Source organism: Uloborus diversus, chromosome 10 (assembly GCF_026930045.1).
Source record: "Uloborus diversus isolate 005 chromosome 10, Udiv.v.3.1, whole genome shotgun sequence".
NCBI lineage: Eukaryota > Metazoa > Arthropoda > Arachnida > Araneae > Uloboridae > Uloborus > Uloborus diversus.
The window spans coordinates 82,252,368-82,540,725 of record NC_072740.1 but is presented as its reverse complement, the minus strand read 5'-3'; the positions used below and the strand labels follow the sequence as shown (position 1 = coordinate 82,540,725).

Genomic DNA, 288,358 nt, shown 5'->3' with positions numbered 1-288,358 from the left:
TACAAATACAGAATGTTTCTAGAAAATGTATACCCTCATTCAGTAGCGTACCTAGCACGGGCGACATCCGGGGCAGTAATTTGTAGTGTCACGCCTCCTCCCCTACAAACCCCCCCCCCTCAAAAAATAATAATAATAATAATCTATATAAACACGAAAACATGAAATTAATACAATTTTTAAAAACAACATTTGTTTTATAATGAAACTTTTCGTGGGTTAATGCACAAAAGACATATTAAAACTATGAATGCTTTCTATGTAACTTGTCCTATACGCATATGTGCAGGCCATCTAGCCTCAAAAAAGTAAGGGGTTTGAGTGTGTATGAAATTGATGACCCCTTAATTATTTCAAACGTATCTAAAACACGGGGGGAAATACTGGGGTTCAGTTTTTTGGCATAAGAAAAAGTCACTACTTGGTGTAAGTTGATACAATATGAACCTAATCTTATGTACAGTATTCACTCCATGATGTAGAAGGTGGGAAAAGGTGGGGTCCAGGGCTTGTCTCCCGGAAAATTTCCAAATTTGTTGTTTTAAAAATGCATTTTTGCTTTACATTTTTCAAAAACTTGCAATTCGACTTTGGGTGTCACCCCCCAGACGGGTGACATCTGGGACGGACCCTCCTCCCCCCCCCGCCCACATCCTCCCGTAGCGACGCCACTGTCTCATTGAATGATTATAACACAAGTAATTACTATTATTACGCAGAAAAGTTTGAAATATAAAAATGAAGTAAACCAATGTAGAAATCAACCAATAAAGAAAGTGTTCAAATTGTTGACCATTCTGGCTCAGACACAGCTGATAGCACTTACCAATGGAGCTCAAACGGTTTCTATTTACTTCGTTTGGTACTTGGGCACATCCCCTGTCAATGATTGCTCTCAACTCATTAACTGCAGCAATTTTTGTGCTGTAAGAATTGTGCTTGACATGCGCCACAGAAAAAAAAAATCATTGGGGACAAATCTGAAGATCGTAATAGGTGTATGGGAGTTGCTTGCTCTATGCAAATTTTGCATGGTACCACTAACAAATTTCAGTTCACCGGTCATGATCATCTTCATTTAGAGTATATACAAATATAGGAATAAAGCTTTTTTAATGGGCACAGTTCAAATGGCGATAGATGCTCGTCGGCCTCACGGCTCATTAGCCGAGCAGGTTTTCTAGGAGATTGAACAAGCATTTCAAAGATTTTTCTTTCTTGTATGAGGCTGAGGATGATTGAAGTCATCTAAAATGGTTCCAAACAAATAATTGTGAGTTTCGTTGGTATAACTCGTTGAAACTCCTTTCTAAACTGTTTTTGTACTTCCCTCATGTTCTCAATCTTCCAGTAGCACTCAGAATGAATTTTCTTTACTCAAAGTGAAGCCTGATTTCAGCCTTCAGTTTAAGCCATCTCCCTAGAAAAAGACAAAAATTGTGGCTGTTATAACCATTAAAAGAAGATATACCTTTTTGGGGGACACTCTGTGTACATACATCATATATTATAATAAAGTTATGAAATAATAAAAAAACAAGAAAGTAGTAAAGAGATAGATATATTTATAAAAAAATTTGGAAGGCGGACTATTATATAATTTTTATGGATATACTTCAAACTTTTGTATGCTTTGTTGCGTACTACATTTTTTTCTGTGTCCCCAGTTTTTACTCCCTTGGATATAAGAAGTGCTCAATCAAAAATTAGAAATTATACCTGATGCCTATAGAAATACTTTGAGGAAATAAAGAACGTCTCTTGAGACTGAATAGCAACTCTCAGTAATACAATGCTCGCTTTCGAAATCGTAATGTTTATCGTTTGCAAAATTCAGCTTACATTTTATCATCAACCCAAAATAAAAATTTTGATTAGGAATGGCCAAAAAGTTAATTATGGTCATATGCGCTCATAACTAAAATGCTTACTTTATATTGACTAGTTATGGGGCACATTAGCTGTAGAGGATCTTAAATATGACAGTAACAAGCCCAATCTGATAGAAAAAAATGCTAAGAAATGAGTATGTATCAATAAAACCACGATCAAAATTTTAAAATAACAGCGATGTAAGGTCCTTAAGAAAGAAACCCTACGAACACTTAAATGCTGAGAAAATTCACTATTGTAGACGAAGAAGTGTTAACATTATAGATCACACTGTAGATAAAAACTTATGTTTGGAAAAAAAAAAATGTGGTTGAGATGTTCTTGAAAGATGCTATTTTAAGAAACTGCCAATGGTGCTCCTGGAATATCGATTATAAACTTGATATTGACAGTACACGACTGCCCATTACTGGTTACGAGCTCTTAAATAGTCATTTACCCTATAATCTATTTTCTAAAAATTACCAATCAACCCTTTTTGTTCAATAATGCTCCTAATGTTACCCTATGCTTAATATTTCATGGTTGATAAGAGAGGAATTTGAAGGAGGGAAAACTAGGGCCATTTGTCCTGTTTTTTTCTTCTGATTTAAAAAAAAAATAAAGATAAAACTAAACATCAGCAATTCTTTTAGGTTATGACTCTTAGCATACGTCCGGAATAAAGTTCTCTTAGTAAATCTTGGAAATATTAATTGATATCAGTTAAGAGGCAAAGATTGACACCTAGTCGCTTTGGTCTACTTCCCCCGATTGAGGTGCACGTTAGCCCTGGTCATTTATTTATCATTTTTATAATGTAGTTAGAAGTGAACTTCGAAGATTTCACTTCGACCAAATGAAAAAATATCATTTCGTAAATAAAAATATCATTATTTCATGAATGTCATGCTGTAAGAATGCAAAACCATGTAAATAAAGAAACCAAAAAGACTAAAACTACAACAATTAAACAAAACAATATTGAGTCAGAAATTAAATTAACTGCCTTACATGGTATCCTTTTAATCATTACTGTGAATTCGAATGTAAAATATAATTTTTACAGTAATATCCGAACGGGTCAACTTTCCCTATGCAAAATACGCCAATTTGCCCCGTATCAAATGTATTTTTTTTTTCTTTTTTTTTGTCTCGAATTATTCTGAAAGTTTGTCAGGAATTATTCTGAAAGCATTTCAAAAACCGGATAAATCTAACAATAATCATAAGAACAATTATCGTTCTAAATGTTATTTATCAAAATCAAAATTGCTATTTATGAAAATATAAAAAAGCGATTATTTGTAAGAGATGAAGCTGCTCCCCTAAACGAAAATTCATAAACATTTTCTGATTCTCTCATGGACGCTGCTTTTTCAATGATATTTGTGCAGGGAGTTGGAGTTGAAATTGGAACAGCACACGCTTATCTAAATGGGCAGCAGTATGTAACGGATATTTTTCTTTAATATTTTGCGATTAGGTCAACGTGCCCCTATGGTCAACTAGACCCCCTCTACTCTACTTCATGAGTTTAAAAACATTTTCAAATAAGGGACAACTAGTCGACCCGTGCGGAACTCCGCACTGTACTTCAAATCGTTTCTTGAAGCATTTCGCTCTTTAAAAATTTAAAACAAAGAACATTATGAAGAAGAACCGAAAAAAGTAAACGAAAAAAAGTAAGCGCACAAGAGAAGGCATGTAATTTGAAGTCATCAGTAACAAAACCTCGTTAAATACAACGATGTGATAATTTGATCATCGCTCACCTTTTGGTTGTACGTATTTTCAATGCAAACATAAATTATCATTAAAAGTGTGGCTGAGTGACTCATGAAAAAGCAGAAATTTTGCATATGAAAAAAACAGGTTGTGGCAAATACAGTCCTGCACATGTAAGCATCTGACGAAAAAAAAGGAACATTAAAGAGATATTTATTAGCACGGATTCGAACTGGCGCCATTCTGATTAACAGCACGACACTCCAACAAACCTAGCAATTGCGCCTTCCTTTTCGAATAATATTCATTGAAGGAATGCGTAATAAAAAAACAGCGAAAAAGCTTTTTTTATAAGAGTAAGATCGTGCGTCTCTATGTTTTGTAATTAACCAGCATGATACGATTTGAAATTATTCGTAAAACGTGGAATTTGATTAAAGAATGAGGAAGATCTTGCGTAGCGTTTGAAACAAACATTTTAGAGAAATAATAAATTAGATTGAAAATAAGTGTTTATTTTTGAAAATTGAACAATTTTCCATAGCAGGCTGCTTTAGCTGCTACGGCTTAAATGCTCGCACATGTTTTTCTTTTAATCGAACACTTAAAATTAAAAACCAAAACCAGTTGAACTGTGTCCGCTTTTTAAGCGTAATTTTTCGAACGCAGACAAAATGAATTTTTTTTCCAGCTGAAAGCAGAGGAGTAGAAAATGGTTTCTTACTACTGAAGTTGATAATAATTTTAATATTTCATATCGTATTCGCGATTAAATAATTAAAGGTTTACTGGGCAAAACTCGTAATTTCAATTTTGTGTAGTATTTTTTCATTTGTACAAAAGATCGAACACTGCTATTAAAAAATCTACATTTCAGCATACAATGAAAATGATTTCTGCACAAAAAGGATTTTCTTGAGGTAAATCTAATACTTTTTTTATGCTTACATTATGCTTAGTGTTCTGGACGGAGTCAAAGCTTAAAAAAAATTAAGAACACCCTTCGATTAACAGTCAACTTATCTGAATGATAATTGTAGCCTGCATAAAGGAGTCGAAACATCAAGTAGCATTCCCATCGCATTTATTTTATTGCCTTGCGTGTGTTATCTGTTGTATGTTATCAGTCCACGTAATGCGTAATATTAATCTAAATTTGCTATTATGTTAGACAACCCGGGCTTGCCCGAAGTTCAGATAGTTTATAGCCGTACGCTCTACCGAAAAATCTTATCAATTTAACCGAACAACTAAGTCCAGTGCTTTGCAGCTTTATTTTTTTAAAAAAAAGTTATTTTTATTTATTTATTTATTTTTATTTATTTTTTTCTCCGAAAGCGACGGAAAAAATTGAAAATTATATTAGAACTTTGCTTTAAAAAAAAAATCTGCATAAGAACTACAGGCTGCATCAAGGTTTTGCAACACTAAGGGGCGTTTCAATAAACTTGATTTTTAGACCGTAAGTCTATTTTCATCATTAGCCGGTCTGATAAGTTTTAAAATGAGGGGGGACATTCTTCAACAAATAAGTAAGATCTCACATAGTGACAGAAAAATAATCCACAGAAATAAATCCACAGAGAAATGTTTTTTCTTTTTAAAATTTTTACAATTTGTTATCGCAGATTGCTTAACCGCACGGTTAAAATACAAAATAATTTGAACTAAGTTCTTTTTTTAAGTGTAGCTTTTCGAATGCAGTAAAAATGTGCAAGTCTATTTGTTTTTTGCCGAAAGAAGAAAAAAATAAGTGTAGGGTCATTCCATAGTGACTAACGTAACATTCGCATCTGATTTTCAAACTCTTTCTACTTACACCGGCAGTAAAAATGAATGTATTTTGGTTTAATATGCAGATTTAAAATGTACAAGGTGACTATTTTTCATTTTCACCAATAATTTGAAGCAAAATAAGCGCTGGCAGGTGTTTTTTTACCAAAAAAGGCATTGTGACTAACGTAACATTTTTGCAACCCTGAGAAACAATGCTTATGTTACGAGGCAAATTTTTCTGAAACTTATGCAGGCATTTAAAATTGGCCGATATATTTGTAAGAGGTAAACAATCTATTTTTAAAAATGTGCTACAGATTTGTTACAGATGAATCTTTTTTGGCCCTTAATGGTACTTTTACGAAAAACTGTGTGTGACTAACGTAACGTGACTAACGTAACCATCGAATAACAAACAATGAATGCACATAAAATACTTTTTATAACTGATTTCTTGCTCTTATATTACTTTTACACTTTTTAGGAACCTTCTTTGTGTTGCATTATGGTTCTTTCTTTACTTTTTTTTCTATAATAGTGTAAGAAATTGAATGGAAGGATTCAGTTCAATTAACTCAATTTGAATGTGCGAAAAAAATAAACAAATAAAAAAAATGCTTTTACAAACTGGATAACATCATTCTTGGGCTAATTAAATTCTAAATATCTCTCTTTAAAAAAATTAACTTTATGCAAATTGACAGTTTCACCGAATTCTAGTATTCTGCCAAAATACTAGTTATCGTCATAAGAAACTCCGCAGTACTTTTCAATGGCATATTATTTTTTAAGGTTTACTGATTCATCGAACGAATCGTGTTGTGAATGCTTTTGAATTAAAATGTAATATTGAAAAAAAAAATATTCGAACGTTTTTGCAGAATGCATTTTAATTCCAGATATCACCGCAAATGTTTGAATTTCTAAATGATCATTCTTGCATTTTCTGAAATATATGGCAGCAGCGCTTATTGTCACTGTATCATGTAACATTTTCAAATGTTTTCCAACGAGCAGCCATTACTTCATTTTAATAATAGGTGGACATGTATTTTCTAAAAAATACAGACGTTCTTCTTTGTTAAGACTGTACTTCTATTAACTTAATTCTTAAGCTTGGATTCTTGTGTTGAATGCTAATTCAGCAGGGTACTCAATTTGCTTTACTCACCTTTTTTCTTTTTTAATAATTCTTTAAATTGGAAGTATCTTTATAAAGACCTTTAAAAAAGTATTTTTTTAAGTAAACAGAAGGTATATACAATGTAATTTTACTGGTATTTTTCACCCTTTATATTTTTAATCAATATAGAATGCATGTATATTCAAAATTGTACATGAAAATGTACATTAAATTAAATAAGTTTAAATATTAGCAGTCATTTTTAAAATGTTACGTTAGTCACATGCAAACTGTTACGTTAGTCACAGCTCAAATGTTACGTTAGTCACACTAATTATTTTATATCTACTGATACTGAAATAAATATTTTGCACTTTTTAAGAAGATATGATACAGATGTAAGAAAATAAAAAGTGCTGTTTGGTTCAATCATCTGGTTTAGTTTTTAAACAGAAAATAGTACATTTTCGTGACTAACGTAACGTAAATATTTTCAGTGAAATAACCAAACTAATTAAAGTACTTATCTTATAATGTATGCAAAAATAACAGTCAATTTTATTCGGTCAGCATCTAATCATTTAGAATAAATTTAGTTCTTTTAAAAATTTGCAAAAAATTTTACATTACACAAGAAAACGTAGACGCATGTTTTTTGCACATGCTAAGCCTTTTCTACAACCTCGCACGTTTAAAGCCAGATGAAAAATACCGAATGAAATTTTTGCAAACTATTACTGGATTTATGTACTAGAAAGTATGCTGAATGAAATGATAGGTCACAATTAAGGCTTTGGGGAAAAAAAATTTCTGAGGTTGAGGTTGACATTTCTATGGAATTACCCTATATTTTACCCATCAAGTTGTTAGAAATTTTAATGTTTTACTTCGTATTCAAAAAAATACTCTTAGTTTTAAATGAAAAGCGTAATTTCAATTTGAGGTAAAAAAAATTTTTGGCTGTACAAAGGGTCAAAAACTCATTAGAAGAATCAATCGTATATTTCAATATACGATTTATTATTTTTTTTCTAAACAAAAAGCAATTCCATTGTATAGTCTGAAATCTTAAAACCTGATATTTATATTTTCGCTTACATTATGCTTTAATTTTCTTACTGGAGCCAAAACTTTAAAAACAAAACAAAAAAAGCCTTACTATTCAGAAGTAATTTAGCACCGTGTTGCATCGTTTTCATAACAGCAAGGAGCGTTTCCTTTCATTTATTCTATTCTCTTATATTCGTTTTATTAAGTGTTCATGTAATGCGCGATATTTCTCTAATTTTTTGATGCAGACTGTCCGGACGTGGGCCCGAACACTCATTCTCCTGGTTACCAGTCGAACGCTCTGCCGATCAAGCTATTCAGCTCTGTCAGTCATAGTGAAAGTTGAAGTTATAAATTTAACCAAAAACCTCATTCTGGTTCTTTAAAACAGGTTTTTTGGCAGGAAAAAAAAAAAACAATTTTTAGACCGTGGATCTATTTTTCGTCAGTAGCCTGTGCGATAAGCTTTAAAATAAAGTGTAAATCAAAGAAATAGATCAGGAATTGAGGAAGATCTCTCGTCGTCACGGTCAACAGATCAATTTCCGAATGCATAAAACGAATAAATCCTTCATAAAACGAACGAACTCAACACTCACTAAATTTTCCAGCAAAACAATCTTTATCTCGAGCAATAAAATTCATAAAAGGAGAACTAACACGTTTTCGAAAATTTTTGAGGCTGTTTCCTTTAAAATATGGATACAGCCTGTCGTTTATTCATATCCCTATGGTCGAGAAATAAGTTGAAACGTTCTGTACTAGAGCAATTGATGCTAAAATACAACCAGAAAGTCCTTAAAATATGCTCATTCAATAGTTAAGTCTTAAACGTAAATCTATTTCCATTCAACATCTATTGATCAGTGTTGTCTCACATAGAAAATATTGCTTTATTTCCTCGAACAAATCACTTCAGTAAAATATTGAAAAATACATCATGAAAGAATTTTGAATTTCTTAAGCGCACTTATGATTATGTTTATCTAGAGCATAAAAAAATGAACTTTTTTCCCCTTCTGAATTTTCTCAAAAATTTCCCTGTCAAAACAATATAAAAACTCATCTTTCCGCTGTTTTAAACTTTCCCTACAAATGAACTCATAAAAAAAATATGATGAACCTTAAAGCGGAAAACTAATTTCGAAACACAGAAAAGCTCGAAAAATATTCAATACTTTCAAAACATTTTCTTGGATTAATGCATTTGTATGAAGCTTAATTAAACGTAGAGTGTTTATGTTTTAACTTAATGATATGAATAAATTAAGGGAAAAAAACAAATATTCTCATTAAGTATCTCTGAGTTTTTAAATGACCAGGGAAAAAAAGCAAAAGAATTTTCTCTGGAAGTTCTCATTTTTTTGCTCCTTTATTAAATGGGAAATAGTCATTCTGAGATAAATAATTACTAGAGCATTTTAATTCGTAGCTAGGAAAAGAAAAAGGAAAAAAACGCAGTGAAGACTTTCCACAATTTTTAATAACAAGCGTTTTGCATTAAATGTACAGAAAGTCATTCTTGTGTCTCTTAAGAAAATCCAAGCACTTTTCATAATCTTCGTTCACGTTTAGTTATGTTACATTATATCATTTTTACTGATAAGGTTATAACTTATGGTAAAGCTTTACTCTTTGAGGCACAGTGGCTTCGTTTGAAGCCACATTCCTTTTTTAAAAGTTTTTCAGCCACCTGACATAGTTGCTTTAACAATGGGTTAAGAAATAATATAAAATTGGTGTTCTCAAACGAAGCCACTGTGTTTCAAACGGATAGGGGCTGGTAGCATAACAGAACTACTATATTAATTCAATTTGTTCAAAGGTAAGATTGTATGATTTATAACAAATGAGGATTTATAAAGGAAAAAAATTGTAATTTTAAAATGGTGGGAAAAAAAATTCCATGGAGAAATACAGCTCATAAAAGTACATCCAAACTTTTTATTTTAAATTTCGTTCTAAAAAAAACCTTTTTTTTATATATAAATATGGCATCAATTGTTATTATTACTATTGATTTAAAACAAAGAGTTGATCCAACAAAGAGTGTCCTGGCATAAAAGCATTTAACAGAGAATTAAAAGAGCACACATCATTCGATATCTAACACAGCACAAGATTAAAGGCACTTGTAGCCACAGTAGTGGAATAAAACGCATAAAATATATCTTAACCAGAAGCGCCCCGATGGAAAGTCACGGGGAGTCACTGTGACCTTTCAAAAATGTCCTTATTCGGCAATTTTTTTCTGACGACTAGGTGAAATTATCATCCTTCGGCAAAATTATCATCATTCGGCGAAATTTGGAGTTCCACCCGGCAAAATTATCATCATTCGGCAAAATTTCGCTTTCCATTCAGCAAATTGAGAATTTCCGCCCTCCCAAAAATTTAAGTACGTGGCGCCCAGGGGCGGCTCGTCACTATGGGCCGGGTGGGCTTGCCCCCCCCCCCCCCAGAAAAATTGTGCACCGAAAAATAAATTATTCATAAATAACGTTTTGTATCTCAGTTAAAAAAACAATTGAAAACAAAGAATTGGGGGCGTGAAACAGATTTTAAATCTCTAAAACATTTTTCATATCGCTAATAAAATATTAGAAGTTTTCCATCTGTTAGCGTTCGCGCTTGCAAGCTTTGAGAATGATTCTTGGGGCTTCGACTGGTTTGCCCCAGCCACACCTCCGCTCCTAACCAATCACGACGACTCTACCAGACAAACCAAAACCGCAAGACGCACCACCCCAATTAATCCTCCATGGGCAAGAATTCTCTAGCCCATGGAAGGGCGAGGGCAGAAAAAAGGGAGCCCACGTGAATGAAAAAAAGGTTTCTTTTCCTCCGTCCCTCTTTTGTCTTGAATCCGGAAAGGGATTTACAATTTTATGGATTTATCGCATCTAATGCAGATTTTTATTAATTTATTTTTCTGCTTGGAACTAATATGAGCGGAATTTCTGAATGCACAGTTTATTTTCGAGTAGCACAGATCGGTTTTAAGCGTGGTACTAATAAAAGCTCTGAATTTGTCCGAAACTTTTACAAAAATCCTTCAATTCGGTGAGATCTATTCAATTTTCTGATTTGTTCTGATATTTAGCTAAAGTTAATAAGTAAAAATCGTAAAATAGCCTGTATTAATTTATTTTCTATGTTAAAGTATTCTATCGCGGAACAAACTTGAATTATTTCTGTTAGACCCGGTAGCATTTAAGCATACGGTACTCGAATTTAGACATGTGAAGAACACGCGCTCTTCATTGGTCGAATCGTCTGTCAATCAATCGCCTTTCGCTGGAAGTGATGCGAGAACGTTAAGTCCGAATGTAAACATCGTGTTTCTGTTGTTTATTTTTCATTTTTGAGCAATAAATTGTTTTGCTATCTTTTTATGTTTCTCAAAAGCATAGTGGCCGCAATTTTGTTCTGATTTCAAAAAGAAGGTTATGTTTGAGTGGCACCTATTTTGTTGTTTACATTGTGGATTTCTGTTGCTTGCGATTCGAGTATGCTTCTTCATTACCTTTTTCTTTAATGAATTTTATGCATAAGTGGCGTTTTGTTTTACGCATGGATTGGATCATTAAGAATATTCATTGTTATCTTATTGTTCAATCATTGCTAAGGTGGAATTTGCTAGAAAATAATCTTATTATAATTGTTTTCCAACGTTACTACGAATCGTTATATCAACTGAAACTCGAGTGATGCTATAACTAGAAGCAAACTTAAAAGAGGCATTAAAAAGACGACGATTTAAAGGCCTGCAAAATAGCTGAGAAAAGTTATGTGGAATAGTTTGCTAGACATATCCTTTATAGTATACTTAATTTCTGTTCCACGCTGTCACATACTTTAACGCTGATTTAAAGCTAGAATTGTATCATCATTGTGTGCTAGTAGGGGCTTGTGTGTATCCGCGTTTTGTATCCGAGAGGGCGGCAACAGGAGGGGGCCATAGGACATGCCCGCCCCCCCCCCCCCCATTGACCACAATACTATCCATCCCTTGTGTTGAAATATTTTATGAATAAAGTGTAAGCAATTACAATAATTGACTCAATTCATGAATTATATTAAGTTGTAAAGGTTGAAACTTTTTTATTTAATTGTTCATAAAATTCATTCGTAAAGTTATTTCGTGCCTTATTGCTAGCTGATTTGGTGCTTTTTACTGACACCTAAGCAGTTTCAAAAAAAATTTGTGGTCAAAACTCTAAAAATGTGTCAGCATCATCATCTACTCCCCCCCCCCCCCCCCAAAAAAAAAGGTAGTTAGTAACCGCCCTTGGGTATCTGTTTTCTGAAATCATGTGATTTGACACAAATGAACACGTTTTTTAAAGTAAATTCTGGTTTAGTTAAGCTTTGAACAAAAAAAGGCACGCAACCACAGATAACTTGTAACCATCCTAACGAAAATTAATCTCTCTTAAGAAGGATTTAAAACAAAAAGCTACAGCTATTATTATTATCATGGTAATTATTTTCATAGGAACATTTTTTTTTCAGTCAAGCATAAGCAAAAAATAGCCACAATGGCTAAAACATAAAAAATAACTCCTTTTTCTGTTTTAATTGCATTTTATAAGAAATTTTATACATAATTTTGATGTTTAGCTGTGTTTCCCCTTTGCCAATTAAAACATTTTGCAATTGATTGATTCAACAATAATTTAAAATATTTTAACACCAATGGCAAGTTTTGTACTAATACATTCTGGAATACATCACTCTGTAGTTTAACAGTTTAATTAATCAAAATTTACTTTGAAATATATATATATATATATATATATATATATATATATATATATATATATATATATATATATATATATATATATATATATATATATATATATATATATATATATATATATATATATATATATATATATATATATATATATATATATATATATATATATATATATATATATATATATATATGTGTGTGTGTGTATAAATTAGTCATAAATAATTGTTTTTCAATCATTTATTAACACTACAAATCTATAGAAAACGTAGCTGCACAATTTGATTTAAAAGTTCATAACATGTTTAAAAAAATCTTTGAAAAAAAATCAAGGTATTGAAAGTTATATTAAGTATTTTAAAAAAAGGAAGAAGGCAAAAAAAAAAAAAAAAAAAAAAAAACTTACCAGCAAACGAACTTTTGACCAGATTGGCATGAATTTCTCGTGTTCCACTTAGTATTTGTTTTCTTTCCAAATTATTGGACTCAAGTATCTATGTCCACCGTGGACGTGACGTTGCTTGTTATTAAGAAATGTTCATCATTTTCTACAATAATATTGTGAAACTTAGCTGGTAGATAGATGTTCGCTTTTTATTTTCATGGAGAACGAGAGCGAATCCGTATCGGCCGTCTCAGAACAACATGGCGCGCGTTTCAGCGGCGGTGGAGCGAAAGGCAATTGATTGACAGACGATTCAACCAATGAAGAGCGCGTGTTATTCACATGTCCAAACTCGAGTACCGTATGCTTAAATGCGACCCGGTACATCGCTTTCAGTCCTTAAAAGACATAGCGGCTACATTACCTCAAAAATGACTAAACTATTTAGTTTTGTTTATTTGAAAACTTCATATTGTTTCAAAAATCATGGGAATTTCAACGCGCTAGCTTAATTATTTTTAAAAAATATTGGCTTTAGGTCACTCACGCTAGGTGTGCGTTTTCTCTATGAACTTCTTTTTGAGCAATCACAAATTGCTTATTGTTTTCACTTGACCGTTGGATTACATCCGTCGTTTGATTTTATTTTACTATGCTTATAGGGTAGTTGTTCATGTGCTTCGGAATCAAATTATTTATAAACGACCCTTCTCGAAATCACACAATTCTTTTTACATGAAAACAGTAACCAGCATACAACATCCAGCCCCTGACATTCATTTGAATTTTGACGTCTTGAACTCAAATTACGGTTGCGATAAAAGCCATTAGTAGAAACAAGAAACCGAACGAGCATCAGGGTCCTATCGCAATTTGCGATTGCGAAAAGCATAATTTAAATTCAAGCTCTCAAAGTTTTTTTTTTTTTTTTGCGTTTCCATGTTATTGAAATAGTTAAGGTTTTTTTTATATTGAAGATACAGCTTCAAAGTAATTCGTTTTGCTGTCAGTACAATATACTATTTAACAAAATTGTGCATTGGATAAGCACTTTATAAATAACTAAAATGTTGAGAGTTTTTTATATCCTTGTAAACAAAGTTTACTATGGAAGTTTTATGATTTTTTACATAATTAACGACAGAATATTTTTAATAGGATAAGCAAACGAATGCACAGCTTTTAAGAAATGATTATAATGATCATTTAGCAAAAACGATTTCTGAAATATGTGCAAAAACAAAAAAAGCCTTATAATTTTTTATAAAATTGAAATATTCTTAAGTGTTTTGAATTTTTTAAAGGCATTAAAAAAATTTATTGATTAATCAGTAAGCGCATGCAAAGATTTCAAAAAATTACACATTTTATTTAAATGCAAAAAAAAAATTAATTAAACTATGAATGTGGTGTGGCCCCTAAGTATTGTAATGTGGTTTCACACAATAAAAATTCAAGGATTTTTATAATCAAGAAGAATAAATTGTCAAATAAGAAAACTGTTTCTAGATAAAATATTGTTGCCGATTTCGTAATTTGATTTAAGGAAGCATGGCTAAATCGAAATTAATACTACTGCGCGATCAACTTGATTGTTGTTGGTATAAAGAGTGTAATAGTAGTTTGATTAATGCTGTGTGTTGTTTATTACTAGTTGCATGGGTTGGTTGTCTTTAAATTTAGGTTGTTTACCTTGAAATTGAAAAAAAAAAATATTAATCAATTGAATTATTTACTAAAACACCAATTTCAAACTTTGACGCTTAAAGAGAAGCTCGAAATAAAGAAACTGCACAAGGATCATATTTTGTTGCTCAGCATTACCAACTATAGCTCTCTTCATTTTATCTGTATAAATATTATTGTGAAAGCTTTACAGAGCAGGCCCACCCGCCAAATTAAGGCACGAGCCGCCACTGGTGGCGCCCATGACTGTTTTGGGGGAAACTTGACATCTCTTGTATCAGATTGTATATATTTTTTTTAACTACAAGCTAGCCATCAGTCTGGGCCTTTCATTTTTTATAATAGGGTGTATTGATCGTGTCCTTGATTACAGACAAATGAAGAAAAAAATTATATAAAAACGAGAAGGCGTGGGATATACCCCTATTGACGATAACCGGATATCCGATTTCATCCATTGCCAACACTGGAGCTAACAATATAACACATTAGTGTTTTGTTTCGAAACAAGTTTTTTCGTTGATGAATCTGCATGAAAAGTGCGGCAAATTATCAGTGGAGTGAAAGGTGAGGTTGCTTTTTCAGGTCTTTGTGTGACTAAAATTATGGCATCGAACTCGGTTTGTATGATGATGAATTCGATTTCTCCGAATAGTTAACTTTATTGATGTCCATCGCATGGATTTCCATGCGCAATAGCTGTTTAATTGTTCTCTTTAACAATTGATTTGCTATGAAAAGTACTATGAGTCTCTTCGTTTAAAAGTGAACCTAGAGTAAGTGAGTTATTAGGGTCAACACTACTGCTTTGGTATTTTGAAGTATATTAGGACCACATAAGGACTTTAAATCAGTTAAAAACAAAAGTTTTCAAGAAATGTGTCGTATGATGACTTATCCATTATAGTTCGAAACTTCACACATAATTATTAATGCATAAAATCGTCAAAAGTGTACTTTGTTTTTTAAAAAAAAGTATTAACCTTCTCTAACGCGGCAATTACTAGCTGACCCGGCCACGCGCTGCTGTGGCTCAGTAGCTATAATTTATTGAATTAATTTTTTACTCATCATTTTGATACAATCAAATTGATATTTTTAATGCAGCTGAAAATAGATTAGCCGATTTTAAATCAGATGGGATTGAGAATGGGCACATTTGGCCGAAGTATGTACTTATTACATTTAGTAAGTAGGGGGACTGTGGGGCAAGGCGAAATAGCGGGGCAAAGTGAAATGATAAAATATTTTCTTTGCTTTTAGCGTCAGCTATCTGGTAACATTTCAACTACGTAGCAGTACATGTAGTCCACTCCAGTCAGAAAAAAAGTATCGCCGAAGATTAAAGCATATGATAATGCAGGAAATTTTCAAAAACTGATACTCATACTGCAATATTTTGTTGTAAGTCAAAAATTATTTTTGATATTAAAAAGTTATAAAGTTCTTGTTATTAACATTTTAAAGATTAATTGAGACCTTTTATAATCGGTGCAGTAGTTATTTTGTTAATATTGAGCTAAGTTGTGTTTTAAAAAATTTTGTACAATTAGTCAAGTAAATGCGGGGCAAAGTGTAATAGTTTTATTTTGTTTATTTACTCAATCATTTACTGAATCGCTTACGTATTCATTTGTTAATTAATTAATTTACATTACTTCACTTAGTAGTTCACGTATATTTATTCATTCATTCACTTATTTTCTCACTCATTAATTTTCCTTCATATATTAATTTTTTTAATTAATTATTCTTTTATTGTTTCAGTATCCTTTCATTTAGTCATTCAATCTTTTATTTACTGATGCATTTGATCAAAAATATTTTTTTATAATTGAATAAAAAATATTTCATTCGAAAAATTTTATTTTTTCACTTTGCCCCATGAAAACAAAAGTTAAAAGTTTCCACTTTTTTTTTTATTTTTTGAAGGCGCATATTTACTGATAAAAATTAAAATTACTGTTTCAATGCAAGTTTTAATATAAAATACTGTGTTCTCTCAGAAAAAAATTCCAATTTGTTGTTTTTGAAAAATCTCACTCATCTTAACTATTTCATTTTGCCGCGCGTTCCCCAACTTACTAAATTTTCTATAGTACAAGCATTACTTTCTATAGGTATATGCTTAGTAAATTTAGTAAGTATATACTCACTTCGACCAATTATGCACAATAATTTGAAAGTCCGATAGGTAGTATCGGAAATTAAGCACTAACCATCATGCATTTTTAAATGTACGTTTTATTCATCTCAGCTTTAACTATAATTTGTAATCAATGACTTCGTTACAAAACATACTAAATAATTTGATTACATATAAAAATTTAATTTCATAAATTAGATAGATAACATTGATTTCGAACTATGGTTTTCATCATTTTAAATTATTAAAACAGAAAATTATCTAACTTTTGCACAATATTCTTGGGCAACCTGCCTTTAACTAACACGAATACATTTGATGTTTTTCCCACACATGAGTAGGCAATATACAGTTGTCCATGGGAAGAAAACGCGTATTTTCCATGTCCAAACCTCAAATAGACATTTTTAGGTCTTGAGATCTATATATGGTAGCCGCAAAAGCTAAACGAATCGGAAATTGAAGTCGTCCATATTGTATTGGAGATTCTGACGGTATTAATGGAATGCGTGGCAACAGTAAGATTTCTCCTTTAAACTTTCCCGTCAAAATTGTTGCTTCGAAAACATTTCCGGTGATCGTTTTGATGACTAAAACGTGTACCGTTGCATAACCCAGTTGGATTTAAAATAACGGGAAAGAATAATTGGTGAACCAATTTTTAACCGGAGATTGTGTGGTGTTATTCTTGATGGTATATTCACAGATTTTAAAAGTTCAGTTGTTCAAAATATTTATCATTGAATAGAATAAATTAGATCAAAATTTATGAATGGGATTAAATAAACATTTAGCAGATGAAAAAGTCAAAATAGAATAAAAAATAAATAAATAAAATACAATGCAAACAATAAATACTTGCACTTTTTTGAGGTGGTATGAAGACTTATTTTTCTGTTAACAATGATATGATAATATCTAAATGATACACACTGCACAATAATTACGCAATACGCAGTATAATATAAAAGTTTTTCATAATAAATATAAATATCACGGTTATCTCGTGGACATAAACAAATATGACGTGAAAGAGTATGTGTAATCTAGAAATCGGAACATAACGCCATCCAACTGGTTCGTGGAATAGAATGTATAATCTTGAAATCGGAAAATAACGCCATCTACCGTTAGTCTACGCTACCTAGATGTCAAACAATGTTAGATCGATGAATTAACTTACACTGCCAACTACTAGGAATTCACAGAACTAAACAATCAATACGCCCCTATTATTGTGGAAAACACATTTAATTTACAATAACAAATGAAAAAAAAAACTATCTGATCCTTTAAGTTAGACCCAGGCTACTGATAGATATGCGATTTCATTAAAATCGGTTCAGTAGTTTCGGAGTTTATCCCGAACATACATCATGACAATAGATTTTAATATTTCAAGATGAGTATCGACGTGCCAGCAATACTCCCCCCCCCCCCCCATAATTAGGTCACTTAAACCACGTTTTTTTTTTCTTTTAAATTAAATAATCAAGAAATACAATCATCAAAAAAATAATAACTGAAACCTTTTTTTTTTTCTATAAACAAACGACTTTGTTTTATCCTTTACAATATTGCAAAACCGAAAGTAACTTTTTCGTCTTTGTTCGTTTGTTACTTTTTCACGCCTTAACTAATCAACCGATCGCTATGAAATTTTGTACACACGTTGTCAGGGTTGCAGAATAGAACATAAAGGGTACATTTCGTTTAGAAACAAACTGATGTGTGCATCACATGACTTCCTTTTACTCCAATTTAATGTCATTTCCCTATTATTGGCAATTTTAATGTGATTCAATAGTCCTACTCTCTAAATATTTAAAAAAAAATACCAAAATTTTATAAGAAATCGCCAAATTTGTCACCAAGTTGGCGACAAAACTTGGCGACCAAAGACTGGCGATATATCTCCAAGTATCCGTCAAATTATAACACCACTTGAGTTTACATCTAAATTAACAATGATTTCCCCCCAAAAAGGAACAAAAGACCCCTTTACACACATCCGAATGCAACCAAAAGGGGAGGTGCACAACTAGACTCCACTAGGATTCTACATACTAAATTCCAACTTTCTAGGACATACCTTTCTTGAGTTATGCGACATACATACGCACATACGCGCATCTGCACATACGCACCTCGCACATCCGCACATACCCACATACGTACATACAGGCGTCACGAGAAAACGAAACTCGGGAATCGTCAAAATGGGTGGGCCATCCAAGTGTGGTCGAGTCAAAAAAAGAAAAAATCAACGTTCATTCGGGGGTGAGCAAAATGGAAATTAAGGTCGATTTTTGAGTGAAAATATTTTCGCGAATACAATACTTCTTTTTTTGTAAAAGGAAGTAAAAAAGTATTCTATGATTTTTATTCTGATTTAAAAGAAAATCATAAATTTGTGAGAATCTCATCGAAAAAAAGTCATATTTGTTTGATTTTTGCAGCATGTTAAAGCCCTTAAAAAGTTGCACAAGATGAATTTTACTCAAAGTTTGAGGGATAGTTAGAACACCCCCCTATTTCCTTATTTTAAGTCGTTTTTACATTCTAAAACGAGGCTTAGCTTGATTTTCAAAGACTTATATCCCCAATTTATATCGAATCTCGCCAAAATTTGGCAAAGAGATTGAGTTACTCTTGCACGCGGAAGGGTCGGGGGGGGGGGGGTTCTAACGCGGAATAAGTACCGAACCGTTTAAATTTTAATTTTAGGACCCAAAAATAGCTTAAAATGGCTCTTTCTACTCGAAGTAATAATCATATCCTTTCGATTTTAGTTTATTGAAAAGCCTGTGAAAAATATCCCCGTGGTAGTCTTTTTTCGGATTTGCGAACTTCAAGCGCTCAAATTAACCAGGAAAATCAAAATAATTAATTTCAAAGACTAAAATCAGGCCCGTCATTTCAAAGTCTTCCAGGAGGAGGCAAAGATATGAAATCGATACATTTTATGCGGGGTTGCCCAACTAGGGGTGGGGGGGGGGTCATGGCGCAGACAGTGCCATTGAAATTTTTAGGGGGGGTATTTTGAGGGATATTGTTCTCATTTGGGGGGCTCTTGCTTTTGGGGGAGTCTCCGCGTTATTGAAGTGGGTGCGCCTCTTGCCCTTAGGGGGTGGGCAACCCCTAAAGCATCAGAATAGACGAGCAAAAAATGCATAATTAAATTATGTTTCCCAATTAAGGGGGGTCAATTGACCCTCCCCCCCACTTTGATTTGCCCAAATGTGGATCTGCTCAACATCAATACAATTATCAGGGGTGCCCACCCCTAAGAGCTAGGGTGCACCCCCCAAAATATCGCAAAAAACCCTCCCCCCTAAAAACAAAAAAGCAAGAGCCCCCTCCCCCAAAAAACTTAAAAAATGCTTCTCAAAACAACCCTCAAAAAATTTCAATGGCGCAGTCTGTGCTATGACCCCCCTCCCCCTTTGGAGGACACCCCTGTGATTATAAATTTCTGGGAAAAATTCCCAGACTCTGTTTTTCCCCAAACGTTTCGCGTTTCTCGCCCTCAATTTCGAATAATTTCTAAAACACAGCACACAACGCAACAACCAATGATAGAAGACCCGTCATTTCGAATTTTTCCTAGTTGGGAAAAGGTGTATTTTCAATGCAAATTTCATCTGAAGACAACAAAAACCGCGCCCACTTATTTTTAAAAACATTTTTTACAGCCAGAGAGCAATATATGGCTCCAACCTGCCAACCTTAAGTGACGAGCCTGAAAGGTATAGAATCTGCTGAAATTGCTAAGAAATATGCTGGAAGAATTGCAAATTCAATTTCGAAACATTCCCCAGTTAAATCTCTAAAAGCGCTTCCTTTCACCTAATATTTCGAAGTAAACTTGAAATTCCGATTTTTAAACTTCATTTTGAAAACTTTCCTGATGAGAGGGCCTCGACCGTCTACCGTTTGAAGCCTACCCCCTCCCCCGCCCCCTTCCCATCTTCTACCTTTGAAATTTACCATGGAGTCTATAAGCTCCAAGCTCCATGAAATTTACACATATACACGGAAGCGGGTTTTGTCTTTTATATATATAATGTATATTGAGTAATATACCTTTTTACCCCTTTGAAAAATTTTGGAATTTTACTCTTTTACTAGACTTATAAATCAAATTTTATTGTTTGTTTGTGATTGTACTATTTTCTGTCCAATCAAAAATATTTTTTTTCCTCACACTTTTCCTTTCATTGAAAAGCAATGACTATTATTTATTGTTTAATATGATAGATCAATTTTCCTTTGTTTCCTATTTTCATTCAAGAAACGTGGAGTAAAATTTATTAACTTACAAAGTGTTTATAGTTGTGTTTTTTTCCTCCTTTTCTTCATCACAGATCGATGAAAATTTATTACGTAACTTATAAAAATTTTATATTTCTGGCAACGTTCTTTGTTATGGTCTGCTCAGATCTCAGGCCGCTGTGTGCTGATTGTAGCAAGTGAAAAGTAAGATCTCAATTTTGAAATTAAATTATGGTGTTTTTGGTTTATATGATGAATTTTGAACAATTTAAACGTGTTTTAATGAACGTCTTATCTTTACTATCCAGCCGTAGGTTAATTTACTCACCATCGATGAAGCGGAATTTTATACTTTCATAATCAATGCTACGAAATGTTGCATAATGTTTTTTATTGTTGAGTTGGAAAACTTATCGTAGTTAAATGTTTGTCGACCAAGTTTTCGTAATACATTCTATTAATATATTTTCCTGAGTTTTCAATGTCATTTTCAACTTTCCATTATTTATAATTGGAATACTCAAATTAAATTTCTCTAAAAGAAAGGCAGCTATCACTTCGTTTCGCACTTCAATATTTTTAAGACTCACGTGTGAACTCGCAAAAGTCTCATTTATTATTTATTTTAATGCTTATAAATTTCTGCTCAGACCAAAAATTTGTTGAATCATTTCTTAGTTAAGTTAATATTTCGATACCATGGTTCACAGATACAAGAGAGGAAATGTTGGTACTGTGTTCATTTAAGCAACTGAAAAATCCTGTACTTTGTCATAGGAAATTGGCTTTCTTTTTCAAAAGCACTTCTCTGTGTCATCGGGTGAGTATGTGGCTTGTCTTGGATATATGCTTTGGGATAGTTGCTATTTATAAAATAATATGGAGTAATGAGGAATCCTACATTCCTCATGTTCTACCACACAGGGTATGTAATTAGTAATGAGGATTCCTAGCTTCCTTATGTTGTACCATACATGGTATATCTTAATGATCGAAAAGATCATTGTTGGGTGTTTTTTTGAAACAATCACAAATTGCTTATTGTTCTCACTTGACTGCAGTGTTCCTTTTATGTAATTTTTCTTGTCTAAAATACAAACTTCTCTGGTCCTGTACCTCCGCCAGCACCAGTGTTCACTGGCCACCATGAGTGGAACCTCCTCCTGGGCAGTAGCGTCCATGTCCCCGGGTATTTTATACCTGACCTTTACAAAATCCTCTTTAGATATAAACAGCATCCAGCCGCTTGTAGTAATTTGAATTCAGAAGCCATTTGTAAAAACAAAAAACCCAACAATTAGGGTCTTAATGCAATTTGTAATTGTGAAAAACAAAATTTGAATTCTAGATTTTAAAATTCAAATTAATGCTAAGAACTGAATCTTGGACTTTAATTTCGAAACATTTTTGAAGAGGAGCCCCCATATCCTTCTTTCCTCATCTTTCAACATCATTTAAAGATTGTTTAAAACAGCGTTTTTGGATCTCCTCCATCGAAAAGTTTCAGCGGAAAAGTTCTGGACCCCATGTCTTCTGCTAAGTCATCAAAAGTGGCCTACAATTGCGTTTTAGGACTTAAATTCTGAAATGTTTTCCGGGGAAAACCCCCCAAGTTTTTAGCATCACTAAAGATGTCTAAAATTGCGTTTTTGAAACAAACAACTGTGGGAGAGTTCTTAAATTTCATCTTTTCCATTCAAGAAACCAAAGATAGCAAACAATTGTTTGTTTTTTTTTGATAATATACCCCTAATTTCTAAAATTTTACGGAATGGGACCTTCAAGCCTCCCTTTCTCTTATTAAACACCAAATAGACGAAATCTTCTTCGAATGGGAATCAGATCTGGGATTTTGGGAGGTCACTTTATTTTGTTGTCCAATAGTTAGAGAGAGATTTTTAAATTAATATCTTGATACTAGTGATGTTCCGGATATCCGTATCCGCGGATATCCGAGGAAAAATAAAGATCCGTATCCGTTACTTTTTTGACGCATCTTTTCTATTCTAAAAATTTTTAAATATTTGAATAAAAGACTCTTAAATTCCATTTAAATTAGGTTTTATTCCCTATTTAAATTATAAGGTATCATTTCAGAAGCCAACGGCCCTCTGAGACATGTTTTTTTTTTTTAATTTTTAGTTTAATATTAGTTTTTGTTATTGATTTGGGGTTTCTGTTTCTTCATTTTGGTTTTTCTCCCCGCATCCTTCAAAAAAAAAAGAGACAAAAGCCTCTATTTACTTTTTTTAAAGGTGTTCCCGACTGTGTTATAGCTTGAACACAAAAGAAAGCGGATGACCTTGAAGCAAAAACACCATTTGTATCGTATGAAAAGGGTTTTTTGTATTCTTTTGAAATAGATAGGATTAGCGAGACCTCACCTCTTATTATTCGGTACTTTCTGACAGATTCTACCTACTATGAAGTATACAAATGATGTTTTGCTTCAAGGTCATCCGCCATCTGTTCGTGGTCAAGCTTTATTCGGTCGGTCGGAATAATTTGGGTGGAATGGGTCAGGGCTGTGCATTTATGCTGAAATAAAATGCGAAAAATTATTTCTAGCCTATCCAGTAGCAGCTTTACATTCTTGCTCCTGTATCCTTCATCTACCGAGCAAGCTGGAAATAATTTTTCACATTCTATTTAAGCATTGAGGCTGCGCTGACCCGTTCCTTCCAACTCTCCATCAATTTTAACGGAGTTTTTCTTCAAAGAGTAAATCATAGTCTTTATTATATTTTCGCCGTAGATGACATTTTTTGAAGAAACAGTGTTATTATAGTGACGGGAATACCTTCCGTAATAAATTTTACACATTTGAATTGGGCAAAAACAATTTGAGATCCGTATCCGCGGATCTTGACACTAATGATCCGGATCCGAATCCGCGGATCTACTTTTTTAACGATTCGGCACATCACTACTTGATACTGCAACATTTATTTTATAAGGAAAAAAGCACAATTGAGGACCTAAATGGCTCTGAAAATAGTTCAAGAGTCCTCAAATGAATCAAAAGTTGAAGGGTTTTACTTGAATAATGAATCCAGCCTATTAGTAGAAATTATTTTTTTTTTCAATTTTTTATTCTTGTGCGTGTGTGTGGTACTCGAAATACTTACAACTTTCTTTCAAACTATTTGAACAATTTTCATTATTTGAAAACATCATGCTTTGTTTTTTAAGCTTTTTCTAAATTTTATTTTAATTTGTCCCCCCCCCCTTATAATGCATTACTGAATCGCTCATTCCCAACTGGAGCATCTGGATCTGCCATTGGTGAAATGATACCTCTGGAGATGCTGGACCAGGGATTGTTCGGTTTCTGGTCTGGTTCAAAAAATCAGAGCTTTCTTCAGGGTCCCGTCCATTTGGTTAAACCACAAATAGTGGTGGGTACGGGGGACCCTGGTGTAAAAAGTGAAAAGTAATGGAAATTTCCTTGTCCTGACTAGAAAATTCACATATCCTACATCCTTTTTTGTATGCTTTCAAGCAGCTTTTTCATTTTTGTGCATTAAAGAGTTAAGTAATACATTTTTTTGTTAAATGCAGCTGAAATATATTTTACTGAACTGTCATCATACATTTTAAAATTTCAAATCAGTTTGTGTCCTAATGTGCAACTCATTAGTGTTACTCAATTGAAATTAATATTTTTTATGAGCAAAATATTTTGTTATTGTAGTTAGCAACAGTAATAGGGAAGCAATACAGTCGAACCTCCATATATCGAACTTCCACATATCGAAATTTTCTATAGATCAAAATCCCATCAAATTTCTATGTTCATTACATAGAAAAATTGTTTCTATATATCGAAAAAATCTCTATATATCGAAAAAAAATTTCGAAACATTCGTAGATTTTTTTAAAAACTTTTGACTGCTTGTCTCATGAAAACTGAAGATTACGGGAGAAAATAATGTTCACTAAAGGTTACTACGAAACTCCTAAGGAATATGGGGTTGACGGGTGTGTAGATAGGTCGTTGTTCCGTTCTGGAGTTTTTAAATTCCCTCAAGTTTATTTCAAATCTTAGTTTTAACCAGTAGCACTGTAAAATCAATTTCAAGTTATCTCTTTTGTCTGTTGATTATCATTCCTAGTCTTTTTAGTTTCAGTAAAAATAATTCAAGTTAGGTAGAATGATTTTTTACTTTTCTCCGATTGCATGTTAAAACGTAACTCCCCTAATGTTGCGGATCAAGTTTAATTGCCGAAGAATGAAGATGTATGAAAGCACAAAAATAATTTCTGTTAATTTTTTAATTGTTAATTTTAATTTCATCCGATGCTCGTATAAATTAGAAATGGGGTTTCATACACGAAAATTAGCTTTAATTTTAATGTTTTAGGACATTTTTATGATAAAATAAGATCGTTTCCATACATCGAAATTTCTATATATCGAATTATTTTCCGGCAATTTGCTACTTCGATGTATAGAGGTCCGACAGTATTTGCTTCTTCTTAGAATGCGCAACTCTAAAGCTGGATATACTTATTCTTTATATGTTGTATATTAGAATGTACAATTCAATGTAAAGAGTATTTAAATCATTTCTCAGGAGTGTTACCCATTTATTTTCGTTTCTTTTTTTTTAAATATAGAAATTTACAATCAGGCAGAGATGTTTTTTCTAGGGAAAAAAAAACACAACCAAACTTTCAAAAACACTGATATTCCAGTGGAGAATTCTTCTATAAATCTCATGAGTGTTACCCCTCAAGAGCGTTACTTGTGATTGGTAACTCTCATGAGAAGGGAGTTACACTCATGATAAAAGAGTCCCAAATAATGTCTAGATCCATAGTTATAGATATTGTATTATCTTTAACTCATACCTTTGTTAAAAAAAGAATTTTTTTCGTGTGTATATATATATATATATATATATATATATATATATATATATATATATATATATATATATATATATATATATATATATATATATATATATATATATATATGTAATAAAGTCACATTTATTATTTGGTGTACAAATAAGTTTTAAAGGATTTGTTTTTCAAGTTTGATGCTTTATTGTGAAAAAATGGTTTCATGTTCAGTTTTCGAAGCCTTGTCCATCGTTGGTCACTACCTTTTCCCATCTTTCTGCGAATTTTTGGACACGTACTCTAAAAAAGCATGGGTCTTTTGATGCAGCCCACGAATCGATCTGATTTTGGACTTCTTCAAAAGAGCAGAAGTGCTGATCCTTAAGAGCATGTGTCATCGACCAAAACAAATAGTAGTCGGAAGGGGTAATGTCTGGGCTATATAGGAGGTGGAGTAGGATTGCCCATTTCAGGGTATCGAGGTATGTTTTGACCGGCGTGCAACGTATGGTGGAGCATTATCAAGTTGCAAAATTACCTTGTTTTGTCTCTCCTTATATTGTGGCCGTTTTTCCCACAATGCTCGACTCAAACGCATCAATTGAGTTCCGTAAAGTCGTTTGGAACTAGTCTTTGTTCAATATAGCCTCTAATTCGGCGTCTTCAAACTTTTGTGGTTGTCCATCGTACTCTTTGTCATTGATATCAAAATCACCACTTTTAAAACGTCTATACCAAAACTGACATGTGGAAACCAATGAAGCATGTTCCCCGTACGCTTCTTGCAGCATTCGATTGCCTTCAGCCGCACTTTTCTTCAAATGAAAGACGAGAAGTAAACTTTCCCGCAAATTGTGTTTTGTTGGCACAAAAGTTGACATATTCAGAGCACTCAAAAACTATGTTGCTTCCACTTCAGCAAAATGTCGCAAATTAAAAATGAAAGCCTAACGATGAAATTAGTTGCAACATTGTCCTTTTGATTTAATAACAGTGACCCCATCTCTTAAAAATCCTTTAAAACTTATTTGTACACCAGATAAAAATGGAAGAGTGAGCACTGACACAAAGCTAATGTTTGCACAAATGAGATTTGTATGCGTTGTATAGGATAAACTCGAATTTCTTAAGATATGGTATTTAAATAACTACATATTTTGGAGGAATCACAGTCAAAACTCTATAGAATAAAAAGCGTTAAATTCAGTTTGAAAGTAGGATGCAAAAGAAAACCTAATGCATACATGTCTGGGGGTACCAGTCATCACCTCTTGAAAACGGAAAATTAAAGCAATTTTCATTAATATTTCCGAGAACATACTTGTTCTTTGAACCTTGTAATTATAAAATAATACAAAATGAGGCTGTGGTGAGGGGAGAGACTATCTTGCAAATGAGAAGCAAATTAGTTTCATGCATAAATCCTCCAATTGTGTGTCAATATTTAAATATTTACTAGCAGCCAAAATGATGTACTTAGTCACCCTTTTGCTCTATGACATTTGTGATAAACCTTCTTTAGCCGATAAATTTTCTACAGGTGTTATTAAGTTACTGCAAGAAATTGAACCATTAACTTCTCTCCAAACTAAAGATTGCTGTTACATTACTAAAGGGGTTTTGGGGCAGAAAGATTAATTTTACACTGGAAATTGTGAGCAACATAACATTCTATCATTCAAACAATTATTTTTTAGTATTCTTTTTTCTCAAATAAATGTGTTATTGAATTGGTTTCAGAGGCAGCAAAATTTATAACCATCTCCTTAGCTGTTTTGCACTTCATTCTCCAATTCTATGTGCATAGGAAAACATTAGTTTTTGTTGTCAGACATTCACCGAACTTTTATGAGCAACACTGACACAAGAAAATTTGAATGATACAATCATTCATATCCATAAACAAGAACCAAAGATAAGCTAAGTATTAAAATTGTCCAATATTTTAATCACATGATTGATTATCAGTTGATACTGTTTTTTATAAGTGGGACTTCAAGGTATTATATCTAACATTACTCCACTCCACAAAGATGTTCATGTTAGTGCTTTAGACTTAAAAGCTTTTATTCTCTTGTAGTTTTAAAACATCAGTAAAAATTCGACAGTTTATTTGGCTTTGTATATTTAATTGCTTATGCTTATATTTTCATTTAGTTTAACATGACTCAGAAATTATTTTGTTTCTATTACAAATGACTAACTGATATATTCTCCATTGAAGCATACTTTTATTTTTCATGTTGGTTTTTACTTCCATTCACTCTTAATTGTAGAGAAGCGTACTCATGAAATTTCCCTAGGGTAATTATTTAAAGTAAAAGATGGCATCTTCTACCGAGTATTTCTTGTAAAAAATTTAAAACACATTCTCCTGAAAGTATTTTTTAATATTAACCTCTTTCAGACACAGCCCCAGCCTCACTCCCTTTAAATTGCTTGAGTGCCCCCACAGATTTTTCACCTACACAGTCTACTTCTTATCCATCCTTGTTGTTTTCTGTATGCCGCTCGAGAGGAATTAGATATGAGACATCTTGTATCTTGCCCTGCCATGCCATCTGTTTATTTATGGAATTTCTACTGGATCCCCCAACTTAAGGCTGCTCTTCAGTGAGGGAAAACTTTGAAGTTAGGGTGTAAATGACTTTCTTCCTTGAACGATGGGCGTGAACCTGAATCAAGTGATTGACACTTCAACGGCCAATGGAGTGGACGGTAATCGATGTAAGGCAGGAACACGTGACCTGTCACAGCTGTCATTGTTCTGGAGGGAAAGAAACCCCTAAATGAGCCCCGTCGTGAAGAGCAATCAAGGAAATTAGCTGGCGGCCGAAACCCCACTTGAACAGTACCGACGCGAAGGTTGAACAGAACAGAAAATAAAGTCAGTACCAAAGGGTCTGCCGTAATTTTTGAAACAAAGTTTTTTTTTTTTGGATATGCGTTCCCAGATTTTATATTCATGAAAAATTTATGAATGAAAAGAAAATTTATCATAAATTGAACAGGAAAAACGATTGTCTTATTTTTTTTTTAAACGATGTTTTCAATTACCACGTCCGAATCTTATTTCGTTCATAAAGCTAATTAGTTTCTTGTCTGATGTTTAATTAAAGAATGCAATTTTTTGCGTTAGGATATGATTATATATATATATATATATATATTTATATATATATAAAACAAGAGGTATAAGCTTAGTGTAAACCTGTGGTGTAGTCCCGGAAAAAAAGGGTGAGGGGTGAGGAGGGAAGATTACATATCGGTTATCGGATATTTACAGTCAAGAGGTGGAACGATGCTGATTTTATTTTTAATTATTGGGAGAACGGCAGAAATGTCGTAATAAGAAAACATTTTCATATTAGGATATGGTTACATTTCAAAGAGGGGGGGGGGGGATCCCGCTATTTTTAGTATATATGTATATATATATATATATATATATATGGTCGAAAAAGGAATACTTCTGCAATTCGATGGAGGATATGCAACGCTGAACTGACATTTTTGTTAATTAATCAATTACTGTTTTAGATATTTATTTATATTTTTCCGGTGATTCATCATGCGCAGGGCTGCATTTGTTTACTATCAGTAAACAAATCATCCCGCAAAAACATAGATAATCAGCATGGTGACTAGAGCAGCATACACAAGACTAAATGATTAATATACTTCTTAAAATTGAAATTCTTTTTCAAAAATAATAATAATAATAATAATAATAATAATAATAATATTTTATGCATTAGACGAAAAATGCAACAGGCTATAATAATAAGTAGTTGGTAAGTCTTTTATTGAAGTGTATTTTCGAAGCAGCAGTTATATGATGTTTGAGAACATTTGAAAATACATTTCGTGGGTGGAATTACACGAGCAACAGGGAATTACTTGCAATAATGTACTTAAATTAAAAATACAAGCTGCAGTTTACTTGCAGTACACTTGGAACAATGTACTTCGACTTATTCAAATGCAAAATGTTAGGAGGAATAGAATAACTTTTTAAAACTTTAGATTTTTTTTTCTTCTCAGGTCTTTTTTTTTTCCTAATGGTTTTCAATTTTTGGTTACATTAGTTATGCATTGCTTTCTGCGATTCAAAATAGTAATAATAACAATAAACATAATCAGAAATGCTTTCCTTTCTGCGGATACTATGGTGAGAAAAGCAACGGCTAAAAGCATAATTTTCAGAAAATTCATTCATGCTCGCATTTCGAAATTAAATGAAATCTCTTTATTACCACACAATGTTGACAGCTTCGTGCAAACGAAGTCCTAAACTTGATAGCTGCACTCAATCATGCTTTCATTGATGAAAACTATTTCAATCAATCAAACAATCGTGACAATTACGTGGAATATTCCCTATTTACGTCAATTGTTTGCTTGTAAGAACGTGAACAATGTCTTACATACGTAATTTATATTCAGAAAAAAATATCAGAATTGAAAATATAATTCCACATTTGCAAATCACACACATTAGTATACTATCCTTTAAATTTTAAAAATATTTCAATTTAATTTTTCTCTTTTTGTATAAAAGTATTCATGAAGCATAATTTATAAATTGTTGAGTGTACTAACATTTATTGCTCTAATTTTTCTAATTTTTCTTTTTTTTTTTTTTTTTAATCTCTTCTCGAGTTCCCGGGGAAATTTTAAACTGTTAGCAAAATTAGGGTAACTCAAATAACTCCAGAACGTGGAAGAGAAATCTGTCAGGCCCAATAAAAACTTTTTGAATGATGTAAAAGACAGAAACACATGTATCTATCTCTATTGATAAAGATGTTCTTAATAACCCCGAAACAAGTGTAATTTAATTTGCACGTTTTTACATTAAAATAGTGTAATTTCTATGTCAATAAATGTTAACATTTAAAATCAACAAAAGTTGAGAGATGTGCGCAAAGTTGCGTGAGACTAATACCAATCATTCGCCCTCGAATACCTTATTGCTTGACCAAGACCAAATATATCCTTTTTTTGAGCGACCACAGTTGGTTATTGTTTTCACTTGTCCGTAGTTGATGTTCTTTCGACTTTAATTTTCTATTCTTTTAATGCAAACTCGTCTGCTCCACGTGTCTTCGCGAGCATGTCCCTCCTCCTGGGAGGTGAAGTTCATGTCCCCGCCATCGACTTTACTTATTCCCGACCCTCTCGATTTTACACAATACTTTTCAGACAAAAACAGCATTCAGTCAACAACGTCCAGCATCCAGCCCCTGGAATTCATTTGAATGTAGACGTCTTGTATTCAAATCATGACTTTTACAAATATAATTCGGATAGGAACCATTTGTAGAAATAAGAAACCCAACGAGTAGGGTTCTACCACAATTCGTGATTGTGAAAAACATAATTTAAATTCAAGACGTCAAAATTCAAATGAAAGCTATGGGCTGGATGCTAAATGTTTCTTTCTTTTCTGTTTGGTATTAATTTTTTTTTTTGAATTTTTTTCTCCCATTTATGAATAATATTAAATAATGATAATGTTTCAATGAAGCTTTAACACCATTTTAAATCGGGTGTTCCAAAATATCTTCAATTTTTAAATGTGTAAATTGTAAATAAAATATGCACTTTAAAAAGCATGAGCTTTGTGCAAGAAATAGATAAAAGTCAAAAACAACGTCTTAAAAGCACAAGTAAAAGATGTAAATTATAAGTGTAGAAAATGCATTGCTTGATTGAAAACTTGTGGCTATGTATTTGTTTTTTTATCCAGGATATTAAAAAACTTTGACCTTTGACACTTTGAATTAAAATTCAACTAGAAATTTGGTTTTTCATACTAATATTCAAGCCGTATATATCGTATTTATGGTTCAGTTCCCTTCTTGTTGTTTACCTTTTTATAGCGAAATTGAGGCTATATACGAAATTGTTATTCGGTTCCTTAGACTTCACTATGAACAGGCGCGACTGCACAGTGCATACACACAAATATATATTGATAAAGACCGGCTAAAATTGAAAAACCTTAGGTTTCGGGGAAATGTTTTAGACGTCAGACAAATTATTTGTCTGAGCTTATGAAAATTTCAGTGTAACACGACTACCGAAAGATTCTTAGAACATGGTGTATTCATCCAGTTAAAAACAAAATGGTCAGTGTTCTCCCCCTTCCCCCATCAGTTCTCTAATTATCTGTAAATTTAAACCAGTCGTTCCCAATCTTTTGCACGTTGCGACCCTTTTTTGACTAAGTAAAGGACCTGTGATCACGTAGCCTACATGTCAGTAAAGTATCGCAAGGTGTGGACCTAACCTGGCAACATTGTGAAAGCTACGTTAGATCCTACATTACAAAACTGCTATGTTAGATTCGATCCACCCCCAACTATACTGTGGTAGGAATAATGTTTCGACCGAAGAAGAAACGCTACACGACCCTGGGAACCCAACCCTGCTTTAAAACAATTTTTTTATACTCATTCATGCTTTAAAGAAATGCAGGTATGTATCATTTTTCTCCTTAGAAAGTCTTCAAAAGAAAAATTCAGTGAAATCCTGTTACAACGTATATCAGCATAACGAAGTACCCGTTTCAACCAAATAAGTTTTCAGTCCCGATTTTGAAGTTCATTGTTACTGGATTTCACTGTATTATGAATTACATGATCAATGTGTACATACCTTGTAAAGAATTTTTTACGAGTTTGGCTCGAGAAATTATTTTCAAAAATGTTTGTTGAGCTGTGGAAAGCATTTTATGCGTTTACATTTGTAGTAACATAATATAATATAGACAAAAATAGAATTCAAATATCTAGTAAGTATCTAGAATACGGTTTTGGACTCTTTTTTTTTTTTTTTTTTTTTAGAAATGGTCGCATTATTTCGAACAAAGTCTCAAAAGAGTGCTGGAAATATTTTGCCAGATTTTTTATGGAGCAAAATGTCAAACAGTACCTACCACCTCTTTCAACGAAATTCATTTTTTCTCGAATTTTAAACAATCAAAGAATGGATATTTCAAAAAAGGAAAAAGTACACGACACAGAGGCTTGAAAAATACTCGGAAAAAAATTTACATGAAAACTTCAAAGGAATTTGTAAAATCTTCATCCAACTTTCCCCGCAAGTTAACATTGGATCCGTAGGCTTTCAGACTCTCAATGAAAAGCATCCTTAAATTTGCTTATAAAGTAGCATTAATATACATATTTATCTTTCTTTGGATGCACCAGCTCCTTTGTTTATGCCTTCTTGATGTTGTGAAAAGTAATGGGGGTAGTGCATCCCCAGAAATAGAAATATTCATTAATGCTATATTATAAGCATACTTAAGCTAATTTTAATCTTAATTATATCCGTGAATGAATTTGAATAACACGAAAAGGTTCTTCACTGAAGGTCTGCAATGCAACTTTACGCAAAATGCGATACTTCCTTTTTTTTTAAATTTACAACGTGAAATTTTTTTTTCGGATATAGGGTTTATAGGTGTGAGTCCTATACTCTGGTTTCCTGCAAAAAAATAAGGGAAAAAATTGTAAAACAAACCCCTAGAAAAAAGGATGGATTTTGATGATTTTAAAAATATAATAAGTGGTAATACCCTCCATGAGTTAACCAATTTCCTTCATATGTTCTTGCGTACAAACGTAGCACCTCTCTAGCCCCTCAGAAAGGTATTAATGTATAATATAATGATAACTTCCCCTCCAAATAAAAATATTTGCTATGAAACTCAAAAACTGAAAAAAATTGCGGGCGACATTTCCAAAAAAGCGGGACGTGTGAATGGGAAAAGGTGGTCATATTTGGATTCAGGAGGTCATTTAGCACAAGAATTCACAAGAATTATCTCAGAAGCACTCTTTAAAAACTATATCCTTTCTAAACACAAATCAAATCGTGAAGATGTTTCCAAGCATGTGGATTCACTTTCAAAAGCACTCATTCATTCCTTCATTGAAAAATGCCTCTGGAAAAGAGGGGAGTAGTAAATGGAAACGGTCGTTTGTGCTAATGATTGTAAATCTTATACACCTCACCCGGTTTTTCCCCTCAAGAAAGGAGGGACCAGTGAAAGGCGTGGCTTAGTAGAGAAATTGAGCTTTTTCGAAAATATTTCAGATGGTTGGAACTCCGATATTTTTTTAGAAATGGTCGCATCATTTCAAACTTAGTCTCAAAAGAGAGCTGGAAATATTTTGCGTGTTGGGGCGTTCTTAAAATTTCGATAGCACGATTTGCAGCTTTTTTACAGAGCGAAAGGTCCAACAGTACCTCGTTTTCGAAGAAATTCATTTTTTCTCGAATTTTAAAAAATCGAAGAATGGACGTATCAAAAAAGTAAAAACTAATATACACAGACATAGGCTTGAAAAATACTCAGAAAAAAAATTGACCCGAAAACTTCAAAGGAATATTGTAAAATAACCTTTAACTTTCCCCGTAGGTTAGCATTGGATCCGAAGCTTTCAGACTCTCAGTGAAGAGCACCCTTAAGATGATGATCAACTAAGCCATGTCTTTTTTTTTTTTTTTGATATATATTTTACATATTTTCAGTGTTATTTTTGATATCTGTAGTTCATCTCTTGCTATTTGAAATTTAAAAATAATACTAGATATAATTTTACGTTATCACTTAATTTTCAAAATTTCAGTGATATCTGCCATGCAGATAAGATACCAAGGGCTGTAAAATTTAAATCTTGAAATCTGTTTTAAAAATGTTAAGTTTTAAAATACCATTCTGTAGGGTGTTCCATACTTCTGCAGTAAATAACTATAAATTTTACAGAGTTAAAATGGTAATTATGCATTCTTTGTTTACAATTTTAATACATAAAAACCTTTTACTTTTAGAATATTAAAATGGCTACATCTAGTGAAGAGGAGACTTGTGTTTTTTGTAAAATAGTACGTGAGAAAACTGCAGTTTTCTTCTATGAGGTATGAGCATAAATAATTTTTAAACTTTTAGTTGTGTTATCAGAGTGATAGGGATTAAAATACATGCTTTGATTGCATATTTTTGTTCAGTCATTTGCATACTTCACTATTTTGCCATGCTAAGCATAAAATGGGTATCCGGAGCTAAGCTCAAAATGTCGAATTCCTTTTTCAAGTTTTACCCACTATAAACTTGATGCAGATGTCACTTTTTCAGAATTTTTTGAAAAGTATTTCCTGTTCACAAATGGTCATCAAACATTGTCCTTAGAAAAAGAAAATACTACCTTGGGGGTAACTCAATGCTGATAAAATAGTGCAGATATAACTTTTGTGCTTAGCATATCAGTAGTATATTAAGTTGTATTTTTATGAAAGCTTTTTTGTTTTATTTTCTGCGTACAGTATTGATAATTTAAATGATTATAAAAGTTTGAAAATGTTGCATGTGTTCAGTATGCATTTTAGCGATACAATTTGTATACATATAAAAATGGATGTATGAGGATTTGTATGTCTCTTTGTTCCTTATATAAAACTGCAGTTTATGTTGAATCTTCTCCAAGTGTGGTATTGAGGTAAATACTGTGATGCCTTGGATTTGCGTTGGACGAATTTTCAAAAGTTTTTAAGAAACAAATGAGCCATAAATCCATGTTTTCTAAACAACCGAATTTCCATATTGTTTCGAATTTTATACCCTGTTAAATTCAACAGTAAAACCATTTGAAATCATGAGTCCCTCGAGGCAACCCTCATTTCTTGCCCCAGTATGAAGTTAAGGAAGCTCTGGTCTGAAAGACAAGTGGTATGTACCTGCACAATGGGAAATAATAAACTAGTTGGCTGTATTAAAAGTCAAAAGCTTTTCTTCAGATTTCACATCATTGATCCATTTTCTATTTCTCTATTTTACTTGTTTTTATTTATTTTTTTTTAATTTATTTATTTTTATTTATTTTTTTAAACTGTGAGCATGTAGAAAAGTTTTCAGATATTTGAAATGTTTTTTAAAACTTAAAATTTTGGGTAGTAAATTTTTTCCATTTGAAAACTTTTTAATTCTTAACTATTTCAGGGATAAACTGTTCGATTTCTCTTACTAAAAAGCAATGCTCTGTGGCTTATGGTTTTTGTTTTTCTGTTTTTGAAATTAAAAGTATTTTATCCTCTTCTTATTTAGAATGGAGATTTCATAGCCTTTAAAGATCATAAACCAGCTGCTCCACATCATTATCTGATCATACCAAAAAAATCATGTGAAGAATTTCATCTTCACATGCTTTTGGCTGAGGTTTTTAAAAAATATTTCAGGGATAAACTTTGGTTTTTTCACTTTAAATTTTATTTGCTTAGATGAAAGCATTGCCTTATAGTTAACTCTTCATTTTTTGTACATTTGTCATTATACCTAAAAGTTCTATTTCTCTTTCTATAAAGCAATGCTCTGTAACTTATGGCTTTTATTTTTTGTTTCTGAAATTAATAATATTTTATTCTTCTGTTATTTAGAATGAGGGTTTTATAGCCTTTAAAGATAAGAAACCAGCTGCTGCTCATCATTATCTGATCATACCAAAAAAGCATGTGAAGAATCCATCTACATTACAACCATCAGATCTTGAACTTGGTAAATTTTCAGTTTTATATATTGTTTCATCTAAACATTTTAGTTAAGTATTCTTTTTAGAGGAATTAATTCATAGCTGCAAGGTTCTTCTCAGTCAGTGAGAACCTAGAACTCCAAGAAAGTTTTATTCTGATGAAAAAAACTTTTAAAAAAAATCATTTGTTGGTCCAAAATCTTGAAAATCAGGAAATCCTGCCTTAAGAAATGCTATTCAACATTACAAATGTTTCACAGCATAAACATGTACTGTTTGTTGGTTAATATGTTCTTTTGCTACTATCATGTTGCCAGATAGCAAATAGCGAAAGTTGTTGGTTTGAAGAGTATTAAAAAAGTTTATTTTGTAACCTTTGAATTGCATCCATTTTTCCATGCTAAGTTTCCATTCTTGTAACATTTCCTTATGTATGCCAATTTGAAAAGTTAGAAATTTGCAGAGAATCATTGGAAAATTATGTTTTTGTTGTCTTCTTTGATGTCGACTACAGAGCATACCGTAGCTGTTAAGCTTAAAATATTTTAATAATTAAAGCAATAATAATATAAATTATTACTAACTGAACAACTCCCAATATACTCAATGACTTTTGAGTCTCCAGAAAAGCTTCCAATTCTTTTAAAGCGGAGAATGCAAAAATACTGGTTCAAGTCATCAGTATCCTTTCCGAAGAGCAATAACACAATAAAACAGTTCATAGCAAGTTAATTAATTTCTTTCCACTGTAGAGAAATTGAAAACAAAGTATGTTTGATTTTTTACGATTACATACACCCAGTTATAAAGAGTGAATATTTGGGTCACTTTGTTCTTATTATAAGCGAGTTCAACTGTGCTAGTTAGGTATTGGTCTGATAATTCAGGTGAAAGAAAGTACGATATATCAATTCAGTTTTCCTTAAACATTCAACTGCTGCAAAATTGGACAAAAACAATTGTTGAGGCTCGGCAGAATCAAATATGCAGAAAGTTTTGGAAAATAAATATATGGGTCATTCTCCAGAAAATGCAACTTTTGAACGCAAATATTTTCAAATTCGAAACCTTTTGTTTTTTTTGTTTTTTTTCATTCTTACATGAAAGTGTTACCTACTAGAAGCATAACAATGGCCCAGCTAAGTTCCAATTATTTTACTCAAAAATAAAAAAAAAATGCCTTGTTCAGGGAAATTTAAAAAAAAGAAAAAAAAACTTTTAATGTTTAAAAACTGAGACCAATTTAATGTCAAAGTAGTAAATTTGTTAAATGTGCAAACAATCAGCTATTTTAATGATTAGTAGGAATATAATATTAAACTCTCTTAACCACTTTGGCGGCTCTAATTCAAGGAAAAATTGTAGCCATATTGCAGCAGGTTTTCGCACGTTAGTTTCACTGCAGCACATATTGGAACTCTGCTTCTCCCCCTGGAAAGTGTCAAGATTATCTTTGACCACGCCTGCCTTTTAGTTCGCACGAGTGACTTCCAATGCTCCCCATTCCTGGGCGTGTTCGACGGTCAGTTGTAGAAAGGTGTACAGAGAAGGAATTCGAAAAGCATTGAAAACAGATACTTAAACGCTTGGCTTCGTTCTTCTGAAACAACATCGTGTTACTATGCTTTTCAACACAATGTGTGTATAATATTACACATCAACACTTCGACACGCGCATACACTATATGACCAAAATTAGTAATTTGGTATTAGGAAACTTTGAAAAATTCAGTTTTACGGATTTCTCCAGAAATAAGAAGCTAATTCTGTGTAATTTTTTTCAAATAAAAAGTATACTCCAGTTATCATTTTCCAATAAAAATTAAGTCTATTCAGTTAGGGGACTAGCAACAATATGAGGAAACAAAAAAAGGTTTTTGATCTTCTTTTACTGTAAATAGCTTAGAATACGCTACAACTTTCAGAAATAAGTTAAAGAACTATGTAGAATTTATTTTTATATTTTGGTGAAAATATCACTTAAAACTACGGAGATATAAGCATTTCTTTGAAAAATACAAATTGTTTTTGACGGTTTTCGGCTCATAACACGCAGTTTTCCGTCAAAGGTTACTAAACTTTCAGAATATTTCACAGCATACTTGAGAAATATAGTAATAAAATTTGAAGTAAAAGTATTGAAAATTTGATGAAATATGAACGTTTAAAGCAATTATTTTTTCACTGTGCATGCGCGAACTATAAGAAAATTATAACTTTCATAATCCAAATTCCAAATAGATCCTTCAACTATTGAAAAATTCCACTCGATATCTTTAAAATTTGAAAAGTTGTCAGCGATCTAATAAGCCGAATTCTTGGATAGGCGACGAAGCATGAGGGATCGTTCACAAATAATCCGTTTTTATCATGAATCATTTTGCACGATAAGAGGAAAGTTTTGCCAGTTTGAGAACGACCCCTTATCATTCGTTGCCTAGCCAAGAATTATTGAAATTCGGCTCATTTGAACACTGATAACTTTTTAAATTTTAATGATATCGAAGTGGAATTTTTTTTATGAGTTGTAAGATCTATCTGGAATTTGAATTATAAAGGTTATAAATTGTTATCTTTCGCGCATGCACAGTGAAAAAATAATTGCTTTAAACGTTCCTATTTCATCGAATTTTCAATATTTTTGCTTCACATTTTATATTATGTTTCTCTTGTACGCTGTCAGATATTATGAAAGTTTAGTATCGTTTGAAGGAAAACTCTGCATGTTATGTCAATGGGAGAGAAATATATAAAAATAAAACAGTACGGTACGTACAGTATGTAGTAATAATAAAGCACTTCACTGTAATAGTACTGTACAGTAGATACAATAAGTTACATTTATATCTTAAAAATTGAAGATGATTTATCCTGCGAAGTCTGATCGTCATCCTAATATATTTTTAAATACAGTAGCTCCGCATTTACTTTTATAACATTTACATCTATGGTACTGGAACCCCTTGGACTTATATGGATTGCCTTCTCCTGACTTCTAATTATACGTATGAAAGATTCGCCATACCTAATTGTCGTGCTACTTTCGACCCACTTTCTAGTTGTTAAGCTTATCAAGAATCTTTACCTTTTCTTAAATTGTCGCAAACTTTCACGTTTTGTTTCCATCTTCAAACTTTAGATGAAACAGCGTGCATGGATGCCACAATATTTCATAACCTTTCATACTTAGAAAAAATAAATGAAAAATGAGGAGTGGTGATCTATACACACTAACAAAGCTATGTTTATAATGCGGTGTGTGGGAACTTGCGCAGTCAGTGATGCAGAAAGGATGAAAATACATTCACGAATTAATGCTTAGTTGTCAATAACAAAGCCGAAACTTAGCATCACGATTCCTTTCCAAATATTTTCGTATTGAGAGCAAGAAATTAGCTTTAGCTCTAAAATTCGTTGCTCCTGAAAAACTCGCGTTATAGCCATTTCGCGTAAGTCGGATCGCTTTGTAGCGGGAGTCGACTGTATTGAGGGGTCACATTTTTCGTTAGTGTATCGTAGTTTCGTTAGTAAGGGCATAAGTCCCGGACTAATGACCTTTCGTCACTAAACACGAATGACGGAATAGTAAGACGCACTGAATGTATGGCAAGATTACAGAAGAACTAGATTTTTTTGGAGTAATGAAATAAAAACAAATAACTACTTAGATCTAACATTATTACGGTAATGGTAGGTTCGTCAGTTAGGGGGTTAGTGGGGGGAGGGGAGGAGATTCGAAATCACTACCTGAACAGAGATAAGGCAGAAGACTATCAGAACGAAATTCGCTAATTTATCGGGGATTTTATTATTATCACTCTACTATCTATATTACCCAAAAAATTACGTGATTTACAAATCCGTTCTGGGGAATTGTGAATGCTTCATACAATTTTATTTTTGTAAGGAATTCGTTAAAAAGTTGTGTGATACATTCTGATTGATGTAAAAGTTTGGATGTAAGTTTTAAAATGTGATACTTTTAAACACTTTTTTTTAAATTAATGATTTGCCTTGAAAACATCAAAAACCATTCACAATTATCGGTCAATCACAATAGTTTTCTATCACTTTGTTCATTAAATTTAGGTCTCTGTGTCATATGTATTTGAAAGTACAAACTAGTTAGAAATGACCTTAGACCATTGAGACAAGGTCTCCTGCTAAACACACGTGAGGTTAAAGATCCCCCAGGAACGACCCCCATAGATAAGAGCTATTGTGTATTGTGAATGTGCTTGCTCTTTCTACTCATGCCTTTCTTTCAAACTAGAATAAGTAGAAACTGAATTCCTTATCGATTTCAGCATCGAGTGCAACAAGGTGCTTTTCATGTTTTCTCGAAAGATCCTACATCCCACCCTTCCCCAAGAAAGCTATAGAAAAAATGCTAAAGAAAAAAGCTGTCTCCTTTACAGAATTATTTCTATACTAATCTCACAACAGCAAAAAAAAAAAAAAAAATTTTTTCTCTTAAAATTGGTTGGTTCTTAACCAATTAATTTAGAAATGAATTTCACATTTTTTATATTCCTCATTTAAGATCATTATAAAAGCCCAGGGATACATTAATAATATATATTTACACTCTCATAAATAATGAATAGTCTGCTTATGATTATGCTTTTATGTTACGACAACCTTCCAAACCAAAAACATAATTCTTGTAACGTTACACCTATTAATTCTGGTAACCTTACACATTTCTTTTTACAGAGCACATATGCTTCACGGGCCGTAGATCAAGGGAGGATGCAGACAAGCATTTTGGGGTGGGGGGTCATGCTGAAAAATATTCAGTTTTGGTTACGAAAAATTTCTGACATTGTTTGGGTGTCAATAAAATGTATCGAATCGGCAAAAAACATGGCATCTAGAACTGCACATTTTTTTTCCAAATTAATATCAGAAGCAATGAAAGGAAGAATTATTTCAAATATTTACTTAAACAAATAATTAATAGACTAAAAATTATTACAGATGACAACTTTATTCATGAAGCATCTGAACACAATGCGTATTGATATATTTTCATGATATGCTACATTCATCCTTCTAACTCGTATGCAATTATTAAATTATGATCACGTAAAGTAATGATGAATGGATAATAGTGTCGATGGTTTAGGGGGGGTCATACCCCCATGACCATCCCCTGAAATCCGCCCTTGCCGTAGGCTGGACACCACCACTGCGCTAAGTTCTGAAAAGCGCTTCAATGTATTCTATTGAAAGTTACATTACATTAAGTTTAGTTTTTTAAAAAATTTCTGAGATTTAAAATGAAGCTATATAAATGTACTGCATTAAACATTCTTCAATGATTTCTAGTTTTAAAACTTATAACAATAGTGATGTTATTTATACATGAAAAGGTGGATAATGCGGTTAATGGGCATCAATAAAGAAAATTGTTTTAAAATTATATTTTATTTAATAGGTATAGATACAATATTTCAGTTTTTTTTAAAGATGCATTAATCTGTCAATATATCTTTAGTGTGCACGTTAAATTGGCAGTTGTATAGATGTGTTTCAGTATTTTTGCAATCAGCATAGTTTTACAATTTACTTTATAATTATTAGTTTTAAAATTGGATAAGAAACTTGGCGAAACTTGTACTCCTAATAAGAAACGTGTTGAACGGTCAGAGAAATTTCCTCACGAATGCAATGAAACTGGAAATGGATTCTAAAAGCAACATACGTCACGTTATCTATCTGTACTCAAGAGAAAGAAAGTAGACAAACTGCTTTTGTGAGTGTAACATGTACAAGAGTGATTTTTACACTTTCACTTCTTTCTTCCGTTCCTTTGCTTATTTTCTTCAACGCTTTTAACAAAATTTCATAAAATTATCTGAACTTGTTCATTAAATGAGTTCTCCAAAATGAATCATTTAATAAACTAAAAATATGATTTGCTCTGAACTATAATCTGAAGCTAATAGATTATACTTGATTTATTTGTGTATTTTTAACATTATTATTATTATTTTTCACCCTCTTTTATTGACCTAAAAATTGACCTGTTTCGGATATGTAAAGTATTTTCATTAAAAAATAAATTTGAAAATTTAAAATAATTTTACATGAATGCCGCCGTAGCAAAAGAAAAAATAGCGAGACCGAAATAGAGACTTATCCAACTTTTGGATAAGTCTCTGTTTCGAAAATTATTGTCTGCAGAGAAAAAAAAAATCATTTATGCATCATTCCATATCAGTCGCTTGAAAAACGCATCAACGGTGCTATACTGCATTATATTATATTCTATCATATAGTTTTTTGTTTTGCAGCTAGTTAAAAAAATTATGACTTTTTTTTTACATTTACTTATAGCTCACCGCCAATCTCTGATACAAATGTACTTCCATTACGATTAGTATTTAAATGTGGCATTAAATACTTTTCTATCATCTGGATCCCCTTTCCCTCAGTAGTGACAAAGAAAGGGATGATCTCACAAGTGCGCCAAGATGTGCTCAAAATCTGTTCTCAAATTTGTCCCCAATCTATTCTCAAATGTGCTTCCAATCTCTGTTCAAATGAGTTTCCAAGTTTTAACTAAGCAAATATCTTGAGTAGAACACAATTGTTGCATTTTCTTTGTAACAAAACATAATTCGGAACATATTTTAGTTCACATCCCGTACACCGGATCCCATTTGAACACATTTTAGTACACATTTATGCAACTGAAGCATCTTTTTATTATCTGTATTGAAGTACGGTATAACTTCGATTTGAGATTTCCCCAATTTAACGACGAATTTCACTGGTCCGGATTCGACTGCATTAAAAATCCATGCTCCTCGGTTTAACGATATCCTTGAATTAACGATAACTTTTTTCTGTCCCTTGAAAATCGCGTACGTTTGGAGTTATGCTGTATTTCAAACGAGCTTCCAATATATGCATGCTTTCACTGACGGATAAGCGCAAGGCGTCATGCCCATGGTTACAGTACTGTTAAGATTGGCCTATTGGTGATTCGAAGTCAAAAGATTATCTACTGCAGAGAAAATTTATTGTTCCAACCAGTGTTGACTTTCAACCAAATCAGATTTCTTTTCTGCTAATCTAAAATTTAGTCGCGAAAAAGTAGGTATAAATCCAGAGAATACTAGATACGATCAGTAGCTAAGAGACGATGAATTTTCTGCTTGTTTCCGGCAAGACTTGATTCAAAATACTTGCTATAGATGGTAATTTGTATTTTTTATTTTTAACACGGTCAAGCTTCAAACTTAGTTGCTAATTTTATTATGTAACAAGAAAAGTTTATTATTATTATTATTATTATTATTATTATTATTATTATTTTCGCTTCCAAACATGAGTGTGTCGCTGACGCGAAACCAAAGCCGCCCCCCCCCCCCCCCCCCAAAAAAAAAAGCTCAACTTAATACTTTTTCCTACCTCAATACGGGCGTTAAGTCAGTTTACGCAATTGGGGCGAGGTGGCGAATAAAAGGTACATAATATTAGCATGTCTTTAAAATTTTATTATTTAGGAGAAAAGTTTGCAAGCTTCAACTACACAATATTAGTTTTGGCCAAAAAACGAACTAATAATCATAATATAAAATATAGTTTTGTTTTATTTGTTGAACACATTGCATTATTTAAGTCTAATTAATTTGAAATTAGAATAACTTGAAACCTGAATTTCTCCAATTCTTTTGCTGAAATTGTTTGTTATTATTATTATTATATTATCATATATATTGTTTCTTAAACGCTTCTTTTTTTTTTCGGTGGGAGCGCCATAACTTCATCAATACTTTATCAAACCAATTGAAGCATCATTTAAAAGATTTTACACCCCCTTCCCATGAAAAGTTAAGAAACAACTCAAATTTTGGTTCTTTTGTCCAAAAACACCAATTTTTTCTGTTTTTTTTTTATTACGCACTAGTTTACTTTTCAACGCCCCAGAGCAAATGCTATAATTTAAATCACCTATGAAGAGAGGAGAAAATTGGAAATAGCTTCTTCATTGTAAGAAAATTCCTGAACGTCACAGGTTATTTCCGAGCAACATTTTAGAATTTAACGGGTTTCTACCAGTTTTCTGCGAAAATCAAGTGGTTCGGCGAAAAGGTTTCCAGAATTGCTTCAAGTTGCAGGAATGCAAACTTCTTGCTGTTTTGAAAAAAATATCTTTAGCTACCAGTATCAAAATATACTCAGCGTTTTTATTAAATTCTAATTGAGCTTGATTATTGAGCCTTAAGTTCAGCTATACGGTTTATCCAGATTGAGGGGATAAATCAGGGAGCTAACAAGCTTACATAAATAAGTTTTCTTAGAGAGTACCTGATTTCTTCCCTAAAACGTCATTGCCTTCTATTGAGAAGGTTTCTGAATACTTCAGAAAAATTCCATGTTGATTTCGGAAAGGGTTACTGTCTTTTAGCGGGAAACTGTTGTGCTTTTTTTTTCTCGATACGTTACTGCCAGAATTTAAGCACATTAGCTGCGCATTATTTTGTAGGAACGTTTCGGAATATTCTTCACGGTTTTAAAGTGCATAAATATTTAGAAGAAATTATAGGCTATGATTTTTTTATTTAAATTTGAGCTTCAAAACATTAAAATAATAAAATCATTTCTAATCATATACATAACTGTAAATCTGATATCGTCAAACTTTCAAACTTTTTATTGCTCAAAAACGTAATACCTCATAAGCAAAAACCAATGCAACAAAATAAAGGTTTTGTTTCCTTAAAAATGCTATTATATTGCTTGAACTCCATTGCAGCTAAATTTCCGTTACTACGAATAAAACTTTCGGTCCATTGAACTCTTTATACGAGTTAAAGATTTACCATGAAAATTACTATAAAAGCATTTCTGCAAGATTTTTCCAAGCACACTCAAATTACAGAAATAATATTAGTTCTCAGTTCTGCAATAACTGAAGAATTAGGGATGACAAATTTTACATTAAAGCTTAATCAATTTTGATTGCATAATTTATAAGACCTTTCAGAGATTTTTCTACATAATCAAACTTATTCAAATATTAAAATTGCCATTATAAGTAATTGTAAAATGTTTATTTACTTTTATTCACAAACTTGCAAGCATTAAAAAAAAAAAATCCACATTGTACAAGTATTTCAAAAGAAACATGACAGTTGAAAATCATGCTCAAGTGATTCCTGACTGGGAGAAATTGACACGGAGGGTGGACAAATGAGCGGTAGATGCTTTTAACGCCCCTACTGTTCGTCAATTCCTTCACCCTTCACTTCCCGCGAGGGGAAAAACTGCTGGTGTTCTGAAGGAAAGCCGAATGCTTCGAACGTAATATTACGTCGCTGCCGCTAATGACATATAAATTCGTTGACGTAATATTACGTCGCAGCCGCTTGAGTGGTTAAAATGCAGCTTAGTTAGAAGTTTCAAATATATGTTAAAAAATAGTTTTTTGTAAATTTGAGGATATACTGGCAATTTATAATTGTGGTTGAATGCCTATTATTGATGTATTTCCCCTCCATCATTTACTTTCACCTCAGAAATAATGATATTGATAAGGTCTGTCACAGAGGTTAGATTCACAGAGGTGAGGAATTTTCCATTAATATAAGCATAATAGATACATTTTTTCAGGGAAAATTTTTCTTTCTTCATTGCTACAATCTGCACATGTTAAGCACATGAAAACATATTCACTTCTTTTTTTACATTAATTTACATCCCTGAAATTCAAGTTCACGGAGGTGAGAAGTCAGAATAACCACACTAAGTTTTTAAAGCAAAATCTATCTTCTTGTTTTTTGACAAAAATATCACAACTTCAACTGTATCTGAAAATAAACAAGGGGACTCCCTTGTATCATGGAAAATAAAATTTGATGTCATTACTGCCATGTGGTAATGAGGAATGGCATTTGTGTTTAGGTAGCAAAGGTAAGAATTTATTGTTTGACATGACTATTTGTCCTACTAAAGTGAAGTAAAACACAATATTAAAAAATTAAATACACTTAAACAATTAATATTTGGGACACTTGTGAAAAGAATAATAAATAAATAAGTATATACCTTTAATTAAACAAGTTATTAAGCAACATAAACAACATGTCACACCCAAGGTGTGTGACCTGCCACGGAGGTGAGAATTCACATGTTGTGAACCAAAAATATACTAAAATGAAAATTATTATTAAAAAATTGTTGGTAGGTTTAAATAGATATATTTTTGATGAAATTAAAAATCATTGTTAAAAAAATTGTTTCTTAAAATTTTTACTGTAAAAGGCATGTGACAGAAAAGTTACACTTTTTCAAGAATGACATGTATGCGTCCAGTGTTATCCTGAGACTTTCCCTCGGTAAATTAACTGAGGAAAATATAAGATTTACTTTGTTAATTTTGGAATTTGCAGTCTTCATCTAATTTATGAAGCTTTTCAATGGGGAAATATTGTTTCATGCTGGAAGTTTAATTGTTTGTTCCAGTAAATATATACATTGTCTAAGGACATTCCCACAAGGCTTGCAGATTTGATCATATTAATGAACAGTAATAGTTTCCTACTAAAATGTGTAAGGTTAGAAGAGTAGAAAATCATTGTTGCTGATAGAGCATTAGAAAAATTCTAGATGCTTCAAACATGTGCTGCAAAGAGTGTCCAAATGCATAATTTGGCAAATAAAATCTTATCAACTGCTTTGTTAATTTGTCAGAAGATATTCCTTTGTATTACTGATTTTTTCATTATTTCTCTTTTTAAATCGTTTTTTTCTTTTAAGCATTAAGAAGAAGTATTAAAGTTCTAAATTAAAATGCTGAAAATATTTTATTTTTAATGAATTCCAAAAGCAATTAAAATTTTTAGATTCATAAAAGAAAGACATTAGTTCAAAAACTAACAATTCAATTGTTTTGATGCAATATATTTTTAGCTTACTTTTCATGGATCTGTTCAGAGCCAATTAGCTACCATTTAACTGTAGCTTCCCAAATTTCCTCTGTTCAAATCTATCTTCTATAATTATGCAAAATGTTATGAATCTCTTCAGTATCTCTTAGCCTAAATTTTGACTTGGCTAAATTTATAATTCATCATGAAATTTAGCATCTTCATTGCTCAAGTTCCATGTTTGGTGGGAAACTGGGCATCAAAATCCCCAGTTAAGGATGGCTTTTGTCAATAGTGTTGCTACATAAAAGAATGGTTGTTTGCATTGCTTGCATTTTTGCTCTGCAAATTGGAATAATTTTTGCAAACTGACATTGGGTAAGAATCAATCATTTGACACTTAAAAAGTAAAGCAATAAAAAATGTGTATATTAATAGCAGCATGCTATGTACAATTTATTAATGTGTAGAACACATGTCATTATGTTTCAAATAGCTGATTTTTGTAAGCTATATTCTTTCCTGCAAGAATACTGATCTTGTTGTGTAGGTACAAGATATAAATGCATTTTTTTCCTGTTGCAACTTTGCTTCCTTGTTTTAATTGGTTTTGGTTCTGTTTGTCTAACTTTAAATTCTTATTTCCTTTTCATGTCTTAAGGCAATATGACAATCATATGGCTAAAATCATTTATTTGTTGCATTATATATTAGAATAGAAAATGTTAACGTTATCTCTATATTTTAATGCAGTGAAACACATGGAAAGCATCCAAATACTAATTTCCAAAAAATCTTTGCTTTTAAATTACGAATGAGCAAATAAACTTTCTGTTATGATATGATTAAAGTGAAAAACCAATGTAAATATTACTCAAATTATCAAGAAAATACAGCATATGACTATTTCAAGACTGCAGTGGAGCCTGTTCATCAGTGCAAAAAACTCACTACATGAACAAGAAAGTCGTGAGAGAACTGAACGTCACCACATGGACACTGGTGTACATAAACTAGATGGGTCAACATATAGAAATGCATGACATGAGACACCCACCCAGTCAGCAAGCTACAGGTCAACCCTGGGGGCATAGCTAGGGGGAAGAGACAACCGATCAGATGCCAGGAAACAAGGAGACTGGCCGAAAACAAACTACCCGGAAAAGCAACTGTAACGATTGCTTCCAAATGTCAACAAAAAATAGTGTACTGGAAAAATTATCCACTAAAGAAAGAATTTTTACAAACATATTAAGCTTCCCAAAAATCAAGGTCATACACCAAAGAACATTTACAAATTGTTCTGGCTGATGAAAAATCAGAATAGTAAAGGAAATTTTGACAATGCTGAGCAATGAAAGAACAAGCAAGTTATTTATATTTATCATAATTTTCATGCTCTTTCAGATGTTGTTGAGAGCACATTTAGTCTGACCAACATAACCAAGTTCTTATTTGCAGGAGATGCTATAAATATTCTAGTTGCTGTGGCAATCAATGAGATACTTCAAGTTCGTAAACTTAATATTATTTACAAGGGAAAAAGCAGTATTGAAACCAAACTTTTTCAAAATCTTTGCAACTTTATGACCGACTTTTGAAGAATAAGGCAAAACAGTTCTGTAGGCAGTTTTGGGAGCAGAAACCTTGCCAGAAAAACAGCTCTATTGTTTTATTACTTATTCTCAACCCTTAACTTTAGATAAGCATAATGCTCTCAAACTGAGTAAGAATTTGTCTTCATTTCCTAAATTGGTTCCCCCGATGACAACGTCTTTAGATTTAGTGCTCTCACTGCTTCTCAAAAAGACTGTTAGACATTTCATTGCCAGTACTGTGGATTTTAATTCCAAATTGACTTCAAATACTTTTAGCAAGCATGCTAATTCTTCCTTCAAAGGTTTGTGTTTTGATCCTGACAAATGTAGCCAAATTGTTATTCTAGACAAAAGTTCATATTTAGATGTATGTAATGAGTTAATTGAGGTTGGTTCTTATGTGACACTTAACAAAAACCATAGCACTAGAGAGGTTAACCTGATTAAAACTATTGTGAAATCTTCTTCTATCACTGAGTCTTCAAAAAGGTCTTCGATTCCTTCTGTTGCACACTGTGCCCGGTTTCATGCTCTACAAAAAGCCCATAACCCAACACACCTCTCTGGCCTTTGCTTCAGACATTGGTATGGCTTCTTACAAACTGGCTAAGTATTTAGTTTCCATTTTATCTCTTTTTATCAGCAACTCTTTTACTGCTAGAAATTTTGTTGATCTTGTTCAGAAGTAATGTTACTTTAAACCTCATGGCCTTAAGGATGGCTTCTTTTGACTTGAAAGCACTTTTTATTAGTTTACTGTTTATTAAGGCATTTTATGGTCTCAAATTGAAACGCCATGAGCATTATTTTTCTGGTTTTAAGATTGATGAACTTGTTTTCGTTACTAGAAGTTGGTTTGGAGCAGAATACTTTTGTATTTGTTGGTGCTAACTTTCTCATATCTAAAGGTTTAGCAATGGGTAGTCCTTTGAGCCCTATTTTGAGTGACATGTACTATTTTCAGTTTAAACTTTTTGAAACCATAATATTTCCATTCTATGCTTGTTAAGTTGATGATAGCTTTGTTTTGCTTGGCCAAAACCATGTTAATAATGAGCTTTTTACTCTTTATTTTTAATTATATCGATCCTTGTATTTAAACTAACTATTTAAATGAACACCGGTAGTTCTCTTTCTGTTTTTGGATGCCTTTATTACCAAAGTATAATAAAAACGAATTTATGACTTCAGTGTTTCACAAGCCTTTGCTGTTACACTGCATTGTGACAAATGCTCTTCTTGTCATCCAAACCAAAAGATGGCCTCATTTCAGACTTTTGTGTTCCATGCTTTGAACATCTCTTTCAATTCTTTGAATATTGAGCATTCTTACCTTAAAGCAGTGGCTTTTGATCGTGGTTATTCTTTCAGTATCATTGATTTGATTTATAATAAGCTAATTTAGCCGTCTTTTTCTGGCAAGGCTCCTGCTTCCCAAGCTGCCTATACCATTGTTTTGCCATAGTATCCAAAAGTCAGTAATAAAGTTGCAAAGATTTTTAAAAAGTTAGGTTTTAATATTCCTTTTTCTCCTGTAAATAGCATTAAGGTTGCAAACTTAGTCTTATTGAACTTATCTCATTGATTGCCGTAGCAACTGGGGTATTTATAGAATGTCTCACAAATGTGGACTTGGTTACATTGGTCAGATTAAATGTGTTCTTAAGCACTGTTTAAAGGAGCATGAAAATTATGATAAACATAAAAAAATTGCTCATTCTTTCAGCGTTCAGCATTATTGGAAGCTCAGTTTTGATTTTGCATCTGCCAGAATTATTTGTTAATGCTCTTTGGTCTATAACCTCGATTTTTAGAAAGCTTTCTCTGTGTGGAAAAATTTTCATCCTCTAGACAATGATTTTTCTAGTACTCCATTTTTGCCTGATTTTTAGATGCCATTTTTGTGATTGCTTTTTCATGTTTGTTTTCTCCCACTCTTTTTATTCTGGGCTTCTTATTGGCTGACCGCTCTTATCATGTATTCCTATCGTTTGACCCATTTGGTTTATATACCGTGTCCACATGGCAATGTTCAGTTCTCTCATGACTTTCTTGTTGTGTGGTGAGTGTTTTGCACGGAAAAAGGGGCTCCACTGTAGCTTTGAATTAGCTATATGCTGTATTTTCTTGATAATTTGTGCTTTACTTACATTAGTTTTTCATATTAATTATAATCCTTTCTTTTGATTGCTCTGAATGTATGTTCCTACTCTATTGTGAAGTTTATCAAAATCCTTATGTTTCAAGGTATTTAATGAATAACTAAGAGTTGATTGTAATATCTTGATGAAGTATTACAAAAATGTATCATTGTTTTTTGTTCTCAATAGTGAAGCAGCTGTTTAGTATTGGGAAAGAAGTTCTTCAAAGACAAAATGCCAGTACAGATGATGCTCGGTATGGTGTTTTACGTTCTATTTGTTGAAATCTCATTCTCATACCTAAACATATTTGTATATATTTTTAATATCATATAATTATTAAATAGAAAAGGTTCTGTGTAACATCCTACATTTCAACAGCTTCTAAAAAGTACAGAAAATATTTTAAAGTCACAATTCTGAACCTAAAGCACCTAAATCTTTTTATTTAATCCTATGGGCGAACTTTAAGGTACAAGACACCGGGTCTAATGGGTACGTAATGGTACAGCAGGTTTGCATGTGGAAGACTGTTGCCCAATTCCAAGATTTCATTGCATTGGCACAGAGTCATAAGATTCTATCTAGTATCAATGTAAAGTACTTTTTAAAGTACCTGTTTGTGTGAATTATATATATATATATATATATATATATATATATATATATATATATATATAAAGAAACACAATCATATACTGTATTTATAATCTGGACAAGCCAACAAAATTGAACTTCGCTACTCAGTTCAATAGGCGCCATAGGCTGCTCTATGATACTGGTCGGCAATATAAGGATTGAACAAGAAAGAAAAAAAAAATTTTAAAAAAGAACGAAAAAAATGAAAAATCCCAAAATATCCTGGGGCCTCATCAGGGGGTACTCCCCAAGGGTAGGGAAAAACCATGAGATGTTTCGTGAGTGCTGCTGGCGAAATTGCCTAAAAAAGCAGCACTAGTCCCCGAAATCTCACAAAACTAGCTATAGGGTTACTGAAAGTCCAGAATATCAGCATGACAAGAAATAAGAACATTGAACCTTTTACAAACGAAAAATAGAAGTTTTATATAAAGAAAATAGAACAATATTTAAAGTACAAGAGAACAAAATTCATACCTAAACTCAAAATCAAAAGAAAGAACATAAAACAATCAAATTCAAGGAACAGAAAATTCAAAGAACTGAAAATTTACCAACCGCTAAGCCTCCACAAGCTTGCAAATGAAATGTTTCGTAAGATGCTCCGGATATTGGTTTTCAGTTAGGGTTGCAGTTAAAATTCGAATCGCTGTTTTCAGATTTGTTTTATTATTGCATATTTTTTATATCTAATAATTTGTAAAATGATTATATTTTTGAACACTTTTCTACTGATACAACTGTGAAAATGAATTAAAGACTACACTTTAAATTCAAAATCCTGACGTTTATCATACAAAGCTATACTGGGAACTTTATTATTCAGTTGAATATTGAGATCAAGGAAATTAACTGACTCATCCTTATTTGTTTGTTTCAGTAGTGGTTCGTTTTGGGTAAATTTCTTTATGTAAATTGTGAAATACATACAAAAAAGTCACAGAAGCTGAGTCCAGTTTAAAGAAAAGAATCCTAGCCTTCGACAAAATTCTAAACACACGGCATATCAATTTCAATTTTCCTTTCCTTTTTATAACGGTTAAGTTTCATAAAAATCCAATAAAGTTCAGATTCGTTACTAGTGGAACATAGTCCTACAATAATCAAGCAGGTTACATTTTTTTCGAAAAACTTAAAAATATCTTGGCCAAAATTGCAGAAGAAAAAAGTTTTATAATTCTGAATAACCAGAAAGTTCTGGATTTCATAAACAGTGGTAAGTACCATATTCATAGTATTAATACTTTTGACTTTGAAAATCTTTTCACTAACATTCCCCACAAACTCATAATCGATGTTTCAAATAGAATTTTCGACAGATATGAAAAACACATCGATTTAGAAAAACACTCTTGGATTAACCTTGTTAAATTTTGTATTTTTGAGAATTACTTATACAATGGTTCCAATTTCTACAGACAGATCAATGGAATACCAATGGGCACATCTTTTTCTAGAGCATTTGCAAACCTATTTTTGCATTTTTATGAATCTATTTTTCTAATAAATAACAGTATAGAAGCATTTAGATGTATTGATATTATTTTTAATAACAATGATTTTCACAATTTACATAAAGAAATTTACCCAAATGAACTACTGCTGAAACAAACAAATAAGGATGAGGCAGTTAATTTCCTTGATCTCAATATTCAACTGAATAATAAAGTTCCCAGTATAACTTTGTATGATAAACGTCAGAATTTTGATATTAAAGTGTATTCTTTAATTCATTTTCACAGTTGTGTCAGTAGAAAAGTGTTCAAAAATATAATCATTTCACAAATTATTTGATATAAAAAAAATATGCAATAATAAAACAAATCTGAAAACAGCTATTCGATTTTTAACTGCAATCCTAACTGAAAACCAATATCTGGAGCATCTTACAAAACATTTCATTTGCAAGCTTGTGGAGGCTTAGCGGTTGGTAAATTTTCAGTTCCTTGAATTTTCTGTTCCTTGAATTTGATTGTTTTACGTTCTTTCTTTCGATTTTGAGTTCAGGTATGAATTTTGTTCTCTTGTACTTTAAATATTGATCTATTTTCTTTATATAAAACTTCTATTTTTCGTTTGTAAAAGGTTCAATGTTCTTATTTCTTGTCATGCTGATATTCTGGACTTTCAGTAACCCTATTGCTAGTTTTGTGAGGTGTCGGGGACTAGTGCTGCTTTTTTAGGCAATTTCGCCAGCAGCACTCACGAAACATTTCATGGTTTTTTCCCTACCCTTGGGGAGTACCCCCTGATGAGGCCCAGGGTATTTTGGGATTTTTCATTTTCTTGTTCTTTAAAAAAAAATTTCATTCTTGTTCAATCCTTATATACACAGTCCAGTCACATTAATGTGACCATCTGTCAAAAGCCAGAATAACCACCTTTTGCAGAGCAAACTGCTGCGAGATGTGCAGGAAGAGAGTCACTTAGGTCCCTGAAGGTGTTCTCTGGGATGTAGAGGCATGCCGACTCTAATGCCGCGGCCAGCTGCGCTAGATTACGTGGTTGAGGATCCATGGCGCGAACAACTCGATCGAAATGGTCCCACAGATGCTCGATTGGGTTTAAGTCAGGTGAGTTTGCTGTCCAGGGGAGGACGGTAAACTCATCCTGGTACTCTTCAAACCACGCACGTACACTGGCAGCTGTATGGCACCTCGCATTGTCCTGCTGGAAGATGCCATCATCCTGAGGAAAAACAATGCGCATGTAGGGGTGGACATGGTCCGCAAGGACAGATACGTACTTGTATTGATCCATCGTGCCTTCCACAATGATCAGTGAACCCAGAGAATGCCAGGAAAACATTCCCTAGACCATAATGCTCCCGCCTCCATCTTGGACCGTTCCGGCAATGGTTGCAGGGTGGTTCCTTTCAGAGGTTTCACGCCTTATACGCCAACGTCCATCTGTCCAATGGAGCATAAAACGCGATTCATCTGAAAACGCTACCGGTCGCCACTCAGTGGACGTCCAGCTGCTGCGCTGGCGTGCAAATTCTAGCCTTCATCGTCGACGAACAGCAGTCAGCATAGGTGCACGAACCAGGCGTCTGCTTCGGAGGCCCAGACGCAGCAATGTTTGCTGAATAGCAGTTTGGGAGACACTTTTGGTAGCCCTTTGGTTCATTTTGGTGGTCAATTGCTCAACGGTAGCCCGTCTATCTGCCCGAACGCATCTCCGCAACCGTCATGCACCTCTGTCATCTATCGCCCGTGGTGCACAACATTTGCCACGTCGCTGATTTTGGACAGTCCCATTTTGCCATGCACGGTACACTTTTACCACGGCGGCACGCGAACAGTTCACAAACTCAGCCGTTTCGAAATGCTTCCACCCTTGGCCCGAAAGCCAATGATCATGCTCTTTTGGACGTCGGATAAATCGCTTCGTTTCTGCATTACGCCAACGATTGAAATGTTTTCCGAAGCCCTCACACACCCTTTATATACGCTCAACTGCACTGTGCTGCCACCTGCCTTCTGTGATTGGTTATTTAACTCTGATGTGGAAAGTACGTGGTGGTCACATTAATGTGACTGGACTGTGTGTATATATATATATATATATATATATATATATATATATATATATATATATATATATATATTATTTTGAAGTGTGGGGAAAAACTTTTTTTTTTTTTTTTTTTTTGATGAAATAAATACATAGACAGATTATTGTACAATAATTATGCCAAGAAAAAGGCCATTTCTGTACTGTGTTAAGTTTATAAATATTTAACTAACATTGCATAATATATGTACAGTTGAGCCCACTTGATGGAATAGCCAGTTCAATTAAAATATTTTAATAAGTGGGATAATCCATTATCCTAGATCAAAATGACAAATTACAACTGTTTGGTGCATTGAAAATTTATTACATTAAACCGCATATTCATTTAACCAATAGTCTAATAAGTGGGATCAACTGTTAAAAAAAAATTTCATATCATTATGCAGTGGCATCACTTTTAAGGGGGGCAGGGGTTGGTGTGCCCCATGTGTCACTGGTCTGAGGGGTGACACCCAAAGTGGAAATGCAAGTTTTTGAAAAATATGATGCTGAAAGGCAATTTTAAGACTGCAAATTTGAAAACTTTCCGTGGGGCAAACCTCCGGACACCCCCCCCCCCCCAGATTTGTTTTTTGTACGTTAAAGTTTCTTTATAACAGAAAAGTAGTTGCTTCTGAAAATTGCATGAATTTCAAGTTGAAAATTATATTTTCCTTTTGCATTTGTGGGGCGGGGTTGCACCACTAATTACGGCCCCGGGTGTCACCCATGCTAAGTATGCCACTGCATTATGTAATAAAATTATAGGCATTTGTAATGCCAAAGACTTCTAATAGTTTAAAAGGTCAACTGTGTAAAAATTTTATTTCTGAAGGGTTCATTTCTTCTGCTGATAGAATTTTTTAAAGGTTCATTTACCTTTAAAAATGCCTTAAACCCAGGTCTGGTTCTTCATTTAGTTTATAAGTGTCATATATGTAGAATTGTAAAACTCTGGTTGTAATACACTTGTTTTATAAAAATAAAAACTAGCAAAATTCATTGTCCTTAATTTGTATAGCAATTCTAGTTAGTTGATTTTGTAATTAAGTAGTTTAAAATGCAGTTCACACACACATTTCTTACTGTTCATAGAATTTTTTTGCTTTAAGAGCTTTTTGTGTGAAGCATAATTTATTTTCCTCATTACTTTATGTACAAATTTACTTTTATGTATCGAGAAACAATCTCTACTTTCATAGCTAATCTCATTTTATGAATTACATTCATCAAAACCTAAAAAGGTTTAAAACCTATTTCAGTTCATCCTATTTCTATTATTTCTAAAAAAAATTCCTGTTGCTTTAGTTGAGCATACTTTAGTTTCATATGAGTGACAGTTTTTTCCTATTGTAGGTTTGGATTCCATTGGCCTCCATTCAACTCAATACAGCACCTGCATATGCATGCCATATCGCCAGCAAGTAGTATGGGCTTTGTCTCAAAGTTGATATTTAAGCCTGATACTTACTGGTTTGTATCAGTAAGTATATTGTTTATTGATTTTGAAAGACATATCTTCAGTCAATTTTAAACTACCATAGACCCTCATTTTATACAGGGCAATTATTATATCCTGCAAAAATTAAGACTTAATAGTAGTGTTAAAATAGGGGTTAGGTTCCACAGATAAAAAAATACTTTATTCTAGTGATAGATAAATATATAATAAGTTTAATGTGTACTTGTTTCAATACATATACTCGTCTTAAAGAAAACATGAAATAACGTATTGTTTGTTTTTTAAAGCTGACTATGATAGTCTTTTAGCAGTCTTTAATCATTTTTCTCTGTAGTTCTTCGCAGAGCATCAACACATCCATAATCACTCACATCATTTCCTTGAAAATAGAAGTCTTTCTCCCCCCCCCCCAAAAAAAAACAAGAATATTTAAGAGACTAAAATCCTTTTATTATAGGTTCTATCATAATTTCAATGGTATAGTCAACTTCAAGACCCCCCCCCCCAAACGGGTACCCTGTTCTAGCTATTATTATTAGACTAAATTGCTGGGATATTTGCTTATCAAGATGTTTGATGACTTTTCTGTACTTCAGATCTTATAATGCACATGATGTAACTAGGGGTGCCTATCTACCTCCCAAGTGTGGTGGCTCTCCTCAATTTTATCACCCCCCCCCCAAACAAAAAAACGCCATCATCTATTACATCCATTAAAATCCTTATAAAAAAACTTCTCTAAAAGTTTCAATGACATTGTCTGCCTCATGACCCCCCCCCCCCCTCTACAAGGGCCCCTGCTTTTGCTATTATTATTGGCATAAATTGCTGAAATAATTACCTTCCAAGATGTTCAATGGCTTTTCTCTATTGTAGATGTTAATGAACAGATGATACAGCTATAATTGCTCCTCCCCCTTAACTGTGATGGCACCCTCAATTTTATCGCGCTTCCCGCAAAACACGATCTTCTATTGAAGACTAAACTCCTTTCAAAATAACTTATCTGATAATTTTAAAGGTATACTCAGCATCATGACTCCAGCCCCTCCTCCACCAAATGAGCATGCCTGCTTTAGCTATTATTATTCGAATAAATCAATACAATATTTACTTATCGAGATGTCCGGTGGCATTTCTCTGTTGCAGATCTAGGTATGCAAATGATGCAAGTAGGGGTACCCATTCCTCCCAACTGCGATGGCGCAACTCAATTTTACCAAGCCCGCATTTCCCCCCAAGAATTGCAACCCACTAATAAAAAGACTTAAATTCTTCTAAAGTAATTCTTCTAAAAGTTTCAATAGTATAATCTGCCTCACATGATCCTCCCCCCCCCCCACACACATAAGCATCCTTTCTGTAGCTATTATTATTAGAATAAATTGCTGAAATATTTATTCACCAAGATTGCCAATGGCTTTTCTCTGTTGCAGACACTAGACATTGCATTTATATGCTTTTCAACCCCTTCCCCCCCCCCATAAGATGTTGAATTTAATGACCTAAATATATGGAAACTTAGGAGAGCGATGTATCGCGGTATTAAAATTCTGATATCACCAAGCTCTAGTGTGCATTGATGTTTCTTGTAAGCAATTTTTTTCGTGTAAAAGAATCTTACTTTTTATTACTGGGGTGCAAGCTGTAGCTCACTTTATATTTGAAAGTTTTAGAATATTTGTTGTAAAATTAGTGATAAACCACCCCTAGTCACAAATAGAAATATCTGCTGCTGAATTTCTGTTCCACAAAAAGAGGATCAGTATGCATGTTTTAATGCTATTACAGGAGAGCTAGACTACTTTTCTTTTTTTTTTTTTTAAGTTTCAATTCTGTAACCTTGAAGCTGTTTTACCTGTATCATTGCTACACGTGACGATTGAGAAAGTTTTAAGAAAATTTCAGCCTTCCAAACACAGAATTGTTTTCCATCTGTTAACACTGTTTCTGAAAAAAGAAATGTTTGTTTCTACCGAGTAATCTTTAATTGCGAACTTTAAAAAAACCTATATATTATTGCTGGAGTTCATTATGTCGTGTTTTCATGTGAAAAAGTTTGTATGCTGAATTGCTTTTTACTTTCAGTAATTTCTATTTTGAATATTGTTTCCTCTTTATCATGCCATTAAGAGCATATTTTTTTCCCTTCATTTGTCAGTACATTTTCTTTTCAGGCTGCAAGTTTAGTTGAGAAATTGGAAAAGAAGATCAGTGAAACATAAAGTTCATGACTGAAATTACTCATTCACCAGTCTACTTAATGTGAGATTCAGTATATAAATGTTGTGATATTTAAATAAACTTTATACATTTTTCTGAAATTGAAACTACTTTAAATTTTCCAATTTCATGTATATTTTGCTATATTTTTCATGCATTGAGGCTGTCATTAAGTTAACAATTTTAAATACTTCCACATTACATGTGTCTTTTAAAATTTTGCCTTCAAACAAAGCTTTGGGCATCTGAAATGAACTGCATTTATTTTCATTGATGTAATTTTTATTTACTTGAAAAAGGAATTATATTTCATCTATTATATTTATGATATGAAAGAACTAAAAATTAAAATTCCTAAATTTGTGACGAAGCAGTTTTGTTCCTATACATCTAAAATGGACCTTGTGAAATGTCGAAGCCTAGTCATAAGTGTTTGTCAGTTTCGTTTAAAAAAGTTTTTAAATTAAAAATGAATTTGTTTTATATAACCATTCAAACATAATGACATTTTTTATGAATGAATAAGCACAACTTATTCCTTCAACTAGAATGTCTTAACTAATTATGTCTTGCATTCAATACTATGGGGGGGGGGGGGGGACTTGTCTTGCTCAAAATTTTGATTTTCCAGATTACTTTTATTTTATTTTAAATTATAGTGTTTTATATGTTTAATTTATTACTGTGCAACTTTTCTATCAACTCAAACAATTGCTACATGCCTGTTTGCTTTTCTCATTTGACTGTTTCTTCCCCTTAAGCCCTTAAAAAGAGCTTGTGAATAATGGGTTCTTCCCAGTCTCTTATGACATTAAAAACTTTTTCATACATCATCATAGATTTTTTAAAAAAAGCTTTATTTGTAATTTTTGCAGTTTTGTTTAAATTTAATTTAAAGAAAATATTTTTAATTCAAAGTATTATGTCAATGTGTAACTCAAAATGCTGTAAGGTTTTATTGATGTCATGATATATTGTAGAGATTTTTAAAGTATTGGAAAGGATTGTGTTCAGATACCATGCATGTGAATTGCAATTATATGTTCTACGTGTCTATATCCGTACATACGTCTAAGTATATGGTTCAGTTATAATGTTCAGTGCATATTAAACTGTTTCAGAAGTGTTTGGATGTAAATCTATATCATATATTTGCTATTTCACGTGGTTTCAGGTAGGGTCAGTATGTGCAGCTTATATATTTGAATTTTCATCGCCCATGCTTTCTGAGAGAGATTTATTTATTTTATTTTTTTGCTTTATACTTTCATAATTTATTATTTTTGATTTCAATTATTCAAAAATCTGAGAAAAAATCTAAAAAGCAATTCAGCTCAGTAAGAAATTTTTTGCAGTTTGTTCTTAGCGTTAATTCAAAAGTATATTGTTATCAGTTATGAGTTTGCAATATACTAGTATTCATAGTTCATTTATGATTGTACTGAAATAATTGATAAACAATATGTTGGCCTTTATACATGAGAAATTATTTTTGAACAGTTTATAGCAAATGTGATAATATTCCATATTTTGAAATGAAATTATGGTAGATAAAAATTTATTAAACAGTACTTTAGTTTGGTAGTTTTTCCAGAAAGCATATGCTGAATAATAATAAACTTGACTAGTCTATCAGAAAAAGTATTGAGTGAAATTTTCAGCTAAATGAAAAAATTTTGAAAAGAGGGTTTTTCAAAACACTTATTTTTAAGAAAAAGGTTTTTATTTTTCTCATCCTCTAAGGCATAAACTAATTTCTGTTTTAAGCATGTTTGTATTATAAATTATTATAAAACTTTAAACTAACATTAAAAAAAAAAATCTTGTAGATACAATTTTTGCTATTACTTGCACTTAATTCACTTATCTTGCCTATATTTTACTTTAGCATTGTTTATTTTAATAACTAAGCAAAATATTTTTACTCTAGTTTTTGCCTTATCAAGCCAAAAAAAATCTGGCTATTTTCTATTAAATACTATTGTGTGATCAAAATTTTCTGATTTTTTTTCCCCAATTGATTTTAATGCCTGCCCTTTTTTTCTGGTTTCTGCTAATTGATGCTCAATGACTGGTACATTCCATTAACATTTTATAATCGGGACAGATGAAACCTATTTCCATTTGGGGCATAATTGAGGGATGCTTTCCCCTTTGAAGTTACAGTGCTAATGTTCCATAATGAACACAGCACACAGTCTGAGGGGATAAACCTGATGTCATCAAAAAAGTATGAACACATGTTTAAAAAAACTACAGTTTTTCCCTTGTCGACAAGTGCCAAAGCAGAGTTGATTGCCATGTAACAATTTTTTGTTTGTTTTGAAAGAGCGTATGTCATGAAAAGGTGGGAAATTTTGTCAAGAAAGTTTGTGTAGAAAAACTGGATTCTAGCCTCATATTTTCAGAACAAAAACATTAGGATACTTGGTATCCCAGCTGTGAGAAAAAGATATAGATGTTATGAATTAATCTTGTAAACCGAAAATCAGTGAATCTGATGTTCCAAGCAAACAACTTGAGTATTTTAACTCCCAAGTCCAAAATATAAATGCATTTAATAGTATTCATATGTACAATGTAAAAATATTGCATATCTAATGAAATGTGCAATTACTTTGGCATCTAAAATATTTATTTATACATATGTTTTACAAGTGTTTTGAATAAAGTCTATGTTATTGGAGTTTTATATGTAAATGTTCGCAAAAGTTTTGCATGTTTTACTGATACATGAACTAAATGGTGCAATATCAATTTATATGAGTTCATGAATTACTGTTTTAAATATATTGTTTTATAAGTGGTAGTTTAATTCTCTTCCAAATTTCAAATTATACCCACCTTCTTCTTGCTTTTTGATATGTGGTATTGCCTATGTTATTGCAACATAAATAAATTACATTTACGCATAATTAGCATTGATTTTCTCTCCTGAAAAAGTGCAACAACTGACAATATATTTATCAATAGTAATAATATGGATAAGTTATAATTTAAAAAAAAAAAAAACAATGTTATGAGTAAAAATTTTTGAAAATATTTACATATTGATGTATTTTATAAATGTATATTTGGAAATTAAAGTTTATTGTTGAAAGTACCTTTTGAGATCATTGATTATCAATATATAGCATCTTTAACCTAATCATGTTGAAGATGAAATTTTATGTTTTAATTTATTTATATTTGTTTCCAACTTGTCTTTTCACTGTCTCAACACTCAAAACATTTAGCTTTCCACCCTTGCTGATTAATGGTAGTTTACTTTCAGCAAGCTTTGATACTTTCTCCTTATTAGTCCATTCTCATATATTTGTACTTAAAATACACTCAAGAGCCAAAACATTATGACCACCTGTCAATAACAAGTTGGCCCACCTTTGGCGTGCAACACAGCTTCAACCCCCCTTGGCATGGATGCCACAAGTCCTTGGTAGATGGCCAGAGACAGATAGTACCAGATGTTTAAGCAATTGTTACACTAATCCGAGATATTGCGAATTGGTGGTCTTTGAACTCTGAGCTGCCATCTCATGACATTCCAAATGTGTACTATTGGATTGAGATCCGGTGAGTGAGGCGGCCAGGACATTAACTGAAATTCAGCATCATGTTCCTCGAACCACTCCAACACAATTTTAGCCTTGTGATACGGGGCGTTGTCCTGTTTTAACATTCCATTTCTAGCTGGAAAAACAGAGGCCATGTAAGGGTGCTACTGGTCCCCCAAAGCGTAAAACCGCCACCACCGGCCTATGTATGACCTACTGTACATTGAGGGAGCAACTGTTCGCCCGGAAGACGGCGTATCCTGACACGGCCATCGCCGTGATGCATGACAAAATGTGATTCATCTTACCAGGCAACTCTCTCCCACTGATTCATGGACCAGTCGCGATGTTCCCGGGCCCAGCGTAGGTGCAGTTGGCGGTGACGCTTGGTCAGCAAAGGCATACAAGTGGGACGTTTGCTGCATAGCCCCATATCCAACAGTGTCCGCTGAACAGTGTGCTTCGATACTATTCTACTAAGTCCTGCATTGTATTGGGCTGTCAGCTGAGCCACTTTCTGGCTTCGGTTTTGCTTCACCATGCGAGACAGTCCCCGACGACCTTTTTCTTCGATAGGGTGTGGACGTCCAATACCATGTCGTCTACTTCTGGTTTCACCGTCATTCATCCACTTTGCATAAGTACTAACACCTGTAGGTCGCAAACAACCCACGAGTCATGCAGTTTCTGAAATACTTGTTCTGAGCGTTCGAGCCATTACAATCTGCCTTCTATCGAAGTCGCTTAGATCCACAGCCTTTCCCATCGCACACAGAAGTAAGTGGAAGAATGATTCTTCAGACTCTCCAGCAGCAGTTAAATACCACTTCCACCTATTCACGTGCCGTCCATGTCATCCAGGCGAGTTCATTGCAAAATGTAGGGGTGGTCATAATGTTTTGGCTCTTGAGTGTATTATCTTTAAGTAGATGTTGAGAGGAACTCAAGTTAAATTTCTATGTTTTGCAAATAAAAAGCTGAACTTTTTTAACGGAGAAAGTTTATTTTTGGAAAAGAAAAAAAGGAGGAAAATACTTGTATTTCAATCAGAAGTCTGCCTTCTATGAAAGTATTGTGTGTGTGGAAATAAATTTTAGTTTTAATTTTTATTTGATTCTTTACTCCAGTATACATAAATGAAAATTTCCTGTTTTGTACCCCAAAGTGGCAAATATAAAATGAGGGAAAGATCAAGGCAAGCCATAATAGTTTTCATTTCCTTTTATTCATCCCCTGTAAAAACGTTATCGTTTGGTTTGGTAAGTAAAAAATTTACTTTCATAAATGAGAATTCGTAACACTCCTGAGCAATTTTTTACTATTGAACTGTTTTGTTTATAGAAGTTTCTGGTTTTCTATGGGTTTTCGTTGCCAACTCAAACAAAGGTTTATGGTTAAAGGTCTTTCGGAATCTTTTTAGTATGATTTAAAAGTCTTATTTCCATTTATCTTTTCTAATTGGAGTAGTACAACAAAAATAGGATATAATCAAGGAGTGCATTGTCCTCCCAAAATGCAGCGCTAGGTCTGAAAGGGATAAACCGAGAGTCATCAGAGTGGTATGAACGCTTACCAAAACCAGATAAATGGATTTTGCCCGTTTCCTTGAAGCGAGTAGAGCACTTATTTACATCACTAACAATAAATCAATTGGAATTTATCTGCTGTTTCAAACGATCATATTTCTATCATTACAAACATGCTTTCATTCATGTTTCTACATTGTAATGACAAAGAAATTCTTTCGGTAATTAAAACCAACATAGTAAGAAAACAAGGATTTAAATGAGTTTATTTCAGCAATGCAAAAACCAACATCGCATTTTGGATGTTAAGAGAACAACACGATTTCTGAATAATGATTAACGATAGTAAATACTCTTCTTTTCTGGCAGTGGAAGACAACACATAAAACTTAATGATAGGAAGACTTGAAATAATGATTTATCACAATTATAATTCTTTATACTTTTCGGATTGGCTTCGGGCTTCATACACAATTCGTGCCATGAATCCACCGACCAGACAGCCAATCCAATAAACAACAAGATGCTCTACTAGAGTATTTCCTTTACAACCTAAGGTGAGTGCAGTGGCAAGAACTGGATTGAAAAAGCCACCTGTTGTACTCGTAGCTATGAAAGAATCACAAAAATTAGTTCGAATGACAAATTAAATATACAAAGTTTTAAAATATAAGTTTAAGTACCATAAGAAAAGAAAAAGGTGATCGTAAGACATCAAGTTATTGATTTAGGCTAGGCGTTCTTTTTGATAGCTCTTTTCTACTGATAAAAAATTTACAGCATTAAAAATTCAAAATTTTAATTTTTTTTTAACAATGCAACCAAGACGTTAAGATTGAGAGGGTCACTAGAAGAAGAAAGACAAATAAAAGAATTCTATTAGATATTAAAATGAGCTGTGACAATGATGACTAATAAATTTCTCTGAACCGTACATTAAATAAATGTAACCCATAAATAAGTTTCCTAACAGAAGAAAAAAAAGGAAAAAAGCAATTCTACAGGTCTTAAAGCAAAACGGTAAGTACAGTCGAACTCGTTTATAACAAGCATGAAGAGACCATGATATTTACTCAACCTAGTGAAAAACATTTGTGAGTGCTTATAAAAAAAACGGTTTCGGTAAAATTAAAAAAAAAAGTATAAGTGAAATTTTTTGATGAGATTATTCATCATTTTTTTTAAAGATTCACGAACCTTGGAGAGGATGTTAACTTGAACTACTTATCGTGCCGTTCATTATTTTATTTAGCTGCTTTAGTTTGAATTAAAACTGCAATATGCCCGGGAGAAGTATATTCTACATAATAGGAAGAAATGCTCATCATTACTTTTTTTTTTTTGCAGGATTTGTGACTCATAACTAACTTTCGGTTGACTTCAGAATGTTGTGTAAAAATTTCTGAGAATGGATTAGCTGGGGGGGGGGGGGAGTCAATAGAATGTGATGGATCAAAAAAATATTTCTTGTTTTAATCAGGCAGGGATCAAAGTCATCCTATACATGGCACGATTCAAAAGTAATAAGCCTTCGTTTCAAAAGACATATTTATTTAGCTGATCGATACAACTGACTAATAGTTTTAAAAATTGGCACCTCCTGCAACAATGTACTTCTGTAGGCAGCTTTTCCATGACTCAAAAGCATCCCTGAAGTCCTGTTCCAGGGTATCGCAAGGGCAGCCTCGACGTGTGCTTGGATTTCCTCGATAAAGTCAAAACGTTTCCTTTTCAGTGCTGATTTTAATAGTGGAAACAAGAAGTCAGGAAGCCTCAAGCCGGGACTGTAGGAAGGCTAGGGCACCACGGGAGTGTGTCGACATCAGACCTTCTTCAGTCAGAACTCTCGGCACAAGTTTCACGCAGACTTTCCACATGTGTAACTTTTCCGTAACAATGCGTTGTATCCGATAAGTCGAGGACTTTTGCTACTTGTTCGAGACTCAAACACCAGTCCGTGTTCAAAATTCACACAATCGTTGCACATTCACGTCAGTACCGGCCGAGGACGGGTGTGACGGGGTTCGTCAGTCACCACTTCCCGGCTTTACGAAAGGCCTCGTGCCACTTTTCTACTTGCGGATAGGACAGACACTCAGTCCCAAATGCCTGTTGAAGCATTGCGAACGTTTGGGAAAGAAACCGGAAGCAAAATTTGATCTCTTTGCGTAGCTCTGACGAGCTTTCCAAATCGCCGTGTCACGCACCGCCGTATAGGGTTTGCTGTAAAAGCTGATGTTACCACTCCGATAGCTGGGAGGCAACTGACCTGCGTTATGCTGTAAAGCCAACAGCCACCAACACTGCCGCTGTCTAGCGGAGCGTGCGTCAGTATAACGTTAGGGTCATTACTTTGGATCGTACCATGTATTTCCTGTATTTTTCAAAAAAGGTGAAAAACCATCCTATATTTAAAAAAAAAATCCTATAATTTTGGTACTCCAGAGGAATTTTTTCTTATTTTCTCTGCATTACTATAATCTAACGCCACCATTGGTCGCTATTGGGTCTCTCTGCTGATCACATGTTTGTAAATGGTTCAAAATGTGACTCTGCGAGAGGGCGTAGTTTGTGTGGTACCAGTGGCGGATTCGCGGAGGTGCTATAGCCCCCCCCCCCTCCATGAGGTTTGAACTTACACTTGGTAAATTCAAAATTTTACAGATTTCTAATATTTTGCGAATTATATACGTTATATATAAATAAATTTATATAGTGGCGTATTAATGGAAGGGGTGTGGAAATAGGAGAATGTAGTCCCTTCTTCCATGTAGTCAAAATGTAAAACTGATTAAATTGCAATCTGTGCAATGGAATAGAAAGGCTTGGTGAAAAATTTTCTGTTCTGCAATCAGGGTTTTTAAATCTGAAAGTTATTACTTTTAGACCAGTCATGTATATTTTACTTCATCTCTAGGGTAAGGGGGCTTTACCCCCTCCCCTATGAGGTCAAAACAAATTTCATACTGTTGAAACAGGGTTGTCTGTTAAACAGCGATGGCTCTTGGACCTAGTTTAGCCTCCCCCTCCCCCTTGTTTGAGTTTTAGGACCGCCACTATGCGGTACTAGGACCTACGCTCCTTTCTTCCCCACTGCAAATAAGGACTTCCTTTTTTCATGCTTTTTGGGGTCACTATATAGTGGTCAGGAGTAGAGATTTGCTCCCTCTTTACTCTTGCAAATAACCACATCGATAAGTATTGAAATTTCATCTTTAACACGAAAGATGAAAAGCCCCACTACCCTAATTTGACCAAACTTTTTGAGACTGTCCTTACTTTCTCTCATGACCAAGCTTTCACGGGGAGATTCTTTTCTGTCAACATAACAATTGTAACTGGTGACAAGCCAAGCAGGAGTTAAGACACTATTGTGGGTCTTAAACAGGGCCGATCCTAGCAGGGTGTGCACCGCACAAGGGCGGCCAAAGCAAGGGGCGGCCGTGGGCTGCATCATATTGTTCTTATAATCAAGCAAAATTCCTCACGAATTTCTCACAAGATAACTAATAATACGTCGAATAAATATGCTAAATTTTAAATGTTCAATTATCAAAGTACGTAACTGTCGATTTCCCGACAGCATTGCATAGTTTAAGAAAAATAGAATATTAGGGAATATTTTGTTGGTCCATTATTCATCAATATCTACTCTTTACACACATGCTTCATTTGGTTGCAAAATTTGTGACAGAACCGTTAATCAGGCATGGATACAGGGGAGGAGAAATGAGGGAAATGGCCCCCGACCTGAAGCATAAAAGGGTGCCTTCTAAAAGGAGCACCGAGGGCGGCCACTAATGTTTACCCCCCAAACTTTTATAGACCTAAACAATGAAGACATATTTTATTTATAAAAAAAAAAACAAGCGATACTGATTAGATAGTCTTGCAAGCATTTCAACAGCAAATTCTGTGTTCAACAATCGTGGACGGGTGGAGAGAAAGTGGATAATTGCGACTCCCTTGGGAGTCAAACATATTTGAATGACGAACTAAAATTTTGTAATTTTTCCCCCTTTACGGCAATTTTTTCTAATTAAAATCCCTAATGAACTGCCCTGTTTCTGATCAGGAAGGAGGACTCTTTCACCGGGAAGCAAATTTAAATGTGCTCCAAAACGAAGATCCAAAAGGATGCCATAACCTCCTTGACGAGACTAAAGAAGGCTTAAAATTGCGTTTCTAGGACTTAAATTTCGGAAAATTTCACTGGTTGAACCACCGATCTTAAGGACCTAATCAAGTCTCTGATTCACCCCTTCCACCTTAACTTAATCAAACATAGCCTAAAAATGTAGGCTCTAAAATCCAAAATGTGTTTTCAGACGACAGCTTTTCCTAATGTCATGAAAAATTGCTTAATGACATTTTTCGGATTTATTTTTCGAAATTTTTGCGATGGAGGGCCCCGATATTTATTGTCAAACATAACTACCAAAGAGAGTCTCAATTAGCGTCTTTAAAGAGGCCTCTAATCCCACCCCCTAACAAACTAAAGCGTTTTTCAAACATCAGTTTCAAGAACTTTCGGAGAAGGATCCCGGATCCCCCTTTCCTCCAACCCTATCACTATACACCTCAAAATTTCGTTTTTAGACGGTTCCGTGGAGTCACAGAACCCTTCCTGCCTAAACTAGCCTGAAATTGACTTCAGTTTCAAAAAACAGTTCGTGAGGGCACACTGAACCCCCGCCCGCTCTTAGTCTCATCGTTCTCAAACAATGCCTAAAATATGGTTTTGGGACTTCAATTCCTAAGAAATTCCGGATTAGAACTGCCTGACTTACGTAACTTTTCACGGCAGCAGGGCATACCCATCAATGGTCGAGGTGAGGTGGACAAAAGGTCAGTAGTTGTATTTTTTAGATATCAATATCGAAAAATAACCGAAAGATCCACCGAAGCTTCCCAGTTTCGTTAACGTCACCAAAGATAATATATAATTGCACTTTTAGAAATATCCGCATGGGAGCCCCAAAACCCTTCCTTCCCAAAAATAGCCCATATAATGGATTTTAGTTCCGAAAAATATTTCGTTTCAGAACATTTTCACGTTACCCCTATCGTTTTTAAATATAGTCAAAAATGGGTTTTTGATACAATAGTGCCGAGAAACACCCGGAGGAAGGCCGCCAGATCCCCTAAAGTAAAGCAAAGACAGCCTAAATTTGCGTTTTAAACTTCAATTTCGAAAATTTTCGATTTGAGACGATTGAATCTCCCTCCCTCTAGCAACGTCAACAAAGGTGATCCAAAATTGCGTGTTTAAAACTTTAGTTTCGGAAAATTTTCGGGAATAGCGCGATCCTTCCTAAGCTTCGATCACCAAAAATAGTTTCAAGTTGATTTCAATTTTGAAAGAATTTTAGGAAAGAGCTCCAACATTACTTTCCCCAGAAGTATCGAAAAAGTTCCTAAAATTGCGATATTTGATGTCAATTTTGAAAATTTCTCCATGGAGAAATTTTTAATGAATATAACCAACTCTTTTGTCCTTGCAACCGAACACAACCAAAGATGAACTAAAACTATTTTTCACACGCCAATTTCGATAATCTTCTCGGAGCAATCCCCCTCCTCCGTCCTTCCTCTGATGTCACTGAAGACAGACTATAAAATGCGTTTTTACGACTAGTAAATTTTGGCATCTATTACTTTTAAGATATAAATTGCACCTTAGGAGTTTCCTTATAGTTTCCCTATAAAACTTTTCTTCCTTCTTATAAATTCATCATTCTTCTGTTTCCTTTCTTTCTTTTTTTTTTTAAATTAGAACTTGGTATAGAAATTTGAAGAAAGATTTATATGGACGTTAAAGATATGGAACAAAAGGAAAAAGAAAACCGGCAAGAAATAAGAAGGAAGAAAAAAATGGACCCTATAAATCGATTGATGTAACAAAAGAAAAATCTTCTGGAGATAAATTGAAAAGGTTTAAGGAAAGCACTTATTTAGCTTAAGCAATGATAGATGAGGAAAATACCAAACTAACATTAGAGCTCAAACGTAAATGTATGACTGACATTGAGGTGGGTAAAAAATTATAAATGCTGGTAATAAAAATTTAGAAGCTGCTCAGAAAGATCAAGTAATTCTATTACTCTAAGCTAATTTGTTACTAAATCATTTTCAAATTAAATTGAAATAAAGTGTTCTTTCCCAAAATACTGTCGCCATTTTTTTTAATGTATCTAATATTCTTTTCAAAAAATGTCCTGTATTTTGTCAGTTGGTTGTTTGATCCCTGAATCGGGTTATTTCTCGTTAAAAACAAGTTATGCCCAGAAGATTTTCATAGGAAAAATACATAATGTGGTGCGCCTTTTTGAATAATTCATCCCTGGGATTTTTTTTTCTTTTTGAGCAAATAAGAAACACTGATAATATGCAAATGTAAATAAAAAATCAATAATATTCTTTAAAAATACTTTGCTTTAAAAGCAAATCCGGTTTCAGTCAATGTGGCTTCATTTCTTAGCTCACCAGTAAACTTACACTGTTAAAAAAAACCTGAAAGTTCAAATAGTTTTCTGACTGATTTTAACAGAATATTTCCGTAATGCTTCAAAACGCATTTTTTTTCCTTACAACAACGAAAATATCACGAAAAGAAATTTCGAAAACAGAATTTTTCCATTTCTAGGATTGCCGCTGTGCTGTACTTTGTTGGTATTCTGATTAGCCTTCAAGTTATAATAAACATCACTTTTGATAGTGCTCATTAAATCGCACTGTTACATGTTGTTAATTAAAAGCTTATATAGAATAACAACTCAGATGTCGTAGACAAAATAGTTAGCTTGCTATTTAATGTCTGGAGAGTAATATACTCGTACGTCGAAATTGTTTTTTCGCCTTTGGGCTTTATAGGTTTGGAAAAATGTTCGCGCCATTTTCAAACAGGCAGATGTGTTTTGATCGCCCTGGTGATTTGACGTGGGTTTTACTGAGTCAGTATTAGAATATTATTGCGGTGTATTATTTTGCTCAATACTTGGAACAATTCTATTCGTTAGTCATATTGTGTGTTCTAGCGGTGAGAATAGTTTTAGAACCTAGAGTTATCCATTTAAAATAAAGACTATTGGATTACTTGTATCCAGATGCAATGGAGATACTTAAATTTAGCGCCGCTGGTCAGATGTAAGTATTGTTGAATATCTTTGTACATGTTAATATACAAATGTGTTTTTCGTGTTAATATGCATTTGATAGAATTCCGATGGTAGCTGATTTAGAATTTATAGAACTATTATAAAGTTATTGTTTTTGCTCTAACGCATTGTATTCATGAAAGTCATTAAAACGTTAAATGCCAACATTTCGTATCAACCGGCGATTATCGTGGTGTGCGAGCAAGACAAAAAATTACTCAGTTTTTTTTTTTTTTTTTTTTTTTTTTTTTTTTTTGACAGATTGAAAGTAAACATTTTAAATCTCTAAATAAAATCATTTCTTGCTGTTATATTTTTTGCGAAAAGGCATAGCAGATTGTTAATCTTTGAAAATACAATTAAAATTTTGACAAGAATAAGTTTTCTTGACTACTTAGAAATCTGGAAACATTCAGTACTCCTTTCGGATTTCATTCATAATAATAAATATAAATTACATAATTTATTTTATTAGGAACTCATCCAACAACTTATTTGAGATTATTGCAAGGTTCTTGTAAAAACATTTCGGGTAAAACGAACTGATGTTCAGCCTAAGTATAATGATTATGCACTAAAAATCTATGTTGCTATTCCAATGAGTGAAAAATGTGGAAATCACGGGGGGGAGGGGAAGGTATACATCATCTGAGCCAAAAATTCTTCACGTGTATGTCAATGATTCTGTTTTTAAACACAGTAAATTTGTATGCGGTACTCTCCATCAGGTATATTATTCCATGATAAAGTCAAACGGTTTTCAATGGTATTTTATTTGACTCATTCTGCAAATAAAAATATTCTTTTTTTCATGTATGCTTTTCCATGCCACGCCAGAATATGTGCGAGGGGATGTCGAAGGAAATATCGAACAGTATCAGCATCAAAAATTGGTGTTATATTCAAATCCACTAATTTCCTTGTTGGTACTTTTCGATTATTTTTATTCATCTGAAGGTGCAAATTTCAAGATAGATGCTTGAAGAAAGCTGTATGGTAGGTAAGTTATCAAGCAAAAATTTCACTAAAAATATATTTGAGTAATAAATACAAATTAAAAAAATAATAGTTTTTGAATAGTTAACTACTTTTCTATTATCTATCATTTTATAGGATAGAAAAACGAGAATGAAATTTCAGTAAAATATGTGAAAATGAGAAACGAAAAAATAGCGCAACGAAGAATCAGGAACCGAAAGTTCTGTAAAGACACAGAAAATTTAAAAACGGAAAAATAAATGAACGGAAAATTTAAAAACGGAAAAATGGATCAACGGAAAGAAGAGAAAAGGAATTTTCGTTAAATCACGGGAAATTTATAAATAGAAGAACAGAACTAAACGGAGAAATGAGAAATGGAACTTCTGTTAAGTCACGGAAAATAATTTAACGGAAACGTGATATTTACGGCAACTTTGCTGCCGGTACTTTATCCGTTATTTTCAGGAAATTTTTTTAACAGTGTATGTTCAAACATAACAAAATAAAAACTTTTTAACAAAAAAATTGAACCGCCGAAAAAACTGAAAAGCAAAAAATAATAAACCATTTTAATTAAACCTTAATAACTAAGTTCTTAAACTGATGTAAGTATACCTAAGTATATATTTTTGTATTAATTTAGAGTTTTTAATTAACCTTAATAACTCAGTTCTTAAATTAATGTAAGTATACCTAAGTAGTTTTGAGTCGGTGCCAAACAAGCAAATTAATTATTTTTGTAAAGCGTGAGGCGCAGCGGTGGCGTATGGCGACACGCCCCTTCGCCGGAAAATACCGAGCGTTCACGAAGTTAAACCCGAACGTCGTCGATATGTCTCGAAGAAGCACGTGTCGAGTATTTGGCTGCTACTGAGCTTTTGCCTCATATACAACAGTCAAAATGTTTATATCATTGTTCATCATACTGAAGAAGGATTTCTCATCTTGTTAAAAGCTCAAATAAATGGTTTTGTGGGTCATAGTATTATTCAGCGTAAGTATGGCATAACAACTGTAGCCGTTAATTGCATACATGATCCTGAAGATTTTTCTCACTGGTTGTTTGCCTCTCTCGTGCGAGGTCCCAAAGGTTTCAAAGCTCCAACGAGAGATACTTTTTGTTGTATACGATCTACTAGTATTCATGATTTAATGATGGCGTGTGGCGGGAGCATTTTTTGAAATATTTATGTTTATCGCCGGACATTTCACATTACATTGCTAATTTTATTTGGTTTTTTCTTTAAATTTAGGTAATTTAGGGATCTTTGTTTATTTATTGTTTGGCACCGACTCAAAACTACTTAGGTATACTTACATTAATTTAAGAACTGAGTTATTAAGGTTAATTAAAAACTCTAAATTATTACAAAAATATATACTTAGGTATACTTACATCAGTTTAAGAACTTAGTTATTAAGGTTTAATTAAAATGGTTTATTATTTTTTGCTTTTCAGTTTTTTCGGCGGTTCAATTTTTTTGTTAAAAAGTTTTTATTTTATAATTTTTTGTGGCTATAAGCTACTAATGTGGCTATAATCTGTATGCTTATATTTTTGATTACTTTTAAAATATCTACCTACCTTACTTTAGCTATTAACACATATATATATATATATATATATATATATATATATATATATATATATATATATATATATATATATATATGTATATATATATATATATATATGTAATATGAAAAATCCTTTGCTAGGCCTTTTCCATATTAAGTTCTGTTCACTTATATGTCAGCGCATATGAGTCACTGACATTATTTATTACACACTTAAATGCTTCTCACACCATATATGGCTATGTTGTGGGCTCAGATGAGATTCCCCTTAAAGTACCTACCAGACACTTTTTTTCCCTCCAGACTTAAGCCAGCCTCTGTCTGCGGTGCAAAGCCCAATAATATTTCGTTATTGCAATCTGCTCCTCCTATATAGATCACGTGAGATCACATGATCGAGGGATAATTATCTGTAATCTCTAAATGATATTCCCTATATAAAAATCGTGGCACAACTAAACAAGTTAGTTAGAAGAGAAGTTCCTGCTGTTATATTCCATGCAAGAATAAAGATGTGATTAGTGAATGTAGCTCTGTCCTCTTCCTACGTGGTAGATTATCACGCCACAACACTGCAACAAGATTCGTAATGAGAACCAAGCGGCGGTTCTTACAAGCCGGTAGGATGATAAATGAGGGCAGAGCTGTAGCATTTTAAAATTTTTACAGCATTGAGTGATTTGCGTAAGATAATACCATGCTTCATCCGCAAGAGGATTTTTTGCTTCAAGACATCGAAACAGTGTCTTTCGGAGTTAACCGCTAACAACAGTGAAACCACTTCAGAATATCCTAAGAAAGAAAAAGAAAATTTTAAGTGCCAGACGGAGACCAGAGATCATTTCAGTGGAACTCCAGCGAAGATTTTTCCGAGTGTTGGTGCTCAGCGCATTTGTTGAATGTGAGAGTGTGACCCATCCAGTGTGCGAAAACATCATTAGGATCCACTTGCTGGTGATAAATTGTGCCACCATATGGTTTACTGTGATGATCAGATGAAAGGGGCTTCGCTCGTTGAAAGTTCGATTTGCAAGGATCTCTTGTGTGTTTTTTTTTCCCTTTCGTTCAATTGAAATCTTGAGATCAGGCTGGTGATTGAGTTACATTTGTTTTTAGATTTCGGAATATGATACTTTTACGTTCTTGAAATACGTATTTTCGTTCATATTGTGATTTTTAGGGAAAGGTTTTCATGATCTCTTTACATTAATTATGGTTAATGTGTATAATATTTATCGTCCAAGCTCTTTAAAAGGCTCATGCCGTTATGGTAGTATTTTGTTTGGTTGCCAAAAATGTTTCATGTGATGTAAATGTGTTTTCTGTTCTGATTTAAAGTAAGATAGTCTCTTCTGTGGTACTATTTTTATGTGTCTTTAATTTGTAGCACTTGTTAAAATTTTACTAAATAATTTGAATATGAATGTGGAAAGTAGAAGAAATGCTTTAAAGTTTGATGAAATTAGAGATAATAATATTGCGTAGTGGCAAAACTAGTCAAAACCTTGAAATAGAAAATGACCCAGGAATAGTCCCTTCTAATAAAATTATTCAAAAATGGAAAACAAAGAATCAAATCGAAAAGATGCGGAAACTCAAGCTGAGGTATCGCCTGAATTAAACGTAAATAACACAGATGCGGAATGCCAAACTGTTACTGAGAGAAAACAAGAACTAAATTTAGCCGGGATTTCTGCTTCTGAAAATGAAGCAAAACAAACAAATACGGGTAGCAATCCAGAAATCTTATTGTTTGAGCCAGAGTTGGGAATAAATTTTTCAGCTTGGTTAACTCATTTTAACCAACAAACGAACCTAAATAAATTAAACGATAGCTGGAAGTTAAAAAATTTTCAGAAATTTATTCGCGGATCCGCCTTAAAAATCTATATTAATCAATGTTTGTGTTGCACTTCTTTTCGCGAGATAATAGACATTTTTGAGGAACATTATTTCACCCCGATGAGTAGTTTCACAGATTCCAGAACTTGAGATTCTCGGGAAACGCCAAAGAATTATTCTCTTATTTCACTGAAAAAGTAGAACTGGGGAGGAAAATAAATCTCAGTAACAAACATATTCTAGAAGGGCTCTCAGATGGGTTACCGCAACAAATTAAACCTTTTCTGCTAATTAAAGACCCGCAAACTCCTACAGAATGGCTTCAAGTGGTCACTAAGATAATTAACGAGGTACCACACGAAATGTCAAAAAATGAATTTAAGACCAAGACACAACAACCAAGTGCTTATAGGGGACCTACCCAATTTTATCAAAACTGGGTACCGCGAAACCAAATGCAAAACAATTTTCGGCAAAACCCTAATTACGCTCACCAAAGTAGAAATAATTTTCGACCAAATAATTTTAGTCAACCACAGGACAAACGTCGTGTTTTAAACCAAAATGAGGAAAAGAACGCCCGTAAAAAACAAACAACACATTATACACTGGAGCTACCTCCTAATCCTTGTAAATTCTGCGCACAACAAGGAATTATTAACGCATATCATTGGGGACAAACCTGCATAAATAAACCAAATACCTCGACGGTTGAACCATTACTAGAGTCCCCGAATAAGGATAAACAATTTAGGGAAGGAGAGGAAAATTCAAATGAAGCATGACAATTACTAGTTCCCGGGTATATAGAAGGCGAAATAATCTACAAAAGTGAAAAGAAATTATATAATGAAAATAAATTATATAATGAAGTGTACACTAAAAATAAAAGAAACTCGAGTTTATTACAAAAGATTTGTTTAAATTTAGATACAGGATCAACCTTAAACATTATTCCTAGTGTGATTGCAAAAACATTAAATGTCTCGATTGAAGAAAAAACAATCGTGAATGTTAAGCAAACCCAGGGAATTCTGACACTTAACCGAACATGTACGCTCCACCTTAAAGTTGGTAATATCGTTAGACCGGTGGAATTTTTTATTCTAGACACCGATTTACCATATGCCATATTAGGTTTAAAGAGTTGCATTCGATTTCATTTAGTCATTGACTGTATGAGACGGGTCGTTATGCAGGATCGGAAAAAACTGATCACTTTTTCTGAGTCCGCGCTAAATGATGTGTCTTTGCACACTTTGCCTGAAATCAAGGTTAAGGACAGTGAAAATAATGATCCTGGAAATCAAAATACTAAATTAAAGAAAAGTAAGCGTAGGAAAAAAGTTAACAAAACTAAAAAGAAAAAATGTTTTAAGGAAAATCGAACTGAAAATAGCATAAAAAAGGCAATTAATAGCACCAGTAATCAAGAAGGAGAAAAAAAGAAAATTCGGAGAAGCGAAAAAAATGATCCTCTTCATTTTTCTAAGGTTTCCGTGTTGGATTGCGTGGGTGGAGGCATGCGCTCACGTCAGTCAATCAACGGAGATTCGGAAAACGGAGAAAATGCGGATCTGAAGGAAATGCTCCAAAATTATGACGATATATTTTCGATAAATAAGTATGATGTTGGAACTATTAGAATTGAACCACAACGGGTAAGGTTAACATCCGACTTACCGGTGACATTAAGGGCATATAAAACGTCCCCTAAACAACAGGAAGAAATTGACAATCAAATTCGAGAATTGTTAAAAGCAAAAATAATAAAAGAGAACTTACAAAAAGTATTGATTATTACATAATTTTACCTCAAACTACAATGTCATTTTAATTGTACTGTGTTTTTATTAGTAACTGTAGTGTTTTTGTATGTGTAACGTGTATAAAGTTATAACAGAAGATTGAAAAAAAAAAAGGAAAGAGGTTGCAGATAATTTCCCGTCTTCATTTTTTCCCCCTTATTCAATCCTGACGTATTCTTTGGGGGAGGGGGGATGTAATATGAAAAATCCTTTGCTAGGCCTTTTCCATATTAAGTTCTGTTCACTTATATGTCAGCGCATATGAGTCACTGACATTATTTATTACACACTTAAATGCTTCTCACACCATATATGGCTATGTTGTGGGCTCAGATGAGATTCCCCTTAAAGTACCTACCAGACACTTTTTTTCCCTCCAGACTTAAGCCAGCCTCTGTCTGCGGTGCAAAGCCCAATAATATTTCGTTATTGCAATCTGCTCCTCCTATATAGATCACGTGAGATCACATGATCGAGGGATAATTATCTGTAATCTCTAAATGATATTCCCTATATAAAAATCGTGGCACAACTAAACAAGTTAGTTAGAAGAGAAGTTCCTGCTGTTATATTCCATGCAAGAATAAAGATGTGATTAGTGAATGTAGCTCTGTCCTCTTCCTACGTGGTAGATTATCACGCCACAACACTGCAACAAGATTCGTAATGAGAACCAAGCGGCGGTTCTTACATATATATATATATATATATATATATAATCGTATTTTAACAATTATCTGTTGCGTTACATAAATAATTTTTAAAAAGCAGGCTTTATATACTAACATAGGTAGGCCTACAAAAAATGCTGCTCGGATGAGGAAAAGATGTTTAGAAGAATCTATTAATGAGAAAGAAAAAAGGTTGGAAGCAAACAGAAAGAGAATTACATTAACACATTCACAGAAGAGTTTAGGTCAGCGCGAGGAAAGACTGTCTAGAATGAGAAGCTACAATAACGATAGGTTATTGCAAGAAAGTGATAAGCAGCGCGCTCGTCGTTTAGATATGATAAGAGAGCGACTTTCAAATGAGAGTGAAGAGCAACGCGCTCATCGTTTAGATCTGATAAGAGAGCGACTTTCAAATGAGAGTGAAGAGCAACGCGCTCATCGTTTAGATCTGATAAGAGAGCGAGTTTAAAATGAAATTGAGGACGAACGTATGCTGCGTTTGGATGCTGCTCGTAACCGTTCAGCAATGGTGGTACTTCACGAATCTTTCGAGGAGAGAACTAATCGTCTGAGCGCCATGCGACAAGCAGCTCGCGATCGAAGAAACCAGTGTAACGCAGAAAACTTTAAGAAATCAATTAATGTTTACTAGTCGACCTGTGCGGAACTCCGCACTGTGCTTCGAATCGTTTCATAAGGTATTTCGCTCTTTAAGAATTTCAAAGGAAGAACATTATGAAGAAGAACCGAAAAAAAAGTAAGCGCAGAAGAGAAGGCATGTAATTTAAAGACATCAGTAACAAAACCTCGTTAAATACAACGTTGTGATAATTTGATCATCGCTCACCTTTTGGTCGTACATATTTTCAATTCAAACATAAATATCATTAAACGTGGCTGAGTAGTGACTCGTGAAAAAGCAATAATTGTGCATGTAAAAAAACAGGTTGTGGCAAATACAGTCCTGCCCATGTGAGCATCTGACGGAAAAAAAAGAAATATTAAAGAGATATTTATTGGCATGGATTCGAATTGGCGGAATTCTGATTAACAGCCCGACACCCCAACAAACCTAGCAATTGCGCCTTCCTTTTCGAAAGCTATTCATTGAAGGAATGCGTAGTAAAAAACAGCAAAATAGCTTTTTGCCAAAAGAAAAAAATAATAATAATAATAATAAGATCATGCTTCTATGTTTTGTCATTAACCAGCATGATACGATTTAAAATTATTCGAAAAGCATGGAATTTGATTAAAGAATGACGAAGATCTCACGTAGCGATTGAAACGAACATTCTAGAGAAGTAATAAATTAGATTGAAAATAAGTGTTTTTATCTTTGAATATTGAACTATTTCACATAGAAGGTTGCTTTAACCGTTACGGCTTAAATGCCCGCACATGTTTCTCTTTTAATCGAATACTTAAAATTCAAAACCGAAACCAATTGAACTGAGTCCGTTTTTTAAGTGTAACTTTTCGAACGTAGACAAAATGTTTTTTTTTTCAGCAGAATGTAGAGGAGTAGAAAATGATTTCTTGCTAATGAAGTTAATAATATTTTAATGCTTTATATCGTATTCGCTCGAATAAAAACTTCACTGGGTGAAACTCGTAGTTTTAATTTGGCGTAGTATTTTTTCATTTGTACAAAAGGTCGAACACTGCTATTAGAAACATCTACATTTCAGCATACAATGAAAATGTTTTTCTGCACAAAAAGGATTTCCTTTTGGTAAATCTAATACTTTTTTATGCTTACATTATGCTGAGTGGTCTGAATGTAGTCAAAGCTTAAAAAAAAGGAAGAACACCCTTCGATTAACAGTCAACTTATCCCAATGATAACTGTAGCCTGCATAAAGGAGTCGAAACACCAAGTAGCATTCCCACTGCATTTATTTTATTACGTTTGTATGTTATGAGTACATGTAATGCGTAATACTAATATAAATTTGATATTATATCGGACAGCCCAAACTTGCCCGAAGTTCAGATAGTTTATAGCCGAACGCTGTACCGAAAAAAATTTATCAATTTAGCTGAACAACTAAGTCCAGTGCTTTTAAGCTTTATTAAAGCATGAACACACACACAGGCTTTTTTTTTTTTTTTTTGCCGAAAGCGGCGTAAAAAATGGAAAACTGCATTAGAACTTTGCTTTTAAAAAATGCGTAAGAACTACAGGCAGCATCAAGGTTTTGAAACAGCAAGGGGCGTTTTCGAAAACTTGATTTTTCGACCGTAAGTCTATTTTTCTTCATTAGCCTGCCTGATAAGTTTTAAAATGAGAAGGGAATAATATATAAGATAAGATATTGAAGAGACATTTTTTTATTCTTGAAAATTTTTACAATTTGTTACCGCAGGCTGCTTGAACCGTTATGACTTAGATGGCAGCACGTGTTCATCAGTTAACAGCACGTTTAAAATACAAAATAAATTGAACAATGCTCTTTTTTAAGCGTAGCTTTTCGAATGTAATAAAAATGTGATAAGCTATTTGTTTTTTTGCAAAAAGAAGAAAAAATATATTTTACCTTTAATAATAGTAATTTTTGTAGTAATTTTTTTATTTGTACAAAGAGTCAAAAACTCATTAGAAGAATATATATTTCAATATACGATTTATTATTTTTTTCTGAACAAAAAACAATTCTATTGTAGTCTGAAATCTTAAACCTGTTACTTATATTTTCGCTTACATTATGCTTTAATTTTCTTACCACAGCCAAAGCTTAAAAAGAAAAAAAAAACGTACAATTCAGAAGTAATTTGGCACAAAGTCACTTCAAGTTCTCATATCAGCAAGGAGCGTTTCCTTCTCATTTATTCTATTCCTTCATATTTGTCATTCAATTAATTAAGTGTTCATGTAATGCGCGATATTTCTCTAATTTTTTGATGAAGATTGTCCGGACGCGGGCCCGAACACGCATTCTCCTGGTTACGAAGAGAATGCTCTGCCGATCAAGCTATTCAGCTCTGTCGGTCATAGCGCAAATTAAAGTTATAAGTTTAACCGAAAACCTCATTCTGGTTCTTTAAAACAGGTTTTTCGGCTGAAAAAAACAATTTTTAGACCGTGGGTCTATTTTTCGTCAGTAGCCAGCACCATAAGCTTTAAAATAAAGCGTAAATCAAAGAGATCGGTCAAGAATTGAGGAAAATCTGGCGTAGAAACCAAAAACAGGCTACAGAAATAATATATAAGGATGCTGACTTGTCGTGTTCAATATACAAAAAAAATTTGTATCCTCAGCAACGTAGGAAATTGCAAACTAAAAATTTAGGCTCTATTTTGCCTAACGAACTGGTAGCTTTAGGTAATATAATTACTTGTTCACGATGCTCAAACAATATTAAAAAACATAAAACTCCACCCCAGGCCTATTGGAACAAAATGTCGGTAGCTGCAATACCTACAGAAATTGATGAGTTATCGGAAATTGAGAAACGTTTTATTTGCAGAGTAGTGCCATTTCTTAAAATAATAAAAGTTCAAAATCGTTTGAGCCAAGACTGGTGCAAAGGGCAGGCAATCCTTTTTGCTCAGGATGTGGTCGAGCTGGCGGAACAACTTCCGCTTGAACCTAATCAAACTGGATTAGTGCTCGTAGTAGAAAGTCGTGAAAATTTAGAACATTCTAGGGAGTTTCAAATTAATATAGGTAAACTTCAAGTGGCATTGCAGTGGCTCCTAAAGAATAATGCACGGTATAAAGATGTTCGTGTGCATTTTCCTACTGTGATCGATATTTCTACGATAACACAAATTGCTGACGAATTTGCATTTTGTCATCTATTGTACGTTAGCTTTGTTGTACTAACTTATTTGGTTTCCGCTGAAAAAAATATATAACTCCAACATTTTCTTATTGTTAGTACTACTGAATCCAACACACATTTCTTCAAATATCTCGAAAACTCATTTCTGCAGATACTGCCGCTTACCTGCCCACGGCAGTACACACGAGAGACATACAGGTCTGAAGCTCATTCATTGTGAGCTTTTTTTTTTTTTTGTAATACCCAACTCAGAATCAAAAAATCTTGGAGTAAACAACTAATCACCCCCTCTCCCCCCCCCCCTTAGGGTAGGAATTTTCCCCTCAAATTTATAGGGGAATTACTTCAGGCTATACCCTTTCTAATAAAAAAAGAATATTCAAAATCGGACTATTCTGTAAAAAGTTATGTGTGGTCATACATTAAAAAAAATATATATATACGTGTCGACTTGAGAACCTCCTCCGTTTTTTCGTCGGTTAAAAATAGTATGTCACCATCACTAAACTTCGCCTTTTTTTTTCATACAAATCCTGAATATAAAAAATGTTTGACGACTGGCACTGAAAACTAACCCTAATCACAAGTACCAGAGATTGAGAGGTCTACACTGCCGTGTGCAGGTAAAGGGCGATAACTGCAATTTTATCTTTTTTTTTTTTTTTTTTTTTGCATTTTGTCATCATTGTTTGTACGTTAGCTTTGTTGTACAAATTAACTTATTTGGTTTCCGCTAAAAAAAAATATAATTCCAACATTTCCCAGTTGATAGTACTGAATCCAGCGCACAATTCTTCAAATATCTCGAAAACTCATTTCTGCAGATACTGTCGTTTACCTGCTCAAGAGAGTACACACGAGAGACATACAAGTCTGCATCTCATTCATCGTGAGTTTTTTTTTTTTTTTTTTTTTTTGTTATACCCAATTCAGCATCAAAAAATCTTAGAGTGAACTACTAATCGCCCCCCTTTCCCCACCCTTAGGGAAGGATTTTTTCCCTCAAATTTATATAGGAACAACTTCAGGCTATACCCTTTCCAATAAAAAAAAGAATATTCTAAATCGGACTATTCTGTAAAAAGTTATGTGTGGTCATATACAAAAAAATCTGTGAGTGAACAACAAATATCTCCCTTTTCCCACCCTTAGGGTAGGAATTTTTTTTCAAAATTTTTATGGGACCACCTTCGGGGTATACCCTTTCCAATAAAAAAAGAATTATCAAAATCAGACTGTTCTGTAAAAAGTTATGCGTGGTCATACATTAAAAAAAAATATATATATAAGTGTCGAATTGAGAACCTCCTCCGTTTTTTCGTCGGTTAAAAAACTTCCTTTTATTGCTTCGAGAAAACTTTGAACGGAAGTATTTTATTTTACTCTTTTATAACTGGATCATCCTTAGATTATTACTTCATTCATTGAGACATATGGTGCGCAAAAAATGGAGGGAGCGAAATATCAACACATTATGTTATTTGGGTATTTCATAAATACACTGTTAAAAAAATTTCCTGAAAATAACGGATAAAGTACCGGCAGCAAAGTTGCCGTAAATATTACGTTTCCGGTAAATTATTTTCCGTGACTTAACAGAAGTTCCATTTCTCATTTCTCCGTTTAGTTCTGTTCTTCCATTTATAAATTTTCCGTGATTTAACGAAAATTCCATTTCTTTTCTTTCCGTTGATCTATTTTTCCGTTTTTAAATTTTCCGTCCATCTATTTTTCCGTTTTTAAATTTTCCGTCCATCTGTTTTTCCGTTTTAAATTTTCTGTGTCTTTACAGAACTTTCGGTTCTTGATTTTTCGTTGCACTATTTTTTCGTTTCTCATTTTCATACTTTACTGAAATTTCATTCTCGTTTTTCTATCCTATGTTTAAAATTATATATAATAGAAAAATAGTTAACTATTCAAAAACTATTATTTTTTTAATTTGTATTTATTACTGAAATATATTTTAAGTGAAATTTTTGCTTGATAACTTACCTTTCAAGCATCTATCTCGAAATTTGCACCTTCAGATGAATATAAATAATCGAAAAGTACCAACAAGGAAATTAGTGGATTTGAATATAACACCAATTTTTGATGCTGATACTGTTCGATATTTCCTTCCAAATCCCCTCGTACATATTCTGACGTGGCATGGAAAAGCATACATGAAAAATAGAATATTTTTATTTGCAGAATGAGTCAAATAAAATACCATTAAAAACTGGTTGACTTTATCATGGAATAATATACCTAATGGAGAGTACCGCATACCAATTTAATGTGTTTAAAAACAGAATCATTGACGTACACTTGAAGAATATTTTGCTCAAATGATGTATAAGGGTGATTTCCGCATTTTTCACTCATTGGAATAGCAACATAGATTTTTAGTGCATAAGCATTATACTTAGGCTAAACATATCAATCAGTTCGTTTTACCCGAAATGTTTTTATAAGGAACTTGCAATCTCAAATAAGTTGTTGGATGAGATCCTAAGGAAATAAATTAAATAATTTATATTTTTTATTATAAATGAAATCCCGAAAGGAGTAATGAATGTTTCCAGATTTCTAAGTAGTCAAGAAAACTTATTCTTGTCAAAATTGTAATTGTTCTTTCAAAGATTAACAATCTACTATGCCTTTTCGCAAAAAATATAACAGCAAGAAATAATTTTATTTAGAGATTCAAAATGTTTACTTTCAATCTGTCAAAAAAAAAAAAAAAAAAAAAAAACTGAGTAATTTTTTCTGTCTTGCTCGCACACCACGATAATCTCCGGTTGATACGAAATGTTGGCATTTAACGTTTTAATGACTTTCAAGAATACAACGCGTTAGAGCAAAAACAGTAACTTTATAATAGTTCTATAAATTCTAAATCAGCTACTATCGGAATTCTATCAAATGCATATTAACAAGAAAAATACATTTGTATATTAACACGTACAAAAATATTCAACAATACTTACATGTGACCAGCGGTGCTAAATTTAAGTGTCTCCATTGCATCTGGATACAAGTAATCCAATAGCCTTTATTTTAAATGGATAACACGAGATCCTAAAACTATTCTCACCGCTAGAACACACAATATGACTAAGGAATAGAATTGTTCGAAGTATTGAGCAACATAATACACCGCAAAAATATTCTAATACTGACTCAGTAAAACCCACATCAAATCACCACGGCGATCAAAACACATCTGCCTGTCTGAAAATGGCGCAAATATTTTTTCAAACTTACAAAGCCCAAAGGCGTAAAAACAATTTCGACATACGAGTATATTACTTTCCAGGCATGAAATAGCAATCTATCTATTTTGTCTACGACATCTGAGTTGTTATTCTAAATAAGCTTTTAATTAACAAAAAGTAACAGTGCGATTTAATAAGCACTATCAAAAAGCGATGTTTATCATAACTTGAAGGCTAATCAGAATACTAACAAAGTACAGCACAGCGGCAACCCTAAATGGAAAAATTCTGTTTTCGTTACTTCCTTTCGTGATATTTCTGTTGTTGTAAGGAAAAAATACGTTTTGAAGCATTACAGAAATATTCTGTTAAAATCAGTCAGAAAACTACCTGAACTTTCAGGGTTTTTTTTTTTAATAGTGTATAACACAATCATTTGCTTACAAGCTGAATGAAAAATGAAACAAGATATAAAAAAATACTTATTTAATTTTTCCATGACGCGTATTCAAAGGCTCTACGTGTATGAAATGCGTGATCTGAAATCTCAAAAATAGGGCGTTGTGCCGTGTAGGTTATGCATAAATTTTTTTATATTTTCTGGAGTATATTTTATGATGTTACGAACCTTGTCAAGGCCAAAAATTTTATTTATTCTCCAAATTCAATTTTCATCTATACTATTAACGCTCTTTAAAAAATTAAAAATCTGTAGTCCTCCCACCAAAATTAAGAAGCATATTCATCTTCAACACATTGATCGATTGTGTGCTATTCGATCGAATTCTATCTACCAGTAGCCCAAAGCTAGAATTTACCTTCTCCCCTCATAGAAAGTAATTTCTTGCTGCGCTATTGGTAGGTAGTATTCGATCGAATCAAGCACGATTGATCAATGTGTCATTGAATTCGTTTCTCTGAATAATTCTGTATAGAAGTATCTGCAAGGGCTATTAGTACTATCTCTCATCTCAAAATAGAGAAGAGGTTTTCTTACAATTTTTCAATTTCGGTACTTACAATCGCTTTGCTGCTCACTCCTTCGTATGTCACGATACATAATCGAGTTTTACATAATAGGAACTTAATTTCTCTTGATAGAAATTTAAATTTTATGCCCCTTCTTACATTAAAAGCCTTTTTTGTCAGGAAAGTAGTTTCTGGACATCAAGAAATTTAATAGCATAAATAATTGATTCCAAGAAATTAGAGCTTAAAAACAGACCCGTCATTAAGAAATTTTCCATGGAAGAGGGGCAAAGGGTGTATATTCAATGCCAATTTTCTCTGAAAACAACACAAACCAATCCCACTTATATGCAAAAACACTACATTTTCAAAGCCAGAGGAGAAATTAATACCCCTGACCTCCCCCCCCCCCCCCCACTCCAAATGACGAGCTTGTCTAAATGGAATTCGCGGTACTAAAATGGAAGGACGCATACCTGCTAACACTAGAATTGTTGTAACAATGGCATTTGCAGATAATTGCAACTCCGGAATCCATACTGTGGATTGTAAGGCAATTATACGACTAATGAAAGTAATTATTCCTTCAATTAACGCTCCAACAGCCATATGTACCTGAAAAATATATGAATAAGAGTAGATAGGGGGAATAAAAAGGGACAGCTCACAAGGTATTTATTGATAAATGGTATGGATTTATCGATATTTAGTAGGGTCTGGTGGGGTAAAGTGGTCATAAAAACCAGGTTTTTCAACTTAGATAAACAATAGCTACAAAAATTTATTTAAAAACTTCACATTTTTTCTTTGTTATTTTGCATTACATTAATAAAGAACACTTTGCACTGAATTTTTGGAAGAAAAAAAAATGATTTGAATAACGTAACGACATTTTCTTTTTCATATGTGTCAATGACCTGGGGTGGGGTAAAGTGGTCATAGTTAAAAATAAATAAATAAATGTAAAACCATCATAAATAGTCATACTTTTTTTCTGCTCATCACACCAAAGCCTTTTGAGGAAATTAATTTTATTTAAATAAATTACAAATTTTTGATGGTCAACTATATGATCAAAAGTTGGTTCACCAAGAATTTTAATCATGTTTCACTCTTGGATTTCATCAATATCATCAGGGAAGGATAATTTCCGATGTTTCATTTTCTTAGGGAATATATTAAAGATAGCTTCTGAATAATGTATAAATTTACCTAAATTAAATAATAAGAAAATATTACACCCAAAGAGAGTTCTGAAAAAAAATGATACTTTATTAAATAAACAACAGGGAAAAAATTATTAAACTTTATCTAATATTTCTATGTTCAAAATAAGTTCTAAAATTCTACTTTTTCCTGAAATTTAACAGCTTTTTTTCGGGGAGGGGGGGATTTTTCTACTAGAGTGAATTTAAAGCTGTGATTGCAGAAAAAATGCTAAGAATTTTTCATACCTTATAGGATTACAACGTGTTCTTGAGGCATACGCGAAGCTACCTGCACAACCACTCTGATAAAAATTCTAATGAACAAAATTTTACGAAGAAGTTAAAAGAAACGTTCGTTCAGAATTTAAAATGTTTCAGAAACAAACAAAAAGATTTTTTTTCCCAAAACTAAATTTTTCCAGAATTAAAATTTGTAATTCAAAACTTAATTCCTAATTGTTAAATCTAAAATGAAAAAATTACCCCAATTCTTCCATTTATTTCAAATATATAATCTTTTATTTGAACTATAACCATTTTACCCCATTAACCACTTTCCCACACCAGACCCGAACTGTTTTTTGAAAAGTGAGAACGGTTATCAGAGTCATTATGAAGACAAAAGTCAATATATGAGAAAAGTGAGTTAAACTATGACACTAATACGAAAAAAAAAGAAAAAACATCAGAACCGTACATGACTTTACTGAAAGAGGGAAAAAAAAACTACTTTTTTTTTTTTTTTAATTCGTCTTTGCTTTGATATGAGTACAAATGAAAATGACAATGTACAAGACTCAAACATAAAAATTTGAATAGTTTATCTCAACTCAAGTTTCTGTCCTGTACTTGACACACATGAAAAAGAAATTTGAAAAAACAAAATTCTATTTTACTCGTACCTGTAGTCCAGCCTGGCATTCAGCTGCAGTATGTAGGGCTTCATGTTCTGCAGTCATATGGTAAGACCAGATGTATGTAATCCAACTGAAATAAAACATTGGATCATCCTTCTATCAGCTTTATCTACACGAAAGAAAAATGACTAATTTATCAAGTAAATTTTGCAACAATAGTAGGAAAATGTGAGGCAAAGTGAAATAGTTAAGATCAGGGCTGCGAAGTCGGAAGAAAAATTGCCGACTCTAACTCCTGGATTTTGAAACGTCCGACTCCGACTTTTTTATTATTTATTTATTTTTACTTATTTATTTATTTTTCAGTTCCCTCTTCCTCATGGGAAGAGGGGAAAACCTCTAAACAGAGATTGAAATATTAATTCCTTTTTATGAAATTTTCACGTTGTATTTTATTGTAAACCTAAGATTTTACAACGTTAGAAATTCAATTTGAAAATCAAATTATCCAACAGTTGCGATTTCTAAAGTGAGATTACTTAAAAATCCCATTTTAAAAAATTGAATTTTGCTCCCCTTTAAATATTTACACTGTAAAAACGATCCAGAAACGTTCCTGGAAAATAATGGGCAGCTGATGTGCCCAATTTCTGCCAGTAACCTATCTTGAAAAAGCCAGGAATGTTTTCCGCGAAAATTCAGTAACCTTCCTGAAATTATCCTAGAAACCTCCTGAAAAAGTCAGAAATCTTTCCGTTTAAAGCGAGTCGGGTCCCTGGAACTTTAGAGTAAACTTAAGTAGATATAATATGATAGTTTGGTACATTCCTGATTTATCAAGAAAGTTCCCAAATCAGTATTGGAAACATGGCCAAAGCTAAGACAGAATTGCAAGAAAGTATTGAGGATTTTACTCCCCGGCAATTCTTGCAAAGCTAAGTATTCCATAGACTTATTCGCTCCCTTTGGGAGCTTAATCAGTCTGGACGGGCCGTAATCAAACAGAAGCCGTTACACTTTAGAAATACGTTCAGTTAATCTGTGAACTGGGAGTTTAAAATATTTTTTACAACAGGGAAAAGTCTGCATTCGTGCAACTTTCAGCAATTCAGGAAACTTTTTGACAAAGATGCTTGATTTTTCCAAGAAGTGGATAAAAACCATTGAAATCCCGAAACGTCACACGGAAATAATCAGTAACGTTTCGGATTTTTTTTTTCAGTGAACTAACAGATGTTAATCAAATCCAGTGCTTTCAATGTTTAAAAGCTGTAACTTGAGGAGTTTTTTTTTTTTTGCTTGGTCAAAAAACTTTTCTTGACAGGGAGCGGTCCCCCCCCCCTACCGGGTGACACCCATCTGGTGGGTACCATCTCAACTTAATCTCACAGTTTATAAAAATTGAAATACTTTAACTCTGAAAACTTTCCTCAATAATATCCCCCTAAATCTTAAATTTCATCTTAAAAGTTTTAACGAAAATATTGCACTACATTTGCGGGGAGAGGTCGAGTACATATATGTCTGGAGCAAATTTTACCCAAAATACGGCAGTATACAGCTTTGTTCGAATAGCTTTTACTATAGCTACATTTCTTGGCTCAATTTTTAATTTTCGTTTTATTAACAGCTATAGAATAAACCTTAATAAGAAGATTTTAGGATTTAAAAAAAATATATTTTTTATCGGATCTTTTGGATTTGCGTTTTCGTACCAAGCCAACACCTATTTGAATTTACCAAGCACCCTCAGAAGTTTCCCGACTTGCTCAAGCGATTCATACATTCTTTTTACTATTTTATAACTGAGGTCGAGGTAAAAAATATATTATTATTTTTCTTTAAAAGTGATTACTTAGGAAATGTTAGGCAACAAAACTGTTTGCTGACAGTTGCTATCACTTAAATAAAGTTTAAAAAAAAGCAAACTGGGAGACGGCGTATGTAGTTGTTGCAGAAAGCTCAATAAACAAACAAGCCAGTTGGTTGCCACAATGACAAGCATTTTCTTATTAGTAGCATGTAATCAAATTAATAGGCAGTCTGTTTTTTCTTTAAAAAATGCAAGGAGAGTCAGTGAAAATTAAAGAAATAAAAAAACTGGAGTCGGAGTCGGCATGTTTTTGAACGACTCCGACTCCTTTACCCCAAAATCAGTCCGACTCTTCGACTTCGACTCCACAGCCCTGGTTAAGATGACTTACTTCTTTCAAAATGAGCAAATTGGAAAAAAAATATTTGAAAATCACAATACATAAAGAAAGAACAATGTATTTTATAATAAAACTTTCATTGAAACATTATTTTTTATTTTAGGCAGTAAATTTGTACCTTCGTGGGACAAAGTAAAAAACAAATTTTTCTAATGAAATATTTTCTACTCGATTATTAAAAATATTTTTGATCAAATGAATGAGTTAATTTGAAAATAAATGAAAATCAAATGAAACAATAGTCTAATAAATAGACAAATTAACTAATTAATGCACGAGGAAAAATAAATGAATGAATAAAACAGCGAATGAATGAGAAAATAAGTGCATGGATGAACAAATAAAGGAATTATTAAATGAAGAAAGTAAATGACTTAATTAATAAATTAATACGTAAGTGTTTTAGTGTATGGCTGGATAAGAAACGAAATGAACTACAGTAGACCCTCGTTTTACGCGGGTTTTTTTTACGCGGTTTCGATTATACGCGGTTTCAGATTTGACACCCTTATTTTATTTTACGCAGATGAGTTTCGGTTTTACGCGGATGCGGCAATGCAAACTGATAATATTTTCCTCTCTTTTAAAATCCATACTCCTAAAGATTGCAGGTTACACGTAATAAACTGCATTTTGGCGTGCTAATAACCGAACTTGGGCCCCTGGAGACATTTTATGTGATTGGTTCCACAGCTCTTTCGAGAAGTAAAGTTATTAAACTCACACAGTTCAGAACTCACTGGAAGAAGAGCTTTTAGGAGTGACAAAGGAGGCTAAAACCAACGAGGACACCGACTTCGGTGACACACAACCAAAAACGTTCATATTGAAAATTTTGAGCCATTCCTAGACAATGGAAATGATCTTTCTGATTTGTTAGTGAAGGAAGATTCTATCAGGGAAATGACGCAAGTGATCACGGATGCGTTAATGCTCTGCAAAGAAAGAGAAAAATTCTTAATGACCGCCAAAATACTATCATAGCCAGCTCCTCTTTATAAACAGGACACGAAATTAATTTATATTTTTTTTACGCATGTTGTGCATAAAAGTCGATATAAGTAAACATTAAACTTATTATACAATTAGTCATCACTAGAATGAAGTATTTTGTTGTTTACGGAACCAAACCCCTATTTTAACACTAGTATTAGGTCTCAAATTAAGCGGTTTCGCGGCTCAATTTACGCGGCATTTCTGTGGAACGTAACCCCCGCGTAAAACGAGGGTCTACTGTACTTCACTTTGCCTCATCCACTTTGTCCCACATGTACCTAATTTTACAAGCATTTAAAATGCAAATGAGCTTAATATCAAAAAAAAAACTAGTCGCTAATGTATTTTTTGTAGCCTGAGTAACCTGACACCCGGTTTTTTTTTTGGACCGGGTTATTTATATGCAAAATACCAACATCCGGGTCATGACATCCAGAGACTGCAGTTTAGTCCTTTATCTCTAAAAACCTTTCGAATTTTCCAAATTAATATGAATTCTGAAATTTTCACTTCAAATTATGTTTTTCGCAATCACGAGATGCGACAGGACCCTACTCATTGGGTCACTACCCCATTCGCTTGTTAATAGAAACGGTTCCTGTACCTGCTCTTGGGCGGTTACGTGTGTATAGTTGTGTATGGTGTAGGCTTGTGTGTGTATGAGCGTGCGTGTGTGTAGGATATTACGCCACCGACCAGAGGAGCAGCGGCTACCGGGAGGAGTCGCGCCTGCAGAGGATGGTGGGGTTGAAAAAGGAACCGGACATCATGGACGGTCAAATGAAAATAATTAGCAATCGTGATTGCTCAATAAATAAGTACTTCTCCGAATGTTAGAAGTTTTTAATTAATATTGGAACTGTTCCTAACAAAAGTTTTATCGTTTTATGATGAAAAACTAATTTTTGAGCTACAACGAAACATTACAATCTGAGTATTAATTTTTGAAAATTACTTGCATTATCATATTCTTTGATTTTCACAGAGAACTTTTTCTTGACTAAAATAGACTACACGTGTTACTACATAGTTAAAATATAGTACCAAATAGGCGGTGCTAAAAGCAGAGTAAATATTTGACCATTTCACTTTGCCCCACATTCCCCTATATACCTGTGAAAAATTGAATCGAAATTTGTTTTAGGAACGAAAATAACGTAGATGTCTGAACAAACTGAATCGTAAGTTATTATCACTGTTCTCTGGTTCAACTTTTAAGAACAAAACTGTATTTGGTTCGATATTTGAAAGAATGTTGTCCATGGTTGTCAACAAAATATATTTTATTCGAAACTGATGAAATTATATCCGTGATGTTTTAAAGTCAGAAATAATCATGGGTCAAATGTTATCAAATTTAGTTTCTTGTTAGTTAATACACTCTATAACAAAAAAAATCGACGCACCAAGAAGGAGTGATCCGATTGAGACGAAAATTGACGGATAGGAAGACAATGCACAGAATAGTAAGTGATTCAATTCTCAGAACAATTGAATATTTATGTCAGAGTTACAGTAACAAGTTCAATAAGGTATTGACCCGCCTCTAGCCTGGATACAAACTAAAGCACAGCGTGGCAAACACCGATAAAGCTCCCGGAGGTTGTCCTGCCGTATTTCCAGTCAAATTCGCTCCAATTGTCGGACGAAGTTATCAACATTCCTTGCCAGATGCAATCGCCATCCCATCATATTCCACACATGCTCGATGGGAGAGATCTGGTGATCTGGCAGGCCACGGAAGAGTTTGACAAGCTTACAGACAGTTCATAGCAACACGGGCCGTATGTTATCTGGCGTTGTCCTGCTGAAAACCAGCCGAGGGTACTGCAAAAGGAACAGCAGCAAAGCAGGTCTTAGGATGTCGTCGACGTACCACTGTGCAGTAAGTGTACCTCTAATTACGACCAAAGGGGTCCAGTTATCAAAGGAAATGCCACCATAGGCCATAATGCCTTGTTGAGGGCCAGTATGGCGTGCAAAAGTGAAACCAGGATCCCCCCTCTGCCCTGGGTGTCTCCAAACACGTCTTCGATGATCATCATGACACAGTTGCAAGCGGGATTCATCGCTGAAGACTAAACGTCCCCAGTCGGCATTATTCCAACCTGATCGAGCCATGCACCACTGTAATCTGGCTCGGCAGTGTGTAGGCGTCAGTGGCAGGTGGCGTAACGGTCGGAGCAAGCGTAGATTTCGTTTTCCCAACCGTCTGTAAATGGTCATAATGGACACTAGTGTTTGGGTTGAACGTCTGATGGTTCATAGAGATGAAGAAAAAGCTGTGATAGCTGATCGGACAATCACTGTCATCACGATCTGTTGTGACCCTAGGTCGACCGCTACCATCCTGACGCTGAACTCTGTCGTTTTCCACCCCTCCTTGCCAGCATCTTCGAATCGCCGCATCGCTTCAACTGAAATGACGAGCGATTCTCCGATTGGACCAACCGGCCTCTTTCAATTCAATGATACGACCTCTTTTAAACTCTGACTGTTGCTCGTGATGAGCACAAACCACGCGGCGAGGCATTTTTAACTTGTTGAAAGGTAATCTGAATCGCAATCAAACGCGCTGGAGATCAAACTATTCATTCATTGGACACCAAATTTTAATCATTTGCATATCTGATCAAGACATTCATGTATACAAAATTTCAAAGCAATCGGATGATTGCTTCTTGGTGCGTCGATTTTTTTGTTATAGAGTGTTGCTTCAAAGAAACAAAAGTGTACTTACAAATTAATCGCAGATGTCATCAAAAATATGCCTTGCGGTTGAAAAGAATTATTTATTATTTGTATGTTCGTACAGTAAAAATTATATAGAGAGTGTCTGTGCGCGTTCCCCCCCCCCCCCCCCCCCCCCCCCCTATTTTAAACTAAGAAAACAAACATTCATACTGCTGCTTCCTACTTTGTGAATAGACACTTCCTTATCTTCAAATCACATCCAAAATTGACTTGATTTAAAATTCTGAAACTGCAGTAAATAGTGGCTGAAACCTATTTAGTATATTCATAACCTTTCACTTATCTTTAAGGGGAAATACGACCTTAAACCTTGCAGAAATGGGAAAAAAACAGTCATATTCTATACACCATGACTTTGAAAGAATACATTAGAGATACTCATTTTTCTCATCTAGAACAATGTATGTTCTTTCTTTTACTGCATGTATTTCTTTGAACCCAAATATTGGTAAGTATTTATTTAAGTGAGTAATTAATATGAGCAAAACTTTTTGATAAAAATTGCAGTAGTCATCTTGTGCGCATGATTACAGAAACGAGCTGATGTGTGCATCCCATGATTCCCTAAAACTCCAATTTAATGTCATTTCCCCATTACTGGCAATTTTATGTGATTCAATAGTTTACTCTCTAAATACCACCAACAAATTGAAATCAGATTATCAGATTATCAGATATTGAAATCAGATTAAAAAATTAAAAAAATCGCCAAATTTGTCGCCAAGTTGGCGACAAAACTTGACGACCAAAACACTGGCGATATATCGCCAAGTGTCCGCCAAATTATACAACAACTTGAGTTTAAATTGAAATTAACAAGGATTCCCCCCCAAAAAGGAGCAAAAGACCCCTTTAGAAAAACCTGAATGCAGCAAAAAGGGGAGGTGCACAACTAGACCCCATTAGAAGTCTACGTACCAAATTTAAACTTTCTAGGACATACCATTCTTGAGTTATGCGACATACATACGCACATACATACGCACATACATACGTACATACAGACCGTCACGAGAAAACTCGCTGTAATTAACTCGGGGATCGTCAAAATAGATATTTGGCGTATCTATACGTTCTTAGGCACTTATCCACGTGTGGTTGAATCGAAAAAAACTCAACATTAATTCGGGGGTGAGTAAAATGGAAATTAAGGTCGAGTTTTGAGTGAACATTTTTTCGCGAACACAACCTTTTTTGTAAAAGGGAAAAGAAATATTAGTCACGACAGAATAATTTTGGTATCTAAATAATTCAAACTGTTAGTTTAATAAACTGAACCAGGGATTTTTTTTTTTCACATTTATTTGTAATTTCTATTCCATAGGATTATTTAAATTAAAGTCAAAAAATTATCAAAATTTCATAATTTTTACACAATTTTTGCACATAATTTTTCAGGTAAGAAATTGAACACAAATTGTAGTTCACCATTATTCAGGAAAGACTGGAGAACAATATATATTTTTTGACCAAAAACTGAAAATGTTTCGAGAATAATACTCGTATGTCCTCTTAAAGCCTTTTGTACGTCATTTTTCATACTTTAGAGACAAATGATATCTATCTTACTTACAACGTCGTTAAAGCTCCACCGATTCCTTGACCAATAAGTTTTTTCATTACTTCTGAATCTAAGCCATTTCCAAATAAACATTCCTCAAGTGGTCCGCAAGGGCAGGCTTCGGCATCAACCCACACCCAACACCACCAGAAACACAATAACTGTAGAGCTGTTCCTAAGCCTAGATAGCCATGAATTTCATACACAACACCTAGAGAAAACGAAGTCAAAGTTTGACATTTTAAAGAGCAGATTATAGTGACTTTAAAAACTAAAAAATATATATGTACAGTGGTGGTAAAAAAAATTGCATCAGCCGCGCCGCAAAGGAGATAAATCATCCCGACTGCATTCAACACACGGTCAAGCATCCCGTATCCCAGATGATTTGGGGATGTATTTCTGATTAAGGAGTTGGTGGGTTTCACTGTTTGCAAGGAACAGTAAACGCTCAGGTGTATATTGGCATTCTGGAGGAGAAATTGCTTCCTGCTATCCGGGATCACTTTACTTCAGTTCCAAACGTCATTTTCCAGGATGATTCTGCTCCGTGTCATAGGGCAAAACTGGTAAGTAACAATTTAAAAACCTTTATGCTGCCATTAGACTTAAATTGACATGGGCCTAAGTAATTCTTTTTCTCTAAACTCAAACGCAGGCTTAGAAATGGAAAAATGAGCATGGGGTCAGCAGTTTTCCTTGGCCCGGAAACAGCCCCGATCTACGTAAACATTTATCGGATTCCTGCTGTTAAATGTCTATTTCATAAGTTTTGCAGAATTTCACATACATTCATCGTTAATAGGTTGACCAAAACTTCTCACATAAACCCATTGTTTTGAAAATGCGAGGGTGATGCAATTTTTTTTACCAGCACTGAATATAAAATACAACTACACTCGATTACATAACTTTTGTCAACTTGAAATATAATTGAAATTATCAACAATTTCACCAAGTTTTCCAATCGAAACAAAATTAGTTATTGTCGTGAATTACGATATTTACTAACGTTCTCTATAGTTGAATATTATCAACAGATAAGGATTGATCCTGAAACATGACAATGCGAGACCACACTACTCAAGGCAAACCCTTAAAAAATAGTGAGTTGTGGGCTGCTTCACCCACCATACTCACCTGACATTGTACCATCTGATTTCACTTTATTCCTATCTATATGTGACTAAAAAAATGAAAATTTTTCCGATATTTAAAATGCCATCTCCAGATATTTTGCTCAAAAACCGATCAATTTCTATTTATCCGGGACTGAAAATTTGTGCACTACACGGAAAAAGGTTGTTGATAGCGAGGGCAATCGCACCGTTGATTAAAAATAAAATGTATTTGTTTGAAAAGAAACGACATTACTTTCCTTATATTTTACTGCTAATATTTTCAAATTCCTGAAACCTCACAGACAAAAATGAAGTTTTCAAAAATGAGTACATTCAACGCTTTCAAATTTTTTTGAAACCTTTTTGTTTCAAATATGAGTACCCATGTTTTCAAATAGTGTTCTGAATTATTTCATACTCAAAAATGAGTACATAACTCGGTTAATACTCAATTTTGAAAGCATTACATATTGAAAAATGAGCACAAATACCTCAATGATGAGCACTTGTTGATTTGAGTATAGTAGAAGACCGTTATAACGCACACCTTGGGACCAGAGCTTTTGCGTTATACAGGTTTTTGCATTATATAGATCATTTCATACATTTTGAAATTAATATTCAGAATATATCTATATATTAGCACTTCAGAATGAGTTTTTTCTGCAATATTATTAAAGCACCAATATTACAATTAGTTATTCACAAATAAATATGTTTCATAATCAAGATCCTGTAGTTCTGATAGCTTCATGGTTTTCATAACAGCTGCATTTTCAAGAGCCATCTGGTATTTTCTGTTTACTGTGAGTACTCATTTTCAATTTAAAAGCTTTGAAATAGGATGGAAAGATAAAAAACTTTCAAAATTTAATTTGCCTAACAATTTTTATGTTTGCAAAGCAAAACAGAGGGATTTTTTAAACTTCAAAACCTATTGTTTACTTCTGAAAAGTAGTGCGGTTTATAGAGAATTGCGTTATATAGGTCGGCGTTATAACGGTCTTGTACTGTATTTGATGCGCATTTGAATGTTTCGAATTTGAATACCACTTAGTCGAAACCATTTTGACTCTGCGATATGTTCAAATTTGAGTGATTTTTCGTCATTTTAGAAATTGTTGTTTTTAGAGCGTTCTTTTTTTTTCCCTTCCATAAACCACTTTCGCAAAACATAACAGCTGTTTATTTTTTTGCGCCTCAAAATGGTTTTCTTTTACAGAAGAACACATTTTTTCACAACGTCGATACCAGCACTCCTAGGTGACTGAAAAACTCGTTTTATAGAGAGATTGGTTTTGAATAGTGGATAATCTCCTGAGGAATTAAAGTTCTAGCCGAATATCAACTGAATGAAGATTATCACACAGCAATATCCACCCTTCCCATTTATTACGCAATTATCGCTTGTCAAAGACCAAATAATCAATGGGTGTCACACCACTTGAACGGATGATTGTAATACGAGTTCTCTCGTATGTTCTTTTATTGAGAATGTAAACCTCTTTATTACCAAATGAGTTTTTCATAGGGCCGTGGTGGCCTGATCGCTAAGGCATCGGACTTGTGACCGGAGGGTCCCTGGTTCGATCCTAGCCGATCGAAGATCCACCGTTTTCATTAAGGGTGATTGGGGGACGTTAAATACGCTCGTGGTCACAAAGTCCTCCAAGTGAAACGATACCTCTGGAGGTGCTAGACCAGAAGTTATTTGGCTTCTGGTCTGGTTCTAAATTATCGAACTGTCCACAGATGGTGCTGCCATCTATCGTGTTGTCTAAGCAAAATCGTACTTCCGCCTAGAAATAGGCGCTCGATTAAACGGAAACCGTACCCTTACCTCTCTGCCTTAAAATCGAGTGGCATTGCTATTCGGGCTCGGGTTCCCGAGTAGCATAAGTAACAACAGCAACGAGTTTTTCATTTTATCAGCTGCCATTAAGATTTCAATATACCAAATGCGAGTGAAATTGTTGTACATGGATTCAAACACAATTATTAAAATATTAAACCAAACCACTTACTGCTATCACCTCCAGTTTGTTTTTATAGGAAAAAATTAAAACTCCAAACATGAACGCACCATGTTTTATAATAGTGACTCACCTAATTCTGCGCATGCTGTACAAAGCTCTAATGTGGCAATGATTTCTGCTAAAACAATCTGGATGGATCTTGGACTAAACCTCTGAATAAGTTTTCTGAATATTTGGAAGACAATTGTATTGAAGGTAAGGACTAGATAAGGCACACATGGTTCTGGAATGAATTCGAGCATTTTGACTCATCCTGCAAAAAAAGTAAAAAAAAAAAATCACTTATTAGAAAAGGAAGTTAGAACAGGAATGCAGTAGAATGACATTTTTTTTAACATCATTATTCTGAATAATATTTACGACTAAGATACTTAACTTTTTCTCATTACCGATTGAGACTTTGAAGGAAATGGAATTCTAAAACTTATAGCGGCTCACTTTAAAAAAAAAAAAAAAACGAGCTGATGTGTGCATCACATGACTTCATTTTACTCCAATTAAATGTCATTTCCCTATTATTGGCATTTTTAATGTGATTCAATAGTTTATTCTCTAAATATCACCAACAGTGGCCAGATTGAAACCAGATTTTAAAATAAAAAAAAGGGGAAAGAAAAAAAATCGCCAAATTTGTCGCCAAGTTAGCGACAAAACATGGCGACCAAAATACTGGCGATATATATCGCCAAATTTCTGCCAAATTATAACACCACTTGAGTTTACATCGAAATTAACAATGATTTCCCACCAAAAAGGAGCAAAACACCCCTTTAGAAACATCCGAATGCAACCAAAAGGGGAGGTGCACAACTAGATCCTACTAGGAGTCTACGTACAAAATTTCAACTTTCTAGAACATACCGTTCTTGAATTATGCGACATACATACGCACATACAGACGTCACAAGAAAACTCGTTGTAATTAACTCGGGAATAGTCAAAATGCATATTTCACGTGCCTATACGTTTTTATGCACTTATCCACGTGTGGTCGAGTCGAAAAAATACTCAACTTTCATTCGGGGGTGAGTAAATGGAAATTAAGGTCGATTTTTGAGTGAAAATTCTTTCGCGAATACAATACTTCCTTTTTTCTAAAAGGAAGTAAAAAAGGATAGGGGAGACTTTGTACAGTTGATGCAGGGTTAAGTTGATCGACTGCGTGTATGTCCAGAACTGAGAATCATATGAGGAAGCAACCAACTTACGTTGATTTGAACTACGTCGGATAAAACTGTCTTTTTTCATTTAAGAGTTATTCGTAAAAAAACTTTTTTTTTTTTTTTTTGTGCGCAAAAGTAAATTTCTATGATTTTTTTTTTCTACTAGCATACAGGATAGTTAAGTGATTATATCACATTTAGCAAGGTATTGCTTCGTTCCTTCAATAGGAGGCATGAATTTATCTAGGAGAAAATACTTTTATCACAAGTTGTTCTTTCACATTTTTAAAGTATTGGCGTTATTGCGTCACGTTGATACGCATAATAATTTAACTCAAAAGTTTTAATTTCACTTATTTTCAAATTTATCCAACAAAACAGCAATACAAAAATGTGAGCATGTTAAAGGGTCCCAAAGACCTTTATGCAATTTTGTATTGCTGTTTTGTGATTTTTAATGTTTTTTTTTTTTTTTTTTTTTTTTTTATAAGATGGATTATTCATCTTTGATGTATTTTTTTATGATTGACAGAAAGTGTCTAAAGAAAAAGAAATGAATTCTTTTAAATTACTGAAATCAGTTGTGAAAGAAATGTCTAAAAATTCTTTGCAATTGCCTTATTTATAATGGGGGAAACCACTAGCTTCTTTATGTCCGTTCTCGAAGAAAAGAGGCATACAGTGTGATATTAAAAACTATTAGTACAAAATGTAACTGTATAGCCAATGTTGCATTAACATTTCAGTCAGAAAATTTTCCACTAAAAAGTTTCGTTATACGATAATAAATTTTATCTGACCTTTCCTCTAATTTGAGACTGTATTGCGATTGTCATATAAATGTAGGTAAAAGTGGGGCAAAAGTGAAATAGCGAAAAGATAACTACCTTTCTTAGAAGAAACACGTTGAAAATTTGCAAGTAATACTGCCTTAACCCTGGCTTAAGGGCGCATTAACTTATTGTTTGGAAATAAGTTAGTGCCCTTAACTAGCAAGTAGCTATGCAAGTAGTACTGCATTAACACTGGCTTAAGCGAATTAACTTATTGCTTGGATGCGCCAATAATATGAGCTACTTGAGAGTAGGTAACAAAAGCCATCATAGAGGAATGAAACTGCAAATCAACCCCCAATAACCGGAGCTAAGGTACTGTTAAAACGATATACCAAACAGCTGAATTACAGCATCCAAAGACTGCAGTTTTGCCTTGCTCGTGCTTATAAGTCTGGAACAGACATAACGAAGCTACAGTAAATTACTCTCACATAGAAGATGAGCATATCTTCACACTGGTAGCAAAACATATTTTAACACGCTAGCGAGGGGACAGCAAAATTGGTATGTATTAATACACTTGTAGACAATTGCTAAGGACGGAAGGCAATAGCAGCGTCAGCAACCACAAAATGGAAGGCAAGGAAATATGGAAATTAGCGAGAGTTCGGGACACAGTAAGACGTGTTGTGAATATGCAAATTTTAAGCATTGGTTTCCTAGGAGGGAATCGCCGACCTTCGGCGTCGCTTCTCGCCGAGAGGAAAACTTGATTCTTCTGCGCATGCGTGCCCGAGCAAAATCGGTGTTGTGAATGGCACGCCGGAATCACTTGACTTCAGCGTCACGCCGAGCAGCGACGTCAAAGCTCGGTGATTTCGCTTCTAGAAAACCAGGGCTTTAGACTCCCGACGTTGCTGGTCACGTGATAGCGCTGATAAGTGATGTAAAGTATTGGGCGCGTGATGACTATTGTTGTTCAAAAGCAATGTTTGACGGGAAAGAATCAATTGACGAACTTGCATTTTTCGGTATGTCTTCCCACAATACCTTTAGATGATTTTATGGGTGGCCCTGTGGTTGGTAGCATCGAAGAAGGGCAGAAAAATTTCGATGTTTCCAGGGAGTTCGACGTCAGTCACAGGGTTGTTTCTAGAGTTTGGAAATCATTTCAAACAAATGGAATGTGTAGCAAATGTCATGAGGGAGGTCGTGTATGCGATACTACATCAGCAGAAGATTGGTACTTAGCGCTAACAATGAAAAGGAACTAGCGCAACACAGCTACTGAGGTAAGCAATTTCCCACTGCTACTAGCAAGCAAATATCCCGAAAAACGGTAGCCAGACGTTTGAATGCAGTAAGACTATACGCCCGTCAGCTTGTTTTGTACATCCCATTGCCTATAAGTAAGTGTTTTGCTCGTTTGTAATGATGTCTTCGGCGTCGCATTTGGAGAGAAGTCGACTGGACTTGGGTACTATTCTCAAAAAAAAGCAGGTTCAGTATGTCGTCTAATTGTGGACAACAACTAACCTGGCATGAGAGTGGTAAAGCATACAAGCCGGCAAACATAAAGGAAAAGGACTAGTATTCTACAAGTTGTATCGTGGTATGGGTAGGATTGTGATCAATGGCCGTACGTCGCTTTTGTGCTTCCAAACAAGACTATGACGGCTAGTGATACATTAATGTTGTTCTACTACCTCATGTTCACTTGTTCTGTGGTGCTGTGGGCGATAAATTCGTATTCATTGATGGCAATGCAACACGTCATTAACAATCGCCGTCCAGGAGTGTCTAACTCCCTCAAAATATTCAACCCATCGGGTGGTCAGCACGTTCTATAGATCTGATTTATATTGATAATGTTTGGGATGCTTTGGGGAGCAGTCTTGATGATCGATAACGCCCTCCAATAAGCAAGGACATCCTTATCCGTAACTGCCAGAAGAATGGGATAAATTACCCCAACAGCTGCTGAATAATGTTGTGTAAAACATCACATGACATGTGGACGCTTGCATCACTCTCCATGGTAGCCAGCCATATCCCATATTGACATCTTACGCCGGTACACCTGGGGGTGGTAATTAAATTTATTCACTTTTACGTATTCAGCCCAAAATTACCGTTTCGTCCTGTGAACACTTTTCAACGCTTTCTGGATTTCAGAGCACAATAAATTATCGTCAGTGCTATGTTCTACAGTTCTGGCAGTAGTTTATTTCGCTTGGCATCGAATTACAATTACTTTTTTATGCGCTACATAGCCCATTGGGATTCGTCCTTAGCAATTGTCCACCAGTGTACTAGTGGTTAGGGGTTTTCTTCTGCTATTCTTTTTTTCTCCTTTCTTTAGTTATTTAATTTCAACATTCTGTGCAGCAATGAATTTAACAAATTATCATATCTACAAATTTTTCAGCTTATTGTCGTACATAAAAAGATTTAAGCTCTGCTGACGAAAACATACTTGTTTTAAGCATTTATAACTGCCTCATCATCAATTTTTGTTAAAAATAAAAATTAATAAAATTACGAGGCCCAAAATTGAATTCTGGAAGTTAAATTAGAATGACTCGTATATATTTGGTTTGTTTTCTACTGCTCCTAAAAATGATATTTTTGCATTAAAATTACAAATAAGTATAATAATATAATTTTGTTTGCAAATTATTTGCTGTGTATCATACATTTCAACCTGATCGTAAGCTGCTGTCACTCAAAACATACTTCTTTTGTTATTCGTTTAAACAACCTTAATTAATTCGTTTCAATCTTCTGGAAAAATTCTTTTCAGAATTGAAAGACTCGCAAATTTGTCAATTGAGGCCCATATTGCAAACCAGGATCGCGGCCCTTTTTTAACGTGCATTTTTTCTCCATATGAAATTAACTTCGGTGCTTGACTTTTTTTTTTTTTTTTTTGAAAATAAATCCTTAGTCTCCTCTACTAAAAAATAAGTATATGTGCATGCTCATCTTTCATAATTTGGTACGAATTACAAAATAAGAGTTTTCTTCCGAAAAATTCAAATTGCCCCCTTACTGAAAATATGGATTATTCTCACAAGAGTAGTATAAATCATGTCCGATACTTTTGAGCTTTGGTTATCAATTTTAATAACTTCAGTTAGCATACAAACAGTTTTTGTATTGACTCTCCATTTATTTGTGTTCCGTAAATCATCAATGTTTTATTATACAGAAGTTATTTATGAACGGTTTTTAAGTAGTCTAACCACTTCGTGTAACATGGTAAACAAATAGGCTTTTGAAAATATCGTTCTAATCACAAAGAAAAGCTAATATTACAAATCAAGCATAAAGTGAAATAATTAATCTAAAACGATTTCTGTCTTCTGCTATTTCAAGGGTTTTTTTTTTTTTTTTTTAATCATCAATACAAATGAAAGAGTGGACATTCAACAGTTCAAATTAACTAAAGGAATAAGATTCACTTTGTTTGTTGACTGTTGAATTCAAAGTGGCCAACTAAGTACAGAAGTTATACTATTTAGACTTCTTAAAAATACTACCAGATTCATTTATTTTCCAAAAGGCGCTGTAACAGATTATACAATATGAACCATAGAAAATGTTTTGACCATAGATCTTGGAGAATGTATTTATTTAATCTTAAGTTCCATTCATATCATTATTTTTATGAGAAGATGTAATTTAACTGATATTTTATATTGTTTTGGCACATTTAAAGTCCCAATGATTTAAAGTGAATATATATATATATATATATATATATATATATATATATATATATATATATATATATATATATATATATATATATAAAGACATGATTTTTATGATTTTCGTGGCAATGACGTTTTTAAGTCTCTCTTATCCACATCTTTTTTTTTTATCAAATCCGAATTTTAAGAGGAAACATAAACGATATTCGATGTTCAGTCTTTTAAAGTCAGATAAAATCCTCAGAAGAAAAAAAGATAGTTTTATCTTACCTAGAGTCCAGCTTAAGAGCAAATAGAAAAATGTATTTGTCTAACACAGCTGCCTATATATTGTTACTTAATAAACCCGCTCATTTACTTGACTCTTGAACATGACATCATTTCCTGCAATTTAACTAACGCGCAGAAATCACTGCCTGAACTGAAAGAGATTTATCTCCTCAAAAATTACGGATTAGCTTTCTTTTTATTCTAACAACGGAAAAGACTAGTAGGAACATATTTTACAGTAAAAATACTTATTATGTATTAAACCACATTTTTTAAGTTTTAAAACTACATATTGCTTACTGGATTAGTTAATTTACTTGATTAGTACTTGATTACGGGGTTCCCGATACAGCGCGAGACCGCGAGAATCGCGCACTTTTAACAGAAATCTCATTTGATAAATATTTCGTTGCGGGAGTTTCACGAGTTTGTCACATCTATTCAATTAAAAAGTAAGATTTTTAAGAAAGGCCCTCTCAATTAAAAAAAATCTCACTCTAATTTCAACAGAGGGTGAGATTTTCTCACCCACAAGTTTCCCTCCCTGTTAGATAAGTTTATTACTTTCGTTCAATTCACATAAACAGCAAACTGGCATAGTCGCGTAAACTAAAACAAAAGAAAAATAAATCTAAATTCAAAATATATGCCTCCATCAGAATGAATAATTTTCGTTTAACCAAAGTTCATAATGATTGAGTTTTATTTACAAAAAAAAACCCCAAATTATTTAATAGCCTTTTAATTAAAAATGTTCACTTTTAGTTTAACAAAATTTCAGTCAACTCAACCGGATACAGTAAAACCTGTCTACAACGACACTGTTGGGACCTAAAAATGGTTTTGTTATAGACAGGTTATCGTTATAGACAGTTTGATTATTTATTGCTGCCATTCTGCTTGGGACCAAGGAAAATATCGTTATAGACAGGTTTATTGTTATAGACAGGTTTCACTGTCTATAACAAAATGAAATTTCAATTCTACTTTTGGTCTGATTAATTTCTGGCACCGCAATGATATCCCCCCCCCCCTTTTTTTTACGATTCTTGCACATTTTTCAACCCAGAAAGAGTCTACTTTTCGTACAAAATAATAAAAATCAAATCAAAACAATAAAATGTTACTTACCAATGTTTGTCTGAGCCAAACGAAAGCGCAAATCGAGCGCTACGAATGAACTTGAAGTTCGTAAGGCTTTGGATGCATATGATATTTTTAGAATGGAGAGGGAGAAAGAGAGTCCCGTTCCTTGGGAGCGCAAAAGAGCTCAACTTTAAACCAGAAATAGCAGTCTCTACTTTACAGTTTCAGCAGCATCCGAATAACGTAATGAAGGGCCAAGCAAAATTACAAAGAAGCTTGCAATGAAAAAAAATCACATTTGGCACAATACTCAGTTATTTGGCGCAAAGTCAGTTGCTTTTTTACTTCTCCAGCATTATTGTTGTTTGAAATATTATTTTCTTATATGAATGTTATCGATAGTAATACAGAAAAATCTCTTTATTTCAAATTAATAGGGAACAGGGGGAGTTCCGTCTGTAAAATCGTTGGGATTATAGACCATATTTTGCTTTTCACATGTCCTGTTCACATAACAGAGAGCATGGCGAAAATGGATCGTAAGTGTTACAGATAGATGATAAATACTTTGCAGAATGAAATATTTTTAAAATTAATTTGTAGTCTATTCATCATACTAGCCAATCGGAATTTCGTCACTTAAGAATTCATTTAGAACATTTTCGTGTTCCAACATATTTCTTAAGTCTTTTGACGGTTAAAGGTCCTGCCAACCTGCAGTATCTAGGTACGCAGTGGCGTATCTAGGATGGGTGACACCCGGGGCGGTAATTTTTGGTGTCACCCCCCCCCCCCCCCTCTACAAACGCAAAAGAAAGTTTAAATGTTCTACGTAAAAATTAAATTCATACCATTTTCAGAAACTATATTTGCGCTACAAAGAAATTTTAATTGGGCTAATGTACAAAAGACAAAAAAAAAAAAAAAAAAAACTATGAACGCTTTTTATGTAACTTGACGCAAATGTGCAGTCCTTCAAGAGGTCTAAAAAGTAATCGGGTGCATGAAATTGATGTACCCTTAATTATTTCAAACGTATCTCAAACACAGGAAAAGATAATGGGGTATAGTTTTTTAGTATAAGAGCCAAGCATTACTAGCTCTATGTATTGACATTATGAACCAAATCTTGAGTATATTAATTACAATATGATATAGGGTAGGGAAGGTGGGGGGGGGGGGGGGTAAGGGTTCTCCCCCAGGAAAACGTTCAAATTTGTAGTCTTAAAAATGCATTTAAGCTTCATATTTTTCAAAAGTTTGCAATTCCGCTTTAGGTGTCACCCCCCAGACGGGTGACACCCGGGATGGAATGCCTCTCTCCCCCCCCCCCCCGCTTCGTAGCGACAAGACTGCAATTAGCATGTATAGAACTCGGTCTTATAGATTAAGACAAACCTTGGAAACTAACTTTATTTGATGCATGTAACTTTCTGACTCCGCTCCTGAACACAAAGAAAAGTATAGAACAATTTTAACTTCTATGACAACTTTTAGAGTCTATTGCTTTATGATAAACATTTGAAAAATATCTCTGTGACGACACATTGCAAGGAGAGCGTCAGAAGAAATACTAAGATTGTCCGTTCAACGTTAAACGATATAAACCAAAATCATTTTTTTAAGGCAAAATTTGTCAATGCAGCGGAAACTCAATAGAGGACTTTAGTTTGCCACCGCTGCAGAGAATCAACCAAAACACTCACAATTCTATAAAAACAATATTATTCTATGAAAACCAGGAAGGTAAATTAATGTTCTTGGCATACCCGGTGGAACTAAGAAACTTAATAAATTCAACACTAGCCAAAAATCGATCAACAGGCACACTGGCTTTTGCGGAAGTTTTTTACGGATCTGCCGGGACTTTACTTAGTATTTCAAAAACTGACTATTTCACATTTAAACTAATTTGAATATCTCCTCCAGAAAGATTCCGTATGTTCCGCAAGAAAAAACTGCCAATTGGGAGAATTTCTCCGAGAGAGTAACATAATGTAGGACGAATTTTCAATGAGCCACCGTTTAGATAAAGAAGGCGTAGATAGAACCCTTAGTGGAGAAAAAGGTTCAGACAAAATGATGAGAGGTGTTACCTTCTTTTTTGACGGTGACTTTCATCAAATTCTACCTGTGGTGCCCTAGAGGAACGCATGCAGATATACTTCAATCAAGTCGTCCCCTTTTGGGAGCCCTTTACAATCTCTGCATCTTAAAAACTAGAATAGTTCGTTTAGGAGATGGTGGTAAGCATTACTAGAGTCATTTGTTACAAGTAAGTTACGAGAAAATACCTGGAAAAGGGTATCTTATCAAAATGTATGAGCTAGGAAATTCTCTCTAAATGATTTGACCCTCAATGTTTATCCTGAAACCAAGACTCTTTGTCAAAACGAGCTGATGTGTGCATCACATGTCTTCCTTTTACTCCAATTTAATGTCATATGTCATTTCCCCATTATTGGCAATTTCAATGTGATTCAATTGTTTACTCTCTAAATATCACCAAGAGTAGACAAACTAAAACCAAATTAAAAAAAAAATTTTTTTTTAAATCTCCAAATTTGTCGCCAAGTTGGCGACAAAACTTGGCGACCAAAAGACTGGTGATATATCGTCAAGTGTCCGACAAATTATAACACAACTTGAGTTTACATTGAAATTAACAATGATTTCCCCCCAAAAAGGGGCAAAAGACCACGTTAGGAACATCTGAATGCCACCAAAATTGAAGGTGCACAACTAGACCCCACTAGGAGTCCACGCACCAAATTTCAACTTTCTAGGACATCCCGTTTTTGAGTTATGCGAGATACATACACACATACATACGTACATACGGACGTCACGAGAAAATTCGTTGTAATTAACTCGGGGATCGTCAAAATGGATATTTCTGGTGTCTGTATGTTCCTAGGCATATATCCACGTGTGGTCGGGTCGAAAAGAACTCAACATTCATTCGGGGGTGAGAAAAATGGAAATTAAGGCCGATTTTTGAGTGAAAATTTTTTCGCGAATACAATACTTCCTTTTTTGTAAAAGGAAGTAAAAAACTACACGTGGATGTGCGAGAGGGCAATAGGTTTTGCAAACGACGCTGTACACATGAATTCCTTAATTCCCTTAACTCCTCCGGACTTCTCTCCATGCTTTTAAAATTAAAGGCGATATTCCAATAATTTTTATTATTACGTAATTTTAATTTGCCTAATATATGCAATGGGGCTAATTGGACCCCAATTAAAATCACTGAAGAATAATGCGATTTATAGTATTGTTCTTACGTTATCAACAGTAGATATGTTGGCTCATATTCCTTGCACCTCTATGACCCCTGCTCATTTGGTTTTCCAATTTAAGTGATTGCAATTTCCAATAAAAATTTCCTACACCATCATCAAATCTGAAGTTCAAACGTACAACCATACGATACGTAGGAGCGTAGGACAACATTACATACGGGAAGATCATAGTGTTCAGTGGAAATCATATGTTGGACTCTCTTGGTCAGGAAATGAGGTTAATCTATTTGTTACAAACCTTATAAAAACGAAAAAAAAGTGTTGCTTACGATTAAACTTTAAATTAAAAAATTATAGCATAATATTTTTTTTTAACGTAGATAGTTTTTTTAAACCCGAACAGGGTCGGGACGAGCCGCTAGTTTAAAGCATAAAGTTATCATTTTGTCAACAGCGATTATATTGCCGATGAACTAAAAGGCCCATTAAAACGAGAGCCCTTTTGGATGTTGGATTCATTTATTTATCGTTGAGCTTAATGATTTATTACAGACGAAGCAAGAAAGGATAAATGTATGTTCCCTGCGTAAGTGGTATTTACATTAACTGTCAAATCTGAACGAACTGGATTTTCTGGTTGTTTTAAAAATAAATGATCTTATGCCAGGAAAGTGTTTCATTTCCCCTTTTCGGAACTTCCATCTCATATCAAACTCGCTGATACTCGTTTCAACTAACTGAGACGGATCGATAGCCAAGGATACTAGAAACTATATATATATATATATATATATATATATATATATATATATATATATATATATATATATATATATATATATATATATATATATAACTGTTCTTTCTTTTTTTTCCCCTTTTTTTATATATAGATCAATGACAATTTTCTGTCCCTGTGAGGACACATTTAGCGTCATCAGAATAGCCAGCATTTTTAAAAATGTATCTATTTTTTTCCTCAATGCAATTATTTAATTTCCTCAATATTCCTGGTAGATAATTTTTATATCTTTGGACCCAAACTTGAAAACGTCCCAAGTTTGATAATAATAATAGTTTGATAAATGAATAAATAAGCAGGGCCGCTAACCCCTGTTCGCCACCTGCGGTGGCTGAATGCCGCCTGTGGAAGGTGACAATTAATGATTTCAATACTTTTACCCCTGCTTGTATGGCCTCTTAAGTTTTAGAGGAATGAGACAGAGCGGAATGGCTTCCCCCTGGAAGTCCTGTATCCCCCAGAACTGGCCTGGTAGACATTCGCAGTCCGGAGGAGATAGGGGTACAGACATGCAGACAGACAAGCACAGGTTTTAATAGTATAGATCGTTGATATAACAAAGCACTGCAGAATTTTTAAAAAAAAACGCATGATTGTACAGTTAAATGCGTATTTTTGTTGAAGTAATCAGTAAATTATCATTTGAAAATGAAGAGTAGTCAGACTTCTAGTCAGACATTGCACAGTTTTATAGTAAAACGCTTGCAAACGTGAGAACAAAAAAAGGTTCCTTTCGACACTAACTATATTCTCAAAGAATACTATTTTTGCTATAAGATGTTCTGATCGCAGGTTTTTAATGTCTTGTTTAGAGTTATTTGAGTGAATGGGATTGCACCCTGAGCGTCATTACATATTATTAACATTTTAACTTCGCGGTTTTGTCGCATCTGAAAAAAATCCACTTTCCAACATTTCTCAAATTGCCGTTTAAAATACGCAGTAGTTGAATATTTCACTGAAAAGAGCATTACGCGCGATTAGAATGGCATTAGATTAGTTAGAATTGTAACTGCACAAATTTGCCACTTTGGAAAACTTTCTTTCATATAAACCAGCAATCACTTTTCTTATATATAAAAGTTTGTAATTGAATTTCTCGCTGAAAGAAGTACCGCAAAGGAAAATAATTAGATTAATGAGATTTATTTAAAGTTTTTACTGCACGGAGTTGTCATATCAAAAAAATTACTTTTTTTACACATCAACCAACAAAGCTCCTAAGATATTATACAAGATGAATATTTTATATAAGACAATAAAAAGAAGGGAAATGACACTGTAATGCATTCATAAGCAACACATCAAAGTTTTTACATAATTGCAATGTGTACAAATATACTAACCTTTGCAAAATAAGAAGCACCCCATTAACTTCCACTTCCGCGTATAAAGGAAGTCGTTACTTGAGAGTCTAGCTATATGAATACAATATACTGATTTAAAAGATAGCTCATAATTTATGCTGTGGAAGAACACGTCTTGTTCCAACAACCTTATAGCGAATTACTTATCTTGTATGCGAAGAAATCTTAGTGGAACAAATAGAAATCTATATTTCTTCTGATTTACGAGGCACACTTCTTTCTTCTGGCGCAGAGCCATGCTTCTTGAAAAATAACAACAAAGAGAATGCTGAAATTGTCGCGTCACGAAGAAATGCTTTCGTTCAAGTTGGCGCCAAATAGATATCTAGATAGATACTTGCTTTCCAAGAATTGATTGAATTAATTTATTTTTTGCTGCTTCAGTTTTTCTTCAAATCTGCTATCGGAGATGCTAAAATTCGGACTTGTGCTAAATTTGAAAAGACATAACTAATATTTCAGCAATCGTCTAAACTTGTGCAAAACATTACAGGTAGAAAAAGGTTTCATTTTATAACTTTATGAAGTTTCTTTATGCTAACGTTGGTGATCCTTCAATCTAATTCCATTACAACTTGTAATCTGCAGCAGGGGCGGATACAGAAAAATCTTTTGGAGGGGGCGCGAAATTGAATAGCACCCCCCCCCCCCATACAATGTTTTCATGACTTTTTTTTTAAGGATTTCTTCAGGTCAATGAATCTACTTTTAAGCAGTACGTAAATATTATGCACAAAGGGTTCCCACTCTTCCAGCAGATTAAAAAATAGGGCCTTTATATGACCATTTTCCGGAACATTTTTACCGATATAGGACCACTTCACGCCAATGGTGCAACAAGAAATTTTTCATGGTGTAAAGAGTTTCACTTATAAATATAGATAGACACATATATAGGTTTACAGTCGGACCTCGTTATATACAGTCACTCTGCGGGACTTTGTGAAAGTGACCTTATAAGCGTGGTGTTCTTCTAACCAATTCATGCGCATTTGTTAATGAATAAGCATGTATATAAATGGAAAATTCTGTTTCAGGTCTAATATGTTCCAAATTATCAGTTTATTAGGTTGTAGCTTTTTACCAAATGTCTTTGTCCGTTTATTAAAAGTCTAAGGGTTCGTCAAATCTTAAAAAATACAACCTTTTGTTAATTTTTGGGCTTTTGACTACTAAATACGACCTTTAGAAGAGCCCCCTACAAACAATACTTAAAAATAGGGCCTATATTACTTTTGAAGGCCAGTGATATCACTGAGATGCAGTACAATGAGTAGTTTTAATTAGGAGCATTGTCATAATGATTATAACACGAGGGCAAGGTTATTAAATAAACCCATACCTCATTTGAGTTTTTTAAATTTATTTATATTTTAACTAAAATATTATATGATTCAGAAAATCATAACTTCATAACATATAAGTTTCATTGAAGAATTCAGAAATTATTTTTGTGTAAATTTCAAAGCAGTTGCCGATTGTAAAGCCATGGTACAGTTGAGATAACATTGTGATACTAGATGCATGCCAATTCTATTAGTATCATGGTTTTCTAAAGAAACTACCATAACCATATGATTTCTTTCATTTTGCATTTTTTATAAGCTGAAGAAGAAATCTATTATTTCGCAAATAGCTTCTTGGATCGAAAGAACTCTTTTAGGCACGCCTACACTTTAAAAAATAAATGTTAATTATTGGTTCTATCAAAGAAGAATTAATGGACGAATCGCGATATTACGTTCCCTTGAATTCGTAATCAGTGAGTTAAATGTGTTCTGCTACTATGGCCTTTGATTTCAGTATTACTTCTTTAGCAAACAAAAATGCTTTTGTTCAAAATATGCTGCGCCTGTTTTGTGTTCTTTTTAAATAACTATAAAAAATATGCTATAGAAAAGTCAATTTCAAAGTAACTAATTATCTATTTAAATTAATTCATCCTTTTGGGGTGACCGGGCCCCTTGTGCACACCCCATCCCCCCAAAATTCGCTACTGATCTGCGGTGTGGCATAACTTTTTCGTTGAGGCATACATAACCTGCAGGGGCGGATACAGACTACCATTTTAGAGGGGGTCACGTGGAACAAAATGACCCCTCCCTCATGAATGAAGCTACGGTTTTGGTTACGAAATATTTCTGAAACTGCTTGGGGCTAATAAAAAACAAAAAATCTGCCAACAAGTCACTTAGTAAAGCATAAAAATTACCAATTAATTTTGTAAGCGCAATGAACGAGGAAATATTTCAAATATTACTTTTAAAAATAATTAATGAATTGAAAATCGTTTTCATCTTTTTCATAAACTGTTTGAACAAAATGTGTACGGATAATTTTGTTGACGATTTGAGGGGGGGGGGGCATGACCCCATGACCCTCCCCTTGTATCTGCCTATGCATACATGCATGTTCAGTACATTAGAATTTTGACTTAAAAGAATTTTTCTTAGCTTGTAGTAGAAATCAGTGAACTTTTTGTTACATAATTAGAAAATGACTATTATTTTGCTCGATTGTTAAAATAAGTTCGTCACCAATGAAAATGTAAATTTTTAAACTTAAGCACTTTCAGCATAGTTGAAATAAAGGTCAGTTCCAAATGTTTATATTTTGCATTTTTAGTAGTTCTATCGTCAATTTCACCCCCCCCCCCCGCTCGAAAATAGTTATTCAGCAATGATTATAGATGCAAAAAACCTAGTTTTTAAACTACGGAAATAAACAAGGGAATTTTGGAGAATAAACCAGGAACTTTGGGAACTTTGAAAGTTAACTCCATGTTTTGCTACGCTTATTCTGGGCTTAAAACATGGTTATGTAAAAAAATTTCATTTAATAACATTGCCATTGCTAAAGAATCTTCTATGTTCTCTGTATAGAATAAGCAATTTGAAATTGAAGTCGAATTAAAACTAAAAATATGCTTGTTGAACTTTTTTTTAAAGATGTTTAAATTGTTGGTTGATGTCCAAAAATAAGGGCGTAAGCAACCCTTGTTCGTGTGATAAGTATTATGAATGATATGATATGAGACTTATTTCAGTGTTCAGTGTTATTATTAAAGAGTGCTAAATGTACAAATAAATCACTTAAATTGTTAATTATTGAATAGTAGTGTTCATAAACATATTAAACATTCAAATCAATCAGTTAAATATTTAATTGCGAACGAATAAAAAATAGCCAACGTAATTTGCATTAACAACAGTAAAAAGTATTAAAATTTTGAAATAGAAGGAAAAGGGTTAAAACATAAGCAAAGTTTTCTTTCCCGAAAATCCTGGTTTACTCCCGCGGAATATAAACCCGGTTTTTTTCATCCTTTGCAACAGTATCCATGATACATTGACAACGGGTTTGTCAACGTTAATTTACGGCTGTAGAGCAATTTAACTTCGAAATTTCTTCCATTAAAACCAGGCTTCCTACCATGTATTTCAGGTGAAAAGAACATCACGGGACGCGGGAGCTTCCCGCCCGCCAAGGAAACCAAACGTCAGCAGCCAACAAAAGCAAATCCACCGCCAAAGACGAAAGAAAATAAAAGCGACCAAGAACAAGTTTACACGGCAAAACAAGTTAGGGTTTTCTGGGTTTTTCACCCCTCTGTATCTCAGCCCCATGAAGACCCCCGGAGTTGATTTTTGGTATACTCAATCCCTAGTGGCCCCTGACGACGTAAACCAAAATACAATCCCCTTGACCATCAGGGGGAGGAGGAATTTAAGTTAGAAAATCGCTGTACAAAAACGTTTTCGCTTTCTTTAACAGGGCTACAGCCCAGACGAAAAAAGGAATCAAGCTGAAATTTCGTACACACATTCCTTGTGCCCTACTAATGTGCCTTTTGTGCTGATTGACCCCCTCCCCTTCCCCCCTCGTTTTTACCCCCTAAATTGTACTACCTTCTCGGGGTTCTATCACAGCCCCCCCCCCCCGGGAGGCTATGGTAATGATTTTTTGTATACATATTCTTGGAGGGGCCATTGAGTACATATACAAAAATTCAACCCACAGGTATATCATGGGCCGGAGCAATTAAAGTTTGAAAATCACTAATCTCCCCTAAATTCTTATGTATTTACTCTCAGCTCATAGGGTTTGTTTATCTCGATCTGCAATTGCAAGGTTAGAACAGATCTAACAGTTATTCCAAAGTTGTCTTAGGAAATGAAATTCAATCAATACTAAAACATATCCAACAGTTGCAACTAGACGTTAAATTGCGGATATCACAAATTTGCCACAGCGACTGCGCATGCGCGCGGACTTTCATTGGGCTTTCTGTTTTCAGATTCCATGTTGTTTGTTTATACTTAAGCATAGAAACAAATTAATGAATGAGATCAATATGCTGTCCCCCCCCCCCCCAAGTTTTGCCGATACGGAATTTCCTTCCCACTGTTTTTTAGTTTGATATATTTAAGGGGGGGGGGAGAAATTTTAAATGTCGGCACGAAACTGAGGTTAAAACATTATAGAATATTTTGCGTGACAAATTATATGAAACTGTACGCATATGAATACGGCACATATAACTTTTTAATTGAAAGCAAAAAATAGCACTTTTTTTATTGGTTTGCTTATTTTCTAAATTAATGGATTTTTCACAAACAACACATAATGATAATGAATTGAAAATATATGAAATACGTGTGTGGATACCCGTGCTTTGCAGTAATTTGTTAGCTGAAAAAATTTTTGCAATTAATTTAAGCAACACATTTAATGAGCTTAGTCCACGCGCATCATGCGCATTCGCTACGGCAAATTTAGGATATCCGCTATTTGACGTCGAACACAGTCGTATAGATCTTCTGACACATTCAAATTTAAAATATTTAACAGCTTAGTTTTTTTTTTTTTTTTTTTTTTTTTTGCTAGGTGATAACATGAGTTATTTCGTTTTTTTAATGAACATTTAAACAAAACTAGGTATTAAACAAGACAAAGATTTCTATCAAGAGAAAGATAAATCACCAAACAATTAAAATTATCCCATAAAACGTAAAATAATCAACAATTTAAGAAAAAATGTAATTAAACAAAAAGTGAAAAGCTAGATTAAAATAGCCCGCAAGCTGTAAAATATTTAAAGAAACCTTCATGAAAATCTTGAACTATCTGTCTAATAAAGAAACTGTAATAGAATTTATTGCGAAGTTGTAAAATATTCGAAAACATTACAATTTAAAATATAGTATTTTATTATCCAAGAAGTTTTTTTTTTTTTTTTTTTTTTTGCAACAGAGAGGATGCAAGAATTACAATAAAATTTAAACCGCCCAATTCTCGCAAAACGAACATAGAAACTTAAAATAACTTGACGCAAAATTAGGCTAGTCATTATTGTTCCTTAAAAACACAAAACAGCGCGTTGTTTCAATTGAAAATTTTCTGACTTGAAGTTCTCAATTCTAAAAATACAGACAAAGTAATAATATCAATGCAAAAAGATGTGATATCTCATCAAAAACAACCCTGTTGTAAAAATTTCCCCACCAAGAAAACCTCTAACTTTTCCGCACAAAAAAGAAAACCTGCATCCTGAACCCAAAAACCTTCAGCCTTAAAAAGTTATGATATCTAGTTTGCCCGCCAAGTATCTGCCAAACTATCATCCTCCCTCTTCTCCTCTTTCATCACAGCTACTTCCATTGCAACCCCCTCCCACCTTCAACTCCTCAGAAATATGGATAAATCTTTTAAATTGTTTATCTTGTTTGGCGGGAAACTTTTCAAAGTGAAGTGGTTGCTTGATGAGCAAAAAGCTTCTCGCCAAACAAGATAAACAATTTAAAGATCTATCCATATTTCTGAGGAGTTGAAGGTAGGCGGAGGTTCTAATGGAAGTAGCTGTGATGAAAGAGAAGAATAGGGAGGATGATAGTTTGGCAGATACTTGACGGGCAAACTAGATATCATAACTTTTTAAGGCTGAGGGTTTTTGGGTTTAGGATGCAGGTTTTCTTTTTTGTGCGGAAAATTTAAAGGTTTTCTTGGCGGGGAAATTTTTACAAAAGGGTTATTTTTGATGAGATAGTATTTAGTGATATCCTCTATTTAGTGACGACAAAGTACAAAATGAGATCATATGTAGCAATATAGCACAGGTATACCCTCTCACATTGTGTACGTAAATATAATTTTTCTTCTTTAATTACGGAGTACGTATTAGTGTCTTTAAGGAAATCGACTGTTCTACATAACTAGTACAGAAATGCAAAAGCATAGAAGCAATAACACCTCATACCAATAGAAACACAAAAGTTCATCAATTGCAACCACAGATGACAGGAGTGGGGGGGGGGGCTAGATTTCAAAGTGTATACACTAGCCCCTAAAAATATTAAATGTCACCCTAGCCTTTTTAATTCTTTTGAATGTAACATTTTCGCGTTCCCCTCTATATTTGGAAGCATAAAAGCAATTGGTGAACACAAATAGTTCTTAAGGTAGCTGATTTTTAGCTCTCCGTGTTCCTCATTTCACATCTTTTCCTTCATAAAAAGTGAAATTCACGACAAATAAATTAGTTTCATCTATACTTAGAGACTCAACTTCATTAATAGAACTAATATATGTAATATTTTGGCAAAACGTCTTTTGCACATCAATAGATTCCAATTTTTTTTTTTAACAGTGACCACTTTTCTGTCCTTTTATGGTATGACACATTTACACTGCTCGACATTGAAAATGCAACACCAAGAAGGTGTGTTCAGAAATTTATATCAATTTTAAAGTCGACGTACATCACTGAGTTATGAAAATGATGTGAAATGCGCAGCTCTCCGACGCACGTGAAGTAAGATATAAGGGAAGGAACTTGCAGAATGGGCAATATTCGTGTCGTTATTTCTGACTGGAGAATTATCGAAGAAATTTTGTTTTTGTCTTGGAGGATACATGTAACACGAGAGAATGCCGCCGTCAACGAAGGCACTTCCAGCAGATAGACGATTTTACGAGGGGTATGGTGATTGGACTGAGAAGGGGAGGTAGGCTCGTACGTCAAATCGCAGCTGATACCCACATGGATGCGAGCACGGTGCATCGGCTGTGCCGAAGATGGTTCTAACAACGAAATGTGGCAAGATTGAGGGGTGCAAGGGCAGTCAGAGTAACATCAGAACGCGTGAATCGACGCATCCACCGACAAGCTGTAACAGACCCACAAGTCACTTGTTCCTCGATTCTGCAGCAGGTGCAAGATACCCTGAATGTTCCCGTGTCAGCCAGAACCATTTCCCGTCGTTTGGTCGCACGTAGTCTACAATCACGACGTCCGCTAAGAAGACTGCCATTGACCCCACAACATAGACAGCAACATTTAGTATGGTGCCGGAATAGAGCGACGTGGATGACAGAATGGCGAAATGTTGTGTTCTCAGATGAATCCCGCTTCTGTTTATCTAGTGATAGTCGCCTCATACGTGTGTGGCGGCGACGTGGAGACAGATCTAATCCAGCAGTAACTGGATCGTCCCATCGCACGACAGAGTGGCATAATGGTTTGAGGCGCAATAGCGTACAATTCCATATCACCTGTAGTTCATATTCAGGGCACTATGACGGCCCAACGATACTTGGATAATGTGCTGCAGCCGGTGGCAATCCCTTACCTTCAAGGGCTTCCCAATGCAATTTTTCAGTAGGATAACGCCCGACCACACAGTGTTCGCATCTGCCAACATGCTCTCCAAGGCACACAGATGCTTCACTGCCCACCATACTCTCCTGACCTGTCACCAATCGAACATGTGTGGGATGTGATTGAACGCCGTTTGCAGACTCTGTCCCTGCCTCGTTCAGAAGACGAACTGTTGCAAATGGTTGAAAGGGAATGGAGAGCCATCACCCCGGACACCATCCGCACTTGACTCTATGCCTAGACGTGTTTCTTCGTGTATCGCTGTCCGAGGTGGTCCTACATCCTACTGAGCCGACGCCGCTCTCGCTCTATATTCTGCCTATCATTTTGAAATTAAGATCATGTATTATTCCTTACTGTCTCTGTCTTTTTTCCAAATTTCATCACTTTCTGACCACTCCTTCTTGGTGTTGCATTTTCAATGTCGAGCTGTGTATCTATACTTTTTTCTTGATACAATAAATACACTCTATTTCCTCAATATACCTTATAGACACTTTTTATGCCTTAGTAACCTAACTTTTGGAATAGTCAATTCGCGGAATAGTGGAATGTTATTATACCTGGATTTACCTTTAACCACGCGATGACGTGTCATATTTTGCAGAGTCGATATATTCCAGTGTCACATTTTGCACCTCCGTAGGTTGTTGCAGAAGAAATCAGCTCTTTTTCTGTTTTTAACAGAGGTGACGCGATATACACGACGAATTCCTCACACGCGTACAAATCTGAAGTATCGAAGTATGGGAGGGTATCTCTCGGGGGGTTACGATGGGAGCACTCTCCACTCTCCTGGAATTTTTTGAAATTGCAGTCCTAAATACTAATGTGTGACTCATTTTCAATGACGTTAAAGCAAGGGATGGGGCTCGAGAACTTTTCCCCTGGAACTCTTTTAAAAAATAAATGTCTAAAACTTGCTTCCAGGGAACGTGAAAAGAAAGGGCTGGAGTTTTCAACTCTTCCTTTCATTGGTCTACGTTCCGATCTTTATTTTTGATTTAAATAATTGATCTAAATTGGATTTTCCATGGTAATTTTTTCAATTTCCAGCCTAATATATTTATGTGCTTGAAATACAAGCGTCTGCGGTCCCAGAAAAAGATCTGGAAACATTTTGAACGGATGTGGTACCTTGCTGCGTTAACCTTAGGTCTTTTTCCCACTGCATTTAATTTTAAATCTGCCTCCTGCATCTGTTAATATACACAGGCTCCTCAAAGAACACAGCGTTGCATCCTCGAACGCTAGGTCGTAGCCTACGAAGATGACCGTTAGCAGATCCTCGTAGGTTATAGCTAGGTTCGTATCCTAGTTAGAAGTAACAAGTAGCCAACACGCCAGGTGGCGTGTTGGCTACTTGTTACTTTCAGTCCCCAGTTTATATTTGGCAACAAAAAGTTTCAGACAAAGAAAAACCAAACTTTCCAGCGGAGCGCCGACGAGCGTCCAACAGGTAACAGGGGGGGAAATGCAAATATGACGAACACGCTAGTAGTACGAAACAATGTTTTGTAGTTAAATGGTAAATATTTGTGATATATTTATTTTGTTTTAAATGAGCTTAAAAAATGGCAGACAAAGCTCGGAAGTTTCAAATAGTTATAAAAGGTGGTCAGCCTTGGGGATTCCGTCTGCATGGTGATCCTGAAAACAGGTTCGCTGTAATTGTAGATCAAGTAAGTATGCTGTTTCATCACTGTCATATTGAGGAATTCGTATTGATTTATTAAATAAAAAACTTACCTTTTAATTCTCGCGATTAAAAGTTGTGTATCTCTAGTGTTGTTTTTGAAATGTTCTTTCGTTTTGTCATTTAAAAAGTGCACTTTTTACTGAAATTTCTTTTGTGGTAGAATATATATTAGTTTCATGGTCCTTAAGGCATTTAAAGTAGATTTGATTTCTGAAGTTTTATATTTTTGTAAATGCTATTAGTTTTTATTCAGTTTTAGAAAATACTGAAATATTTCATGAAGATGAATTATGAACACTTTGCTTTTGTAACTTTTTGTTTCTATTTTTTAAATCATTCGGCTGGTTGAAATGAAATTTATTAGCTTGATAATGCATTTAAAAGATATTTAGATGCTTAAAGTAAAATGAATATCAGAACTGCTCAGTTCCAATTCAATGTAAAATGGATTTTTTTTTCCATTAGTGCAGTACTGAGGATCTGTAAGGAAATAAAGATTTAAAATGTTTTTATAAAATGGGGGGGGGATGTAAGGGCATTCAGGGCTTGTTGGACTGGTCTGTATAATTTTATTAATATTTTTTAAATTTTTATTTATGACTAACAAGGAGAGATTACACCTACAAATTTTATAATGAAATCACAGTTCAGTTAAATTTTATTTCAGAAACATAGTTAATTGTTTTGGAAGTGCTGTGTAACTTACTCTGCAACTTCATTTTTTTTAATGGATTTCATTACGTAAGGAGCAATAAATTGAATTCGTCTATTAAAGTAATTCTTCTTAGTTCATAATTATTTGTATTTTTTTTCTTTGGTAAAGAAAAAAATATGACAGCATTTTTCAGACTAAGAAGTCAGTGTTGGTGGTCTACCTAGGGAAAAGAGAAAAAGAAAAATCTCTTTGAGATATTTAATGAAAACTCATGGTAGAAAATGAAACTTCCAGGGATCTGGCCAGAGGAAATTTGGGTCTGTTAACGGACCCTCCACAAAAATCCGATCAACCAAAACGGACCTTTCACAAAATCCCGATCAACCAAAACGGACCCTTCACAAAATTCTGATAAACTAGAACAGATCTTTCACAAATTGTTTAGTGGAAGAGCAAATCTCAAATCCAAATAATACAGTATATTTCCGTGTATTAAAACAATAATGTTTGGAACCTTTTTCAAAGTTAAATTATAGGGATCAACTTTTACAAAATCTTTTATTTTTGCAAAAGAAAAAAAAAACACAGCACTCTTGTGATGCTCCTTCAAGCAATAAATAACTACTACATCCAAATAAATATAGTGCTTGTTGTTGATTTCTTTGAAAGAAATTAACAACTGAAAGTCAGTTTGGTTTATAATTTTGCTTGTTTGTTTTATGCAGCAGTGTTATTTGAAGCAATAATTGAGAAGGACTTCCACATCAAAAGTGTCAGTCAAAGTAACTCCAGGGTTTCAGCTATGGTCGCATTTTTCACAAAATGTGAAAACACCATCTCAATTTAAAAAATAAAGTAAAGCATTTTCGCTTTTTTTTTTCAAAAAAAAAAAAAAAGTTAAAAAAAAAATAATAATAAAAAAACTGTATGATTCAAGCAAGTGTGGTGATAGTCGATGTAATTTTTTTCAAATCTTAGCTAAAATGTTTAAATTACTATTATGTTCAACTATACTTAGTTCAACTATACTATATCCAGCATGTCCCCACCCCCCTCCTTCCCAATAACTACATTATTAGGAGGAGGGTCTAAAAACCAAATATGTGTTTTCTTAATTATAAACATAATCCAAGAATTTTTTATTTTGTGTTTAAAAAAAAAATTGCTGCTGCACTTCATTCTTTAAAATCATCATAGATAAAGTTTGAATTTTATTTTCAACTTTAGATGAAACACACTGAGGCATTTAGAAAGATATGAGAATGTAGCATTTATTTAAGCTAAAACTTTTCTCCCCAATTTTAGCTTTTATGCTGATAAAGGAAGAACTTTTGATGAATTCATTTAGTTGATATCATGAATCAAGTTGAATCTAACTACAGTAGAAAGTCTGTTTTGGGGCGGATCTAAGGGCCTACGAAAAACCTTGTGATTGTAGGAATTTTTTTAAAAAAGAAATAAAATGTAATAAGAGGATAACAAAATTTAACACATGTGTTTTACTTTTATAAAAGTTAAAAGTCTTAATTAGGAGAGAAATTATATGCATCTTTTCAAAACAGAACTATTATTTCCAAAATTTTGCTCCATCATTTACATCATTTCTTGATTTCAGCTTTAGCGGGGAATTCAACTGAAACGCGTTCGATCGAATCAAAAACGGTCAAATTTCTCCTTCGAATTCTAACGTTTTCGGAATCGTTCGATTTTTGCACTTCAACTTGCTTTTTGACGTTCGATCGAAACGTGTAGGGTTACAATCGAATGTTTTCCTCGCTCGACATTTTGTCATATGGCCGGAAGTTTGAGGCAGCCAATCACAAAATTGAATGAGGGAATGAAGTTACCTGTAACTGCAGCAGTTGTCCTTGTTTACGTTTGTCATGTCATTCTCGTTTCGTGTGTTTATTTTTCCGGATAACTGCAAGTTATCTTTTACTGTTAAATATAAATCTGAAAACAGACACACACACACAAATTTTTTTTCTGGAAAACTACTGAAACTTTATAACCATAGCCATTTAATTGTCTGGTTCTTTTTCTTCTTAGAATTAAAAAATATGTTTTAAATCTCATGAAGTTAAAATGTATTGTAATTTAAAATTTTTATGGTTCATTATAAATTGCAAAAACTATATTGATTTTACTTTTTCCATGTAACTTGTATCACAAACAATTATTGTTTTTATTGTTTTTTAGTTATAATAATAGCTTAGCTCAATACATTTTGCTTTAAGTTGAAACTTTAGAAGTATATTTGGGGGGTAACCACAGCTCAGAAGCAATTTTATTTTCACAAAGCACAATTATTGAGAAAAATGTCAATGGAAAATCATGGACTTAAAAACTCTGAATATAACAGATACCCTGTTCATAAAACTTCGAAACAAAAAATCTGTTTGGTGTATTACATCTATTAAAAGCAACAGCACAGTTGAAATATTGAAATTTAATGAAAAGTTATAAATTGCAAATTATTGATTTATTTTTACACTTATGTATGTTTTCTATATAAAAGTAACCTTTTTAAATAATTAGAACTTCATTTTATCATTGGATTTAATACTTTTACGAAACAAATTACAGTTAAGTTTTCAGTATTCTGTAAATATTTAATGTGTTTAAATTTCTTTACACTGATTTATTTTTTTTATAAGAAACATTACTTTAAAAAAAAAAGAAAGAGAACATTTGGTTGAGAAAATAACAAAAAATGCAATTTACGAGTAGCAATGTAATTGAGAGAAAGAGGCAATAAATAGCCAAGTATGGCAAAACAATATAAAAAAATAGTTTACCCTTGAAATACTTCTTGCTTTTTTGTAAATAGCATTACAACTTTTTTTGAGCAATCATGATTGCTTATTGTTTTCATTTGACTGTTTTTGGCGTGCTCGTTCTATCATTTTATTTTCCCACCGCCACCCTCTGCAGCACCACCGTCGACTGGGTCCTCACGATGCTGCTCCTATAGCGAAAGCCGTCTCCAGGTTGCATCCATGTCCTACACACACGCGCATACATACACAACTGCACACTCGCACACAAACACATACACCTACACACACCTGCACACATACACCTACACAAACACACGCATACATACAAACACCTACACACACACAAAAACATACAACTACCCACACATTCATGCCTGCACACAGACACAAACACATATGCCTACACACACATACACCCCCAGACCAGTGGTTGGAAAAACTACATTTTTTTCGTAGCGAACTACAACTACAACTACTTTGTTACAAATGTAGTTAACTACAACTACAACTACTTTGTTCAAAATGTAGCAACTACAAACTACTTTTGAAATGTAGTCGCTACTTCGCTACTTTTCAAAAAATAAGTAAATAAACAGCATACATACACATTAGGGTGCCCCACAAAAAACGTAAGTCGATTTTTCAAGCCGCATACCCTCTTATATTTTTCCTTTTATGTCAAAACAATTGTGCAAAAACATTTCATAATTTGAACAACGGCATCCAGTACCGAATTGATCTGAAAGTGTAAACCAGCACTTGTATGCTAAACCAAATTAAAAAAAAAAAAAAAAAAAAAAAAATTTAGAAACTCGAAATTTTTGTTGGTAAAACGTTGCCCCCGTATACCCCACATATACCACAAAAACATTTATTCAGATTAAAAAACATTTAGATATTTGTGGTCAAGTAAAATAAAGGCACTTCGCCTAAATTTTATAATTTTGTTCAAAAAACTGATTTTTTTTAAATTACATATCAATTTAAATAAATAATGAAGCATTGTGCCTTTGCAAGTGAATAATAAAAAAATGATATTTTTAAAATGAAAAAACAATAACTTAAGATTTAAAAAATCTACATTTTGAGTTCCGTGTGGGAGACTTAAATATTGCAAAACAGCAAAAATTCCTATTTAACGCTTGTTATCGACTCTATCGTTTATATTTTCTGTAATGCATGTGGGATATAGGGGGGGGGGGCGATTTTTATCAACAGAAATTTCGAGATTCTAAATTTTTTTTTTTTGGCCTAGCAATGCAAGTGCTGGTTCGCACTTCCAGATGGTTGCCGTTGTTCAAATTATATGAAACTTTTTTTTACAATTGTTTTGACGTAAAAGGAAAAAATGCAACAGGAACTTGAGAAATCAACTTTCGATTATTTTGGACACCCTAATACACACATACAACGCAAGAGCGATTGAACGGAAATAGGTTTAGATTGATAGGTTAGCTCATCTGAACATGGAGTATTGCTAAGAATTATCTATTAGTTCTTTTCAAAAATGTCCGTTATTTATGTAACACTGTTAATGCTTGTATTTATTTTAAGCCGGTCAGAGCAGTGCAATATCGTCCTCTTCTACAACATTTGAAGTAGCTTCCATGTTTGGTAAATACTGTAAAAGCACTTATTTTCAAGAGACTGATTTTCGCGTACCCGTTGTAATTACGAAAATTTTAGCCTCAAGAGATATTTTTGTTTTTCAAATTTTGGTCTGTTCATACAAAATTAACAAAATTTTTAGTTCGCGAAATCATCGATGTCTTCATTTTCTTTTTATATTAAAAAAAGTAAGGTCAAAGAAATTGTGAAAGGAAGTTTGTGGTGGGTCTGCGTTTAGGAGACCCCACAACACCTACAGCCTTGAAATTTTGTACAAAATTACTTCGAGGCCCAGCGGTTTGCGCCTGAGGTTTTGTTTTTTGAATTTTGAATTAGTTTTTTTGTCATTCACTTTTTTAGCTCAAATTTCGCGTCGCAAATTGCCTATTAAAGGGTGGGGGGAATTACTTGCACGCATTAATATATATTGTTGGAAATAATGCATTATAACATTATTAATACAACATTAATAATATCGTTGGAAAGGGTGGAATTTTCCGCTTTGTACGCAATTTGTTTCAATGCTCTAACTTAATTACGGCGGGAGTTATTTGCATTTTTAGCTAGATTTTTTTTAGCCTTAGCTTAAATTTAGGCACTATTTCTTCATTAAATCTATCAGCAAAAATTGAAGGAATTGTCCCAGAGTTTCCTTTTTCTCGCCACTGGAAAGCGCGGCTTTTTTTACTACAGAGCTAACTCGACCTATGGTCGGAAAACTAAGCTTCTATCTCCAAAGGAAAAAAAAAAGTTACAAGCCGTTTTAATCAAGTTCGAAAAATCTCAACTCGATTCAAATTATTGTTTATTTGGCATTGCCATAGTTACGTCTTTTAGATTCGTTTGTCTCTGTTTTCTTATTCACAAATTTTAAGGGTTTCGATTTTTAAAGGAAAATCTTAGGCTCAACTCAATTCAAGCTCCGAGCTAAAAAGCAAAATATATTCCTAGAGACCACGAATTTGAAAGCGACTATTCAAACGTACAAAACTGCAGTTTTGCAATGCTCAGGAGCCCCTTAGCATTTACAGCTCTGCAAGTTTGTATAAGTTATTTTGAAACCCGGGCAAGAAGTGCTTTTTGTTCTAAAGGGCGTTCTAATACATAAATACATACATACATAATGCGTTCTTAATTTGTTTCTATTTAATTGACGATTTAGATCTTTGCGAATCAAATAAGGTTGCAATCTTGGGGGGGGGGGGGGTAAGCGTCAACGAGCAGAGGAAAAAGCCCCCTAGTCGTTAAAATAAATGCTTTTACAGTATTGGAACAACAATCTCTTTGAAATCTAAAACGTTCATCCACGGGACATTCTCAGCAGTCAGAAAAAACAAAGGAGTCACTAAATTGGGGGTTTTCGTAAATTCATTACTCTTCTTTTTCAGTCAAACTCTATTCGAAAAAAATATTGGCGAAATATGAAAATTACGATGGCAAACAAACTAATGGTGCCAACAGATAGAACGTATGGCGTCAAAATGATATGCTTGAGGTGAGCTCGTGTTCTTATGAGTCTTATTTCTCTTTGCATCCATTGTACTTGTGTAAAATTCTCTTGAACCTTGCTTTTTTTTTTTAAACGTTTATTTAAAAGTAGTTTCCATAAATCGCTACAAACTACTTTTTTTTTGTATCGAACTACTCGCTACACTATTTTTTTTAAAAAGTAGTGCGCTACACTACAAACTACTAAAAAATGTAGCTACTACAGTAGCGTCGCTACTTGTAGCGCGCTACTTCCAACCACTGCCCCAGACACACATTCAATACACACAACTACCCACACAGACACAAACACATATACCCCCTACACACAAGCCTGCATACATACACTGGTGATTGCGAAAAACATAATTTGAATTTAAGATGTCAAATTCAAATTAATTTTTCTTTTTTTTTTTTTTAATTTTTTTAAATTAGTCTTCACAAAAATTACACTCCTCCCCCTTCCTCCAAAAAAAAAAAAAAAAAAAGTTCCTGTAATTAGCCATGCAATGTTTCATTAAACAATAACTGCCATTAATTTTAAATTTATCAAAATTATAGAAACTTATCAATTGTGCATAATTAACATTGTTTTCAATAAAACAAAACATTTGTTACTAGTACAAACTCATTTATTGCAGATTTGTGCTACACAATTTCTAACATTATTTGCTTGCACAAATGCGGAATTATTAGTTTCCTTTGCTGTCATCGTCAGTAGCTTTGGCACTCATAGTCGGAGATCAAATGTAAGAATCGTAGGTACAACCTGACCATCTTTCAACAACTCCAATTATTTGCAGTTAATGTCACATACCTAAATTACAAAAGAAGGATAAGTGTATCAATTCATTATCAAAAATATGTAACACACAAGGCTGTTCACAGGGCTAAGGCAGAAATACAAATACAAATACAAAAGTGACGACCAGCAACAGGCTCTGGGCCCAGCTAGACTGGTCCTAGTCAATTTACAATCCCCAGTGAAGATCAATGGCCCTCTTAAAACTGTCTACTCCTTTGCTCATTACCACCTCTTCCGGTAAGCTATTCCAAGGTTCCACTACCCTGCTAAAATAATAATTTTTCCTAATATCCATGTTAGCCTGAGATTTAAATAGCTTAAAACAATGACCCCTTGTCCTGTTTTCAGTGCTAAACTTTAGCCCCGTAACATCTTTCGTTTTAATAAATTTAAACAGCTGAATCATGTCCCCTCGGTCTCTTCTTTGCTCAAGACTGTACATTTTTAGCCTTCTAAGCCTGGAATCATAATCTAAGTGGGAAAGTCCACTTATTAGCCTTGTAGCCCGCCTTTGAACCCTTTCCAATACATTAATGAAAAAACTATCCATTGAAGATTTCCGTTCCGCCTGGGACTCGAACCTAAGACCGCTCGCATGGAAGCCCAACGCTCTAGCCATTAGGCTTGCGGAGCTACATGAAATACACTGCCAGCTCAGTCATTCTAGCCGAGGACTGCAGTTTTGTGCTTACAGTAGAAGACCATTATGACGCATACCTTGGGGCCAGAGTTTTTGCGTTATATAGGTCATTTCACAAGTTTTTAAACTAATATTCAAAATATATCTATATATTAGCACTTCAGAATGAGTTTTATCTGTAGTGAGTATTAAAGCACTAATTATTCAATGAGTCATTCACAAATAGATATGTTTCTTTATTACATGAAAGTGAAATATACTGCACTTCTGCTAGCTTCATGGTTTGCATAATAGCTGCATTTTCAAGAGCCATCTGGTATTTTCATTTTACTGTGAAAGCTAATTTTCATTTAAAAGCTTTGAATTACGATGAAAAGATGAAAAACTGAATCAAAATTTAATTTTCCTAACAATTTTTATGTTTGCAAGGCAAAACAGAGTGATTTTTTAAACTTCAAAACTTATTGTTTACTTCTAAAAAGTTGTGCGGTTTATAGAGAATTGCGTTATACAGGTCAGCGTTATAAAGGTATTCTACTGTATTAGCACTCAATTTGTTTGGCCTTCTTGGCTACCTTAAGAGGTTTTCCACCTCCAAGCTCAGTCACTTCCTATGCCGGGCTGTTGAGTGCTAATAAGCATGAAACCGCAGTCCTCGGCTGGAATGACTGAGCTGGCGGTGTATTTCAGGTGGCTAGTTGGGTCAAACCTAGCCTGGCAACGATGCAATACTGAGATTAGGATCTGCATAGCCTTCACAATGCTGCCAGGTTAGGTTTGTCCCAACTATAGTAAGTATAACATTTTATCTGCTAACTCAATTTTTCTACCGAACCTCATTACTTGACTCTCAAGAAAGAAAACAAACTTATCCATGAAAAATATATATTTCAGAAAGTTATATGAATTAGTTCGAATACATTAATCAATAATTTCAAAATTAGTGTCGTAAAATGAATCATAATAGATATAATCGAGTTGTATCTCAATATAAGGTCACACTTCCAGACTGTTTGAAACTGATCTTAGAAGTGAGTGACCTTATAAACAATTCATATTCATTTGTCTACAGTTCCTTTTAAGCTTAATATGTTCGAATATCTAGTGCTGTACCCAGTATTCTGTATATCGTTGCTCAGAGCAACAGTGAGCTATCTAATTCCAGAAATAACACTAAGTTACCATACTGTTGCTCTGAGGCGACGATATGCTCACTGGCCCTGGTTGCCTGATCCATGACGTCAGACTTGCAACTTGGGGGGCACAGTAAATACGTTTGTAGTCATACTTCAATTAATACCTCTGGGGGGGGGGGGGGTGCGCTAAATCAGGGGTAGCTCAGCTTCTGCCTGGTCTGCATGAAAAAACAGAGCTGTATGCAGGGCATGGCCGTCGGAAGAGCTGGGCGAACGAGGTAATTGCCCCGGGAGCTTAATTATGAAAAGGCACCATAAACTAAGCTTTTACTAACTCGTACATTTCAAATTCTTCATTAAAAAATAGTTTTTTAAATATAACACATTACTTTTCAGATTACATGTTTAATTATGTAATAATTAATTTTAACAAAATGTTTGGTACTTTTCCAAAAAATACCTATCACTCTGTTTGTGGCAAGGGGGGGTCAGAAAATATTCGCCCCATGCGAGGTCCTCTCTTGGGACGGCCCTGCTTCAGGGTCCTATCCAACAGGTTAAACCATTTTCAGTAAGTTACTGCCCTACAGCCAGGGCTACGGCAGAAATACATGAAATATGATGGTGTATTTCAGGTTAAATCATGTATAGTAGAATGTACAGGGCACTTTGGAATGTAAGGTGTAATGCAGGGTTTCCACCCCCCTAACACCTAAGGCGAACCCCCCTAAATTTTGCTAACACCCCCCTCCTAAAAATTTTAATGTTAAAAAATTGCCAAATTTGTTGCCAAGTTGGCGACCAAAAGCCTTGCGATATATCAGCATGTGTCTGCCAAATTGTAACACCACTTGAGTTTGCATTGAAATTAACAATGATCTCCCCCCCCCCACAAAAAGGTGTAAAAGACCCCCTTTGGAACATCTGAATGCAACCAAAAAGAGAGGTGCACAACTAGACCCCACTAGGAGTCTATGTACCAAATTTCAACTTTCTATGACATACCGTTCTTGAGTTATGCAACATACATCTGCACATCTATACTAATAATATAAAGCCGTAGAATTTGTTTGTTTGAACGCGCTAATCTCAGAAACTACTGATTCAAATTGAAAAATTCTTTTTGTATTGAATAGTCGATTCATTGATGAAGACTATAGGCTATATAACTTCACACTATGACTAATAGGAGTGTAGCAGCAATAGAAAATGTTCAGGTATACATAATTTGATTTTGTAGGATTTTTCTATTTGGTTTTGTTTTCCTTACTTCTTCAATGTTTGTTTTTGTTCTTATAGTTGAAGATAGGTATTTATCTAAGTAAAAAATATGATTTGTCGTATTATTAAATTGTGACTGTTCTTTATAATGTTTTTATTATGGCATTGTTTATTTGGCGAAACACTTTAAATGATTGGGAAAAAACCCGCTTCACTCGCTGTAGGGTTACGGTAGGGTGGTTGCTTGTTGCATTGAGCGATGAACTATATAGTTGAAGGATTATTTTGTGTTTTAAAGCTACTGTTAATATTTTTATGTGTTCTGTCGAATAGTTTTAATTCCAAAGAAACTTTAATTAGTCATTTGAAAAAGTGAGAATGCATTTTAGTTGAAGAAAATTGATCATTTCACAGCAGAAAGAGGGGGGGGGGGGCTTGCAGTTTTTTTGTTCAATGGACTTCCTTCGACTTCTTAGCACGGGCATGGCCGTGCGGGTACTGCTAGTACATACATACATACGGACGTCACGAGAAAACTCGGGGATTGTCAAAATGGATATTTCGGGTGTCTATACATTCTTAGGCACTTATCCACATGCGGTCGGGTTGAAAAAATAACTCAACATTCATTCAGGGGCGAGCAAAATGGAAATTAGAGCAGATTTTTGAGTGAAAATTTTTTCGCCAATACAATACTTCGTTTTTTGTAAAAGGAAGCAAGAAGAAGTGATTCAGATATCAATGGTCACCAAATAGGTTAGATGATCTTTATTGGTTGCTGGTGTTTCAGCAAAATACTCTGAAAACATTGTAATGGTTTTAATTATGACATCTCAATTACTTTAATTCGTGTTTGTTTTGAGAACTGTCACTGAATTTGTCAGATTATCTTTGCGGACTCTTGCTAACTGTTGTGTAACATTATTTTCACTGCTTGTCAGCAAATGTTAGGAAATTAGCCTTTGAACAGTAAATATTCTATGAGAGGCATTGCTGAGAGAAGGAGAACAATTGATGTTTTGAATTGATTTTGTTTTCATAAATGGAAGATTAATATTTCTTATCTTCAATTTTTCAGTAATATAATTTTGATGGTTTCTTAATTGCTGAATGTTTTTTTTTTTTTTTTGATAATTAAAAGCTATTTAACTTTGTATAAATTCCTATTTTACTTTCTGCCTTATTTATTTATTGATACGTGTATGTTTTTCTGTATCATTTTATTTACCTTGGTAAATATTTAGTAGATTAAATATCTTTTAAACAAAGAAGAAAAAAAAATCCAGATGAAAGGGCATGGTTAATGGTTTTAACAATTAGGTCTTATTATATGTACAAATCTAATCTGGCCATGCTGAAGTCCCAATAGTTTTTGATAGTGTAGGACTTTCAACGGTAATTAAAATGATTTATTTAATTACCAGTTAAATCAATTATGCTGCTCTGTATTTTTTCTGTGCAGTAAATGATTATTACCTGTCTAGTAAGTCACATATAGTATACGTTACTCACCATCTATAATATTGTACATGTTATGTTTTTCATTCTTTCCCTACTTTTTGCAAATTGTTCATGAAATATTTTTAGAATGTGTTTTTTTACTGGTATTCCTTTAGATTGAACCAGGTGGGAAAGCAGAAACTCAAGGAGAGCTGAAGAAAGGTGATCAGATAATAAAAATAAATGATGTCCAATGCTTGTCTCTTTCTGATGCTTTACAGCTCATTGAGTCTGCTTTCAGAACTCTCACAATTTTAGTACAGAGGTAATTATTATTTTTAGTTTTTTTTGCGCATATGTGATGTTTATAATTTAAAAAAAAATGCTTGGTGCGCAGCTCAACCAGCTCTAATTGAACACAGATTGAAATATTCCTCTGAAATTCTTCTACCTGTGAGAAGTTAAATGTATAATTATTCTGTTTCTTCTGGAAAGAGAAAATAACATTTTTCACACATTTTGCTTTCAGTGTTTATTTTCCTGCTTATTTGTTTCTTTTAATGTTTTGTCACTTTTCAAATACAGTGAAATCCCTTTACAACAAGCTCCAAGGGACCAATAAAGTATATTGTAATAAATTGAACTTGGCTTAATTTTTATAAAAGTGTTTAATTTTGCAAAGCTCTAATATCATTAAATCTGCTATATTTACCATTACTAACTGTCTAAAATATAATTAAACACATTATTTATTTTGAAAAGACCTAGAGAAAAATATTGAACACTGATCTTTTATGCATTGGTCGCCTTCACAAAGAGTATTACTTTCTTTCATACAAGAGACTTGGTCTCAGAGGACATTATAAAAGATTCTGATATATGAACGTCACTTATACTGCCCATTAGAAAAGTTGAAAACTTGCTGGCCCACTTGCGAGTTCGCGAGGTGCCTCAAGTTTGGTGCAGAAATCAACTGTGCATAGCTAGACACTGGCTTTTGTTGTCACACATCAGCTTACATTTCAGCATGAGCGGATTTTCACTTTGAACGACCATTTTGAAAATATAGTTTTTACGTTAGGATTTGTAAAGTCATTTTTTAATTTCCAAAAACAGCATTAAGTAACCAATATTTGAACTGACGTTGAGAAAAATATTTTGTTGTAACGAATTTTTTGAAAATTCGTTTTGTTGAAACAAGATTTTTTATAAGCAATGGATTGCAAAATGTGACCGAACATTGTACAAATATATCATTGTAAGAGATATTTTGTTGTAGCGTTGTTCATTGCAAGAGGATTTAACTGTAAAATGAAAATGAATTTAATAAAAAAAGGGTAACCATTGTTGAATTGCTACACTTTTTATTTGGTAGTGGTTAAAATACATTGATACCCTTAATTAAATGAGTAATTTATCTCAGATGTATATACAGGGTGTTTCAGTTAACTGTTTCAAAACTCCTTAGAAGGGTAGGGTTCATTGTGTGACGACAATAAATCATATACAGTTGAACTCGCTTATAACAAGCATTAAGGGATGGGGATATTCGCTCGTTATAACCGAGTGCTCGTTAAAAGCAAGTTTGTGAATAAACTCGTAAAAATTAATCATATAGTAGCTTTTCTTCTTAATTTCTGTACAGTACCAAAGAAGTTGGTTAATTTGCTTTGAACTGTCTGAATGTATCTTTCTCGTGTCATTGTTTTTGAAGAATACACATATACATACAAATATAATTTTTAAATGCTTCTTTACTCCACAAATTAAAAAAAAAGCCATTTTCACTTGCTTTCAGGATTTATGATTCATCACTGATTTTCAATAGGCTTCAGAACATTAAAGGATTTTTCTGAGAAAGGAGCTAAAAGTCAATATGGATTTTATGTATCACAAAAATATTGCCCGTTTTAAGCGAGTTATGCTCCCATAGACTTAATATTGTACCAACCAAATATTTCAGATTTCTTCCCTAAATCCAGGTTCTCGTAAAATCAGGGCTCGTAATAAGTGAGTTCCACTGCAGTAATTCGGGGTCGGGAATGCTTTCCTGAAGGGGTGATGCACACAGATGCACCTTAAAGAAAAGAGGCGGTCAGTGAAAATTAATTTTAATAATAAATGTAAAAAAGCAAAAACTGCATGGGTCAAAGTGAGTGTTCAAATTTTTTTTATCGGCTACGTCTTCGGCGCATGGAACTGTAAATCCAGAATATAATACGGAATATTCTAGGCATAGCTCAAATTTCTCCGGTCGAGAAATCATTTCCGACCCCGTATTGCTGTATGATTTCAAGTGATCATGATGCCCCCTACCCTTCTTAGGGGTTTTGAAACAGTTAACTGATACACCTTGTATATATATATATATATATATGCCCAGTGTTGCCTACTGCTACGAGGAAATCCTACTTTGTGCAAACTAAAGCCTTGAACTACAATGCTACAAAATCCGATGATAAATTTCGATTTTCTTTCTTTTTTTTTCTAATCCTGAAATAATTTTCATTCATTATAGATAATATCCATATTAATAATCATTTAAATAATAGGGCAATTCCATTGGGACAGGTGTGACACTCGCATGATTTTTACTGGTTAAACCAACATTTTGAGCTCTAAATCAGTTAATGGTTATTAACAAAGTATTTTAATTATATTTAATTATACATTTGCTTGAATTATTGAGCTGAAAAAACTAGGAGTTCTCATTTTTTTAAAAAGAAACTTTTTAAATCTTGTGATGGATACATGAGCTTTTGCCTGCTCTCATATTTCTAGAAATTCCTGTGAATATTTTAGTTTCCCAACTATAACATTTATTTTCTAATTGAAGACATTCTAATAAAAATTAATGCATGATATTTATGATGAATTTAGCTGCTGACTGAACAAGAATTTTTTCCATGATGTGACATTGTACAAAGTACGCAACTTGGATGAGCAATTTCTAGAACATAAATTTCACAATCGTGAAAAAAAAAATTTACATTTTATGAGAAAGAAAGCTAGCCAAGGTATGCATTTGTTTTAGCACTTCTTTAATGGCCGCTAAAGAAATTAGGTTGAATGTAGCCAGTTTCGGTAATTACAAATACTTTTTCAGTAGAGATATATTGAATCTTCTGCAGAAGCATTAGCTATTTATGTAAACATGTAAGAATAAGAAAATTTTAATTTCTGAAGGCTTGAATTCAAATGATGCTTTTGGCTATCAATTGCGCGTGTGTATGTAGGCCTGTGTGTGTGCATGTAGGCGTGCATTTGTGTATGTGTGTGTGTAGGATATGGATGTTACTGCCAGGCAGCTCGCTGGAGGAGCAATATATAGGAGCCAGTTGATGGTGGTGGTGCTGCAGGGGGAGATGGAAATAAAAATCAAAGGACGCCTAAATCGGTAAAGTGAGAACAATAAACAATTGATGATTGCTCAAAAAATAATGAAGTGCAAAAAACTACTTTCATTTGTGCATAAATGATGGTTAAAAGGAAGATATTTTCTTCTGCTTCATTTTTCATTGAATAGTATTTAGTATATGTATATTTTTCCATTGCATATGATAATCTTTTTCCTAAAAACAACATTGTTTTGATTCAAAATTAATTTGATGAAGCAGTAAACGAAGTACAGGTTGGCAACAGATCAGGGAAAAGTCAGGGAACTTTATTAATCAGGGAAAAGTAGGGGAAATATCGGGGAATTTCAAAAAAATAACAAAAAAATCAGAGAAAATTGATTTTATGATGAAAATTTTTTTTTTGCTTTACAAAATTAAGTACTCTAGTACCCTACGAATTTTCCGCCTATTATCTGTTCAAAGGAAGAAAAAAAAAGTGAAATTAATGAGGTTCGATTATACACTGCCGCATTTGTGCATCTATTTTCCTCAACATCCAAGTATTGAATCTTCCTTATTAACCACAGGATGAACTTCTTAAGATTGCTTTTGGGTCTGTTAGGTTGTTTATTTTACCTAGCTTAAATTTCCTTTTACGCTTTCAATGCTACATAAAATAAACAACCATACAGGCAAAGAGGAAGCCTTCATTAATGCCTTAGCTCCTTTGCCTTTATTCCATTGTCTTGAAGTAATTAGCATACTGTAATCACAATTTCAGGAAGAAATCTTTGGTTTTTGAATTAATACTGATAAAAGCTTTAAAATTATTACTTCTTCTCATTTTTAATTTAATTGCTAAAATTGAACTTTCAATCAAATAAAACTTTGTTTTTTGCCGTTATACTATTTGTTGTTGCTGCCGATTATAAAGGTTTTCTTTTCTTCAGACTTAAATGATTCTTTTATTTTATAACCAAGTTGTATTCTTTTATATATTTTGAAATTAACTAATTGCTTTTTGTTTCTTACATTTCAAAGTTGTTTGTTACAACTTTGAAATGTAACTACAAAAGCAATCTAAGCTTTTTTTCATTACATATGGAAATCATTTCAAATAGAGTACTTAAGTAAGGTTGTTACTTAAAGTTACTACTACTTTGTTAAGTTGTAGTAACTTTACTACTACTACTTGTTAAGTTGTGTACTTAAGTAAATATATTTATTTTTTTTTACTGTTAAAATGCTGTATTCATTTATTAAAACCTGTGTTCTTGATTAGAGAAAAGCTCAATATGAATGGATGTCAAATAGTTTTATCTGTTTTGCATAAATATGTCAATTAGTTATATAAGAACAACTACATTACTTCTATTCTTTCACTATTACTTGTTATTCTTGCAACAATTATTATACTGTTTGAAAATTTAGTTCAAAATAATTTCAATTACTTTTTAGTTCTATCATAAATACACATATGTTTTAAGAGTGATTTTAATAGTTTCTTAAAATTCTTATGCTAAGTGGTTTCTGGAAGTAAAGTTTTTTTTTTTTTTTTAATTTGCTATAATCTTTCCATGTAGAAAAATTTAATATACTGTTTTGTGGGGGGGGGGGGGGGGGGGTTTGCAAAAAAATTGACGAGATTTTTTTTTTAAACCATTTTATTAAAAAAGTAGCATCTTTTAAAATATATCTTTAGTTCAACAACTTTACACAACTTAAAACGTTTAAAATACTGCATTTTATACACACATACAATGGATTTTAAGTAGAGCAAAGAAAGGAAACCATTATCATTGGTAACGTAAATCAGGGAAATTTGGTGAACTTAATCAGGGAAAAGTCGGGGAACTTTTTTTCACAGTTCCTGTCGCCACCCTGAAGTAGAAACTAACACATGCAAAGCGTTTGTTTAAAAGTTGTGTATTGAGGAAAAGTGATTATATATTTTTATTGTTTCTCGTTTTAAGTTCATCATTGCATTGTATTAGGGTCAGTCAACAAATAACGAGGCAGAGGCTATAAAATATTCTTTTTTTGACATTCTTCAAAAATACTGACAGATATTGTTTAAACACTTAGCCCTCTCGGAAATTAGTTGCATAATTCCGTGCTCATAAAAGTCTTTTGGCTGCTGCTGGAAGCAATTACGCATGCACTCCTTTACTTCATCGTCCAAATGAAATTGTTGTCCCTGAAGAAGCCTTCTTGAGTTCCCCAAAGATCTGGGATCATATGGAGATAGATCCGGACTCTAAGGAGGGTGGTTCAAGACTTACCACTTAAACTCTGCAAAAGTTCCTTTTTTTGCATTGGCCGTGTGTGGTTCTGGTAAACTTTCACGTGATGTCATCCTGTTGCGCGATAACGCTAGACTACACACAGCCAATGCAAAAAAGGGACTTTTGTGGAAATTTAAGTGGAAAGTCTTGAACCACGCCCCTTATAGTCCAGATGAATTTCCAAATGATACCACAGCTTTTGGAAACTCAAGAATGCACTTTGGGGGCAACAATTTCATTCGGACAATGAAGTAAAAGAGTGCGTGCATGATTGGTACCAGCAACAGCCAATGGACTTTTATGAGCACAAAATTATGCGACTAATTTCCCAGTGGGATAAGGGTTTAAACAGTTTCGGTCTGTATTTTTGAAGAATGTCGAATGAAGTCTGTTTTATAGCCTCTGCCTTGTTATTTATTGACTGACCCTCATATATAAAGAATCTTACTCTGCATTTACCATAATATTGGTTTTCCAAAAAAAGAAAAAAAATCATTTACCTGTGTTATATGATTGTGAGTCCCTATCTTTTTATGCACCAGACAAATGTTTTTACATTCTCTGTGAGGTGGAGAAATGTTGTTGCCTTTTTTAGTATTATAAGAGGATAATTTCCAATCTCTTTCTTCGAATAATTTTTTGATGTAAAAATGATATTGAAATTTTGTTTCTAGGTCTTCTGAAGACTCAAACCAAAGGAAAATAAATATTTTTGGTCAAAAATCTGTCTTTTCGTTGCCATATCATTGCCAAAATTCAGCAGCTAATTCTGTGCCAAGCTCTGTATTTCATGAATTTCAAGATTATAAAGATAATATATCAACTCAAAAGTTGTACAGAAAAGTGACTCATACTAGTTTAACAAGTAATTATGAAAACATTTCTTCTTTAAATTTGTTAAATAGCCATACAAGTAGTTTAAAAAATAAGTTACAATGCTCTGTGCCACAGAGTACCCAATCCAACCTTTTAGAAAACCATTCTTCTGAAAATAACTCTTTAAAAAAATATAGAAGTATAAATAGTAAAGAAATTGTGGTGAAGCAAAAGAATTTTCTTGATTTAGTGCCTACTTCCTCTAATCATGATACAAATTTGAACTTAGTTTGTGAAAAAGTGCCATTACCTCAAATGTTTTTCAGTAATAGTTCTGAACTAAAATTGCACTTGCAGCCTATACATTCTAAAAAATCACACACACCTTCACAATTGGTTCAAAATCATCATGAAGATATGGGTAAAAAATATCAAACTGTGGAGAGTAGCTCAAACAAATATGCTACAGCTAATAAAGTAGCTAGAATTAGTTTTTGTATGTATCCAAATTGTAGCAGCAAAAATATTAATTGTACAATACATTCACCCCCAGAAAAAGATAATAAACAGTATGGAGGAAAACTGGGCATTGAAAGCCATTGTAAAATATCTGTGCCAAAAATTTCTTCCACTATAGAGCAAATCTCTTGTCATATTTATGCAAATGATAATGCTCATCTTTTACCTAGTATTGGCCTTAAAGAGAACCCTTGTGTCATGGAGCCTAACAACCAAGTTGAAAATGTTGATTATGACAAATGTAACATGACTGGTGATATTAACATTCCTAATTATTGTGATAATTTAAATACGATGAAGTGTTGTCTTTCACAAAATAATGAACACTTACAGAATAAGTGTAAGAATGTGTATGCTTCCACAGTGGCAGAAGGTGAAGTAACACAGTGCTCTAATCAAATTAACACAAATTTTGTTCAAGCTGGAAGAAAAGACTACAATTCTGAATCTCAGTTTGAGTATTTAAATTTTATTAACAGAGAAACAATTCCTAATGTTACAATTGGACAAACAATGTTAGTTGATCAAGCCAAGGAAATTCAAGTCATGGGATCAGAATCAAAATCTTTTGGCAAAGATGCAATGAAACTATCTCTTTTTAATGAAAATGCAAATAATGTACAGTTCAAAAATTCTATTAAAAAGAAGTGCTTTCTGGATGAAACAAAATCATTGGTGAGTGTAAAATAAATTTTGCTTGTTTTGGATTTTAAGTACTTCATGTGATTTTTTAAAACTTGCAGATAAGCATATTTTATTAATTTAACTGAATGATGGCCTAATGTCCACCCTACATTTTTTTTTTGGTAATTTGTATTTTGCATGATTTGGCAGTCACTTCATTAATAATGCATGCATAACAGTTTTATTTATGAAGCATTTCTTTTACTGGTTTTTGTAATTCTTTAATCTGATTTCCTTGTGTTGCCATGGGATCATTCCATGTCTGTTCAAATCATATCCTAACACAGACCGTCTCAGATTTCAATGAAGCTTTGTACTCTTCTACTTTTTATAGTCCTAAGTAACCTCTTAAAATATTTCTTCTTTATTAAAAATTGTTTTTATTTTTTAACCCTTCAAAATTTTGTGATTTTTACCATAGTTGTCATTTACAGTTTTGTCAGAATGAACTGTAGCTCTTTGCAAAATTAATTATTTCTCAGTGACTAATGATTAAAAAAAAGAAAAGAAAAAGAAACGTTTTATGTTATATATTAGGATTAGAAATATTTCAGAAAAAAATATGCTATTAAGCTAAATTTGTATTCAGTAATTTAAAAAAATTAACAGTCTCAAAATTTTAAAATTTTTTCAACAAAATAATTATAAAAATTTGAAATTTTTGGCATGAAGGTCTAATGTAAAATTTATATAAATTCAAAATTTTTACCTACAACAATTTACGTATACTAAAAATTTGTGTTTAATTTATGACTACATAAAAATTTGACAAAAATATATTTTTCATGCCAATACTAATTTGCTCTCTAATTCTCATTCAAAAAGTTTATAGATCCATTGATATGAAAGATGCATAAATACTGATGTATTTCTTATTTTGCTATGAGGGGGAGGGGAGAGATAATAATTTATTCAAACAATATTTTTACTAAAAATTCAGGCCTTTATTTTTTAAAGGGTATTAAATGCCATTTCAAGAAAGTAAAAGGATGAATTTATCATTGTACAGCAGTACAACTATTCAGGGAAAGCAGTCAAAGAATAGCAATTTTCACAAACATAAGTTAAAATGTAATCAGGGGGGGGGGGGGTCCTGAAAGTGTAAAACACAGCGTTATTATGACTGTGTTGAAACTTTACTTTTAAGTTGTTTTGACTAAATTGCACTAATTCGTATGCAGATATTGTTGTATGCAATTTTTAAATTTCATGATACAGCCGAATCTGAATTACTCGAATATTCCTTTATCTAAAAGTTTTCATCGGGTCCCAAACTCTTGAGACTGTTGTGGAAACTTCCCATGACTCGAAAGTTTTAGCCAGTCCCTTGGGACTTCGAGTTATTGAGAGTTTGCTGTATTTTATTTTCTGAATGCCTATATTTTGAACATTTTTCAATTATTTTAAATAAAAAAAGATTGAATATTAAATTTTTATGTTTGAGTTCAATATTCAACACACTTTACTTTCAAATTTTTGTTATAATTGCTGAAAACTCTTTTTAAAGACATGGAAGAGCTTTTCGCTATAATGCACTCATTTTTTAGAGAATAAAGGGGGGTGGGCAGAATCGCTAAGAGACAAATAACTTTTTGTTGGATAAGTTAGAGCATATATTCATGGTCATTTTTTCTTTTATCGTGTTTTTAAAAACTAATACTAACATTGAAAATTTAAAATTTTGACAATGCCTTTTTGTGACCAAAAAAAAGTCAAAAAAATCATTTCTTGACAAAAAAAAAAAAAAAAATTATGATCTTTGTATGAACTAAGTGTTAAAATCTAATTTTTGTGTTTGATTTGACATGGAACAACCCCACATTTTTAACTATTTCGAATTACAAAATGAGCTTAAATATTATTTTTTTTTAAATATTTATGTTCAATATTCTACACACAGCATATTTAAATTTTTGTCATAATTGCTGACAAATCTGTTTTTAAGAATATCAAAGAACTTGTCTTGTTGATGATATTTTAGGTTTTTTCCCCCGAATAGGGAAGGCAGAGGCGGCGCAAGACAGGGGGCAATTGCCCCCTGTCGGAGACCTCTTGACCCCCTCCCCCCCCCCCCCCATCGGGGAAAATTCCTAGCTCGATCGGGGAATTTCAAAACATTTCAATGCAAAAAATTGATTTGTTAAAAATTTTCTCTTTTAATCACACGTTCTCTCAATGTTGCTAAAATCAGTTACTTGCTACTTCTGAAAAAGGAAGGTTTCTGCAACAATTTCCCCGGCAATTGTCTACTAATAACATCCTCTCGTCGGAAGCCCTGGGGTATTGTTGCGTCGTGAGGAAATGGAAAGACAGAGGGACTGGACTGGTTTTTGTAAGAGATGCGATACCAAAAAAGATAAAAGAGGGTGTAAAAAAACTCATAGGCGACAGGCTATTGGGAATTTTCAAAAGAGAATGAGAGATGCGTAATCCATCAAGGGCCACCTCCACTCAGTGATTCCTTCGCTCCGACGAGTGCGGGGTGGCTCTTAGGAGTCCGTATTTGCAAGTAAGCAAAGAAACCTTGGACCTTTGATGAGCCAGATTGACTTGACTTGATTCTCTTAACGTCTAGTGGCACATGAGGCCGCTAGCATGGCATTCTATCCCAATCGGTTTAATGCTGCCTCCCTGGTACTCCCTCAGCTTGGCCAATCAAAGGCATTTCTTTCTTATATGGCCATCTGACGGCAGGTTAATTTTGGACGCCTGCGCTTTTCTTGCCATCAGGGGTCCACGTGAGAGCACTTGTAGGGTCTATTACCTGCATTCTGAGAACATGTCCTATCCATGACCATCTGTGCTTTTTTATCAGTGTGGTTATCGGCTTGCAATTTGTATGTTTGTACAGGTCTGAATTCGATATTTTATTTGACCAGTATATGTTTAATAATTTCCTCAGGCTTTTAGTTTGAAAGGCATTGATGAGCTAGATGGCATCAATTATACCAAAAGAGTTTTGTCAGAAGAGAGTTGTAGAAGTGCAATCTTTGATCATTCGGTCATTTCCAGCTTGACTCATCAGCATACAACAAATGATTTTGGTTAGCGCTGTTCGAAAATTTGATGTGATGAGTTTACTGGGCATAAGTTTGAAGAAAGTGTAGCTTGTTATGTTTTTCGTCGAAGGGATCAGAAGGCTTTCTCATTGAAAAAATTTTCCGGTCGGAGATCTAAAATAAAAATTGTTTCCTGCATCAAAATGGTAAGAAGTAAAAAGGTGACTTTTTCATTGAAAGAAGTGATTTTAATTTGTTCTTAAATTTGTTTATAATGCTTTTGTGAAATGATGTGCATAAAAAATACCCGTGATAACCTTTAACCGATAGTTGAATTTAGGGGTGTACTGATAAGTAATGGCCGATTACCGATTAAACAGGTTTTCGTAACTGGTCAATTGATGATGATTTTAATACAAATTCCTTATTACCTTTTTTCCCCCTTTTTTTCAGAAAATTTCAAAATTTTGTCCAACTTCTGGGACAAAATTTTCCTATTTTTAATAAAGTTACATAGGTTAATATGAAAATTAAAATATTTAGTTAATAGTTGCCAGTATTCAGCAGACGCTTTTAACATAGTAGCTACTTTTTTGTTATTAGTAACTACTTCATCCATGACTTTTATTCTTTATGAAAACAAGTTATAAGGTAAGCAACCAAGCTAAAGGTTGGGTGTACAGAAAAATTTTAACACATGAAGCATGTTGCAACATTGAATTGCAAAATGTGCATATTTACTCAAAACAGTAAAATTAAATTAACAAAATAAACTTTACTTCAACCATCAATTTTTGACTCAAAACTAAAAATATGTACATGAAATTTAAAACAATCAAATGATAAGTAAAATGATGAAACATACAATTACAGTCCGATCCCGCTACAACGCGATCCAACTTACGCGAAATGGCTATAATGCGAGTTTTTTATGAGTAATGAATTTTTTAGTGCGGACACAAATTACTCGCCTGCAACATGAAATTTTTCGGAAATGAGCGGCGGAGAGTTAGAATAGGCTTTGTTGACACTAAATATTGGTTTTGTGAATGGACTTTCATCACTTTAGCATCACTGAAAGCGGAAGTTCACCCACTGTATTAGTCTAAACAACGCTTTGCTTTAGTTTATACAAATAACCGCTTCGATTCTTAACTTTTTTTTTTCATTTTGCATATGAACGTTGATAAAATACATTCTGATCGCGCTGCATAAACCTTCTTCATTTTTAAAATTATAAATATATTTACTGTATCTATACTGTTAAGTGCTATAGTAATGCTGTAGTGTACATACTTTAAGTACCCCATACTGCTTTATTTTAAGTTTCTCTCCCCCATTAATCATTGATTTTGTGCTAAATTACAGAATTTTACGTCAAATAATAACGATTTTTCTAAAATACAGAAAAAGTCAGTTCTTTGTAAAAGATACTGTAATATATATTTAATAAATGGTTTGAAACAATATGAGGGGTGTTTACAAACGTCTGAAACAATTGGGTATGCTTATAAAAAATTACTAAACATACCTTGTTCCACAACACGAAATTCCGACTTACGCGAGGTGTCTTGGAACGCATCCCTCGTGTAAGTCGGGACTAGACTGTAAATTTAAAACTTTTTTTAAAACTTAAATACCCCTGAAGACTATAGAGTGTTCAGGGGACCTCCAAATTATTGTGGGCCTACAGTCTCCCTTTGATTTAGTCGGGGCCCTGCATATTTGTGTTAAACAAATACACACACGCAAAATGATGGACCAAATGCATGTACATATGTTTCCAAATGAAAAGAAAAAAAATCTAAACTTCATTACGAAAATTTCAGAAAAAAGGAGAAAATTACTGAAGCCACCGAAATACATTTCAAATAAAAGAATAGTTGAAATAGAGAGAGGGAATTAGCATATACAATGGTAGTTCTAAATGTTAGAAGGTAAAAAAACGGTAAGAGAACAAAATTTTATTGTGGAATTCATGTGGCACGATGTGGCAATTATATAAAAGTGACCAACACTGCACCTCAATCCAAATAGTGAAAAAAAAAAAAAAATGCTCAGGCCTCAGAATTTCAATTTCAAACAAGTTGAGTAGTTAACTTGGAAATTGATTATTTCCAATAAGAAACATTCAAATGTTTAGTTCACAAAGCATCCAATTTTTTTTAGAAAGATAAAAATTAAGTCTGGCTTTCCTACCACATTTCTAATGAAAAATAAATAAAAATTTAAAAAGCTTCCTGTTACTAGATAAAAAGTTGTAGAGAAAAAGTGAATCTCTGAACTACATCCCTAACCTCTAAGGTTGACAAAGACGACCTAAAACCACGTTAAGACTTCAATTTTGAAACATTTCTGGGGAGAGCTCCCAATTCCCGTCTTTAACAACATCGATGATGGTTTAGAATTGCCTTTTTGGAACTTTCAGAAAATTGCGAGGGAAGCTTTAAGAATTCAGCTTTGAAAAAATTTCTGGGTGTCACCTGAGATGGTCTAAAATTCCATTTCTTAGACTCGACTTTCAAAATGATTTCAGTCCCTGTCGCATTTTTTATACTTAAATTTCAAAAGCGTCCTTCCCTTAAACATCATTTAAGATCAACTAAACTCCAGTTTTAGGTCTTAAAGTTTGAAAAATTACCTAGAGAGACTCCCCAAACCTTTGAAAATTGACCAAAATTATGTTCTTTGAACTTAATTTCGAAAAATTACTCGAAGAGTGTCCTTGAAACCCATTCCTATTCTTAAGGTTACCAAAGATGACCAACAATCCCATGTTAACAACTTCAACTTTGAAATATTTCCAGGGAAGTGCCCTCGAAACTTCCCAAGCCTAACACCACCACAACAATTTTGAAAAATTAAAAGTAATAGCCCCTAGATCCTTCTACTAGGTTTGAACCGCAGTTTTTCTTTTTCCGAAAAAAAAAAATGCTGTTCTCCTGATTTGTGTGCTTATGTTCTGGTGATGCCCCCCCCCTCCCCCAGTCTTCTTAACCAGAAGTTGAATCTGTAATAATGCATTCGTTTGAAAGAAAAAAAAAGAGCAGTTGTCAATTTCATCTCCCCCCTCCCTCCCCTCCCCTCCTCTTCAGTTTCATGACCTCTCAAAGTCACTGCCTTTATTGCAAAAGCCCACTTTTGCATTTTTAATTTCATTTATAATTTCATATTTTCGTTTTGTGCATCTCTACTATTGTTTAAAACTTAAATAGGTACATTTTTATCATTTAATCTAGTTTCAATAAATATCTTTTACTTTTATAGGAATATAGGCTACAAATGCAAAATCTTTATTCATTTTGTTAGCAATAAGAAAGATAATTTTAAATGTATCATAAACACTGAAAACTGGGGGAGGGGAAGTTATAATTTAAAAAAATATATCTATGCCCCCCCTGTTGGGCAAGCTTGTCCCCCCGTCGGGCATTTCCTAGAGCCACCACTGGGGGGGGGGGGGAGGGCAGAATACCTTAAAGTCTCCTAATGTTTTTTCATTGGATAAGTTAGTGTATATATTCATAATCATTTTTTTAAAAAAAATCAGGTTTTATTAAGGCTGACCCTCTTGTTAAAATTCAGAATTTTGACAGTGCTTTTTTTTGACAAAACAAATTCATATATATATATATATATATATATATATATATATATATATATATATATATATATATATATATATATATATACATATATATATATATATATATACATATATATATATATATATATATATATATATATATATATATATATATATATAAACTAAAAAACTATTGAAATATTTTTTTATGATCATGCTCAAAGTCAAATGCTGAAAAAGGACAGAAAATGTAAAATAGCAAAATTTCAAAAGGCTGTAAAATCAAAACCCATTGATATTGAAACCAAAAAAAAAGAAAAAAAAAATCTAGAGGGTTGCTTGTAACCATAAAGGGAAGAAGTATATAAAGTTAGACCAAAATCCCAAGACGGTGAGTGTTAAAATCCCATTTTTGTGGTTGATTTGACTTGGAATGACCCCATGGCTAAGACCCTATGTCAGTTTCATCTGATGCACCACTGCAGTTTGTCTAACCATAACGGGCCTGACTTTCCAGATAAGAAAATTCAGAGTTTTTTTTTCTTCAGTAACTGGTGTAGGAGCAAATATTTTCACAGGAAGCAGCTTTTTTTTTCTTTTTTCCTTTCAGTACTTAGGTAAATTCACAATAGTGCAGCACTGTGTTACTTTGTTTTACATTGCACTCTGGGATGATGTCTAATAGTATGACCACAGTAATAGTATTATAGATTGTTCTGATTACATATGTCATTTTGATAAATTTTCAAATATTTTTCATTATACGAAAAGCTAATCAGTATAATTCTTGAACTGTTATTTTAATACTGGATTGGCTTGTTTCTCTTATCTCAGACACCAATGATAAAGTTCAATACATATTTCTAGACTTGAATTTGATGCTTAAGATTTTGTTTGAACCAGGTCACAGTAAGCAGCTTTTCTTGCTTTGTTCTGCACTCATGCAGGGAAAGACCTCACAAGTAGAATTTTTCTTTTTTTCATCATAACTCATATAAAAGAATTTGGAAGATTGATGTTGAAAACGTCTGGTTTCAAGAACTTTCTTGAGTGTAGAAAGACCATCTTCTAATTCATTTGGTAGAGGTTTCACAATTCATGCATTTGTTGCTGTTATCAGCCATTATTATTCTGTTTTGTGGAAGTTTTTTACATGAACAACGCACATTTTTAATTGAGAAACTATTACTGTGTCATGTTCGTTTATTTCAAATGTCATGTAGAGCACTGAATTTCCATCAAGGGTTTGTGATGTAAATCAAGAATACAATGTTGAGGAAACAAGGGGGGTTTCATATCTTACTAATGCTACTGAAACAGTTTTGCTGTTGATGATGCAAAAATGTGTTCTTCATCATAAAGCCAGGAACTAAAATTTATGCTTATTTCTCAATCACTTCATTCTACAGTCCGGTGCATTATTTATCTAATGGTTGTAGTTTTTCAACATATTCTAATTGACTCAATGTTTTTAACAGGGCTTTACAAATAATAACTCAAGTAAAACGTAACTTGGTGAGCATTCTAAATACAATAAAACCTGTAAAATTCACTACTCCTTGTTTGTTAACCACCTGTCTAAATTGACTGCTCTTGTCATGTACAAAATTAGTCCTATATCATCAACCTCTAGAAGTTGCGAACTCTAGTTGCCAGTGTTGTACTTCAAGTGGTTAACTAACACAGGTTTTACTGTATTAATTAAAAATATTAATAATAGCAAACACAGTATGAAATAATTGTCTTTGGTTTTTTCCTTTGAAATAAGTTTTTATAAACGTTCAGTTTTATTGATGAAATGTTTTAAAACAATAACTGATTTTTACTTTTCAAAAATACTTCAGTTTTCAGCCACCAACAATAACACCTGTTTGAAATTTTCGGAGAACAGAACAGTTATGAAATTATACACATGTGCAGATGAAAAAGATATTGAAGAGGTGAGAGAACTGCTTTTTATAAATTTTCCAATGCATAAATTATTTAGAAAAGCATTTCTACTAGCCTTGTTACATACTGCAAGATGACCCAACCTCATGCCACTTACTGAGGTTTTCAAACTCCTCTTTTTTATTTATCGGGATAGTAGGTTAGCAAAGTCACCGAGCATAACAGAATCTCTCACATTTAAAATGATATGCAAAAAAATTCAGGCAGTATAGAGGGGGAAAGAAATTTTTTTTAAGAGACAAAATTGCCTGTGGACACTATTCACGGTTTGGCAACGATCCCTTCAACTGTCGGTCTGCAGGTATTTTGACCAACTACAGTGTTAGTAGTGCTAAAAAATCTCCTTTTATTTAAGGATTACTGAACTTCATCCACACTGTGAAAATGCTTAGGGCTTATACAGACTTATGACTGCATGAAAAATGCCGAGATAAGGGAAAAGTAAAAAGAGAATTGGAGTTTTCACCATGTTTCTAATGAGGAACCAAAGAGGCTTAAAACCATGAAAATAGGATTATAAAGGGAATATTTCGTATTAAATAAATCGTTCATTGTTCTTTTACAACGTTTCTTAGTGAAAAACTTCCAAAACTCTCTTTTTTAAATAGAAGAGTTTATGAGTCACATAAAAGCAAGTGTTATTACACTCTGTAGCAGGGGCGGATACAGAAAAATCTTTCGGAGGGGGCACGGGAAATTGAATCCCCCCCCCCCCCCGCCTTCGATGTTTCATAACAAAGTTTTGACGACTTTATTTTTAAATGTGCCTGTTTTTTTATTTATTATTATTTTTTTTTAAGGATTCCTTAAGGTCAATGAATATACTTCTAAGTACATGAATATTATACACTAATATACTTTGAATGTGGACAGAATACATCTTTAACATTTCAAGCCATTTAAATACTAAACCCAATATAATGTCACCAAGATGCTAGACAATGAGCGACTTTACCTAGGAACATTGTCATAATGATTATAACACGACGGCAAGGTTATTAAATAAACCCATACCTCTCTTGAGTTTTTTAAAATTAATTTAATCATAACTTCATAACATATATAAGTTTCACTGAAGAATTTAGAAACTATTTCTGTGTGAATTTCAAAACAATTGCTGATTTGTTCTTAGTCATGATACAGTTGAGATAACATATTGATACTACATGTCGTTTCTATTAGAAATCATGGTTTTTCTAAGAAACTACCACATGATTTCTTTCATTTTGCATCTTTTATTAGCTGAAAAAGAAATCTATTACTTCGCAAATTGGTTCCTAGATCAAAATGACTCTTTTAGGTGCGCCTACACATTAAAAAAAAAAAAAAAGTTAATTATTGATTCCGTCAAAGAAGAATTAATGGACAAATCGCGATATTGCGGTCTCTTGAATTTGAAGCCAATGAGTTAAATCTATTCTGCAACTCTGGGCCTCTGACTCCAAAAATACTTTTTTAGCAAACAAAAATGCTTTTATTCAAAATATGCTGTGTGCGTGTGTTTTGTGTTCTTTTTAATTAGCTACGTAAAAAAAGTGCAAAGGAAAGGTCAGTTAAAAAGTAATAAATAAAATAGTGAAATTAATTAATCCTTTTGGGGGGGGGGGCACGTGCCCCCTGTGCACCCCCTAAAGTCCGCTACTGCTCTGTAGTACTGATTTTTGTTTGCTACACCTCCCACAATGCACTGCAGTGATGCTTTATACCCGCAGTGACGTTAGGTGAATAGGGTCCATTGGGTGCTCAATTTTGTGTCACCCAAACTTTTCCTTGCTTAAACTCGTGTTAAACTCGCTCTGGCACGATGTTTTAGCACCTCATTGTTTCCATGCTATTCACATAAGAAAAAAAAACCATGGTATTTTTTGTTTTGGTCATTGCTGTGCACAAGTTTTTGTTTTGTAAAGTAAATTAAGGTTGAAACTTCATGTTTAAGGTTATAAACATGACCAATTTTCATTTTTATTTATATTAAAATCAATTTTAAGTGGCAATGCTCTTCTATTCCAAATCATTACTTAATTTGCAACAGCAATTTGAAACTCCTCCTTAAAATGAGTTTCGGAAGCAGCAATTTTTTACTTGGTGAGGCTGACATGTGAATTTTAAATTAAGTTTGCTGATTTTTGCATGCCAATGATGTGATCATTTTAAAGGGAAAAAAATTGACTCTTAAAAATGTTTTGTATGCAAGGTTTTTTATAATGTTTACTGAATTATTGAAAATTTTTGCCAATTTTTTGGCAAAACAAAACTATTGTTCTTGTGACTCGAAAATTTTTTTTTTATGATTATTATGTTAACTCTTAATAAATACGTTAGTGTAAAAATTTGCATCCTTAATTTTTTTTTTCTGTAATTTTATTCAAATAATTTATATTTAAAGAGTATGATCTTAAAGCTCGTTCATGCAGTAAAATAAATGCAATTTATTTTTTTCTAAACTAAAATTTTTTAAATAAAATAATAAGCATGAATTTACCAGTACATTTTGATGACAAAATATGAATTAACTAAGCTAAATCTTTGTGTCCTCTTAAGTTTGCAGCAAAATAAAAGTTTTTTTGTGTAATGAATTTATGAATTTAACTTTTTTTTGTTGCACAAAACTTGTCCCCCCACCTTCCTTTTTCCCTTCTTTCCCATTTCTTTTGAAATCTTTTTCTACAGCTGAAACTCACGAGGTCATCTTATTACTTGCCCAATGGTCAAATGGTTATTTACTAATATTTAGTAATATGTTCATACAAAATAATACATAATTGTGAACTATAATATTAGATATACCCCACCCTGCTTCGGGCGGCGAAGGTCTTGTGACTAGTAATGATATCTGAAAAGGAAAAAAAAGGAGGAGGTATCAAAAAAAACCTGCTGTAAACAGCTAAGAAAAAAGGTTCTGAGGAAAGAAATTTCCAAGAGAGGTGCAACAGCAAACAATTAAATATTTGTATTGAGAAATAAATTTTCTATGATAAAACAGAATTCAAAGTTTATGAAATGCTTTACTTAATTAGATTCCTACTCAAACGTTATCATTATTTTTTGCAATACAAAATGAAACTCAATTATGTTTATTCTCACCGAGCATAATAATACATTTTCAATAAATATTGTAATTTTTTTATTTATTCAATTGCTACTAACTGAATACGAAAAATTGGTAATTGTAATCCTTCCAATAACAGATAAAACTTCCAGTCATATGACTAACCATTATTCGGAGGTACTACTGAAAATGATAAGACCCTTTTTCTTTTGTTTAAGAAATAATATTTATTCAAAACAAACCATTTAATTTGTTTATTTCTATTTTTCTATGGGTAATGTCTCTAAAAAATTTTTTTGAAACTAGAGAACTTTTTTGAAACTCGGCTGTTTATCCCGTCAGTGGGTCGATAAAATGAGTACCAAGCGTGCTTTGGAGCCAAACACTGGGGGTTCTGCGTTAAGGGCAGTTTGCTTATCAGCCGCCGTCCCGTCCATCCAGTTTTTTTAACGTGACGACTGTTGACAAAACAGAGAAACATTCACATATGGTCGCCGCACATCAGTCACATGGCTGAAATCACCCACCACAGAGAAGAGCAGGCTGCTTGGCGAAAACCAATGAAACGCTGTCCTTTTGACGGCCGTCAGATATCAAGGTTCTTCTGATCGAAACCAGTCCCGTCCAAGATGGCTTGCTGTCATGGCAACCAGGAAAAAAAAACCTGTTTCGGGTGAAAAAAAAACGGGATGGATGGGACGGACGGTCGATAAGTGAACAACACTTTAGACTGACCACCTAACCGGAACATCTGCCTTGCACCCCAGAGCTCCTGGTCAAGAAAACGAAATTGGGCACAGTAGACCTTGACCCTCATGGCTGTCGTGCCACAGGGTTTGGTAAAGACCATACCTGTTAAAGTTATTTGTTGCAGCTTATGAAAAAAAGAGGAATGTAGGGCTAAGGAGGATAAAATTGCTTGGAAAAATGAAATGATGGAACATTTACCGTGTTTTTATTCCACCTATGGGGTTATATTTTAACTAAGTAACACATGTTTGCTGTTTTTGGTTAAGAAAAGTTACCTCTGTAGATCCACACAAGTATATGATCATATAATAAATTTTCTTAGTTGATACTCATATTGAAATATTCTTTTTGCAATTCAAAAACTATTTTTGTTATTATAAAATGATAATGTTCTTGTTATTAACATTTCAAACAGTAATTGAGAGCTACTAGTAATTGGTGCATTATTTATTTAATAATAGAACTTTTTTGTAGTTTAAATGTTTTATACAATTAGTCAAATGCATGGTGTGGGCAAAGTGAAATAGTTCATTTCATTTATGTATTCAAGTATTTATTAAATTGCGGACATATTCATTTGTTGGTTAATTCATATACATTCCTTCATTTAACAATTCACTTATTTATTCATTTATTTGCTTATTTTCTTATTAATTTACTATTTTATTCATTCATCTTTTTCTCATACATTGTTTTGTTTATTTAATTGTTTCATTATCTGTAACTTATTTATTCATTCTTTTTTACTCATTCATACTATCATAAAGGGTTTAATAATTAAATATAAAATATTTCATTGGAAAAATATTTTATTTTAGTTGTTTTGCCCCATGGAAAAGACAGTGAAAATTTTCTCTTTTGCTCAAAGGTACAAATTTACTACCAAAAACAGAAAATAATGTTTCATTGCAAAGCAAATTTTCTTGTAAAATATATTGTTGTTGCCTTATGCTGATTTTCAAAACAAATTTTCAATTTGTCCATTTTGAAAAGGCACATTACCTTAACTATTTCACTTCGCCCCACTTTTTCCTACATATCATGTTAAAAGTAAATTGCTTGGCTATGAGTTATTTAAAAAAAAAATCCTATGTAGGATGAAGAACTGTGCTTCATTGAAGAAAAGGTGAAAAATATGATTAGGCCTTCTTGCACTCCATCTGCTAGTCCTGATTTGCCTTTACCACCTCCTCCTGTTAATTCTCATTCTGAAATCATTCCAACAAATGAACCTCTGCCATCTCCACCGTAAGTTAATGTTTCTTATGATATTGAACTCTCACAAGATCTTCTGTAATCACATGCTTAAACTAAATGAAAAAAGATCAAATAAGCTTTAAGCTGCAATATTATTAAATTAAAAAAACGGCATAAATAAAGCACAAATTAACACAAAAATACAGCATATAGCTATTTCGAGGCTACAATGAAGCCTCTTCATCAGTGCAAAAAACTCAGCACACAACCAGAAAGTTGTGGCAGAACTGAATGCCAACCATGTGGACACCGGTATTTATACCAAACTACAGTTTGCTGATTGATTGGTTGTCGTCTCCTGTCGGGAATTCCTTTTGATGGACCGGTTTGGTATAAATACCAGTGTCCACATGGTTGGGGTTCAGTTCTCCCACAACTTTCTGGTTGTGTGCTGAGTTTTTTGCGCTGATGAAGAGGCTCCATCGTAGCCTTGAAATAGCTATATGTTGTATTTTTGTGTTAATTTGCTTTATTTACGTTGTTTTTTAAATTTAATAACGTGCTTAAACTGTTGAGAACTCTGGAAAATATTTCTAACCTAACAAATTTCCAATAAAAATATTTGTAACATAATTGATTATTTTTAGACACCTAGATGCTAAGCTTCAAATCCACAGTAATAACCAACATTTTTAAATTCAATATTCAATTGAGGTATTATTTTAATCTACAAACAGCTTAAAATATTTGCATTTATACTTTGAGGAAACATCAAAAGAACCATTTATTTTGTTCCTTTTGAAGCGTATGTATGATTATATTTTATCTGTAGTTAGAGTTGTCTTGCTTGTCACCTCAAACAAAAAAAACTTAAGCAATAATTTCTTTGGCCTTGTGCAATACACATTTATTTCATAATAATGATCTCACTCACTTGCTTTTGACAGAGCTTGCATGCACCAGAAATATAAATAAAAATAATTTCAGCAAAACAAATTTACCATGCCACTGTTCACCCTTTTTTATCATAATTTAACCATAGAAATAGAAATTGTCATAATTGGGCCCTGCTCCTCTCCCCCCCCCCCCTCTCATTGAACTTCCATAATTAAAAATAATCTTTTTTCTCTCTCTCTCTTTGAAATAAATTTTAACAAACTCAGTCAATCAATAAAATGTCTCAATGATATGCCCCCAAAAAGAATGCTGCCCGAGTTTAGTGTGAGCAATTTCTCTTTTTGTCGCTAAATGAAACAGCTTGTCAAAATTTGGGGCAATGAGGACTGGCCGTGAGAAACTTCCTATAGAGAAAGTTACATTTGTTATCTCTTAAGATGTTTTGAGTACCAATAACGTAAGTTGTTAACAAATTTTTCCAGGATTTCAAGAATTTTGATGAGATATTGTTTACGCATTTGTTTTTCGATATAGGTGTCCCTCATGCAACACTGTTTATTCATACTGTTTAGTGTCAACCATATGATTGGAAACTCCTTTTATAAAAAAAACAGTATATTGAACAACAATGAAATTCAACCTCTTAAAATGTGTTTTATATTAAAACCATGTAGTATTGGAATTCTAATTTTGTACTGTGTAATATCAAATCCGTGTTATACTAGTCGCAAATTTCATTCCATCATATAACAAAACAGTGTTGTAAAAGTACTGTGTGTACGAGGGAAGTTCGTATGTAATAATATTCGTTCCATAGCATTATGTGGCATGCGTGACCAAGGTCGCACCTTTGAGGATGCAACGATTCTTCTTATCAGCCCAGTGGCACTTCCCTGCAATGAGCTACAATCTGATTGGTGCTGACGTCCAGAAGTTGCACATCTGCTTTTTGCACATATTCTTTTTCAAAACTGAGTGATTTAGTTAAATCTTTTAAGAGATAAAAATGACACTAAATAGCTACAACATTTATCAGTCTTATCTCATGGTATTTGACCTTTATGTACAGGCATCAATTTCTGTTTTGAACTCTTCTATAGATTTATTGATGTAACAAGTCACTGTTCTGCACATGGCATTTGAATGGGCTCATTTGCTTTTGTTTATATGTTTTTTCTTTTTTTGTTTAGAGTAATTGTAAGATAAATCTAGCAGACTGAATTATGGAAGAGGGAAGGAAGAATAAAATATTTCTGTTTATATATATATATATATATATATATATATATATATATATTAGGGCTCGACCGATGGCATTTTTTGGCCGATGGGCCGATGCCGATTGTTGGCCGATTGTTCAAAGACGGCCGATGGCCGATTGTTTTCCTCCAAATGGCCGATTGCCGATGGCCGATGCCGTTGGCCGATGGCAAAAAAAAATCAAACAGAAATAAATTGATAAGATTATCAGGGATTAAAAGGATCACTGAGTCATTTCACTTAACTTCCTTTCTGAGAATAAAGAATCATAATCGCAAAAAAAAAAGAAAAATCAAATTTCTTGACCTAAATTTCTATTTTACGATCACCCAATTTAAACTTCACAAGTTTTTTCGGCACATCTGTACATGCATATGTACCTAAGAACATATAGATGACCAAAATATTCATTTTGAACGCCTCCTCAGTGAATTATAGCAAATTCCCTTGTGATGTCTTCATGCGCGTAAACTTTGGTCACTCAAAAACGTTATGAAGTAGTAAGTTGAAAACTCATACGTACGTAGTATGAGCTAAAAGTTCGAGGACAAGTTGTATAAAACCTTACCCTGAATAGTTCACATTACCAAAGCACAACTATCTACAAAATACCCTTGGACGACTATGCACTTCTGCCAACATTCGTATAGCTTTTAGAAGCACTCCTGGAAGACATTTTTCGCAACCTCCTAAAAGGCCTCTTGCGCTGCTACTTTAAATTCATCGTGGGGACGAAGGCAACTTTCATGTTGAGGATGCACGGTTCGATTAGTCAATACTCTGATATGACAAACAAATAACATAAGGTTTCGTCGGACTTAGCTCCGTGTGACTTTTACCTGTTCCCAGCAAAAAAACATTTGCATGGACGCCACTTTCTTCCGTCAGGAGAAGATAAAGCTGCATCATAAGAAGGTAGCGAAAAATGGCTCCAAGGAGTGATTCCAAAAGTTATATGAACACTGGCAGAAGTACATAATCCCTGAAGGTGACCTTTTGAAGGTGGATGTGCTTCGGTAATGTGAACAATTCTGGGTAAGGTTTTATACAGCTTGTCCCTGAACTTTTGGATCGTACTACGTACGATTTGTATAGGGTGTAGTTATGCTTCTACTTTTTTGACAGCTGTATGATGAAAGAGAAAGAACAACAGCCAAAAAAAAAAAAGAAAGAAAAAAAAACAAAGAGACTGTTAATTAACCTATTGATTTGTTTTTGTTTTTTTTTAATTGAACATATAACTAAGATTTCAGTAATATTGTAATAATGTATGGATTTAGGTACATTAAAAATAGTTTAAAAACATTAAATTATGTTGTTTAATCATTCAAAAAAAAAAGAGAAAAGAATAAACTATGAAACTGTCAACAAATTACGCAATTAAATTGAAAAGATTGCATGTAGACATTTTTTAGTCATCAAATTAAACGAAAAAGATAACAGATAAATTACAATATTAAATCATGATAGAAATATTTTTGTACTTATTTAAAATTTATGAATAGAAAAGTTTGCATTATTCATAAAATCTATAACAGTGACATACGTTTTGCTGAAAAAAGAAATACCCATGAAAAGAGCGAGGTTCTTAAAACGCAGCTACAATAAACAAACTCAATATTTGCATTAAGTTAATAACTGAATAAATATAATACTTGATCTGTTGTTTGCACATATTATTGAACAATTTGATTGTTTAATCTTTTATGAAGCTTTACAAACAAGTTCAAATTAAATTTTTCAATTTAACAATAATTTTCTGAAATTTAAAAAATTGCATAATAGAAAATCCTTGAAACTATTCTATAAAAAACGAAAATAACTTATTCATTGATTTTATATAAATACATAAAAATAGTTACTTACAACAGAAAAAAACAATCGATCGCTATTAATGATGCAAAAAAGATGGCGCATTACGAAATATAGGTGAAACAAGTATGAGAAATACGCAAAATGACATTTCTTGACCGAAATAAATAATCGCTAAATATTTAAGAAATGCTTGAAACGAGAGAGGGAGGGTTTGGGGGGGGGGGGGGTCACCCTCTGATTTTGGAGTAACTCACACTTCGGCCCCAACTTCGGCCTCATTTTTTTAGTACAGAACCGCTACCACCAACGCCTCGGAAGAGTTTCTGAATCTACTTCAACACTTCCGAAGAAAAAATTCAAAAGTCCCTTTGATTTCCGAATTATGTCACCATTCAAAACGTCTTTAATCAATTTCTTACATTAATGCTCTAAATTCTTTCTAAACAATAGATAAAGTTTGAAAAACAAATCTCTAATTTTATGAATGGTGTTAGTTTTAAACAACTCAGAAGTACAGCTAGAGTTTAATTTCAGAAATTGAGGGAGTGGGAGGAGGGGCACGCAAGTGTTCTCGGAAATTGAAAAAATAGTCGTAAAAATAGAGTTCAAAATAATCATAAACATGGCCAGAAAAAACCTTTTAAAACTTGCACCCGAGTTTGTTTTGACGTGCAGTGGCGGATTTAAAATTTAGCAATTGTTGAAATTGCGCGAGAGGCCCCATAACCATAGGGGCACCGTTGGAGTTACAAAAATGCTTATGATAAATGTTTTACAACTTCTGTGATAGAGAAATAGGGCCCCAAAATGTATTTCAACGGGCCCCAAACTTGTAACTCCACCGAAGCGATACAGAAAAGACTGCATTACTGTGATTCCTATTACAAATATCAAGAAAATTAAAAATTACCCTCGGTTCAACGGGAATCTAACAAAATGACCCAAAAACCGGTTTTGCCATCTCATATTTGTTTCCATGTTCTCCAATTCGGCAATATATCACCAAATGATGAAATATGTAATTAATAGCTGCAAAAAATGAGTAAACTGGCTTTTCAGAGCACCCGATCGAAAACAAAAGGGAAGTGCACAACTGGAACGTACGCACACCTCACATGTGAGAATTTAACCTTCTACAGCTTACCCATTTTTGAGTTATGACTTATGAGAGATATATACGTACATCTAGCTGCAAGAAACAACGCAATAATTAACTTGTTTGTACCTGAATGCAAAATTAAAAATTCCTTCAGGGGTGACTAAAATAGAAATTCATACTGAAATTCAAGTAAAAAATTCTATAAGAAAACAATAACTCCCTTTCTTATGTATTAAAAAGTAAAACAGAATTTGTCCTTTTTTTTTTCTCTCAAAAACATCGGCCAAATCCATCGGCTTTTCGATGTATTTTAAGGCCGATGGGCCGATGTTTCCTGCAAATTAGCATCGGATGCCGATGCCGATGGCTAAATTGTTGAACCATCGGCGCTGATGCATCGGTCGAGTCCTAATATATATATATATGTTTTCGAGATGACTGAGATTCCCCCATGAAAGTACATGTATGGTTCAAAGGGGTATGAAAGTTCATGATTACTTTTGTTTCTTTTCTTGTTTTGTTCTTTTTTATTCATTCTTTTTCATTTGGAGATTGGGAACTGAGGGTGAATATTTCTGAGTGCATAATGAAGAAATTTTTAGTCTTGTCACTTGGGATCTTAATTAGTCTAAATTCATAGTTTTTTTATTACTGAAATTATATCATGTACAGAATGGTACTGCTACAATTCCTTTTTTTTTATATAAATTCCATGCACATGTTTTTTTTTTTTGCATGTGTGCATGTATTATTTATTTTTGTGTGCATAATTAGTTTTAGTGTTTTGCCTATTTCACTTGCTTCTAATAATGTCATCTTCTTTATATTAATAATGTTTATTTGTAATACATTAGGGGAGACACATTAAGTGTACTTCGCCATCCTTGAAGCTTTTCATGCCCAGAAGAGACTGAGAGCAAGGCCCTTAGCACTATTTTTGAAAATAAGATTAAATTATTTGTTTATGTAGTTTTTATCCTTGCGTTATCTTGCTGGAGTACAGTGAAACCTGTGTAAGTTGACCACTTGCAGAGCAATACTTAGGTGGTCAACTTATAGAGGATGGTATGTTCAGAACATATTTTATTACAAAGACTGACTTGTCACAGGGTTCTTCTGAGAAATGGAGCTTTCAAATCTCCAAGTTTTAACTTTTGTACAACTCTTATTCTTTCTTATTCTCTTCTCTTACCTTTGCTTAGCATCATTCACAATGTTCTCTGAATTAAAACGTACTATGCAACACTTTTTAAACCATTTCACACCTTAATTTTTTTTTAATTTAGCAGATATGAAATAATTGCTTCTGTTTTGTAAAGTTATTTTTCGAAAACCTTTTTTTCTTTCTAAAAAATCTAAATATTTCTGTTGCAATTGAAGTGCAATAAGCTTGCCCATCAAAATGTTAATACTTTAATACAATCATTTGATGTTTCAAGTACTACTTGTATCAAATCAAATGATTGCAACATGTTTTAAAAAACTTTCTTATTCATTTGATGTTTTCTTTTGATGCAAAAGAATAAGCGAAATTTTTACAATACATCAACAGTTAAATGTAAAATTTAAAAAATTAAAAAGTTTGGAAAGTTGAAACTATATGCAAAAAGTAGAATTCATAAAACTGTTGACTTTGTCTAGTAATGAAACATTAGAATTATTTTTCATTTATATTTTCTTAGCTATTGACAAGAAGGGTGTTTTGCTCTGTGTATTTTCTTCTTTTAAATCATTTATGTTTCAAATCTTAGTAGCTTATCTAATTCCATTAACATTACAACTCTTTCAAAAATATTAAAATATTTAAAACCTATATGTGTTATTCTCAGGTTATTATTTCTGAACTAAACAAATGATGTGTATTTTATAATTAAAACAATTGCAATGAATAATTGATTTTTTTTTCCCTTTTTCACCTGTATTTTTCAATCTGATGCAATAAATGCCTTATAAAAACTAGTAAAATTATACATGTTCTAAATTTCAGTAATTAATGAAAGCAAGACACTAGTTAAAAGAACTGGAATTGATGCTTATTGCATTTTTAAAAGATAATGAGCAGGGGCGTAGCTAAGGGGGGGGGCTGGGTTTGGGGACAACCCCCCCCCCCCCCCCCCGAAACGTTAGACTCAAAAAAAAAGAGAAAAAGAAGAGAGAAGAGAAAGAAAAAAAAGAAGAAATGGAAAAAAATTCCAAGCGATTATATATATATATATATATATATATATATATAAAGAAGTAACCCCCCCCCCCGAAAGTCGGGTCTAGCTACGCCACTGATAATGAGTAGATTTTTCATAATTTTACCAAACAAAAAATGGAATTCTGTTTAAAGAGTCTAAACATTTAATCTACCTGTGGTCAGTTAGAAGGTTTAGCAATAACTACATACGAATGTTGTGACACATGTTTTACACAAAGCGATGACCTGGAATTCTATTTTGATGTACTCAGGAAAACCTGTAAAGGTCGGGATTTTTTCTTGGCTAGTTGAGTATGTACCCTTATTTTTATAATGAAATAAAAAATAAATATTTCAATTTTAATGATTTTTTTTTTCTTCCTCCTTACTTTTATTTAATTTCAAACTTTTTTCCTGTGATGACATTTTCAGGATTTTAAAGTTCTTATACTACTGTCACGTGTGCACGTTCATTCAATGCTTGTAATGCTGTATAATCATGATGGGAAAACACAATTTTTTTTCTCATAATTTAGTGGAATTTTTGTCATAACATTATTCAATCTGTAGACCTGTAAAATGCAATTCGGAGATAATTTACTTGTTTAAATTATTTTGTTAACGGTTTTCTACTTTTGATGCCTTTCATTTTCAAAATTGAGGTTTTACTTCTACTATAGCAATCCAATTTTTTTCAAATTTGATGTTCACTATGCTTTTTTTTTTATTTCCATATTCAGTAGCAGTGCAATTTTTATTAATTAAAAAATATTAGCAAGGGACAATCTGAAAATTTGTTGCGAGCCTTTGATTTCACCTGAAAAAACAATTACATTATCTTTATAATCAGAGATGAGATTTTTCCAGTTTCTGCCAGAATTCTGGCTTTTTCTGTTGAATCTAAAAATGTTCTTTTTTGACTTAATGAAATTAAGTTTCATTAGGTCAAACTATTTTTTTTGATTCAACAAAAAAAGGAGCACACTGAACTGTATTGGCTTGAAATAAATAGAAAAGGAAAACAGGGACTGGCTGGTCACTCTCCCTCCCTCCTGTTTTTGTCTTGCATAAAGTCATTAAAAATACTATTGATGACCATCTGCCAACTACAAAAATAAGTTATTTTATGTGCATGTCACTTGCAAAGTTGTAAACAAATATGATGCTTCATGAACAAAAATTGTTTCAACAATGCTTGATTTTAGCATCCCTGAATTCTCTTGCTATCAAATGATTTTGCTCCCCAGACAAATGCCAGAAATCTGGAGATGAACTCTAGTGTTTAAAGTAAGAACCTTTTATTTATTTATTTTTTTATTTATTGCAGATGTCTTTCCCCCATTCCAGATGAACCAAATCATGAAAAGCCAGAAGCTGTGTATGCTAATTTAGAAATGCTAAAAATAAAATGTGCTGTAGTTAACTCCTCAACTCAAACTGCTTCATCTAAACAGCAAACTGCAATCAAAAATAATTCCTTTCAAGAACTAGAAAATATTTCAAGTTTCTCATGCATTAGATCAGATTTATTCAACAATATGTTAGGTAGAAATTATTTTGTCTTTATTTTCAAATAAGTGCATAAGTGATATTGTTTATCTATGCAATTTTTATTAATATACTGAAATTTTCAGCCCCAGCATTTGAAAAAACTCTTTCTAATACTGTCATCAAGAATCTTTTGAGACAGCAATTACAAAAACCTGTTGCAAAGAAATTAGATGTTATGTCTCATAACACAGAAAAAGAGGTTACCATTGAGAGGTAGTATATTATTTTAGCTCCTTTGTTGTGTAAATTTCCTGAATAGAAGTTATTTTTATGCTGTGAGGTGTGTATATATACAGTCAAACCTGTCTATCTCAAAACTTGTGTATCTCGAAAATCTACATATTTCAATTTTTTAAATTTCCCAGTAATCTGAATTTTTCATGGTTTTTTCCCTGCTTTTCTCAAATACATCATAAAACCTTTATTTCTTGAAGTTCAAAATTCGCTTTAACAGAAATTTGAGGTACAACCTTGTTTTATTTTCGCTGATTAAGGAACAAAAGTAGGCAGGAGATTAGCCCTAAAATAAAAAATAATGGAGATTAATACCCAGCCTCTGTCAGGGTCAGGGGAGACAGCGAATGCAATTGATGCAGCCTGGCTCACAATATTATGAGGTGAGGGGATATGAAATGTGTCACTTCAAGTTGACAAACTGGACACATGGTGCTATTATTTCTTCTGCGAAGCAAAAAAGGCCAAGTGAAAGAATAGGGGGCAGGTAATAGAATTAAGAATTAAAAGTAGAATTTACAGCAATTGCAAAATGAAAAGAAATTGCTGATGAAACAAAGACTGTCAATCATCAAACTTTGTTAACAGATTTTTTTTCCATTGAGGTATGTACTATGATATTGTATTAAATCATTATAAATTGTTTATTTAATTAATTTAAATTTTTTGTATATTTTTATTCAGTTCACTGACAGCGTTTGCATTGCTTGAACAACTCATAGTAGCTAGATTTAAATGCAAAAATCGGAACCTCTAGCTCTCGAAACCTGTCTTTCTTGAAAAAAAAAAAACAAACCTTCTGAACCCTCAACGTTCGAGATTGGCAGGTTCAACTGTGTATGTATAAATATAAAAACATATATAATGCAGGAACAGGTCCAGTTCAAAACTTACAATAAATGTGACAAATTGTTAAATAAATGTGTGTGTGTGTTAAAAACTGACTCATAAGTTACTTTACTTTGATGTGTGTTCTTTCTTAAAATCATTGCCCATTATTTTTCTTTTCACATGAACCAAATAACTAATGGCACTGTTTTGAAGAATAATTTACTTAAATTAGCACCAGTAAGTTAGTAATAGTGTCTCAGATTAAAAAAAAATAGCAAACAATAATTCTTGTTGTTTTAATACTCATAGATTTTCTCATAATATTTTGTTTTCCTTACTATTTATGAATAACATGGATTTTCAAAAGTCATATATCTGTGCTAATTTTATGATATTTGCACTGCATTCGAACTTATTCTTGAACACTAAAATTCCAGCATTTGTTAAATAAAAAGTAAGTTCTGCTTGAATGTCAAGTTATGAGTTTTAAGAAGGAACAATTTTAAACATAAACTTGCGTGAATTTATCCAAAGCAAATTACGTTTAATTTTTACATTGAAGTAGTATGTTTCCTGAATATTCTATAGTAGAAAAAAATTGTTTAGAATGTTTGGTACTGTTGCTGTCCTAGATATCTGAATTTTTGTTGGTTTCTCGATCATTTAAAAAAAAGCTGTTTATCAATTGCTTATTAGCCCAAATTATAATGATAAATAGTAATGCATTTCAAAATAGGAAAATAATTTCAGAAATGCATATAAATTTTAGAATATATAAAGGTATGCATTTAGAGAAATAACCATTTTAAAGTCTAAGAGTTTGAGACATTCATAAGAAGCTTCAAAAATGAAAAGAAAGGATTTTTATCACAGAAAAAGATAAGTGGTTTAAAAAGAAAAAAAATGAAATGTAAGAACTATTTTTGATGAGTCTAAATATGATTTTTTATGCTAATTTACCTGGTAGCAGAAACAGCTGATGCTGATTCAGGAGAAAGTCTTCAGACTACTTTTTAATTGGAAGAAAAAAAGAAAGTAAGAATTTTCTGGGAACACAGATTTGTGCTGTATTTTCTGGAATAGACTCATATATTTTGTAAAATTACAAAAAGTTGACAGATAATTCAATGCTTCTTATTATTATTCAATATACAACTTTTCAATCATTGCAATAAAACATATTTATACTAACAGCTTTGTACTTTCTATCAATGGCTGTACTTTGTGTTGTGTATTAATGAGAAATATGGTAAATTGGACGCATGTGCTAAAAACTGCTGCACAATTATACTAAAACTAAATGTTTCACATACAACTTAAAAATAAACTAAAAATAAAATGTATCCTACAAGTAAAAGCTAAATGTGAATAGTTTGAACATACTCTGAATGCTATGCATTGAAAATTAACATTATCAAGACTTAGTAAACTGTATGGTTGAATACAGTGGCTCTCAAAAGTGTTTGTACACTTTAAAATTTTTTAGTAAATCTAAAATAACGCGAAACTGAATTCGAATATTTTGTCCAATATTTTTTCACGTCATTCCTATGTAATTCTAAATAAAACCATGTGGTTTTTTCAAAATATTAACGGATCTTCTTTTTGAAATGGGTCAAAAAGCAAAGAGACAGAAAAATAATACGCCACAAAAGTCCTTGTACATTCAAATATTTTCGAATAAATTCATGATTAAAATTATGTCTTTTTTTATTATTTTTGCATTGTGTTGACCCTTAAGAGTCATTTGGCTTTAATTTTTTGTTTATTTATTCCTTAATATTGTGCTTATTACTTTAAAATGGCTGGTGTCCGTAAAAAACCACAAACACCATTCGAAAATTTGAATTTTTTCCTCACAGTGGAGGTAAATTGGTTTGAAAAGTCTCTAAATTAGTTAATTTATTCCATTCTATAGTAAAGTGCTTGATAAAATGCTTTAAAGAAAAGAATTGGACCGAAAACAAGGCAAGAAAAGGTCAACCGGCAAAGTTGACAAAGCATGATCGGAGATTTACAGTTAAAAAATTTATAAAAAATACACATTTGAGTGCTGTAACAGTTTCTGCAGAATTAAATGTAAAAACTTACATTTAATTTTCACCATAAATTGTTCGCCAAGTTCTCTGATTAACTGGATTAAATGGGAACTCTTCCCGCAGACATTTCTTGTTCGTGCAAAAAACGGAAAGCTTACGCTTTTTGTCGCGAAAAAAATGATAAATAAGCTCCAAAACGTTTTGGAATAACGTCTTACTTACAGATGAAATTAAATTCAACATTTTTGGTCAAATTGTTGTATAATTGTCAATAGAAGAAAAAATGAGGAACTTGATCTTAAAAACTTAGTTGGGTCAGTTTATCAGGACGGTGAAGGGGTTCTTGTGCGAGGGTGCATATCAGCATCAGGACTTGGTAGTTTGGAGTTTTTTGATGAAATAATAAATCATGCTAAATACTGTTTAAGGCTTTCACGGCCGGCGTCAATATGGGGAGATAACATTTCCGGGCTTATTGGCTGTGGTCTAATTGGAGTAGAAATTCCAGATGTTTTGGCTTGCTTTGCTGCATCCATCATCAGTGGTTTGAGTTTGGTGAGACTGATTCCTGGCTTCGGTGGCTCCGGTATTTAAGCAAACTGCTGCTGGGCTGCTGGTCCTGATTGGGAGGCGTTCTCAAGCCGCTGGTGGAATAAGGTTCCTGATTGGATGAGATTCAAGCCGCTGGGTGATCCTAGTACCTGATTGGATGGGATTCACAAGCCGTGATGCCTACCGGTTTCTGATTGGATGGGACCACAGTATGTTTTAGACTGTTGTGGCGAGCGGATCTAAGGGTAGGGTGCCATGTTTTTAGTAAATTGAAATTCTCCTCTTTTCTGTTGAAATTAAAGGGGTGTTTGAAAATTTCTATAGCTTCGCGATGAAGACGGGCAAAATAATGAGATGTTGTAGCCAAGATTTCTGTGTCTTTAAATTTGATGTTATGGACTCCTTCTTGTTGGCTGTGTTCGGCTACGGCTGACTTATCATAGTTTCCTAAACGGCAATGACCAACATGCTCAGAAAGGCGTGTCTTGATGCTGCGCTTCGTAGTTCCGACATCAACTGATCCACAGGAGCACGGAATTTTGCAAACTCCAGATGTGGAGAAAGGGTCACGGGGGTCCTTCACCAGGCGATAACAATTCCTAAGTTGAGTGGTGGGCTTGAAAATGGTCTTGATGTTGTGTTTTTCAATGAGTTTTCCAATTCGGTCAGTAACTCTGTGTAGATAGGGTAAGAATACTTTCCCTAATGGTTCAGATGGGGTAGACTTCTGTTCGTTATTTTGGAACCTCCTTCGATGAAGGACTCTTCTAATTTTTCCTCTAGTGAATCCATTGGCTTGAAATGCTAGCTCAAAGTGTTTCAGTTCCTCCTTCAAATGTGTCGTTTCGCAGATTCTTTCTGCTCGATGCATGCTGGGATGAATGCTATTCAGATGTTGAAGAAACAACTGCAAGATAAGAAGCACACAGCTTTCAACGTTTGCGTCTAGTGCCTCAAAACTTGTCCTAAAGTTTAGAAAATAGCCCTTCAATCTCCAGATTTGAACTTAATGTAACATATTTAGAGATATCTGAAGGCTAGATTACAAAAATACATTTTTGAAATAAAATTAGAGCTAGAAACAGTAACACTCGAAGTGTGGTTGAACACTTACTCAGAAATTATGCGAAAAAAAAGGAAGAAAAAAGAATGAAATCTATTCCCAGATGTTTAAAAGGTGTTGTTGATAATGCATGATATTCTACTAAATAATTACTTAATAAAAAGTTAGATTATTCAATAATATATAGACATTTTTTAAAGTGTACAAAGACTTTTGTGAGATAAAATTTCTGTCATTTTTTGGTTTTTGATTTTAAAAAAATTAAGTTTAAATATTTTTGTTAAAAAATTTCATGTAGTTTTGTTGAAAATTGATCATAGATCTTATAATTAAATACCTATACCGAAATAATAATTCCAACCAATGGATAGGGTCCTATTTCATTGAAAGTCATAGGTGTACGAACACTTTTGGGAGCCACTGTATATAAAAACATTATTACATTCATATGAAAATATTTAAAAGGTAAAATAAAAGGTAAATACACCAGTAGTGGGGAGTTCTTCATTAGTGGCCAATTCAAGGTTTATATTTGAAAAAATAGGATTCCAAGTCTCCCAACGAATTCAAAAGTGCTTCGAACGTGCAGGAGGTATTACCTCCTGCACATCTGAATTCATTGGGAGACCTGGAATCCTAATTTTTCAAATATCCTATTCTTTCCATAATCATTGGGTCCCATACCAGTTAAAGATGAAAGATGTTGAATGGCATCATTTCACATACGCAAATTGCCTCAAAGGCAAAAAAGAAAAGGATTTTTGCATCTTATCGTAACTTGCAATGAAGCATGGCTATGCTATGATAACCCTAAGTGTAGAAAACATGGGGTAAATCCAACCATGCATCAACACCTTGAGCAAAGCCGAATATCCATTGGCTTCAAGCTTCCCCTTGCATTTTGTATCGGCTGGGTATAGTTTATTATATGAGCAGCTCAAAGTAAATAAAAACATCACCGGACATTTGGAGTACATTTGGAGCAATTTAGCTGAGCATTGAAGGAAAAAGCTGTTTTAGGATCATACACTAGTTCATTTTGTAGCTTGTCGACGCTTGGCCACATATTGCAATACTGTACAAAGCAAACTTGGAAACACTTAACAAGAAAACAAAATATTTCTTTAGATTAAATGTAAAACTACTTTTTCAGAGGCGCATTTCACTTTTTCTTCCCTTTTGGGAAAGCAAAGTATATTCTAAAATCCTTCAGAGGTAAATTTGTATAGATAAAACATTTTTCTCTTCTTTGTTTTAGGCATTCTTTAAGCCTTCCATTAACAAGTGCATATTTTACAACTTCAGAACCAAAAGCAAAGCTTTTAACTCGCTATGTGAGCAGCTTTCATGAAAAAAATATGGCCTTTTCTGGAGAATTAAGCAATAAAAAGGTATGGTTATTATTTGTGTACAGTGTTCTCTATAAGAAGTGATAAAAACGATTTTAGCTGTTACTTTTATAAGGAAACAATTTATTTTGCATAAAGATTCAGCAGATCAGGTGTAACTAGGATAACTAGTGATCGTTATAATGAAAGAGAATAATCATGTTTCTTAATTTCTACAGATACAGTTGATTCTCTATTTAATCACTTTCAAGAGACAACAAAAAATCGTCCTTAAGCGTCATTTTTTTTAAAAGCTGCTAATAGTTGATGTCTTCAATTTTCGTAAAAATTTTAGGATGTGTTAATGGTACTATGATAAGAAAAAGTGAAGTATCTTTTTTTAAAAAACTGATTTGTTTGTCCTTGAGTAGGGGTCAAAGATTAAGGTCGTGAAAAAAAAGCTAAATATATAATTGCTTTGCTTCAAAAGCAATGAGTGAACCAAGCCAATTCTCTTAAATGTGTATACTACTTGATACTAGGTACATGCTAGCATAAATATTTTGGTGGCTCACTCATGGCTTTGAGGGCAAAGGTCAATTGAAACTGCTACTTTTTTTGCCTTGTTTGGGCCAGATATCTGCTAAAGCCGTGAGTAACCTTGGAAATAAGTATATGATTAACTACTCACCACAGTATAGTATTGAAAAAAACATAAAATAGCATTTGTTTCTCTTGGTTTTAGTAGTTAAATGGTCTCAAAGTCGATAATTTTTTTTAAATGGCCAAGTTTAGAGGTTAATAACTTTGTGCACAACTGGTCAACAACTTTGTGACACAGCTGTAGCTATAGTCCTAGTGGTGTAGTTTAAGGTCCAAGTTAGAAACCCATGGCAACTACTCAGCTTTTTTAATTATGCAGTGTCAAAGTTGATAACTTGAAACAAAAAGAATCAAAGTTTTATATCAATTACTCTAAAACGCCTGAGTCAATAACTTTGAGCAAGAGCTGTAATTATGCTTTTGGTGGTGTAGGTTTTGACTCATGTCAGAAAACTATGAGATCTAATCCTTTTACTTAATTAAATGGTCTCAAAAATGATGATTTCCGTATAAAAGAGTTTTTTCACGAGTTTATATGCATACTACTCAAAATCTTATGAACTCAAACTTATAAATAGTAGAACAAACACAGAGCTAAATGTACTTTAAGCTCCCAAAATTTCATCCCTTCAGTGTAATAACATTTTCTGCAACCTTTACCACAACATGGCAATTCATTTCACAAAGCTGATCCGCCATTTTGGAGCATGATTTTTTGGAGATCCTAGATCCTCAGGATTCGGGTCTCAGAAGCTGAAAATTTGCTTCAGGTTAGTTTCAAAGACATCTCTACACTTCTATAAAATTTCATCCTATTCGGGGATGATCGAACAGAAGCAGCTTTTAAAGTCAGGTCAGGTTGATGTGGAATCACTCTTATATAAACATTATGCATATTTCACTGCATCTTTTGTTGTTTCTTTTTTAAATTTTTTAACGTTATATTTTAATTTTTACTTTTGAGCCTTAAGTTTGTTTACTTATAAAAGTTTATTACTGAGTAGTGTATATGCAAATTCTACTGTAATTTTGAACTCAATCTTTTACCCAATTGCAATCCTCTTCCTAAAATATAGTATTAATTTATGATCATTATTAAGTCAAAAATAACAAAAGATTCATGTGAATTGTCTCAATGTTATATCAGAGTGATTCCATGTCAGTTGACCTGATTTTTCAAATTGTCTTTTCTTGATCATCCCCGAATGGGATGAAATTTTATAGAAGTGTAGAGATGTCTTTGAAACTAACCTATGCAAATTTTCAGCTTCCAAGATCCAAAACCTGAGGATCTTGGATCTCCAAAATATTGTGCTCCAAAATGATGGATCAGCTTTGTGAGAAGAATTGCCATGTTGTGGTAAAGGTTACCGAGAACTGTTTGGCACTGTTGTATTTTACTGAAAATGCGGCTAAGAAAGAAAAACATTGAAGCCAAAACTCTCCCTTTATGGACACGGGCCTGACAGTAGAATACCTCAAAACGCTGACCTATATAATGCAACTCTCTATAAACAGCACATCTTTTCAGACGTGAACAGTAAGTTTTGCAGTTAAAAAAAAGCCCTTTGTTCTACCTTGCAAACAAAAAATTCTTAGACAAAATTAAATTTTTGAACAGTTTTTTCTCTTTCCGTCTTAGTTCAAAGCTTTTGAATAAAAATTAGTATTCACAAAAAAAAGCCAAATTGCTCTTGAAAATGCAGTTTTATGCAAACCATGAAGCTAGAAGCAGGATAATTCACCTGCTGCAGAATAATTCACTTTTGATTGTGAAACATATTTATTTCTGTGTGATAATATGTATATTATACAGGGTGTCCGAGAAAGATCCGTACAACTTCAAAATTTTATTGAAAAAGAACCAATAGGGTTATACAACGAAACTAATTAGTACATTAGATAGAATAACTCGAAGTTTTTTCTGCAGTATGTGTCTGACCATATGTGGCACTACATGTCACGCAAAGGAATATTAAAGCATTTTAGTTATTTCAATGCAGATCGCGTGAAGAAAGCTCAATGTATTACGTGGTTTATCGAAACAAAATCCGATACGCAAACACAACGGAACAAAACATCCAAACAGCTGTAGCTACTGTTGATGTTAGCATGCTGAAACGGTCGTGGATGGAATTGAATTATCGTCTTGATATTGTTCGTGCTACGAAAGGGTCTCATGTAGAAATTTCCTAAGGTAATAACTTAAGTTATAGGGAAAAACTTTTTGAGTTATTCTATCTAATGTACTAATTAGTTTCACTGTAACCCTATTGTTTCTTTTTCAATAAATTTTTGAAGTTGAACGGATCTTTCTCGGATACCCTGTATTGCATAATTAGTGCTTTAATATGCATTGCAGTCAAAACTTATCCTGAAGTACAAATGTATAGGTATATTCTTAATATTAATTTATAAATTTGTGAAATGGTCTATAAAATGCAAAAACCTGTATAACACAAATGCTCAAGTCACAAAGTGTGCATTATAATGATCTTCTACTGTATTATTCTTTTTGAAAAAAAAAATTAATATGATAATTTCAAAGAAATCTTCTAATATGGTTAATTCTAAAAATGAAGAAACAGTTTCCCAAAACATGATTAGTGACTCGCCAATTAGGAAATCATATTATAAGAAAATTCCAAGGCCATTCTAGTGTGAACTATCATTATCTAAAGATTGTTCTCAAACCTAAAGTCACACAAAATGTTTTTTTTTTTAATAATGTTTAAAGTTGTTGATGGTTAATGTTTTTTCTTTTTTATTGATTAAATATTTTACATGTGTTTTCATTTTAATGTCTTTTAGGAAGAATTAATGGAAAGCATTTCAAAAAAGTTAGAAGTCTTAAAACAAGAACAAGTAGCTTTACAAGAGGAAATGAAACAAAATGATGAGTTAGGAAAAAGTATTGCTGATAAGATTGATGAAGTCGCAAAACCTCATGAAAGCAAAAAGTTTCTTATTCAAGTTGAAGAACTGGTAAAAATTACAAACCTCATGTCATCTTTATCTGGTAGACTAGCTAGGGCTGAAAATGCTTTACTTATTTTGCCTTCCAACGCTTCTGTAGAAGAAAAGGTAAGTTTTTTTACCAAGATAATCTGTTCATCTCCTGTTGCTCCTTTTATTGACATAAAGTAACCTGTTTACTTAACCCGTTCGGGACGGCATCCTGCAGAAGATAGCGCTGCCTTAGGATGGCAGCTGTTTCGCGCAAACTGTGCCTAGGGACCAAGGCAATTTCTCACACTAAGCCTAATACGCAAATTTTGAAAAGTATACATTACATAGTAGTGGATAAAATAAACTTTACATAGAAATGAAACCATTTTTAATTATGTGATTACAGATATAATTCCAATCCTAACAAAAAATAATTCAAATAATTGATATTTATCAATAAACATATAAATGTATTGTATTTTACTATAGCTAAAGGAAAACCTAAATTAAACTCTAAATGTTGATACAAAATGTGAAAAAACATTAAAAATATTTCCATTTAACATTATGAAATACTGGAAGAATATTGTAATAATTCAAATATGTCAAAGGCGTATAAAAAATCTCAAAGCACTGATCAGTGCAGAGACCAACATAGTACATTTTGAATCCCCCATAGACAGTGTCATGTCTTTTATTCTGCTTTGAGCAAACTACACATCTCCTAAATTTTTTGCCACCTTTTTCAGTGCACAATTATAGAAAGCAGCTCCAATAATTTATAGTTTCACTGTCATCGTTGGAAAGATCCATAGATGTGGACCATTCATAACTTAAAATACTTCCTCCTACAGAAGATAATGTGATCTTTTAATCATAGCTACATAAATGGATCTAAAAGTGAAATCCATGCTAGAATATCGTCCATAAAATCCCGCCCTAAAACAGAATCAAAACTATAACCATTTCAAAATGAGTACATGTTTCCCTTCCGTTAGAATGTGTTTGTTTACATTCATGAAAATCCAACACATCACAGACACAACACATCACGGACCCTATTCCAACAGCTGCGAAAAAATACTAATATGCGAGAGCAATTTTTTGAATGGAACATGGATAAGTAACGCCATCTGATGGTCAATATTTCTTTCCGAATTGGCGTCAGTTGAATCGCTTGGTAGGATTCGTTGTGACGCAAGTTAGCGTCGTTCAGATCAGAAGAGCGTCTCGAGCTGCCTCATATTTGTGTTGTTTGTATTGAACGTGTTAAAACGCTTGCATTTATCACCCGTTTTCAGAACATAGCCTCAGTGGTTGGAAAAACTACATTTTTTTGTAGCGAACTACAACTACTTTGTTACAAATGTATTTAACTATAACTACTTTTTTTAAATGTAGCAACTACATACTACTTTTAAAATGTAGTCGCTACTTCACTACTTTTCAAAAAATATGTAAATAAAGAGCGCACTAGGGTGTCCCACTAAAAATGAAAGTCTATTTTTCAAGTCAAATACCTTCTTCTATTTTTCCTATTATGTCAAAACAATTATGAAAAAAATGTTTCATATAATATGCACAACAGCAACCCGTGACGACTTGTGTATAATAAATAAAATATGATAGAAAAAGAAAATTATCTTGTTTTATCCAATTATCAGTCTGCTTCCAGAACAGGATATTTTTCTATCATACTTAGTTAGCAAAATAACTTTTAAAAAGAGAATTAAAAAACTATTTCTGACTAATAACAGTTGCAAAATCCCTATCAGTCAGTTTCCATGGCATTTACCATTCTTTATTTATTGTAGAACGAGATTTTCTCGCTAACGACAAACACTATTTTAAGTTCATTTTTTTACACTTATCTGAAATAATACCATCAGAAAGAAAACTATTTTTATAGGAAAAAATATGTTCTTTCTAATTTTACCAACGAAAAGAAGATGCAAGGTGACAAACTTGAGCTACAGCTCATTGAAAATAGGCTATTTTGCATGTGAAAGATTTTGACAGCCACTTTAGATGGCAATATCTTTTAGAAAATCAATATATACGCTCTGCAACTATGTCCCATTAAAAACATGTATATTGATAATAGAATTACAAAGTACAAGCTTTTGAATCATTTTTGTTCAGAATTTATGACATTCTAAAATCCAGAAAATAAGCTTCTCTACTGCGTTTTTCTTGCGACTTTGCATGCATGCTACGCAAAAGTTAATGAACTCAAATTCATAAAAATGCTAGTACGTATTAACAACCAAAAGTGCTTTAAGCCCCTAAAATTTCGGGTTTCCAGTGTGATAAAATATTCTGCAACCTGCTCTTAAAGCATAGACTAATAATAAGAGTAGACCGAGCTATGGCAACCCTTTTGCTGCTCATAAACCAAACCATGTGACTGGTGGATATCCTAGCAACAGCGGGCGTTGATCGTAGCAGACGATCAACGCCCGCGAGAAATAAAATAAATAGAATTGATGGAACAAGGAAGAATGACCTTTTATGGAGTCCGATTTGTAAATTTGCTATTAGTTGTAAATATTTTGTTAATATAGTGAGTTTTTCGTCTAGATCGTATTGTGAATTTTCTTTAGTCAATTTCAATAACTCTATAAGCAATTAAAGATGCAAGCGCTTTAAAAAAGAATCAGCAAACGGTAAGATTTTTACCTAAAATTTCAATTTAAGATACCGATTAGTACATTTTTGCATTAACGCAAAACCTTTACGCCATTACGTTCATGCCAACGCTGACGTAACAGTTCCAAATGAAATAAAAGTTACTGAAAACTGTGATCAAAAACTAGTGCCAAAGTAATGCATAACTAAAAGAAAAACAGTTCAATCTCTGCACATGGGGGGGGGGGGGAATTATAATAAAAATACATTACGTCTTAAAATACATGTTGAGTGCCAAACTATAGATAATGTTGCCATCTAGCAACCATTCCGCCAAAGTTTTCGCCAAGCCTTCCACCAGTCACATGATGTATCCATGAACCAATTTTTTCATCAGCAAGTCTGGGAAAGCTCGGTCTACTCTTATTATTAGTCTATGCCTTAAAGATGGAAATTTGTTACGACAGACAGAATTTCGAGCTCATTTTTTAGTCCTTAAACGAAAGAACACCATGGAAGAAAAAAACTATTTTGAAAGGAAAAAATCTGTTCTTTCTAATGGTTTTGACGAAGAGAAGATGAGAGGTGACAAACTTGAGATATACCACTTTGAAAATAGGCTATTTTTCACTTGAACGGTTTTGATAGCCGTTTTGTATGTCAATACCTTTTAGAAAATAGATATTTAAGCTCTGAAACTGTAACTTATTAAAAACAAGTATTTTTGCAATGGAATCGCGAAGCAGGAGCTTTTGAATTATTTTTGTTCAGATTTTATGACAACCTAAAATCCATGAAAAAATTATCCATGTCGCGCTTTTTCGCAAGTTTACGTCATGGGTGCAAGACCTTCCATCTCAGGACGGATTTCCGTCTTCAACAAAAATTCCTTGGCTTGTTTTGGTTGCATCATGCTTTTGGATGAGTGGCTTTTAGACTCATGCCGTTTGACTCTTTTTTTTTAGGTTTCTGTTATTTTCAACTCACTGCATTGCAGACGGAGGCGTTGGAGGTGTTGCTCGCTATTCTCCCTGATTTTTCGAAATAATCATCTCTATTGCTAGTCCTTTTCTCTTGCTATTTTCAATCGTCCTTTCATTTTTTTTTCATTTGCGGTTTTTTTTTCTTTTTTTTCTGAAAACTTACACACAGAAATGAAAATTAAGTGTGCTCTTAAAATGCCTTCCAGTTGAATCTGAATCACTGATTGAGAGTGATTGCTGACGAGATGAAATAATTACGCCACAGCAAACGGCGCCCATATACCAGGTAAAACGGGAACTATCAGGGGTTTTGAAGAATTTAATGAAAATCGGAATTTTAGAAAGAATTGGGGGGGGGGGGATTTCTAGCTGGTTTGAAACATCAATGGGCAACCATTCCTGCATTTTGAACAAAGACTTGAGGAACCACTAAATTCCAGTGTCATTCTATGTAACACTCACTAAACTATATGGGGAGAGGGGGAGAGAGAAAGGAAAGTAGAAAAATGACGACAGCACGAGTTTGCAAAAAAACGCTGCTCTTGCAGAGAGGGTAAGTCTGCAAATTAACCCTTGATACTGAGGTCTTAAAACGTTTATATCTTGGACAATCTAAGAGGGGGGGGGGGACTACTCAAGGGCTGTAGTATAAAATATTGAAAAACTGAATTGAAAGCAATTTTTGAAGCCAGGAGTGGTTCGGGATTTCTCCTCTTCCAACTCTTAAAAATTTAAAAGTTAAAAATGTTTAGGCTGTCTTTAATTATGTAAAAGTGGGGAGAGGGAGGTTTTAAAAAAATAAAGAACTGGAGTCTTAAAAACACTAATTTAGGCAACCTTTGGTGAATTTATGAGAGATGGTTTTGGTGTTCTAACTTGAAAATGTTTTGTAGCTGACGTATTAAAAAATGTTTGAGGCTATACTTAAATGACCTAAGAGAAAGTGAATTTGGGACCCTCTGCCAAAAAGTTTGTAATTGAAGTCTTAAAACTTTTAAGCTGTCTTTAGCAATGTCAAGAGGGGGGGGGGGGGAAGCTCTCTTTAGGCGAAATTCCGAAACTGGAATCTGAAAAGCGTAACTTTAGACCGTCTTTGGGTTCGGGGTCCCCCCCCCCTCCTCCCCGAAAAATATTCAAAGTTGAAGTATTCAGAACTCATCTTTAGGTCGTCTTTGGAGGACTTAAGAAGAGGGAATTCAGAGGCTTTCTCTGAATAAATTTGGAACTTAAATTCTTAAAACTTCGGTAATGAAAAGGGGGAACCTCAAATTTAAGTTAAATTTAGTGAACTTAGGGGAAGGAGTTCGGGTGCTCTCTTCCCCAAAAATTTCTCTGTGCTGAAATATTAAAATGCTATTTTGGCTATTTTTGAGTGAGTTAAGAGATAGGGAATTCAGGGGGTGGGAGGGGGGATCTTTCTTGAAACATTTTAAAAATTGAAGTTTTAAAACTTTGGGTTGTCTTTGGTGATATGGGGGAGGGGAGTTGCTCTTTCAATGGGAAAATAAATCTTGTGAAAATATTTAAAGTTTGCTTGCTTACTTCAAGGCACTATATCATTAAATTGGCATAGAAATAAATCATGTGATGCACACATCAGCTCGATTTTTTTTTTGCCTTACCTTGATTTTCTCTTGTTGGTCCATATGAAAAGTTTCTGAACGTTTTCATATTGTCGTAATTGGTCAATATACTTAATTTGGTTTGGCTCATTGGCAATTCAACACCGGTGTAGAGAGATTGGAGATTAAATTGGCAAGAACATGAATTGTCCTCGTTGGTTTTTATGCTGGATTTAGTTTTGGTTGCTGCCAATTCAGCACCAGTGTGAAGTAGGAGATTAAAATGGGTAACAGAACTGTGAACCGGTGTAACTAGTGTACCGTACATCGATGCAGTGTTGATGCATTGGCTTAGAGAAGAATTCTAAACTGGTATGATGATGTAGAGCATACACCGGTGTTTTGCGATGTATTGATGCATTGCCCAGGCCTAGTATACACCAGTACACATTTGTATATAGACAACACTTATATTCTCGCAGACTCAGCTTTATTTAATCCTATTTACTGTAAAAACATTACATGTTAAGTGAAATTAATATTTAATTTATATCTGCTGTTTCATGAAGATTAAGTGACTTAAGAAATATTATATACATTCAGTCTAATCTTATCACCACTTTACCACTTCTCACTTAATTTGGTATAGAAAATTATACAATATAGATACAGCTAACTGATAATGAGAAAGAGTTCTTGAGACATGTAGGGGATTCTTCCTGTGCAGTAAATCTGTTCAAAATTTGAACATACAAAATAAAAGAGGTGTTAAAAGAAGTGTTTAGATTTTAATATGTTTCATATGCACACAAAATTAAATTGTTTTGCTTAATAATATGTTCCGTTTTAAAATTTTGAATTTAAAATGTAGTTCTTAACTGCCCTACTCTAAAATAAAAAACATTACTCTCTTTCGAACATGTGTTTCCAAGCTTCAGCTATTTATTTGATGTACGACCACTTCATCACCACTTTCTCCCGCCAGACTCTCCCATTTTGGAAATAATAAGAACGATTGTAATGCGAAAGCAGATGCTAAAAGATTGCTGAAAGATTTCAGAAAAGTACTAATATTACACTTGATGTGTGGTATCAAAGAAACATTTAAAATATGCCAAAGTATTCAACATGTATAAGTCAAATGAGCAGTATTTTTTACATTTAATATGGAAACATAGGCTTTATGCTCTAAAAAATTTTTAAAATATAGAAAATGGTGTCATATTTTATTTCGAAAAGGCACTATGGCTTGGTTGCTACTAAGACATTTATTACATTGCAGAAAAGTGGCCATGAAGCTGAAAGCATCAACTGGATACTGGCTAGTAACTGACAGTTGAATTTTCAATGTCTGCTCTTTTTCTTGTTTAGTCCTGAAATCTTTTTCAAACGAATTTTGGAACACTTTGAACAAGTTTGTAAATTAAGTTCATATCTGGAGAAGCTTTCTTAAATTTTTCTTAATATATTTATATATACAGGGTGAGTTCGATCGAATCTGCCATATGAAAGGGGGTGATAGAAGAGCCCAAGCGGAGCATAGAACCACCCATTATCGTGTCCAATCCTTAACCGTAACCAAGTTTTGGTAAACTTAAGGAAAATGAGTAAAAAAACAAAATTCTGAGAAAACGACTGATTTCTGAAATTCCTGTAGGACCTACAAAGAAAATAAGTACATATTTGGAAAGAGCAGACTAAATCCTACAAAATGATACCTTTCGCATTAAGATAGTCACATTTTACTGAGAGCTACAAGCTTTGAAACATTGGACACACTCAGAATTAAAATGGCACCAACGTTTTTAATCGACATTTTCAAAAACAACCGTAAGAGCTACAATCGGGCAAATCTACCAAAAACTGGCCCATTTTATTGGCTTTCAGATGATACAACAACAAATCATATTGGGCCTCAAGTTCAGCTGAAAGTCAGGCTTTTGTTTGAAACAGTGTAAAAATCTGCATTCGTTAAAAAAGGAAAACCAGCAAAGAGTCGCACTTTTCTGTTTTGAATTTTCTGTTTCACGATAGCATGTTGCTTTCTTTGTTTAAGAAAATGATATTTTTCTATAAAAATAATAGTTTTAACATTTAATTTAGAGAAAAAACACATGAGATAACGATTCGTAGAAATAAAAGAAGCATTACTTTCCCGTGCTTTTCACAAAGGGAAAATCAATAACAAAAAAATGTTACACCAACATCGATTAGTACATTTAATAAACCTGCAAAATTTACAATAGCTGCTGAAATTGGTCGCCCCCACATCTGATACACGCTCTTACCCTTTTGCGAACGGAAACAACCGTTGCTCTTAGAGAAATTTCATTCCTTAGTTTCCCTACTGGTTCAACAAGCCGGTCGCTCAATTCTTTCAAACTTGCTACTTCTGTTTTGTAAACTTCTTGTTTTAAGAATCCCTAAACAAAGAAGTCCACTGGCGTCAGGTCTGGGGATCTAGGGGGCCAAGGGATGGGGTCCATACGACCAATCCATTGGGGATACTGTTCAGTTAGAAATTCCCGAACGGCATTTGAAGAATGTGCAGGGGCTCCATCGTGTTGGAAAATAATTTCTGCCCTCTCCTGAACAGGAATAGCATCAAGAAGGTCAGGCAAATGATGTTCAATGAACTCTAAATATGTGTTTCCTTTTAGGTTACCTCGAAACACATACGGACCAATTAAATGATCTCCTATAACGCCAATCCAAACATTTATGCTGAATCGAGTTTGGAATGATGAGTTTTGGGTTAAGAAAAGATTATGTTCAGTATAATGATGCCAGTTATGCAAATATATGATGCCCCCTCTAGTGAACAACGACTCATCTGTCCACAATATCTTTCTTAGAAAATGGTGATCTTCAGTGTCTCGGGCTAGTAGCCATCTGCAAAATGTTACCCGCTTTTCTAAATCTGAATTGCGCATTTCTTGTACTAGAGTAAAATGATACGGGTGATACTTGTTTTGGTGCAATGTTTTCATCACTTTACGTTGTGATAGTCCACCTTCTATAGCAATCGAGTGTGAACTCACACTTTGGTTTTCCACTACTCGGTCCAGCACATACTGCTCAACATTGGCAGAACGGTGATCCTGGCCCCTCTCGAACAACGTACCAAATGAACCTGTCTCTCTGAGCTTTCGATGTATAGAGGCAAACACGTCTATTAGATGCAGAACGATTTGGTTAACGGAGCCAGTATTCTTTCTCGGCTCTGCGAGCATTACCATCACAAAATCCGTACACAAAATGCATGTCAGCATACTCTTCGTTAAAAAATCGAGACATACCCAAAAATCGAGAAAAGAATATAGCAACTTATCTTTAGAAAATTTAACGAAAACTTTCAAAAACTAAAAACACACTCTCTACTGACTTACTGTAAAAAGAATCATAATTCTAGCAATTTTCAAAACACATTTACAAAATATCAGAAAGAAGCAAACGATACATAAAATATTATGACTAATGAATAATTCTGTTTAGTTTTTATCATTAATTGTTTTGTTAAACAAATGCTTTTTATTTTCAGACGATATTTTTCAATCATAATTCGTAATCGGAAGTCTTTTGATAGGTCTGTATACGTTTTAAGGTCTTATAATGCAGGAAGCTCATATTTAGAGTTCATTGAACATCATTTGCCTGACCTTCTTGATACCATTCCTGTTCAGGAGAGAGCGGAAATCATTTTCCGACACGATGGAGCCCTTGCACATTCTTCAAATGCCATTCGGGAATTTCTAACTGAATAGTATCCCCAATGGATTGGTTGTATGGGCCCCATCCCTTGCCCCCCTAGATCCCCAGACCTGACGCCAGTGGACTTCTTAGTTTGGGGATTCTTAAAACAAGAAGTTTAAAACAGAAGTAGCAAGTTTGCAAGGATTGAGCGACCAGCTTGCTGAAGCAGTAAGAAACTAAGGAATGAAATTTCTTTAAGAGCAATGGTTGTTTCCGTTCGCAAAAGGGCAAGAGCGTGTATCAGGTGTGGCGGTGACCAATTTCAGCAGCTATTGCAAATTTTGAAGGTTTCTTAAATGTACTAATTGAAGTTGGTGTAACATTTTTTGTTCTTGATTTTCCCTTTGTGAAAAGCACGGGAAAGTAATGCTTCTTTTATTTCTACGAATCGTTATCTCGTGTGTTTTTTCTTTTTATTAAACTGTTAAAACTATTATTTTTATATAAAAATATCATTTTCTTAAACAAAGAAAGCAACATGCTATCGTGAAACAGAAAATTCAAAACAGAAAAGTGTGACTCTTCGCTGGTTTTCCTTTTTTTAACGAATGCAGATTTTTACACTGTTTCAAACAAAAGCCTGAATTTCAGCTGAACATGAAGCCCAATATGATTTGTTGTTGTATCATCTGAGAGCTAATGGAATGGGCCAGTTTTTGGTAGATTTGCCCGATTGTAGCTCTTACGGTTGTTTTTGAAAATGTCGATTAAAAATGTTGGCACCATTTTAATTCTGAGTGTGTCCAATATTTCAAAGCTTGTAGCTCTCGGTAAAATGCGACTATCTTAATGCGAAAGGTATCATTTTGTAGGATTTAGTCTGCTCTTTCCAAATATGTACTTATTTTCCTTGCATGTCCTACCAGAATTTCAGAAATCGGCCGTTTTCTCAGAATTTTGTTTTTTTACTCATTTTCCTTAAATTTACCAAAACTTGGTTATGGTTAAGGATTGGACACGATAATGGGTGGTTCTATGCTCCACTTGGGCTCATCTATCACTCCCTTTCGTATGGCAGATTCGATCGAACTCACCCTGTATATATATATATATATATGTATAAACATAAATTAGATGCATTCACAGACAGCACCATGGCAGGCCACAGGTTGTGCATCCCTACTATGAAGTCATCATCACCAAAGACAGTACTCTCAATAAATATATTAAAACCTGGAGGTAGTGTTGCTGTAAGGAACTACTGAGACTGAAATGCCCCTTGCAGTAGTTATGTCATAAAAACTCTGCAAAACCTGAAACTTTGAGAATTTATACTGAGTGAACAAAAATTTTTGGAAGGCTGAAAATGTTGAAATGTTCACTTCTGAGAACCTACTTTAACATCTAAAAAAATCAAGAAAATGTCATTGCCAAAATTTCCTCTTTTTGTCTGAAGCCTGTTAATCCACGTTTAGACAGAAAATCCACAAAAAAATATATTTGATGAAGTAACTGAAGTTTTAAATTGGATGTGTGAAGAAAATTTATCTGTTGGAGGGGGAAAAAACAACAAAACTGGAAATAATTGTAATACATTGGTTTCTCAATTATGTGTACAAAAGTAATGAAAGAACTATTTTTAAATACTATTTGAGAAATTTTAACACTTTTTTAAAAAGAACTTTTCTTAATGAACATTTCTTTGATTTTTTCCTTCGATTTTTACCAAACGAGTAAAGGCAACAAACATTATGTAGTGCACAACCGTTCTTAGTCTTTCTTAAATTTTCCCAACATTCAATGTTACACAAATAACAAAAACACTACAAATGTAATCTTTTGGTAGATAAAATCTTTAATTCAGTTACTATTGAACATGAAATTGCAAAGTTACTTAATTAAAAAGCTCATACTATTTATTCTTATAAATTAATTTTTTTTCTTTCTTTCTGTGAGAGCATCTATTATTTTTTGTGATATATGTAACTTGTTTTTAATTTTATTTTTATAGGCGGTATTGGAGTTGAAATACTTGAAGCTAAAGCAACAGTATGAAGAAGCATTATTTTTGAAGTCTAATAATGATAAGCGCAATAATCATTTGTCTTTGCTTTTACGGAAATATTTTGATGAAGAAGACTTGATGGATTATGATCATTTCATTCGAATGAAAGCAAAATTGTTGGTGGATTTGAAAGAGCTTGATGAAAAGATAAAGTTAGGTGAAGAACAGTTGTCCGATTTGCAAAGTAGTGTAAACACAGTCTTAAATTGATCGAATTTGCTAAGATCATTTTGCTTTGAACAGTAGAACCTTGTTTATCAGACCTGTGTTAATGTAGGTGACTGGATTATCCAGATCAAGTTTGCCGAGTTTTCAAGAAATTTATGTTACAGGGTTGCCACGCCACAGGAAAACCTGAAAAAACAAGAAATGTGCAAGGAATTCAAAAAAAAAAAAAATAAATAAAAAAAAATGGGGAAAATAAGGGAATTTTGAAAATTTCCTCAAAAACCTGGAAAATGCAGGGAATTTTATTCATTTTTCTGAATGGAAGTTGCAAAAGTTAATGCTCAAATTTCTAAACTACAAAAGAAAAAAGCAAAAAAAAAGTCATAAATAAAATAAAATAAAAATGTCTATCACAAAAAAGAAAATTTTTTATGGTTTCATTTGACATGCATCTTGAATTTTGTACTAATGTAATGTAGAGAGATGTAATAAGTGATCAATATTTATTTTTCTGCGTAATTTAATATTTGAATTTTTTATCTTTTAAGATCCAAGTAATGAATAAAGCGATTTTTTTTTTAAATAAAATGTGAAATAAATTCAATCACCATGCAATTATTTCAGTTATAATGAAGTATTTATTTCTCATCATATTATTTGTTTATTAGTCTCCCCATCACTCCGCATGAGGAAACCATCATGATATTAATGCTCTTTTTCAAATATAACAGTTCGCTTGTTTGTAATGCTGCATATTCGTACAGGGAAAATATAGGGAATTTTTTCCCCAGAATCGAGTGGCAACCCTGTATTACCACAAATAAATATTTTAAATTAGGAGAGCAAGAATGTAACTATAAGTGTCAAACATTTGCTTTTATATATTGTACAATAAATTATGGTTTTCTAAATAGCATCATGGCATACTTGGAGCATCAGCCGGAGACATCTCCATCTGAACTATTGAATCTACTGCATGGAAAGGTCTGGCTAGTTTTTCAGGGTATGCGTTTGCCAGTAACAGCAAAATACTGCTTTACCACTGCACTAGCTGTGTTAGGCCAGTTTATTTATGTTGATAGCACCATGTACCTATCTTCTGCCTGCATAGGTGACCTCTGCTGAGATTTTAGCTACACACTCTATTTGAAATGATTTCCAAAGCTGTGAAAAAATAATGGCTGATGTCAAAAACCCTGGCATCATCTGTCAGTTTTCACCCTTCTTCAATCTTGCTATTAATATGACTACTTGTAAACTCATTTTAGTGACGTCAAGGAGGCATTCCAAAAACTGCTAGTTTGTATGTTGATTTTGTTCCATGACAAACATAGTTGACAATCCTGCACTTACCCTAATTCAAGGCCGCCTATATAGGGGGGCTAGCTAGACCCCCCCCTTAGAAATTAGAACTTCTTTGTTTTTACTACTTTTTTCTTTGCAAAAATGTAAAAATATTTCTTTTCCAACCATTAATGAATAAGTGATTAAAATTGTCCAATTTTAATCACTCTAATCTGTCCTGAAATTGGTTTTCATGGGGGAAAATATCATGCTAAACCCATGATTAAAATATCTTAGACCCCCCCCTTGCAATTATATGGGAGCCCATACCCTAATCTTGCCTCTCTTTCTCTTCTGTTTTATAGTTGCTATTGCTATTTGTCTTTAGCAATTTTCCACCAGTAGATTTGTTTTGCTTATTATTCATTTTACTTGCATTATTCTGATTTTCGATTCTCCAGATTGCCTTTGGTCTAGAGTTTCCAATCCCACGCCAATATCAGTCCGATGGGATTTCGGGATTGTAAAGAGTCAATCCCGCAGGATTGACTTTATTCTTCTAAAAGTTAAATTTTTACGTCATATAGAAAAAGTTGTGGTTTTTGGGAAGGATTGATTTTTTTACATAAATTAGTAGTTATCTTGAATTCCATACACTAACTGTAGAGTACTACGAAGTCCCATATCAAATAGCAACCATCGTTTGGTACGTAAAATTTTTTGCTCAACACTTCAAATTTCGGACAAAAATGATATCTTTTTTGATTTGTGTATTACTCCATCGAATTTAACTTGTCTTGTTGCTTCATTAATGTTGGTCACTGCATCACTGCATTTGATTCATTACAGATGGCGGTGAACGCTAATTGGGTCGCAGTCTCAGTAAAAGTTTTTGAATAATTTCGCTAATTTTACCTCTCACTTTAACGAGACAATAAAAAACTTTAGCAGCTTAATGTACTGCACTGTCATGCAAGTGAGTCATCTAGTGTTTCATCCAAGTTTCTGTCGCCGCTTTGAAAGTCGTGCCGAATATTGAAGATTGCTCAGCTAGTTCATCCAACATAATTTTCAAGATACCACCCACATTTATAATACTAGGCAAAAGGTGTAAACATTTGTAAGGAAAGTCTTTCAGGGATTTCTAATCCTGCAAAACTTTGCTCTCAATCTCACGACATTAATCTTGCGAAGTATCATTCAGAATTGGAAACCCTACTTTAGTCCCAGTTAGTCCCGATAAACAAGGTTGTACTGAATTTTATAATTTTTAATTTGTACCTTTTATTTTAATGTCTCATCAGTTTTATTTATTTTTTTCATGAACTTTTAATAATACATATCGCTTGTTTGACAGAAGAGTGCCAAAATATGAGATTTAAAATTTTGCTTTTTTTTGACACATTTTTTGTTCAAATATTAACCAATGGAGAGCACAGCAAACTTACTTTTCTTAATGCAAATTGCCTGAAGAATTCAACTTCAAAAGCTTTTCCCTGTAAATTTTCATTTCTTCGTATTGCGGCACTCCTCTTCCAAATGAATGATATTAGTATCTTTCAAATTCTACATAGAATACCTTACTCTAAAATGTTCTGTTACCTTATTCTTTTTATCATTCTTTTATTATTTATATATATTTATTACTATTATCTTTCTATTTTATCTCATTTACATGGAAATAGTTAATAATAATAAAAAAAACATGAAGAATAGTTTTTACCTTCAGACCATTCCAAATAATTTTTTGTATGTTTTAGGCTATTAGAAGGTTGATTTTTTATTTATTTATTTATTTATTGAAAAACATTGTTTAAAATGTTTATGAATGTTTATTGTCACATTTGCACCTAATTACTTAATGATTGATTAAATAATTAACAGTAAAATCATTTCAATTCTTCATAAGTAATTCTTTCAATAGGGGAATTATTGTTCGAAAATCTGTAACTACTAAAATTGCTGTGTACTAAAGCCTACTGTTTTACCTTAAATTTAATATATAGACCTTGGCACAAATGAATAATTAAAGAAATTTACTGTAATAGTTAAGACATAATTTTATAAATATCCAAGATTATATCAATTTCTTCATAATTATAGCTTTCTACCATAAATATAAGTGAAATTAAAATCAAGTATTCTCTGCATTGAAAGCATTTTGCAGTATCTATAAATGAATCACAAGTCTGATGTACATTACTTAATTTTAAAAATCAATAGGTCAACACATTATGTACCATTGAGAAGACTTATACAAATAGGTCAAATAGACTTTAAGAAAATCATTGTGTTTTTCATTGTTATCATTATCTCTTCTAGTTCAATGCATTTTGAGGCATGGGACCTTGCACCCTTCTTCAGGGATTCATATTAACTCTTTACATTACAGTAGTTATTCACAATAGGGTTGCATTTTGCTAACAATGAACCCCAGGGAAGCAGTAGTAATTCTGATATCTGCTTTCAATGCATAAAGCCATCCATTTAAATAAGGAATATTTGTTTCTATTACCACAGGAAATATAAAAGCTTTAAAAACTAAGCTTTTGTTGTATCATTGTTTCGACTTGAGGTTGTCCTCTTTTTTGTCTTTTATTTCTTTCTAAAACTGCAGTAATGTTACATGAGAAATTGCACGCTTTATTTTCACTGATCCCTACTATTTCCTGACATTATGGTAGTTTTTCATGATAGACATGCATTTTGGTAACAATCAGTCCCAGATCAGCAGCGGCAATTTTGATACAGTCGAACCTGTCTATCTCGAATTTTATAGAAGAGATGAAAAAAATCGAGATATGGAGGTTTCGAGATAGAGAGGTTTTGAAAAAGTTCTAAAAATAAGTAATTGGAGCAATGACTCGAAAATAAAACTTTGGAAGCAATTTCTCTGATCAACAATGTCCCCTTCCTCTCAGTTTCCGAATGGATATAATTGCTGGAAAACTTGCTTCTTGTACCTAAAGTTTTAATTCTGGAGGATTATGTGACGACTAATATTAAGAAAAATGCTTTTTGTCTCCAAATTCAAGTTAATAAAGACCGTTTGGGGATCGAATTCAAGAAAGACACTTTAGTCGAAATTCGAGATATACAGGTTTTCAGAAAATTTGATTCGAGATAAACATGGGGGTAAACATTGAGATAATACTTTATGTGCAGGGAAAATGAAAAACTTCGACATAGAGAGGTTTTTGATATAGACAGGTTCGAGATAAACAGGTTTGACTGTATTGACTTTCAATGTACAAAGCCATTCGTTTAAATAAGAAAAATTTGCTCCAATCACCACAGGACATACAAAAGCTAAGCTTTCATAGTATCCGTTTCGAGTGGAAAAAGTTGTCGTTTTTGTCTTTTATTTCTTTCTAAAAGGTTACTAGGGAGCTTGTACGCTTAGTTTCACTGTTTTGTGCTGTCTCATGACATTATGGTACTTTTCCAGGACAGGATGGCATTATGGTAACAATCAGCCCCAGGGCAGCAGTGATAATTATGATATGATCTTTCAACATATATAGCCACTCGTTTAAATAAGTTATATTTGATTCTATATATCTAAAAGACATATAAAACTTTGAAAATTCAGCTTTTGTAATATCATTGTTTCGACTTGAGGTAGTTGTCTTCTTGTCTTTTATTACTTTCTAAAACCGCATTAATGTTACATGGGAACTTGCATGCTCTACCTTCACTGATCTCTCTTATGACATTATGGTAGTTTTCTATGATAGGATTGCATTTTGGTAACAATCAGCCCCAAGGCAGCAGTGATAATTCTGATATCGTCTTTCAAAGTATAAATCCACTTGTTTCAACAAAGAATATTTTCATCTATTCCAAATGACATATAAAAGCTTCGAAAACTAAGCTTTCATAGTGTCTGTTTTGACTCGAGATAATCGCTTTTTTTTTTCTTTCTAAGGCTTCAGTAATGTTAGGTGGGAACTTGCACACTTAATCTTCAGTTTCAAGCAGTCTCATAACATTACCATAGTTTTCCACGATAGGATTGCATTCTGGTAACAATCAGCCCCAGCCCAACAGACGTAGCTCTCATATCGTCTTTCAATGTATAAAGTTACTCATTTAAATAAGGAATATTTGCTTCTGTTACCACATGACATATAAAAGCTTCGAAAACTAAGCTTTCATAGTATCATCAGTTTGTCTGGAGGTAATCTTTTTTTTTGTCTTTTATTTCTTTCTGAAACTGCACTAATGTTATGTGGGAACATGCACTCTTTACCTTCACCGATTCGTACCTTCTCATGACACAATGGCAGTTTTCCACAATAGGGTTGCACTTTGATAACAATCAGCCCGAGGTCAGCGCAGTGGTTGTTCTGATATCCTCTTTAAACGTGAAGCGGATATTTTCGCTTACGCTTCGGCCGTAAAATAAACCTTTAGCTCTTTAAACATATAAAGCTAAGTGACACAACAACTTAAGAACAAAGAATCAATAATTTTATTCATCGACACTACAATCATTTTTTGCAATTGTGATGTAAACAAAACTGTGTTGCCAATCCAACATAAGAATATATCATCCCTGTATGGAGAGTAAAAATAAAATGGAGAGGAAACATAGAGAGCGCTACACACTCCCTCCCTAGTGCAAATGATTAGGAATAAAAATCCTTTAAATGGGAGGGAAACCTGACAATCCTTCCACTGCATGTGGTATCAGTGCGATTGCCCAGCGGTGAAATTTCCTCACGAGATGTACACTGGGTGCACCAATTTGTAAAATCCCCGAGTCCTTGGTTCTCAAGGGATTTTTCGTCGTTGTCTTGTACTATAAAGCATGGCTTCAGTTGGTCAATTGAAATTCTTTTGACGGTTCCATTAATTTCAACGTCAAAATACTTTGGTGACCAATGTTTCACAGCATAAGGCCCAAGATAAACTGGTTGTAAAGATGAAGTGATGGCATTATTGTGGACGAAAACATGTGAGCAATTCAAAAGGTGTTTTGAAACAAATACAGTTGTATTACCATGAGTAGTCGTTGTAGAAGATTTTAGGTTGCGGATAATACTGTGTAGCCTTTGTAAAAACTCTGAATGTGTGACATTCGGAAGGGTGTCAACAAACTCGCCGGGTAAACATAGGGGAGCTCGGCAGAAGAGTATCTTATGTCTCCTTTCAGTTCAGAGCCTAGTCCGAGGAGATTCAAAGGTAAAGCATCTACCCAAGATTTGCTTTGTTGTAAATGACATTTCAAGCTTGCCTTTATAATCCTGTGTTGTCGCACAAGCAATCCGTTTGATTGTGGGTGGTAAGTTGTTCGGGATTTTTGAAAACCGAAGTATTTGCTCAGAGATGAGAAGATTTGACTTTCGAACTGATGTCCTTGATCAGACGTAATACGTTGTGGTATTTCAAAGTGTGAAATCCAGGTTGAGATCATGCCCTTTGCAACTGCTTCTGCCGATTGATCCACCATAGGAACAGATTCAATCCATATTGAAAAACGATCAATTATCATTAGTAAGTATCTGAAACCTTGACATGGCGGCAGGGGTCCAACTGTATCAATGTGAACATGCTGGAAACGTTCGGGAGGAACCTTGAAGTCCATAAGAGCTGGCTTGGTATGTCTTTGAATCTTAAATCTTTGGCATTCCATGCATTCCCTGCACCATATTTGACAATCTTTATTGATATTCGGCGATATGAATCTTTTTGTATTTAATTTTCTTGTGCTTCTAATCCCTGTATGAGATAGGGTATGAATAGAAGAAAATAACTCTGTGGAAGTTTGGAGGGATGTAGGGTCGATTACTCGTGGTGGAGACATCACAATAAATCGATTTGTCAGAGTCTGGAATGGATATTTGAACCATTCTCAGCCGTGGGTTATTCTTTAAAATTTTTAAATTGTCAAATCGTCATCATCTTGAAATTTTGCAATAGTTGCATAATCAATTGGAGGCGGCGCAGAGATTGTATCAATCCTGGAAGGAGCATCTGTAATAATGTTTTCTTCTCCTTTGACGAAGCGAATATTCATTGAAAATTGAGCGATATAACTCAACTGTCTCACCTGTCTGGGAGAGACTTTGTCTAAATTCTGTCGAAAAGCGTAGGTGAGAGGTTCATGGTCTGTATAGATAATGAAAGGCCTTCCCTCTAATATGTATCTAAAATGCTTTATTGCGGTGTAGATGGACAAGAGCTCTCAGTCATACATGCTGTACGTTTTCTGCGTGTCAGTTGAGGACCGTGAGAAGAAGCTTAAAGGTTGCATTCTTTGCTGGTCAATTTGATGAATGATGGCACCAATGCCCGTATCTGATGCGTCGCACGTTAGAGATACATTAGCGTTAGCTGAGGGATGAACCAGCATGGTAGCGTGACAGAGTGAATTCTTGAGGTTTTTAAATGCGCTGCGAGAATCTTCAGTCCACGTTAGCGGTATTTTACTATTTTTGCTTTTGCCACTAAGCAGTGAGGTTAGAGGCTGTTGAAGTTCGGCACACTTTGGGATAAAGCGATGATAAAAATTAATCATCCCTAAAAACCTACGCAAGCCGGTGGATGATGTTGGTTGGGGTATGTTTTGTATGGCATCAACTTTCGTGGGAAGGGGTCTTATTCCTTCAGTTGTGATTTCATACCTGAAATAATTAAGTTTAGAAGTGGCAAAAATACATTTTGCGACATTAATGCATAAATCATAATCATTGAGTCTTTGAAAAACCATGGTCAAGTGCGGACGGTGTAATTCCTCATCTGGAGAAGCGATTAGTATGTCGTCTAAATAGCAGAATGTAAAGTCGAATCCTGATAGTACCATATCCATGAATCGCTGAAATGTCTGTGCTGCGTTGCATAAACCAAATGTCATATATGGGAACTCGAACAGCCCAAAAGGAGTCAGAATGGCCGTCTTTGGGATGTCGTTTTCGTGCACGGGAATTCGCTGATAAGCTCTAATTAAATCAATGGATGAAAAAATTTTCTTTCCATGTAAAATATAACCACAGTCGGTGAGGAACAGTAGAGGATATCGATCAGGAATGGTAATATTATTAAGAGCCTGCAACATAAACTCGAATTCAGCTTTTGCTGCTTTTAATTTTTTGCTGAGTCTTCTGACTAGCTGTAACAAGAGCCGCCGTTGTTTCAATGAAGTGTTTGACTTTTGATTTGTGACTTTTGATTTTATTATTGATGAGTGTTGGTCGAGATGTGGAAATCGTTTGAGGATCACTTCGTACTGATTCTGCACTGCGTGAACCATTGGTGAAGCGACACCATAGGAGGCGTCGCCAAAAGCGGACAATTGAAGTGACGCCATCAATCAATTTACGATTTTTGGTGTACCAAAAGGTGGAAGTGTGACAAAAAGTAAATACCTTTTATTGGCTTATTTAAATCAGCTATTACAAAAGGTCAATCAAAAGCTCATCTCAGCCCCAAATCCAATTTTAACAACTTTTGCCTGTAAGTTTTACTTTTAGTTCCATTTGCGGCGAAAAGTTCCTGTTTTGCAACCGCTCTTTTTACTGTTGCCGATGGTGGGATCACAGAAATTTCGGCGCCAGTATCAATTAAAAATTGAGTTGAGCTCTCCCTGTCATGAATAAAGAGACGACACAACTCTCCCCTTTGCTCCTCTGTCGTCTGGGAGGGTTGGGGATTCAGTTTTCCGGGGAGGGAACATTGTTTTTGTTAGACCAGGCGCAAGGATCATTACACTTAAAAGCCCTATCACCAAACTTTGAATGATAATAACATACACTTTCCTTTCCGTAACCACGCCTATTTATAGAGTGGCTTCTGGAGCAAGGTCTTCTAGAGTAATTCCTTTTAAGCTCACTAATTTGTAGAGATAGCTCTGAAATCTGTTGTTGAAGTTTAACTAAAAACATTGTCCTCTACAAAGCAAGCTATAGCGGCATTCTGATGTGGTGCAAATTTTATTTCCCAAATGTTATCAGCCATTGTTGCCAATTTGGCTAAATCGTCGCCACTGATAGATAAAATAATCGAGATGGCAGTGGGTAATCTTTGAAGCCAGAGTTTTAAGAAAAGCTTCACCTACTTTGTCTGAAGATAAATTATTCATGTCACATAACAATTATGAAGGTTTTCTATCTCCTAACTCCACCTCAGTTAATAATTTTTGTGTCTTTTGCGTCTCAGTTTCGTCGAAGATTGAAATGAGTCTGTCTTTAATGGCCACATACTTGTTTTCTTTTGGCGGATTCATCAGGATGTCCGCCACTTGTGACAATATTTCAGCTTCGATCATATTTCGTCTGATCTGTCGTTATTGACGCGTTTCGAAATTGAGCTTCCAGTTTGAGAAACCATATCTTTGGATCCAGTTTCCAAAACGTTGGGACTTTAATGCTAACCCTAGCGATCGATGACGAAGCATAGCTTTTGATTTTGCTTTTATTTTCCATTTTCTATTCTTAAAGTTCGTCCGGGTCACAAGTGAAGCGAATATTTTTGCTTATGCTTTGGCCGTAAAATAAACCTTCAGCTCTTTAAACATATAAAGCTAAGCGACACAGCAACTTAAGAACAAAGAATCAATAATTTTATTCAACGACACTACAATCATTTTTTGCTGTCGCCACGTAAACAAAACTGTGTTGCCAATCCAACATAAGAATGTATCATCCCTGTATGGAGAGTAAAAATAAAATGGAGAGGAAACGTAGAGAATGCTACAAACGTATAAAGTTACTCGTTTAAATAAGTTATGTTTGCTTCTGTTACCTCATGTTGTGACGTTGGTGTCCAAGTTCCGCGTATTGATTAGATAATTCCGAGGTAGCACAAGAAACACATTTACTAGTAACATTTAGTACACATAGAAAATAATTAGCTTTGATTAAATACTATAATTTGATAATAATTGTATAGAGCTCCCATGCAGCACAGCATAGGGTCGATGGTTGATAGAGTGATTCAATAGTGAGATTGACTGAATGAGTCTCGTGCCCAGTTTGAAGTGTTGCCACTAACTCGTTTGCATTCTTAGAAATACAATAATTCTTCCCCACTTAAAAAAGAAACACATACATGATAAACGAAGGGGGAGGAATGATACATGACAATGGACAAAAATCTAATCTAGTATAGTCCTCTAAATATTTTGGCAAACACTTCGCTCTGCTGGATTTCCTGGGTATGGGAGTGGGATCTTGTGGCCTTACCTGATGTTCTGTATCAGTATGAGGCGAGAAAGTTCCCAGGATTATAATCTTCCACAGATAATGATGGATTTAATACCATTTAACTCAATGTTTTTTCTTCTCTTTTCGGAACTCCTGATTTTTATAGTTGATTTATGTGACGTTTTATTCCCTTACCCTCATCTAATTTCACAACAAAATGAAGATGGCCAAGTTTTCTCTTTATGGTCCCCAGTTTCCATGTAACTTTGTTGTTTAAAAAGAATTTTGTATACACACTCTCCCACTTGGATGCTTCGAGTCTGATGTTTTGGGGAGATTTTGTTTTTCGGTGTGGAAATATGACATCTAGCGTGATACGTATTTTACAATGTAGATACATTTCCACAGGCGATAATCCATTTGTTAAGGGAGTTGCTATGTAGCGGAAAAGAATCTTTTGAATTTTTAAGTTGGTAGGAATATTTTCAGATGTCATATTTTTCAGACACTCTTTCAATATTTGAACATTACGTTCGGCAAGTCTGTTTGTTGCTGGATGACCTGGTGCAATGAACTTTTTTTTTATTCCACTCACGCAGCAAAAAGATTTAAATAAATCATTCATAAAAATGGATTCATTATCAGAAACCATAACTAAGAGATATCCATGAATAGAAAATGTTTCATTTAGCAGTTTCATGGTGACTTCTGAATTTGGGGCATTTTTGAGTACTTTGATTTCTGCCCAACGAGGTTTAGCATCTATCACTAGAAAAATCCTGCATAATCGAAATGAATTTGATCCCAATTTTCACTAGGTGTGTCCCAATGATGTATGGGTGCTTTTGCTGGACCATGTTTGAATGCTGAACACTCTTGGCAAGACTTAACCAGTTTTTCAATGTCTTTGTCGATGTTTTTCCATATGCAGTAGCGGCGAGCTAATTGTTTCATTTTAGTTATTCCAATGTGTGTTGAATGAAGTTCTTTCAATACTTTGGGTTGGAGGCTTTTAGGAATAACTACTCGATTGCTCTTAAGCAAGATACTGCTATTCTAAAATATAATCACTCTTGAGAGAGTTTTGCTGAAGGTCCTGCTTAGTTTTTGATAGATCTGGATCTTTATCTGTTTCTTTAATAATTAAGTGTGCAGGATTTCATTTGATATTTCAAGGACATTTGCCGTACATATTTGATGAGCTTCTTCATTGAAGCACATGTCAGTTGACGTATATGTTTGCTTGATAGGTGCTCTTGAAAAAAAATCTACATTTTGATTTTGCAAACCTTTTTTAAAATACTGTATAGTCAAATCCGGATAAAAGGAAACATAACGCAAAAGACGAGCGGAAGTCATTTTAGGTGAACTTTTTTTCTGTGAAAGATTCTTGATAAATCTTGGTTACCAGTTATCAAATCGACAACTATATAAGTAATCAAAGATGTGATTGACTCCAAAAATGATAGCTAAATCTTCACAATCGAGTTGAGAGTAGTTTTTCTCTGCATCTGTTAATGAACGGGAAGCAAAAGCAATCGGCTTCTCTTCATCGCCAACTATGTGAGACAGTATTACAGCTATTCCAACTGGACTAGCATCTGTCCCCAGCATGACAGGTAATCCTGGATCAAAAGGTACAAGCACTCTATCACTTGCCATTTCATTTTTGAGATTGATGAAAGCTTTTTGACACTCTGCAGTCCATATGAACTTCTGATGTTTTCAAATAAGCTTGCATAGAGGATAAGTTGCAATAAACACATTTGGTAAGAATCTAGAATAGTACGTGAGCATGCTCAATAATCGACGTAGTTCTTGGATATTCTTTGGTACAGGCATTTGTTGTATGGCTTTGATTTTTGATGGTGATTTTGATATTTTATTGTTCTCAATCACATGTCCCAAATATTTGATTCGAGTCTAGAGAAATATACATTTCTTGTTGTTTAAATGCAAGTCATATTCACGTAAGATTTTCAGTGCATTCGGTTTTATTTTTGCTCTGCACTATGATATCGTCAAAGTACAGTAGACCCCCATTTTACGTGGGGGTTACGTTCCACAGAAATGCAGCGTAAATCGAAACCGCGTAAATTGAGACCCAATAATAGTGTTAAAATAGGGGTTTGGTTCCGTTGATAACAAAATACTTCATTCTAGTGATGACTAATTGTATAGTAAGTTTAATGCGTAATTATATCGACTTTTATGCACAACATGTATAAAGAAAACACAAATTAATGAGGCTAACATTATTGATTCCCAATTTTTCATAGTCGATATTTCTTCGTTTTAATTTACCAAATTGACTTTTGCCAGGTTCATTTTTATTCATGCTTTGATTGTTCTTAATTGGAGGCTTCATGTTTCTTGAATTCCGCTGCATTTTAGAAACCTTATTTATATCATTAGAATCAGAAAAGTTGATAGTTCGAGACACTGGTTTTGACAGCTCACGACTTTGGATTTTTGAAGCTTCAAGCGCTATAGCTTTAGCAATAATATCATCAAATTCAGTCAACTCAGATTGAAGAATTTGTTCTTTAATCCAACTGTCTTTAATTCTTCGAATAAATTGAGCTTGAAGAAAAATATCAGTTACCGATACTTCTTTTCCGCATTCACAAGTAGCATGAAATTCACAGTCAACAATATCTCGTCGTAAATCTGCAATATATTCTGAAATAGAGCTATCCTCCTTTTGATAAGTCGATAAAAAATAATGCTGTGACACTAATGGGCTCTTCTTTGCTGCTAAATGACTTTCCAAGACCTTCAGAAGCTCTTCATATTCAAGGTCATTTGGAGTCCTCTGTGCGGTTAAAGAAACAATATTATAACCAAATGCTCCAATTGAATTTAATAGCATTTGAGCACGTTTCTGTTTATCTTCAAATAAATTTTTCATCATTAAATAGTTTTCAAATTGTTGCTTGTTATATTGGAGCTGTTCTTTCTTTTGATCAAAGTTCTTAAATGGTGGAACATGAGAAATATTTATAACAGGAGCTGTTGTTGCATTAGTTTCCAATGGCGGCTTTGAAACTGAAGCTAGCTGCTGAATTAATAGTTGTTTTTTATTCATAGTATCTATAAAAAGTTGCAGCTGTTCAGGATCCATGATGCTTAACTTTTAAAACACACAACTTGAATAATTGATGATATAAAAACGTGATTTAAATTCAAAAAAGTACTTTACTACATTAATGTCATTTTGCTCTCGTCGGCAAACTTATTGTTGTGACATAGGTGTCTGAGTTCTGCGTATTGATTAGATAATTCCGAGGTAGCACAAGAAACACATTTATTACTAACATTTAGCACACATAGAAAATAATTAGCTTTAATTAAATACTACAACTTGATAACAATTTGATAGAGCTACCATGCTGCACAGCATAGGGTCGATGGTTGATGGAGTGATTCGTAAGTGAGATTGGTTGAATGAGTTTCGTGTCCAGTTCAAAGTGTTGCCACTCATTTGTTTGCATTCTTAGAAATACAATACCGCATAACATATAAAAGCTTCGAAAACTAAGCTTTTGTAGCATCATTTCGACTGGAGGTAATCTTTTTTTTTTTTCTTTCTTTTTTTTTTTTTTGTCTTTTATTTCTTTCCGAAGCTGCACTAATGTTATGTGGGAACATGCACGCTTTATCTTCACTGATTCGTACCTTCTCATGACATTATGGCAGTTTTTTGTGATAGGATTGCATTTTGGTAACAATCAAGTCCCAAGGCACCAGTGGCTTCCTATTTTCTTCCAACCTTACCACTGCTGCTCTTGCTAGAACGACTGTTTAGACTTTCAGGAATATCTACTTTGAAAATCTTAGGCTAATTTGACAAAATTCACTCATAAATACATTCAACTGTAATATTGCTGTCGTTTTGATCTGATTTGTTTAATGTATCATATATGAGATAGTTCTATGTAATTACATGATCAAATAGTGCTACCAAATTTGTCAACTTTTTTACTGGGTAGAATTTGTGAAGAGCTGAAACTGCACTAATGTTAGAGTGGAACTTGCACACTTAATCTTCATTGTTTTGAGCTGTCTCATAGCATTATTATAGTTTTCCACAATATGATTGCATTCTGGTAACAATCAGCTCCAGCCCAACAGATGTAGTTCTCACATCGTCTTTCAACATACAAATACAAATACAAATACAAAAGTGACGACCAGCAACAAGCTCTGGGCCCAGCTAGACTGGTCCTAGTCTATTTACAATCCCCAGTGAAGACCAATGGCCCTCTTAAAACTGTCTACTCCTTTGCTAACTGTCTACTCCTTTTTCTACAGTCCCCATAACTTTGACATCATCAGCAAAACAATTCATGTTCCCAGAAATATTTTTGTGAATATCGTTCATAAAGACAATGAACAAAACAGGCCCTAACACTGACCCTTGAGGAACCCCGCTTAAGACCTCACTCCAATTAGAATAATTTCCCCTTACAACTACTCTTTGTTTCCTTCCGGTCAGCCAATTTTTTACCCAAATGAAAGTTTTCCCTCCTATTCCTATATCAGCTAATTTGCTAAGTAGAGCAACATGCGGTACCTTATCAAAAGCTTTTTGAAAATCAATGTAAACAACATCTACAGGCTTCTTATTGTCCAAAGCCATGGTAACTTTGTCATAGAAATGTAATAAATTAGTTGCACAAGATTTACCTTTCCTAAAACCGTACTGAAATAAGGAATATTTGCTTTTGTTACCGCGTGACATATAAAAGCTTCAAAAACTAAGCTTTTGTAGTATTACATTTCGACTGGAGGTAGTCGTCTTTTTTGTCTTTTATTTCTTTCTTAAACGAAACTAATGGTATGTGGGAATGTGCATGCTTTACCTTCACTAATTCATATCTTCTCATGACATTATGGCAGTTTTCTACAATAAGATTGCAGTTTGGTGACAATCTGCCCCAGGGCAGCAGTGGTAATTCTGATATCTTCTTTCAACACATAAATCCACTTGGCTAAACAAGGAATTTTTGCTTCTATTATCAAATGACATATCAAAGCTTCGAAAACTAAGCTTTCATACTATTATTGTTTTGATTTGTTGTAATTGTTTTTTTTTTTCGTTTATTTCTTTCTATAGCCGCAGTTTTGTGATGTATGACCTTGCATGCTTTATCTTCCCTGATTCATATCACCTCTTTTCATTACAGCAGTTTTTCATTATATGATTACATTTGGTAACAATCTGTCCCAAGGCACCATTGGCTTTCTATTTTCTTCCAACCTTACTACTGCTGTTCATTCTAGAACAGTTGTTTAGACAATCAGGAGTATCTACTTTGAAAATCTGAGGCTAATTTGACAATTTTTACTCAAATATGTTCGGCTGCAATATTGTCATTTTGACCTGATTTGTTAAACGTATCACATATGAGAATTCTACGTAATTACATGATCAAAAAGCCCTACCACATTTGTCAACTTTTTTACCAGGTTACTAATTTTTATTACCTAAATCTAGGGGGAAAATAACTAATTCTGTTATTTTATTATTATTTAAGGGAAAAAAATTCAGGATTTCGGGTTTACAAAATTATGGAGTCTCATGCTGTACTACATTTTTGATATAATAGCATCATAGCTTGGTTTGTATTATACAGTTGCAGGGGCTTTCTTGGTGCCTGATAAAGTTCTTTTGAAACTGGCTTTGTCTTGTAGCATGCTTTCAAGTTCGTTTCTGACACATTACAATCCTCGAGTAGTGGCTTGAATATTACTTTTGTTCTTCTTTCATAATTTCTCTTTTTCATTTCTAATTTCGAGAATTCAATAATTTCTGGAATTAAACAACCTATTACAGGAATTCATTCAGAAAATGTAGTGGGATTAAGTGCCTCTAAAAGCCAATTATCAGAAAGATAAATTTATTTCTGTTTGTCTTGAAAATATTTTCAAATATGATTGTAACAAGCTATCAGTGGCTCTAATACTTGTTTGTTTTCCTATTCTGAGAATTTCTTTAACTAATATTGGTAATAACAAACGTTTCTGCATAAAAGCTCATGAACTGTTTTGTTTAAAAAATCAACAGTAAAACAATACTGATAAATCAATGCAATTGATTGCAGTTGCGCATTTCTAAAAGCCAAAAGGTTATCTATTTTCATATTATATATATGGTGGTGATATGCATTTATACTTATCTGCTTTGAATACATCTTTTATGTTTTTGTAATTGTATAATATGTAAAATAATTGTATTTTAATACTGTGCAGAGTGAACTAGCATTCATTGTTTAATTTTATACATAGTGCATTTCTAATTTAATTTTTAAAAATGTATCCTAACATCTTTCAACATTTCTCATTCTGATCTCACTTTAATGATGAGATTATTGTACTGTATTTAAAAATAATTTTTAAAATCATTGATATAATACTGGCTACACATTGTGCTGATAGTAAAAGTGAGAAAATAGCAACAAATAAAATTGGAAAATATTTAAAATAATGTGCAGTTCTGAACGCAATAATATTGTTCTCACTTTTACTACTTAAAACTAATTCAATATTTTGTAAATGTAACAATTACTTTATTTTTTGATCAATTGTCAATAGAAAAGGGTAAGAATCCCAAAACTGTTCATTTTCTAAAATGTATGTTTAATTCTCAAAATGAAACTCTTTTTATCAAATAATATTTCTTGAATTACGACTTTTAGCAAGTTCTGTTGACTGTTCACCAGGATTATGCCTGATCAGAAAACACAAGATGACAATTAAATCGTCTCTTGAAAAAAAGCTAACTACTTCTGGATGTTAAAAACATTTACGAAAATGTTACTCCTATGCATTTAAAATATAAAGTTTTGTGTTTTAAAAACATTGATATTTTATGTACCATTTGATAAACTTTTATATATATATATATATATATATATATATATATATATATATATATTTATATATATATATATATATATATATATATATTTATATATATATATATATATATTTATATATATATATATTTATATATATATATATATATATATATTTATATATATATATATATATATTTATATATATATATATATATATATATATTTATATATATATATATATATATATATATATATATATATATATATATATATATATATATATATATATATATATATATATATATCAATGATAGGATCATACTTATAAAATCTTTCAGTTAAAAACATGTTTTTGCATCTTGTGCCATTTGTTGGTGATCTGTGTACGCAAAGTGAAATAAATTGCTGCATATTTGTTTTTCTTTCCTTTTTTATTTATTTATTTATTTTGTGACTTTTATAAAGTTTTTTTTTTTTTAATAAAAACATTTTTGAACATGTTAAATCCTATTTAATTAGTGAAACATAGTGTCAAATCTGCCAACCTCCCCCCCCCCCCCAAAAAAAAAAAGATTTTTAATACAAAATAAAATCAAGTAAGATGCTTTTTAAATAATTGTGTATAAATTGAACGTACTAACGTTTAGTAAAAATTTAAATCAAATAATTTCCAATGGATTCATTTTTAAATTGTTACAAACTTTTGCACTTCTATTGTAAACAACTAAAGAAGCAAAAATTCAAAATATGATACAAAATAACCACTGTTTTCACAAAAATCTCTGCTAAAGTTGAAAAGCTCTATATTGTGCATTTTCAATAAATGAGGTTTAAGCAATTTTGCAGCATGAATAAAATTTCCACACCTTCTAATTGTGTTATATATCGTTTATGGCTAACATTAAAACCTATCGTCTGAATAAGTTTTCAGGTTGAGTACTTTTCAGGTAATGTAATAATTTCCAAACTCTTCTTCCATGACACAAGGACAAAGCTTTAAATTTTCCCGGGTTTTCTTTTTACTCTAATTGTGTTTAAATCAAACAAAAATGTTGACTTCAATCTTCGATCTTCCTATTTTTTCGCAATAGTACACCTACTTATCCTTGTTGAAGAAAAAGCTCAATCTGCCCCCTTTCTTGAACAGTTAACTTTTTACCTTACGATATCGTCACAAGTAGGACAAAAACTTTGAAGAAATTAATCATAAAACTGCAAGTTGAAGGGTTTCCACAATCTTGTTAGCTGAGGTGACACTTATTACAGTATAAGTACTTGCAGTTTTTTAAAAATACTAGTGGCCTTAAAGTTTTTACTCAAGCTGAAATGCTAACTTTGAATAAACCACTGCTTTTTTGCTTATTGCATTCTTTACAAATCCTGTCTATTGCGTTATTTCTTACCCATGAACATTAATAATTAATAATACAATAATATTAAAATCCCTTTAATTTCATTTTCCTCTTTTCAAAGAAAATTATACTGGCCTTAAAGTTTTTACTCAGACTGTATATATATGAGACATTATATATCAATTAAAGAATTAACTTATGGAGAATATTTCAATTTCTATATTATAAAGTGATTGCAAAATATATTTTTACACTTGGACAATAGAATTATTCCTACAACTTCTGATGTTTTCAAATTAAGAATTGCTCTTGTGTGAACATCAGCAGACACCAATCATATTAAAATACCATTATATGAAAATATTTTACTTCAAAAACAGCAAATAAGAGGTTAAACAAAAATTGTCTATGACCTCCTAAAATTCCTGAAAACAAGCAACACAGTGAACAACTATAGGAAATATGATTAAGTTAGCATACGTTAAAACAGGTTTCAACTATCGAAACACCGACAGGATGCAAAACAACTGATATATATTATAAAATGCAAGCATATGTCCGACCCATATGTCACAACATGAAAATTATATATGTATTTTAGAAAGAATATTTCTTGAACACATTTTTGACTCAATATATATATATGAGACATTATATATCATTTAAAGAATTAACTTATGGAGAATATTTTAATTGCTATATTATAAAGTGATTGCAAAATATATTTTTACACTTGGACAATAGAATTATTCCTACAACTTCTGATGTTTTCAAATTAAGAATTGCTCTCGTATGAACATCAGCAGACACCAATCATATTAAAAAACCATTACATGAAAATATTTTACTTCAAAAACAGCAAATAAGAGGTTAAACAAAAACTGTCTAAGACCTCCTAAAAATCCTAAAAACAAGCAAGACAGTGAACAACTATAGGAAATATGATTAAGTTAGCATATGTTAAAACAGGTTTCAACTATCGAAACACTGACAGGATGCAAAACAACTGATATATTATAAAATGCAAGTATGTGTCCGACCCATACGTCACAACATGAAAATTATATATGTATTTTAGAAAGAATATGTCTTGAACACATTTTTGACTCAATATATATATATACATATATATATCATTTCAAGAATTAACTTATGGAGAATATTTGAATTTCTATAGGGTCATTCGATACAGATTCCACAGGTGAGTGCGCTCGACCATTTTTAGTTTTTTTGAAACTCATATCCCAAAAAGATGCATATGAATGATGCTTAAAACCACTTTTATTTTTTCTCTAACCTTAACCCTTGATTTTTTAGAGGTCATCAAAAGTCATTTTCGCAGTCAAAAATGGGACTTTTAGACATTTGCATTTTGGCCAAAATCTATTTGAATTACATTTATGGCAGTTAATTTTACACTTTGATGTTAAAGTGCATAAGATGATAGTCTTACATGCTGAGTTACGTGGCCGTAACTTAATAATTAAAATAATGGCAACAGGTTAAAGTTCAAGGTCAAATGTAAAATTTTTACTCATTTCAAAGGGTCATAACTCGCTTAGGGGATAAAAACTCAAAGTGAAATGTGTCACAAACTAATCACTGGAGTCTCACTAATGAGAAAATATAGCTGTAATTGTGTGTTTGTTTACCCTTTATAAATTACAGCTCTTCAAAGATCAGAAAATTGAGAAAAATGACATTTTTAGACCCCTGTAAACCAAAAGGGGATGGAATTAAAATTAAAACTTCTTGACCAATTGAATATTCCATTCTAGTACTATACATGTTATATATATATTGTTTTGTGTATTTGGTTTGTAAAAAAGATACAGGTCTTTGAAATTGAGCAATTTTGCCTGTTAATTTATGCACTAAAACAGAAATAAAAAGTGTGAAAACTTTATTGTACTTTCTTAAATGGCCTATATAATATATTATACTGGAAAACGATATTTTATGTTTAAAAATAATTATTTTAATTTGATAACTTAGAAATATTTGGACATAAATGAGTAGTTAATAATGATTGACAGCTTAAGTAGTTCATTTATAGACTATCTACACACACAAATTTTCAATTCATACAGACATACGCTCTGTACATTAAGTTATGTAACTTGCCTAATGTGCAAAAGCATTATCTACATAGTTGAAAGGGGAAAAAAAGGTGCGTTTTTCACTTCTTGCTTCAGTGTAGTTTTGAGAAAATGAACTCACACAGTAGTACTATAGTTCTGGTGGTGACACAGCATGTGGCGTACTGAAATACTTTACTCAAATACACAACAAGAATAGAAAGAACTTTCTTAATTTATGTAATCACGAAACGGATGTCAACTTGAGAGCTGAATGGCATTTCTATGCAATATCACATGGTAATGGACATTGTAACAGAATCAGAAGAACCGTAAAAAGAATTGATACTACTAAGATTAGCTTGCAAAGAACTACTAGAAGTCACATTTTAATTCCTACAGAAATGCATACCTTCTGCATTTTTGCTACTCAACATTGCATGTATCCTTGTGAGCATTCAGTATATTAAACTAGCTGAAAAAATGCTGCAAGAAAGGTTTGACTCTGCAAATAAAATTCCCAATACAACATTTAATCACTGCTTTATGCCATCGTATTTACATATTATCTCTGTAAAATTATTGTCCCCTAGCAATAGGTATGAAGAATAGCATGTTACTAAAAAGATTATCAAAAGAAAATGCCCATTATTGTCAAAAAAGGTATTACACAGTTTGTGTTGATCACTAAATTTAGAACTCCTGTCATTGTCATGCTCCTAGTACATTTTCAAAGTATCAAATTATGAATGTGCCTTGGTAAAGCATTCCAAAACGCCATATACTTGAGTCACCATTACAACTATAGGACTACTAGGTGAGTTCATTTTTTCAAAACTACACTCAAACAAGAAATAAAAAACACGCTTTTTAAACTTTCAATTTTGTATGCATAATGTTTTTGCATATGTTTAAGGCAATTTAGATATGTTAATGTGTATTGAAAATTTGTGTGTCTAGATAGTCTATAAATTAACTACTTAAGCTGGCAATCAAGTATGAACTACTCATTCATGTCCAAATATTTCTAAGTTATCAAATTAAAATATTTTTTTATACTTAAAATATGTTTTTTCAGTATAATATATTATATAGGCCATTTAAGAAAGTGCAATAAAGTTTTCACACTTTTTATTTCTGTTTTAGTGCGTAAATTAACAAGCAAAATTGCTCAATTTCAAAGACCTGTATCTTTTTTACAAACCAAATACACAAAACAATATATATATAACATGTATAGTACTAGAATGGAATATTCAATTGGTCAAGAAATTTTAATTTTAATTCCATCCCCTTTTGGTTTACAGGGGTCTAAAAATGTCATTTTTCTCAATTTTCTGATATTTGAAGGGCTGTAATTTATAAAGGGTAAACAAACACACAATTACAGCTATATTTTCTCATTAGTGTGACTCCAGTGATTAGTTCTTGCAATATTTCACTTTGTGTTTTTATCCCCTAAGCGAGTTATGACCCTTTGAAATGAGTAAAAATTTTACATTTGACCTTGAACTTTAACCTGTTGCCATTATTTTAATTATTAAGTTACGGCCACGTAACTCAGCATGTAAGACTATCATCTTATGCACTTTAACATCAAAGTGTAAAATTAACTGCCATAAATGTAATTCAAATAGATTTTGGCCAAAATGCAAATGTCTAAAAGTCCCATTTTTGACTGCGAAAATGACTTTTGATGACCTCTAAAAAATCAAGGGTTAAGGTTAGAGAAAAAATAAAAGTGGTTTTAAGCATCATTCATATGCATTTTTTTTGGGATATGAGTTTCAAAAAAATCAAAAATGGTCGAGCGCACTCATCCGTTGAATCTGTATGGAATGATCCTATATTATAAAGTGATTGCCAAATATATTTTTACACTTAGGCAATAGAATTATTCCTACAACTTCTGATGTTTTCAAATTAAAAATTGCTCTTGTATGAACATCAGCAGACACCAATCATATTAAAATACCATTATATGAAAATATTTTACTTCAAAAACAGCAAATAAGAGGTTAAACAAAAACTGTCTAAGACCTCCTAGAAATCATGAAAACAAGCAAGACAGTGAACAACTATAGGAAATATGATTAAGTTAGCATATGTTAAAACAGGTTTCATTTATCGAAACACCGACACGATGCAAAACAACTGATATATTATAAAATGCAAGTATATGTCCGACGCATACATCACAACATGAAAATTATATATGTATTTTAGAAATAATATTTCTTGAACACATTTTTGACTCAATATATATATATGAGACATTATATATCATTTAAAGAATTAACTTATGGAGAATATTTCAATTTCTATATTATAAAGTGATTGCAAAATATATTTTTACACTTGGACAATAGAATTATTCCTACAACTTCTGATGTTTTCAAATTAAGAACTGCTCTCGTATGAACATCAGCAGACACTAATCATATTAAAATACCATTATATGAAAATATTTTACTTCAAAAACAGCAAAATAAGAGGTTAAACAAAAACTGTCTAAGACCTCCTAAAAATCCTGAAAACAAGCAACACAGTGAACAACTATAGGAAATAAGATGATTAAGTTAGCATATGTTAAAACAGGTTTCAACTATTGAAATTATCGAAACATCGACAGGATGCAAAACAACTGATATATTATAAAATGCAAGTATGTGTCCAACCCATACGTCACAACATGAAAATTATATATGTATTTTAGAAAGAATATTTCTTGAACACAATTTTGACTCAAAATATATAGATGAGACATTATATATCATTTAAAGAATTAACTTATGGAGAATACTTCGACTTCTATATTATAAAGTGACTGCAAAATATATATTTTTACACTTGGACAATAGAATTATTCCTACAACATCCGATGTTTTCAAAGTAAGAATTGCAAAATCATATATATATATATTTTAAAAAGAACATTTCTTGAACACAATTTTGACTCACAATATATGTATGAGACATTATCAAATTTTATCATTTAAAGAATTAACTTATGGAGAATACTTTGACTTCTATGACACGTAATGAGACATGACATGTAATTATGACAACATAATGATAAAGAAAAAAAGTGTCATAAATGACTGAAAATTTGACAGTATAAGTGAAAATCATTAATTTTCAGCAAAAAAGTAGTAAATATATCGTACAGCATAAAAATGAAACACAAGATTTAAAAAGGAAGTGTTATTAATGCTGAAGATACAAAAAATAAAACTATTTTGAAGTTTCCTCAGCTTTGGCAAGCTGTTCGCCAAGTACATTGACTTTATTTGTCCTCGTTTCAAGCATTCCGAATGCTATATTCATTTCTAGGAAATTTTTGCTCTTGATGGCTTTTTGTTAGCGTTCATTTCCACTTTTCAGCAAAGCTTTAGCAGCACTTAACTAGTCTTTCAAGGTTTTATTTTGGTCCTCCATTTCTGCTTTTTCTTCTGGTTTAACTTTTTTTTCTTTTTTGCTCACTTTCAGACTCTGCTTTTCTTTTCGCTTCTTCTTGTTGCAGAAGAACTTCTTTTTCTTTATCTTCTTTATAGGCCGAATGGGCCTCTGTAACCGAGTTAAGCAATTTTAACGTAATGGGGACATTTTAAATCCCTCCACTCCTGCGTATTGAATCTTTTACATTTCTTAAGCCAATAATGGCTTTCTCACCAAGTCTTGATCGTTCAGGACAAACAATTGCATTGTTGGCTGAAAAGCCTCTCTCAACATCAGCATTGCCATGCAATAACGAAAGGCAAGCTTTTACAAGGCATGACATATTTTTATATTTTTTTGATCCAGTAAGTCTAGATGCTAGCTTTAGCATCTTCGACCAATATGAATGAATTCTTTCATATTTTACTGCAGCATTTTCATCATTAGTGTTGCACAAAAAAGATTTCGTTATTGCTTCAACTTCTTCGTCTACACGGTATACTTGCCATTCTCTGACAATGCTGTCGATTTGACTATTTGTCAGCTGCAGAGATGGCATCTTTGAGCACAGCCTAACGACTGTGCTATCCAGGGACTCCTTCTTTAACAAGGGGTGTAATATCTCTAAATCTTTGAGGAAGCCATTTGTGATGAGCAGATTTTGCTTTAAGGCCGTAGTTAATTTTGTCAAAAAACTACGCAGCTCATACCTCAAATTTTTTCTATCATATTCTTTAATTTTTATGATAGTCTTCCTGGCAGCAATGCCCACATCAATTTCTTTGAGTGGTTTCAAGTTATCCAACACACTAATGTCAATATCCAGAAGCTGCTGCCCTTCATGGTTGTTGATTAGACTGTTCTTAATAAAATGTTGCATAACGTTTCTGAGCAGCTCGCTCATTTTACTGTACAGTAGATGGACTACAGGTCCCTCATTTTGGAATAACTTCAAGTACGATTCCAAAGTCCTAATAATGTCAGCCAAAAACTGAAGCTGAGCCAGTGTTTCAGGATTTTTTAAAAGTTTTACAATCCTTTGGTACTTGCTGTTTGACTGAACAGTAGAAGAAAAGTTTTTTGTTGAGGCAAAAAACTTGTAAAGTACTCGCACAGTGAGGAATATATGAGCATAATTCTATTAATGACGGGGCCTATAGTTAACCACCTGGAATTGACATGTCTCAGCAAAAACTTTTGTTCTGTCTCCAGAAGCTTTTGAACTTCTTTTAAGTCTTCCTGTCGAGCTGCACTCATTTTAAAGAATCTGAAAAGATCATTGGCAAACTGATCCACATCTAACGAAAGAATTGGCAGGGCCTTGGAAAATGAATTATGCACCTTGTGCAAAGAACATGAGCCAAAGTCTATAAGCTCTGGCAAACTTTGGAGTGCCAACTTCTCATTTACCTGTTTGGCCACTGCCTTATTCACATTAGGGCTGTCCATGCTTAGCATTAAGAGCTTGTTTTATGGCAGTTTCATGTCGTTTAAATCATTTATCAGGCTGGAACAGATTTTGTCAGCCACTGCGTGACCTAGAAATACTGAATTTAAATAGGCACTGCAAATGTTATCTGATTTGGCACTCCAGAACCTGATATATGTATCAAGCTGTTTTTTTACTTGACTAGTCGTGGTTTCATTGAATGCCAAAGTGAAAAAATTGGCTGAATTTTTCAGCTCTGTGATAATTTCATTTTGGAAATATGGTCCAAGACCATGCGACAAGATATAAGAAACTTTCTGGTCACTGAGCTGCATCTTGCTTGCAACAGGGTGACCTTCAAATATCACTTGAAAAAGTGGAACTAGATCTTTGCAGGAAGCAAATGAAAAATTTGATTCTGCCACTTTCATGATCCACAATGCTTCTGCTTTTGCCACCAACTGGTTGCTGCTTAACTGCAGACCAATTGCATTGCCTGCTGAAGTCGAGCTTGAACCTTGATCAGGATTTACACTTGCGGAGGAACTTGAATCAAACAAAGTCATCTGGCCTCTGCTACTTCTTGTTGCATTCAGGTGTTTTTTGCCCTTGACGTGTTGCATGAGCTGTGAGAATCCACTGTTTGAGATTTGCACGGGTCAATTACAGACTGTGCAATATGAAAGATAAAATGGCGTCTGCGCGTGGCTTGCGGGAAGGAAAGGTAGTAGCTGAAATTCAGAAACATACACACACACACACAAAAAAAAAAGGAAGCGGAAAACTGAAATTATAGGAAAATGTAGGAATTATAGGAATATAGGAACTTTTTAAGAAATATAGGAAAATATAGAAATAAAGGAACGCTGCAATGCCTGCTTTTCTGACGAATTCCGCTTCAATTTGTGGCACCATGATGGCTGAATTCGTGTTGGGCACTATGCCGGTGAACGGCACATTCCGGAGTGCATTATCGAAGGCCACAGTGCACGAACGCCCGGAGTTATGGTCTGGGGTGCCATAGCATATCATGGACGATCACAATTGCTATGAATTGGGGGCAATTTGAACAGTATCCAATACATAAATGAAGTTTTACAGCCCCAAGTTAGTCCTTTCCTGCAAGGATTGCCAGGGGCTGTATTCCAGCAGGATAATGCCTGTCCACATGTCGCCAGGGCTGTCAAATCCTACCTTGATTCGCAGCAGGTACAGCTTCTTCCCTGGCCTGCATATTCCCCGGATATGTCGCTGATTGAACATGTGTGGGATATCGTTGGGCGGCGTCTTGCTTGTGATCCTCGGCCTGTTGCTTCAACAGATGAACTTTGGTTGCGCATATGAACAATATGGAATACTCTTCTGCAGGTAGATATTCAAACTTTGTTTCACTCCATGCCAAGTTGTGTAGCAGCTCTTATTGCGGTGCATGGTGGTCACACAAAATACTAATTTCTATCTCTTTTTATTGTTTCCTTGGTTTGAAAATGTAATCATTTATTTGTACTATTACCACTCAACTGTGTATTAAATTTCATTCAACTATGATGCTTCCTTCCTTCATGGTGTTGCAATTTTCACAAACAGGAGTGTAATTTCAAGCTCGTTTTTTTATCCTTATTTGAACGAATACCATCTAAGAAAAAACTTATTTTGAAAGGAAAAAATGTGTTCTTTCTAATGGTATAAACGAAAAGAAGATGGGAGGTGACAAACTTGAGCTATAGCACTTTGAAAATAGGCGGTTTTTCACTTGAACGGTTTTGATAGCCACTTAGAATCACAATATCTTTTAGAAAATAGATATTTAAGCTCTGCAACTGTAACCCATTAAAAACAAGCATTTTTACGATGGAATCACACAGTACGAGCTTTCGGATTATTTTTGTTCAGATTTTATGATAACCAAAAAAATCCAGGAAAAAATTTTTTCCCATCGCACTTTTTCACAAGTTCATGCACATGCTACACAACATCTAACGAGCTCAAATTCACAAAAATACTTGAATATACCAATGGTCAAACATACTTTAAGCGCCTAAAATTTCAGGCTTCCAGTGTAATAAAATTTCCTGTATACTTGATGTAAACTTGGCAATTTGGCACAAAAAGCTAATCCGCCATTTTGGATCATATTTTTCGGAGATCCTAGATGCTCCATATTTGGATCTATGAAGCTAAAAATTTGCATAGGTTAGTTTCAAAGGCATCTATCTCTACGCCTCTATAAAATTTCAAATCGGAGATGGTCGAGTGTGGACGATTTGAAAAATTAGGTCAGTTGACGTGGAATGACTCAGATGAGAAGCAATTATGAAAAAACATCCATGTCATATGGATTCTTAAAGTAACATTTTATTAAAATAATAATATAGAAGTTACAAAGATGATACACTTTTCCAAATTTTTATTTTAAATATTGCAATCTTCATCAGTTCTAATCAAGTAAGTGGAAACATTGTGCAGGTCAATTTTCAGTTTTTTAATGGATGGCTGAAAATACCTAAAAGAAAAGACCCTTTTTAAAATTTTACATGCATTAAAATCAAAGAACACAAAATTTAATGCAACTTTTAAATTATTATTTTTTAGTTAATATAAATAACAGGCTTCATTTAAAAAACGTTATCTAAAAATATTTTCAAATCAATTAAATCCAAGTACATGCATTAAGGACATAAAATAGTAAAATATTCTCATGCTGCATTATGTTCAATCTCAATTGAAGCATAAATTATAGCAAAGAAATTCACACTTCAAAAATTAATGAAAACATTAAAAAAAATAATTTACAACATTTAAAGCTTGTCTCCAAAGTTGAATTTAGTTAATAAATTACATTTACTGCGCAAGAGCCCAACTAAAACTGACTAGTTTGAAACAATTTACTATTTACATATCTACAGTTATAGGCATTTATTAAGGAACAACAATCCAAATTCAAAATAATGGACTACTTTTCTCTTTTTAGGAAATACAAGAAAAAATAAGCAAACTATAGGCATCTAAATCAACGTGTGATCTTTCATAGATTTAAAAGTGCACATAGCATTTTATGTGTACTAAATTCAAAAAAATCTTAAATAGATTAATCCAAAAGTTTATAGTGATAATGGTTTGAGTGAAAAATAAGAATATTAAAAAAAAAAAAAAAAATCAAGCAGCTTTTGTCCTGTCACCTTTTACTAGAATAACAGCTTTTATCCTTTCATGCATGGATTTCACCAGCTGTTTACATCATCGCTGATGATACTGTTCCACATACTCTTCAATGCATTTATGAGTTCCATTTTATTGATAGGAACTAGGTCCTGAACCTTTTCCTTAGGACAAAGCCACAAATTCTTGATTGGATTGACATCTGAAGAATATCATCCTGTCTAACAACGAAACTCCTCTTTCTCTTAGCAATGTAAGAATCGATTTTGAAGTGTGACATAAATGGTATCTTGCTGAAAAAGCAATGAGTCACAGAATACATCTTCCAAGGAGGATATCATGCAGTATTCTAATGTAACTATAAAGATATATTGGAATTCTGCGTGATACTGTGTAGTTATCACAAGTTTTGTTTCGAAACTCCTGATGTTCTATTACAGTGAAACCTCTCTGTTTTACCCATGGGTGCAAGTTTGTTGATGTATTCAAGACGGAAAATGTTTTGAGCCCTCCCTCCCCTCCTCTCTAGATGCAAGGTTAAGGAAAAATTTATGAGCATAAATGTTGTAGATTTTGACTATGGCAGTTTGGAAATCTGTGTTTATTTGAATTTTTCGTTTTTGACTTTTCTAACAACATGGACCTAGTTCAAATTGTAATATTTAAGCGTTTTGATATTGTAGTTTCAAAAACCTAAAAACCACCAATAACAGGAGGTCTGGGCGCTCTCTCCCAGAATTTTTTTTAAATTGAAGTCCAAAAAATGCAATGATAGGTCATTTTGGTAAAATTCAGTGAAAGGAGGGATTTAGGGACATAAATTTTTTCAAACTGATGGTCCCAAAATCACAATATTGGGCGATCTTTAAAAATATTATAGAAAGAACGGGGGGGGGGGGCGCTGGCTCTCCAACGAAATTGAAGCATTAAAAACGAAACTGTACTCCATCTTTCATAACATTTATATGCTTTTTGATTACATTATCGAAAGGATGGAGTTCAAGAACTCTCCTTCGGCAATATTTCGAAATTGAAGTTCCAAAAACGCAATTTTAGACGATGTTGGATGATGTTAGGGGTAAAAGCGTTCGGGGCTCCAAGCCATTAATTTTTTTCCTATTGTAAATCTTTTTATTGCAGCAATAAAATCGCTTGGGACATAAGATCTTGCCTTTTGCAACATAAATCAGATCTGATCGGAAAGTCTACTCAAGATAGCATGAACAAACCAGAAAAGAGAAAAAGGTGGGGGAAGGGTATGGGCGATTCATGAACTGGCACATCCCCCCTCCCCACAGTCTTCATTTGTAAAAGAATTCTTTTATATGATAGCATGTGATAAAATTAGCAATAAAAAAACAGCTTCAGTGAAGTAGATATATTTTTTAAACGAGGAACACTATCCAATATTCATTAATTAAAAAAAGCAATAGGGGAACTGAATCCTCACCCAAGGAAGGCCCTTGAATTATGTCCCTCAAAAGGCACTCAAATACAGCCTAAAATAGCGTTTTAAATATTTCAGCATCGAAAAATTTCTGGAAGAGAACTCTCGAACCCCTTCTTCTAAGTTAACCACAAATGTCGTTAATTTGAGTTTTTAAGGATTCAGTTTCTAAATTTTTTTCTCTATTAACAGTATTCCCTTAACCTATATACATGACTTATGACCGCCTAAAAGTTTTAATATTTTAATTTCGGAAAATTTTTGACAGAAGCTTCTGACTCCTTTCCCACTTAACTCATCCAAAGATAGCCCAAAACAGATTTCTTAAAACTTCAGAAACGAAAATTTTTCGGGCTGGGAGGCGGAATACCCCCCTCTCCTTGTGTGAAGCAGGCACACTAAAGGCAGTATAAGTTGGTGTTTAAGATTTATTTTTCTATTGAAAGAGCAACTCCCCTCCCCACATTGCCAAAGACAACCCAAAGTTTTAAGACTTCAATTTCGAAAATGTTCCCAGAAAATCCTCCAATTCCCTAATTCTTAACTCACTCAAAAATAGCCAAAATAGCATTTCAATACTTCAGCATAAAGACATTTTCTGGAGAGAGAGACCCCCCACCCCCGAACTCTTCCCCTAAGTTCACTAAATTTGACTTAAATTCACGGCTTCCCCTTTTCATCACCGAAGTTTTTAGAATTTAATTTCTAAAATTTATCGAGAGGAAGCCTTCAAAATACCTCTTCTTAAGTCCCCCAAAAATTACCTAAAGCAGAGTTATGAATACTTCAGCTTTGAAGGGGGACGGGGTCCCCGAACCTCACCCTCTATGTTCATTAAAGATGGTCTAAAGTTGCGCTTTTAAGACTCTAGTTTTGGAATTTGGCCCTCCTAAAGAGAGTCTCCCCCCCCCCCCTTGACAGTGCCAAAGTCAGCCTAAAAGTTTTAAGACTTCAATTACAAACATTTTTTGGGAAAAGGTCCTAAATACCCCTTCCCTTAAGTCATTTTAGTATAGCCTCAAATAGTTATTAGTGCATCAGTTACAAAATATTTTTAGGTTAGAACTCCAAAACCATCTCTCATACATTCCCCAAAGATTGCCTAGATTACTGTTTTTAAGACTTCAGTTTCTGATTTTTTTTTTTAAATCTTCACCCTCCCCATTTTACATCATTAAAGATAGCCTAAACATTTTTGACCTTTTCTTTTAGAGTTTGCAGAGGAGAAATCCCAAACCACTCCTAGCTTCAAAAATGGCTTAGAATTACCTAAAGCTTAGAATTAAGTTTTTCGATTTTTTATTCTGGAGTCCTTGAGTAGCCTCGTCCCCCTTCTTAGATTCCCTAAAATATAAATGGGTTAAGACTTCAGTATTGTGGGTTAACTTGCAGACTTACCCTCTTTGCAAAAGCAGCGTTTTTTCTCAAACTCATACTGTCGTTATTTTTCTTGTTTCCTATCCCCCCCCCCTATTTCCATTCTAGCAAGTGTTAAATTGAAAGTCATTGGAATTTAGTCATTCTTCCAAGTCTTAGAACATTTTACCAATATTTTACCAAAAACAAGATGAGAGAAAGAGGAAAATACAAGATGTATTTTTTTAAGAATTTTTATTATCATAAATGAGTTTGAAACACATCTCTTTCTCTTGATTTACATTTTCATCACTCTAAACCAGCCTTTCAGGAGCTTCATTGGAGAGAGAGCATAAGTCCTACTTTAAAAATTTTTTTAAAATTATTTTCAGTGACAACAGGAAGCGTAATTTAAGGTGAGGTAATGATCCCATGTGTGGCTATATTAGTTATAATCATTTTTGTAGAATTTAGTTCATTTATGATTCCTGAATCCTGATAAGTTACATTAGTTGGACTTATGCCCTTTCTGAAATAATCGATTCAAGTACCTCATACAAAAAAAGCACAAAAATATTAAGTCTCGGAAGGGTAAAATTTTATAAATACAACTTGTACGGAGTCAAGTTATGCACTTTTATTGTTGATCGCAATCAGATATTCCGAAAAGGATGCTTGTTTGTTATGTACACCCACCTCTAAATACCTTTTATTACTTTATTTTATGCAGTGAAGTTTTACACTAGTAAAATATTTCAATTTTCAGACTTTAATGCAAATCATTTTTAGCAATTAAAAAAATGATTGAAAATATAAATAAAGCACCTTGAATTAAATGGAACCTCAAACTTTTGAGACTCTGCTGTATTTCAACTTAAGAATGCTGCTTTCCAAACCTCAGTATGTTGCCAAACTATGTCTTTAAAACGACTAATCTCGGATTGGTGGTTTTAAAACAAGTATGAGCGAGCACCGTAGAGTTTTTTATACACATACTGAGTACAGAACCTAATAATGTTGCACATTTACTTTGCATTGTCGAAAAAATCTCAACTATTCCTGATAGAATGATTCAAGCAATTTTTTATTTGTTTTCTCGGCACAAGTCCGCCAGAAATGACACAACTATCAGATGTGATTCGCACCTCCAATGACTCACACCTGCATATGCCTGGATTGACATGGACTATATCTTATATACAAGGTGTCCAAAAAGTCCTATACACATTAAATTCATTGAAAATTAATAAATATGCCATTTAAGTCATAATACTTCCCAGGTTCAAGAATTTTTTATGACGTTTAAAAAAAGGAGAAAAAGAAAAAAGTAAGAAATCTTGGTATCGTCACAAAAAGAAAAACAAATGTTGTGTGAAGTGTTTAATCAATTTATTAAACAGAAAACTACTTTTCATTACCAGACTTCAATGTGTGTACCATAATCTTGCTTGAACCACATCTAAAGAGCACTCTACTCAAGTCATACCACGTACATAAATGATACACGCATTGAACTCAGTAATGAGAGCAGGACATGCACAGAAATTTTGGGGCCTGTTATAAATGACTTTTCCGGGCCCCCTCCATATTGTTTACCCTATATTTCATGTCTAGTTTTTAAAATATTGGGTCCCCTTCAGGCTCGGGTCAACAGGCATCCCTTCTCCCCCCCTCCTGAATGAAAGGTATTGCTTTCTGTTTAATATAATGATTAAACACCTCACAAGACATTTGTTTTTCTAACTGTGACAGTACAATGATTACTTATTACTTTTTTTTTTTCGATGTTATAAAACATTTTTGAACCTGCAAAGTATTATGGCCTAAACTGCATACTCAGATAACAATTTGGTACTTTTCTATGCACTTTTTAAATTGTGTCAAGGGCTTTTTGAACACCTTGTATATTAATTTTCTGAACAGCTTGGAGCAGAGGAGAAAGCTCAAGTCTCCAGCAAAAGGAGAAATAGGAATTCTGTTTTCTTGACTCTTCTGACACACTTATTCACTTGTTACTGCTCTCAATGATACTAACACTAATCAAGGGAATATTTTTGATTTATGTATTTTACATTTATTTTTATTTTTCTCTAAAAAAGATGAGAAAAGATATAAATAAAATTTAAAGACATAGGGTATTTAGAGGATTAAAGTTTCAGTTATTGGGGTTCAGAAAAGCAGCCTTTTTTACCATTTCCTAAACTATTTTAACAGTTTAACTTTGCTAAACATACACACATCAACTTCTGCTTGGTTTTATTTTCAAACATCGGCAGTTCGGAAACATTTTCAAGAAGATATTATTTCACTTGTCCTATTAAAAGTCTTAGTTTATTTAAATTAAAAACCAATTAAAAATGTAACAGCTCAGAGTGAAACATTTATGGCACAATTATTCTACTAGAAGGAATTCCAAATATATGTAACAGTAATGTTTTATGTTTTTAAAACTGTCATAGCTGATTAATCAGGCAAAAATAATTTGAAATATGCTTAGAAAATTTAAATTTTTTAAATTCTGCTGAAGCTTTTAATGCATGTTTTAAAAGTTAGTCAAAATTAGAGTGCTGGTCTAAGGAATTACCCATAAATATGGAATACAACAAATACCGAATTTGCATCATCTGCCGAGATGCACTGATGATCAATGCACCTTTACAAAAGGAAGACTGAACAAGATATCGTGTATAAAAAAAATAATAAATAAAAAAACAGGGTTGTACACTATTTAATTACCTCTTATTTATACACCCTTAGGAATTTGAACAAGTATTAGATTTCTGCTGCCCCTAGCTTAAGAACCTCAGTTTCACTTTTCTTATGGCCATAATTGGATTATCTCAATGTGAAACTTGGTTGTGCTGCTTTGGCCATTATCTATATTCGATTCATCAGGAATGAAGAACACTTGGTCCAGAATATCATCACACTCTAGAAATCAACTTATTCTGCTTTAAAGTTAGACTCCATACTTGTCATTAAGCTTTGTTCAACTCAACCCCATTTTAGTGGGTATTGGCCCAGCATGATTAAAACACATTGCTGCTAGTGCAATGGCTATCACTATTGTTTTCTGTATATTCATTATTGTCAAATTATTTTAATTTGTAAATGTGATCTCCTAATACTAGATGTGTAAAATATAAGACTCCACTACCTAGTTTCTTTTCTTCTTTACGTAAAGACATAATACAAAGAAAAGTTTTAAAACAATGAAAATTTTTAAAACGCTTACTTCAGAGAAACACCTGCTAGATCAAACATTTTCATTGTAGGAATCATTATCTCTTTTGTCAATGATTTTCTTTTCTCTGCATAAAAAACCTCTTTTATCCCTGCTTGTATGATTAGCTTGGCACATTCAGAGCAAGGAAACTCTGTGACAAACATTTTGCAATTCATAAAATCTATATGTTTTCCATTCATGATAGCATTCATTTCTGCATGAACAACTGAAAATATCAAGTCAAAATTAATGAAAAGACACAACATTCCTAGAAACTTTGCACAGTTATCATATATTCATATTTGAATTTTTTTAAATTTCAAGTCACTACTTAGTGATTGAAAATAAGACATAAGCAGTAGATCATTACATTATAAAGAATCACTATAGCTTGCAAACATCACTTCAAGACTTAAAAAGATTAGTAGCATGATTAGTTTTTCCTTTAACTTCAAATAGTACATGCTTTTGAAACATTTTCATATAACAATGCAACATAATACAATAATCATTGTCAATGAGAAACAATACTTAATATTTTTTTATTACATGCATTAAAGATGACATCTACATGATAGTCATATACAAATACAAATGTGACAACTAGCAATAGGCTCTGGGCCCAGCTAGGCTGGTTCTAGTCAGTTCATTAGCCCCCAATGAAGATTAATGACCTTCTTTAAGCTATCTACTCTCTTATTCATTACAGCCTCTTTCGGTAAGCTGTTCCAAGTGTCCAAGACCTTACTAAAGTAATAATTGTTCCTAATTTCTTAGATTTGAATAGCTTAAATCTTAAATCTGTTCAAATAGATCCTGGTAACAGAGTGTGCTTGGTGTGGTTGCGCGTGTTTTTGGCTGTCTTATTTTACTATTTTATACAGTTATTTTGAATCTTTTTAGCCTAATTTTAGTGTAGTGTGGCTTTTATATATAAACATCTACATTTCTTTTAACCCAGTTCAGGATTTAAAACTTTTTTTACTTACGTATTTTAACATAAACCAAAGATTGTAGATTCAAGATAGTCGATTTCAAAGATGAAGCTTTTTATGGGTCACTTCAGAGTTGTTATTCGAAGATTGAAAGTGCCATTAATTCCAAGAGTAATATGAGTCAACACTATGGAAGGAAGCCAGAAGTGCAGTTAATGAACTGAAGTTTTTAATTGCAATAAATTTCAAATGTGTTCAGTCTCATGCCTATCGTGAAGCTTGTAAGGAAAGCTTGCATGAGTTTTGCGATGTGAAGAAAGGTGTGTGACTTTAATTTGCATAATATTGATGATCTTGAAAATGTCTATTTCATGAATTTTTCTGTCAGAAATTTATTCAATTTTATGAATCTGTATGATCTTAAACCATTCAATAATGTTCTCAATTTTAATCGTAAATACCTGGACTTAATTTTATCTAATGTTCAGTACTGCAATATTTCGGTTGTGCATTGTATTAATCCTCTTGTTTCAGAGGATCTACATCATCCTGCTCTCGTAATTGATATTAATTTTATGCTTGCTCACTATAGAAAGTGTTCTGCTAAAAGTGGAAAATATGATTTTAAGAGAGCTGATTTTTTTTTAATGTTTTGTGTTTGTTTTGAGATTGACTGGAACTTTCAAATACTTTTAAAGATGTCAATTCGGCAGTCCCTGAATCTTATAAATGTTTTCAATCAAACTATTCCCATTAAAATGAATAACAGGAAATTTCCTTTCTGGTACTCAACTGAAACCAAAAAATTGATAAGATATAAGAAGAAAGTTCGCAAATTGGCTTTAAGAACCGAGAATCTTAAAACCAATTTGCGAAAAATTAAGAATTAAAACAAGTTACAGTCGATCAACATGCCAATGCTTCATACTCATTTTGAGCAAGGAAAAGAGATTGCTGTAGATATACAAGGTTTGAGTTGCAAAAAAAAGCAGATATCTTTGAATAAATATGTCTTAAGTAATTAAAGCAACAAGTTACAAAGACACATATTTTACCCGGCTCTAGCACATGAAGATTAAAACTAATACAACTAACATAAAGCCCTTTATTCACAGGTCATACAAGGTGTAATTTGCCTGCTTGTGCTATTGGCCCGCGTAAAACTCAACAAGTCAGAAGGATGGCATTTTGAATTTATCATAGTTTACTCGTTTTTTATGTCCTTTTTTTCTTCTGATTTTTTAATGGTAAAATCTAACTTCAGCTAATGTATGAAGAAATCTTTTTTTTTTTTGTGTACGAAATTGTAGTAAAATTCAGCAACCAATTGTTTGCAAACTATGTGCTGTTAAATATATTTTTTTAACCCCTAGAAGCTATTTTCTTACAGCAACATATTTGTCAAGTTATAATAGTTATAAACAAATGTCTTCATAATGAAAGTAAAAAAAAGTTCAAACTCTTTGCATCATATAAATTTTGATGGTGATAGGTCAAACATGTAGAATAAAACTGCATAATTTATATGGGTGATTCCATGTCAAATCAACAAAAAAAATAAAAAATAAAATAAAATAAAATAAAAAAAAACACTTTTGAGATTCATGTCAAATAAATCTACTAAAATTTACAAGTTTGAGTCTACCGACGTGATGATAGAAAAAAATAGTTTTTTTAGGTTTCTTTCTGTGAGCCCCCCCCCCCCCCCAAAGTACTTGAAAACTGGCAAAAAGTGACAGATAGGTACTTACAAAATTTCTTTTTACTCAGCTTCCATAGGAGCTAGAGTGTTGTACTAGGAGTCATTTTAAAACTTTAATAGGCTTTCACATAATATGTCACTTGGCAAGGTTATGTGACATGATACAAGGTCATGAAAATCATTATTTGACCTTGAATATTTTAAAAAATACATTTCTTAAAAACCTGAAAAAAAATTTTTTTTTGTTTCTCTGATTATTAATGTGGTAGATACGTGGTGAAATTTTCAGAAATGAGGCAGCAATGGGATCACACAATGAAAATTAATTATGAAATATTTCAATGCCGCGGTATAATGCAATTTTTCCCACTGTGCGGTTGCTAACCAACAAGGAATAGTTGGAAATCCATTCCTTTCACTATTTGAAGTGTGCAAAAAAGTTTAGAATGAGTCTGCAGTTGGCTCATGATGAAAAAGAAATAACTTTTGCCGTCTTAAACTTTAAATTATTGAAATCGAGCAGTGGACCATAGACAATGATGGCATCTAAAGATATTTAGAGAAAAACTCTTTATTACCTATGGTTTGCACAGTTCAATTTTTGCTTCGAGAGGTCATAAACTCATCTTTTTGGGTTTCTGCAGGGGCATATTTTTGAAATAAAATCATCTCTCTATATGATTGTTAACCAATAAGTAGTGAATGAAAATCCTCCCCTCTTCTGTTCCTTTTCTGAATTTGATGCAATCTAAAAACGAGCTGATGTGTGAATCACATGACTTCCTTTTACTCCAATTTCATGTCATTTTCCCATTATTGGTAATTTTAATGTGATTTAATAGTTTACTCTGTAAATATTTCCTACAGTGGCCAAATTGAAACCAGATTTAAAACTTTAAAAAAATCGCCAAATTTGTCACCAAGTTAGCGACAAAACTTGGCGATCAAAAGACTGGCGATATATCGCCAAGTGTTCGCCAAATTATAACACCACTTGAGTTTACATCAAAATTATCAATGATTTCCCCCAAAAGGGGGCAAAAGACCCCCTTAAGAACATCTGAATGCAACCAAAAGGGGAGGTGCACAACTAGATCCCACTAGGAGTCTACGTACAAAATTTCAACTTTCTAGGACATACCGTTCTTGAGTTATGCGACATACATACGCACATACACACATCCGCACATACGCACATACATACATACGTACGTACAGACGTCACGAAAAAATTCGTTGTAACTAACTCGGGAATCGTCAAAATGAATATTTCGGGTGTCTATACGTTCTTAGGCACTTATCCATGTGGTCGATTTGAAAAAAAAAAAAAAAAAAAAACTCAACATTCATTCGGGGGTGAGCAAAATGGAAATTAAGGTTGATTTTTGAGTGAAAATTCTTTCGGGAAAATAATACTTAAGTTAAAAAAAAAAAAGTAAGAAAAAAGAAATCGTTTGTTTTTCCCCTGTTGCCAAAAAATAATTTTGAAAATGAATTACTGTACTTTCAAAAATAAATAAAAATAATGTGATTCAATGATTAACTCTCTAAATATTTCCATCGGTGGCCAAGTTAATACCAAGTTATTTAAAAAAAAAAATCGTCGCCAAGTTGGCGAAAAAACTTGGCGACCAAAAGCTTGGCGATACGTCACCAAGTGTTTACCAAATTATAACACCACTTAAGTTTGCATTGATATTAACAATGATTTCCCCCCAAAAAGGTGCAAAAGACCCCCTTAGGAACATCCGAAAGCAACCAAAAGGGGAGGTGCACAACTAGACCCCACTACGAGTCTATGTACCAAATTTCAACTTTCTAGGACATACCATTTTTGAGTTATGCGAGATACATACGCACATACGCACATATGCACATACGCACATACACACATACGCACATACATACAGACGTCACGAGAAAAGTCGTTGTAATTACCTCGGTGATGGTCAAAATGGATATTTCGCGTGTCTATACATTCTTAGGCACTTTTCCGCATGTGGTCGAATCGAAAAAAAAAACTCAACATTCATTTGGGGGTGAGCAAAATGGAAATTAAGGGCGATTTTTGAGTGAAAATTTTTTCGCGAATACAATACTTCCTTTTTTGTAAAAGGAAGTAAAAATACAATACATGGCAAGAGGAGAAAAAAAAGGGGGCGGGGCAGTAAAAAAACATCTTTCAGAAATTAAAAGCTTTATAAAATCAATACTTATGGGGCTACATCTTGATATAAAAATATGTTCAATCATGTTAATCTTGGTAATCATTAATCAAGATTGGGCGATCAAAGTACAAATGCATTTCTTTTTCACATCTCATGGCAAAAGTTAGTGAGATGGCGTAGGTGGCAGGGCCGGATTACTGAATATGCCAACTAGAGGCCCGCACTTTTTAGGGACCCACAAATTGCTGAAATTGCTTCGGCCAATTGCTAAAATTGTAAGGTATTGACAACATGGGGCTCTGAAGAACTGTTTGGCCTAGGACCTCTCAGGATCTTGATTGGGCCCTGGTGAGAGAGAAAGAGAGAGTGACACTTTTAAAGTACTTACTTGCAGCTAGAGCCAGTCATCAAATGACTTATGGTAACATAGTTATGACTCCGTGAGACTAGTTTGATAAGGGAATTAAAAATTACGTCAAGACAACTTCAATATGGAACAATTTTGCAGAAAAAAGGAGAAGAGACTTTGAAACTTAGCAAGATTATAGCAATATGCTGATCTCAGAGATTTAACTCATTTATTACATTGATTATTTGGTAGATGTGAAAGCATTTATCATTAACAATTCTACAGTAGAACACATCACAATTTTCGAGAATGATCTTGAATGCTCAAAAATAAATGGATTCTAAAGATAAGATAGATATTAGTGACAAGGCTATGTTTTAGATGCAAACAAATAAAATAAAATAAAACAGTGCAGAAGAATTTTTTGTATCTACATAAACATTCAGGTTTCTTCAACTATCCAAACATTAAGAATGTTCTTAATGCACCAATAAATGATATTATTACCAAAGTCGATCCCAGCAGAAACCCAAAAAGAAGGGTTTAAGATTTCTCAAAGCAAAAACTGAACTGCAAACGAAGAGTATTTTCTGGTTGGCAGTTTTTTCTGTAAATATCTTCAGATGCTATCATTGTCTACGGCTCACACCTCAATTTCAATAATTGAAAGGTTGAGACGGGGAAAAATCATTTCTTTTCATCATGAGTCTACTTCAGTCTCATTCAGAATTTTTTTCGCACATTTCTAATAGTGAAAGGAATGGATTTTCAATAATTTCTTATTGATTAGCAGCCACACAGTGAGAAAACTTGCACTATTCTGCAGCATCAAAATATTTCATAATTAATTTTCAGTATGATCCCATTGCTGTCTCATTTTAAAATTTTTGCCATGTGTAGACCATTTTAGTAAGTAAAATCTATACAAAGGGCTCAGGGCAGAAATGTGGCAAGTCACAAGGAATGACGATCAAAATTTTTGTTTCTCATAACTAAAATTGAAATAAACATGACAATGGATTATGTCATTTGGAGAAAATCATGTCCGGTTTTAGTGTTGCAGAATATAGAATGTATAATACCTTTGAAAAATTCAACAAATTGTTTTTATAAGCAAATATTTGCCTACTGAAGAATTCACATCATGTGACACATCACATTCTTTCCACGAGCCCTTCATATATATATATATATATTTCAGGTTTTTAAAAAACCTACTTTTTAAAATATTCAAGGTCAAATATTGATTTTCATGACCTTGAAACATCAATACTACATAATCTTGTCGAGCGACAGATCACGAAAAAGCCTATCAAAAGAGCTTTAAAATTACACCTAGTACAACACTCTAGCTCTTGTAGAAGCTGAGTAAAAGGAGCTTTTGTAAGTACCGAAATATTGCTTTTGCCATTTTTCGACTATTTTAGGAGATCTCACACAAAAAACTATTGGTCAAAAAATCTAAAAATACTGAGTTTTTCAATCATCACGTGGGTAGACTGAAACCTGTAACATTAGTAGAAATTGATAATGGTCAGTTTCAGAGGCTTGTTGATTTGGCATGGAATGACCCATTTTTCAAGTGATTCTTAAAATTGTTTCCTGTCAGTAATAAATGCTAGACTGTATTATGAGAATATTTTTGTTATTAAGCAAAATTTTTTGCAAATAGATGTTCAAAATAAAATGCATGAAAGACAAAGTTACCATATGGATTTTTAGTTGCAGAAGATGATTCAGTTTCTTCCCAAGAAAGCATTGCTTCATCAATGCCATTAGGCATTCCATTATAACCAACACTTATAACTTTATTGTCCTCATTAATTATGCAGGCACCAACCTAAAACAAAGATATCTTCTTTAAAATCCTGAATAATGTAATGTTTTGGTGATGAAAAATTGTAAATTAGGTAACAATCATTCATTATTTAGTTGAGTTGTACATACCAATTTCTTTGTATGAGAGTGAAAAATACAATTTCCTGCACTTCAAATGATCTAGCACAGCAGTTGGACAATGGAACAGGGTATTCATCCATTTCTACTAAGATCTTGGGGAAATTAGGTATCATTTGAAAGGTGTAGGAAGTTGCATTTTTCAACAGAATCCCTGATAAAAGATATCTACCCGAATTTTTCCTGCCATACAGCAAAATTGGTATGTACAGTCAAACTTACTCATGAATGATACTACTGCTGTACTGGCAAACTTTCTTCTCCGTAACAATACATATATTGAAAAAGTAATTTTCCTACAATTTCTGTTTTTATGAGCTGTCCTATATAAAAAAAATCAAGCATTCAAGTTTTGGATTGAACTGGGATTAACCCTAAGTGGGAAAAGTGTTGGCACATACTTTATTACCCCGCATTAGCCGGCATGCCAAAATAAGTGAGGTAGAGCTGGGAAATTACTTGTTCGGAATTTAATGAGATAGCAGCTTAAAATAAACGCAAAGTGAGATGTGTCGAGACAAAAAATAGAATTCAAAAAGAAGTAGGAGCTGAAAAAATGTGATATTGCAAAGGTTTTTAAAATTCCCAAAAGCACTGTTCTTTGGCATAATTAACAGCCAAGATTAAATTTTGAAAAAAAAAAGAAATCAGAGTCAAATCATCTAGAAATCGATTCCATGAAGAGAAATTTCAGAAGCTTGCAGAAAGTTTATATGAATGACTAAAAATTATGCAATCAAAAACTGTTCCAATAGAGAGAAATTTGTTAGTGAAAAGCTCTAAGTTTTGCTCAAAAAATGGACATTGATGAAACTGCAAAGCTTAGGACGGAAGGTTACAGAAATTAAAAATCAGACATGGTTTTTTATTTTATAAGCTTTGAAGCGAAACACAGTGAAAAAAGCAGTGGACAAATGGAAAGAGGATAAGCTGATAGAGATTACCAAAAATTATGGCCCGGAAGATATTTTTAATGAAGACGAGACTAGACTTTTTTAAGATGAAACCTGATAAATCTCTTGTTCTGAAAAACGAAACTGCAAGTAGAGGGGAAGAAGTCAAACAAAGACTTAAGTGATGTCTGGTATGGAAAAACTCCCACTTTTAGTGGTCAGAAAATCAAAAAAGCCAAGGAATTTCAAAAAGCTCAAAACCTTACATATCATCTACAGAAACAACACCAAATCATGGATGACATCTGTCCTTTTTTAGGAATGGTTATATTGCTTTGATAAGCAAATGATTATTCAAGGTAGAAATATTACTCTTGCAATTGATAACTGTTCGGCTCACCATAAACAGATATAAATCAGTCACTGTGGAGAGTGATTCCACCATAATGTATGTAATATTTTTACAAATTCTTTTTCATTAGCTCAGCATCAAAAAAATCAAGCATCGGTTAACATTATCTTATTTTACATACTTTTATAGATTAATTACATGCACAATATAATTATTCTCAGTCTTTTAATAATTAATTATTAATTTTATACAATTTGTAACGTTCGTGAAAACTGAAATTCTAAACTGTCACACATATTACAAATTTGGTGGAAAATGGTAGGAGCACATTCAGAAGTTGATATCATTAATGTAGGACCATTCAATGCAGGACCATGTTGCAAAGCTCTCTCTGCAGCTTGTAGAGGATCTACTAAGCAATGAAGTGTTTCTCATGGATGTACACTTTTTTAGTGTGAATTTTGACTGCAGTTAAATAGAACTCACATTTAACTATAATTTGTGCATCTTGCTTTGTTTCACGTTTTCTTATATACTGCATTTTTCACATTTTCATTTTTTTAAATAATTAAGAGTATAACTTATTAATCCTAACAAAATGTGATTGAGATTAATCCTACAGCTGTATTTTATTGAAACACCTTGCTGAAAGCTTTCAAATGAAAAACATTATTTGCACTCTTTTCCACTCTTTTGCAAGTGATGCAGATATTTTTGTCTGCACTGTATATATTATATGTCCCTCAATATTGAGGACTGAAGGGCCAGAGTACAGCAGTAACCTGAATTAATCAGTTTTATACATTGGATTAAAAACAAACAGTAAGTTTCAAGGCAGGGACCAGGGTTGCACTGCCAGGCTTTATAGGTTTCAACTGCAAATTTTATGAAGCAAAATTATTTTACATCACGCATTATTAATTTTTTAATTATATATAAAATGTGGGTGATAAGTCATGGCCAGTGTTAGAAATAAACGGTTGTTAGTCACATTTTGTGACCAAAAATTCTGATGTGGTGCAAATTCCTAATTCTAGTTGCCAAATTTGATGTCTAAACTTTTGGATCACATTTAAGTTTTATTTTTCTGACTCATTGAGATTAAGACTCGTAACTGATTTGAAGAATCAATTTGTAAAAGTAATTTTCAAATGCAATCAAATTTGTCTATAAAAAAATTTTTCCTATGTATATTGTACAAATATGCTACAGACAGTGTGTAGCATAAAGCTATGTATACATATCAGTAATGTATTCAATTAATATATATATATATATATATATATATATATTTGATTCATTAAAAATGGCACCTAAGTAGTTGGTTATGATGCCTAGAAACTTATACCATTCTCATTTCTAATATGGGTCACAACATTCAAAATTATGTCTACTTTTACACAGCATTTATAATCAGACATAGTCTAGGAATACATTTACAGCTAATAGGGCAGAAAGAAAAAAAAAACTTTGAAACTTTGAGAGTTTCATATTATGTGAACAAGAAAAACTTCTTATACACAACATCTACATTACATTTTTACATTTATAGGCATATAAGGCTTGAGAAGAAAATAATGAAAACCAGTGGCAGATCCACACGCCCCCCCCCCCCCCAAAGAGGTTTGTAGATTCAGAAAAATTTTGTGAGAAGGGGGAGGGGGACCAGTGAACCTCCTCCCCACATCACAAAAATCACCTCCAGTTGAATATTTAGGTCTTGAATTCCAAAAATATCCCAAGGAAGAGTCCTCTCTCCCTCTTATCATAATTACCACATCCAGAATTTTCTGCTCTTGGAGCTTTAATTTAAAAAAAACTGCCTGGGAGGATTCTTTGAACCCACCCCTTCCCTCTAACGTTAACAAAGTCGGATTATGCAATCGTGTTTTTAAGACTGCAGTTCCAAAAAAATTTTTGTGGGAATATATATACCACATAATTCCTCTCTCTAACACTACGAAAAAAGTTGAAAATTGTGTTTCATGAACTTCAATATCAACACATTTCTGGAGGAGAGTTCGGAACCACATGCTTTCAGCTAATGTCATTAAGAAGGCATAAAATCTCATTTTTAGAACTTCAACTCTGGAAATTTTCCGGGAAAGAACTCCTATCCCATACCATCACTTAGGATTGCCTAAAATTGTTTCTTTGGAAACTTTTTAAGACTTTTTATATATTTAAGAGGGAGAGTTCTTCAACTCATCGCTTCTTTTAATTCTGCCCGTTTTTAAAAGTCCTTTTTTGAACAATTTCCGGGGGAAGCCCCCTAAACCTCCAATTTCCGGATTTAGTCTATAATTACGCTTTTAGACTGCAATATCGAAAATTTCCGGATCAAAATTATGAAACCTGTTCCTTCTCCTAACATCATAAAAGATGGTCTTCAATTGCTTTTGTGGCATATGGGGCTGTGGACATGAAGAGCGAGCAATGTGTCCGTAACGGGGTTCGATCAATGAACTTTTGTGATGCTGACCGAGTACTTTACTGCTTAGCCAAAAGGACCTCAAGGCTCAGGGGCAAAGATGGGTTTAGTGCTCTCTGAATGTACGCCACATAACTTGCCCTAAGTGAAGGCACTAGGGAGCGAGAGAGTGATATTTGGATCAGATGGGTCGCCGAGAAGCCAATCTTTGGTTTGAATGGTAAGCAACGAGACTCAAGTTGCAGCTTGTTGCTGTTGATGTGGGGCCTGTTGCTGGGTTACATGGCGCCATTTGTTGAGTAGCAGGGTCACCAACATGTGGTGTACGGATGTGGAAGCAGATAGCAGAGTGAATGAATCATGTCCATCGCGATTTTTGATTCATAGACCTTTGTGATGCTACCCAGTACTTAACTGATAAGATAAAAATTCATCTCAAGGCTGGAGGGGGGTTAGGGCTAACTGCTCTCTCAATGTATGCCAAATGTTTTTTGGGATTCAGCTTCAAAAAATTTCCAGAGAAGGTCCCTCAAATCCTTCTATTCTTACCTACCAAAATCATCAAAAGCTGCATTTTTGCAGGGTGTGCACCTGGGGGGGGGGAGTGATTACGTAGACTACGCCTTTGAAATTTTTAGGGGGTGTTTTGAGGGGTATTTTTCACTTTTTGGGGGAGGACTCTTGCATTTGGGGGAAGGGTCTTCGCGATATCTAGGGTGGATGTGCCCTTGCTCCTGGGGGGGGGGTACCCTTGGTTTTGGGCCCTTTAGTATTAAAATATTTCTAGGGAAAGGTTCTGAAACCCATGCCTTTCCCTAATGTCACAATTTACCGCCCTTTTCCAAGCATTATTAAATATCCTCCGAAATCATATTTCGGAACTCCAATGCCAAAGTTTAACTGAATCCTATCTCTTCCCTTCATGTCACCAACGAGGACCAGCAATCGCAATGTCGAAGATTCAATTTCAAAACATTGCACAGTGGTGGATCTTCAATTTTTCTGAGACAAGGCAAAAAATTGACAGTGCCGCCCTTGCCCCCATCTTTTTTTTTTTTTTGAAGTTTTAACTTTTTATTCTCTATATTCAAAGCATTAGTAACATTCAATTAAACTCCTTTAATCACAAATATTATTAAAAATAAAAACAATGAAAAAAATTAAACTTAAAAAAAATAAACTGTTTTTCTACCCCCCCCCCCCCTCCCCTATAATTTATTAGACATTCGCCCCTCCCAAGAGGATTGTCTGGAACCACCATTGATGAAAACAAGTCTTGAAAATTGTGCAAACATTTTGATTTATGCTGATAAAAGATTACCTTAGTGACAGGATGTCTACTTCCAGCAGCAATGAGGTAACTTAAGCTCATAAAATAATCATTCCATGGAAGGTAATTCCTATCTAAATAAAAATTTTCACAGTTTGATTATCTTGCACACATACACATCTTTTCTTTATATAAAAAAAACACAAACTCCTAATGTGTGTAAGTGATAACTCAGACACAACCAGAGATGTCTACAATCCTGTTGGACTGAAGTTTTGAAAAATGCTCGGGGAAAGGCCTCCAAACATCCCCAAAGATCGTCGTAAACTCACTCTTTTAAAATTTTAATTCCGAACATTTTCCTGGAGGGAGATTCAAACAGGATTTCTTATCGTCATGCCAAAGATGACCTACACTTTTGTTTTGTGATCTCAATTTGGAGAAATTGGTGGTGCAGGGTTCGTCAAGGGAGGGGGAATCGCCCCTCCCTTGGCTTGTGGGAGGGGACATGGCCCCTTCACTTTTTTGAGACAATAATTTATACCTTTTTATTTTCTTTTATTGGGCATGCATGGGTATGAGTGAAATTTTAAAAAAATGGCTTGTATTTGTGGGAGGGGGAGGGTCAAGAGAATATTTTTAAAATTTACTTTGTAGCATTTCCCCCCCCCCCCCGAAATGTGTATCCTAATATTCTCAATTTCTGAGAATCCCCTTCACTTTCTTGAGACATTTCTCTTAGTCTACAATTGCATTTTTCGAACTGCAGTTTTGAAAAACTGGAGCAGTTAAAAGGAATTAATTTCTGTTTATTTTTCAAAAAGAAAAAATGATCAGGGAGAGTCCCAAAGTTCCATCGTTTTCCCTAATGTCAATAAATATGGCCTATAACAATGTTTTAAGGCTTCAATTTCTATGGTGCCCATCTAGGGGAGAGAGGAGGGGGTCATGTCACAGACTGCGCCATTGAAATTTTTAGGGGGGCGCAAGGGGTATTTTCAGGGCCGGATTTGGAAATGTGGAGGCCCTGGAGCAACGAAGGAGTGGAGGCCCCTAATCAGGGTTCGAAAAGACCATCATATTTTCGAAAATATCCGATACTTTGATATATATCTGAATATTTTGATATATATATATGTATATATCCAATATTTTCGACCCGTGAAAGTTAGGATGTTTTGTAAAAATTTTATTGTGGGGTCCCATTTGTTGTGGAGGCCCCGGGGGAGTAGCCCCGCCTTCCCTCCCCTAAATCTGGCCCTGGGTATTTTTATCTTTGGAGGGGGGCTGCGCCCTTGCTCTTAAGGGGGTGGGCACCATTGGTTCTTTTACCATACTTTTGACAAACCAGTAATTATAGATTTGTATCAAGGTGCTATATGTTGTATGCCCTATTTGCGTTGTGCCATAGTGTATAAAATTACTTAAATAGCAGTTGAATATGAAATTAATCAAGTTTATTAGTTAAATATTTTGTTCTTGGGGAAGGGATTCATATTCTATTCTTTATATTTTTATGCAATTATAGGGATAACTTTGTACCATGTATATTTCAAGTTTATTTTATTTATTTATTTATTTTTTTAAAGCTAGTTTAAACTTTTATGTTCATTTTATAGCTTTGCATAAATATTTGCAAGATTTATGCATATGATCAATGGAATTTGGCAACTGCAACTAAACTATATTTTGGCAACTAAGAAAAAAATATTTGCCATTGGCACCTAACTGACTGATAGTAATTTCAACCTCTGATAATGACAAAAACACAATGATGACTACTACTACAATCTGGCAAAACGTTTCAAATCTGTAATATTTTCTTTTTTTCTTAAAATACTACAGAACAGAAAAATTTCATGTAGCAACTCACTTGTGATAGAACTCTTCTCAACCTTCTGCAGAACCCACATTGGGAATCGCTGGTCTGCTCTATTTTAAAATGAACTTAGGTATATGGATGCGATTTCTTAAACTACACAATGAAGTAGTTTGTTGCAGAACTAATTAAAAGCCTACCTTTTGCAGACATGGTACTAGTTGCATCTTTTAACTCTACATTTGCTTCTGCTTTAGCATCAATAAGTTTGGTGCAAGTAGCTTCCTTTAACTGCATGTCTGTTTCTGCTTTAGTATCAATAAATTCATTATTCATGCTAACTTTTCCGTCACCTTTCTTCGACATAATTCATAAATTAACCTGCTAAAAGATAAAACATAAAAATCAAAATATTTTACACAAGTGCTTACTAGTAAACAATCTCTCTTGCAACATTTTGGGATCTAGACATAGTATATATTTGGAAGTGCATAACCAGAATGGTACAAATCCAGGTGTAAACTGCCATGGGCAGGTAAAACACAGTATCTGCAAATTTCTCGTTTTTCATTCTTTTGTCTTTTTGTCACCCATTGTAATTTACTTTTATTATTATACTGTCATGGGCAGGTAAAGGGCAGTAACTGCAAATTTTTCATTTTTGTCAACTATTGTATGTTAGCTTTATTGTACAAGCTAGCTTATTTAGTTACCACTGAAAAAAAGTGCAAAAAAAATGTTTAATTCCAATATTTACTTATTTTTAGTAATGAATCTAAAATGTATTTCTTCAAATATCTTGAAAACTCATTTCTGCAGATACTGCTGTTAACTTGCCCATAGCAATATACAAGCTTGCTCATTTGGTTTCCAATAATTACTTTTAAATAAAAAAAAACCGCCTTCAAAAAACATAAAGGAACTAAAAAGCAAAAAATAACCGATTATACTTACATACTATTTCCTACCCACACCTAGAAATGAAATTTATTTTACAATTCCAGTACAAAAATCAATTAAACTAATCACCCAATTATAAAATAAATACTGATTTTAATAACTATACGATGAATTATTTTAAATACCTAACTAATTATATACAATCTCTTAATTTTTAATGACCTATTAAAGTCGGGGCCTCCTATAAACTACTACCTGACGTAACTGACAACCCACTGATCCTGAATTAAACACTAATTTAACTGAACACGAAATTAGTCTTTAAAACTAAACCGACTCAGATATGTTAGGTAGTAGTTCATAGGAGGCGCCGACTTCAAAAAGTTATTAAATATTAAGAGATTGCATATAATTAGTTAGGTATTTAAAATAATTCATCGTATAGTAATTAAAATCAGTATTTATTTTATAATTGGGTGATTAGTGTAATTGATTTTTGTACTAGAATTGTAAAATAAATTTCATTTCTAGGTGTGGGTAGGAAATACTATGTAAGTGTAATCGGTTATTTTTTGCTTTTTAGTTCCTTTGTGTTTTTTGAAGGCGGTTTTTTTTATTTAAAAGTAATTTATTTCTTGCTTTTCAGTGGTGTAAATATAAAATAAGTTCGTAGGATAGAGTATGTGGTACATGACGCTGAGAACTTTTTTATGCGCAAGTCGAGTATGAGAACGTCGAACACATGAGTCTGAAAACAACTAAGATGAGCACGGTAGAGAAAGAAATAGACAACAGCGTCTCAGAGACTTCTGACGACTGTGAAGAAAGGCTTTTTCAAATGCGCAACTAAACTATGTACAAAAAATGTTGTCTTCATAATTAGTTCGACTTTATCAAAGTCTGCTTTCCGAAAGCAAATGCACGAGTCACTAAAAAAACAACAGAAATTGCTTTAAGTTAAAAATTGTAAAGTTGTAAATTATATTTCACAACAATACGTATCACACAACCCTCGATAAAGCTGTCATAGATTTAGGAAAATAGAACTTTGCAAAAGGACGAGTATACGTAGCTCTCAGCATAGTCAAGACTTGAAGTAATAGCTCGATCTGATTTAGAACCCTTTAAACTTTTAACTAAACCTCACGATGAATGAGCATTAGCAGAAATGCAACAATAGATAGATCTCGTTTCTAATAAAAAATATAGACTGGATTCAGTATTTAGTTAGAACCATTCAAATTTTACGTGTCCCAAGCTACAAATAAAGTGTAAATTGCAAGTCGTAAAATTGTAAATTATAAATTGTAACATGGTAAATTGTAATTTATATTTCACAAGAACTTCAAGTTTACGTGTCATGTAACTCATGATAAAAGTCGCATGGTTCTTCAAATGCCCCCATTATAGATGAAGGTAAAAAATTCCATTTACGTTTGTTGCAGAAAATCCTTGATTCAAAATGTTCATTATGATTACTCTTAATAATAATGTTTTTTAATACTTTCTTTAACTATGGGTAAAAAAAACACATACCTTTGTTTTATGGCATTTTTTAACACTGGGTTTTATATTTAATTGTTTGTGAGGGAAATTACATGAAATTTATTGTTTTTTACCCATCACATTTCTCTCTAAACAACAAATAGGGTAAATCAAAGATTTGTAACCTTAGAGTAAAGTTAGACCACCCCCTATCCATTAACAAAAAAAAAAAAAAAAAAAAACCATAAAAACCGGTTCACTGAGACGATATACAAAGTTAATGAAGTACAAATCGCTTTAAATCTGAGTATAATATTTGAAGAGTTCCCTCAATTTCATCAAACTCGAACTTGATTACCATTCGACGGCCGAGGAACTATACTGTTTCAAAAATTAAAAAATTTTTTTAAAAAATCCTAACCAGTACAGGCAGGGGCGTGCGCAGAAATTTTGGGGCCAGTCACAAATGACTTTTCCGGGTCCTTCTCCATATTGTTTTTACTTCTATAGTTCCCCCAATTTTTAAAAATTATGGGCTCCCTTCATTTTCAGGCCCAAGTCAACAGGTGTTCTTTCTCACCCTCCTGGGTACAGGCGTCTTCGAATATTTATAGAACATTGTACAAAGAAAAAACTAATCTGACGAGTTCATAACCTCCTCCTTTTTTTTGAAGCCTGCTAATTAGAATAACCCTAATTTCAAATTAAACTGGCAGCATTGTGAAATAGTAAATCTAGAATACTGTTCAAACTTGAGAAATCAGACACCAGTTACAAAATATTATTAAAGAATTTAAGTTAAATCATCGGGGGAGGGGTGTTCTGTATTCAATTCCCCTTGGATTGAACACTAAATATGTTTGAAAACTGAATCATCAAAAAAAAAAAAAAAACCATTTTAGTGAATAAATTAAGTTATTTTAGTTAAAAATAGTATTAAGGTAATTGATTCAGCTATTAAAGTAGCAAAATATGTTTAATTTACTGCTTTGCTACATAGTAAAACATTGGTAACACCTATAAGTAAAAACTAAGAGGCGGCAAAAATTAATCATCCATATACCGCGAGAATTCCCGTTCAAGACGAAGGCAAAACCTTTGCTAAAAAATACACTGGTCAAGGAAACACCACGTGACCTGTGACGTAATTCGACCGCTGACGTAAGCTGGATGTATCCACAGCGTGTGAAATTCAAAGTTTCTTCGATTTCTCCGGGACACCTTATCAGATCCAGATGAAATTACAGTGGGGCCATCTGGGAAGTATACCCTTTCAAACAAAAAAAGAATTTTTCAAATTGGTCCAGTAGTTTTGGAATAATCCGAAAACACACATAAAAAGCCGCATGAAGAAATCATAACCTCCTTTTTTGAAATAAATAAAAAAATAAATAATGAAAATAAAAAAAAAAAAAGTCAAATACCAACATTTCCCTATTGTCAATATGTGTGAATTCCAACAGGTGTTTCTTCAAATATCTCAAAAACTCATTTCTATAGACACTGCGCTTTGCCTTCCCACAGCAGTAAAGTTCTTGGTAATAACCTTTAAGAGAATATTCTCATGTAAGATAATATTCCAGATTATTCACCTAAAAGGTAGCTACAGTTCTAAAATCACTTTACCTACACAATTCAAACATAAAATAAACAATTAAAACATAAAACATGCAGGGAGAGTGTTTGGCATGTTGGTTCGCTGTTTGGATTTAATTTTTTATCTCATTAAAAAATGAACAATTCAATCTGTTTTTTTACTATAATATTAATTATACATTTCTCATCATCCATGATATTTATAAAAATGCTCTTCTGATCATAATCTTTTTACCTTATTTTTAAGCAGTCTTTGGAAGTGAACCAAGGTGCTGGGCCTGCTTTGCGACCATTTCAAAAATTCTATATCATAAAGGCAGTGACCACTTCACAGAATTTTATACCTTAAAATTAGACCTTACACAAAATTTATTAGTGAAAAAATGTGTACATCCTTTTTAAGCTCAGTCAATGCATCTAAAAGCAAAAACATAAATTGAAAAAAAATCCTCCAGCTTACTAAGTTATTATCAATGAAGTTATACTTTAGGCCTAAAGAATTTCTGATTAGATTTGTGATAACTAAATATGCTCTGAGCAACATGACAGGATTTCTTTCACAAAAAATATATAATGGAAAAAAAATGCCCAAAAATAGCTCTTTATTTTACCAAAAGAAAAAAGTTACCAAAATTTTTTCACAACATGTGGACCCAAAAATAAAAACCTGGATCGATCCCTTGTAAGTATTATTTAATGTTGTAACTAACTTATTTATGTTTTTATTGAAATTGAAAACTATATTTTTTTTAGAATCAATAATCAGCATGTCAGTGATTTAAATCAAAGATTTTAATCAATGATTTCTGTTTCTTCAAAAATTGCTGATCTAATTCACACATTCCATTTCATGGAAATTCTAGCTAATCCCTTCTCCCCCATGTGAATTCCTGAGCGTCAAAGGACCTTTGTGCCAAATTGACAAAGTTTCACCATAAAAAGTGAATTTGTTGAACATACACACACATTCATACACAGGGTGATTTTAAAAAACATGGACAAAATGACATGGCAGATCAGTGTTATAACGAGGATCAAAAATCATATATGAACAGAGGGTTGCAATTGCAATACCAGAGGCAGCCAGAGCCTGATCACCCAAAAGGCTCGGGAAGCTTGAGCTTCCCCTCAGAATTTTTAGGGGGCCAAAATATTACTATATAACCGCGATTTAAAAAAAAAAACGGTTTCAGCTTTTGACAGCGTTTTTTAAAAGGATTGAAAACACTGAAACTTGCTTAAACAAAAATGTTTGAATTAAATATTTACAGAAAGTGTGGACACATTTGATAAAATGAAGCCATAAGCTAGATTTTCAAATGTGGGACTCACTAGCGCAGCCAGAAATACCTTCTGGAGGGTGTTTTTGATGAACAATACCTTCTGGAGGGGGGGGGGGGGATGATGAAAAATACCTTCTGGAGAGTTTTTTTGATCAAAAATACCTCCTGGAGAGTATTTTTTGATTAAAAATGCCTGCTGAAAGAAATTTTGTGATCAAAAATACCTTCTGAAGAGGATTTTTTGATCAAAACAGCCTTTTCATATGCATAAATATCTGTATTAAAATTTGCAATAGAAATGTTAAAATCAGTGACTCTGGGGGGGGGGGGGGTTCACCCCTCAAACCCCCCTTCGCTGCGCCACTGGTGGGACTTGATTCGACTTAGTTACAATGTACTTTTATGTCATTCAATTTCTTTGGTAAAGTGTCAAATATGATTTAACATGTTATTACCTATATTTGCTGAGAATTCAAATGCAACATATGTGATAAAACAATATTTCTGTCATTCAGTAAAGTGGAAAAAATTTAAATCTGAATTCTGCTGGGCCACTTAGCATTAGTCAGTGTCATATCAATGTGCATAGAATGTTAAAAAAAATATCCTTAACAAAAGTGAGGGGCCCAAAAATGAGGCTGAGCTTCCCGTGGTTTCAGAGGTTAATCGGACCCTGGAGGCGGTGATTGGGACTGACAAGTGGGGGGGGGGGTGCAAAAAAAAACTAAAAAACTAAAAGCCATAAAACTTTCAATGGCAGCATAAAAAGAAGAGGGAGAAAAAAGTATAAAATTTTGCTAGAGCTGGTAATATGAGTAAATTCAGCAACTTAAGTCATGTTTTTATTAAGATTTTGATGAATTTTGTACACAATAACTTTACTCAGAGAAACACTTAAACATGAGACATGAATTGGACTTACATATTACTTACCCCAAAATATTTTGAGATGTCACAAACACTTCGCAATAAATTCCTTGAACAAGTATGGCTCGTTTTTAAGTAAAATAATTGATTTACAAATATCTAAACAACGAATACATAACTCTAAAAGTTACTGTTTGTGCTAAATAATGTTTCATAAATACAGTGAAACTTCTCTGGAATGACCACTCTCTGTTCCTGAAAAAAGTGGATGTTAATGGAGGTTGGTCGCTCTTGGAAGTCATTTTCGAACATGCAAATATAACCATAGTTGTTATTTACCTTCTTCCTGCAGTGTATTAACCAAGAACATTATGATATAAGAATGTATTTAAATAAATAAATTTTTTTTAATTTTAAATGTAAAATATACTTTTTACATAATTTTTCGATTTAAAAACTAATAGCCTAAAAATTCGCCTGCTTCAGATTCTTTGTTTTTCCAAAAACAACTTAAGTTTCTAGTTTAGTTTTCAGCTGCAAAAATAAATTAATAATGTGTCCTTATTATTAGTGCAAGATAAGATTATCTATTTCTGTTCGAGTTTGTTGTGCTGACAGTTTTTTTTTTTTTTTTTTTTTTTTTTGCTGCTAACTTTCTTCAATTTTCTTTCTGATTTTCCTTTCTTGTGTAAGTTCAACACTTCTGCACGTTTCTCGGGCGTGAGATTGCTCGTTTTTTCGAAATTCTGACTGCGATGTAGGTATGGTGATGAAAAGCAGAATGCAAATTCACTGAAACCAGCTCTTGAGCTTTCACAGGCACTAAAAATAGATTTTGTCCACTCTGATGAAGTAGGAATGCTAATGCCTCCTTCTAACCCCCCTCTCCCGTAAGCAACTAAGAAATTCCAAGAAACAACCTTTTAATAAAGTTCTATTCTTATCAACCTCCCTCAATGAAAGGTGCACACTTGATTTGCTTTGAGATTTGCATGTGCCACCTTAGTTTCCCTAGGGTCCGAAAAACAACACCCTCCTTTTTTTGACTTCAATGAGGTTCCAAGCAGAGAGAGCAAGAAAGGAACACGTTTGGAACCACTGGAGAATAGATTTTAATCCCTTATTCTGGTTTCTTTCCACCTTTGTTGATATGAGAAAACTTCTGTGTCCATATGAACTTTATTTTCTATTGCTTTTCTTCTGTTGTCTCTCTCTTTTTGAATTTTCTCTAACAAAAATTCCGGTATTTTTGAATGCTGAGGTTTACGATTTGCCGGTCGTTGTGAGAGGTTTCAATGGTCTTTCCCAGAGGTATTTTAACATTAGTCATATACGGGAGAAATTCGGTGCCTCAGAAAAGTGGTCGTTAATGGAGGTGGTCGCTCATAGAAGTTTCACTGTAGTTACAAAGTAAAACAAATAATTAGGTTCTGAAAATTTTGACATTTCTGCTTTTTTTAATTCCTAGTTTTGCTTGTTAAATAGGAAAATAAAATAAATAAATGTAATCCCAAATTCAAAAGTTTCTGGACACAAGTATGAAAATAACATTTTATTTATTTGTTCAGTACTCAATCTTGTTAAAAGTTCAGGCACAAATTCTTGACAAAAAACACGAAAATCCTGTACTATGTCTCCATTTTCAGCACCTAAAAGTGGAGTCTCTGCTCTTCCAAATATCGAGGAATTCTGACGCTTTGACACCGTTCTAAGTATCTCATTGCATTAGAAACAGGGTTTTCACTCAGAATAACAGCATATGGACAATAGAGTGACCAAGAGATGGCTGCACAATGACTGAACAAAAAAATTTTGCCTTAAAAAGCCAATCATTTGTGGGTTGGTCTTCCAGGATACTTAAGAGCCACAAAGCAGGTGCGTGATTAGCCAAAAACCTAACATTTTCCAATCAGAAATTCTTCAAAAATAAAAATTCCTAAAAAAATTCATACCTACTCTTTGTTAGGAGCTTATTAAGAGAATAACAGAAGGATCTCACTTTTACTTTGCTACACTCCTCAAAGAAAGTGGTCGAATTTTCACAAACCTTGAGAATGACAAGCAGCATCAGGAAAATGACAAAATGAGTTTCATCAAGGGTTATGCTAAATTAACAACAATAATGAAGAAATAACTGTAACTTAAATCAAAAAGTGTGTTTGTTCCTTGATAAAACAATTAACGGAAAACCTCCTTTAACTAGGCTTGCCAGATTTTTGGAATGTTCCACCAGGACCACCAGAAGGCCCCCCCCCCCCCCCCGCCCCCAGTATTCAAAAAAGTACACACACCTAACTGGTTTTTAGTGTTGTCAAGGGCGCAACCAGATGGGGGGGCCACAGGGCCTGTGCCCCTCCCCCCCCCCCAGAACGCTAATTTGAACAATTTTCAAAAATACTCTTTTTTTATTGGAACGAAGATGAACGCGCTTTGAGAAAACGAAGTGGTTCCATAGTAAGCAGGGACGACAAAAGGTCATTTAAAACTTCCCCTTCTCTCCTTTTCGGCATTTATTTTTTCTGTAGTTAGGAACTAATCGTTCATAACACTGCCTATTTCTTCTGCTACCACGGAGCGATCGTTTTCAACATTGCGCCGTCTCAAGTCCTATTTAAGAAGCACAATGATGCAAGAACGCTTAAATGGATTAGCACAGCTTTGTATCAACAAAGATATAGTTGTACAACCAGATGAAGTTATTGAAGAACTAACCAAGAAACAATGACGGTTAAACTTTGTATTGTAAACAATAAGACAATTTTATAAGTGTACATATGCAATGTGTATATTTAGGACTCATCAAGTGCAAGTGATTTTATTGATTATTTTGTTGTATTTTTAAGTGATTTCATGCCATTTTAACGTGTTCCTTTTTTTTCTTCTCTTTCCTTGAATGATCTTAAAAATATTAATATTTTAGAGCTTTTGCTGATAAAAATTCGTGTGCATTTTGATTTATTTCATTAATATAGTAAACGAAGTAATAACAAGTATTGATTTCCATTTATTAATTTGAACATCTTACCGCCATACTGGTTCAAGTATATTAAAGTTTTTTCTTAACGTGATTTCAATTCTGGCATAAGAACAATTAATGTTTTTGCAACAGTTTTTGAAAAAACTGCAAAACTTATACAATTTTAAGGAATTTTACTAAATAATATTAATGATAATAATAAATATTTATTGATGCAAAGAGAGAGAGAGAGAGAACGCTGATAGAGTATTGTGAAAAACAAATTGTGCCCCCCCCCCTAAAAATATTTTCTGATTGCACCCCTGAGTGTTGTATTTCATTCTTAATGCTATGGTTACTAATTATGAGCTAAACCTGGGGTAGTTAGAAATGATAAAAGCAGATAAATTTAAAACATTTTATTTCTTACATGTTAATATTTATAATTTACTTTAGTAAGAAGAAACTTTGAAAGAGGAATAAAAGTTTGAACAATATTTCATTCGCTGGACTTTTTTAAAAAGTCTTTTTTTTTTTTTATTTTAATCTTGTAAAAATCCCTGAAAGCTAATTCGAAATTAGTTTACAAGTTAATGTTTCAAACCAAAAAGGAATTATCCTAACTACCACAGTAAATTGTTCTTAGACTTTTTTGGTCATCTGTGTAATTAAATTTATCTTTTTCCAGGACATGAATTTAACTGACCGGAACACCAAGATTTTGTCTGAAAACCGGGATTGTCCCGGTCAAACCGGGAGGTCTGGCAAGCCTATAGCATGTGTATATATTTTTTAATCATACAATCTTATACGACCACTTGTTATAAAGACCTTTTTCTATGGGACAGAGTGGTCGTTATATCGAGCGTCGAATGCAGTATTGTATCCAAAAATGTGCATCCGAAGTAACATATAGCCTATTTCAGCTAACGTAAGCAACACTACTGTTTACTGAGCTTACTATTTTTAATTATTTTTGAAAGTGATATAAGATTTTTTTTACATGGAAAATAATATGTTAGTTGCTTTGTTTAAAAGGTACTACTACTTTTTATTTGTTCATTTATTTATTTTTAACACATCTATTTTTTTAGATGGGTGAGACATATTTTACTTCTAGAAATCAGCTTAAAAGTTAAGAAGTTGTGTCCGAAATAATTTGCAATGTTAGCTAATTTTGAGAATGTAGATTAGATACTAGAAAGTTGATACAGTAGAAGACCGTTATAACGCCGACCTGTATAATGCAATTCTCTATAAACCGCAATTTTCAGAAGTAAACAATAGGTTTTGAAGTTTAAAAAATCCCTCTGTTTTGCTTTGCAAAAGTAAAAATTGCTAGGCAAATTAAATTTTGGAAGTTTTTCATTTTTCCATCTTATTTCAAAGCTTTTAAATTGAAAATTAGTACTCATAGTAAACAGGAAATACCAGATGGCTCTTGAAAATGCAGCTGTTATGCAAACTATAGAGCTAGCAGAAGTGCAGGATTTTGATTGTGAAACATATTTATTTGTGAATAACTAATTGTAATATTGGTGCTTTAATACTCATTGCAGATAAAACTCATTCTGAAGTGCTGATATATAGATATATTCTGAATATTAGTTTCAAAATTTGTGAAATGATCTATATAACGCAAAAACCTGTGTAATGCAAAAGCTCTGGTCCCAAGGTGTGCGTTATAACGGTCTTCTACTGTATTGGTATACAGGAAAGTAGGCTCATTTAGTTCTAGATGGAACTTCTTGTTTAAAGGTTGCTACTTTGATATTAATTTGCCATGCATTATTTTTTTTTTTAAAAAAAAGCCAATTGACTAATATTTTCAAAAAACAATGTAACTTTTTTTACACACTGATCTACAAACCTTGTGGTTATGCTTAGTTTGCTTGATTGGTAACTGCTATTTTTTTACTTATGTAGGGTAGACCGACCAGTGAATGAATACTTAAGCACAATTTCATTTTTAAAAAGTCGTAGTAACTTTAATTACTATAGTATTCAGAACTTGATAGTTAAAACATTTTGATTGATCTATGTAATATCTAAAAACATTGCGGGAACTTAAATGGTACCTCTTCCTCCTTTTATGAGTGCTTAAAGAAAAAATGGCACAATGACCCAATGAATGAACACCTCCGACTAGTAAATGAACACAAATTGGTCCAGTGAATGAACATGATAAATTTTGATTTAAAACAAAACTAAGAGTTTTTAAATCTATCTATCTAACTATTTATATCTATCTATCCATCTATCCATATCTCTATTCGTCTATCCATCTATCGATTTATCTATCTGTTTTTCCATCTATCCATATCTCTATTCGTCTATCCATCTATCGATTTATCTGTCTGTTTTTCCATCTATCTACCTATCTATATACCTATTTATTGATCTATATATCTATCCATATCTCTATCTGTCTACCTACATATATATCGGTCTATCTATATATCTACTGATTTGTCTATTCCATGCATCTACATATTTTTCTATCTACACATTTATCCTTCAATCTATCTATCTATTTACCTATCTATCTATGTACTTAACTATTTTTCTATATATCTATGTGTCTATCTATCTGTCTATATATATATCTATCTGTCTATCTAATTATCTACCTATCTATCGATATTTATTTATCTATCGTTCTAGATAGATAAATAAATATCGATCTATCTTTCTATATATCTACCTATCTACCAGTACCTATATATATCCATCTATCTACCTGTCTATATATCTATCTACCTATCTATCTATTTAATATTCTACCCATTTATATCTAACTATCTACCTGTCTATTTACATATCTAACTATTTATCTGTATTTACATCAATCTATACCACTATCTCTCCATCTACCTATCTATATCTATCTATAGCTATCTATCTACCCAGAGGTGCCCACAAGGGGGGATTATGGCGCAAGTTGCGCCATCAAAATTTTTCGGGGGGGATTTTTTTTTCAGAACTTATTTTTTCTTTAGAACATGAAATTTTGAATTTTAGAAAGGAAAAATATTTAAACTTATTCAACAAGAAATAGATGCATTAATAACACTTTTTTCACGTACTCTTCAGGGCCGTCGCCAAGAGGAGGGTGCTACACCCTCCAGTTTTTCAGACGTCAATTTCATTTAAGCGATGTAAACGAACGAAGAGAAAGGGAAACTCTTCGTTGTTTTAAAAAAATAAAATAGTAATTATAAATGAACAATTGAAACAATAGTGACAAAAAGTATTTTTTAGTAAAATTTAAATAGAAAATTTAATCTTAAAATACAATTGATCCATGATTCTCTTTTATTAAGAGTCGCCGAAATGTACGCTTCAAACATTTCTATTAACCAAAAAAAAATATTCAGTATAGTACACTCTTCACTAGTCCGCAGAATGGGTATGTCTGCCTAGTCGGAAACTATGGGCTCAGCTCAAATTAAATCATTGTGCATAGAGTAAAGTTAGCATAATGGGAGGGAGGAAAGGCGACAAAACTAACATGGTGCACGCCTTGCCTCTCGGCGGTCCTGGTTATACAAAACTGCTTCATGACTCTTCAGTTAAAAAAAATATAAAAAACATAAATAAATAGGACAGCTTCATTAGAACAGCCCATAGGATAGGGTTCGCCAAAACATTCCTATGCGGTTTTTTTTTTTGATGAAAAATATTGTACTGAAGATCATTGCTAAGTGGAGAAAAATGTATGGGTCGCCGAAATAAATATGAAATAAAGAGAAAAAATAAAATAAAAAGTAACAGTTAAATGCAAAGAGAGATTCAATGTAATGTAATGAATACTCACACCAAAAGTTCTAAATTTTTGAATGTAAAAATCGTAAGTAAATCACAGCTTAATCAAGAGATGCAGGTGGCATATTTAAAATAAAATGAAGTGGAATAGAGACTTAAGGTATCGCAGAAAATTACCACATCTTTTCAAAACGTTAAAAGTCCTTTTTCCAAGGCCGCAAACGCTTTTATTGCAAGAAAGCAAAAATATTAGGGGGGAAATTGAAAGTTTTATTATGGAAAATCCAAGCAAATAATCGTGTTTGGCAAAGGAAAATTGGAAGAAAATGTTACCACAATATGTTAATCAGTAACTAAAATTGACAATGAAGAAAGGAGGGACATAGCCAAACTGTAAGGAAGAATGGGGAACTCCAAACCCTTCTTTTTACGTCCCCAAAGCTGGCCTGGAATTGAGTTTTTAAAATTTAGGTTTTGAAAAAATCCCGGAAAAATGTTCTCAAACCCCATCCTTTAGCGGAACGTTATTAAAGATGGACTACACCTGAGTATTTAGAACTGCAATTTCTAAAAACCATGAGAGTGCTCCCAACATAACCTCCGAGAAACGCCCTCTCAATTAATCATTCATCCTCATTCAAGGTCGAATAAATTTCATCTTTTGAACTTTAATTTTAAAAAAAAACTGCCTGAGTTGTACCAAAACTGTCGTCCTCCAAATATTACGGAAGATCCTCAAAAATTTCATTGTTAAGGATTCAATTTAGAAAATCTTTCGGGGGAGAGATCTCCAAAACCTTCTACCCCTCTAACAGTATTAATAAATCGTCTACGATTGTTTTAATTGATTTTCAAATTTGAAAATTTGTCAGGGGAGGACTCCGAATCTCTCCACCCATTAACATTAACAAAAATCTTCAACTGCAGTTTCTACGGATCGAAATTTTTTTCGAGAGAATGCCTCTCTCTCTCCAACATCATCGAAAAATGTCTTAAATCTCGCTTTTAGTGCTTCAATTACGAAACAATTCTGGTCGTGAACCCCTTCAAAACTCTCCCCCCCCCCCCTTCATTGAAGGTTGGCTTAAATTACGTTTTCGGAGTTTTGGTTTCAAGAAACTGGCGGTGCACTAAATTTTAACAAAAAAGTCTACAATCGCGTTTTTAAGACTTCAAAATTTCAAAAAGTTTCGATGGGGTGGGAAGCCGCATCTCTCATCCCCCTCAATATCACCATAGATCGTCTAAAATTGCATTTTTTGATCTATAATTTTCAAATTTTTCCCGGGGAAGAGCCCCCGGACCCCCCTTTACATGTCAAAATCAGAAATAATTCACAATTAGAAATGCGTGCTCTTGAAGTTTGCATTTTGAAAAATTATATAACGATGACCCTGAGTCTCTTCCTCCCTCAATATTCAATTTCAAATTCCCGAGAGAGAGCCCCTAGACCCCCTCTTCTAAACATAATTAAATATAACTTACGATTTTGTTGGGAACTTAAATTTGGAACAATTATCGGGAGAGGCTATCCTGGAACTCCTCTCCCCTTCCTCCCAAATTTAAAATATAGTTTAAAACTGCGTTTTTATATCTTCAAATTGCGATAGGAATATCGCATTTCTATTGATAATTGTTTCAAATTGCAAATATCAATAGGATTTATATTACTAGTACTAAGGTCTAGTAATATGACTATCCCTGCTAAACCAGATGTCAAATCTTTTCTACCTCTCTCTGCACATTCGAACTTGCGTTTGAAAAAATTAAGGGACCCCCAAAAAGCGTACCCCCCCCCCCCCCCCCCAAGTTTTTTGAAATAGCAACGGCCCTGGTACGCTTTCCAAAATTTCATGACCGTGTCTCATTTTCAATGAAAGAAGCATCACAGACGGCATGGAGTTGGTGTCCATTTCAAAGCTGGATCAGAAGATTTGATTTCTTTTTAATATCTATAAATTTTCTGTAAGTAGCACAATTCTGCATGATGAATACGTGTGACAGTGATGAGAGGGAGAGAGGTCAAAATTGTTTTATTGTTTGTAATAATTCTGACCATTATGCTCCAGTCTTTCATTGATTCATTTGCACCTTGACAATCGTTGAGAACTAGTTTTGAAGTCCCTCCAATAACATATTATTTATCCCTCCAATCGACAGTTAATATATGTTCTCCATTAATTAGCTTAAGCTTATGAAGAATTTTTCATTTTACTTTACTCCCATCTTCTCTACCATTTTTAAACTGATTGTTTCAATTTATCATTAGATGATTTTTATTAAAACTTTCACTGATGTTGGTTTTTGCTGATGGAAGTAGAACAGTCTGTTCTTTAGGTATTTAAATTATTTTTCGTAAATCTTATTTACTTTCTTCCAGATCTGATATGTATAGAAGGATATTTGATTCGTTAAAATTCTCGAGTTCTGATTTTCGATGTTTGCAGAATAGCTGAATCCCTTTTTGAGGATTTCCGAAAAATATCTGTTATGGTGTGTGTGATTCATCTTTTTTTGGCTATACGACTTCAATTTTGGAAAACTTCCAGGAGAGCGCCCCCACTGTAACGCCAGAATGACACCCTCTTTATCGTCAAGAGTCATCTAAAACTGCGTTTTAGTAATGCAGTTTCGGAACATTTATAGAAGAAAGACCCTGATTCCCCCATTTTCCTTAACACAATCAAAGACAAGCCTAGAATTACGTTTTTAGAGTATCAATTTCGAAAAATTGCCGGGGGAATGGCATCGAAATTCACCTTCCACTAACATTATCAAGATATATCAAAACTGCGTTTCTAAAGCTACCTGTTCGAAACTTTAAGTTGAGCACCCCTCTTCCTCTTCCTCACTCTCGTCAAGATTATTAAAAAGTCGTCTTAAATTTGGTTTTTAGGGCTTCAATATCGAGAAAATTCCGGGAGAGCTTCCGAAAATTCTTTTTCTTAACGTCACAAAGGTAGGCTACAATTGCAATTTTAGAACTTCAATTTCAGAAAACTGCTTGTCCCCCAACCATATATAGCATTTTTAAGACTTTAATTTTGAAATTTTTTCCAGGGGCGAGCCCTAGGATCTCTTCTTTCCTTAACATTATCACAGATAATCTAAAACTGCGTTTTTAGAACTACAATTTTGAAAACAAAGGAAAGCCCTCCTTAACACAACGGTAGACAATTCACAATTGCGCTTTTAACGTTTCAATATTGAATAATTTCCGGGAAGTTGCCACCAAACCTTTCATTCTCCTAACATCACTAGAGATCGTGTAAAACTGTGGTTTTAAAATTACAATTTCAAAAATTTTCCGGACCCCCTATCTAATTGACAATAAATTTCCGTTTCACAGTTCATGTTGTATACATCTAGTAATGACTCCCTCCCAAGCCAGAAAGTTGTCCCTGTAATTATTCATACGTTTGGGAGGAAAAAAAAAAAGGTGTAGCAAAATTCAGGGGTACCCAAAACTTGTTTACTCAAGGTCCACGTTTTAAAATTAGGAAAGGCAAGGCGGGTCAACAATCCAACAGCATTTCAGTTCAAATAGTATTTTTAGCGCTACCCCCCCCCCCCCCCCCCCGTGAATTTGACTGGAAATTAAACATTCTAAAAACTGTTATGTTTAACCCAATTCAAAAGCGAGAATTTTTTTTTGGGGGGGGGGGAATTTGCACCATTGAGCTTGGGGGGGATGGGCACCCCTATATCTACCTGTCTATATCTATATTTCTATCCATCTTTTTATCTATATCTCTCTTTCTGCCTATCTATCTACCTATTTATTTATCTTCTAATCTATCACTATATATTTATCTTCCTTATCTACCTATCTACTTGTCTATCAATCAAAAGAGATAGATATATAGATAGGTAGGTAGATAGATATAGATATATAGACAGATAGCTAGATAGACAAATTGGTACATAGATATATAGGTAGATAGATAGATGGTTCGATTGATAGATAGGTAGGTAAATAGGTAGATAGATAAATAAATGGATATATATGTACGTATAAATATACAGGTATAGATAGATAGTACGTATAGATAGATAGATAGAGAGAGGTAGATAGGTTGGTGAATAGATGAATAAAAAAATGTCTATCGATCGATAAGTAAATAGGTAGATAGGTAGGTAAATAGATACAGATAGATGGATAGATAGATAGATAGGTAAGTAAATGGGTAAATAGATAGATAGGTAGATATACAGATAGAGATATGGATAGATACAGGTGGATAGGTAGGTAGATATACAGCTAGATAGAGAGATATGGATTGATAGATAGAGAGATGTAGATAAATATTGATAGGCATATACATAAATAGATATAGATACAGATAGATGGATAGATAGATTGAAATAGATAGGTGGCTAGGTATATAGATAGAGATATAGATAATTTTTTTGATAAATAAATAAATAAGATATGTAATATAATGTAACATGAAATAAAATAATTAAAGAACACGAAAAAAAAAAAAATCAGTAATATGCTAAAAAGTGTTGATTGTTTGCAAACAAATAAATAAATAAGTATAAAATGAAATATGTAAATAAATAAACACATAAAATTATCTGCATTACAAAAAAAGTACGAAAAGAGAAATATCTCAAAGAAACTTCAAACTTGTTTTTAAATCAAAAGAAATCTTGCCAGTGTTCATTTACAGGTTTTTAGTAAGTTTTTGTACCCAGTGGGTGAACACCCCTCTGCCTGAAAATCTAAGCATTCTGTGTTGACTGAAACAATTCAAATCCATAGCCTAAATATGTATACTTAATTTGTCTTTCGTAGAATTAAAAAACAAAATTTATAAATACAATTAATATTTATCAAAATAATTGCATGTACGAAACCAGCCTTATTATTTTGGAAGAGAAAAAGAGTGATTCACGGCAGTAAAAATTCTATATTTTTTTCAGGAAAAAAATACGTGACCAAAGTAACCAGTCAGGTGTCAGATAGCTTAGAATATCATCAAAGAAAGCTTTTTAAGTGAATTTATTTAGAAAAAAATTTTTGGAAGCTCTTTTCTTTAAAAAAATAACACGCTGTTTATTCACTGGGTGGTGTTCATTCACTGGGTGGTGTTCACTCACTGGTTGGTCTACCCTAACTAGCTTAATTGCCGCTCAATATTTTATTATCTATGAACATGTTTCTTACACTTTTCTTTTCTTTTTTTAATTCGTTAGAGTTGAGGTAGCTAAAACTGTCAGAAAGCGGGACATTTCTGCTCCCACACTATTTGCGGGAACAACGGGACGCCTGGTCACCTTAATCAAGAGCTATTTCCGACAAAGTTTGTTTGAAGCAAATCCACCTTTAAGTTTGGAAGCCTACTTGGCTTACAGTTTCCCAATAGGCACTAATTTTTAGGAGTTTGAATTGTTCAAAATTGGACGGAAAACAATTCAGATCAAAAAGATATTTTCTGCACATGTTCTTCATATAGGCTTGCCAGACTTCTGAAATGTTCAACCGGGACACTGGAATGCCCCCCCCCCCCCCCAACGTCGCGAGTATTCAAAAGGGTACACATCCATGACTGGGTTTTAGAGAATTTTACAGGGCAGTTCATTCTCAATGCTAGGAGTAAATGATTACTACTAATTATGAACATAAAACAAGGGCAATAAGAAATGACATGAGCAGATAAATTAAATTTCACTTCTTGCATGTTAATATCTACAAGTCATTCTAGTAAGAAGAAACACTTTGAGACAGGAATAAAAAATTGAACAATCGTTAGATATACTTTTCATTGGCAAGTACTCTTTTTAGTCTTTTTTGGTTTTAATCTTGTTGTAAAAGTTCTCACAAATTAATCCGACACTAATTTTTCAAGTCTATGTTACAAAAGACAAAGTAATTATCCTAGATAATCCTTCTCAGTTAATTATTTTTTGACTCTTTTGGTCATTTGTAATCAAATTTATTTTTTTCCGGGACATGGCGGACACCGGGATTCTGTCTGAAGTCCGGGACTGTCCCGGTCAAACGAGACGTCTGGCAAGCCTACCTTTAACCAACACTCCCATATAGCAGACATTTCTTCAAGTCCCTTTATATAGGTTGTTCAATATTATTCACTGAATAGATTACACGCCATATAAAAGATTGCTATAGTAAAATTCTAAGCCAGCAATTGGTAAAAAAAAAATATCTCACATTAAGTTCTATAGTAATTTAATCGTAATTGTCGAATTTCGAAAAGTATTTACTTCATTCTAAAAAGCTTTTAGCTAATTTTACTGCATCAGAAATTTAAAGTATACTCACTTACCTATTTATGCGACATTAAAATTTAAAAATGTCTGACCGACAGATTTCTTTTTGAAATATTCGTATGAACAACAATAAAGTTTATAGCATTGAGAACATTTCAATTATTTTTACATACGGATAAAATCACACAATATGCTGTCACGTTAATAAAGCTTTGAAAAGAACCCTAATCTTGAAAACAAACACTACTTACTTTATTTTCTTTCAGAAAAAAATGTTTTTCTCGGATCAATCGCTGATTTTTACTCCAAAAAGCATGCGATTCCACAAATCAAAACACAAACAAACCGCGTGAATAAATGTGATTGCCAAACCTTATAAAGAAAAATGACTATTGAGTTGAAAAGTCGTACTATGACGTCATTGTTGTTATGAGGTATTAGAGTCCCTAGGGACTCTATGAGGTATTAAACGTCACTGCAGTGGATTGTGGGAACTGTAATACGGCTTAAAAACTCTTCTTTATGTTTAAAAAAGAAAGCTTTTCGAAGTTTTTAAGTAAGAAACATTGTAAAAGAATGATGAACAATTCATTTAATACGAAATATTCCCTTTATAATCGTATTTTCATGGTTTTTAGCCTGCTTGGTTCCTCATCAGAAACATATGGTTAAAACTCAAATTTTCCTTTTACTTATCCCATTTTTCAGCATTTTTCATCCAGTCAAAAGTCTGTACAAGCCCTTAATGCATGAACATGAAGCGTATGAAATCCAGTAATCCTTAAATAAAACCAGTTTTTTTAAAAACCCGCCGTGTGAGAGGCATCATGGAATGCGGTATGAAAACGCATCGTGAAATGCGTGAAATTCAGCTGCGTGTCCGTGGGTGGAATGCAGGGCTGTGGAGTCGGAGTTGAAGAGTCGGAGTCGTTTGAAAACATGCCGACTCCGACTCCAACCCCGGGTTTTTTTTCTTTAATTTTCACTGACTTTCCTTGCATTTTTCAAAAAACTGATTATACCTATTAATTTGATTACATGCTACTAATTAGAAAATGCTTGTCATTGTGGCAACCAGCTGGCTTGATAGTTTATCGAGCTTTCTGTAACAGCTACTTAAGGGCGGTCTAGGAAGATTGGGCTGCGCAGATTGAGCTCCGTAAATTGGGCGCCGGGAACTTTGGGCGCCGAGTATTTTGGGCGCCGGGAACTTTGGGCGCCGGGAATTTCGGGCGCCAGGAACTTTGGGCGCCGAGCATTTTGGACACTGGGAACTTTGGGCGCCGGGAACTTTGGGCGCCGAGCATTTTAGGCGCCGGGAACTTTGGGCGCTGAGCATATTGTGCCCAGTATTCCCGGGGCCTAAAATGCTCGGCGCCCAATGTTTCCGGCGTCCAAAATACTCGGCGCCCAATGTTCCCGGCGGCGAATTTTGAAACGCTCTCAATGGTTACGTTACGGTAGCTACCGGTTAGTTAATCATGTGACAGCTAATGATCACGTGCTCCAATCAACTGCTTAGAATGGTTACCGGTTGATCATAGAACGCTGCGGTTAGTAACCGGTCGACCGATGAGGTTCGTCGAACGCAAGGAATGCTTGCGTTCGACAAGTTTAACTGGTAGCTACCGGTTAATCGATCACGTGACATCTAATGATCACGTGCTTCAATCAACTAATCAACATATTAATACGGTAACCAGTTGATGATAGAACGCAGCGGTTAGCACCGGTTACTCAGTGGTCGACCGGTTAGGATCGCCGAACAAAACCAATTACAGTACATTGGTCAAATGAGAAATAAAAACGAGCGCGTTCTATTAAACAGCATGGTAACCTGGATACATTAAAGCAACCCCGAGTAAAATGTAAACAGAGCCGCCCCTTTAATTTGTGAGGTACAAATTGCAATGCGAAATATTGCTGTTTAAAGTTTTAGTTCGTTTTAATTTCACGATTTACCGTTTTTGTGTTGTGAAATATTTCCGGTTTCGTAGGGTTTCTTCTGAATCTTAATTTTACGTCTGTATTGTTGTTATGCTTGGAAAATTCTGCTTGCTGTAAACATTCGCAATAAACTCACATTGAAAGAGACGCAGAACAGATTTAAACATGGTAGATAATACATGCTGTTTCAAAATGAGTTTCTTTGACTGTTGATTTTTTTTTATATTCTTGAGAATAGTAACTGAAATACGATCTGAGTGTGCTTCTCTTATGTTGTTGATGTTTTAATTTATTGGTTTTCTCTGAACAATGTTGAAGATTTTGGTTAGTTAATAAAGTTTTTTAACAATAAAAATGTCGTGAGGAAATCTGTAAAAAATACTACCATTTAATGATCTAAGAAATACATTTTATCTCAGGAAAGAATATCCTTTTCATTTAATTTGTAATTTCACCTTCATCTGTCTGTTTTTAGTTTTATTAAAAAAAATAAATAAAAAGGGGAAAGGATGGGTGGGAAGATGTTGAGTCACTGCTCCTATGCTCTGTGGGGCTCGTGAGAATTTGAGCGATCAGTGTCATCCTTTGCACACTCCCCCCCCCCCCCATTTCCTAGAAAAAATTGAAATGACACGTTTGTCTACCACCAACTACTCGCAATCAGTTGTCATTGGCCCCAGGAACTGTAAGCTGTTCCATTTCGATTGTTTTATGCTCCGAGCTTGGGTCACTCCTTAACTGTACTAAATCATTATAGTCTAATAGGTGTGAGTTCATTTGTATGCTAATGATAATAATATATTCAGAGCTCTAAAAAAATTTTTTTTTTTTTTTTGGCCTTGTTAATTTTGCTTGAATGAACTGATAATTGATAACAACTTGCAGATTGCACCAAAATCTTAATTATATTAAAATGTTCCCTATCAAAGGAATTTACAGCAAATATTGTATAATTGACTTTGAATTCATAGCACCTGTGATAGTTAAGTTAGAGGGGGGGAGGGGAGCCAAAGTGAGTGCCCTTGGCTAGTGCATTCTTGCACTCTTTGAACTTGTTCGTTTCCGTTTCTTTCCCTTACATTCATGGCATGTGAAGCAATCCGGAAAACTCGCAGAAGGGGTTGCTATTCATATTGTATTGTAATTAACTCTGAATTTGGAGCACTTCAGAAGTGATTGGTAGTCGGGGGAAAGGGGGGGGGAAGGCTCTTGAGCCAAAGTAAGCACCCTACAACATGTGAGCCACCCATGTTTTTCTTTTTTAGGTTCAAAGCAATCCATATAAGTTTGCAGAAGGAGCTTGCAGTTAATTATTCTTGCATTATAATTAATTTTGAATTCATGGCACTGTGGAAGTGGAAGGAAAATTGGGGGAAGGGCCAGATCTGAAGCCTAGGTGAGCGCAAGATATGGCACGCTTCTCCATGACATTCAATCGTCTTCTCAACTTCATACTTTGTGCAGAATAGGGAGCTGAATAAGATTCAGTGCAAAGGGTTGTGAGAGCCCATGGTGCCCCTACCAATCCTTGCGCCCTTATGAATGAAGAACCTTTCAACAGAAGACATTTTTACAAAACCTTATTCTTTTCAGCCCTCCATAAATATATCACTTAGATTCCAAGCTAGGCCCACTATAGTTGGGGCAAACCTAACCTGGGAATATTGTGAAGGCTACGCAATTCCTAATCACAGCAGTACAGAGCTGCCGGTTAGGTTTACACCAGGCAGACATGGCCTCTTGTTGACCCCGTCGAAATTTAAACTTCCTATAAGCAGGCCTGTCATTTACGAGGGTCAATTGCCTCACCCCTATCTTTGAGAAATTAATGTTACATATAAGGGGTTGTAGTTTTTGCAATAAAATTTGCTTCAAGTAAACACCCTCTCCCACCCCTCAAACCCTGGAAAAATTCGAAATGACAAGCCTGCTTATACGAAGTATTAGCAGTTCAGGAATGCTAAGAAATTAAGAATTTCTGTACTTATTCATGTCTTGAGCAAACCAATGTGATTTTAGCCAATAGTAATAATTACTGTGAATAAGAAACAATTACCTTTTTACAGATTATAGGTAGTTCAAGTATTTGGTAAATATTCACTTCAAATTACTTCAGAGTTACCAGAAGATTAGTTTTCAGTGGCTGATTTATGGGTTTAAGAGGCCCATTGAAATATATTTTTTGGGAGCCCTTTGTCTGTAATTATCATCATAATTGGCTGGATAGACCATTACGAGCCTTGGCCTTTTTCAGGAGATCCCGCCAGGCTGTCCTCCTCTTTGTCGTTGACCTCCAGTTTTTGATTTTAATGAAATCAAAATCAGAGTCCACACAGTCGACCTATCTTGTTTTTGGTCTACCCATTGGTCGCTGTCCAAATGGGACCGCACTAAAGACCGTCAACGCAGCTCTGTCATTTTCCATTCTTGAGAAATGACCAGCCCATCTCATTGTTTAATTTGGTAAATTTCAAAATATTGATATTTCTAAAAAGTTTATTAAGTCTTTGTCTATCATAGAACTAAGTAAAAAAAAATAAAAAAAAGGCTGCAATTTTGAATCATCTTTATAGCCTTATGGTCCTGGGAGCCCCTTACAATTACAACATGGTAGATCTGCCATTCCATCTTTAGAATTTTTTTTTCTTTTTACTTGTCTTGATGCTGTCCTAGATATTTTGGTCTTAACTCGGATTTTTTTAATGCAAAACCAAAATACATCATAGCTTCAGAACAACAGTAACATACCTAATCACAGATATAACACTAAGATATCTTACTGTTGCTTTGAGGGGACAATATAGGGGTTTTTTTTTAAAGAAACACAACCGAGATTTTATTAGTATTTAAAATAAATTGATATGACAATCCGTTATCATTCTTGATTTTCAACTTTAACTTTTTAATCACAGTAGGATTGCAGGAAAGGTAGGAAAAATTCTTAATATTTTTTGACTGTTCCACAACCCAACTAGTTTTTAACTCATAAGTAAAATGCACTTTAATATTTTTCTTAAAATATAAAAGGAATATCGTCTGCAATTTGAATTATGCGTAACTTCAACACACAGAAGAATCAAACTGAAGTATATTTACGAATTAAAATGCATTGAATCAATACTGAATTAAAAGAAATGTCAAATATATCCTAAAAAATTCATATATTTTTTACATTATATTAGTCAACAATATAAAACTTTTTAGTAACGTTAACAAAATTCGTGGTTGTTTCACAAAATAAGATTGTATGTGACAAAACATAAGTTTCAAGGATTTTAAATATAATACGAGTTAAAATATGAAAGCCATAACGTATGAAGATGAAGCCAAGCTTTCATGACTGCACAAGGGGCATTTGTAAACAAAATTTATAAGTCTCAATACAAAATTTAACTAGCGTAATATCCATACACGACTTGCAACATTTAAAAACTTGATACATATTGTGTTCAAATAATTGTTTAATTAGACCAAGAATATCGTTCAGAGTTTTAAAAATACAGAACTTTTATGACAATCGCGACTATTACAATGAACTTTGTTTTCAAACGGACAGGTGGCAAGCAGAGGCGCTTGAGCAGAGCATAAGCAGCATTGCGCTCCGCAAAGAGCAGCACTGCGAAATTCTCGCCAACCATTTTGGTAGCTTCCGAATTTCGCCAATGCACTGCAATTGAGAGGGTTTCAAAATTCGCTTGCCGGCGCACAAAGTTCACGGCACCTAAAATGCTCGGCGCCCAAAGTTCCCGGCGCCCAATATGCGGCGCCCAATAGTCGGCGCCCAACGGTAGAGTGTCGGATTCGGGGCCGGAGTGTCCTGGGTTCGAACCTCGATGGTCGAAGAGCTGCCGTCGTCATTAAAGGGGACTGGGTGACGTTAAATATGCTCGTGGTCTCAATGTCCTCCAAGTGAAACGATACCTCTGGGGGTGCTAGCACCAGGTAGCTATTAGCTCCTGGATTAGTTCTAAATTCTCATAAACTGTTCAATCCGGTGATGGTGCTACCATCTATCGGTATATAAAAATAATGGAGGCAAGGCACTTAGTATGCAGTCCTCGACATAAATACAGTTGTAGTCAGTTGTGACTCTGAATAGGAATAGGAACAGCTACTTACGTTGTCTCCTAGTTTGCTTACTTTTTAACTTTATTTAAGTCATAGCAACTGTCAACAAACAGTTTTGTTGCCATATTAATGTATTGGAAAGGGTTCAAAGGCGAGCTACAAGGCTAATAAATGGACTTTCCCACTTAGATTATGATTCCAGGCTTAGAAGGCTAAAAATGTACAGTCTTGAGCAAAGAAGAGACCGAGGGGACATGATTCAGTTGTTTAAATTTATTAAAATGAAAGATGTTAAAAGATTCAGCACTGAAAACAGGACAAGGGGGGTCATTGTTTTAAGCTATTTAAATCTCAGGCTAACATGGATATTAGGAAAAATTATTATTTTAGCAGGGTAGTGGAACCTTGGAACAGCTTACCGGAAGAGGTGGTAATGAGCAAGGGAGTAGATAGTTTTAAGCGGGCCATTGATCTTCACTGGGGATTGTAAATTGACTAGGACCAGTCTAGCTGGGCCCAGAGCCTGTTGCTGGTCGTCACTTTTGTATTTGTATTTGTATTTGTATTTCCCAAGTAATCACTTTCAAATAAAAATAATAATATATTTTTTACCTCGGGATCTCAGTTATAAAATAGTAAAAGCAGTAGTTGGAAGTAAAGCGCTACAAGTAGCGATGCTACAGTAGTAGCCACATTTTTTAGTAATTTATTGTAGTGTAGCGCACTACTTTTCTAAAAAAGTAGAGTAGCGAGTAGTTCGCTGCAAAAAAAGTAGTTTATAGCGATTTCTAAAAACTACTTTTGAAAAAAGTTAAAAAAAAAAAAAAAAAAAAAAAAGAAAACGCGTTTTTAAACGAATCTGATTGGTGCTTGTCTTACATGAGTAATACTTGCACCAATCATATTCGTAAGACTGAAAAATACGAGCTGACCTCTGACACATTATTTTGACGCCATACGTTCTATTTGTTTGACGCCATTAGTTTGTTTGGCATAGAAACTTACACATTTCCCCTATATTCGCCTTGAATAGAGCATGGCTTAGAAAGTAAGAAACCGAAAGTCTTCCGTTTCATGCAAACTTTGCCTGTTAAGCAAAAAGCTTTCGGTATCAATGACATCCGCACATGCAGTCGAATCTCAACTTACGCGAGGGTGCGTTCCAAAACTTCAGGTTGATATTTTGCGTTGTGGAAAAGGGTATCTATACAAATTTTTATGAACATATCAATTATTTTTTAGACTCTTGAAAACACCCCTCAAACTGCTATACACCATTTCTTAACTTCACCTTACCGAATTTAAACATAGAGAACTGAAATTTTACCGTACTTAAAAAAAAGCTGTTATTGAATAAAAATACGGTTAGGATGCAAAAAAGCAATTGGAGAGAATGGCATAAAATGAAACAGTACGTACGTTACGTATAGTATGTAGCAATAATAAAATGCAGCATAACAATAATAGTACTGTACACACAATAGATTCAGTATTTTTATTCGACGTCCCTTTTAGTTCAAGCACATCGAAAATCTGTAAATTTCTTCATTTGTCAGAAACGTTTTGTTTTCCCTTCCATTTTCAAACTTTAGATTAACAGCCCGCTTATGTGATACTAGCAAAAATACCCGGCGTTGCCTGGGTCAGTAATAATTGTGAGAAACAATCGCTACTTTTATTCATTTTCTATTTTACCTGAAAGAACTCAAAACACACTGCTTTGACGGGATTAAAAATTGAGCTTCTTTGTTACCCCTAAAAGTAAAACAGCAATAAGTATAAAAAACGAAATAGTATTCAGTTAGAAACGAAAGCACGACATTTAAGCATGTAAAAATTTGAAGAATTACCAAAATATGAATTAACGAAAACAAACTTCACTAAAAAAAACCCTGCGCATTATTTATTAAAAAATAGTACACACAAACACACACACACACACACAAAAGAAGCAGCTCTCTACTATGTTTCACTAAGTGTTCAAAAAGTAGAGTTTCCGAATATTTAAATGACTCTAAATTCATGTTTGCTCGTGAGAAGCCTTGATTCAAAATTTTTATTATGATTGCTATTAATTATTATGATTAGCTCGCTGTTGTAAGACAGCGAGTTTTTGTAAAAATGGGTTTATTAATCATTTAATGGGGAAATTACATAAAATTTACTGTTTTCCATCATAACTTTTTTAAGCTTAGTTTTTTAGAAATAAATTATAGCCTAAGTTGTTTCCTGATAATGTAGCTATCTATGTTGAAAAAATGGTTAAAATCCGTCCAGTAGTTTTGAAGCTTACCCCGGATATACACACATACAGAAGTAGCCATTTATGCATATAAATTATGTTTCATCAACTTCATATTTAGAACGGAAAAGATGCGGAGTGGCGATTTGTACATTAACAATATGATGTTTCGACTAGTACGGTGTAGGGAATTTCGACTTTCAGTGATGCTAAAGGGAAATTCCATCCGCGAAACTAATATATTTAGTACCCAAGAAAGAAGGTGATATAAGACCTGCGCTTCCGCTACGAAAATTTTCGTGTTGCGGGTGAGGAATTCGCGTCAGCTGCAAAATTCGTTTCTCGAGAAAAACTCGCTATATAGCCATTTCGTGTTAGTCGAATTGCGTTTTAGCCCAAGTCCACTGTTGTTAAAAATTGCCCATTCCTTCGTGTTCATTAATATTGACAGGGGCATGTTAAATGTGTCGTAGTTACAAAGTCATCCGTGTGAATCAATACCACTGGGGCTGCTGGACTGGGGTTGCTCGGCTTTTTTTTCTGGATCGAAATATCAGAGCTGTCTTCAGAATCCCATACAACTGGTTAAGTCACAAAAAGTGCTGGATACGGAGACCCTGGAGTGTGATGTCATGGAGGAGTGGATCAAAATAAGAGATGACCGTTAGGGTGGAGTGAAAAAAAAAACGAAATTTAGAAATATGTAAAGTCTATATGCGGAAAAATTGCCTCTTACCAAGCCTATTTATCATACAAAATTTCACCTAAATCAAATAATATCTTTAACTGCCCATTTGACTTTGAATTTTAAGTAATTAGCTTGATTTTTCACCAAACTGGCGAAAATGGAATGATAAAATACAATTACCTCTCATTTGAAACTTTGAGTGTTTGAAATAAAACTCTTGATAAATAAATACTAACTATATAGTTAGTTGAATTACCTAGGCGATAGCGAAATTGTTTTCAAACCTGCATTAATCGCGCTAACAGCATAAGCTCTTCCAGCGCACTTTCTTTCCGTTTACTGGTATCAACAGCGTTCTTTGTTCCAGTTGGATGTCTCTCTCTTTTAAAGTAGGGGAGATCGAGGTTAGTTGTTACACGGGGTAAGTTGTTACATTCGAATTAAAAATTACCCGCCAGGAGATACTGACTTTCTTTAGTAGATGATAGCACTCACCCATCTACAATCCCTGACGATCACTGGAGTGCTTGCATTCAATCGCAGGGAGAGGACTCAAGGAAAACGTTTTTTTTGACTCTGGAAGTAATTTTTCTTTCCGCTGTTATTTTTGTATTTGTGACGAACCGTTGCAGATAACGAATGTATTTCTATGCCACGTGAAAGTCTACATTTTCAGGTAAGTGCTAATATATTTAAAACTTTTGTACAAAGATATAATACCAGTAATATGTGCCAAGAATTAAAGTAGCGTCATATGGGGCAAGATGTTACAATTTTGTTCGGGTTAGTTGTTACAAGTAACATCTTGCCCCATGCAAGTTTTAATTTAATATTATGTTCTCTTTTTAAATGTGATATGGTGGGGGACTATAAAAACAAGACGGACAGGGGCAAAACACCTACACCTGGAGGTGGCTAAAGGAGTAATTGCAGGTAGTTCATTACGAATGACAGCAGATGAATTTCATGACACTAGAGAGATTTTGCAGTAAGATGAAAAATGCTAGTGGTGGTAAGTAGTATTTCTGATCTGTTTTATTGCATGATTTAATTCACATAAAATACTGTAGTTGGATGACGATAGTAGTAATAATAATAATAATTCTGATGTCTTTTAGTCTATGACTTAATTTATTGTTAATATGTATGGTTGAATTAATTGTAATAATAATTACAACAATGATAATAATAATAAATAATGTATTATTCGAATGTAGGTCTTTCTCCAACGCTGCAGGCAGTGCAGAAGTGAAGACGGTTCGCAAGCAAAAACCATCGGTCAGCGCCACTTTAAGAAATACACCAGTAAAAAATGTTTTGCAAGTCGAAACTGGTAAACGAAAATCTGTGAAAACGAAATTGCGTCTAACAGAGAAGAAATCAACAGACCGAAAGGTAAAAAAAAAAATGCAAAAAAGTGCGTCCTTCGAATGAAGATGATGAAGACTGATTCTGCATAGAGTGCTCTAAACCGTACTCAGAATCCAAAAATCCAATTAAACGGCTTCAATGTCGTAATTGTGACAAATGGGCACATGACCGATGTGCTAAGTTTTATAAATTATATGCTTGTAAAAACTAATTCGCGCGCGCGCGCGGACAGTGATAATGACGATGATAGTTTATTAGAATAAGTCATTCATGAAGTAAACTATAAAGTCAAAAAAATTTTGATTTTTAACGTGGTTAAGAATTTTTTAAAATTTAACAGAATAAACCACAAAATGCGTAATATTCATTTTATTATTAACATATACCTCATGTAACAACTAACCCCATGTACTGTAACAACATGCCCCGTGGTGGGGTAAGTTGTTACAATCTACATCTATTCAAAAAGCTTGAAATATTGTGGAGTAGTGGCTTCTAATCATTTTAAAAAAAATGTTATGTTAAACAATCTAGATGCATTTTAAAGTTTCACGCGTGTAAATAATTGAAATAGTTTAGCGTAAAAAAATATTGAAAAAAAAATGTAACAACTAACCCCGGTCTCCCCTAGTTCATTTAGTTTGAACAATTTCAAACCATTAAATTATTACTTCAAATGTAAATGAAGACGCTGTTTTTACACATAAACAACTTGAAAGGAGAAAAACACATTTATAAGGCAAGGATTTTCTTAAGCATCGTAAATGAGAATAAAACTTCCAAATGTAGCATAGGGATGATGACTCCGATAGATTAGCGTCAATTCTAATCAATACCGCTTTAAAATATATATGAGTTTAGTAAGACCTCATCTTAAGTATGCTGATCAGTTTATCAGTTTAAGCCATTCAAATCTGAGGCTAATATGGAAATTAGGAAAAATTATTACTTTAGAGGGTTGTGGGCACTTGGAACAGCTTACCAGAAGCGTCTGTAAATGAGTAAGAGGGTAGATAGCTTTGAGAAGGCCATTGATCTTGATTGGGAACTAAATGACCTAGAACCAGCCTAACTGAGCCCAGAGTCAGTTGCTGGTTATCACATTTGTATTTCAATAATTGCCAAAGAAGATTCCTCCAAATAAGTCGATCGGCGCAAAATCAGAAGGGAAAGAGGAAAAATATCAATTGATTTGAAAAGAAAAATGAGGAATAACACTTTTCATAAGAATATGCTGTACTTTGACTGTCGAAGGAGCAATAGTTTAAATCAAATTAAGTAATAAAAAAAAAAAATAAAGTTAGAAAGACAACATAAGATCAAGTTGTTTTACTCCCATAACTTAAATCAAAGTATATCCTTGTCACCCCTACGTCTGATAGCTCTCATAACATTAAAATAAGCATATTAAGTTTTGGAAAGAAAATTACTGATGTTTCTAAGCAAAGCGCTGTAAGTTAGGCGCAAACAGTTACGAATACAGGTTTTAAAAGTGGAGTCATAAGAAAAATGGCGATTTCTATTGGACGTTATTTGCAATAGTTTGCAATATATTTCACAATTTCACTTTGCCTCACATTCCCTTATATAAGGGAACTTACATTGAAGCATTATTTTTTATTTTTAATAGTAAAATTTTACCTCCAACAAAAAAAAAAAAAAAAGGAAAATTTTTACTTTTTTGTTCAATTTATGGGGCAAAGTAAAAAATTAAATATTTTTCTAATGAAATATTTTTTATTCGATCATTAAAGATATTTTTGATTGAATAAATGAGTAAATGATAGAATTACTGAATAAATGAAACAATAAACGAACACAAAACTAAAGAACTTAATATATGAGAAAAAATAAATGAAATAGTAAAATAGTGAATTAAAGAATAAGTAAGGTAATTATTAAATGAAGGAAAGTAAGTGAACTAATTAATAATTGAATACGTAAGTGATTTGATAAAAGACTGCATAAATAAGGGAAATGAATTATTTTACTTTGCCCCATCCACTTTGCTCCGCATGCACTTGACTAACAGTACAAAGCATTTAAAATATACAAGTAGGCTTAATATTAAAAAAAAAAAAAGAAAAGAAATATTACACCGAATATTAGCAGGTCTCAATTAACATTTAAAATGTTACAAACAAGAACTTTACCAGAAAGTAATACAAAAAATTATTTCTGACTCACTACAAATAATACAATATCAGTAGCAATTTTTGAAAATTGCTTGTTTTATCATATTCTTTGATTTTCAGAAGTATTTTTTTCTTTAGTGGAACAGACTACATATGTTACTACATAGTTAAAATATCACAGATAGTTGGCACTAAAAGCAGAGTAAATATTTCACCATTTCACTTTGCCTCACATTCCCATATATATATATATATATATATATATATATATATATATATATATATATATATATATGAACATACACACACGTATTCATTGGTGCTTATTCATGTATGTATTTGTGTGTCCAAATCTATCCAGTTATTAATTTTATCTCATTACCAAATAGTAGGACAAGAATGGAATGAAATTATAATAAGTGCATTTCGCCTAGAGCCTTTTATCACTGCAATTTGCACTAATTAGAGAGTAGATTTTTATGCTACATATAAAATCAACACATTTAATAATTAATATCTACCTGAAATATTTAAGCACTGCCCCAAGCTTATTTAAGTAGTGCAGTTGGAGCGTGCCACGCTACGAGACCTGAATAATCAAAATGGAAACGTCGAACACTTCAGTGTTTACCTTTCAAACATTATCTTATTTTCCAACACACTACAACATACTTGTTATTGCATTTGTTACATTACATGGACAACAATACTTTGGTTTTATAATAAGAAAAGATCAATTAAGTAAGCTCCTTATTTCGATATTTGTTATTTAAAACTTTGCTATATTATTGCATTTATTAACAATTTTTTTTATTGTTCATACATATATTTGCTCCACTATTTTCATAATTATTTTTAAGTGTATACTTAAACTTCAGTACTAGTATCATTTTCCCAAGCTCCTGTTTTTATTTCATGTGTTTTGTGCAGTAAGTTGATTGAAGCGAAAAAGAAAATCTATGAAAAAATACGATATCCAACTTTTTATACGGCTTCTCTATAAAAAAGCAACGAGCTGTTGTATCAATGTGCGGTTTTACACCCAAATACTTTATAAGTTATAAAATCGCTAAAAAGTCAGGTTACTTGCGGTGAACATGAATCACGCGCACAGAATGCTGGGAAAAAAAATCTTTTTTTTTTTTCCCTTTTTTCTTTCTTTATCTCCTTGTACAAATATCTTTTTTAGCAGTGAACCATCGCGATCGCTCTCCGATGGTAATAATAAACGCATTAATTGTAATAATTTAAGAATACACAGCTTGTTACATTTTAGCATTCAATATAGATGACGTCATGATAAGAAAAAGCGACTAGGTATAAAAAGTAGAATTAAGCAGTGGTGTAAATTGAAAACCAACAGCCCCCGGTGTGGGAGGTCGCACGAGGTTTGTGGGCACAACGATCCAGAAGGAATAGTACCATCGCTGTATTTGGGGGGGGGGGGGGGGGGGTGATTGCCACCCCGAAATATTTGTGTTTCTTTCTTTTTTTTTTTGTAAAAATAATGCAAATGTAATGTACATTGGTTTCAAACCACCTCTTTTTTTGGTGAGTTCCCCCAATTCAATTTTTTACAACTACAGCTAATTAATCCACAAATTACCCTCAAATTATCCTTTCTCTCTCCTGCTTACCTGCACATGATAATTCCCCAGATATTTTTCAGGAAGCTGCTGCTCCCTGCCTTACATTTAGTAATTTTACGCCATCTCTGGGCAATAAGTCTTTTTCATCGATTTCTGCTCCAAATTTAGTTGTTTGAAACCCTCTTACAACATCAGCCTGGCCATGCATTAAAATTGGCAAATTTATAAACCTTATCATCCGCCTTTTCATCCCAATAACGATTTTTATTATATTAAATTAAAGTAAAACTAAGGATTATAAATATTGGAATATAAATCTCCTGTTCTTGTTTCATATTATAATTTAAAAATTTCTGTGTTAAGTCTGAGATAAAATGCACTTATAAATCCCGCAGTTTGGCTACGTCACTGTGGAGTAGAACATTGTAAAAACGATTCAGAAACGTTCCTGGAAAATAATGGGCAGCTGATGTGCCCAATGTCTTCTAGTAAAATATCTTACAAAAGCCAGGAATGTTTTTCGCTAAAATTCAGTAACCTTTCTTAAATTATCCTGGAAACCTACTGAAACACTCAGAAATCTTCCTGTTTAAAGCCAGTCGTGTCTCTGGAACTTTAGAGTAAACTTAGATTAGTATATCATAATAGCTTGGAACTTTCCTTCGTTTTCAGGAAAGCTCCAAAAGCAGCGTTGTAAACATGGCCAGCTAAGACAGAATTGCAAGCAAGTATCAAGAATTTTACTCGCCTGCAATTCTTGCAAAGCAACGCAGTCCATGGACTGATTTGCGCCCTTTGGACGCTTTATCAGTCTGGACCGGCTTCAATCGAACTGAAGCACTTTAAAAATACGCTTCGTTAATCTTTAAACTGGGAGCTAAAATATTTTTTACCGCAGTGAGAAGTTCGAATTTGTGCGACTTGTAGCAATTCAGGAAACTTTTTGACAATGATACTCGATTTTTCCAGGAAGTGGATAAAAACCACTGAAATCCCGGAACGTTACACGGAAATACTCAGCAACGTTTCGGAATTTTTTTTACAGTGAATAGAATGCACATGACTAATTATAATTTAATTGGAAGCAGAAGTTATAGTAGTTATTGTACTGAAGTGTTCCGACCTTTTATTTCTTCGCTGTGCATTATGAATAGCTTACTAAGATTTTAAAGAAAAATAAAGAAGAAATTCAACATATTTTTTAACATTTTCTAGGTACGTTACAGATGTTTAGTCATGTCAAAAGCAGAATCAGACAAGCTTTCGACAAAAAGTTACGCAGCAAAAGTTCTTCACAAATCTTTAGTAACTGGTGTCTCAAATATAATTGAATCAAGCAGCATTATCTGCAAGATTTTTAAAACCACTGTCCTTCTTTTGTGCATGGTTGGATTCGTTTATCAAGTTTACTATTTTGTGAAGGATGTTTTGACTTTTCCATCTGTTGTCAACGTTCGAGTAGAAACATTAAAAGAATTTGTAGCACCTGCTTACACTTTTTGCAATACTAACGGGTAAGTATTATCTCAGCAAAAACAGCCCTGTTGAAAAAATTTCCCCGCCAAGAAAACCTTTAACTCTTCCCCACAAAAAAGAAAGCCTTCATCCTAAACCAAAAAACCCTCTGCCTTAAAAAGTCATGATATCTAGTTTGCCCGCCAAGTATCTGCCAAACTATCATCCTCCATGTTCTCCACTTTCATCACATCTACTTCCGTTAGAACCTCCTCCCACCTTCAACTCCTCAGAAATATGGATAGATCCTTCAAATTGTTTATCTTGTTTGACGGGAAGCTTTTCTAATTGAGGTGGTTGCTTGGTGAGCAAAAAATTTCCCGCCAATCTAGATAACCAATTTAAAGGATCTATCCATATTTCTGAGGAGTTGAAGGTGGGAGGAGGTTCTAACGGAAGTAGGTGTGATGAAAGAGGAGAACATGGAGGATGTTAGTTTGGCAGATACTTGGCGGGCAAACTAGATATCATGACTTTTTAAGATTGAGGATTTTTTGATTTAGGATGAAGGCTTTCTTTTTTGTGGGGAAGAGTTAAAAGTTTTCTTGACGGGGAAATTTTTACAACAGGGTTTTTTTTTTTGCTGAGATATCACATCTTTTTGCATTCATATTATTACTTTGTCTGTATTTTTAGAATTGGAATTTCAAGTCATAAATATTAAATTGAAACAACGTTTTTTTTTTTGTCTTTTTAAGGAACAATAATGGCAAGCTTAATTTTACGTCATGTTATTTTCTGACCAGTAAGATTGTATGTTCGTTTGGTGAGAATTGGGCCGTTTAAATTTTATTGCAATCCTTGTATCCTCTCTGTTGCAAAGAAAACTGCTTGGATAATAAAATACTATAGTTTCAATTATTTTGTTTTAAGTATTTTACAAGTTCGCAATACATTCTATTACAGTTCCTTTATTTGATGGATTATTCAACATTTTCATGAAGTTTTTTTTTTTATGTTTTACAACTTGGGGGATATTAATTACATAAGGGTCCCGAGGGGGAGGGGGTTGTAAAAATTCTCTACAACCCTTACTTTTGGTGGAAGACGGTCAACCATATTCTTACGTAATATTTTCCAAGTCGATATTTTATATTAGAAATCGTGCGGTCTAATGGTTTCTACGGGGACCATATTTCATTTGGGTCTGAAAGATAAAAAACGTTTTAAGATGAGCTGATTTTTCTTTGTTTTACAAAGAATGATTAGTGTAAAATATAATAAAAGAATCGCGCTGGTATGTTTTATTCTTAATTAGTATCGCATCATAAACAAAAAATGTCGAAAAAACATTCAGTCTAGATTCCAACGTCTTAGTAAATATTTCTTTATACGAAAAGGTTTAATTTAAAAATAGTGAATTTAATAGCAATTCCAGTGATGTCAGATTCGTTATTTTATTATTTTGAAAAACGAAATGGAATCTTACGTAAGAATGGAGGGGGGGGGGGAATCTTACGTACCCTTACATGGGGGGAGGGGGCCAAAAATTGCCAAAATTTTCCTTACGTAATTAATGAATGGTCCCTTGCGAGCCATATTAATCTAGCTTTTCAATTTTTATTTAATGACTTCTTTTCTTAAATCGTGGATTATAATACGTTTATGGGATACGTTTTATACGTTTTATGGGATAATTTTAATTGTTGGGTGATTTACCTTTCTTTTGATGGAACTCTTTGTCTTGTTTAATACCTAGTTTTGTTTAAAAGTTCACTAAAAAGACAAACGAACGTATGTTATGACCAAGCAAAATAAAAAAAAACCCCAAGTATCATATTCATATGCATACAGTTACATATATTATGTCACGCAAAATATTTTCATGGTTTAACCCCAGTTTCGCCGACATTTAAAATTTCTTCCCCCTTAAAAACTGAAAAACAGGAAGGAAAGAAAATTCGTATCGGTGAAACTGGGGGAGGGGGGGGGAACTGTATTCTAATTTCATTCATTGATGTTTCTCTGCTTAAATATAAACAAACAACATAGAATCTTAAAACAGAAAGCCGAATGAGCTTAGTCCGCGCGCATGCCAAATTTGTGATATTCGCGATATTTAACGTCAAGTTGCAACTATTGGATCTGTTTTATTAGTCTTGATTGAATTTCATTTCCAAAGACAACTTTTGAATAATTGTTAGTTCTTAGATCTGTTCTAGCCTTGCAATTGCAGTCAGAGATTAAAAACCCTATAAGCTGAGAGTAAGTACACATGAATTTAGGGGAAATTAGTGATTTTCAAACTTTAATTACTCCGACCCATGATGTCCCTGGGGTTTGAATTTTTGTATGTGTCCGCAATGCCCCCTCCCCCAAGAATATGTATACAAAAAATCATTACCATAGCCGCCCGGGGAGCTGCTGCAGAACCCCGGGAAGGTACGATTTGGGGGGTAAAACAAGGGGGAGGGGGAGGGGGTCAAACGGCACAAAAGGCACATCAGTAGGGCACAAGGAATGTGTGTGCGAAATTTCAGCTTGATTACGTTTTTCGTCTGGACTGTAGCCCTGTCAAAGAAAGCGAAAACTTTTTTGAACAGCGATTTTATAACTTTAATACCTCCTCCCCTGATGGTCCAGGGGATTGTATTTTGGTTTACGGCGTCAGGGGCCACTACAGATTGAGTATACCAAAAATCAACACCGGGGGTCTTCATAGGGCTGAGATACAGAGGAGTGAAAAACCCAGAAAACCACAACTTGATCTGTCGTGTAGATGTTCTTGGTCGCTTTTATTTTCTTTTCCTTGGCGGTGGATTTGCTTTTGTTGGCTGCTGACGTTTAGTTTTCTTTGCGGGGGTTCATTCATTATTTTTTTGAATGCTCACATTTTACATAATAATTGTGAAAATGCATTAATTACAATGGCGTAGCTTGTTTGTTTGAAAAACCTTAGTTATAGGAAGAAGCTCTCATTTTGATAGAAGAAGAGTTGAGTGGTAGTTGATTTACATGATACTCGTATCTAATTCAATAATGGTTGAAGCGAGATGCCCGGCATGCATCTTGTATGGTCCTATCGCACATCGACTACCGAAGTGACACATCTCAAAATTCAAAAAAAAAAAAAAAAAGTAACAATTATTTACTTAGAATCATCACATATACTATTTCTCAAAGGCGGTTTTTTAGGGGGGGGGGAAGACGCGATAACTTTTTAATACCACATCAAACTTCATATGTAAGGCATTAATTTGAAAAAGGTTTCTTCCGCTTTCGACGAAAAATAATCTAATAGTACATTTTGCCTGTTTTTTTTCCTAACAAAACAGTTTATTTCTTCTTTATTTTGCATTGCTTTCAATGATTAGCATTCCAGTTCATTAGTTCAACTGGTTCAAGCGTCAGATTAGTAATGAAAGGATCGTAAGTTTGAATCCAACGGCCAAAAAGTTTCATTCAATGACTCATTTTCCACAGCAGAATTTTGCTCCGAATTTCCATGAATATACACGGTGTCAAAAAATTCCTTGACACATTTTAAAAATCCATAGAAAAGCAACAAATTGTTGTACGAATATACGGTTTACGCCGCAATACTTCATAGGTTCAAGAAATCTTTATGATATCGTAAAAAAATGAAAAAAGAAAAAGTTTTTTTTTTTTTTTTTTTTAAGGTAATCGCTGTATCGCCGCAGTAAGAAAAACAAACGTCATGTGAGGTGATAATCATTTTATTAAACAGAACGCAATACCTTTCATATGAGCTGCCATGATGTGAGATATACCTACAGAGCTTAATGTGTACACCCTATATTGCTCGAACCACATCTCTAAACGGTACTCAAGTTCATCTCATGCCCACAAACGGTACACACATTGAACTCCAGTAATGAAAGGTATTGCTTTCTGTTTGATAAAATAATTAAACACCTCGCATGACGTTTGTTTTCCTTTCTGTGACGATACAGCGATTTCTTATAATTACACTTTTTTTATTTTCCCTTTTTTACTTCCTTTTACAAAAGAGGAAGTATTGTATTGGCGAAAAATTTTTTACCCAAAAATCAGCCTTAATTTCCATTTTGCTCACCCCCAAATGAATGTTGAGTTTTTTTTCAACCCGACCACACGTAGATATGTGTCTAGGAACGTACAGACACCCGAAATATCCATTTTGACGATTCCCGAGTTAATTACAACAAGTTTTCTCGTGACGTCTGTATGTACGTATGTATGTGCGCATGTGTGTATGTGTGTATGTATGTCACATAACTCAAGAACGGAATGCTCTAGAAAGTTGAAATTTGGTACGTAGACACCTAGTGGGGTCTAGTTGTGCACCTTCCTTTTTTGGCTGCATTCCTATGCTCCAAAGGGGGTCTTTTGCCCCTTTTTGAAGGGAAATCATTGTTAATTTCGATGTAAACTCACGTGGTGTTATAATATGGCGGACACTTGGCGATATATCGTCAGTCGCCAAGTATGGTAACCAAGTTTTGTGGCCAACTTGGCGATTTTTTTTTAAATTTTAATTTTTATTATTTTTTAAAATCTGGTTTCAATTTGACCACTGTTGGTGATATTTAGAGAGTAAACTATTGAATCCTATTAAAATTGCCAATAATGAGAAAATGACATTAAATTGGAGTAAAAGGAAGTCATGTGATGCACACATCAGCTCGTTTTTAACAATGTCATAAAACATTCTTGAACCTGTGAAGTATTAAGGCGCAAACCGTATTTTCATACGATAGTTTGTTGCTTTTCTATGAATTTTTAAGTTGTGTCAAGGATATAAGTATATACCCTGTATAGTCCCTGTATAAAATATAGCCCATGTTAATCTTGGTGGAGGGGTTACCTTCATAAGTCTCGGAAGTTTTGAATTTAACATATATTAACATTCAGAAAAAAGAAAGCCACACGCATACTTTTATTTCCCCCAAAACAATTTCTGGCCCGATGTACAGCCCGCCAAATATGGCAATTGGGTGTCATCTCTCATTTGCAAATTTCGACGAAATTTTCAATCTACTTTATCTCTGGAAAGGTGTCCGATACTTTATTGTGTTAAGTTTATTTGAAAAACAATAAGTTTTTCATTAGTTCTAATTGCTATAAATACATAAATAAATTTACCAGTAAGGTCAGACAGTAAAATGGAAACATTTTTTTTTAAATAATGAAACAACAATTTTAAAGGCATCAATACACATAACTGCTATCGAAATAACAAATGCCCACTTAACTTCTGAATGAATATATTGCTTAATGCAGAGTACATACTCTGTAATTTGAAAATACAACAAGTAATACAGTAGAAACCAAAAAACATGACCTACACAATGTGAACTGAAAAAAAAAAAAAAAACTGTATTCAAAAAACACCTAGGAACTAAAAAGCAAAAAATAACCGATTACACTTACATGCTATTTCCTACCCAAACCTAAAAATGAAATTTAGTTTACAATTCCAGTACAAAAATCAACTAAACACCCAATTATAAAATGAACACTAATTTTAATTACTATAGGATGAATTATTTTACCTAACTAATTATATACGATCTCTTAATTTTCAATAACCTTTTGAAGTCGGGGCCTCCTATTATTACTACCTACGTAACTGAGAACCCACCGAATCCAGAATTAAACACTAATTTATCTTAACACGAAATTAGTCTTAAGAACTAAATCTACTCAGTTACGTTAGGTAGTAGTTTATAGGACGCCTCAACTTCAAAAGGTTATTAAAAATTAAGAGATAGTATATAATTAGTTAGGTATTTGAAATAATTCATCGTATAGTAATTAAAATTAGTGTTTATTTTATAATTGGGTGTTTAGTTTAGTTGATTTTTGTACTGGAATTGTAAACTAAATTTCATTTCTAGGTTTGAGTAGGAAATAGTTCGAAAGTGTAATCGGTTATTTTTTGCTTTTTAGTTCCTAGGTGTTTTTTAAAGTTTTTTTTTTTTTAACTAAAAATAATTTATTTTTTGCTTTTTAGTGGTGTAAATATAAAATAAGTTCGTAGGATAGAGTATGTGGTACATGATGTTGAGGTTTTCTTAACGCACATCTCGAGTAAGAAAGCGTCGCGCACATGAGTCTGTAAACAACTAAGATGAGCACGATAGAGAAAGAAATAGACCACAGCGTCTCCGAGACATCCGATGACTGTGAAGAAAGGCTTTTTCAAATGCGCAACTAATGTACGAAAAAATTTTGTTTTCATCATTAGTTCGATTTTATCAAAGTTTGCTTTCCGAAAGCAAATGTACGAGTCACTAAAAAAAACAACAGAAATCGCTTTAAGTTTAAAGTTCTAAAATTGTAACACTGTAAATTGTAAATTATATTTCACAACAATACGTATCACACAACCCTCGATAAAGCTGTCATAGATTTCGTACTTTCTTACACTATGGGTAAAGAAAAAACATACCTTTGTTTTATGGCATTTTTTAAACAATGGGTTTTATATTTAATCGTTTGTGAGGGAAATTACATGAAATGTATTGTTTTTTACCCATAACTTTCTCCTTAGAACAAATAGGGTAAATCAAAGATTTGGTACTTTAGAGTAAAGTTAGACTATAACCCCTATCCACTAAAAAAAATCATAAAAACCGGTTCACTAAGTGAGACGATATACAAAGTTAATAAGATACAAATCGCTTTAAATCTGAGTATGATATTTGAAGAGTTCCTTCAATTTCATCAAACCCGAACTTGATTACCATTAGATCGCCGGTAAAGAATACAGTTTCAAAAAAAAAAAAAAAAGAATTTCCTAATCAGTACAGGCAGGGACGTGCACAGAAATTTTGGGGCCCGTAACAAATGACTTTTCGGGGCTCCTCTCCATATTGTTTACCCCTATAGTTCACTCCTAGTTTTAAAAATATTGGGCCCCCTTCATTCTTAGGCCCGTGCCAACAGGTTTTCTCCCCCCCCCCTCTGTGCACGCCCCTGGGTATACAGGTGTCTTCGAGTATTTATGGAACATTGTACAAAGAAAAAAACAAATCCGACGAGTTCAGAACCTCCTCCTTTTTTTGAAGCTTGCTAATTAGTATAACCTGAATTTCAAATTAAACTGGTGGAATTGTGAAATAGTAAATCTAGAATACTGGTCAAACTTGTGAAATCAGACACCCAGTTACAACATATTATTAAAGAATATTGTTACAAATCCTGTAAATAGTAATTATTGTAGGAACGTAACCTGTAAATAGTTTCCCGTAATGAATATACAACCCCTTTTTCATTCGGCTAAATTATACGACCCCTATTTTCTTTATTTTCATTGATAACGGTCTACTACTTTACAGAAGCGTGTGGAATATTTGAGAAATTTCTTTTCGGTGTATTTAAGCCGTTAGCGATGGATAAACAGTTTAGTTTCGTTTCAGATTTCGAACTGTGAGTGTGTATTAGCTCTGTTTATAGCGAGGCATTTCGCTGTGTTGTTTTCGTATTTGGAAGTAAATACGTGTGTAAACGTTGAGTTTACGGTGTTGTGTGATAATTGCTTAATTGCTGATGAATAATTTAACAGTGGTTGAAGATCTTTCCTGTACATAGTGTAAATAAATTTCCTGTGTTTTTATCAAGAACTGTGTCTTCATTTCAAGAAAGTGGAAGTCGCACCGAATCCGTTACAATATAAATTAAATGATCGAGGGAGTGGTGTTCTGTATTCAATTCCTCTTGGATTGAACACTTAATGTGTTTATAAACTGAAATATTAAAAAAAAAAAAAACATTTTAGTCACTAAATAAAGTTATTTTAGTTAAAAATAATATTAAGGTAATTGATTAAGCTATTAAAGTAGCAAAATGTATTTAATTTCCTGCTTTGCTACGTAGTAAAACATTAGTAAAACCTATAAGTAAAAATTAACAGGCGACGAAAATTAATCATCCATATGCCGCGAGAATTATCGTTCAAGACAAAGGCAAAACTTTTGCTATGAAAATACATCGGTCACGGAAAATCCACGTGACCTGTGACGTATTCCGCCCGCTGACGTAAGTGAGATTACGTATCCACAACGTGTGAAATTCAAAGTTTCTTGGATTTCTTCCACGACCCCTTATCCGATCCAGACCTAATTACTATGGGACCATCTGGGAAGTATACCCTTCCAAACAAAAAAAAAAAAAAAAAAGAATTTTTTCAAATCGGTTCAGTTGTCTTGGAATAATACGAAAAAGCCGCAAGACATAAAAAGCCGCAAGACGAAATCATAACCTCCTTTTTTTGAAGTCGGTTAATAAGTTTGAAAATTTCGAATTGTAGGATTGTGAGCGCAAGTGCAACACATTTTTTCGCGTATGGTTGTCTCGTTTTGCCATAATGTGACCGAGTTTTCTGAAATCACCTGTGCCTGATTACTGAATAGGCTGACTAGGCCGTGGCCTGGGGTCACCACTATTTAAAGGCCCCCTTATGGCAAAAATTGTTTTACTCAATGGCGAAATTTGTTTTAACCAATGGCGAAAATTGTTTTAACCAGTAGAAAAAAATTGTTTTAACCAATGGCTAAAATTGTAAAGTTTGAATACAGGAGGCCCAAAAACATTATTTGGCCTTCAACCCTCTGGCCCTGGAAATCACCCGAGTTATCTAGTACTGACTTCTCGAAACTGTACTGAACGTTACACACTTATAAATTTGTCTTGCAGGATAAAGCGTTCCAAGTATTGTGAAAAATATCCCGAGTTTTGTGAAAAACCAGAAAACATGACGGATTTTTGCTTGCAGTACTCCTACTATTGCAGAGTGAACACCGAAAACTTTACAGTAAGTACTACATATCACTGTTAACAATATTTCGATTTACACCCACCTGATATATTTATGACAACATTTTGTTTCTTCATAGTTCATTGTAGTTTATTAGTATAAAAAGTTGTTAATTGTTGAAGAAATCCTTACTTATGTAGTTGACGAATTCAGAAAGAAAAATATCGCTGTGTACCGCCATTTTTTTTTCTGTGGTTTGATAAATCTGGAACAGTAGACTGCAGCTCAGTAAGTTCATGATATGCCTTATTAGGACTCCGGTGTTTTTGTTAAGACATCAAAGGGACTAGTGGAGGCTAACACTGACACAGTGCTGCATGTGCTGCACTGTGTGTGCACGAACTATACGCAAGAGTGACAAAAAAAAAAAAAAAAAAAGAAAAGAAAAAGAAAAAACCCAGAAAATAACGACTTATCAGTATCTCGAACGTAACGATTGATTTTTCTCCTTTCTATTGAAGTAAATGTGAAATTTTTGACAATGTCTTTGTGTTTTTCAACTATGGTTTAATATGTTTCTATATGGACTATAAAGAATTTTTCTTTTTCAGCGTTTTTTTAGAGTTGACCTTATTAGGGACTTCTGTTCTTAATAAAGTTTGGTAAGTTTTGATGGAAAACTTGGCGTGTTAGGAGCCAAAAGCCTTCAAATAAAATTCGTAGTTTTGAAAGAAATGCTTAGATATTTGTGACTATCAGTGATACTTTCTCGAAAGTATGTAAAATAATTCTACATAGTAAACTAAATAATGTCTGAAATTTACAGCTTATACCCAGTCCTTTACGATGAACAATGATCAAAAAAGGTCTTGGTTTTCCTCAATTTTTTGCGGATCCCCCAAATGCATCGGTGATATAACTTTCATTGGAAAATGACAGCTAGAGCATACTTTTTAATGTGACAAAAGTTGCAAAGCAATTGGTCTCTTATTTCTCGAAAACTCCTGAAAAATGTGAACTTTTGAATGTGCAACTAAGAAAGATAATATTATGAAGTTAATATTATGAAGATATGTTTCTCATGCTATAATTTTCACTAACTGTTCTTTAAAGATGCCGATAGAAGATGCATATTATACTGAAGTTAATGGAACTGAGGATGTTTTCAAGGAACTTGGACAAGATCTAGAATCATTCTTGGCGAATTTGCGGTAAGATATATTTTACTTTTATTTAAAAAAAAGACCAGTTATTAATGAATTGATAACACTGTCTGCTCCAAATGGTAGCAACTCTTGTTTGCTTTTTTAGAGATCATATGCGAGAAGATATTGAAGGCCCATTTGAAAGATATATGGAACATGCCGATAAAATATTACAGTGTTACAGCAAGAATTCTTTGGTTGACAGCAACAAACTTCCTAAATTAACCAGTAAAACACTAGGTAATAACAAACTGAATTTGATTCACATTTTCGAAACATTATTTCAAAAGCATTGAAACTTAATGTAAAAATTTATTTATCAAACTGTAGAAGGAACTGACAAATCTATACAATGAACGCTTCAAGTTTTAAGGTCCTAAATAATAACCAACTCCACATTTCTCACTTTTCCATAACGTGGTTCTTTTTTATAGTTGTTGTGAGCACAAATTTGTTTTCTACTACTAAAAAGGGGACAGCTCCGCTTTTGGTCGTTTTTTTTTTTTTTTTTTTTGTTTTTGTTTTTGTTTTTTTAGTTTTTCATTGAAATGTATTAAGAAAAATATTATCGTCCACTATATGCGCAGGTTAGAGTGATTCTGACAAGCATGAATTTGGGTTGCTCTTTAGTTCTTGTATTAAGTTAACCAATTGCTCAAAAATAAATAAATTAATTAATAAATTAGAAATATAAAAAAATTACAAAATTAAAAAAAAAACTTAATGAAATATATCTTCCAATAGAATTACACGAAAATTGTCCTCCAACTGAAATTGCTGCCGAATGCTTTTACAAAGTATTGAATTATTCGTAATTAAGTTAGGAAAATTTATTTAACTATGTCTAGTCACCCCCCCCCCCCCGTACCATGTATATAGAACAAAACATCTCCATTCAATATTTAGTAAAATATTTTTGAAAAGGAGCTACAGCAGGCTACGTTTCAGGAAAATGCGAAAACAATGTTACCGATTTGGTTGTACTATTTTTAAACTCAAATTACCACAAGACTCACTTTGCTTTGTTGTTAGAACCAGATATTAGTTAAATCATTAATAAAAATTCAAAATTTATTGCTTATATATATTAAGACCAAGAACGGGATAGCTCCAATACGTAGCAATAAATTACGCGTAGGTAACATTATACCTGATTAAAATGCCATTGACATTAGTTTCAATGAAGTAAATTCTAACATAATATTAAATGTAAAACAAAGTCTTCAAAAAATAAGTTTTGAAAACGGCAATTTGGTATTTCTGAAAGTTTTTAAAATGTGAGCCGCGTGCCCTTCTTGCGCCGTGGTCATGCAGAAAAGATAAAAAGTAGCTTCTTTTGAAGGTAGGCGAACTCCTTACATATTTTTTCTTTGATATTCATTGCGTCTTTCTAAAACTTTATATGATTATTAAATATGATATAAATAATACATTTTGACTACTTATTTGTTTAAATATAAATTTCTGTAGGTTTTTTTCAATAAAAAAAGTCACAATTTTAGCAAAAAAATACCTTTTCCTTAACACTTCCAGTGAATCCCCTTTGTCATAATTTTCAAAACTGCTTGTGTCTATATCTTCGTTAGATACCAGAGAATGATATGATGCTTTAATTTGAAAATAAGTAACGAAAAACAGGTTTTATAAGTAAATGTTCGACAAATTTCCCCGAAAAACGTGCTTTTTGCCCACTAAGTGTTATTGATCATTATTTTAAAACCACATTTTGCATGTACATTAACTTTTCGAAGTTTATATCACAGTAATATATTTAATTACCATTTTCGCAAAGTTTCAAATCGTTAGAGTTAATACTTTTTTCGCTGAAGCTGTTGGCGTAAATAAAAACTTCGAAAACGTGGTTATGAGAAAATCAAGAAAAAGCAAATTTAAGTTATTAACAGCGCATTTGAGTTCAGTAAATTTCTTCTAGTTCTCAATAATTCATCGATTAAACAAAATTATTTATTTAGAAAGTAAAACACTGGAATTCTAAATTCTTTAAAGTCTTAAAATCGTTTTGTTTTCGAAAATTAGGGTGTTCGCTTTAAGTAAGTCTACAAAATAAAAACATTATTCAAGGAACAAGCTTTTTATTTTTAGGTGGTATCCCAATTGATTCATTTGAGTTTGATTTGGAGGAGCATGAAACTTTCAATCGGAATGGGATGCCAGGTGCTTTATTTGCATTGCATTCTCCTTTTGTAGCAGTTGATCCTGATTTAGATGGCATTTTGCTCAAACCAGGAAGATCTTATAAGATTCATCTGTCTATTGTGAGTACATTTTAGTTTTCCTTAATCGTACAATTACAGTCAAAACTCGTAAGTTGTGACAATTTCGTAACGTTATAAAATGTTTCCTTATTTTCTAAAGATAAACTTACTCTGAATTGAGAAAGAATCTCACTGTAAAAAGAAAAATGTGTATGGTTACCAGTATTAATGGGTGCAGCGTTACACGAATTCTGAAATGTGTAGCATCAGTGTTTGAAAAACTCATATTGCTGGAGGAACCTTGCACTATGGTTTCAGTAGAGTTCAAAGCGCATGCGTAAAGATCAGAATTGGCGCAGAGCAGGTAATCTCTTATTAGTAGAACGTAAACCAACCTCGGTAGCCGAACGGTAAAAGCTCTTGCTTAGCGAGTCTGTGAGATTCGCCTTCTAGGTTCGGACCCCACTCGGATCATTTCCTCTCTTAGTGCAATAACAATATCTTGTTTGTATATAAAAATAAATAAATATTGTATATTAAAGTAAGTAGTGTATAATTGTTTTTAAAAAGTATGAACTTGATAAATCGTTCAAAAAAGTCAGATGAAAGCTAAATTTTTGGTAATGTGTAACCTTTAAAGCAATTTCTCTGTAAGCATACAAAAAATTCTGGTGAAACCTTACGTAGAAATGAGTGAGACGTTACGCCATGGTACATTACCATGGTTGTAAACTTCCACAAGCGATGTGTAACTTTACACCAGTTATATCAGATAAGTTACTCCAGAATAGTGGAGGCAGTCAAGCTGCTACCGATTTTTTGGAGTAAGGTTACACAAACTTTATTACAGTTCCTAAATAAATTACTATCGATTATTTATCAGTACAGACTACAGAGATTTTGCTACGTGAATATTCCTTCATACTGATAAATGTGGTATGGAAGAGACCCATTTGCTTTCATCCTAGAGGTGTGCTCTGTTCAATTGCAGTTGAACCACAGAATAACAATTAAAACTACAGCGCACTTTAAGGTTTCTTTTTTCCCGCTGGCGGTCCACCAACGCAGTTTGGCCTACTATTCCCTTTTCATGTGTAGGGTAACGTAGGGCAAAGTGAAATGGTGAAATATTCATCCTGTTTTTGGCGCCATTATTATTACCATATTTTAACTGTGTAGTAACACATGTTATCCACTCCATAGTTAGGAAAAGGTTACCCCTCAAGATCAAAGCATGCGATAATACAAGCGATTTTCAAAAATTGATTCTCATATTTTAATATTTGTTGTAAGTAAAAAATTACTTTTTTGTTATTATGAAATGATAAAGTTATTGTTATTAACGTTAACAACATATTATTGTTAAAATAAAAGAGTTATTACAGTGTTGGTAAAAAAAAAATGCATCACCCGCGCCGCAAAGGAGAAGGAATATCATCCCGACTGCATTCAACACACAGTCAAGCATCCCGTTTCCCAGATGATTTGGGGATGTATTTCTGATCAAGGAGTTGGTGGACTTCACTTTGTGCAAGGAACAGTAAACGCTCAGGTATATATTGGCATTTTGGAGGAGAAATTGCTTCCTCCTGTCAGGGATTACTTTACTTCAGTTCCAAACATCATTTTCCAGGATGATTCTGCTCCGTGCCATAGGGCAAAATTGGTAAGTAATAATTTAAAAACCTTTATCCTGCCATTAGACTTAAATTGTCATGGGGTTAAGTAATTTTTTTTCTCTAAACTCACACGCAGGTTCAGAAATGGAAAAACGAGCATGGGGTCAGCAGTTTGCCTTGGCCCGGAAACAGTCCCGATCTACGTAAACAATTATCGGATTCCTGCTGTTTTCTCACATAATCCCATTGTTGGGAAAATGCGAGGGTGATGCAATTTTTTTACCATCACTGTAACAATACAAATATTAGTTGAGACCTACTATAGTATTCCGGTGAAGTATTTATTTATTTACTATGAATCTTATTTGTATTTGAAATGCCTTGTACAATTGGTCAAGTGGATGCGGACAGAGTGGATGGGGCAAAGTAAAATAGTTCATTTTCCTTTTTCTTATTCAATCAGTTACTACATCACTTGCATATTTATTTAATAGTTAATTCATTTACATTCTTTCATTTGATAATTCACTTATTTATTAGAACATTCACTTATTTTTTTTATTCAATCACTATTTTCTTCATTCATTCATTTTTCTCGTAGTTTTACTAATTAATAAACTGTTTAATCGTTTATTGTTTCCTTGTCTATTCAATCATTCATTCATTAGATCAAAAAAATAAATAAATAAATAAAAATCAAATAGAGAAGATTTCATTACAAACGCTTTTAATTTTCACTTTTCCCCATGAAAAAAAGAAATGAAAATCCCCCCCCCTTTTTTTATTGTACAAATTTACTGCTATAAATATAAAATAATGTTTCAATGAAAGTTTTAAAATAAATGGCTCTTTCCTTATGCACCGTAATTTTCAAAACGGATTTTGAATTTGTTTATTTTGAAAGAGATAATCTTATTTATTTCACTTTGCCCCTCATTCCCCTACTTACTTAACATTAAACTTAATTTCACTTTCATGTGTGACGAGATTGGTGCCAAATACAGAACCACTCCTTCCTCCTTCTTATTTTCTATTACATTTCTCCTTCTATTGCCAGAGTTTACTTTTGCCTTACACTAAAAAATCTTGGACGGCCCTTTTTGTTTATTACGAAAAGCTTTTTTGTATATTCAGAATCCATTCAGAATGCGTGAAGTAACACTCACCAAGGCCATTAATAGAATTTTTGTTCCTCGCATGAATTCACTGAAAGATAATTTTAAAGTCTTTTATTTTTTTGCTAGTCGTAAGATCGAAGTTGAACGTATGTAATGGTTTTTACTTATTTTTAAGTACGAAGTGCGACTTCTCGACGCATGCTCGCGGAAGGAACGCAAACTGAAGTTAAGACCAAATAACTGTCGAGCGGACTTCATGTAAATTCGTTGCGTCGCATAACTTGTGTAGGTAATTTGCTTTTTTCTTAGATACTTCTCTTCTTCTACCAAATGGGTAATTTTTGTAGGCAGAATTTTATTCTGTCATAATGATGACCTTTTTGGTGACCAAAGCCTACAAAAGACCACCACCCGCGAATAAGTAAGTCGTTTTGCAACTCTATTACTTTAAAGTGATTAAGTTCATATAAATCTCGTTAAAAAAGAAAAAAACTATTTTCCTCGGTATCATTTTTTCGTTATGAACTGTTGAAATTTTAAAATATTTTATATTATGTAGAACTAGAGATGTAAAATTTCCGGAAATTTTGAAGTGGTGAAAAAAAAAACGGCTTTTTACCGTTTTTTTTTTTTTTGGGGAAAATTGGAAAAAATGGAAAAATTGATTTTTTTTTATGAATAAAAATATGGTTTCTTAATAGCTCTGTGTTTCTTGGAACATATAAAGGGTTAAGCATTAAAAAACGTATGCAATCCACACATCTTCTTTTTCTGCTTGACAGAAATACACATAAAGGTAAGTTTAATTAGAAGAACAAGAAAAAAAAAACTTTTTGCTTTATAACCGAGAGCTTTCTTGGTCTAACACCAGAAATAAGTCAAGTAAGCTAAGCACAGTAGCAACTTTTGAACAAAACTGAGTTATTATAAACAAGTTTTTCTCTATTTCCTATTTTACTTAATAAATAAAATGTTTTAGGGTCCTTGATCAAGAACTATTTTTTTTTTTTTTAATTCTGAAAAAAAAAGAAGAAGAAGACATCTGAAACTAATATATGGAAGAGCCAAACTTTAAAACACCATATCTCAGCTTGAGCTCAGCTGCAGATTCCACTTTTGTGTTTAGCACGGCAGTATATACAGGGTGCGGCAGAAAAAAAAAAAAAAAAAAAAACTCGGACAAAGATTGCATCATTGAATGAAAGTAAAGTAATTTCGTTTTAAAATGAGTGTCTTATTTAGTTTGGTCTCTCACTTTGTCTTACATAATTAAAAACTGAGTGTATGTAACTATCTATCTATGTATCTATCTATCTATCTATCTATATTCGAGTTACTTCTCCCGAAAGCCAGTAAACTGATCATCAAATCAGGTATCGATTTATCCGTAATTTCCCCGTCTTTATGTTTGCTATTTAACATAATCCTCTGATAATAATTAGCGGAGGTATCAGTTAAAAACTATTAATTAGGATACTTAGATTTCGACATAAAATCCCTATTTTTCGAAGGCTTTCCTCCATTCAAATTATTATTCAGTGCTTCATCTCAACTTTCCGCAATAATGCTTTCATTAAAATTTGTAACGTGGAGAAGAAAGATGTGTTGCCATTTCTTTTCTCGAATATGAAGAAATAAAATTCTGGTTTTTGTTTTGAGGCTTTCCTGTAATCGGTGGATTTAAAATGTTTCCTTTTCGGTTATTTTTTCGCAATCTGCCGCAATAATTTCACTGTTTTTTACTTCCTTTTACAAAAAAGGAAGTATTGTATTCGTGAAAAAATTTTCACTCAAAAATGGACCTTAATTTCCATATTTTACTTACCCCCGAATGAATATTGAGCTTTTTTTTTTTTTTCGACTCGACCACACGCGGATAAGTGCCTAAGAACGTATAGATACGCGAAATATCCATAATGACGATTCCCCAGTTAATTACAACGAATTTTCTCCTGACGTCTGTATAAACGTATGTATATATGTATGTGCGTATGTGCGTATGTGCGGATGTGCGTATGTGCGTATGTATGTCGCATAACGTCAAGGACGGTAAGTCCTAGAAAGTTGAAATTTGGTACGTAGGCTCCTAGTGGGGTCTAGTTGTGCACCTCCCCTTTTGATTGCATTCGAGTGTTTCTAAAGGGGTCTTTTGCTCCTTTTTGGGGGGAAATCATTGTTAATTTCGATGTAAACTGAAGTGGTGTTATAGTTTGGCGGACACTTGGCGATATATCGCCAGTATTTTGGTCGCCAAGTTTTTTGAGCGACAAATTTGGCGATTTTTTTATTTTTTTATTTTTTTTTTTAAAGTCTGGTTTTAATTTGGTCACTGTTGGTGATATTTAGAGAGTAAGCTACTGAATCACATTAAAAATGTCAATAATGGGGAAATTACATTAAATTGGAGTAAAAGGAAGTCATGTGGCGCACACACATCAGCTCGTTTCTTTTTTTTTTTGTCAAGCCTGATTGTTGAACACGTGTCATTTGACATAACTTTTATTTTCGAGGTACACCGTGCAAAGCCGGGTGACGCAGCTAGTTAGAAAATAATTTGCAATATATCTCCTAGTTTATGTATTGTGTTTCGGTTACCTTATAGTTTTAAACAAAAGACCTGTTATTTTAAAGTTGTTTAACCAAGTAGAACGACAGTTCGTTTGCTTGTTGTACCTGGGAAAACTATTTCATGCGGTACAATAGTGAACATTTCAGTTAATCGTCATTCGTCGGGTCATCCAGAAGTGAGATCAATGAAATACATGGGTTTCCGCGAGAGAAGTCGTTCGTAAGATGGGAATTCGTGACTGATAAATGCGACTAAAGGCAAAAACAGCTGAAACAGAAGTTTTAAAGGTTTCAAAAAGCTCAGGAATTCGTATGATTCCAAAGATGCCAGAACGTCTTAGATGGGCCGCAACTCCATTCCAGGATCACTGATTTGCCGTTCAACCAGCTCATAACCCCCAGAACAATAGGATTTGGTTTGTAAACACTCCAAGCATCTTAGAAAATGTTAAACAACGCCAAAATCCAAAGTCAGGCTTTGTCTGTGATGGAATCAGCACAAACGACAAAAAATATCCTGTTTTTTTTGTGGATGAGGGCCATAAAATGAATCAAAAAGTGTACCAGAAGGACATTTTAGAAGCTGTTGTACTTCTGTGGACCTAAGAGCACTTCAGCACAGCAATGTAGACTAGACATTTCTATTTGACTCCACACCAGTTCATACGGCCAAAAAGACAAGAGTGGTGCAAGGTGCATTGTTTTCAACATGATATCTTTAGAGTGGACGCTCTACTCGCTAGACTTTAATCCCATTTATTACACTGTATAGTCTGTTTTAGAGTCAAAGGTCTACCCTAAACTGCACATAAGTTTGGACTCTCTAAACCAATTGCTTTTTAGGGAATAGGATTGATTAAAAGATTTGCGGCTCTTGAATGAAAATTTCAATAAGCAGTTTCACCTCCGTATTATTTCAAAAAGGAGCCAGTTTGAAACCAATTAATTTATTAATTGCTAAAGGTCTTCTCATATTATTATTTTTGTGTTTTGTTAATTTATTTATATTTTAAAAAGTTACATGGAACATTGCTTGCCCGTATTTTTAACAAAGTCAGCAGAAACATAGTTCTGTGATTAAAGGTATGCTTGTTTGTTTTATGAAGAAGGAAAATAAATTCTTCACAGAGAATATTTATTTAATTTTTGTTGCAAAAAGTATTAAATGTTTTTTGATCAATATGCAAATTATATTTTCATACAAAAACTTGCATTATCGAAGTTGGACAGTATTTTAACATACAAGGAGAGAGTAGAGGGGGAGGAAATTGCATCTGAATTTAATTTTGAGAAATTTCTAACCAGTTTTTGCTGAAAAGTTCAATTAAAACTTCCTGAAAAGTTGAAAAAATTCATTTTTTCAATTATTTTGGAGCAAAAATAAACCCCTTCGAAAAAAAAAACTTTTTTTTTCGTTTTTTTACGAAAATTTCCGGGTTTTTTTCCAACTGTTTTCAGCTCTTTATAGAACACGTATTTAAAGTGCAAGTGGGACAAGTTTTATTCTTTAAAGTTTATGTATTAAAGAACATAATAAACCCAAAGTAAGTGTTATTGTGTACTTTGTTTTTATATGTCAATCTCAGCTAATATTTGGCTGAACATTTATGTATCGAACATTATGAGTTGAATGTTATAATATGCAAAACTGTCAGATTTGATAGTTCATCTTTAAGGTTGCTTGTTTTCATTCTCTTGTAAACGGTGTACTTGGATTGTATGAAGAAAAAAGAACATTTCTTGTAATGATGAACATAGTGCCTCAACATTATCTGAATGATGATATCTCTTTAAATATTTGCATCAGCGAAACGCTTTAAATTAGTTAAACTTGTATGAATTTCTGTAACAAATAGATTCATATATGTATTTAAAAGTGTCTTCATTTTTTAAGTTCTACGAGCCTCAAATTTTACCAAAAGCAAAAAAAAGAAAGAAAAAAAAAGAGGAGGACTTAATAAAAGAAATATTTTTTATACACGATATTAAAATATATGCTTTATAATTTATAATTTATACTATACATGAAATATTATTTATCTCAGCAGAGCTTCATTAGTACGACTTATTTTAGTTGCAGTGTACCTGTTTTTTACCACTTGTTTGCATAAATAAATTTAAAAAATATTAGGCACGTCCCAAGCATCAATTATACATTTTCTGTAACAAGAAATTTGATTTTAAGCTAAGTGAAATTTTTCCTTAAATTAAATATAAGATTGATAATTTTTTTGAACATAAATTTCACGTAATTAACTCTCCAAGTTCGAAGAATTTAACACTCTCAGGTTAAATGTTTTTCAAGATATGTCTGTAGACATAGTAGTGCTGATATGTAAGTTTTCTTTTTATTTTCCCTACAATCCTTGTTTTTAAATTTAGTTTCAATGAACTGAAAATTGGCATTTGTTTTACTGTCAATCACGCTGTCATTAGAATTTCAATAATTAATTTTGAGTTTAATATTGAATAAAGCTTAACTGGTAATGTTAACTGTATTAACTTCAATTGGTTCCTTCAGCGTTCACCATGAAATCCCCCCTCCCCCGCCACGATTTGACATTTGCAAATTAAAATCGTACAAGATGTTACAAAATGCAAAAAAAAAAAAGAATTATTTTATAATTGTAAGTTTTATAGCTGTTGCTGTTTGATGTAAAAGAATCAATTAAAATTGTTATAATACACAAAATAATAATCCAGATGTAAAATAAAATCCCAGAAAAAGTATTCCGAAACATTCAAAAATGTTTTCGAAAATTACATAGAGGATTCCGTAATACTCGGAAACATTTTTGAAAATTTCATGAACCTCAGCTGCACAATATATTCAGAAACATTTTTGAAAATTACAGAAAGAGGATTCCTAAATACTCGCAGACATTTCTGGAAATTATAGTAAGAGAATTCAGAAATACTCAGAAAAGTTTCTAAAAATTAAGTTAAGATAATTCCGAAACACTCAGAGACGTTTCTGGAAATTACAGAAAGAGAATTCCGAAATACTCAGAAACGTTTTTGAAAATTTCATGAACCACAGCTGCCCGATATACTCAGAAACGTTTCCAGATTTTTTTTTTTTACAGCGTAGAGAACGTCCATTCGTTGTCATTCAGTTTCGTAATATTGGTACTTAATAAGGTATAATACCGGTATTTTCGATATTAGCTGAAAATAATACATAGTTTTAGTTAAAGTGTTTTTAATTTATCTTATTCGATATTAACTTTTATTTTAAATGCACATTTCCTTTTCCGTGATACAGTACCAAAATTGATCTGTTGATGTAAAAATTTGGCTTCAAAAGCACGAACTATAGAATATCATTAAATAAAAGTTGTGGAAAGATTGCTAAATGGTAATTTCATTACTAGAGGGTAAGATGAATCGCATTTTCGTGCTCTGATGTGCACCATGTTTTTATTTTTTCCATTTCTTTGATCACTCACTTTCCCTTTTTTGAAAGTTAGTTTCAGGTGTAATTTCGAATGAAATAAATTCGTCCTACGAATAATTTATTCCAGCGGTTTATTCATTTGTTATTATTTATTCATTTGTTCATTTAATTATTTGTTTATTTATTTTATTTTATTTATTTATTCATTTATTTAATGCCTTATGTCGTTTTGATTTAAAATGTTGAACTAATTTCCTCAACCTGAACAAGAAAACGTCTCAAATTCCTTACATAATGAGAAATGAAGCAGATGAATTTGTTTTTATCATGGTAAAATTAAACTAATGGCTATGCATTTTTAATGACGTAATATTTAACTATCAACCTTAGTTGCACGGATAAGTTTATTTTCTTCAGTGTTAGTAACACTTCAAAAATTTCGAATAATATTTTCAACATTTACTGTACATTTCCATTCTGGAGGGTTGAAGTCCAAATCCGAGATAAGAAAGTTCAAATCGAAGTGTTGTTTCATGACTTACTTTATTTTCCTTTCTTTCTTTTTTTTCCCCCAGGAAGAACAAGTATCACTTCCATGGCCCTATAAAACAGATTGCGTTAATTACACTTTAATATGGGAAAATGAAAACAGAACTGGGCCGAGATCAAAAACGGTAAAAACTTTATATATTTCATCTTATTTCTTTGATCTATATATACATCATCTCATCTTTATATATTTCATCTGATAATCAATAGTATTACAATAATTAACTAATAGCTCAATTAAACAAACCAATGTCGCAAAGTTTTTGTGCCCACCATCGGTTTTCACCATTCTGTCTCCCATCTGTAGATCAGTAACTCAATAAAAATGCAAAATTTCTTGCAATCAAATAGTTTAATCACAATTTTCCAGCACAAAAGCAAAACCTTTGAACAATTCCAGGTTTGGTCGTTATTCATCTTGAGAAGAGTTTCCGTTATTATGTTGAGTCAAATGGCTAAACTTTTCATTTCAGCATGATTCAAATATTTCATAGTATTCGTACTAATCTTATAGCTACAAAAGTTGCCAATTTTTGCATCTCCAAAGCAGTAAAATCCATAATACTCGATGAGGTCAGAAAAAGTTCAGGAAAAAGTAGCTAAGTGTTTCGCACCAGCATGATTCAAATGTAAATACAGTCGAGCCCGCTAAATGGAAAAACCAATTTTCCACGAAATTCTTTTCGAAAATGCGGGGCATTCCATTGCGGGATTAAAACAATAAACAACAATGGTTTGGTACATTGATCATGTATTATAATTAGCGGGATATTCTTTTAACCGATATTAAAACAAGCGGACTTGACTGTAGTATCTATGGCCAATGAGAAGTTCAAAGGAAGTCCCATCCAGTATGTTCATGAATATTCGTAAACACTGAAAGATCTGGAAAAAAAAAAAAAAAAAAAAAAAAACAATAAGCAACCTGTGACTATACTG

The 288,358-nt window shown here is 33.4% G+C and overlaps 5 protein-coding genes and 1 pseudogene across 8 annotated transcripts in view; 3 read left to right on the top strand and 3 right to left on the bottom strand.

The window, feature by feature from the left end:
- The first annotated feature begins 20,970 nt into the window (after nt 1–20,970).
- LOC129230979 (adenosine 5'-monophosphoramidase HINT3-like) lies at nt 20,971–61,783 on the top strand. Its single transcript, XM_054865219.1, has 6 exons — nt 20,971–21,007; nt 34,502–34,588; nt 36,101–36,218; nt 51,004–51,070; nt 56,368–56,494; nt 58,651–61,783. Exons 2-6 carry the CDS (start codon nt 34,511–34,513, stop codon nt 58,696–58,698), a joined length of 438 nt encoding a protein of 145 aa, XP_054721194.1. The 5' UTR covers nt 20,971–21,007; nt 34,502–34,510; the 3' UTR covers nt 58,699–61,783.
- A 2,242-nt stretch (nt 61,784–64,025) lies between these two features.
- Nucleotides 64,026–111,119, bottom strand: LOC129230978 (aquaporin-11-like). Of its 2 annotated transcripts, none has more exons than XM_054865218.1 (6): nt 110,928–111,119; nt 98,594–98,776; nt 95,379–95,577; nt 87,888–87,972; nt 86,254–86,392; nt 64,026–64,385 (listed from the first exon to the last, which is right to left on the bottom strand). In XM_054865218.1, exons 2-6 carry the CDS (start codon nt 98,763–98,765, stop codon nt 64,204–64,206), a joined length of 777 nt encoding a protein of 258 aa, XP_054721193.1. In that variant the 5' UTR covers nt 98,766–98,776; nt 110,928–111,119; the 3' UTR covers nt 64,026–64,203. The 2 variants fall into 2 exon arrangements, with proteins under 2 accessions (XP_054721193.1, XP_054721192.1); XM_054865217.1 differs by lacking the exon at nt 110,928–111,119 and adding an exon at nt 105,580–105,747.
- Nucleotides 111,120–120,012: 8,893 nt separating this feature from the next.
- LOC129231388 (uncharacterized) lies at nt 120,013–184,080 on the top strand. The gene is made up of 10 exons (XM_054865687.1): nt 120,013–120,287; nt 132,254–132,402; nt 138,375–139,710; nt 148,146–148,241; nt 153,147–153,298; nt 161,828–162,045; nt 162,135–162,264; nt 168,029–168,161; nt 171,513–171,785; nt 182,528–184,080. The coding sequence occupies exons 1-10, from the start codon at nt 120,180–120,182 to the stop codon at nt 182,789–182,791; spliced, it is 2,859 nt and encodes a 952-aa protein (XP_054721662.1). The 5' UTR covers nt 120,013–120,179; the 3' UTR covers nt 182,792–184,080.
- A 452-nt stretch (nt 184,081–184,532) lies between these two features.
- Nucleotides 184,533–208,905, bottom strand: LOC129231074 (uncharacterized; annotated as a pseudogene).
- A 1,775-nt stretch (nt 208,906–210,680) lies between these two features.
- LOC129231504 (deoxycytidylate deaminase-like) lies at nt 210,681–250,837 on the bottom strand. Of its 3 annotated transcripts, none has more exons than XM_054865834.1 (7): nt 250,743–250,817; nt 235,212–235,333; nt 231,603–231,786; nt 229,635–229,717; nt 224,389–224,521; nt 217,537–217,753; nt 210,681–210,842 (listed from the first exon to the last, which is right to left on the bottom strand). In XM_054865834.1, the coding sequence occupies exons 3-7, from the start codon at nt 231,766–231,768 to the stop codon at nt 210,752–210,754; spliced, it is 690 nt and encodes a 229-aa protein (XP_054721809.1). In that variant the 5' UTR covers nt 231,769–231,786; nt 235,212–235,333; nt 250,743–250,817; the 3' UTR covers nt 210,681–210,751. The 3 variants fall into 3 exon arrangements, with proteins under 3 accessions (XP_054721809.1, XP_054721810.1, XP_054721808.1); XM_054865835.1 differs by having other exon boundaries at nt 235,216–235,333; XM_054865833.1 differs by lacking the exon at nt 235,212–235,333 and having other exon boundaries at nt 250,743–250,837.
- A 14,930-nt stretch (nt 250,838–265,767) lies between these two features.
- The window catches only part of LOC129231073 (uncharacterized), a 32,428-nt gene continuing 9,837 nt past the window's right edge, over nt 265,768–288,358 (top strand). The window contains exons 1-6 of the mRNA XM_054865320.1: nt 265,768–266,045; nt 274,687–274,804; nt 275,861–275,958; nt 276,059–276,192; nt 278,056–278,228; nt 287,446–287,544. Coding sequence (XP_054721295.1) covers nt 265,768–266,045; nt 274,687–274,804; nt 275,861–275,958; nt 276,059–276,192; nt 278,056–278,228; nt 287,446–287,544 — 900 coding nt within the window. The remainder of the gene's footprint in view (nt 266,046–274,686; nt 274,805–275,860; nt 275,959–276,058; nt 276,193–278,055; nt 278,229–287,445; nt 287,545–288,358) is intronic.

Coding starts and splice junctions, on each gene's coding strand:
- LOC129230979 (XM_054865219.1), top strand. CDS start 34,511: ATGGCTACATCTAGTGAAGAGGAGACTTGTGTTTTTTGTAAAATAGTA. Junction 34,589..36,100: donor CTGCAGTTTTCTTCTATGAG/GTATGAGCATAA, acceptor TCTGTTATTTAG/AATGAGGGTTTTATAGCCTT. Junction 36,219..51,003: donor ACCATCAGATCTTGAACTTG/GTAAATTTTCAG, acceptor TGTTCTCAATAG/TGAAGCAGCTGTTTAGTATT.
- LOC129230978 (XM_054865218.1), bottom strand. CDS start 98,765: ATGCTCGAATTCATTCCAGAACCATGTGTGCCTTATCTAGTCCTTACC. Junction 95,578..98,593: donor TACAGCATGCGCAGAATTAG/GTGAGTCACTAT, acceptor CGTTTTCTCTAG/GTGTTGTGTATGAAATTCAT. Junction 64,386..86,253: donor AACAATTCTAGTGTTAGCAG/GTATGCGTCCTT, acceptor ATTCTTTCATAG/CTACGAGTACAACAGGTGGC.
- LOC129231388 (XM_054865687.1), top strand. CDS start 120,180: ATGGCAGACAAAGCTCGGAAGTTTCAAATAGTTATAAAAGGTGGTCAG. Junction 132,403..138,374: donor CTCACAATTTTAGTACAGAG/GTAATTATTATT, acceptor TTTTGTTTCTAG/GTCTTCTGAAGACTCAAACC. Junction 148,242..153,146: donor ATGAAAAAGATATTGAAGAG/GTGAGAGAACTG, acceptor AATCCTATGTAG/GATGAAGAACTGTGCTTCAT.
- LOC129231504 (XM_054865833.1), bottom strand. CDS start 231,768: ATGTCGAAGAAAGGTGACGGAAAAGTTAGCATGAATAATGAATTTATT. Junction 229,718..231,602: donor TAGTACCATGTCTGCAAAAG/GTAGGCTTTTAA, acceptor ATTTTTATTTAG/ATAGGAATTACCTTCCATGG. Junction 217,754..224,388: donor TGCAACTAAAAATCCATATG/GTAACTTTGTCT, acceptor TGATATTTTCAG/TTGTTCATGCAGAAATGAAT.